Here is a 288358-nt window from a genome sequence, read left to right as displayed (position 1 = left end):
GAGAGGATGCCATTTGGAAATAGAGTCGGTTAATTTCTTGGTGATGTATTCAAAATTGAATTTTAAGGAATCAGATATATTAGAAGAAAACCATAATCCTAAGTATTTCAGTTTTGTGGTTTGCCAGGAAAAACTTGTTTGGTTAAAGTAATGGCGTTAACAAAAGACGTTGAGGGGTAAGACTTCACACTTGTCACGGTTGAGACGGTAACCCGAGATGTGAGAGAAGGTATCAACTTGTTGAAGGAAGGCAGGATTAGAACAATATAATAGGATATCATCCGCATAAACAGATAATTTAACTTGATTGGAGCCAATATAAAAGCCTGTAATTTGGTTATCTAGCCTTATTCGTGTTAGAAAGGGTTCTAAAGCCACTATAAACAACAAGGGGGACAGAGGGCAGCCTTGGCGAACTCACCTAGAAAGAGAAAAGTAGTCTGAGATGGAGCCATTAGCGAAAATAGCAGCCTTAGGGCCGTAGTACAATAAGGAAATAAGTGAAATTAGTTTGGGGGGAAAACCTATCCATTTGAGAGCATGGAACATGAAAGACCAACCAATTCTATCAAATGCTTTCTCCGCATCTAGAGTAATGGCAGCAAGTGGATATTGGAGGGAGGACGCTTTGCTAAGAACATTAAAGAATACTCTAGAGTTATCAGAGGATAAGCGGCCTTTGACGAAACCAGATTGCTCTGGGCCAATAAGTTCGGGTGAGATGGGGTCAATACGTAAAGCGAGTAATTTAGCAAAAATCTTATAATCTGTATTTACAAGAGAGATGGGACGATATATCTTGCAAAATGAGGGATCTTTATTTTCCTTAGGAATTAAACAGATCATAGCATCTTGAAACGTACCCTGAGAGGAACCATTCGCAATAAAAGAATTAAAGAGGAGCAGAAGATGTGGTAAAAGAAGTTTCGAAAAATGATCATATAATTCAATAATAAAGCCGTCGGGGCCAGGAGCCTTACCACGTCTCAAAACTGAGATGGTGTGAGAGATCTCTTTTAAGGTTATATCTGTTTCAAGCGAGTGAAAGTCAATGTGAGCAGAAGAAGGAGAAGGGATTGATTGAAAATAGGAAGAGATATCAGACTGATGAGGATAAGTTTCAGGAGTGTAAAGAGTTTTATAAAATGAGACAAATTCCTGTAAGATATCGCCATCCTTAAAAAACTAATCACCGTTGGAGTTTGTGATGGAAGCTATCCTAGTTCTGTCAAACGGGTTTTTAAATAAGAAGCCAAGAGTTTCCACATTTTGTTCTGACCCCCATAATAATGTGCGTTGCTTTTCTAAAGGTAAGAAGCAGCAGACTCAGTGGATATTTTATTAAAAGCAACCTTGGCCGAAACAAGATCTTTTAAAGATGCATCAGTAAATGAGTGATAATAAGTACATTCAAATTGTTTAATCTTAGTGAGAAGCTGGGTAGATTGTTTCTCAAAAACCTTTTTTTCTGAGAGACAAAATTGATTATGAAACCCCTTGCTGTTGTTTAAAGGAATCCCAAATCATAGTTGGTGAGGAATCAGCAACAGTATTAGTGTGAAAGAAGTCTGTAGCAAAAGAACATAACCTGTCAGAAAATTTAGAATCTGTAAGGTGAGTATTATTAAATCACCATCTGCCAGAGGAGCGAGAGAAGGGAATTATATCGACATCAACAAAAACCGGGGCATGATCTGATATCAGAATGGAGCCTATTTCTGAGTGTATAACGTGTTGAGTAAGAGATCTACTAAAAAAGAGGTAATCAATGCGGGACTGTGTTTTATGTGGAGGGGAAAAATAACTATATTCCTGAAGGTCTGGGTGACAAAGTCTCCATATGTCAACTAGGGATTTACGCCAGATAGTAGATGTAAACTGGGAGTGCATTTTAGAGTGTACAAATTTAGCTGGGGATCATCTGTCTAATATGGACTTGATTACAATCACCACCAAAAATGATATACTCATCATCAAATGAGAGTAATTTATCTTAAACACGTGTTCAAAAAGTATTATCAATAGAAACTGGAGCAAAAACATTGAAAACAACCAAGGGAACATTATCTATTAACAATTTGATAATCACCCAGCGACCGTCTGAGTCAGTTTCTTGGTGAACAATAGAAACATTATACTTTTTATGACTAAGAATAAGAACCCCATTCTTCTTTCCTAAAGCAGGAGAAGAAAATACATCTCCCACCCAAAGTCTTTTTAATATAGATGCTTTAAAAATTTGTGTTATACTATTTCTTTGGCCTTGGTGGCATTTTTAATCACTTATTCCTCACTCGAGTGACTGTGCCGAGTTAGGGCTCAGTCCGGCCTCGATCTTGGGAGGCGAAGTGGAAGGAACGTGGCGGCCATCTTAGGGAGGTATCTCCCAGGTTGGGTGCAGTCTAGCTGCTCAGGTGCAAGGCACTCGGCGCTAGTATTTTACCATACGTCCATTCCTCCGCGCAGCGGACGCGCTATGCGGATGCGCCAACATCGTGCCAAAGGAGCGCCTAAGGAAAGCCCGTCTGTGCCCGTCCGGGCCAGACCGGGACCAGGGGCCACGGAGCTAACCTCCGCCTCAAAAGTGGGACCCGTTCTCACGTACAGCCGTAATGACCTGCTTAATCTAAACAAGGGTGTAACTCCTAATTGTATCACATTGGGTGCTCTCACTTGCGCCCCTAAATCCTGTACTGGATGCAGATACAATCTCTTTCTCGATAAACCATGTCGCATGTGTTCATAAATACCGACTGGCGTTACTTAATTGTCGCTCCTTATCAAAACATGCGACTGAGCTCGCGTTGCTCCTGGAGGAACGAGATTTAGATGTACTTTTCCTTATGGAAACTTGGACAAATGAGGGCTCTCAGTCGGACATTGTACGCGCTTTACCCTCAAATTATGCCATACTTAGACAAGACCGACCTGACGCTCGGGGAGGAGGGATTGCCATCATATTTAGAAATACCCTAGGATGTCGAACCGAAAACTTCTCTATCTCTGGAGCTGAAAGCCTTAGATTTGCTATCTCCTTTTCTCCCATCTGCACCTTCTCTGGAGTCGTACGCCCAATTTTGCGAAGACCTCTCTTGTACAGCAATAAATTACTCTAGCGCTATCTCCAACTGAACCATTTTAGGAGATTTTAACATATATGCAGATGAATCTGATTCGCCGGCCTGCATTAATTTGACTACCGGTCTGGAAATTCTTCATTTGAAGCAGCTAGTTACAGACTCTACACACACTGCAGGACATATCCTGGATCATTGCTACACCAATGTAAACACCCTTAGCTATGACAACGCTATTAGGGTCCCCTGGTCTGATCACTCACTACTACTGTTTTCTATGCCCTCACAGAAGCAAGCTGAACATGCTACATTCGCGAAAAAAATTTGTCGCGTTTGGTCCAAACTTCCAATAGGAACCTGGGACAATAATCTCAAAAATACCTCACCTAAAATTACTAATGACCCTCTGCAAGCCGATATGTCTTTTACTCAGTGGGTAGAGGCCTCTCTGGACCTCACTCTTCCGAAGACTGAACTATCTCACAGAAGTGGGGACAATAAGAAAGCCTGGTACACGCCCGATTTGAAACTATTGAAGCGAGTTTGTAAACAACAGGAAAGACAGTGGAGAAAACATTATTCTGAAACTGATAAGGCCAGCTATAAACTCGCCTTAAAAAAGTATAAAAAGGAGATCAAAATCACTCAATCCAATTACTTTCAGACAAAAATTAGTACAGCCGCTAACTCTCCTAGAGAAATTTTCAAAATTTTTAAATCCTTGGTCACCCCCCCTTCCCCTATTGATGATCCAGGACACGCACAGGTGCGATGTGAGGAACTGGCAAAATTCTTATTCACTAAAGTGGCCATTATATACTCATCCTTTCAAAATACACCTATTGAATTTCCTTCCTCATCCCACATGGCTCTGACCCAACTGAAGGAATTTGATCCGGTAGACCTTCCTACTACTCAGCGTCTTCTAAGCAATTTAAAATCAGGCTCACCGAATGATCCTGCACCCCTACCATATTAAACTTGGTATCAGACACTGTTGCCCCAGTTATTCAGGAGGTGATTAATGCTTCCCTGGCCTCAGGCCTTGTTCCGCCTACCTGGAAACAGGCCAAAGTTAAGGCTCTGTTGAAGAAACCTAACCTTAACCCTGAAGACTGGGCAAACTATCGCCCCATCTCCCTTCTGCCCACTATCAGCAAGCTCACGGAGAAATATGTTAATTCTCTATTGGCCACTTTTCTGGAGGATAACAACTCCTTCCATACCACACAGACAGGGTTTAGGAGAAACCAGTGCACTGAAACAGCTCTCATATCATTGGTTGAGGAAGCAAGGAAGATCGTAGACAATGGAAACCATGCGGCCATATTACTATTAGATCTTAGCGCGGCCTTCGACACCGTGAACCACTCCATCCTGTTACACAGGTTGGAGGAAGTTGGTGTCTCGGGCCGCGCGTTACAGTGGCTGCACTCTTTCCTGTCTGATAGGACCTTTGTGGTCGTTGAAAACGAGGCTTCCTCCCCCCAAATGTGTCTCAATTGCGGTGTTCCCCAGGGATTGTCCCTCAGCCCTACCCTATTTAACATTTACATGAGGCCTTTGGCTGAGGTGGTGCTTCCCTGGGGAGTACAACTCGTAACATACGCAGATGACACACAACTGATTATTTCATTAACCACACATGATGCCCCTTTTGAAAACCTCTCTATCTGCCTTAATAGAGTTCAGGAATGGATGGATGAATCCTTCCTAAAACTTAATGGGGCAAAAACAGAGGTGATGATGCTGGGACACAAGGCACCCACCACAGTGGAGGAATGGTGGCCGGATAGCTTGGGCCAACCACCCAAGCCCAAGACTCAAATCAAGAGCCTTGGGGTGTGGATGGACCCAGCTCTTAACTTTTCAGTACAGGCCCGGAAGGTAGCTGCTACATGCTATGCACTCATGAGGCTTCTGAGGAAAATTATCATCCTTCTCCCCTTCGAAGCTAGAAGGATTCTAGTTCAGGCGTTGATACTATCACGCCTAGATTATTCAAATGCACTATATTTAGGGGCCCCTCAAGGGACAATTAAGATACTGCAGACTGTGCAGAACTGCGCTGCACGTATGTTGATGAACGTCCCACGGAGAACATCTGCCAAACCTGCACTCCGCCAGCTGCATTGGCTTCCAGTGCAACAGAGGATCGAATTTAAAGCTCTGGTCACGGTCCATAAAGTAGTTAATAAAACAGGACCTGCATTGATGCAATCATTATTCTGCCCGTATTCCCCTGGTCGGGAATTAAGATCCCATAACAAAAATCTCCTGACAGTCACTAAAACAAGGAGAGTGCGTATGGGTGGTTGACGCTTCTCCGTACAGGCCTCAAAACTCTGGAACAATCATCCACTCTCCATCAGAATGGAATGTAACCATCTTAGTTTCAGGAAAATGCTAAAAACCCTCCTGTTCGTTTAGCCTTGGTGAATGAACGTTGGTCTAAAGCGCTGGGATGCCTTCGGGTAGCCATGCACGATACAAATACGTAATCATTCATTCATTCATTCAAATGGGTTTCTTGTAACATGGCAATGTCCGTTTTCATTGTAGCCAAATGAGATAATACTCGGTGTCTTTTAATAGGATTATTTAACACTTTAACATTCCATGTTGTAACTCTGAATGTATGTGATATTATAGACTGGCAAAAAACACAAAGCATACAATGTAAATAGCAATCTGAAAAACTAAAGCATGCATCATACAGGGAAGAAAACAGATATAAAGAAGGATATAATAGAGGTCACATGTATAAAAAGAAATGAAGGTGCAAAAGAAGGAAAAGAGAAGGAATATAAGCAATAGGAAAGGAAAGATATGAGATAAGAAGCATATTAAAAAGGAAGAATAAAAAGAGTAGAAAAAGGAAAAAGAAGGGGAAAAACAAGACTTGATGAAGGACGAGTATGAAAAAAGATTACAGAGTAGAAACCAAAAAAAGAAATAGGGAAAAAGGAACTTACATGAAATCCAGACCATACGAAGGGGTGGGGGGATGGGAGGCCACATAGGACAATGACGTGTCCGAGACCCACAGGGGGGAGACGGGAGAGGAGAATGGTACCGACGAAGTGCAGCGAGACATAAGAACACGAGGAGAATGCAAAAAATAAACCTGGGAAGGAAAAAGAAGAAGAAGTTAGGCACAAAGTTAAAAGCACATAATAAAGCTATAGGAGACAGAGCGAGACCATGACAGTATAGTCACGAAGTGTCATCTAATCAGATAAGAAAAGTAAACAACGGGTAGAAAAAATGAGAAAGTATAACAATCTGTAAAATTACAGTATGAACATTTCCATAATAAGATTTAGAGCAACACCACAAAGAAGCAGAGTCATATTCATTTGAAAAGTGAAGACAAAAAATGTTCAAAATGAATTATTTGGAGTGAGAGGAGGAGGAAGTCTACATGGATTCAGCCTGGAAGGAATAAAGAAAACTTTTGAGTTTTATCGGGTCCTCATAGGTAGTGGTTATGTTGTTAACAGTCACCTTGAATAGGCAAGGGTGGAAGAGGCCGTATCTCGCACCCATCGAACGTAGTTGAGGTCTTATAGCAAAGAATTCTTTCTGGCGATCTGCTATTGACTTAGCGTAATCTTGAGTGAAGAATAAAGAGCTTCCCGACCAAGTAATCTTGTTTAAGGCTTTAGCTGCAGAGAGAATTTTTAGCAAGTCCGTGTATTCAAGAAAGTAGAGTATCACGCCTCTTGGTCGACTCGCAGAAGAGGAAGAAGCAGAGTTTGAGAGAGAGCCCAATCTGTGAGCTCTTTGGATGTTTAGGACAGTAGTCTCTGGAAGTTTGAGGAGTTTGGGAAGAAATCTCCTGAAGAAGGCAATTGAGTCTGACCCCTCTGTTCCCTCAGGCAAACCATAAATACGGAGATTATTTCTTCTGTTTCTATTTTCTAAATTTTCAATTTGTTTTTGGAGAGTAGTTACTTGAGAACATAGAGACTGAATTTTAGAGGTGGAAGAGGATAATGACTCAACATTTTGTTCCAAAGAAGTGACGCGGCTTTCCACAGAAGACCATTTATTAGCGAGATCTTGAAGCGTAGAGGTGGTCTCTTGTAGTGTGATTTTCGTGTCCTCAACAAAAGGACGCAAGGCCCTTATTTCTTCTAGCAGCAAATCTATGGTGACTGAAGAGGATTGTTTCAGAGTGGAGGGAGGATCTTTCTTCAAACGTTTAGTTGTCGCTTTAGAACCACTCGAAGCCATGGAAGGTGTTGAGGATGATGCCGATTTTGGAGAAAAAACAGAAGGATCTTCCATTTCCAAGCACTGATATCGTGAGCTGGTTTGAATAAGAAATCTACGAGATGTGGTTAATTCCTTAAGTGTTTCCCCATATATAAATATAACAAATCAAATGGCTGAAAACCTTACTTTCAGGTTGAAATATAGAGAAAAAGCACAACAAGTAATGAAAAAATAAGGATAGGGAAGAAAGTATGGAAAACCATGCATTAAGCACGTAATGAATACAGACCTAAAAAGGCAATATAAAGACAGCATGAGGGCATCTAATTGCAAAGGTCATTGTGCGTATCCAAAGGAACAATGAATCTGTCTGAGGAGACAGCATATAAGAGCTAAAATAATAATTATGACATATCATAGATAATGAAGATGCAGTAGCGCAACAACATAAGTAAAATAGGTCATAATAAATAAGGTCAGCCAAATGATAAATATCCTTCCAACTGTAGGAGAAAGCAGCAATCAAAACGACGAATTAATACTGAGATGAATTGATATGCAGCTGAAATGTGAGGAAGAAAAAGAACAGAGTTCACCACATCATCCGCTTGCCAAAGATGGTAAAGACTCAGTTGAAGCCTAATATCTGCCAAGGCTACGAGCGGGCAAAGAAAAAACAAAAAAAAACAGTGGATAGCAATTGAGGTGATCAATAAGACCAACACAGTCCTTATTGAAAAATGAGCAAAATATCCTTGCAGCTTCTAGTGGAGAAGAAAAAGGGAAACATTCCATAATATACCAGTAGAGCAATGTCAATAATAGGAGAAGAGCTGAGTAACAAAACAGCTTCACTGAAGGTAGAAAAAGGCAGCATCAAAATGGCGGTGCAGCTGTGAGGAACATAAACGCGCAGCTGTAGTAAAATGAAATAGCCTTAAAAATAGGTATAAGTGGAAGAGGGACGCTACCTGAGGAGTCCCAAGTCAGCCGTTTGATGTGGAAGAAGGCTGAAAGCAGCTTGAGGAGATGCGTCGTCAGAACGACGGAGCTAGCCACTTCCACAAGATGGCAGGCGTGCGGCTGGAAATGCCGCGATGAAAAGAAGAAAAGAAAGCAACCAGCTCTGCCGAATTTCGGGACTTACGAGCTAAACCATGTGGGGCAGAAGCACTTCAGACGCCACATCCTCCGTTGCAGAGTCGGCGTGACTAGATATATCCACAGTGTTTCCCGTTTCCGCTCCCGTAGGCTCCGAGGAACTACGGGACCGCCGCCATTGCCTCCGGGCGCAAGCCACGCCCCCGTTCAGCCTGATTTTCGAAGGTGTTTTGAAACACATTCTGTTAGGTCTATGAAATATTGATGTAGCATTCCAATACCCATTCTGGTTTTTTATGACCTTCTGCCACGTTATGTATAATGTTCTCCATCTTATATCAGATGAAAGGATACCACTTCTGATACCATATTTCTTTATTAAACTTTCTTTTAAACCATTTTCAGAGTTGGCTGGCACAAAATTCTGCATAAATCAATGAGTAATGTATCAGCTTTTAATTTTGTACCCCTTACAGTGCGAAGGGTGTTGGGTTCATTTTAACTTCCAGGAACTAATTCGTCCTTTTACCTTCTCTCTTCTAGGATGGAGGTTTCTCACCCAGAGTCCCTTTGAAAACAAGAAAAAGCCCAGGTAAGTATTTTGTGGTCTTTTTCTCCCTTCTCCATCTCTATTATTCTTCCCTGCTTCTGTCTCCTTGATATCCCCCTTTTTTTGAGAGAGGTCTTTCTTGGGTCTTTTCCTTACCTACGATATTCTCTCAAGGTATTAGCTAAGGCAGTCCTTAGGGTCATTGCATGTGGCAGGTTTCCTTTAATTAAACTGAAATATTCACCACTTGGGGTCTGACCAAAAGAACCTAACGATTCTCCCAAAAATTCACAGTATAGTGGTATTTTAGGTGTCTCCCTGATTCTGTTTCAGAGTAACCCTTTATCTTGTTATCTGTTTCTTCTTGTGGCATTTCTGCTTAATCGCCTTACCCTATACACCTACTTTCTTTTCTATTTAATATAGTATATGCCCAAGGAGGGGCCTAATGAAGAAACAATATCACTTTCCTCTATTATTTTGGAGGTTCATTTTATTAATCCTAGCCTTAGTTCGATTTCCTACCGTGCATCCTACCCCTGTATCCCTTCATTCACCTGGAAAAGCCATGCTCCTCTTGGGGCATGGTGGGACAGAGGGCCTCTTCAGAAGGCTCTCTGGTGTGTGCATTTGCCTCCTGATTCCATGGGGCTGGCTGTACCCCATGCAAATACCTCCTGATGCCACCTCATTTGTTTCTTCCTTTTTACTAGGTTCCTCTCATTGCTCTCATCACCATATAGAATTGAAGACACCCCACTTAGGATAAGTTTCAAGGGTTTATTCAAGAGTAACTCTACACCCAACCATCTTGGCACAACCAGCCTTTTTCACAGTTAGATCTCCAACTGCCACCAGTTCAATTTTACGTTCTAAGAACTCCACATGTGCCTAGCAACATGCTAGGCACCCACATGCACTAAGATAAAGGTGAGGTCCCATTAAGTCATCCCTAAATACCACACACATTCCCCTTTTAAAAACATAATAAAAACAAAACAAAATTCGCAGGTACTTCATTTTACAAAGTCTTTTAAAGAAGATGGTTTGATGACAGATCTTGCACTTCTTCTTGGACCCTTAAAAAGTCCTCCTGTCTTGCTGCCTCCCAAATTCGATTGAAACCCTGTTATCAGTCAATAGTACCGAAGGACACCCTTCCTGGTCAAACAACTTCTCAAATAATTTTAGCACGCCCTTTGTTTCCACAGGATTCACCACAGCCACCTCTGCCAAACATGAGTACCAATCGATACAACTCAAAACATACTGATCAACACACCGTGTTCTGATGGGTCTGACAATAGCAGATGAAATTTCCTCCCAATGGACCGAAGGTAATTTCCTCACCACCAAAGGCTGAATCCTGCATTTCAAAATCCTGTCACTAGCCAGAGATTCAACACAATCCCTTACTTTCCTTTCTGTTAGTAAATCCATACCTGGCCACCAATAATCGGTCTTTATCCTCCTCTTAGTCTTGGATGTTCCCCAGTGGCTCTCATGTCCTAAGGAAATAATCCTATTCCTCACTTCTGAGGGAGGAACTAGTTTATTACCTCTCAAAAAGTAGTTCTCCACTAACGGTTAGCTCCACTTTTACTTCCCCAAATCCTTTCACATCACTATTACAAACCTCTTTTCTTGGCCATCCAGATATTATCCACTGTTTTACAGTCTGTAATAACTGATCCTTTTTTATCTCATTAACCCATTCTTCTTCAAGAATGGAACTTCATGTGACCTCACAAATTTTAATATCATCTTCACACTACTCACCTTCTACAATTTTATTGTCGACTTCAACCTCACATTCATCAACCCCACAAACGTGAAATACAGTCTGCTAAAATGTTCTTTGCACCTGGCAGATACTCAACTCCAAACTCAATTTCCTGCAATGCGATTACCCACGTACAAATCCTAGAAGAAACAGCATCAATACCAGTAGACATAAGCATCTCTCTCAAAGGTTTGTTGTCCGTATTGACCAAAAATGTATTGCCCCACAAAAATATTTGCTATTACCCAATGCACCCCCAGTGCATCCTTCTCAATAACAGAATAGTTTTTCTCTGTCACTCTCAAACTTCTAGATGCAAATAAAATATTTCTTTCCTCATCATTCTAATACTTGCAAACGGACTGCGTCCAAACCTTTCGAACTGGCATCCATCATCAATACTGTCCTTTTCCCTGGTACAAAACTAGATAAACTGGGATAGTTTTTTAACTTGACTTTTAACAACTCAAATTCCTTTTTTGGCAATCCTCTCTCCAAATAAATTCTATCTCTTTCATTAGCAATTACATTTTCTATAGTATTTGGCCATTCCGAGAAATTTCGTCAATTCCTCTTTGTTTTCCGTAGGAGGCATTCTTCTTCTGGCCCCTACAAGTTCTTCCCTGGGACTGATTCCACCGGAAGATATTCTTTGACCTAGGTACTCAGTACTCTCTACATCAAATTTGCATTTCTTCAATTTGAGAGTAAGACCACTAGCATCTAGTTTAGTAGAACATCAGTCTCTCATCGTGTTTCGCTGTCGAACCTCCAAACACCAACAAGTCATCTTGATAGATTTTAATCCCAGTTATACCCCTCAAGATGTCCTCCATCACCCTCTGAAACACGGCAGAGGATGAAAACAATCCAAAAGGCACCCATACATACTTAAATGTCCTGAATGGGGTAACAAATGGCATCAAGCCTTGAGACAAAGAATGCAAGCTCAATTCAATTCAATCTTTATTTCGTTGCTTTAGCAACATAAAAGAGATACAATAAAAAGAAATACTATACACAGTGCCAAAAAAATAATAATCGTTACTACATTTCATCGTAGTAGGACACTTTGATGTAATTGGGATTATCACAGAAATTTGAATAAATATATATAAAAAAAGTAAAATGCATTATACAAATTTAAAAAATCATTAAATGGGATTCATAACAGCCAAGGCAAATTTTTTCTTTTAAAATTTAACACCTAAAAAGGAAAAAAGATACAACACAATTCATGATTCGTGGTTTAACAAGTCCATAAGATTACAATTTAGATTTACAGAGGAAGAAACATTTTTAATCTAATAAAGTTTACAGCCAAGAGAAATTTACTGATTCCGAATACAATTACTTGGCTAGTGTCCGTATTTAGGATTCAACCAGCTTCCTTATGGGAGATAGCACCAATGTTATGACACAGTGGCACTATCCACTTTTTCCTTGGGTTGCCATAACTGGGACAAAAAAACAATATGTGTAGTATGTCCTCCCTTGAGTTATTTGTACATAGAGTGCAGTAATCACTTTTTGTCTTCCCCCAACTTTTTTCAGTGGCATTGGTTCTCAGAATTCCGTATCTGTATTTTAGGTACAGTGTTTTGGCCAATGGTGGCTGAATCTCGTCTAGAAATGAATCAAAATGGGCCACATTTTTAGCCATTAGGAATTTTTCGGTTAAAGGGCCATGCACTCTTGTGTACACAGATTCATGACTCACATAAGACCAAAAAGACATTTTAACTATTTTCTTAGAAGCCGTACTTAGGGACTCTGGCTCGCTCCAAAAATGGGTTAGTCCTAATTTGGTTAACCAAGCTCTTACGTGCTTGAACCAAAAGATTTTGTTCCCACTATCTAGGTCCAGTACTTCTTTCAGACCATTTTTATAATCAATCAATTCAGGGGTTGTCCATAATCTAACCCATAGTAATAAAGGTCTCAACATTACATGGTGATCAGTACGTTTAATGTTTAAATCTAGAAATAATGGTATCAGTGGGGTGTTATTAGGTACTTTTAACAATCCCCTGATTAACTTATTCTCCTGAATTTCAAAGGTCTTCCTACATACTGGGCCCCAGAGTTCTGCCCCGTACAAAGCAGCTGATTGAACCTTATACCTGAAAATCTCTATTGCTGGGGTAACTGCCTTATTCGCACATTTATTGTGTCTTTTCAATATTGGAAGACAGTTTTGTTTGAACACTATTTTTGATTTTTCTAGCTGTGGTCTCCATCCCATTGACGAATCTAGTAAAACCCCCAAATAGGTGAAGCTCTGTTCATAATCAAGTTTTTGGCTGTTTAACATTAGATTTCTTTTAAAACTTTTATGCGGGTTTAGTGCCATATATTTTGTTTTTTTATGTTAATTTCTAACCCTTTTAGAGTACAATATTGCTGGAACCTATCTAGTAAGATCTGGAGGCCCCGAGGAGTTTGTGAAATGAGGATCGTATCGTCCGCGAAGAGGAGGGACGCTACTCATTCCCCTCCCAATCGGGGCGAGTCATTATCACAATTCTCCATATAGGCTGCAATATCATTAAGAAAAAGGGAGAAAAGGGTGGGAGCCAGTACGCATCCCTGGCGTACTCCCCTTTTTATTGGGATTTTATCTGTAAGTTCCCCATTTGGGCCCCACCTAACCTTGGCGTAATTCTCCTGATGCAAGCCCTTCACCAATTTTAACAATTCTCCAGGGAGCCCTTGCCTTTCCAGAGATCTCCAAAGTAAGTCACGAGGGATTAGGTCAAATGCTGCTCGTAGATCTAGAAAGGTCACATACAAGTGGCCCTTGCGAATAATAACGTATTTCCAATACAAGCAGCATAGCCTTAATACCTGATCTATGGTCCCAGTTTTTGTCCTAAACCCCGCCTGATATTTTGATAAAACTGATTCTTCCTCCAACCACGTGTTTATTCGATTTAATATATGCCTGGCGTATATCTTTTCGGGTTATATCTAAAAGACTAATGGGGCGATAATTGGCTGGATCGCCTCGATCCCCCTTTTTAAAAATAGTAATAATTTCTGCGCCATCCCATGTGTCCGGTATTTGGTCACCGGCCGCAATAATATAAAAAAAATGATTCAGGTAGGGAGCCCAAACGTCAACGTTATGCAGATAAAGATCCCCTGGAATTTTATCAAGTCCGGGGGCCTTCCCTTTTTTTACTGAAGCTATTGCTAGCTCCGTTTCTTGTAAGTCAAAGACTACCAGTGGGTATGGTTTCTCTGACTGAATAAAAGTGGGTTCATCCATAGAAGTTTCCTCGGTGGTTTTGGCTGCATACAACATTGTAAAATGTTTTACCCACGTGGCCTCATCTAGGAAAACCTCTCTAGAGCCTTTTTCTCGTTTGTTCCCCTTAGCCGCTAGTTCCCAAAACTGCCTCTGGTCCTTGGTTTTAGCTGCTAATAGCATACTAGACCATAATTCCTCGTCCCAAGTGGATTTTGCTTCTGCCATTGTTTTATTATATGATTTCCTTTTGTCTCTAATTTCTATAGGACCTTTTCTTTTAAGTGCGTCAATCAGAATGTTTTTGGCGACACGGCATTCCTTGTTATACAAGAATGCAAGCAAATCTGGTGATATGCGGATGTTAGATCCAATGATGAAAAATATCTGGTCTTCCCTATGGAACTCAACATCTCTTTTATATTTGGGAAAGGGTACCGGTCCTCTATGACACACCGATTAAGCTCACGCAAGTCCGCACATAGTCATAGTCGTTGACCTTCCTTGCCATGAACACCGGAGACAACCACTCAGACACTTTGGGCCCGATTCACAGAACTAACTTAAGACAAAATCCTAAACTACTACTTTTGGTATTCACAGAAGTTAGGATTTTGTCTTAAGTTTGTCTTTAGACAAACTTAAGACAGACTTAAGACAGACTTAAGTTAGGATTTTTCCTTTAGTCTGTCTTAAGTCTGTCTTAAGTTTGTCTTAAGACAAACTTAAGACAAAAGTAGTAAGTTTAGGATTTTGTCTTAAGTTAGTTCTGTGAATCACCCCCTTTAACCTTTTCAACCATACCCTCCCCCTCCAATCTTTCCAGTTCCTGCTTCTTGTCTTCTCTCACTTTTAATGGTAAAGTCTGAACTTTACATACCTTGGGAATTAAACCCAGGTTAATCTTTATGAAAACAACCTAAACCATTTTTTAATACATTGGGTACAGTTCATATTCCTAATTGTATTGCATCACGTTCACTCTCTCTCTCAACCTCACCGAAGGAGTTTCATTTGGATCCAGATACTCACCAAGCTCTTTTTGATTAATCCAAGTGATCAATGAATCCCCTCTCATGGATACATAAATCTTCCCAACCGTAATTCTGTCAGCATATTCAATGCCACCTATAAAGTATATCAAATGTTTATATGTTCTCCACCGTAACCTTTAGGTCGTATGTCTGGTTTGAACAATTCCACCTTCCTATCAAACTGTTTATCATAGAAATCTTTTGGCATTAAAGTGATTTTTTGCACCAGAATCGAATAAAATGCTCACATTGGCACCATTCACACGTACCACATCAACTGGTCCTTTTCTTTGCTTTTCACCGACCTGAAGCACAATTAAACTGCAATCAACATCAGACTCATGCTCCCCTTTTCTCATATTTTCTTTAACTACACCCAACCTGCAATTAGAAGTAAAATGGCCCTTGCGTCCACATTTCTTACAAATAGTCTTCTAACCTATACAGTCTTTGCTGTTAGCTAAGTGCGATAAGATTTTACAACGGAACCAGCGCAGTTGTTTTTTTCTTAACTTCTTTGACCTGTTTAGATTTCTCTTTGTTCTCTTTCAGAAAATCCTTCTTCTATGCCTTGATTCTTACACTACGAACCTTGTCACAATCACTCTTTTCACCAACCAGTTAGTCCTTCTTTATGGTATCCACACATACCATAGAGAGTTCCAATGTTTTTGCTGATAGTAACACTTCATTCAAGGTGGAGTTGCTTTTCTGCGTAAAGGCTCTCTCTTGCTTTTTCAATCACACACCCCAGCATGAACTGGTCATGTAACCGCTCCTTGTATGAAGCACCAAAACTGCATGAAGAAGCTAACTTGCGTAGCGAGGTAATGTATTCCTCAATTGACTCATCAAATCTTTGCATTCGCCTACCAAAGTGATAGCGTTCCAACACAGTACTCACCTTTGGTAGGAAATGCTAATCCAACTTTTTATGCTAAACTTGTATTCATTTAAGCCAGATGCCTCTAGATCACCCAATTCATGGAGATGTTCATAAACCTCCTGCTTTTCCAAGCCTAAGCAGTGCATCAGAAAAGAATTCTGCAACTCTTCGCTCGACTTTGTCCCACAAACCTTACTATAATGAAGTAAAACCTTCTTCCATTTGGACCAACTGGGAGCAGGTTCCCCAGGTCAAGACAAAAAAGCATTTTGCATATATGCACTATACTTAGCAAACAAGCAATCAAACAATGCCAAAAAACAAAGACCAAACAAAGACACCAGTATAAGAATTATAGCCGAGAGTCCACCTGTCAGAGAAGAACACTTGTGTAATTACTCTCTTCTACCCCTTTCTGTTCTCTTTTTTTTGCATGTAAGAGAAGCAATCTGTGTTAAAAATATGAATTCAAATTGAAGTGTTGGCACAGGTGAGCAAATCACCATAGGAATTAAGTGTACTCACGACACAATTCAGATGTTAGTCACCAAAACCTTCAATGCTGCAAAAAGAGACACTGCAATACAGAAAGAAAATCAAGTACCTGAGAAGAATCAAAGGATTTGCAAATCACAGAAAATCTCTTAAACCTCTCTGGATCTGCAGTGGTCAAGCATGAGTGCCCCTTCAAACACGCTATAGAATCGTATTCGCGGTCGAGGTCAATACGATTTTAAGGAAGTTGCCGCCACAAGCGTGCACATGCTGGCAAAGGTAGCATGATTCTACCTCTAAGATGGTCGCCAGACATTGTGCATGATGAGATGTGATGCAGCTCACCGCAAAGAATAACGCCATGTAAAAACTCTTGACTTAAGATGGCCGACAATGTGAGGTGCGTGATGATGTGCAGGGCTGATGATGAGGAAATTCCTGGCAATATGGCCATTGTGCACTGAGTCTGTGCATGTTATGGACAGCACACACTAGCTTGGCAGATATCTTCTGGTCTGCAAGCCGCAGGCACTGAGAAGACAAAGGACAAGAAAGTACTCACAGTATCCTTCACTGTCAGAAATACGTTCGCTGACTTTCTGGTTAAAAGCACAATAAAAGTTGCGACCATCCTGGAGACACCTCCTATGCAATGCAGAAGAAATGCTGTATTCAAACAGACGTACAATTGTTGGGGTGCGTGTGAAGATGTTTCCGCTCTACGCCAGTGTAGAATTGAGGTTGCTGCACCCACGATGAGTTTCAAGGGTTTATTCAAGAGTAAATCTACACTCAACCAGCTTGGCACAACCAGCGTTCTACACAGTCAGTTCTCCAACTGCCACCAGTTCAACCCTTCTTTCTAAAAGCCCCTTCAGCAACATTTTCGGCACCTGCATGCACAAAAACAAAGGTACGGTTCCATTAAGTCATCCCTAGGTACCACACGCCTCCTTTCCACCACCTCCTTCAGTCTCTCTCATTGCTCCATCTGTGTTGCTTTCCTCGCCTCCTTGCTACGCCTCCCCTTCCTTTTGCTTTCCTTCCTCTATTTCTATTCCTCTTGGGTGCAGCACAGTGACCAGGGCGGCTGACTCCAGAGCATGGGGCTCACGGTTCGATCGCCGGCAGCAGGTTAGCCCAGCACCATGTGACTCTGGGCAATAGCTCACTTAATCTTCCCGACGCCCCCCATCGCCCCCCCCCCGAGTGCAGAGACACTCTTAGGGGTAATTGTTTGTGCTTTACAAATGCTGGTACTAATATTGTTATTATTAATATTGGTTTCTTCTTGAGGGACAATAGAAGTCTTTTTTTATCTCTTTTTCTCCTCTTTGTCCTTTCCCTCCATTAACTGTTGTCTTTCCCATTTCAATTGCTGATGTGGCAGTGTTGCCTGTCATGGATATCAGGTAAGTCATCCTTCTCGCTCTTTAGTTCCGGGTCTGTGTGACAGATACCAAGCTAGGAGTGAAGATTAGTTAAGGTAATTTGGTTGAGTGGTATTACCTTGATCACCTTATACAAAAACTATGCTAAACTAAAGAGCTAGACTTCGGCTGGATGCTCTTCTGGAAAGCACAAGAAAGGTGAAAATGCCATGCATGTGAATGATCTACATGGCTCGGCTCACACAAGTCGCCCGACAGCACGACCTCAACATAATCTCCTACGCCAACGACACTCAACTGATCTTCTCCCTCACTAAGGACCCCCTCACCACCAAATCCAACCTCCACTAAGGAATGAAGGCCGTCGCCGACTGGATGAAGATCAGCCGACTGAAGGTGAACACGGACAAGATGGAGGTCCTCATCCTCGGCTCCAACCCTTCAGCCTGGGATGACTCCTGGTGGCCTACGGCACTGGGAGCAGCCCCCACACCCACCAACCACGCACGCAACCTTGGAGTTATCCTCGACTCAACACTCTCCATGACTAAGCAAGTCAACACAGTCTCCTCCTCCTGCTTCAACACCCTCCGCATGCTCCGCAAGATATACAGGTGGATCCCGACAGATACAAGAAGAACAGTCACCCAGGCCCTCGTCAGTAGCAGACTCGACTATGAAAATGCCCTCTATACGGGAGCCCTGGCCAAGCTCATCAAATGACTGCAACACATTCAAAACGCCTCTGCATGCCTGATCGTCGACGTACCACGCCACAGCCAAATCACCCCTCACCTGAGAAACCTGCACTGGCTCCCCGTCAACAAGAGGATTTCCTTCAAGCTCCTCATCCACGTACACAAGGCACTACACAGACTGGCCCAGCCTACCTCAACAGATGACTCTTCATCTACATCCCCAACCGCCAGCTCCGTTCCGCCGACCTCGCCCTCACCACCGTCCCTCGCATCCGAAGAACAACCACCACCGGCAGATCCTTCTCCCACCTCACCCGCAAGACCTGAAACACCCTCCCACTGAGCCTACGACAGACCCAAGACCTGCTGACCTTCAGTAGGCTACTCAAAACATGGCTGTTTGACTAGTAGCGCCCCCCCCCCATCCCTTTTTCGCCCAGCACCTTGAGACCCTCACGGGTAAGTATTGCCCTCTACAAATTCTTGATTGATTGATTGATTGATTGATGATCGTAAAACACTGCTATTGAAAAAAATTGCAATAACCCAGTAGCTATTCCACAGATCTGTTGTATGTTTTGAAGTAGCTCCTGAAGGCTGCATGCTATGATTAATTAGCTTAAAAATAAGTCAGGGAACATTGCAAGGGATTTTGTCTGATAAAATCTGCAATATACAATTTTGTTAACTAAAAAGAGCTCACCTCAAGTCTTCGAATCTAGTTCAGCCAGGAACAAAGTAATCTTGAAGCATATACCACCTTTATATGTAAAGAATGAGTGTGTAGGTGCATGGATGAAATCCCTTTAGCAAGTTAGATGCAAAGAATAATGATCGTAGCAAGTGTGTTGTGTGCTATACAGCTGTATTAGAAGTTGTGGTAGTTATCACACTTCAAATTTAATTTAGTCCAAATAGAGATTTATTGTTTTAAGGGAGTGAGTGACCTTACAGACTGCCTGTGGTGACAGAAAAGTAATGAATACAATGGTAAATGTGAGCAATAGAGTGATTACATATGTGCTTGAAATGGAGTCAAAATGGAAGGCAGGATTTGTGAGGGTCCAGCTGATGCAGATGTGGTGTCAGCAGTTAGATCTTCCCCAGAGACAGAGTTTCCTCTGAGCCCAGCTAGACAATTGCACCCACAAGACCTTTGGAACACTACTCAAGGTTGGCACAGAATATTTCTAGGTGATATTGTGAGTTCAATATTTGCCTAACATGGCATGGATTTGAGCCGGAGGGTGGCGTGAAGGCACTTGATGTGGCAGGAAATTACTCCCAAGTTCTAAGGAAATAGAGGAGACAGAAGTGTAACTCAGACCCCGGCAAACCCTGGGAGCCCCCATCCCCTCAAGGGACACCCAACCCTTCAAAGGCGCTTTCATTCCGCCCAATGCCAAAGGTATATCTGTGAGATATGGGATACTCAGGGCCCCTTATAACTTTCTGCAATGGGGCCCCATAATCTGTGTTACACCACTCAGAATTTTTTAATTAAATAGAAGAGGATTTGAGAAGTCACTCAAAATGTGCCCTACTTTTTCTTCCTGCAGCACTAATCATACTTTCTATGGCAAAATATACCCCCTCATTTTGTTCCTTTTTAAATTAAATGTTTTAAGAGTTACCACTTTATTCCAATCAAGATGGCTTCAGGTGTGCCATACCTTTGTAATAAGTAGGACTGTTAGCGCTCTAGTTGTTCTTTAGAACACTCTAGCAGGCTGCAGTAGAACACAAAGGAATCAACTGACAGTCTCTGTCCTTGTTGGATGTACATGTTTTACTGAGAATGTCAGACATCATTCTCACATGACTGAGAAAGATAATGTGAATTTACAGAACATATGCTTTCAGTTTAGCTTATAGATCCCCTTCCAAACCACTGTGGGGAAAGCATGAGATAATAGTTTTCTTTCAAACATGATTCATGATATCCCAGCAGAAGGCTTTTTCACATGGTAAAATCACCTTAGAACACACCACAATTCCTAAAATGAGTATGGTACCATCAACAAATGATTTATAATGTAACTAAAGTCCTAAAACCTTCTATTAACTGCAATGCTTATTAATGAGGTGCTATCATGTATATTGGTCCCAAGATGGCGTACCCCGTGATTTATAGTTAGGACCTATTATCCATGGGAAAATTGTAACATTCTATTCCCAATAACTTTGGCGGCGGTTGACGAATCTTCGTGAAATTTTCAAAACTTATGGTCCGCTCCGGTCCGCTCCTATCTTGAAAGTTTCGGGGTGATTCGTCAAGCGGGGGCCGAGAAAAAAGGGGGGTCCCAAAGCGTGTTTTCTCCATGTTACTTTCTATAGGAAATTTTAGACACGGCTACAGCCCAAACTGCTGAATGGAATTACACCAAATTTGGCAAAAAGGTAGGCCTTGGTTCAGAAAAAACTCTTTTTGTTAAATGGTGTAAATCCGTTCAGTAGTTGCTGAGAAAAAAAAATCATATTGATATATAGAGGATCAACGCACCCTCCCGATCAAGAGCTTAATGCTAATTGGCTGTCAACACTTCAAACAAGGAAGTGTTGACTGCCATCTTGTGCCTTGGTAGAACCGAGGCACAAGTAAACAGAAAAACTAAGGCGCAAAACAAGAAAAGGGGGCAGGGTAGAAACACCCTGATCCCCTAGGCCTGCTTAGGGGGTCCCACAGGATCCGGCAGCGGAAATAAAAAAAAACGAAGCGTGGCCTCCCGCGCTTCGTTTAAATAAAGCCCCCGAGTGGGCCTTCCCAACTAGCCCACCAGGTACCTCCAGTATGCGCCAGGAAGCTGCGTTGCAGAGAGGTGTTCAGAGGCAACGCCCCTTTTTACACCTCTCTGCCACGCAGCTCTGTGACGCTTAATAGAGGTACCTGGTGGGCTAGTTGCACCCCAGGGACCCTCAGAATTCAAGGGCACTTAATCTCCCAACTTAAAATGCGCCATGGGGCGCATCTGCACAGTGGTGAAGGCGTGGGGCGGGGCCTGAGGTGACGTGTGCAAAAATGCCCTGTGGTGCGTTTAAAGTTGAGGGTCTCTGGGGGCCAACTAGCTTACCAGGTGCTTCCAGTAAGCGCCACTGCACTGCGTTGCAGAGAGGTGCTCCAGGCCATGCCCCTTTTCACACTTCTCTGCAACGCAGCTCTGCGGTGCTTACTGGAGGTACCTGGTGGGCTAGTTGGACCCCAGGAACCCTCAGGATTCAAGGGGACTTAATCTCCCAACTTAAAATGTGCCACTGGCGTGTTTGCACAGTGGTGAAGGGAGATGGGGCAGGGCCTGAGGTGACATGTGTGAAAACACGCCCTGTGGTGCGTTTTAAGTTGGGGAATAAATTCCTCTTCGATTCTGAGGGTCCCTGGGGGCCAACAATCCACCAGGGTACCGCCAATAAGCACCACAGACCAGAGTTGCAGAGAGGTGGGCCAGGCCGCGCCCCTTTTTACACCTCTCTGCAACGCAGCTCTGTGGCGCTTACTGGCGGTACCTGGTTGGCTAGTTGGACCCCAGGGACCCTCGAGATTCAAGGGGACTTTATCTCCCAACTTAAAATGGCCACAGGGCGTGTTTGCCCATATGTCACCTCAGGCCCCCCCCCTTCACCACTATGCCAACGCACCTCATAACGCGTTTTAAGGGGTAGTTTTAATCTCCCTGCCTTATTATGTACTGGAGCCTTACAGAGGAGGTCATGCTAATCACAGGGGTAACCCAACGCATAGTGTTCGCTAGTGTATGGAGGTGTTTTAACTGTATTCTAAGTGTGTTTTAGCATAGCACTGGCTCTAGGCCTGATTAGTCAGAGTCAGTTACCACCAGTACCCGTCTGAAAAAGTTGTGAGCACTGGATAATTTTGGAAGAAATTTCTATGGTTTTGTACGAGTGAAATGTCCAACTAACTATAACACCCATGAAACCAATGGTTTTTTCAGTGAATTTCTACCTTTTTTGAAATGCTAATTTCTAACTATAACGTGCCTCAAACCTATGTTTTTTTCAGTGTCAGTGAATTTATATATATATATATATAAAAAAAAAAATATATATATATATATATATATATATATATACACCAGCAATCTTCACCACCTCCGAACAAACGGCAAAATGAAGACACGGACCCCAGGCTGTCGGCAAGGTAGATTTATTAAGGACCTCTCAACGGGCGACGCGTTTCTAGCAACGAATGCTCTTGTTCACACACCGTACACCCGGTCAGCTGACTGATTATATACTCATTTAAAGTGATGCTCCACCTCACTAATGAATCACATGAGGGGAGGAGTGTGTTAGCCTCAGTGACATTTTAAAGAGAGGGGCAGGACTTTTGGACTATTTCGACTGGCTCCACACAGTGAAGGGCACTGATGAAGGCACGAAAATCGCCGAAATGCATTTGCCGCCATTGTTATTTTATGCACCTGAGTATTAAAGGCTTCACCAAAGGATTCTCCCTCTGGCCTCTGCTTGCTCTTTGGAGGAAGGTGTATGCCATATATATATATATATATATATATACACCAGCAATCTTCACCACCTCCGAACAAACGGCGAAATGAAGACACGGACCCCAGGCTGTCGGCAAGGTAGATTTATTAAGGACCTCTCAACGGGCGACGCGTTTCGAGCAACGAATGCTCTTGTTCACACACCGTACACCCGGTCAGCTGACTGATTATATACTCATTTAAAGTGATGCTCCACCTCACTAGTGAATCACATGATCACGTAATAAACATAAAGAAAATACTTAATAGTATCCATAATGATGTCACTGTGGAAACATGGTACAAAGATATAACAGCATGAATGCTTGGTTTACACAAGAACTATGCAATAAATCAATATTGAATAAATAGTTGGGCCAAAATAATTTGCGTTACAGGAAAAATAGATTGATCTTATTTAGAATAGTAAATAATGATATATACACATAAATATATATACACATTCATCTATACTGTCTACATAACAATTCATCTATATACATAATACTGTACACTTTTTTAACCAAAATTAATCCTATTACTGTACAAATACTTATCAATATTGTCGAGGTTTAATAAAGTAGTCCCTAATCCTGTATTCAAAACTTAGTTCCCTATAAAATGGGGTAACTAAAAAATGGCCCCTTGTGAATTACCAAATCTAATTGTACCACAAACACATTACAATATACAATATGTTTACAATCAAACGTGACCAGTGAAAGAAAGTATATTTAGTGATTTTTGTCTAAAAAGAATGTCGTGATTCCAAAAACACAAATCCTCTTGAAAACACATTGTCAAAGAAACAATGAATGTCATTGAATTGATCAATTACACTGTGTGCAATGCTGCTAATCCAACTGATTAATCATTAAATAACAGAACATAAATGTCCATGAAAATTGAAGTGTATAGATACAATATACAAAAGTGAAGAGAAGAAAAATACTAATCAAATATGAACAATATTTACATCATACAGTTTGGATTGAACTCATGACGGGTGAATCGATTCAGCTCTATTTTCTTTCCTGGTCGTATCAAATCCGACCTGTTCACCAGTGTTGCACTCGTTCGCCAAACAATCCTCCCATAGATACACATTCTTATTGTTGGGACTGGCGATCCCTATAGTTGAAAACATAAGTTGAATACTTGGTTCAGAAATGGGTATGCTACGATTATATGTTTAACTATACAGCACGATGTTTTATAGAAAGTGATGTAGATCCTCAGTGGTATTAAGCCCATTGGGATATTTACTGTCTAGCTCTACAATATATTGCGTCTCCTTCTTTCTTAACAGTTTTTCTCTATCACCCCCTCGTTTGAGGGGGGCCACTGCGTCAATGACAAAATATGTCAGGTTACTCAGATCATTGTTGTGAGTGGATCTAAAATGGCGAGCTACTGGGTATGTCTTGTCATTATTGACTATTGCTCGAAGATGTTGTAAGATTCTGACGTGCACCTGTAATTTTGTACTGCCTATGTATCGTAGGCCACAGGTGCACGTCAGAACATATATGGCAAAGTCGCTGTGACAGTTGTAATTACCTCTAATGGCTCGACTAACTTTACATATTTATATATATGCATACAAGAAATATATTTTTGTTTGGTGTGGAATTGTTCCAGCAGGAGCAGGGGACGGCGATGGACACCTGCTTCCCCCCCAGCTATGCCAATTTACATCTTGGCTGGTGGGAGGAGCAGGTGCTCAGTGGACCTTCCCTGGAAGAATAGTCGGATCATATACTACTGTGGTTCAGGTATATAGACAACGTTTACGTGCTGTGGCAGGGCAAGGAAAGCAAAATAGAACTATCTGTAAATCACCTGAACCAAAATCCCCTGAATTTAAAGTTTGTGGGGCATTTTAGTTGAACCACCATAGACTTCTTGGAGGTTAGAAGAAGACCACAGGGAGATAAACTAGTAACCCCTGTGTTTAGGAAACCAACAGATGGCAACACTATTCTCCACGTACATAGCTCCCACCCCGCACCTTTATTTAGGAGTATACCTTTTGGGGAATTTTATAGAGCTAGGAGAGCGTACAGTGATCTGGATGAATACTGCAATATAGAGCGGGAGATGACTAACATATTCATCCAGAGAGGATATTCACCACACATTATTAATGGGGCAGCCACCAAAGCAAGAAAGTTGGAAAAACAAAAAGTGTTATTTGAGCCATCTAAAACCCAGTTGAAGAAACTTAAAAGGTATTCGATTGCCAGAGATTTATAACAACCTTTAACACTGAGCATAAATAAATTAGATCAATCTCAAATAAACACTGGCATCTGGTGAGAGATGATCCGATTTTGGGCCCCAAAGTGAGTAAACACCCGGATATAACATATAGAAAGTCCAAATCATTAAAATATCTGATGGTAAAGAGCGAGTTTCAGGAAAGGAAGGGGGGGGGGGCACCCTGATCTGGTTACAACAAAGGATGGGTTTTAAGAGTTATTTTAAATATAAGGCGTGCCAACATGGGTTGAATCGCATGGATTTTAAGAAATTTTTTAACAAAACTATTCCTGTTAAGGGCTTCTTGACATGTAGATCGAGCTTTTTAGTCTACCTGTTGCAATGTTCCTGCTTGAAAATGTACATAGGGAGCACCACTCTACCTGTGTACAAAAGAATTCTGCAACACCGCAGAGCAATTATTAACCAGGATAGAACTTATCCAAGTGCTAGGCATTTCGAAATTCACCATCAGAGTAATCCCTCAAGTCTGCAGTATAGCTGCTTAGCAGAAATCCCCAGGAAGAAGAGAGGGGGAGATAGGGAGAGAGAACTCAGGAAGCTTGAAACCTACTTTATTCTAGAGTTCAACAGTAATGAACCCCATGGATTAAACTTCGATGAGGAATTATACACCTGCTTGAATTAAGTGTATGATGAAATTAAAATGAGTAGAGAAGTATGAAGAGAAAGGCTACACACAATGGAACCATTTGTTTTTATACTAGATATTTTTGATAGATGTGAAACGAAGCCACTAGGTACTTGGTAATAACGAAATTTTAGAATTGACGGAAAATAGTACAGTCATTTAGTATATTCTTTTTAACTTGATTTTTGTAGTATCGTTATGATGATTGGAGTGGTTAGTATTGTGTATAGGAGCATAGAGTAAATGTGAAAAGTTTACACTGGCCAAGCACTTGCACTTTAAAGTTGAGGGATAATCAATGTCAAAAGAAGATAATACTGGTCCCCTCCCTTTCTGTCCTATTTTAAATAAATCTAGGACACTAATATATTAGTTGTGAGGAAATAAATATGGATATTAGAACCAGCCTTACATCAAAATCATTTTTTACATATTTATATTTTTTATTGAGTGTATAGTAAAGTAGATGAAATGCATTCTTGGTTTTTTAAAGAAATAATATACTGTGAAGCACTTGCACTTTAGATAAGTTAAGTACTTGATGAATTGTGGCATGGATCAGTCAAGTAACTGATTAATGGAGATTAAAGCACTAGCACTTTATGATATCCTGTACTGTTGGAAATATGCACTGGCACTTTTTTTATAACCGTCAAAACAAACCTTTGCACTTGCACTTTAATGTAATAAGAACGGACCATTTGCAACAAACATTATGAATAAGGACATCCAAACAAATGAATGGGGACTTATGCGATTAAAAAATGGTTTAAATATTGAAAATGTGACAGAAATATACAAGAAATTAGTTTTTCTGCAAAATGTTTAAATTTCCGATTGTTTTAATCAAAAACGTACCCTTTAAGTGAGCACTGAATAATAACTTGCTGATCGGGGCTTAAAGTGAATAAGCTCTCTTATCCATTGAGTTGTCCAAAATAACATGTTTTAAGATGGCCGCCAATTCTACATTGAAAACAAACTGTGCAAAATTGTAGTCCTTTGTTAATGTCTATCATTGGAGTGACTATTTTAATGTTATTGAAATTGCGTTTCCACATCGTGAACAAGGCAGTGTGAGGCTGTCGAAACGCATTGATGTGATCATCCCTTAATAAAGAAACCGAGTGATCTTAACCCCTTGGAGTGCTAGACGATTATTGTGAAATTTTGATAATCTTTTTTTTTTTTTTTTTGAAGACCTTTATTTATAACGGTGGTACACAAAGCCAAACAAAAAGCCGAAGGCTTAATAGTACAGTACACAGCAACACGTCAGTGTATAGAGGATTAGTTACAGATTTACAGAGGTCAAATTTCAAGTTTCAGTTCGTAAGGATAAGTGGTATCAGGACAATTTAAATCAGAACATTGATTTCAGCCGCTAAGATCAGGAGAAATAAGCACACGTTTCGTTTGTTATACAAATGCTGCGACTATCCCCATAGGAGGAAGCATATGAATGATCAGTAGTACACACCATTTAGTAAAGCAGTTACAGTCACGGGCTAGCAAATCAATAAAGCCATAAGCATGCAACATTTCGTCTTCCAATTGCCCGATCGTTGCCTAGGATAGTGACCGTACCATAGCGATACCAGGATGAAAGAGGTTTCTTTTTAAGAGTTTCTAGAGATTACAGGATAAATGCCAAGCGATCGTTTCAGGACCTACAGCTGGCCATCAGAATGTGTAGCGGCAACCAGCATAACAATTAAAGTGGGAGTGAAGGGCGAAATAAACAATACAAAGTAGCCATCATTACAATCACTATACGTGATAAACCAAAGCCCCACCCCACAAAAACCGAATACACTACATGAACCCTGTGAAACAATAACGCAGAAAAGAATAAAGAAAAAGGGCCATAGAACCAAGGAGGAAACAAGAAGACAGAAAGAACCCCCCCTCCAACCCTCCACCCCGCACCCCTGCAGAAGGCCATGGCCTACCCCCCCAGCAGCGTGCCTGTCGCCCTAAATGGAAACCCGAAATTTAGGAAGACAAAAGAGAAAGAAAAGCGGAGGAGGAGAGGGAATTAATATACTGGCCCCCAGCCACCACACCCATCCGAGTCCCAACCCTTCAAATCGGCACCCGGGTAACCATCATTTCAATCAACGGAAGGCATGTCCCACATAGTCACCAGGAAATCAAACTCAGCAATCCAGGACATGACCTCAACCCTGTCCCGTGCGTTCTGGTGCACCAACGGAGCCCAACCGCAGTCGATCCATTCCCATATCAAATATTGCGAGGAGACGGAGCCTCAAATCCAGTCCAGACTGCAGTCCACACACAATGAGGCGACTTATCGGAACACAAACACAGTCATCAGCATGGCAGTCCAACAATCCCAATATCGCTAGGAAGTGTATCATCCAGGTCACATGTACAAGATCCGGGAGGGAGAGGAGAGACAAAATGTCCGACAGTATCTGAGGCAGCACTAGGGTCTTCGGGAGCACAGCGTAGAACAATACCTCCACCTCTGAATCCAGCGCCAGTCCTACCGAGCAGTCAGAATATCCGGGAGCCTGCTCACAAGTTACCACACGAACCGGGACCTCCGAGGTTGCAGCGTTCACAGGGGCCACCATCGCGCTTTTCCCGGGTACATAACCAGGCAGGTCATTGTGAGCCTGAAGACTGTCTGGTAGCGAAAGTCTCAAGGTAGACACCATGGCATCCAATTTACTCCCCAATGCTTGGGCGCCAAGTTCCAGGGTGATGCGCAGGGCACCAAGAGCCGCTAGAAGGTCACGACACGTCAACCCAACTCCATGTGCCAACACTTCCACGCTCCTCATTTCCATGCACTCCATTCCTTGCTGCAAGCCAGCACGTCGGGTGTTACACTCCACACTATCGATTTGGTCAGCCAGCCGCTCCACTAACGTGTGGGACCGAGCCTCAAACATAGGCACACCAGGCTCCATAACATTGCAGCAATTCTGTAGGGGCAGCATCAATAAATGCCCAATTGGCAGCATCCGGTGCAAGCCATCCGTGAAAGGGAGCAGTTCATGCGAGAATTCGGGAGCAGCCCGCCAAAAGCGGGCCGGGCGGCCAACAGCGTCCGATCGGCTCACTTGAAATTAGGCACATAATGACACAAACCCTCAAAATTACTACGCCAGGCGTACTCCGATCCGCACCGCTGGTTGTGCTAGCTGTCCTCGGCCAGAAGCAAGCCGATCATCTCCGTGCTCCAGCTGACCGACTCCTCCCCTGCACTGGTGACCGCTGTTGTTCACTCAGTTCCCGGCCCCGTTCAGAAGGCAAAGTCCCGGTTCCAGCTCCATCGCAGGCCGCAAGATGCAGATGGATATTTCTCCGGGTGTATGGCTGGGAGAGACCTCGGGATCACGCGACCTGTGACTGGGCGTCCTCACCGACGCGAGATTGTGAAACAAGTCCAGGATGAATTACAGGATATTCAAGCGGGAGGAGAAGGGCCGCGGAGCCGAGGTCTCAGGCGGCCATCACAGTCGCTGTCTTGGCTCCTCCCCCAATTTTGATAATCTTATGCTGACATATATATATGTATGTATGTGTGTCTATATATGTTTACATATGTGTTTATATAACTATAGATTTATATATAGTAGCAAATACTAGTGGAATATATTTAATTGACAGTATATTAATCTTATATAATAAAATGTTTACCATGTACTTATTTAAACTCTATATTACAAACTCTGTATTTTGTCTATTTGTGGACGATGTTAGTGTCAGCAATTGCTTTCTGATATTTTTTTACTTACCATAACAAGTATAAGAGCAAAACATTGCGGTAAATTATATTTTTGATACAATATTTTTGTCAACAATATTGCCTGCCGCAATATTGTGTCTGTGATCCGCTCGGTCTTAACGAATTACTCTAGTGATTAGCATTTATAGTTCATTGTGTAGCTCTAATGAAATATTGTGCATGTGTTTATGCTATCAGTGATACTCTGATAAGAGAGAGCATAGAGCGCCTTTGCAGAATCGGGACGATATTGTCCTCAAGAAACATATCAGAAAATGGTCTCCTAAATAGATTATATTGTCAGAAAATCAAGTAAAATAAATAGTTGAATTAGTCTTCGTGTGACAAGTATAAGTAAGAAATCAAAAAGGATTATTAAAAGTCTAAAGTTCATTACATAACGCAAAATGTGATTATTCCAAAAACAAGTCGAAATGCATAATACATCTTATATACTGAATTAGCATTAAACCTACTCAAATGCAGCAGGAGGTTTGATATTATGTTAGACTTCAGAGAGAATATAACAAATGATTACCTAGTGTCATTCATTCTAAACACCAACCCCTAATGAATAATAATGTGTCCCCTTTTGACCTAATGTCATGAGATGTGGCAGTACAAATCTAGTTACACTCAAAACAATGACAGACTTGTGTAATGAATAGACCCACTGAGGTCAGTCAGGAAGGGCCTTGAACAGTAAGATTTTGATTGAAGGCTTCCTCAAGAGTTCACTAAGAAAAAGACGTAACAGCTTTTCATTAGTGCATATTTTGCTGCTGTGAAGAGAGTGAGCCATGGAAACAAGGACACATACATGGAGTAGTCCTACCTTAGGCCTTGCTTGGCTAATGTTAGAGAAACATGATTCTGTGAAGTGCAGTGTTTTCGTTTATGTTGCAAAACATTCTTGTTATTATATTAGACACAAATTAATTAATCAGAAATACCTACTTAACAGGTGTCGTATGTTTGAGGTAAACTGTTTTGTTCTAAATGGCCAAGAGATATATGTGTGCTTCAAATGATCTCTGGGTTGCAGATATTCCAATGGTTCAGTTTCTTTGTGGCTCAAACCGTCCAGCTACATTGAGATAATCATGCTTACCATATGACTTGGCTTATCGCATTAACATGAGCAATGCCTCATGCCTTCCCTAGGAACACTTTTGAAAAGGAAAGCCCCACACTCTTTCTCAGTATTAATAGTAACCTTTAAAGCCCTGCCCTTTGCAATGTAGCTTTTGAAATCGTACTTAGTCATTCTTAGATTTTCCATTTCTTCTTCGCAGCAAGACACACATTTCTTGTGAATAAATAATCTCCTAATTAGCAGAGGCAGAATACTTGTAATTTTGAGTTACTGCCATTGGCAGCTGTTTTGTTCTGCAACCGTTCTGGTATTTAGGAGAAGATCTATTTTTCTATTACGGAGACGGGCCAACCTTGGAACACCCGCTAGTACAATTGGGCGTGATTCACAGAAAATATTCTTAAATGCACACTAATTGGCCAAACATCTTTTTGGGCCTACATTTTTAATGCTTGCTAAAAATGCATCTTTTCTCCACGGAAAAGATTTTGCACCTTAGATAAATCCCACTGTCCTGCTCATGGAAGGGTGGATAGGGCCCAGAAAAGTTTATGAATGCTCGCAGACTCAAGCACAAATGTTTCACGGCATTCCTTACCATGAAAAGCCTAATCTCATGGTATCGGATTTTCTCTCATGTGAGATTACACCAGTCCGTAATATTCCTCTATTCTGGGGTAGTATCACAATTATGTCAATAGATTTACGGATGTAAATGCACGTTTTATCAAGTACGGAGCATAAACTTAAACTCATAAATCAAGCAATGTGCTCATGCAATTTGAATGTACACGTAAAAATGGGTTTCTGAGTCGGACCCACATGGTAACATCTTTTTCAGTAGTTTATTGAAACATTTGGTAATTGTGTCACTTTCAGTGTTCTGGGGAATTTTTTTAAGTTTCATTCACTCTTAGTACTATTTATTTCAGATGGTTTGTGGGTCCATGTAAGGCATTATCTGGGAGATGTCAAGTTTTGTAAGAATATATAGTTTTTAGATGCTTTGTTTAGTGTGAACAAACCAGTAAAAATATGCTTAAAAATAGCCCATTTTCCTTTTTTCAGTGGATTACAATTCACATTTAATTTACCAACTCTCAACCCTTGCTAAAAACAATACATATGCCAAGTTTAGAAACAGAGGGCCTCATTTATGAGGCCCCTTGCACTACCCGAACGTCACTTTTTGTGATGTTCCATGGCGCAGGAGCATGCCTTATATTTACCAGGCAGCACTAAGCCGCTTTTTTTGGCTTAATGCTGCCTCGTAAATATCTTTCACTTTAACGCAGTTTTCTGCCTTAAGGTGGTGCGCAATGGGTGTTGCTGGTAGCTTTCCCAGCAATGTCCAAGGATTTTTTACACTGCCACAGATTTACGAGAAATCGTAACTCTGAGACAGCACCAAAATGCATTTCTCCCCAGGGGAGGCGTAAGGGAGGCACAAGGAGAAATATCTTTATTTCTCCTCATTTTTCCTTTTGCTGTATGTGGTGCGTTCTGCAGCACACATAAAAAGAGGAAAAAGCCTCTTGTGATTATTTTTGTGCAGGAAGGTTTACCTTCCTGCACAGAAATAATCATCCCTGCAATGCAGGCACCTTGGCACCATTGTGCAAAGGGGCCTGCGTGGCCCACCGCAGCCCATTGTGCACCTGCGCAGGGGAAAAGGACATCAATACGCCATATCAGATAGATAAAGTTAATTCCTGCCCTTTTATTTTTCCATAGGGCAGCGCAGCGGGAAGGCCTGTGGGGCTGCCTTACAGCAAAACCTCATAAATGAGTCCCAGAGGTATTTAGCGCGATCACTCCTATTTGTAGTTGGTGTACTATTTTTGGAGAGGGCCAGTTTGGGGAGCTAATGTCTCGGTTACACTAATATCTCAGCTACAAGACCCTCATGCTCAATTGCCTGCTACATTCAAGGGTATCTCAACCATAGACTATATTTTCCTGTCAGCTCCCCTGGGATGCCATCTGGTAAAATCAAATTGCACAGAAAGTGACCACAATACCCTGACTGTAACACTCGACCTACAAGCCCCAGCAGTCGCCAGCGTCATAGATGTGGAGCAATCCTCACGGGCCAAAGCTCACACTCTAGTCAGACGAATCAAATGGCAAGCATCTGGCTCCTCTAATGTGGGCAAATGGCTCACATCAGGAACCTTGAATTTCAACAGCAATCCCCTGAAGAACTCGTATCGCAGTTAGGACGATCTTATAACTAAGCTAAGAAACCACCTGACGGGACCTGGTGTCTCACATCAGCACCCCAAGAACCCGTCCCGAAAGCCCTACAATGGGGCCATTGTCAATGCACGAAGAGCACCAAGGAAGGCTACTCGTGCTCACAAGCAAAATCCCACTGTACTTTCTTCTAAAAACATAGCCAACTTACGCAAATTGTGCAAAAAGCTAACCTGGGAGGCAAAGAAGCTCAACGAACAACAGAATGGATAAAAATACACTAAATGCTAAAAAAGAAAAGCACAGCCCACTTCTGCAACTATATCAACACACATCGATCCTCCAGAAGCACACGGAGGAACGCTGTCCTAGAAGAAGACTGTGTGTAACACGTGAAAACACAATACAGCAGCAAGACCTCAGGCACAAGTGACACTCCTGGCGGGGGGCATACAACAGCATGCAAACTCAAGCTCTGGCCACATCATCCCAGGTTTGCAGACACTTAAAAAATATGACAAACAACAGAGCCCCAGGCCCCAACGGCCTACCAGAAAGCAAATTTAAATGTGTCCAGGAGAACTGGGCCAAGATCCTAACCCCCTTTTCAACCAAGCCTAAACCGCAGCACAGATCCAGACTCATGGAGGGGCTCGACCCTATGCCCAATCTTCAAAAAGGGGACATGACCATCCCTTCTAACTACCAACTACCTATATCCTCATCTAGAATGAACCCCTCGGCACCTTGGTTGTCTGCGGCTCTACGCACAGAGAAAAGTAATTGTAACAAGCATTTGCAATGCAATAGGTCTTGCATTAGGAAAGTTTGAGCTATTCGTCTTGTAAATGACACATTTTTTATTTATGTGTTGGTTTTAAAAATAGCTAAATTATTAGCTTTGTCATTTACAATGCCAATACTTTTATCTTTTGCAAATGTGACACCTATAGCATTTGTAATGCAACATGTTTTGTATTTACGTGACTTAGATGTATTGATATTACAAATAACAATGGCTTTTAATTTTTTTAAATAATTAATACTTAAATAAAAGTTATTGTAATTTATAATGGCAATAGCTTAAACTTTTGTAAATAACTTTTGTGAAGATTATGTTCAGTGTATTTTATTGTGACGAAAATCCAAGAACAGAAGTGAAATAATAACATCTTTTTGTGACATTTGTAATGAAGCTTGAAACATTGAGAGAAAATATGTGAACCAGTTATTGTTGAATGGTTGCACAGATTGATACTGTGGTGGCGCTGAGTGATGTTGTGGAGGCGACGAGTGATGCTGTGGCGTTCAGTGATGCTGTGGTAGCGCATAGTGATGTTGTGGTGCCCCTGAGTGATGCTATGGTACCCCTGAGTGATGCTGTGGTGGTGCGATAGCTAGATAGAGTGAGGGCGATAGATAGCTAGAGGGAGGGCGAAAGATAGCTAGAGGGAGGGCGAAAGATAGATAGAGTGAGGGCGATAGATAGCTAGAGGGAGGGCGATAGATAGCTAGAGTGAGGGCGATAGATAGATAGAGTGAGGGCAATAGATAGAGTGAGGGCGAAAGATAGATAGATAGAGTGAGGGCGAAAAATAGATAGATAGAGTGAGGGCGAAAGATAGATAGATAGAGTGAGGGCGAAAGATAGATAGATAGCGTGAGGGCGAAAGATAGATAGATAGCGTGAGGGTGATAGATAGATAGCGTGAGGGCGATAGATAGATAGCGTGAGGGCGATAGATAGAGTGAGGGCGATAGATAGATAGAGTGAGGGCGAAAGATAGATATGTAGCGTGAGGGTGAAAGATAGATAGATAGCGTGAGGGCGATAGATAGATAGTGTGAGGGCGATAGATAGATAGTGTGAGGGTGATAGATAGCGTGCGGGCGATAGATAGATAGAGTGAGGGCGATAGATAGAGTGAGGGCGATAGATAGAGTGAGGGTGATAGATAAAGTGAGAGCGATAGATAGAGTGAGGGCGATAGATAGAGTGAGGGCGATAGATAGATAGAGTGAGGGTGATAGATAGATAGAGTGAGGGCGATAGATAGATAGAGGCAGGGCGATAGATAGATAGATAGATAGATAGAGTGAGGGCGATAGATAGATAGAGTGAGGGCGATAGATAGATAGAGTGAGGGCAATAGATAGATGTGTGTGTGTGTGGTTGTGTGTGGTTGTGTGTGTGTGTGGTTGTGTGGATGTGGTTGTGTGGGTGTGGTTGTGTGTGTGGTTGTGTGTGTGGTTGTGTGTGTGGTTGTGTGTGTGGTTGGGTGTGTGGTTGGTTGTTTGGTTGGGTGTGTGGTTGGGTGTGTGTGTGTGGTTGTATGTGTGGTTTGGTGTGGTTGGGTGTTGTTTGGTGTGTTTGGGTGTGGTTGTGGTTGTCTGTGTGGTTCTGTGTGTGGTTGAGCGTGGGTGATGCGTGGGGGGATGCGTGGTGTGATGCGTGGGGTGATGCGTGGGGTGATGCGTGGGGTGAAGCGTGGGGTGATGCGTGGGGTGATGCGTGGGGTGATGCGTGGGGTGATGCGTGGGGTGATGCATGGGGTGATGTGTGGTTGTGTGTGGGGTGATGTGTGGTTGTGTGTGGGGTGATGTTTGTTTGTGTGTGTGTGTGTGGTTGTGTGCGTTTGTGTGATTGTGTGTGTTTGTGTGGTTGTGTGTGTGGTTGTATGTATGTGTGTGTGCGGTTACAGAAGGATGTATGTGGAAGAGAGCAGCAGATCAGCACAGCAGAAGAGAACAGATGCTGCTTAAAACACGTAATAAAAATGCCTGTGCTTAGTATAGCATGCCACATGACCAGCTTTTTGGTCCCTCTCTGAGCTTACAGCTATTGCATCCAAATGCATGACACAGTAACGGGCATGCACCTAAAACAAACCAGACCTATAAGCCTCCCCAATAGGTCTCTCCTGTTTTGAATATCAGGTAAATGAGAAAAAGTTGATTTCCTAGTGAATAATTCGAATTCTGAGACTATATCGTTTAAATGAATTACCTTAACAGTGTGTACACTGTTCAGAAATCAAAAAACGTTTTGCCTGTAAATGTAAAGTAACAATAACTTTACAGGCAAAATGTAAAGGACTATAGAGCGGAATAAGGACCAATTTCACGATAATTTTGTCTGCAGGGTCTGTATCCCTGAGACCCTACCAACCTAAAGCCCTGCTTTTGGAGGAATTTAGTCCAAATATAAATTATAGCATATCGGAAGTTATCAGAGATGGTATACACTGCTGACCCGCCAAAGAGGATTCTGTGATCAAATACCCAACACTACTGTTATTTTAATTATGATAGTGCCAAAATTGTTATGGGATATTCATTGTAAATAGGATTGTAGTAAACATTTTTCCTCTTTCACATCTACTTACTTGATGGTCACTACGTTTTCAGTAACATTTTACACAAGGGGAGTTAATTCTCCTGGGACAGGATTTATTTTTCACAGCTCTATTCATGTCAAATTCTTTCAGATAGATACCATTACACCGGTGAAACTCAATGGTATGCCCAATTCATTATATGTAATGGAAACAACGGTTTCCGCCAGACACGCATCCCAAGCTTCAGAACAATAATGCCTTCGAATATCAGGGGTTGTGTTAAAGTAATATTTAAATTAATGTGTCCCTATTTGGTACTGCTTCTAAATACTATTATCTGGCCCAATATAATATAAAAATATTCTTTACATTGTACTATATTAAACTAGTTTAAGCAAACCTTGCACTGTTCATAGTAAAAGGCACGGACACTCATTCTAGAACTTATTGCTCCAAGCTAACTCAAATTGACCCGTTTTCAAACTTCAAAATAGTAGTAGGTTTGAAATCTCTCCGTATTAAAAAAGAAATTCCAATGATCTTGCAATACGCTTTTTTATAGTGTTTATCAAATCATCGGGTACTAAAGAGTGAGGTTTCTGAACATCGTTGCAAGTCATTATCGAGCATTTTCTGCTCTTTCACTCAAGCGGAGATTTAATTTGAGCTATGAGTGTCTACTTGTCTTTTTGCGTGTTACTCTTCCTCTAAAGTAAATCGCTTATTAATTATCTACATTTTGAACTCGTTTTAAAAATGGAACCGAAATTCCGTAGACTGCTTAAGAATTTAGTTAAAATATAGTTACTGACTGCTGGTTCGTTACTACTGTCTGCTCTGCCGGCATCAGCTTCCTGGTTTCCAGTCTGCGCATGGCTGCAGATTTTGTTGTTGAAGCTCAGTTAGGACTTCCGGGTCAGGTGACTACTGGCAGCGTCAGTCAGCAAAAACCAGACAAATCTCGTGACCGAGTCTCTTATGAAGTCATGGCGCAATGTGAAAGCGAGCGGCATTTTAATACATTGAATCGTAGTATGAAAAATGATTGTCCCCAACAGCAGCGTTGAGGAGCGGCTATCGAAGCACGTGAGAGGGAGGCCTGGCAGGGGCCCGTGCAGGAGTGGACTCGCGTGTGTGTGCATGTGTGTGCATGTGTGTGTGTGTGTGCGTGTGTGTGTGTGCCTGCCTGTGTGTGTGTGTGTGTGCCTGCGTGTGTGTGTGTGTGTGTGTGCGCGCGTGCGTGTGTGTGTGTGTGTGCTTCCGTGAGTGTGAATATGGAGCAACAGATGTGCACGGTGCTGGACGTGCGCGTCCACAGACCAGAATCGCAGCGCGTGCCCCGGACTGTCTCCCTTGAGAGGCATCTCGACGACAATAGGTCTCGAGAGCGAGACCTAAAAACAGGAAAAAACCAAGCATTTACAATGCAACGGTCTCGCCTTTGCAAAAGTTAGAGCTATTGGCATTGTAAATGACAACATTTGTATTTATGTGTTGGTTTTGAAAACAGATAAATAAATGGCATTGTCATTTACAATGCCAATAGCTTAATCTCTCGCAAATGCCACAAACACACAGAGCCCCCCCACACACAGAGCCCCCCTCACTCACAGAGCCCCCACACACACACAGAGCCCCCCCACACACACAGAGCCCCCCCACACACAGAGCCCCCACACACACAGAGCCCCCCACACACACAGAGCCCCCCCACACACACAGAGCCCCACACACACAGAGCCCCCCCCCCACACACACAGAGCCCCACACACACAGAGCCCCACACATACACACACACACACAGAGCCCCCCCACATACACACAGAGCCCCACACACACACACAGAGCCCCACACACACACACACAGAGCCCCCCCCACACACACACAGAGCCCCACACACACACACACAGAGCCTCACACACACAGCACAGTGACAGCTGGGTTTCGGCCAGCGCATGGGACGGAATCTGCGCTGGTGGCCGTGTTAGACAATCTTCGTTCGCGGGTCGACACAGGTCGGGCAGCCTTTTTAGTGCTGCTCGACATGTCGGCCGCGTTCGACACGGTCAGCCACTCCACCCTCATTGAGAGACTGGAGGAGATCGGGGTTACGGGGCTGGCCAGGGACTGGTTAGTCTCTTACCTTAACAACAGACAGCAGGTGGTGGCTCTGCCGCCTTTTAAGTCGGATGTGCGGAAAGTTGGGCAGGGGGTACCGCAGGGCTCGGCCATCAGCCCCATATTATTCAATCTGTACCACCGCCCTCTGATCCAATTGATAAAATCTTTCGGTATCTCGGTGTTTAACTACGCCGACGATAACCAATTGGTCTTTTCCTTGGAGGGCAAAGACGCTGTCTCTTTAGTAAGCATGGGCGGATTTTGCGGATTCGCAATCCGCGAATTTGCGGATTTGCGAATTTGCGGATTGCGAAAATCCGCAAAATCCGCGAATTCTCGCGGATTTTGAGGATTTTTTGGGGGGTGTGTGTTCGCACTGGTTTCTGCAAGTTCGCGAGGGTTTTGTACAATTTCGCAAATTGCGAACTTACTTGTCGGGTCGCCAGTTTTGCGAACTTGTTGTTTCTACGTGCCCAGCCTGTTTGCAAGGCTTTCTTCATTACTGCCACCCTCTTTCACCACTGGCACTCTCTTTGTTCACCCATGCCACCCTCTGGCTCACCCATGTCACCCTCTGTGTCATCACAGCACCCTCTGGTTCACCAGTGTACATTATTGAGGCAAAGCAAAGCACTGCCATCCTCGGTCAACACTGGCACTCTGGTTCACCCATGCCACCCTCTGGCAGGCACACCCTTGCCACCCTCGGTGTCATCACAGCAACCTCTGATTGACAAGTGAGTGTACATTATTGTGGCAAAGCAAAGCACACCTGCTAAGTGCTTTAAGTTTTGCAAACAACAACACCTGCCCTACCCCAACTGACATTAATGAAGGCTGGCACCTGCTTGTCTGCTCCCTTTCCTTTTTGTTGCAATGTAGAAAAAATTTAACAGGATGCAATGGCATACTTGTAACTATTCTGTGACTGTCAGAGCAGGGTCACACAATAGTTGCAAGTAGGCAACCGGATTCTGGAGGGCCCCTTCAGGAAGCACTACAGGGAAATGGTTACAAATGATGAGCTCGAACTTTTGCACCTGCTCGTTGGTTTTGCTTTTGCAAAAATCGTTTTTCGGTAACTTCGCCCTATTCGCGAGGCGCGGCATCGTGCGAACTCGACCGTGGAAGACGCAAACTCGTGCAAGTTACCCCAAGGTTGAGTATGGGCGCCGCCATTTTGTTTGCGTGACGTATTTCCGTTTCCGCCCACTATGTGTAATCTCGCGGCATAAGCGCCTTGCGAATGCAAGTTCGCACGAGTTCGCGAGAGAAATCGCGTGCGAACTTACTTACGCGCACGTGATCGGGCCGCCATCTTGTTTTTCATTCATTCCAATGTGTCTGGGCATGGTGTTTCTTTCCTCTCTATATCTCTGCCATCCTTTGCTTGTTTTAATATTTTTTTTGATCTATTTAACTTTTTTTCTATCCCTCTAGTTTTCTAGGTCTATAATTTTGTGTTTTAGGCTACTTTTGTTTACTTTTCAACTACTTTTTTAAACTTTTATTTTCTTCTTCCCTAGTCTTATTCTTTTTCATTTTGTCTCCTTGTTCCTAACACCTGCCCAGACCATGGTGAAGACAGCTGTGAAGCTGCCCAAGACGGGCCCCACAGCCCGTGCCCGGCTCCCGTGTGGCCGTTTGAGGGCAGAAATGGTGGTGCCCAGGGAGATCTTCAGCCCTGAGGAGGTGGGCGCACTCGTTTTCTATGTACAGCGCCGCCTCCCCAGGACCATCGCGGCAGGCGGCAGGATTGCTGGTGGCTACACCAACCGCCAGGAGCGACGGAAGCGGTGGGAGCAGGTGTGCCGGGCCCTGTTTGACATCTCGGGGGTCCAGCGCACCTACAACCAGGTGACCCACCGCTGGACCGATATCCTGGACCGAGAGCGTGACCTGCTCGACCTGCTGGGAGTGGAGGTCCCCGGGCTTGGTGAGTAGTAGTAGCAATTTTTTCATCACTCACTACTCTGTTTTTTCTCCTGCTCTGTGTGTTATATTGCAAATGTTTGCTTTAACTTTTTTACAAAGAGCAATAATGCTGCCCATTACATTGATAGGAGAGGTAAATTAATATTTCAAAATCTTCTGTACATTTCAGGTGCACTGCTCTCCTTCTCTGTGGCGGTGCCACTGCTTATTTGTTTTCTATTTTGTGTTCATTTAATTGGGCTGAGTAATGTATGAGTGTACTTTACAGAACTGCGTAATGCTAGACACAAAGGGGCAGATTTACAAGCCCCTTGCGCCACGTTTACGCTGCCTTACCTGACGCACAGCGACGTAAACGTGGCGCATCCCTGCGAGTCATGTACAACGTGATGCATCTAGGGAGATGCGCCACGTTAAGGCCTGGGCCTGCGCCACAATGGGTGCGTTCCCACGCAGGGGGGGGGTGGGGGGTGGCGGTCAGGCAGCTGTGCGCCTCCCAAAAGTGCCTGCGTGAAATCTACAAGATTTAACGCAGGCACTTCCGCGACGCTGCTACGTCAATTCTTTATGCCTGCTTGCTTGAAGCAGGCGTAAGGACTGATGCGGTATGTTGAGTATTGGGCAGCCCTGAGCATTGCTAGAGTTGCATCGCGCCTGCGACGCGACTCTAGAGATGCGCCCCTCTTTCGTCACGAGATGCGTCACGCATCTGCCTACCCTTGCGCCAGGGTTTGCCGCATTGTAATTGCGGCGCATCTGCCGTGACGCAAGGTTAGTTTTGCGTTAATCATTTTTTCTGGTGCACCTCTGGAGGTGTGCAGCCCAGAACTCGTAAGTATGCCCCTAAGTGTCAGATTAGCAATTACCTGCGCATCCCTGCAAAGTGTGCGGCACGCCAGCACCACCCATGGTGCGCCGTATTTACAATGCGGCACACCATGGTCCCAAAACGTCACCGAAGCGTTACGCATCGGTGCCGTAAAGGCGGCTCATTGATGGAGTTGCGTTGCAACGATGGCGCAGCTCCAGCAATGCTGCGTCAAGCCGTACGTCTGCTTCATGCAGGCGCAGGATTTCAGTGACGCATCATTGTCCTAAATGACTGATTGAAATTTTATATATTCCCCATAGCCACTTTTAGCATGCGTTCCTGCGCAGGAACGCCCTCCCTTGCGCTGGAACGCTCCCTTTTGGCGCAGGGCTTTAGAATGGGATGCATCTCCCATATGCGTCACGTTGTTAATATACGCCACACCATGGCGCCTCTCTTGTTGTTGCGCTGTGTCACAAAAGTGACACAAGAACGGAGCAAAAGAGCTGCAAGGGGCTTGTAAATCTGCCCCTAGAGTAGAGGCTCAGGTGCAGTCCTTCCTTTGTAGCCCTCTTTTTGGCTGAAATAGTTGGTTCTTGTTCTTTCTAAATGTTTGATTTGGTTGACAAGGACATCGACAAGCAGCAATCATCAATGTTTTCTGTTCTTTCTTTCATGTTGTACGTCAGGTCCGCCCAGGGGCAAGCGGACTGAAAAGGAGGATGCTGTGGCTCCAAAGGAGGAGGATGCAGGCCAGGGCGGCGAGTGCTCCTTTGCTGGCCCCAGTACGTTTTCATTTAAATATAGAGGACCTATTGTTGTCCAAGCGTTCCTAATTGAATTTTTTCGAAATAGTGTTTAGATAGGAGCAAAATCCATAATACTACTGTTGCAGGGACAATTCTCCACAAACCGAACTATGGACACCAAAGACCAGAGTAATAATATTTCAGAGTGGCGTGTTTGGCACACTGTATAAACCTGGTAGTGTCAGCGGCACGGACTCCTCCTTGCAAAAATTGCAAAACCTTTCGCTCAGTCACTCTAGTCTGGAGGACCAAAAACCACAGAGTCTATTCAAGTTTAAAAGCTTTATTAAAAGTTAAAGTAAACACATATATTAAAATAAAGTTAGCTGGAAAATGGAAATGGAAAAGTGCTTGGTGCTGAGTTGATGAGTAATGGAACACATTTCTTGTGGTCGAGCCGAGCTTTCACCTGGTTTGAAGTTGATGTTGCTCTTGTCCTTAGAAGTCCAGCTTCTGTCTGTTCAGAGAAAAATGGTGTGTGTTAAAATTAAGCAAGCATTCATCAATTGTGACAAAAAAGTGCAGCAAGACAACAGCCTTCCCTGGAAGGAGGGACATTTTTACTTTAGACTAGAGTAGCCAGTCAATTACTTTTTCTGTTGTTTTCACATTCTTCATTCCTAGACCAAATACTAGTGAGTGGTGTAATCTAACATTCTTAAATCTACTTTGTAGGTGGAACATCTGGTGGCGGGGCCAGCTCGGATGTGGTAATAGTGATCGACTCCGAGTCCGAGGACCACTCTGGGGAGGAGGCGGCGCAAGAGGCCCAAGAACAGACTGTGAGGAAGCAGACAGTGGTGGTGGCGGGTACAGGTAAGCTGGATCATGGTACTATCTGACTCTTAGATAGCATATGATGTGTATCTACAGAGAGTAGACGGTCACTGGATGAACTACGAACATACTATGAAATGTTTCCAGGGGGGGGGTGTAACATCATCACCATCTCCTGAGTCCTACTCCTGACATGATTGAGCACAAGTATTAAATATATTTTTTTTTAAATCTAACACGACATAGAGCTTAAATAAACAAAGAACCCCATAGGGGGAAGAGAAAAATCTTGTGCGGCACCACAGCAGACGTCCTGGCAACTACATTAAAACAGAGGGAAAAATAAAAAATTGGCAGAAAAAAACAATTCAATCTAAATCAGGAGGATGTGGTTATAGAGCATGGGTCCTCACAAACTTTCTCTCGGGGCCAAATTGACAGTGTGGTTTGTGGCCTGCGGACGCCCATGATACTGGCCTGAAGAATAGTTTTGTACTGTGCTGGCTAGTTGCTAGTTGTACTGTGACACAACTTCCTGCTGAATCATTTTGTGTTAATCATATTCTTAAAGAGCTTTGGTTACAGATTATGTCTTTCTTTCTTCATATAGTTGGTCATACTAAAACATCAAAACCTACAAGGAGTATGCAGGCTGTACTGGCCCGGCAACGGAGGCTGGATGCTACTGTTGCCCAATATCGGTGGCTGGTGGAACTGGAGGGGGACGACACGCAGTCCAGTACATCGAATGGGACATCTGCATCCTCCTCCGTGATCCCACGTTCTGCCGGTCATCGCAGTGCTCCGGCGAAACGGAGCCGTGCTGTCAGACGCCACCGCCGAGCAGCAAAGGCTGCACCTCACAGTACTGTAAAGGCTCGCTTGCGCCGTGCAATCCACAGAGTGTGCGACCTGGAGGCGGAGGTCCGGAAATTGAAAGAATACCAAAATTTATTGGAGGGCCTCCGCTTAGATCACGCCACCCTCCGGGAGCAGTACGATGCCCTGGCCCTAAGGCATGATGCCCTGGAGGCCAAAGTCAACACCATGCATCCTTAGAGTGTCCCTTGCCCCTTTTTTTAGTGACTTTTGGGGGGTGGGAATTGGGAGTTGGGGTTTTTGGGGACTTTTGAAGGACTATTTATTTGTTGGAGTTAGGGAGGGTCTTGCGGGAGATTATTTTGTTAGGGATATAAAAATGCACTTTTTCAAACTTTATCTGAGCATACTTGTTTTTTACTACTTTAGAGCCTGGTGGGTGGTGGTTTTGCAGTAAGTTCGTTTTACTGAACACTGTCATCGTGTTGGTTCACGTGTAATTGGCCAAATGTTTTCCAAATTAAATGCCTTTCACAGAGTTTGTTAATTCAAGAGTCCTAGGACTTTACTACTAGTACCACTGTCACTCTCTCGCCTCTCCTAATACTCCATTATACTACCTCCCTTCCAAACGTTTATCTTACCTGTAATTTGTGTTTGAGGGCTGGCTACACCTGGAATTCACATTGTCCTAAAGCGTTCTGCAGCAGGGCCCCAACTGGAGTTTCCCGGCGTGGATTTTCTGCAAAACAAAAGCAATCAACATTATAAATGTGGCAGCGGTGCTCACAGACCCCAAAAACCTACAAGCCCCACAGACAGCACCCCTAAGACAGGCAAGCGAGCAATAATAACACCTAAACGTTCACGTGTAAATGACCAAATGTTTTCCAAAGTAAATGCCTAACCAATTTCATCCCTTATAGACCTTGCCAGCAATGGCCCAGCCAAGACCCGTAAACCCAAGCGCAAACAAGTTTGACACCCCCCAAACAGCCAAAAAGCAAATCGGTGAAAAAAAGTCACACTTAGCAAAATGTATTTAAATGAGGACTCACTACTTCCAGTCCCTCTTTAGGGGACTCGTCAACGTAAGTTTCTTCATTGTGCAGAATCCAGGCATCGGCATTACGGGAAACAAATGGATAGGGTGAGTCTGGAGGAGGAGGATAGACGACCAGGACTGAGTTGTCAACTAACTGTTGTGAACCTGAGGAATGCTGCGGCATCAAAATCAAGACAGTTCTGCTGATGGGCTTGTTGTTTGATTGGGTGATGACAGTTTTGTTGTGAATGTGAAGAAGCACTTGCTAAACAAAGAAAGACAGACACACAGGAATAAAAGTGAATAAGGACGAAAAATAAAATTAATGAATCATTGACTCATTTTCAGAACTCGCTGTCAGGGAACCAGAGCTCGTCCTCAAACTCTGCAAATTGAGTCGGTAGTACTTCTGGTAACTGATGAAAACTTTCCTCAGGTAGGTCCGTGTCCTCTTCTTCCTGCGTGCATTCTCGTACTTTGTAATCTGGTGGTATGAAGTGCTGGTTCATCTTTATCATGGTGAGCCGCTCCACATTTGCGGGCAAGAGGCGGGACCTTTTGCAAGTCACAATGCCACCAGCAGAACTAAAAACACGTTCTGAAGACACGCTTGCGAGTGGGCAAGACAAGTAATTGATAGCCAGGTTGGTGAGCTCTCGCCATATGTTTCTTTTCCCATGCAAATACGCCAATGGGTCCTCAGTAATATTGACCGCTGTTGAGTCATCCAGATAGGCCTGCACCATTGAAACAATGTTCTCCCGGATTCCTGTACTTTACACTTCTGTGTCCTTTCTGGGACAAGGAAACCCTAGCTCACTTAGCCAATTCCCTTCAGACATATCGCCTGTGACTGGTGCAGATGATACGGTTGCTGGTGTGGTTAACGGCTCAGAGGAAAAGTCACTCACTTCTGCCACAGGCACAGATGCAGAAGTGTTTTTTTGGGACGCCTGATGGCCTGCTGATTCACTAGTAGTACTGTCTTCAAGTTCTCCTACAGTTTCCTTCCGCTCTCTTTCAAAACGAATGGCTGACTGAGCTAGCCAACCTTTGTACTCTGTAACATCTGATGTTTCAAAAGGAATTATTACTTTGCCAAACAATGGCTTTTTGTAACGTGGATCCAGAATAGTAGCACAAATGTAGTGCTGTTGTTTCTTGATATTTACAAGCCGTTTATTGCTAACTAGGCGTTGTAATAATCTCTGCGCCAACTCATATGCTTCATTCTTTCCAGCATCTTTTAATTCTGAAGACACCACATTGACTTGGTGCTCGAGCTTCAGCAACAATGGGATAGCTTTGCTCAAAGAACAGTCCTCCCTGCTGACGTCACGCGTAAAGACCTCAAAAGGACGAAGCATGTCTGTCAGGCTTTTAACTAGCTGCCATTGCTCCACCGCTAGCATCATTTCTGTCGTATCACCACCCAGGTTGTAGAAATACTCATTGACTACTGGAAACAGCTCATGCAGACGCTCAAGCATGTAGAAGGTTGAGTTCCAACGTGTTGCCACCTCCTGGATAAGTGCTTTCACTGGCATTCTACGTACATTTTGCTGGCGCCTCAGCTCCTTCCGGGCCTTAAAAGAATGGTTGAAATGTGTGCATATTCTTCTGCAGATGGTCAGTATTTTGTCGACTGCAAGTTCTTTCTTCAAGAACTTTTGCACGACAAGGTTCATACAGTGCGCCAAACACGGCACTCTGAAATAGTAACCGTTCTCCATGGCCTTAACTACATTGCTGCCATTATCAGTAGAAACATAACCAACCTTGCAATTTCTTGGGGGCAGCCATTGCAATAATTTTTTGTTAAAGTCATCCAAAATGTTGGCTGCAGTATGAGTTTTCTCCATGCCAAACATGGCTAATGTTGCATGTTTACGAGCACCCTTAAAAATCTCGACCAAGTCACCACCTGCATTTATCTGTTTTGCAACCCCTGAAAAAGAGACCCAGTGTGCAGTGATGCACATGTAATCAAGGGCTTGGCAACTGGTCCACATGTCTGTTGTCAGGTGTATAGTGTGAACAGCACTCTTCTGCAAAGCTGCCCCAACCAACTCAAGCACCTCTTTATGTAGTGCTGGAACAGCAACCCTGGTAAAATAGAACCGGCTAGGAACCTTCCATTTAGGGGCCAGTGTTGCCACGAGTTCAAGAAAACCCACACCTTCGACAAATGAAAAAGGGAGAAGGTCCACCGCTAGCATTTTAGCCAGCTTAGTGTTATACAGGCATACAATTGGGTGGTTGCGTTGAAATTGCGCATCTGAGGACAACATTTTTATAATGGTGCGCTGGACAAATTTACTGGATGATGCTGATGCCTTCTTCGACCCACTTCTGCTCAGTGTTGACATTTTCCGCATTGGTGTGTCTCCCAGACTCTCAGTGTGCCTCCTATGTGTTCCGGAGGGTGTGGTGCTGCCAGGGGTACTGGGTGCAACCGGACAAATGTCTGACGCTTCTTCTACCTCCCCGTCATCTTCAGATGAAACACCTAGTATGGGTATATTTTGGCCACTTGCCCTTTGGGATTGCTTTCCCTTGATGTTTGCTAGGTGCGCAAACCATTCGACAGCGTGCCTTCTTTTAAGATGACCTATCTGGCCTCCGGTTCCATAGTTGGTACCAGTCTTACCACGGCTAACTCTAGTCTTACAAATGCAACAAACGGCTATGTTATCATACTTTGCATGGACACTAAAAAAGTTCCAAACTGGGGACTGGAAACTTCTGGTTTTGCCGCACGAGATGATACTGCCAATGCCAGATGAAGCAGGGGTGTATGAGCCTTGCAGACATCTACTGGGTTGTGCAATTATTGCAGCAACCCTACTTGAGGGAGTCGAGCTGGATGGAGTCCCCCTCTGGGGAGAAAATATGGGAGCTGTAGGTTTTGTTGAACTTGTTGTACTACTTGACTGCGTTGGTGGTGCTACCAGTGCCACGTCGCCAGGGTCACGCTCTGCATGACGTCGGGATAGGGTATAAATGTCTGTCTGCTGCATGGCCGGTGTGGCTGGAATGACGTGTGTGATGACTAGGTCATTGCTGTCATCCTGTTCATCAACATCAGAATGCACCACTTCATCAAGTCCGGCGTTCGGATCCATAAGTATGAGCTTTCCGGGGCCCTTCCTTTTAACATTTGATACCTTTCGCAGCGAATGGTGTGCCTCCCTCTCAGACGTCGGAGATGGTTGCCAATCTAGATCCAGATCATCTGATGAGGCGGGGCTTGAAGAGGAACTTCTACACACACTCCTTGATCTTTTCCTTGCTGGGGAGCTGGGAGAAAATGAATCATCAGGAGGAGTGCCTTCGTCTTCCTGACATGATACCCCGGCTCCAAAGTCAATTTCCTGCTGTGCCCCTACTCCTGGAAGAAGAACCATTGTGGGCACTTGCACCGCTCCATGCGCCGCTACATGGGCCTCTTCACTGACCTCTACTTGCAACTCTCCATGGACCTCTCCTTCTCGGCCTTCTCCTTCTCGGCCTTCTCCTTCTCGGCCTTCTCCTTCTCGGCCTTCTCCTTCTCGACCTTCTCCTTCTCGGCCAGCTCCTTCTCGGCCAGCTCCTTCTCGGCCAGCTCCTTCTCGGACAGCTCCTTCTCGGACAGCTCCTTCTCGGACAGCTCCTTCTCGGACAGCTCCTTGCGCATGTACTTGTGCTTGTACTAGTAGCCCATGCATTTGTTGTTGCGGCTTTGGTTGTTGAATAGTACTTGTGAGATGAGTTACAACCTGTGTTGATGGTGTGCTGCTACTTTCTTGCGATGAGCCAACATCACTGGTCGTTGGTGATTGAACCACTAAACAGGCTACCTGTGCAGCACTCATGGTGGGCCTTTGTTTTTTCCACAAAAATTTAGTGGTCGAGCCACCAGTCTCCTTGGTAAGTGGTGCCACTTGCTTCTTCTTCCCCTTAGTAGAGACATCTTTCTTGCAAGAGGAGCTACGGGCACCTCTTTTTGGAGCCATCTTCTTCAGATGTCGGAACAGCAGGCCGCAGCAGGACTTCTTCCTGGCACTGATGCTCAACGATGATGCGGAGTTATTGACTTTGTGCACCTAAAAGCAAACGAAGACAGAGGAACATCAGTAAATATATGTTGCATATGTAGCGCTTCAATAAATAGTTTGCAAGTAGGCATTTATGAATACACACGTGCACACCACACAATATGGAAATTTCAAAATTAAGAATTGCTAAATTTTTGGGAAACAGGAATTTAACATTGATCCAAGATAGCACACACACAGAGGGTTATAGTTTCATGTACCACTGACTCCCCCTGGGCACAATGGGTGAAAGCAAGGCAAAATGGGTGCAGGCCTATGGCACAAAGCTCACTGCCTGCCTTCAAAATGGCCGCTTGACCCCCATCCACATGGCCAGGACCATGCCTCAAAATGGCCCCCACCAACATAGCCAGCCCCCAACCCCTACTCTAAAAAGTCAAAAAACACAACACCAATCAAATCACCACAATCCAATGCCATCCATCAAGTTTCAGAAGGTTTATACTGCCTGCTGGTGGTTTTCTGGTGCAGAATTGCAATTTTTGCAAATTCGCGAGTGCGAGGTTGTTGCTTCACGACGCGAACGTGGCGAAAAACCAGCAAAATCCGCGAACAGACCGATTCTGGGCCCCCTGGGCATGATAAAATCACAGCACACTGGGTGCAGGCCTATGGCCTAAAGCACACAAACTGCCTTAAAAATGGCCCCTAGACCCCCACCCACACGGGACCAGGCAATAAAATGGCCCCCACCCACATAGCAAGCCCCCAACACCACCCCAAAAAGTCGTAAAACATACAAATATCACCACAATCCAATGCCATCCATGCCCTGGCCAGAATCATGTTAAAATTCAACAAAACAGTTGTATCATGCATGCACCCATAACTAAGCCTGGTAGTTTACAACTCATGTGCAGAATTGTAATTTTTACAATTTCGCGAGTGCGAGATTGTTGCTGCGCGGGACGCGAGCAGGGCGAACACAGGCAATTTTTTTTTTTAAAAATCCGATTTTCGCCTGGGCATAATGAAAAAAATCAGAGCAGACTGGGTAGCCCTAGGGCACAAAGCACACTGCCTGACTTCAAAATGGCCGCTTGACCCCATTAACATGGCCAGGACCTGCAGGACCATGCCTCAAAATGGCCTCCCACCAACATAGCCAGCCCCCAACCCCACCCCGAAAAGTCAAAAAACACACACAAAAATCACCACAAACAAACAACTTATCAACTTACTTGTGAAATCAAATTTCGAATCCAAAAGTAATCCAAAAGGCCTCAAAGCCAAATCTCCAGCAGCATCCACAAAAAGTAATCCTTCCCAGTCAAGATCGAATTCAAAGTGGCCAGGAAATGGACTAAGCAATGGGAGGAGCTTGCTGGACAGGAACAGGAAGTTGGAGACTGGGCCACTTCCTTCACCCCTCCCCAATTGTAATTTTTGTAATTTCGCGAGTGCGAGATTGTTGCTGCCCGCGCCGCGGACCGCGAGCAGTGCGAACACAAGCAAAAAATCCACCGCGCGCGGATTTGCGTATTTTCGCTACATCCGCGAGAGTTCGTGGATTGCGGATTTACCGAAAATCCGAAAAATCCGCGAGCGGAACGGATTTTGCGCCCATGCTTACTCTTTAGAGACATTCCACCGCTGCTTGACTGCTACATCGAACTGGTTGCGCTCCAACTCCCTCCAGTTTAATGGATCTAGGACGGAGGTGCTCTACTGCTCCAATGACCGTGTACCGCGTGCATTGCCGGATGATTTCTGGCCCCCTTCCTTCTCCGGGACAGTGACTGCTGCAGAGTCTGCTCGAAATCTGGGGTCATGTTTGGCCCCAACCTTCAACTGGACCTTTTTGTTAACAAAACCGTAGCCACTTGTATGATGTTGCTTCGGATGTTGCGGAAGGTCCTACCACTACTCCCAGCGCAGGCTAGGCCAGAGGTAGTGCGGGGTCTGATCCTAAGCAGATTGGACTACTGCAACGCACTGCTCCTGGAGGCGCCTAGAACGTTGGTGGGCAGGCTGCAGCGGGTCCAAAATATGGCAGCCAAGCTGGCACTTTCTCGACCGCGCGCTGCCTCTTCTACCATGGCATTACAGGATATACACTGGCTGCCGGTTCATCAGCGGATCCTTTTTAAAGCATCCTGTCTCGTTTTTAGAGCTGTATATGGGCAGGGCCCAGTTTTGTTACACAACCTTTTCTCCTGGTACTCTACATCTCGGAGCCTACGCTCCTCTTCTGCATGTCTGGTGACGGTCCCCAGAGTTCAGAGGGTAAGGATGGGAGGCCGGTTGTTCAGTTTTGCGGCCGCCAGACTCTGGAACTCCCTCCCGCTCTTGTTAAGGAGTCAGGGTGAATTCCCAGCGTTCAAAAAAGGGCTGAAAACTCATTTGTTTCCTAGAGTAGCCTGAGCTCCGTATCGGTGGTTCGGCTTGCTGAGTCAAAAGCGCCAGGATACCCTCTGGGTGACAGAACAGCGCTATACAAGTTTGCAAATACATACATACATACATACATACATACAAATCCACAGAAACTCAAATGGAGCAGCCCAGAGGTACCATGCCTAACATTTCCCATATAGCTCACACTAAAAACATATCCCTTACTATCCATGCATAACACGCTGCATCCTCTAACTGTACTGCGAAGACGCCAGTGATATGAAGCGCTATATAAACGCTAAACACAAATCAACCAAGAGGAGGGTGCAGCACAGAAGCATAACAACATAAAGAAAGATTAAATAATACTTAATACAAATGTTTTCAATGAGCTGCAAGAATATGCAGAATCAGAGCAAGATTACGCTTTGGGGGATAAGAGGATGATGTATATCAGGTAGGTGGGGGGTGTGCAACACCAGAATTACAAGAGTAACAGCAACAGTGGGACGGCAGGGGACAGAACAAGGGAACCAAAGTGACCAGTCAACTTGGGAAGAGATAGGGTGGTGCCATTTTGCGTTGCTGCACGGAGAGGGGCTGCAGGCACCACCCTCTGAGTGCCAAGAAGCGGAGCCCGAGGGAAGCGAGGCACAGGGAGGTCATCGTGACAGCACTGAGAGCGAAAATAAATATTATACAGCAAGATTCCTGGGAACTGAGGAACGAGGGAGTGGAGTGGGCGGGGTTAGGGGGGGGCAGGACCTTAGAAAACCTGGCGGCAGGCTGACACACTAATGAAAACCTCCCGGTGGTGAGGTGTCACTAGCCCTTGCCAGCCCGAATGTGGCAGGGACGTTGGTTGGTGAGGTAAGCAAAAGCAACGCCACCAGAGCGCTGTCTACCCCAGAGGAAGAGGTGTCAGAAGCCCTTGCCGTCCTGTGTGTTGCAGGGGCGTTGGTTGGGGAAGGGGTGGTAAACAAAGGCAACAACCCCGGAGCACCGGCGCCCTACTGGGTGTAGAGGCCAACCGGCTAAGGTGGCAAAGGACGGGAGCGGGTGTCAGATAAGGTGCGGGACAGAGGGAAGCAGCGGCCACCCGTAGAGGTGGTAGCTCAGCAATTACCGCCAGGAGTGCGGTTCCTTGCAGGTCGGCAACGCTCATCCGGTGACAGGAAGGAGAGTATTTTCTGAACGGGAGGGCATATTTGAAGTGCCCGGTGATTGAATGAGGGAAGACACCTGGCAGCAATGCTTTCCGGAAATCCGCCGGAAGCAGAGGGTAGCTGGGGGATGTAGTTTGGTAGTGCGGTTGTCAAGGCAGCCTATACGCATGTAGCGTGTGAAATGAAAGGCTGCAGCTTACCGCTCGGTGAAAGGAGACAAGGAAGGACATGTGACCTCCCTGTGCGCGTAAGACATATGATGGGTGGATAGGGGTTTCAGACGCCAAGGTGTAGAGTCATCCTCTAAAAATGTGATAGGCTCGAACTGCATGATGCGATCAAGAAAGATGGGTGCAGCAGAGTAGTGCTGCAAGCACCAAAGATTGTGCTAGGGGTACGCAGCGTATGGAGGGGGAAAGGGGCTAGAAATGCCTAGGTGGAGGGGCATCATATATATTAAATGGACCCGAAATGCATAATGCGATCAAGTGAAGATGGGTGCAGCAGATAAAAGCGAGCTCCGCCATGACACGACCATCTTTCTCCGAGGCGAGGCAGAAATGCCTCAGAGAAACGCAGCCTCATTTTCGCATTCGGGGGCGTGTTTTCTTTCTCTCCTCTTCCCATTGGCTGGAAGGTAAAATTCCAGCCAATGGGAAGAGGAGAGAAAGAAAAGAGAAAGAATGTAAAAAACACACCCCGAATCCGAAAAAGATGGGGCTTGAACTGAGTGACGCCCCTCTTCTCCAATGGCTGGCCTCCGTTTAGGAAGCCAGCCAATGGAGAAGAGGGGCGGGTTCAAACCACACTCTCTGAAACATCAGTTTTTTCCCAGCGAGAGCTGCGCAAGCGCAGCCTTCGCTAGGCGAAACCTAAAAATGACTTGCAGTTTGAAAGCTCAGACACTGAGAGTGTCAATGTTGACATGAAGTGAGGTGGCCATCCTAACAGGTACAAATGAGCAAAACAGTGTAGCCACATTTCTATAGCAATTTATGCTGTTCCCTTTCTACCTGTTAATTTTTAAATCGAGATGTAAATCCCAGAAGGTTGCTGGGTTCAGCCAAAAATAGCATAGGAGTCAAAATTACTACTATGAAGCAATGAAGAGATCTACAGTACAGCTAAAGAACACAGATGTCCTAATCATGCTAGATGCCTCGAATGACTACTAATGTTGCAGCTCTTCCAGGCTCTACAGTTACAATCATTTTTAATTAAAACATGACCAATTTCCCTGACCATTCAAAATGGCCATACTGTCCAATATTTTCTTTAAGGAATATTTAAGATGGGCCAGCATTTCAAGACCAGTCGATACTCTCTAAATGTATCACATTTTCTATATATCAATACACTATCATTTAGTATTAAGTGTCCAGTCTCCTTTTATCTTCAAATTCATGCATTAGTGCAGCAACAAAACACAAAAAGAGTATAATTCTGGTCCTCCTCACAAATCAAAACAATGACCACATATTCCTCAAGAAAGGCCAATGTTCACCTACCAAAGCACAGAGTAGTGTGCTACTCATCTGCAAATACGTTTCATCACCTCGTCAGGGGTAAGAAACACTATGCTAATGGGAATACAATATGGGCTGGGTACTTAAATGTGATTAGTCGCCAACGATACATGCCACCAAAATGCATACATGCCACCAGCCCCTATTTAGGCGAGAGATTTCTGATTTTTTAAAGGTAACGGATGCTATTGTAGCTTTCTCCCAGCTTAGTCATCCTCCATTCCAATGCAAGTTAATGGGGAAAGCATTTTCCCCCAAATCGCTCTCCGGGAATTCCCAAATGCATACGATTGAGGCGAGAGACTCGTGATATTTTTAAGCTAAAAATGGCTGTATTTTACCAGTCTCTAGCCTGAAACGTCATTTGCTTCTACGTATATTAATGTGAAAAATTAAGTTCCTTGATTTTTTGTTAAAAATCTGACTCTTTCTCATTTCAAAATGTTGGCATGCATGCTAATGTGTAGGTAGATAAACTAAACGTCTACATCTCGTGACAAAATGCTCTACTGTGAGACAGTTCTGCTCAGAGAAAATGAGGGGCGACACCCAATGGAGCGGTGTGAGTTGGACATTAAGGTCATCAATTTAACGAGAACACAAAAGTGTCACCATAAACAATGCTTTTAAAATGCAGACAGTGTTTCCAGAGAACACGCACACATGTCAAGACAAAAAGTTAACCGGGGAGCTATCTGCTCAGGCTGCTCCGGAGGGGCGCCAAGTGTCCTTACCGATAAGCCCAGCGGTCCGCATCAGCTGTGTATCGGCGACCGCAGCCATGGTCCGGCACAGCCCGAGGCCTGCTGCTCCTCGAGAAGCCTCGGTGTTTCCTGCTCCCGCCTTCCCCTGCCACCTCCCACACGCACACCGCTCCGCTCCTTCCCTACCGCTCACAGCAGCGCTCTCAAGACCTGGATCCGAGCTGGATGCACCGGCCGAGGCCGCCTCTCTGCCCTGCGAGCGGCTGCTGGACCCGGAACAGGCACATGACCGGTGGGGAGCCTGGGGAGGCGTCTACCCTTCGGCCCCGATCACACCCGCTTCTGCAAAGATGCACTTGCCTAATTGATGAGACACAGGAAATTACGAACAGACACAAGCTACAGAATACTCGATAAACGTGACTGGTGCGCTCGACTGCCAACCCCTGTTAAATCTTGTAAATGATTAGGTTGAAAGTTAACGCTAGAGTGAAAAATGCGGTGTAATTTGTAATCGCGATTTGCATACCTTTAAAAACAAGAAATGGATCCCAAAAAAAAAAAAAGCAAAACAGAAAGCAACTTCACATCCGGCCCGGGGAGGAGACATGGGACGGCGAGGGCTGCCCGCGCATTCGCAGTACCTGCAACTTTCGTGTGCACTGCGGCTCGTGCCCAGTGGTGGCATGTGCAGCCGGTGCAGGCAGCGCCTGTCCCCTTCCGGGGCTCTCGTGCTGAAGAGAGAGCCCCGGCGCCAAAAAGGAAGAGTGGCACACAGCAGTGCGGGGCTCCCATGCTTATGGAGAGAGCCCCACGTCGTGCAGCCAAATGTGTAGAGGAGCTGGAGTGCTTCGGCCGCAGCCAGCCACCGTTGAGGAGGATCCTCCCCCAACAGACCAGGTGAGTGGGGGATTCTCAATTTGTGACGATGAAGGCACAGTATCAAGTTTATTTCCTGAGCGGACTCGCCATTGCGAGCCGCTCCAACAATGGGTGAAAGTTAAACTGCATGCTGAAGATGTGCACGTGCCTGTACGTGCGCGTCCACAAACCAGAATCGCCGCGCGTGCCCCGGCCTGTCTCCCTTGAGAGGCATCTCGATGACAATAGGTCTCGAGAGCGAGACCTAAAAAATGGGAGCGCATTTGGAGACGAACATACGACAGCGCTGCCAAAGCCACCTACAGATCCGCATTAAAAAAAATTATAAACTTAAACGTGCCACTATGAGGGAATATTTTGTCAGCAAAATTAATGCAGACGAGAACTCTTCTAAAATGCTATTTAAAATTGTGAAGGAATTTGCCAAACCCACAGTTCTGTTGTGTGCGATTCCTCCCAGTCAAACCCTCTGTGACGGTCTGTCGAATTTCTTCTATGACAAAATTGCGGATATTTATACCTCTTTCACCTCTACCCCTGTATCCCATCTACCAACACCTAGGATCTCCGTCAAGGAGGGGTTTGTATCCTTCAAACCCTTGTCCATGGACACTGCATTGACCAGACTCCAATTATGTAAGTCCGGGTCACCTCTCGACCCTGCCCCCGCCGAGGTACTCAGTATTCTGGCCCCCCTTCTGGTGGGCCCTTTACTCTCCATATGGAACACATCACTCAGTTCGGGACAGTTCCCCTCCTTATGGAAGCAGGCTATGCTAATCCCCATCTTAAAGAAAGCGGATGCTGATCATTTAGTGTTCAGCAATTATCGGCCAATCTCACTTCTCCCTAAACCTGCTAAGATTCTCGAGAAAGTTGTACAAGAGCAACTAGCCGAATATCCGGAGTCCCGACTACAACTTCATGACTCACAGTCGGGCTTCAGATCTGGATTTAGTACTGAGACTGCCCTCCTAGAGGTATCCGAGAGTATTCGCGAATGCGTGGATGTAGGCAAGGAGGCCATGTTGGTACTCCTCGACTTATCCGCGGCGTTCGACACCGTCTCTCATACCATCCTGTTAGATAGACTAGCCAGTTCTGGGATCCGGGATACCCCTTTAGCCTGGATCAGGTCTTTTCTAACGGGCAGAACACAGCGGGTCCACCTTCGACCTTTTGTTTCGGAGGATAAACCACTCACATTTGGCGTACCACAGGGCTCTGCACTTAGCCCCCTCTTTTTCAAATTCTACCTGTCATCTCTGGCAGAGGCTGTTGAATCCTGGGGGGTCAGAGTGATCTCTTTTTTGTTTGAATATGTTTATTGCAGTTTTGTCATTATACAACATTACACATATGTAAACGTAAATGATACACCGTGCTGTAGTGCAAATTATTTGTCACAGATCATTGCGGTCATCCATATACATATAAGAGCCTAGTAGCAAGGATCAGGATAAAAGCAACATAAGTGAAACAGCATGGCAGGTTCATTAAAGACAGACATATATGTGAAAGAATACTAATCAATAGTGGCAGTGCTCAATGACGGAGAAAGCAAGATCTGTTTCCTGATTGCACATCAGAGACTTGTTCAATTTGAGCACAGGTTATGCTAAAGCAGCAGTACTAGAGGAAGTGGACTCATCAACAGTGTAACACATATCCAAAGCTACATTTCAAATCAATCAAATATAGAGAACAATCTAAAAGGTACAATGAACGAAAAAGCGGGTGGTGGCTAACAACAAATGTGTGTGTGTGATGTTCTCGAGGTGGGCGGGGAGCAGGTCCACACTGCCCCACGTCAGTTAGAAGGGTCGAGTTGCAAGGGCCGTCGCGCATGTGCCAAGGGGGGGGAGAGGGAGGGAAAGGGGGGGCCCTCCCTGAGAGGGGGGTTAGGGGGGGAGAGGGAGAGGGGGGAGGAAAGACTTAGCAGTGATTATGGAAAGAGAGGTACAAGTGTTCACACAATGCCATTCTGCAGGCACACCTGGTGGTAAGTCGCCAAGGTGGTATCCCAGTCCAGAGCTATGGGGTACTTACGGAGCCCCGCCGTCTCCTCTCTATGTAGCGCCACACTCTCTGCCCTCGAATTAGGAATGGGCAAAATTGCTATTCCAACTCCATTCTGAGCAACAGTAGGGAAAGTGTTGGATTGTAGAGAAGTAACATTTACTATGGCCACTCCAGTCAGTGCAACAGTAGGGAAAGTGTTGGATTATGGAGGTGTAAAATGTACAATTCTCACTCCAGTCAGTGCAACTTTAGGGAAAGTGCTGGATTGCAGAGGAGTAAAATGTACTATTCCCACTCAACTCTGTACAACAGTAGGGAAATGTTTGTTAGCGGAGGGGTAAAATGTACTATTCCCACTCCAGTCAGTGCAACAGTAGGGTAAGTGTTGGATTTCGGAGGGGTAAAGTTTACTATTCCCATGCAAGTCAATGCAAGAGTTGGGAAAGTGTTCGATTGTGTAGCGGTAATATTTACTATTCCCACTCCAGTCAGTGCATCAGTAGGTAAAGTCTAGGAATGCGGAGGGGTAAAGTTTACTATTCCCACTCCAGTCAGTACAACAGTAGGGAAAGTGTAGGATTGCAGAGGGGTAAAAGTTACTATTCCCACTCCAGTCAGTGCAGCAGTACGGAAAGTGTTGGATTTCGAAGGGGTAATATTTACTCTTCCCACTCCAGTCAGTGCATAAGTAGGGAAAGTGATAGATTGCAGAGGGGTATAGTTTACTATTCCCACTACAGTCAGTGTAACAGTAGGAAAAGTGTTGTATTGCGGAAGGGTAAAATGTGCTATTCTCACTCCAGTCAGTTTACCACTAGGGAAAGTGTTGGATTGTGGAGGGGTAAAATGTACTATTTCCACTCCAGTCACTTCAATCTATGCAACAATAGGGAAAGCGTTGGACCAAGAGGGGGAAATAATTACTATTCCCACTCCAGTCAGTGCAATAGCACGGCAAGAGTTGTACTCAGGAAAGGGTAAAAATTACTATTCCAACTCCACTCTGAGCAACAGTAGGGAAAGGGTTGTATTGCAGAGGGGTAACATTTACCATTCCCACTCCAATAACTACAACAGTAGGGAAAGCGTTGGATTGCAGAGGGGCAAAAATCACAATTCCCACTGCAATCTGTGCAACAGTAAGGAAATGGTTGGACTCACTAGACGTAAAATGTATGATTCCCACTCCAATCCATCCAATAGTGAGGAAAGTGTTGGACCGAGACGGGAGAAAATGACTATTCCCACTGCAGTCTGTTCAATAGTAGAGAAAAGGTTGGATTCAAAAAGGATAACAATTACTATTCCACTCCAACTCTGCAGTAGTAGGGAGAGTGTTGGACTCAGTAGGGGTCAAATTGACTATACCCACTCCAATCTATGCAACAATAGGGAAAACGTTGGACCAAGATGGGGGGAAATTACTATAACCACACCAGTCAGTGCAATAGTACGGCAAGAGTTGCACTTAGGAATGGGTATAAATTACTATTCCAACTCCACTCTGAGCAGCAGTAGGGAAAGTGTTGGATTGCAAAGAAAACCACCATGGAAAGGCTGGCGGGGATTGGATTTGGGGGCCCGTTGAGAGCCCCCCTTGTGTTGGGGGGGTAGTTGTGCACTGGGGGGTACCCACCTTACCCCTCTACATATACCTGCACCAGGTGGCAGGCACTGCGCGGTGCCTGCCACGCAGTGCAGGGAAATGTGCAACATGGTGGTTTAGCAGTGCAGAGGATGCTGCAGCCAGCAGCACCCAATGCAATGTTAAACAGGCTGGATGCGACCGCCAAGGTGGCGGTCGCATCATGATTGGGGGTGCAGGACCGCCGCCTTACAGGCGGGCGGTCCCAGTCCCCGCATCAATGGCGGGCGGGCTAAAAAAAAAAGCACAACACAAATAACACATAACATAAAAAATAACACAATTTAAAAAAAAATATTTAGCTAATTTAAAATGTATAATTACTTAACTCCCTACCCTATACCTCTATAAACTACACAACACACACCTAAAATATATTTGTAAAATTATATTTACACATTTTACATAACTAATTTTCAATTAAAATATGATTTGTAATTAACTAGTGGTAAAATAGTTATATTTAATTACCTTTCCACCTTTTATTACTACAAAACAACCCACAGCTAATATATACATTTAAAAAATATTAATTACATAATTTACATAATTGTCAATTAAATAGTTAATAATAATTAACTAATAATAAATTAAAGTATTTAAATTCCCTCCCTTTACACCTATAAACCCCATGACCTGCTACAGTACTAAAAATGACAGAAAACTATTACATTTGAAAACGACTAAACGTTTACAAACTTTCTTAAAAAACATTAACAATAATTATACAAACAATTTATAGCATATACAATTAAAATATACGATAAAATACATAAAAATAATTTTAAAACAATATTATTAGTAGCAATATTTTTTTAAACAATATTAACAACATAGATATTTTTAACATTGATGTTAACAACATAAATATTTTTGTTAGTGCTAGTGACACATTCTATATTTTTAGAATCGATATTGCTTACCTGAAAAACAACATTCTTGTCAAGGATATTCTTGCAAGTGATATTTCTAAACCACAATATATCAAATGTTATATTTATGTAGCTCGATAATACATTTTTGATATTTTCTCCGAATACCTGGAAGTGAAGGGTAATACAGCAGTTATTAAAACACACTCACTAAGCCGCAACTAGAGGCAGCATGAAGGACTGAACATGGGAGATGTTAACCCAGTAGCTCTCTCTACTCATGTATGGATATGGGGGATTAGTGCTGAATCGAAGTACTGGAATAAAGCTGCTCACAGTAAAGAAAACAACTGAAGCGTTGTGGAATGTCAATAGATTGGTTCTAAAGTTAAGTGTAATGGTAACAAAAACGTGGATAATTACGATAAAAAAAACAAAAATGATGATTTAAAAAAAAAATAGGAACTGCATGTATGGGTTGTTAGAATAGGTCAAAGACAATTTCAGTTTGTGGTGACTGACTCACTTGACAGTCATAGCAGCACCATACCTACTTTTTACAAAAAAGCAAAACTCACACAAGCTGTACATTTCCTGTAAGGCTAAGTAAAGGTCAATGGCTCAGTGTCTGTTGAGAGAAACTGGCGCAACCATGGGACACATAGGGCCAGATCACAAAACATATTTGGCGCCTTTTCATGTCCTCGGTGGTAAGTTAACCCAGTGCTTGCCCGAAGCACTTTTTACCATCAGTTTATGAACAATTGTGGAGGTGGTGACAAAAAATGTTTGTACACATTTGCTGCGTAGAATTTTGTTGTAGTGGTGAAGTGTTCTGTTTTTATTTGTGCTGCTACGTTCTTATGCTCTATTATTGGAAAGAGAGTTTCTTGTGCTGTACTGCGGTTGTTGTGTTGAGTTAGTTTCCTGTGCTGTACTGCGGTTGTAGTTTTGCATTCTGTTTTGACTATATTGTTGTGATATGCTATTTTATGTTTCAGTTGTTGTATGTTGCTTTGCATTGCCGTATATTCTCTTGCTTACTTTCGATGTGTCAACATATGCTGATGTAATTCCAGCCAAATTAAACACATGACTTGAAAGTTCCTGTCACTAGCAACTATATGCCATTATCTAAGTTGGTAAAATAGCACTGCTTTGCTCTTCAACTATTTAACACACCCCTCAGCCCAAGGCTGTACATGAGTTACTGAGACTCAGGGTCGTAACTTCTGGGTCAGGGGGATTGTTTGGGGTGTGACACCACCCAAAAGAATCACACTGCATTGTTCAGTTACCTGACTCATTTGTCTATATGGACTAACTTGTCAGGAACATAGAACCTGTAAGGATCAGTCTTGTCCAATTTACTGTATAGAATATGTGACATTTACAGTGTTTTGTGTTTCTTTTTGCTTTTATAGAGGTGCTACCATACTGAGTGTGTGTGTGTGTGTGTGTGCATGTGTGTGTATGTGTATGTGTGTGTGTATGAGCGTGTGTTTGAAGTAATTAAGCCACAAGCATGAGTGTTGGCATTAGAGGGGCATGTAGGTACATGCGCACATTGATAACTTTCGTGTCAGTGCTGCTGCACAGGAGCTGAGGGTAATGGGTTGTTTGTCAGAATAAGGATAACAAAATATTGTCTGGCATAACTATTGTGGCCTAAATCTTGTTCACACACACATCACTCAATTGTGTGTCGATTTTCTATTATTAATGTCAATGTGAACATTAATTTTCTAAACAGTATTTAGGACACAATTTACGATATTTAGGCTTAGATATTCTGATACCATAACAGAAGCATCACAAGCGTAAAACAGCTGAACCTGCCCTGAGCTATAGGAGTTGAAACACCGTGTTGGTACATCCCCCTAAACCATCCATGATGACAGGATTGCCTTAGAACATGTCAGGCAATGTGATGCCGAGGGAGGGTTGTGGGGTGCAAAGAAAATTATGTGGGTCATACACTTGGTTGCAGTGCAGCACTATCGAGTAACCAGCATGGAATTTTCCCCTCTGAATGTTTTATACAGTGCACTGCAATGAATCATTGAATCCTTGAGACAGTATGGGCTTCCAGCCCCCCCGTTAATGGATCCAGACCCAAGGTTGGAGTACAGCATGGGATCAAGGGAATATATTGGACAGGACATTGAGTTACGTGGGTGCAAGACTATGAACTAGGCGTTAGCATTTTGCAGTGGACAATGACATCATATGATATGTGGCTGTGCAGTAGGCTGTGAAAGTACACTGAAGAAGTTGCAGGAGACTGTGATGGAGGTGCTGTTGTACTGAAAGTACAATGCACACCACAGCTTTAGAAACAAGTTTCCCTTCCACCTGAGAATCAGGCCTGCCTGAGACCCTTAGCTTAGTTTGTTACTGCACCAATACAATGACAGTCTGGGCAGTGCATCTCATGCACCATTGTATGCCACACTGTTCAACAATTTCAGTGGTGTGTAAATGGGGAGGTTCTCTGTGAGAGCCACGGTAATTGATTTAAAGGGTTTGCAGAGGAGAGAAAAAGTAGTACAATTGGGGTAGGAATAGGCCGCACACAAAGGGAACATGTCTCAGAAAGGGAAGAAAGAGTGAGGAGGCTGGAAAAAGAGAGGGAAAAGAAGTATAGAGGCGACTGGGAAGAGATGGAGGAAATTAACAAAAGAGAAGCCATGGGAGATGAAAACTTTGACAGTGAAATTGTAAAGACAGAAAAGGGCTCAATCGTAGGGTACACAAACTAATTGCTGTCCATTTTTAGTACTGCAAGAAAGGCATTGCCACATATTCTTGATAATAAAGAAATGGGTGTAGTGTACCTGACTTGGCCACAATGACTTTGGTATGGATAGTGAGTGTCATGGAAAGCCAAGGTAATTCTTTCATCCTACTTGATCATCCATGTAATTATCTAGAATGTATGTAAATGCCTTGGCTGTGTTGTTTTGTACTCGTCCCTAACCATCCAAAGCTGAATCAATCAGGTAATATGATCTGACAATCACAACTTACACTGTTGTGAAGACTGCAGCCATTCTATAAAGCAACCCACCAAGTCACTACTGTATGAACCACCAGAGTCAGCAACCATGGCTACTGTAATAAACTATATTCTGACAACAACAGAAAAACAATGAAGTACTTCCAATATTCCATAACACAGTTGTATGGCACAAATTTGACCACAAAATTATCAGGGTCCACAAAAAATTCAGAGTCTAAATATGGACTACAACCATATAAACTGTGTAAAGTACTAACATATCAACAATACAACTACCAGTAACAAATATATATTTAAAACAACAATATTGAGACGAAAATATAGAAAATAAAACTATTGTTTGGAGACATCATAATGGAATTTACCAAAATCTCGGCAACTTAACTATCATTACCCAGATATTGACAAAAGATGATCTAAAAGATGATACCACATTTAATGTATAAACTTCCCCAAAAAACTTTAAAAAACAACTTGGAAACACTAATTACAATAAATGTAGTGCCCAGCTAAGTGACACAAATGACAAATCATTTAATTTGTCTAACCAGTTAGATGCAAACATACTACAGTTGAATTAAAACAACCTTCATTAACAATTGAGGAGTATAAACAGAGCACAGCAGAAACACTTTCAACTTCTGCCAAACCTACCTGAGGAGAGAGGAGAATGGTACTCTGCTAGGAAGTACCATATATTAACCAAAGCAAAGTAAATGCACATTAAATGTAATTAACTCTATAAAATACATGTTACATAGCACTGCTTAACAAATTAAAAATTGCACGCACACACACACACACACACACACACACACACATATATATATATATTATTACATTTCCACTTCAGAGACATCCCCTGAAAACAATCTTTGAATTAAAACTGCTATTAAAGACGAAAAAGAAAATCAAGAAACTATTCACTCAAAAGTAACAACAGTAAATTCACAAACTGTTTATATACTTAGAAAGCAAACAAAAATATTTAATATCCTAATAATTAAACTTATCTCACGAAAATATATACTTTTAATTATATGTTTAGCAGATCTAAAATTGTTAAAAGAACCAATCTATACAAACTCACAAAAGGGAAAAGGCACTTTTGACATACATAGGCAGCACATATTAAAAAACACAGTTAACAAAATAGCACATTTTAAATGTACTAAATAGTATTCCAGTTGGTATTATTGGTAAAGTACTACTGTGAATGAAGCCCTTGAAGAAATGAGGGACCACCACCATCCACCTTAAATTACGGAGTTTGAAATAAGAGGTATGATCTAAAACCTGTGTCTTCCTCCTTTAGAACTTCTAAAGAAACAGTCATTAGAGACTATGCCCTGCTATCTCTGTCCAAGTGGCGGGTCAAATACCACCTCTGCAGAATTTGTAAAGAACCATCAACAAAAGAGAAGTCATGCCAGCACTCAAAACATTTCATAAAACTGATATCACAAACTCATAATTATAACACAAACTACAGAAGTCTTCAAACTATATGACAAGAATAATAAAACAAAGCATTTTCTGTACTGTCAATAATATTTAAACACTAACAGTCACTGATTTGGCTAAAGAACGGGATTTTCAAGACCATGAACTTCCATTTACACAGTTAATATCAAAATAACAACCTTCCCTTGGTCTACGCCATTTTATTTAATAGACTTAGGGCCTGATTACAATTTTGGTGGATGGAACACGTGACGAATATCCAGTCTGCCGTGTTACATGTTGTATTTGGCGGATGGGATATCCGTCACATTTGTAACGGTGTTACCCAGTCCACCAAGATCGAAATCAGGTCCTAACTTCCACTTCCACTCAATTCCTCACCATAATACATTTAAAAAAACAAATTTTCACCAGTAAAATTCATCACTGGCTTTAAATATGAAATAAAAACCACGTCAGCTGTCAGGAGACCCTTATGGCACGATCTTACCCCTTCCAGTTACGCCTAATTATAGTTCACCCTCCCCTCTAGGGGTTTCTATCTCAAATGTACGCAGAGGTAGTAATACCTCAGGGGGGCAGGGTCCTAATCTGTACACTCCTTCTAGAGCCCTGAGGGTACTATCTTGGAATGTTGCAGGTATTTTCAACAAAATACACACGGAAGAATGGGACTCCTTAATAACAGACAATGATATCTGCCTCTTTCAAGAGACATGGGCGAGGGAGTCGGTCCTCAAAACTGGCTATGCCATATTTGAAATAAATGCTACCTGGAATGGCAAGGGGAGGCCCTCGGGTGGTTTGGCAGTGTGAATAGCTTCTCACATTGTCTGCAAAGCGGAAACCATAGCCACGTCTTCTCAAGACATCCAGTGCGTTTTACTAAACTGGAAGGGTGCCCCTAAGTTAGCAATAATAAACGTTTATTCCCGCCCAGTAGGACCAACGGCGGAGTCCACCACATTAGAAGATCTTGCGTCCTTCTTGGGCCAGTTGCCGACAGACATCAAGGTGATAATGGGCGGTGATTTTAACTGCCACTTCGAGCCCCTAGAGGGCTTGAGGGAAGGGGCCCTCACTACAGAAGACGACTTTTGGGGTATACCAGTGTGTCACTCGCCCCATCCTAGATCCTGGTCTCCACTTGCAGTCCAAATCATGTCATTAACTCTTAATTTTGCGTTAAGAGCTTGCAATGGACGCACCCCTTCAGACACCCCTTCTATGTGCACATTTAATAGACCCAATCACGAGTCACGATTGGACTACATTTTTGTTGACACCAGTCTATGGCCAAAGGTGGAGGATTTTAGTATAATCCCCCGTACTGATAGCGACCACAACGCTCTCTCTTTATCGCTTATCTCCCCGAACCTGTAGGACCCCCTCCCCCAGAGGAAAGAGATGAACGGGGAAATCTGGTACTAACTTCAAACAGGCGTAGGGTGAGATGGCAGAAATTTTCCAAATCGGAAGAAAATATTGGGAAAATTTATCATCTTGTGCTGCCCAAATTTGAGGCCTTGGAAGAACTAATTAGTCTATCCAGTACCCAGGCTTTGCAGAAAACCCTACCCTCTATTCACGAAGAGTTAGTGGGAGCACTGGGAGAGATCCTCTACCCAGTGGTGCCTAAGCCCAAGCACAATACTAGAACATCTACTTGGTATAACTCTGACTGCAGAAAGGCCAAAGCTGACCTTATCAACGCAATTAAAGAGGGCCTACCCCGGACCAGTGTGTCCACTTTGCGGCGACAGTACAAAGACACAATGGCTCGCGCGAGGTCAGATTGGGACTGGGACAGATGGCAGGACCTCTCAGCAGCACTAATAACTAGGGACTCAAAAAGTTTCTGGTCCTTAGTTACTACTGGCTCAGGGGAACCCAAAGCTGCAGTTGAACCTAACATAGCAGCACAAATATGGGAAGATCATTTTGGGAAACTCTATGCAGATGTTCTTGAGAATACTGATGCCACCGTTGCAACACTCCTCTCCCTCCCTGGAGATATTTTGGAATTTACGTTAGGGGAAGTGGCAAGCGCAATAGATGGCCTAGCGATGGGCAAGGCCCCCGGCCTTGATAAATTACCTGGTGACCTTTTTAGGTCTCATCCAGAGATCTGGGCGCCTTACCTTCACATCCTTTTTAACTCACTTGCACGTGGTATGGCGATCCCCTGGACTTGACTGGGGGCAGAGATAGTCCCCATCTTCAAGAAGGGCTGTCCTCTGCTCCCATCCAACTACAGGCCGATCAGCCTGATAGATGTTCCCCAGAAGATCTATTCGCGACTCCTACTGGACCAACTGATGGACTGGATGGAGGAAAATGAAATTTTAAGTCCTCTCCAGGCTGGCTTTAGGAAAAATACGTCCACCATGGACCAAATCTTCCGCCTAGTTCTCCTCTTTTGGAAAACGGTGACCATCGAGGGCGGGAGATTGTACATGGTGTTCGTGGACCTAAAGTCAGCATTCGATCTGGTACCGCGAGGAAAGCTCTGGGAGGTCCTGAAGGAGTTGGGAGTGCCCATCAATTTACTCCAGGCTATAATCAGACTGCACCAGGGTAACTTCGCCCAGGTACGCTGTGGGCGGGGCGGCGCACTGACAAACAGGTTTCCTGTTTCCCGAGGTGTGAGGCAGGGCTGCGTCCTTGCCCCTACTCTTTTTTGCCTATATGTGAACAGCGTCATCTCACACTTAGCTAATGTTGGGGATAATGACGCCCCAGTCTTGGCAGGCAGGAGGGTACCAGCAATCATGTTTGCTGACGACACCCTCCTGCTTTCTAAATCACCCATGGGAATCCAGAGAATCCTTGATGGCTTCGACCTCTTCTGCAGGCAGCATGGCCTTGAAATAAACGCAGGGAAGACCAAATATATGATTTTTAACCCTTCCTCTACAACCAGACCTAACCCATCCCTAAATTCTACGGTCCTAGAGAGGGTCAAAACATTTCAGTATTTGGGTGTAACCCTCCAAGAGAACCTCTTATGGGGCCCTCAGATCGCAAGCTCGCGATTAAGACTCTCTCAACTCTCCGGGGCTATTTTAAAGGTTACTAACACCTCAACATATAAACCTATAGCTCCTGCAGTTGAGATGTATAAAGTGCAAGTGAAACCTGCTGCACTTTATGGTAGCGAGCTATGGGGGCACCAAGCGGCAACTGAGCTGGTAAGTGCCGAAAATAGTTTTATGAGGCGTCTTTTGGCCCTTCCAACTGCAACTCCCCTGCTCCCCTTACGTCTTGACCTGGGCTTACCTTCCATTAGGGAGGATTTTAAATCCAAACCTATAAGATTCTGGCATAGACTCTGGTCAACAAAGGAGCTTAATCACTACAGGCAAGATCTTGTACATGTTATGAACTTAAACCACAATGACAAGATCCCCTGGCTAGCCTTTGTTAAAAAAGAATTGTATAGGCTTGGCTTTAATGAGCTGTGGGTGACTCCAGAAATTGGTTGTAACAAGGTCTCCAGGAAAAGACTAGTGGAAGTATATAAGAAACAAAATCTTGCATCCCACATGACTGCACTTAATATTGGCACCCTAACTAATTGTTTTACCCAATCCAAAAACTCTTACAAATTTGAAACTTTTTTGGATTTTATATATCCGATCATGGCAAGGAAGCTGTTCATACAGTGGCGGTTTGGCTCTCTACCTATTAAATCCTTCACTAGTAAATGGACCAACGGAGGGGATAAACTATGCCCTGGCTGCAACCTGTGTGATGAGGAGGAAATCCATGTTCTGTTTTTTTGCCCCACCTATAAATCCCCAAGGAAATATTGGTTGGTGCCCTTATGCAGGAACATGGCTATAAGGAACTGTTTGACATCTTACAGAATATTGAAATCTGATCCCTCCCCCCACATTGTTTTTGCAGTTTCAAAATTTCTCCTTGCAATGTGGCGTATTAGGTCCAAGCTGGTTAAGGATAAACCAATATAGAATGAATGTCTTTGCCTTTGCCCCACTGTAACTCATGGCTTCTGTTGGTAAATGCCTTTTATTATATTGTCTATTTTATTCTCATGACATGAACTATGTTGTTCCCTGTTTATGTATTTTAACCATATGACTTTTTTAAATATTGCTGTATATATCTGCATGTATCTTTTATGGTCTAAATGGCCGAAATAAAGATTTTTGGATTGGATTGGATTGGAAATAAAAACTCCTCTAACTAAAACCTACCCTGAAACACAAATTCAAGGATGACATTTAGATTTGGATCAGGGCATTTGGTGAAAGATGCAAAAAACTATGCTATTAGTAGAATATTCCAGCTACAGTATTTGAAATGAAATAAATTAACAAGTCTTCCTTTGTCTCTTTCACTGATGCTGTAAAAAACTATTGGTCTAATTATGAATTCGGCAGTCCATGGGACCCCTGAAACCGTGATGGCGGTGCACCCGCCGAATTACAACTACAGTGGTAGGACCATCACAGGACCGCCACAACCAGCCGGGATCCCTTATCCCGCAACGGTAGCGAAATGGTGTGAGGCTGTGATATGCTAGCGGTACTGCTGCGGCACGGCTAAGCATATTACGAGTTTCCTCACTGCGACTCTTTTCATGGTGGTGAGCATGCCATCAAAAGAGTGGCAGTGAGAAAACGAAGGGGACTGTTCATGGCCCCCTGTTGCCTCTGTGCATGCGGTGCTTGCAGGAGGCACATGTTTTGCCCCCTTAATTTTTACACCCCCGGTTCCTGAACAGAAAGAAATGCACAATACTTTTTTTATTATTTTTTAATAAATCTTTTTATTAACGTTTCAGAAAACAGTGATGGTCGTCACACTCAGACAATACAACACTTACAGTTGTACCTTAGGAAAGTCAAAGCATACAGGCCGTGTGCATTTTAAAATACTCATTGCAGTTCATCACTAAACAGTCAACAATGCGAGTGGTTCGTCGACCGGAGTAATCTGGGGGGGTTCGCATATGTGATCCCTGTATTCGTTCCATTTCGACCATACCTCAGCCCATTTCCCTGGACAGCCCCTGGCTAAATACACTGTCTTTTCCTGGAGCATGCACCAGTCCATGTCCGTTTTCCATGAGCCCAGTTTCGGAGGCCCCACTGTCCTCCATAGCCTAGCAATGTTCCTCTTTGCAATTGCGAATCCCATTGTGGCCCAGATCCTCCCACGGGGTGACAGGTCAGTGGGATCCCAAATATTCAGTAGACACCTCTTTGCCTCAACTCGAAGCTCCACCTCCCACACCTCTTGCATGCATCGATGTATCCGTGGCCAATAAACCTGGAGCACTGGCATTTGAATTGAATTTAAAAGCATTTATTAAGCGCACGTATACCAGGCAGTTTCTTGGCACTGAAGGATGCGAAGCCCGGGGGGAGGAGGTGTGGGGGATTTAGGGCGAGAAAGCTTGCAGGAAAAGAAAGGTTTTGAGCGCCCTCCGGAACTCAGAGTACGAGGGTGTAGATCTGAGAGTGGGGGGAAGGGAGTTCCAGAAAGTGGGACCAAGAACAGCGAATTTCATACCCCCCATTCTGTTTTTCCCGAACCGCGGTACAGAAAGGAGAGACTGGGTGGAAGAGCGAAGTTCTCTAACAGGCCTATAGTCTTTGATCTCAGAGTTTATAAAAGTGGGAGCAGTTCCGGCTCGGGCCTGAAACGTTGTGCATCCCAGCTTGAAGAGGGCCCGCTCTCTGATGGGGAGCCAATGCAAGGCCTTTAATAGAGGAGTGGCATGGTGCGATTTGGAAAGACCATGAATGAGGCGGGCAGCTTGGTTCTGGACCAACTGGAGACGTCGGAGGGCATAGGTGGGAACACTATTGTACAAGATGTTACCATAATCTAGGCGTGATAACACAATTGCCATCAGGATGAGTTTCAAAGCAGAGAAGGAGAAGAATCTGGAGATTTTTCTAATGGTGTGCAGGGTAAAGAAACAGGATGATACCACCGTACTGATCTGGGAGTGCAGGGTGAGATGTTGATTCAGCGTGATCCCAAGTGTTTTGACTGAGTGGGAGGGCGAAGGAGGGGAACCAAGGGAGAGGGCCAGAACATGGGGGTCCAGGGACTGGATGAACCACCGGTGAGAACTAACTCGGTATTATCCGGGTTAAGTTTAAGGTGGTTGAGGTTCATCCAGTCCCTGATGAAAATCATAACTGATTGAAAGCTGTGAATGGATTCAGGGGATTGGGAGAGGTTAAAGATGAGCTTAAAGATGAGCTGGAGGTCATCGGCATAGTTGAAAACCGTGACCTCCAGCTGCTGTAAAGCAAAAATGAGGGTGAAGATGTACAGGTTAAACAAAAGGGGGGAGAGGGAGGAGCCCTGAGGTACACCGCACTGCACCTTGCATGGGGAGGCAGAAAAGTCTGCCAGATGGACGGCCTGAGTGCGGTCTCTCAGAAAAGAAGTGAGCCAAGCCAGGGGGGGCCCCCTGATGCCCGCAGCCTCGACACGGGTGAGAAGAATGGAACGGTCAACCGTGTCGAAGGCAGCGGACAGATAAAGAAGGACCAGGGCCTGGGGCCGGTTGGCATCCATCCCCTCCCTGAGTTTGTCCATGACTGAGACCACGACTTTCTCGGTGGAGTGGAGCGGACGAAAGCCAGCCTGGCAAGGGGCTAAACAGCCACTGTCCTCAACAAAAGAGCTGAGGACAGTGGTGATGTGGCACTCTAGGATTTTACCCAAGTATGGGAGAAGGGAAATGGGACGGTAGTTGGGGAGGGAAGAGGGGTCGGCACCAGGTTTTTTCAGAATCGGAATTATTATTGCCGATTTGTGGTGGTCAGGAACAATGCCTTGCTTGAGGGAATCATTGAGGAGGACCAAGGGGGGGGGGGGTAGGGCAAGCTAGAAAGATCTCTCTCAGTACAAAAGCCAGGCAGACATCAGAGGGGGAACCGGATTTAACCCGGGCCAACAGGGGAGAGAGGGTTTCCCTGGTCAGAGGGGGTATATGATCTAAATGGGATCTGTTGGGTGGAGGCTGGGGGCAGCGAAGGAGGGGGAAGGCGGTGGTATGTTAGCCTTAATGACTGCAATTTTCTCAATGAAAAAATTATTTAGGGAGTCACAGAGAGATTGAGAGGGGGAGGGTTTGAGGGAAGCTCTGTCTGACGAGGCCAACTCATAAACGGTGGAGAAGATTTCCCTAGGCTGATTTTTGGCTGAGAGTATTTTGCCCGAAAAGTAGTTAGTCTTAGCGAGAAGGATAGCCTTTTTGTATGTATTAAGTGTGAGGGAATAGTGTGTTTTCAGGGCACTCCCATAGTATGTGGAAGAATGTCCCCACCTCTCCACATCCCCTACTGCAGAGCCCATCCTCACTGCGGCCCATCAATTGCAACCTAGTCCCTGAGATGTAAACTCGATGGAGAATTTTAAGCTGAATCAGCCTAAGTCTGGCCGATATAGCTACTTCCTTAGGGGACGCTAGCGCACTCCTCCACTCCTCCTCATCTATTTCTAAGCCATCAGCCTCCCATTTCCCTTTAAGGTTTTGCAATAAGTCTGGGGAGTTATTAATACTTTTTTATATGGGAGTGAAATGGCATGCTCGGGAAGATGGCCGTCCAGTAGTCTGTCCTCCAGGGGGGAGGAGTCTGGGGGAAAGGTCCCCGGGGGGATGTTGGATTGGAGGGAGTGTCTGACCTGAAGATATCGGAAGTATTCTGTTTGGGCGAGCTCATACGTGTGTTGGAGTGAGGCAAAGGACACAACACCTTCTGGACCCCATAAGTCTTTAATGTGGGAGATCCCAATTAAGTCCCAGTTGCGGAATCCTTTGGTGCAGCTCAAAGTGCCCAATCTTTCTGAGACCCATAGCGGGGTAGCCATAGTTAGAGTGTCGGCCCATCCCAATTTACGCTGCACAATGTGCCATATTTGAACAGAGTGCTTGGTGGGTCCGGTAAGCGGGTACCTGCCAGGTTTGGAGTATAGCACTGCCTCAAAATTCTCACCCGGTAGGAGCCACCGGTCCATTCCATACCCTGGATCGTTGCCATTGCAATACGTGCCCTGATTAATGGCCGAGAGATGCGCAGCCCAGTAGTACTTCTGAATGTCCGGGAGCGCTATACCTCCGTCAAACCATCCCAATGTAAGTTTCTGAAGGGAAATACGGGGCGCTCCGGACCATAGTAGCTCTCTCAGCGTGGTTTCAATAGACGTGAAGTAGGACTGTGGAACCAGGTCTGGATAATTTTGCAGGGTATATAAAAATCTCGGCAACGCCATCATTTTAAAGAGTGACGCCCTTCCTAGTAGGGACTTGCAAAAAACACAGTTGATGGACAGAATGTAGAACAATGTCATGCTCCGTCCATCACCACCCCCTTTTGTACCGCTTTTGGCCGCCATAAGTGTGGCAGGGTATGCTCAGATGTGAGTCCCTTGCTCACTTTGCCACTGGATTCAAGCAAGCCGGGCTGAAGAAGGCTGTAATGCCAGAAACCGGTCCTCGTAAGCTTGTTTCCGGTCCAGGGAAGGCATGGCTTGGCAGTTCGGGCCGGACTGTTCCCATGAGGCACAGGGTCAGACTGATTTGCATATAGTCATGTCTGAACTGGGGTGGCAGAGTGGGCTAAAGAACGGTGATGGGTCAAACCCAGATCTTTTGACTGGGTGTGAGTGTTTGATTGGTTCAGATGCTCCGTCCATCACCACCCCCTTTTGTACCGCTTCCTAGTAGGGACAGCAGGAGCTTCGGCCAAGAGGCAGTCCCCCTTTTGAACCGCTGCAAAGGCGGCAGGCGATTCCCCTCATATCTGATATCCTTTTCTTTGGAGATAAAGATCCCCAGGTATTTGAACCCATCTGTGGCCACGTTAATCGGGCAATTCCGGGGGATCACCGGAGGGTCTCCATGAAGAACATACAGTAATGACTTGCCCCAATTAATACTATACCCCGAGTTCCTTCCGAAGCTAGTGAAGATGTCCATGGCTACTATAAGGGACTTACGGGGTCTTGTGAGATAGAGAAGGATGTCGTCCGGGTAGAGCGATATCTTATCCTCCCAACCATCAGTCCACCGGAGCCCCCTGAGGGAGAGGTCCTGTCTGATCCAGGCAGCGAGTGGTTCCAGAGACAGGGCAATAAGCAAGGGTGAGAGGGGACACCCCTGTCGTGTCCCTCTCTCTAAAGCAAAGACCTCGGAGATTTTGTTGTTAACCGTTACCTGGGCTAAGGGCTCAGAATAAAGAAGACGCACCCACCCGATGAATTTGGGGCCGAAGCCCAGTTTCTGGAGAACCGCCATCATATAGGGCCATTCTAGCGTATCGAATGCCATAGCGGCATCAAGTGATACCACAACTGCATCTTTCTGGATAGTGTGACATCGTCCCAGCACTCCGTGAAGACGGCGGAGATTAAGTGCCGTATTGCGATGGGGCATAAAGCCCGACTGGTCCGGATGGACCAGTGTCGGCAGGACTGGCTTGAGCCTATTGGCCAAAACCTTGGCTAGGATCTTGGGCTCCGTGTTTAGTATAGATATAGGCACATGAGTCTCTTGGTTTTCCGTCCTTGGGGCAGGGGCGGCTCTAGGCTCATGGCGGCCCTGGGCAGGGAGTGTAGGTAGGGGGTCCTGGAAGAGGGGGTCCGGGCGGGGCGGAGCGTGGAGGCCAGTGAAGAGGGGGGGGGGTCAGGGTGTTTGGAAGTGGAACAGAGCTGGAGGCCGCCAAATCCCTGCCAGGGGCCGCCACGCCAATATGTATCCATCTTCAGAGGATTCTTATATTAAGGATATATATTGGTTTGGTGGCCCCCGGGGTTTGGCGGCCCTGTGCAGGTGCACAGCTTGCACATGCCTAAGGCCGCCCCTGCTTGGGGATGGCCACAATGGTGGCTATACGCTGGTCTCACTGTAGCGTACCTAGGCTGTGGGGTTTTAGGTTTAAACCTATAATAACTGATAAAACCCCACTGAAAGAAAAATAGCCCTCACCGGCGAAAACATATAAACACTGAAAAAACACCTGCACAACCACAAACTAAATGCCATTCAAAGAAAGGAAAAATAAAGTGAAAGAGTCATTTTGTTCTTACTGAAGGGGGCAATAAAATGTAACTTTGTTATACAAGCTAGCAGTAAGAAAGACTGGCTAACATTATTCTGCTTGAGTTTTGTTCTTTAGGGATGCCACTAAAGTATTGTTTCTTCTTCCTTTTACTTTTTTCAGTTTTATGGCCTTTGGTCTAAAGATGCAGGGTTTAGTTTCACATTTTAGGTTTAGTTTAATTATTTTATAAACTGTAGAGTATCAGGACATATCAAACTCACATTTGATATTTTGGCTGCATTTGATTCTTTCACTGATAGGTAAAATGGCTAATTTCATAAAAATCTTTCCTAATATGTGTCATCACATTTACCCACAGAGAATGGGTAAAAACCCTTAATACATCCGACCATAGTTTCTAGTGAGTCAGAATTCATAGTAGGTGAATTGCCAACACCTCAGGCTTTAAACATTAAATGCAATGTATAGTGACAAGTATATATATCACCAAGCATCTGGGATAGTGGTGTAAACGTGACACCAGACTTTTGGAAAGCATGGAACACAGTGTCACTTGTTATGCTCTGCAAAAAAGGTTCTTTCCAAGTTCAACAAAGATTAGAGTGATATTCTTTGTATTTGTAGTGATTCAGCTACGTATATATAAAAAATTTGTGTGATGAGTTGTCAAAATTGATACCCGAGCTGAAGTGATTCCCTGTAGGAGATCCTTGCCACTTGTTTGATGGTATGCTGAAAGCATCTTTACCATGTTCAGAGTTAATGAGGGATGCTATTGACTTTTTAGTCCATTCTGGTGCACTGTTTTCTTATGCCCAGGAACTATAACGCAAATATTTATCATTTCGTGCTTTATGTGGCATCAAAGAAAGAGTCATCCCAACTGTGTCCCTTAGCTGACGGTTCTCAGCCCAAGGGGCTATGAATGCTGAGAGGGCCTATTCACAGAAGTTTACATGGGAAGGAAAGCATGAGCGCATATGACCAAAGACTCACTGAAGAAGTATTGTATGGTGTACTGCAATAAGATTAATTAGCAAAAATCTCTTTGGACCTCATATACACTATACGTACACTGTCTATATACCATGTTCTTTCAGTGCAGAAAGCAAGCAATGATAAAAGCAAAACGTTCCATAAACACCGTAAAAACACTTTTTCTGTTGTTTTTAGTGGCGTGAAAATGTGTAACCACTGATAACAAAATTTTTTTAAGATATTGAAAACACTGAAAAAAAACCACCAGAATTTACCAAAAATAGAAACTGAAAACAGGACAGCCTAAGCGTACCCCTCTCCCTGCTTTCCTCGAACATCCGCTTCAAATATGGACTAAGGCCGTCAGGTTTTAGCTTATAGAGCTCAGTAAGCAGTCCGTTGGGTCCTAGGGCTTTTCCCGAACGGAGATCCCTAATAGTTCGGCCCAGCTCTTTGGCTGTGAGCGGCGCCTCCAAGGTCTCCCGTTCTGCCTCCGTGAGGGTAGGCAGACGGATGTCAGTCAACAAGTCCACAGAGTCCTCCTCAGGCCGGTCAGACCCTCTACTATAGACCTTCTGGTAGTGCAGCGCAAACTCCCTGACAATCTAACGAGGTTCTGTGACAACGGCCCCTGACTCAGTCCTGAGCTCCGCCACCACTTTCTGTAACTGTTGTTTTTTGTCCAGCCAAGCTATGAGCTTGCACGCCTTATCTCCCTGGTTGTATATTCTGCCCTCCCTATCTCTAACTATGTGTTTAGCGGCATCAGTGGCCACGGCCTTATATTCCGCCCCTTTGAGTTGCATCTGGTGGGTTGTCTCTGGATCCCCATCGGTCTGTGCCGCAGCTTCCAGCTCCTGGAGATCTCTCTACATTTTGACCATTTGCGCCTCCCGTTCCTTGCGACGGCCGGTGATCGCCGAGAGGGCCTCCCCTCTAAGTACGGTTTTGAAAGCCTCCCACAGCACCACCGAGGAGTCTACCGTACCATCATTGTTCTCAAAGTATCGATCAATCGCCAGTGTCAGTGTCTTCCTCGTGTCTTCATTACGGAGATACCAGGCATTAATGGGTGCTATGCTTCCTTCCCGCCTATCTCCGATTGTGAGATGTACCATCAGCGTGGAGTGGTCCGAAATGCCCCTTGCTAAGTATGTGGCTTCCTGAATGATGGTGCCCTGCTGTATAAGTGCTAATATGTAATCTATGCATGAGAAAGAGCGATGAGGGCCTGAAAAGAAGGTGTATTGGTTGTCCATTGGGTGTCGGAGACGCCATAGATCAGTGAGGCCAAATGTCTCGATGAAGTCCGCTAACCACATATGGCCCGTTGGTATGTCCCTGGGTGGGTGCCTGTCGAGGTGCCCTGAGACCACAGCATTAAAATATCCCCCCACCAGGAGCTTCCCCTCCGGAAGGGAAAGGAGCAACTTGCCTAAATCTTGATATGATTGAGTTTGAAGTCCAGGTGGGATGTAGCTCAGAAATGCACAATATTGTGCATTTCTGTTTGTGCAGAAATGGGCTGCGGTGCTCCTACGGCAGTGCTTTTCTAAGGCTCTCCTATGAGTCTTAGAAAGGAACCACCGTGGGACCGCTGCTGCAGGACCGCCTGCCAGTATAACAGCTCCTAATCTGGCAGGCAGACAGACTATGGGCTTGGTGGTCTTGGAGCGGGGAATGGTATGGCAGCCCGCTCCAAGACCGCCAAACTCATAATCAGGTCCTTTGACCTCTTCATCCATGTCATGATTTGATTCAAGGCATAGATCCCTAAAGACCATAGACAACTCAATTGTCCACTCGTTCTAGTCAAGGTACTGGATAGTAATATGTTGGTTAAGAACAAGGGGAAAAATGGGGGAAGAGGTACAACACTGGACAGACTGGTTAGGAATATCACCAGCAGCTGCTTCATGTTATCACAAAAACCATGCTCTGTAATATTAGAAAAAAACAATGCTTAACCCAACTATTAGGACCCCTTGTTTAAACATAAATAATGCAATACATTTACGTGTATCAAGCAAGTGAGTGACTTGCCTCTCACTTGGCATGGGATGACTGTAACTGCCTCTGTCCTACTGGCATATAGGCCTAGAACCAAAGACACCAAGGAGAGGAGGGCAATGCTGCAGAGTTGGAGGAGTGGCAACACCATTGAAGGAGCCGTTGCTGAATATCTAATGTACAGGTAAGGGGAGCTAGAGAAGGAAAGAGTCTTTCTGAAAATAAGTTTGAGGGAACACTGAGGTAAGGAAGAATTAGGCAGCTGTAGTACTAAAGGGAAGTGGAAAGTGAAAAAGAAAGAAAAATAACAAAGTGTGGGTATGCAAAGCAGTGTGGCGAACTGATCAAAAGTGAAATTGCGAAACAACCACGAATGCGCCAGGCCTCTGCCCAGTGCCCGTGTTACTTTTATACGGTCTTTTCACCCAATCTCCCATAAAAGTTTCACCCTTACCCAGAAGACCCACAGGGTTCAATAATGAATTTCCCACATCCCATAGTTTCCATGCCTGGCCCCTTCTGATTTTATTTAAGGGCCTAAATTGAGGATACAGGTCCATATTTACCATATCCTCATTTGTCTTTTCATGATGTTTCTTCCCATTTCTGACAGTTCACCTTACCATAAAGCTAAGAAAGAAAATATTGCCCCACTTATAGACTACTTCAATTACACTTGGGTGAGTCGCATGCTGCATTCAGGACACAGGCAAGCATCTGAGTTCTTCATTCAATGGTGGAATGTGTACAATAGATCTAAAACCAACAAAGTCACTAATAATGCAACAGAATGGGGGCACAACTCTTTATACACCACAATCCTAAATGGTATAAATTCTTAAAATTCTAAAGAAGACAACTACTAAAAAAAAGGCAAAGACAATCCCCAGCCCAAACTCTCTCTCCTAAAGTTTCCATGCAGAAAAGAGAAATGCACATTACAAAAGCCTTCCTGTTGCAAACCCTACAAGGTGCAATAGATGAATTGGAGAAACAGTTACAACAACTTAAAACTATCTAACAATGGTGGGAGTGCAGTGATGCCACGTAAGTTTGTGTGCAGAAGCAGAGCTTCAGATCACACAGCTGTTTGAAAAGTTTGCCCAGGCTGGAATCCCTTATATTTTTAGTCACCAAGACCTTTTTTTAGATGGGCTGGGTTGCAGTGGTGATACTCTTTTTTTCAATATTTTTCTCAATGCACAATATCTATTACATTCTGATTCATTTTCCCCTCAAATTGGCCACCATTTTGCCTCTCATCTTTCCTCTGAAGAGTGCATATGGAAAATGTGCTGCCTCTCACTGTATTAATGTATAGATATCTAGATATAGCAATCAAATCACCTCTGCCTTTGTATCAGTCATAACATATTTTAAATTCTAAGACACCTCTGATAAGTCTTTTGGGAATATACTGTATTATTATTTTTTTTTAAATACAATTGAATTCAGACCTCCTGTGGATATATTTCCTGGCCTTAAATGTTTGAGGCATTCCCTCATGTTTCAACCTTCTACTGCTGTATATGGGAAGAGCTAAGAGAATTGGGTCCTCTCATATGCTCAGTTTTTTGTGCAGTTTCTAAGGCATTTTGTTACTGGGATTAATCTTCATTTTTACAAAAGTGTAGAAAAGCCAGTGTCTTGAACTAATAAGATGAATATCCCTTTATTTAGAATGACAAAATCTGGGTTAGCCCTGCCACAGTCCAACCATGGAGATTCTTTTAGAGGAGATTAGAGCTCTCAAACCAGGGGTCGCCAACCTTTTTTTACTGAGAGCTACTTCTGATCAGTGAAAATCATCATGAGATACTCAAGGCTAAGCAACTTGCGCATTGTTACCAGACACACCCATGCCCAGCTTAATACACTTTAGGCCTAATGTCAAAAGAGCCAGATGATATGGTTTGAACAACTCTGTGTCAGTGAGAGAATGACCTTTGGGGATGTATGAACATGTGTGTGTATTGTAGTGTAGTTCCTATTATCCCAATAGGCTCTGCGCATTGGAATAATACCTCCAATAGTATAGACCTAGACCAGACGTTAACTAGGTCGTCTACTGTCGATATTAGACTTAAAGTTTTGGGTTTGCCAGCTAGCTCAGAGTTCACTAGAAACTTTCTCGAATAGGCAAGGAGGAATTGAACCTCCCTGGATAGACAAGAAGGGGTTTAGTTTCTGACAACCATAGAACATGACAACTTTGCTCGCCCTAATCAAGAGTGTATCTCTAGAGTCGTGTGAAAACAAAAGACAACTTATTTTACTCAGTCAGTACGTGCATTCTTAGTTTCACCAGATTGTAGAGAAAAGGAAGAGACGGGCGTGTTCAATAAAAGATGTTATTTATTGATCAGTCTCTTTTCTCGTACAAGAGAAATGAATCGATATTATCGCAATACTTATGGTTAAGTAAAGTGCATACAATAAAAGCAGAATTATGAAATAATACTGTAAAAGCATTGATATGGTTTCTAAGCCATATGCTATTTAAAATGGATAAAATATGTACATACACATATACATTCGACTAATCGTACTCAACTGGTGCTTCTAACCACGCCTACCCCGGTGTACCTGACCTAAGCCTAATACGTGGGCTGGAGTAGAAAGTAGCAGTTTTGAGTTAAGTTTGTTTTGCCAAGTGACTGACTCAAGAATTCTCTGCAAGGGGTTATTCAGTTCTGTACCTGAGATCTAGGATGGTTGAGGGATGGTATCTCTCGTCTGTGGTCTCGATATTCCAAGCTGCCTGCAAGGGCTGCTCGGAAGCGCCGGAGCTGGATTTCTCGGCAGGAGAAAGGCAGCGTCTCGTTCTCAGCGCGTCAGGAAGGCGGGGCAGCGCCAGTGGGCTTCGCTCTCTGCTGGGCTTCGGCAAGTCTCGCTGCTCCGATCTCGTCACCACCGCGTGTGTTTGCTTAAGGCAATGTCGGTAATATTTATACCTGTAAGGTGCCGAGATTGACGTAAGGATGGACATAGATACGTCAATAAGGATGTCATACGAGCTGGTCGTTAGCACATTCTTTTACTGAAGTTCTTTGAGAAATCAAAACAATGGCCGCAGGGATTTTCCCAGGTTGTCATAGGTTTGATTTGTTTTGAGAACTCCGTATGCCTTATCAGGGGCTGGAGGAATATTGCTTGTCTAATTAGATGGCAAGCGTTATGACCTAATCAGATAACGCGCTCCTGTGCCGTGGTCTGGCTTAATCAGATAACGGTTTCTGCATCATGGGATGGCTGCTAGTTAATTTGTTAACCAGAATAGGGTCAGGAATAGGGGGATCTATACAGAACCTATAGGAATACATCACACCCACTCCACGCTAACTATGGCCATATTTACGAATCTAGGCATAGTAAAACATACTGTAGAGTATCGTGTATACCTTACCACCCCAAAATACACATAATGCATTTTGAAATTATGTAATATACGGGAAAAAAATAGTCACATGTACTATATGCACTCAAGCAATAGAATAATGCTAAATTAATCACGCATATGTATACATTATTAGTAATTGAATATGAGAATTACACATGAAATGGCTCTTAATACAGAAGAAAGGTTCGAGACCACTTCATCACAGTTCAAAAACATTTATGAACATACCAGCGGGCAGCTAATGTCTATGAAGTTTATAAAAATAGAAATTAGTTCTCTAAGAATAGTTCTTACTTTAAGCAGAAGATAAGTGTCCCGAAAAATGTATAAAAATATTTTGGGGCTGCTAAAAAAATTGCTGTCCGTGAACTGGAGGAAAAAATTGTTCTTGCTACTTTATTATTAAAGTTGAAGGCCAAATTCAAGGTGTCGGGAACGCCGTGTGCTAGCTTGCTCAAGAGTCGTTATTTCTGCTCTGGTGAGAACATCATATCATTGAGACTGCTGAAAAAGCTGTCAACAGCTTCCTGTGAGAGTTCCACCAACTCGGAATAAGATGTAACCATGCATTCATGTGCATGATTGTCTCCATTGACGTTTTGAGTAGTATTGCTGACAGAAGGTCGTACCTGATCGATGCTGCTTTCATCTTGATCTTCACTACCCCTCAATCGTAGTGGTGAAGTTTCCACGAATGCCGTCATCAGGATTGGCAGCCGTTGAGGGCAGCACAATGCATGAGCTGTTACCGGACCCAACAATGTTTCTGCATCCATTGGCGCATCCGATTGTAGCGTCAGACAGGTGTCCAACACGCATTCTTCTCCGCACAGCATGCACCTTAATACAGGTAAAACACATCTTTGCCATATCGGCCGAAATGAAAGAAACCAAGTCATGTTCAGGTCTCTAAGCCGGGTTAGTCCCAGGATTTTTGATATCCGGTCCCGGTATCCAATGGCTCGGATTGTTTCTTCCCTTGTCGCAGGTGTTTTGTCTGTGACATGGTTTGCCATAACGAAATATAAGGACCAAGAATAGGATTCCTGCAATTAGTCCCAAAATGAGGGGAACTCCTCCAAAAATCGAATGGACGAGGTCTGGAAAAATACACAGTATGGCTTTGAATGGTGTTAATGCCCCTGAAAACAATGTCTTAAATACATTTGAGACTCCACTGGTATCAGAAATATTTAAGATTTCATTCAGGATTTCTGCGAAATGTATGGGGGAATTAGTTGATAACAATGAGTGAATCTCTGCAGTCGTCCTTGCGACTAGGAGATCATACGTTTCTTTTGATGACGTGAGCCTGGTCGGCGTCTGAAGAAGCACTGTTTTCATTCTGCTTAAAGTATCAATTCGAATAGAAGTAATTTTCAAGTTAGGCCATGTCCTTGCCTCCCTGTCTGGAAAGGAGCTGGGGAACAATAAGCGTCCACAGCACATGACCTTCGCAGTCGTACTTATGAGATAAGGAACCCCGGGCTGTAGACTACAACATCTGCGATCCACAATTAGGATGTAACTCCCGTTATAGAGTTTTTTAAAGAATGGTTCTATCTCTGTTGCAGGTGTGCCTAGCTGGTGACATGAAAGGTTATTTGAGTTCCCTTCACAGGCTCCATGCAAACTAATTCCATTACACAGAAGTGTACCGCTTAGTGACATTGCACAATTATTGCCACTAAGGAACACTTTCTGTCCTTTATTAATGACACATGCATGTGAATAGGGCAAGTTCCATGTTGACTTAATGTACCCTTTTCCCAATTTTTCGTACATGCCAGCCTGTATATATTTTTGGCAGTATTGAAACCTGAAAGTAGATATCGGAATATTAATTATCCCATGTATTATCCATTCAATGACAGGTCGTTCTGACATTGTCAATGGTAATCTCTCGAGTTTCTCAATGCTCAGGATTGTATAATCAGCACCCTTTTGTGCCATACTGATTTGTTTATCAGTAAGGTTAAAGATATTGAATAGTGACGTTGTGTTGATTAAACGCCAAGGCACATAGCCTGAACGCAGATTTTGTAACGTCCATCCAAGCTGTATAATAGAACGCAATTGCGACTGTCCGTGTTGTAACAACAGTAAGTCTTGCGATATTATGTCGATTGCTGAAGACACAATGCTGTCCAATGAAAAAATTCTGGAGGACAGAGTCATTAACCCATTGTCCACTACAGAAAGCGATTTTTCCAAATTAATACGGTCAATTTCCCGTATACTTTCTGCTGTCTCAATTTGAGTGATCTTCCAGGCCTCGTTGTAAGCTGCATATATAGAGGCTGCTATGAAGCGTTTTTGACGCTGTTTGCGCGGTCCCATAATGAAATCACGCAAGTCAGCACCATCAGTAAGTAAAGTTAGGTGTTGCTTAATTTCTGTCAGTGTGGAAGTTTGTAGCCATTGAAGGCAGAGTTTGCCCACACTGTAGGTGGTGATTATCCCTGGGTGTTGTCTTTGGGAATATCTAGGGTCTGGCCTGGTCAATGTGAACCCCTGTGTTTTGTTCAGGAATCTGTCTTGACAGTTATTAGTATCTGTGGGCCAGATTAACCATTGTTTCCAATCAGGATTTGTTCTGTTTTGGTTTAATACATAGTTTACGTCTATCTCTTCATCTGCAGAGTTATTGCTGTTCATTGTTGGTTTTGGAATAGACGGTTTATTTAAGTCTTTGATTTTGGCTAATCCAAGACAGGTAGTTTGTTGAATAGTGTCATTCAAGAATATAATTTGTTCTGGGATCATGCAGGCTCTAAACAATGATTCTACACCCTGAACTTGCCATTCTCTTGTACCCCAAACACTTTTTACTTCCACATTTTTGTCCCAATAATCAAAACCAAATGTATTCATTTGTTCAAAAAATGAGTCCGAATATATCAATTTCGTGTTTGTAAGCATGGTTTTTGTTCCTGTCTTATTTGACAATTTAAAATAAAATGTTTCAGCTTTACTTGTATTGAACCCTGAAAAATATGAATATTTGTCATAAAAGGTTCTTGAGCTTCCTTTTGGAGGGGTTGCACAATGTTCCCATTGATTATAATTTAAAACATTTCTAGGTTGTGCAGATTTATGTAGAAGATGGTTACCATAGTGGTTGTAGCAGTACATACTATCATAATTAGACGAACCCTGCAAATAATCATGTTTGGTAAATTTAGCAGACATCACTAGGTCAGACATCATGTCATTAATACTTTCAAAGTCCCAATCATCAGCAAATAAGTTTGGTTTTACAAAGTCACTCAACGAGATCTTGATTTGGTGTGGATATTTGAGGATTTCAACCGGACCATAAATTTCATAGTCAGTATTGTCCCATGCTACCCCACCCGGTATAGGATTGGCTGTGAAGTTGACTGAAGAAAGTTCTCTTTTCTCGACGTGTGTGGTTTGAGGATCAAGTTGATTTTCTGGCTTGCTGTGTCCATTTTTGCATATTTTCCCTCAATGAAGGGTCCCAAGCATAGTACCATGATGAGCCAAAGTATGAGGATAAATACACTAAAGGACACCCAAAATTCAATCCATGGAGAAATCAGATAGGTTTCTTTCAGTTGTTTCAAAAGTTCCTTAGCTTTGTCTTTAAGGGTTTTTGTTGATGGCTGTGTCTTTGATTCACTGAGGTCTTCAGAGGAATCATTGAAGTTTATGAAGTAGCCGGATGCTGTTCTATCAATTGTTCCAATTGCTTCAGGATTACTGTTTCTTGCATATTCATTTGTTACTTCATTGTAGGTTGGTGTGTCTCTACTAAACGTTTTTATTTGGGTTTTCAGAGGTGTGAGTTCCATTGCATTGTTGCATAGTCCTTGTTGTTGTTCTGTAGGCGTTTCGAATGTGATTAGCCTTTTAGTTAGCACCTCTGTACTTGTAGCAAACCTCGGTGTTCTACTACTTATCGGGAGTCCACTTGGCCTACTGTTTGTTATCGGCCACATGATTGTGGTTTTACCAGGTCGATGGATACAACTCGGTTCTCCTTTTTACCAGCAAGCGGCGGTAGTACAACTGATCTTGTCCCGTTGATGGACAAGACAGGAACTGCTTTTCTGTAAGAAGGCCCAAATTCCTTCTTTACCGCGATCTTTTCTCTGACTAGATCCCCGATTTTTGGAATCCAGACAGGTCTTGCTGGGACAGGCGGTGTTTCTTCAGTGGTTGTTGGCTGTTGTTTCAACTTTATGTTGCTCAGGTCTTTTCTTGTTTCGTTTAAGTCCTGCAAAATAGCCAAACGATCTTTGATATCAAAGCTTTTTTCTTTCACCACTGAAGTCTGACTGTCAAGATCTAAGACTAACATCCTAGTCCCAAACAATAATTTGTACAGACTGAATCCCTTCAGAGAATTTCTTGGCAGGTTGTTTAGACTACGTTGGACACTTATTAGATGTTTGACCCACCCAGCTCCCGAACCTAATACCTTTGCTGTTATAGATCGCTTTCTGCCTTTGGTTTTTTCTTTACACCATCCCGTATCCCTCAGGAAGGAAGTGAGAAGATTCCCGCAAATGCAATGCTCATTCTGGCCAAGCACTCCCCACAAACCCGAGAGGTAATGGAAAGATATTGGTCAGTACGTAGCATCCTTCTAGCGTATATGCCATTATAGACTTGCAAATCTTGATATAACAGTTCTGGCGTCAGCCGAAAGTTGGTGTCTACATTATAAGTGAAAACTAGTCTCTGTATGTTAATACGACGCATTTTTCATATTGGGATTATTTTTTATTGTTGATCCTTTCTGGTGTGAAACGCCAAGGTAATATACCGTTTCTTTCACCACTGCGATCTCTGTTACAGTTTGGGCAGTTTTTTACAAAAATGGTATGATGCAGGCCCATGCCTGGCCACCAGTACACTGATTGTAATTCCTCCAGAGAATCCTTTAGTTTGAGGTGTCTGAGACCCTCGCCCATATGTGCGTCTGCTATGAACAAGCCTCTCCTATCCATGTTTGGAATCACTCTATCCCCCACTCCAGGGATTCGAGCAAAAGGAACGGAGTTTGCATCGATTATGTATGTATATTTGAGTGGGTAACTGATCGGTAACGCTGAGCAGTCGCCTTTTGATGACGTTTTTACCGCCAGCATTGTTTCACCGTCAATGTATTTTACTGCACGCTTTTTTCTAGCTACGGAAGCCGATTCAGTTGCTACCGTTGTGGCTTTCTCAGCCAATGAATTCCCTGCAACGTGAACGCCATCACGCTGATGACTCAGTGAGTGTATCACGTGAATCTTTGGTAGTTCTCTTTTTAACAGAACTATTTGTTCCCAAAGCAGTTTTTGCTTTATTGTTGCACCTGTGTCATCTTTGTAACCGTTTTGAATCCATTTCTGCAAATCGCTGTTATATGATTTGACGCAGTAATATGAATCGGACACTATAAGTGTCGGGAATTCGCGATCTGCATTATCTAGCGCCATTTTCAATGCTATTATTTCAGTCTGTTGTTCTGAATTAGTTTCTACTGAGTGTGTCTTTGTTAATAGAGGTCTTAGTATACCTCCGCGCCACACTTTTTTTGTAATCTCACATGTGGGGTTGTATGCTTGTTCTCCCCAAACGGAGGGTTGAGCATGTCCGTCTGTATAGATTACACAAGCGTACTGTCGTAATGGCAGAATGTCGATTGGCAGAGGGAAAGTTCTTTAATATTCTAGATATTTTAGTTCCTTTAGTTCTGGATCAAAGTAGTATTTTACTTTGTCCATTGTAATGGAATTCACCCATTGTATCCATTCCGGATTCAATGCTGTTGTTGGTAAATTACATGGGGTTGTTAATGCCTCAAAGGCTGATTCTGCTGTTCTGACTGTGATTTGTCTACCGTCAGCTTTATCTTTTTCTCTAGCTATTGCGGTTTGAACTGCATGAACAATGTTTTCTTTAATGCTGAATTTCTTTTCAGCTTCTGTGTACAAGTGTGATTTGAATGCAATTGGTACCTTTTCTCCCTCGTTAGAGGTCAGGTATGTGAATCCGCATCTTCCTGGGATGACTCGAATCACAAGGTTGCGTGTGTTATCACGTGTTTCTAATTTTGTTTTAAGTAACATATCTGTTTGTAAGGATCTCAGAATTTCTGTGTGTATTTGAGTCCAATTGTTTTTTTTTAAATCTGGTTTTATTAGATCATAAAGGGGTTTGACCCTTTCTGCGTAATTTGCAATGTATGTTCTTCCGAAATTTAGGAAGCCTAGAATTGACTGTAGGTTTTTTAGTGTTCTAGGTGCTTGGAGTACGGCACATTTCTCTAGGAAATTGTCAGCCAGGCTTTTGCCTTCACTTGATAATTCATATCCTAAGAATAGGACTGTTAGATGGGCAATTCTAGATTTTTTAAAGTTGAATTTGTAACCCTCTGCTGCGAACCCAAGTATTATGGTGTTCACTCTCTTCAAGTGAGTATCCAAGTCATCATCTGTTAGGTATATGTCATCGACATAAGATAATGCTTCGTCATCATATGTTTGTAGTAACTCTGTTACTCTCGCTGAGAATAATCAAGGGCTGTTCTTGTACCCCTGGGGTAACCGACAGAATTCTTTTTGAGCGCCATTTATTGAGAACGCTGACAAGTATCTGCTCTCTGGTGCTATATTTTGACAAAAGAATCCATTAGAGATGTCTAATGTTGTTTTATATTTTTTGCGCACTATGTTATTCATTAGTGCAGCACTATGCGAGTTTTGCACTGCAAACGTTTTGCAACATGAGTTAAGGTGTCTGTAATCCAATACTAGACGATATGAATTGTCTGGTTTGGAGACAGGAAACAAAGGGTTGTTCATTTGTGAGGTGCAAGTTTCAATCACCTCCTGGTATTCTAGTTGATCTAGAATTTCTTTTACCTGTTTTTTAGCTTCTTGCTTGATTGGATACTGCCTTTGTGCAGTAGGTTGTGATTTTAACTGGATTTTGTGTGGAGGAGATTCCTCATCCCATCCCACATGATTTTTATATAAAGCAGGAGCTTGAGCTACTGCCCACTTTCTTGCAAGTGTATATTTTTTATGAATTGGAATATGATTTGAGAAGGCAGGCATAATTATTTCTTCGCCATGTGGGCACTCCCTGACAAACTCTGGTGGCCAGTCTTTTTCAGCTAGAAGGATGTCATAGCCCTTGGAGAGATTATCCCAAAAAAGGCCCCTTATTTTTCTAGTCTTATCCCCTTCTATACGTAAAGTTATTTCATATATTTTGTGAGGTTTGCTAACTCTGGTGTCTGCAGTTTCCACTTGAATGTATTCATTCGTGTCCACTGTCTCCAGATGATTCATAAGGACTTTGCGCGCTATGCTCACTTCTGCTGCGCTGTCTAGCATTGTCTGAGCCCACTCTCCGTTTTTCAGCTGTGTCCTCAGTATTCTCGGCAGTGTTGAATACTTTAATACTGGCTACCTTCTTCTTTGGAAACTGTAATTTTTTATTTGGATGAGCAGGTTCCTTGTCTTTGGACTTGACGTGCCCTTCCCTGGGTTCCGATCGTCCTCTTCTTTCCGATTTCTGCGAGGAAGTCTGAAAAGATTGAGAGGGACGTGTTTCAAAATCTTGATATCTATCAGGTTTCTTTATGTTATCCCTATTTCTAAGGTTGTATCGTTTCACAGAGGGCTCCCTTTGGGGAGACTTGGGGCCTTGGTCCGGAGATCTTTCTCTCCGCCGAGGAGACCTTCCTCTGGACTGGAATCTTTTTTCTTTTGGATTGGATTGTTTGTTTCCATCCCAGTTCTTCTTTTGACTGTTTAGATTATTTTTAATAAATACTTTTTCAGGACTTTCAATTAGTTGGGGCTTCACTGGTATTCCACCCAAACTATCTCTACCTAGTTCTTCATAGGATTTTTCTATAATTCTGGCAATTTCAGCTGGTTGGTCTGCTATATCTGTCTCTTTTAACCTCTGGCGGATCGCCACATTCGCTGCTTCTCCTTTTATGTTGGCTAGTAATATTGCCGAGACCTGCTTGAAGTCTTTTAGTAATTTCATACCGAGAGTTAAAGCGGGTTCTGGACCGTATTCGTCTTGAATTTGTTTTAGCACATCTGGTATTACTGACATGGATGGAACTCCATGTGTTTTTGTGTAAATGGAAGCAAAGACTGTACCCCAAGTGTCACAGTCCTCCACGTGTGGTGCGATTCCCATTGGAAGACAGATAGTCAGAATCCTGTGTTTTTCTACCGGGGTGGTATCTGGAAATACCGCCTCTATTTGGGTGATTTTTTGTGCTAACCAGAATGGTATTTGTTCCGGTTTAGCTGGTACTTTACCTAGGCAGGACTGTATGTTCTGTGGTGTAATTTTATTTGTGTTCCCCTGATGAGGGGTCAGCTGTGGAATTTTAATTACTGGTTGGACAGTTGAAGTCCGCATTACATATTGGACTAATGGTCTATATATTTTAATTAATTGTTTTAGTTGTACTAAAAGATCTGCTGCAGACATTCTTTCGATGTCTGGATGTGGTGTGTATCCGGCTAGGACCGGCCACGTTGCTCCTGGTCTACCTAGTGGACCGAGCCTGGTGATGTGATTATTATGTTTTAGAGCGCCATTAAACAAGAGCAGATGCTCTTGGAATTTGAGTGGTACTTCCACTTCCTCGAAAGGAGTGTACTCATTAGGAGGTTCCTCTATTTTATAATAGTGGAAGTCCTTTGTTACAGCATTAGCTGCTGGAAAGTTTATCCATGAATAGAATACCTCTGTCTGCCGATATTCGTGTGCCTCAATTACGAATATGACTGTACCACCTCTTGGTGTCAGTCCATTTTCTATAAGTTTTAACGTTATAGATCTTCTTATGTTGACCGGGATGAGTATTATATCCGGGTCTGCTTCTTGCATAGTATTATCAGCTTCTATTAGTTCAGCTGCTAATCTAACTCTCTCTCTTTCATCATCACTTTCTGACATTTTACTGTCAGGAAGGTTATTCTGTTTGTTTGCAGATCAGGTTTCTATGGAAACAAAGATTAGATGCACAATATTTTAGAACAGTGTATCCTTCAACGTTGATTGAACCAAGAACCATACATAGGAGTTCCCTCCTGCGAGGTTTGGCGGATTTTACCTCTCACCCACTCCAGACGTCTTTGGAGTATTATGGGAAAAAAGGGTCTGAGTGAAAGAGCACGACTGAGTTACTCTAAAGTCTTGCGTTAGTTTTATCGCCTTTCCAAACGTTGGGCGCCATGTAGTGTAGTTCCTATTATCCCAATAGGCTCTGCGCATTGGAATAATACCTCCAATAGTATAGACCTAGACCAGACGTTAACTAGGTCGTCTACTGTCGATATTAGACTTAAAGTTTTGGGTTTGCCAGCTAGCTCAGAGTTCACTAGAAACTTTCTCGAATAGGCAAGGAGGAATTGAACCTCCCTGGATAGACAAGAAGGGATTTAGTTTCTGACAACCATAGAACATGACAACTTTGCTCTCCCCTAATCAAGAGTGTATCTCTAGAGTCGTGTGAAAACAAAAGACAACTTATTTTACTCAGTCAGTACGTGAATTCTTAGTTTCACCAGATTGTAGAGAAAAGGAAGAGACGGGCGTGTTCAATAAAAGATGTTATTTATTGATCAGTCTCTTTTCTCGTACAAGAGAAATGAATCGATATTATCGCAATACTTATGGTTAAGTAAAGTGCATACAATAAAAGCAGAATTATGAAATAATACTGTAAAAGCATTGATATGGTTTCTAAGCCATATGCTATTTAAAATGGATAAAATATGTACATACACATATACATTCGACTAATCGTACTCAACTGGTGCTTCTAACCATGCCTACCCCGGTGTACCTGACCTAAGCCTAATACGTGGGCTGGAGTAGAAAGTAGCAGTTTTGAGTTAAGTTTGTTTTGCCAAGTGACTGACTCAAGAATTCTCTGCAAGGGGTTATTCAGTTCTGTACCTGAGATCTAGGATGGTTGAGGGATGGTATCTCTCGTCTGTGGTCTCGATATTCCAAGCTGCCTGCAAGGGCTGCTAGGAAGCGCCGGAGCTGGATTTCTCGGCAGGAGAAAGGCAGCGTCTCGTTCTCAGCGCGTCAGGAAGGCGGGGCAGCGCCAGTGGGCTTCGCTCTCTGCTGGGCTTCGGCAAGTCTCGCTGCTCCGATCTCGTCACCACCGCGTGTGTTTGCTTAAGGCAATGTCGGTAATATTTATACCTGTAAGGTGCCGAGATTGACGTAAGGATGGACATAGATACGTCAATAAGGATGTCATACGAGCTGGTCGTTAGCACATTCTTTTACTGAAGTTCTTTAAGAAATCAAAACAATGGCCGCAGGGATTTTCCCAGGTTGTCATAGGTTTGATTTGTTTTGAGAACTCCGTATGCCTTATCAGGGGCTGGAGGAATATTGCTTGTCTAATTAGATGGCAAGCGTTATGACCTAATCAGATAACGCGCTCCTGTGCCGTGGTCTGGCTTAATCAGATAACGGTTTCTGCATCATGGGATGGCTGCTAGTTAATTTGTTAACCAGAATAGGGTCAGGAATAGGGGGATCTATACAGAACCTATAGGAATACATCACAGTATGAGTGGGATATGTGTGCAGGTGACTGAGAGACGTGTGTTATATGTACTTGTGGCACAGGAGATACCTTTTGCCATATGTGGCCCCAATATATGTATAGCACAAATGGGAGAAATTTAAAGTGCAGGACAATGTTCTGCAAAAATGTTCAGAATATGGAAAAATGTTCTCCACTTTGAATTTCTCCAACTTAAATTAATGGTTGTATTTTTCACTTATGAATATGACACTGTATCAAGAAAATCAAACTGGAGAGTTAATTTTGTTTATATGGATTCTATAAAAAATCATTAAAATGTTCTCCCATTTACAAGTGTCACATTTGCAAATACCAAGCATCTTGCCCCCAGTGTCTGTAGACATGGTGTCATATTTATAACAGAAAAATAAATGTGTTCAAATGGGAGGAACTGTGAGTGACTAAACATGCTTCCCTAAACAATAAGGGCCTCATTACGATGTCGGTCCGAAAGCATTCCTACCAACTCCTTGTCAGAATCAGTTCCAACCGATTCGCGTTTGGTGATTCCAACAAGGAGTAGGAAATGATGTTTTCGAACACTGTTCGGTCGGACTCCTATTGACTTCAATGGGAGCCTGTGTTCCAACCGACAACCTAGGCTCCTATTGAAAAAAGGGGTGGTTGCGTAAAACCTTACATACTGTGGTGGGCACCCCATGGTGCCTGCCACACTGTGCATTGTTGTAAAGAGGGTTCCCATGGGCACCCCCACAGGCCCCAACCAGAGGCCTCTGGGTAAGAGGGGCCTGCTACGGTTGCCCAAAGTCAGTTTATGACAGCCGTTCCACGTCAGACAGACCGATTTGGAAAGGCTGTCCGAATCCGACATCGTAATATGTCAGTCGTAAATGCGATCCATGGACCTGTACGATTCGGCTCTAACCGATTCGGATTCTCCAAAAGCCGGTTGGAACCAAGTTGGAAAGACCGAAAGGTTACCTTTTCATCGTAATCGGTTGGTCGGAAATGTTTCCGAGTCGGTTGGAAACATAGGTTCCGAAACAGGTTAGGAAAATTCGGAGCCTTTAGGACAGACACCTTTAATGTTAATGTTAATGTTTCATAGAAAACGTTTTCTTCACTTTAAATTTCTCAAATTTGAAAAAAACAACTATTTTCCGGTTATAAATATAGCAGTGTCTACTGGCCACTAGGAGCAGAAGGCCTGCTGCTTGTAAATGCAGTACTTTAACTGAGAGGAAAAAAAACGTAGGTGGGACCGCCACCGACAGCCTGTCGGTGGCGGTTCCACTGCCATCGTAAGCATGTTTACCACCCGCCACATTAGGATGGCAGGCGGATGGGTAGTGGGGGTGGAGAGACTGACCGCCAAGGATCCGACGGGCTCCGTCGGAGGGAACTCTGATCCCTACAAAGGTGGCGTGCCTGCCCGGTACCGCCATAGGGGTTATGATGTCCCTTTCTGCCGGACATTTCATGGCAGTCAACCCACCATGAAAAGGCTGGCAGAAAGGGACATTGGGGGACAGTTGTGGGCTCCCCTTTCCCAGGCCCTCAGTTTTGGGGGGCACCTATGGTGCCCTCTACATATCCCTGTACCATGTGGCAGGCACCACATAGTGCATGCCACGTAGTGCAGGGATATGTGTTATGACTATTTTTTGTACTGCAGCGTGTGCTGTAGCACGCACCGCAATATAAAATATAGGAATTTCGACTGCTGTGGTGGTGGCAGCATCCTAATGCCTATGGAGGGACCGCTGTCATCCCGCCGGGCGGTCCCACCTCCGATAAGATGGCGATTGGATGAAAGTCTGACCGTCCTCATAATCAGGTCCTTTATCATTAACCCCTTTGGTGCTCATGACGAGCTCAGCTCGTCATGAGGCACAGTGCTCCTGTGCTCATAACGGGCTGAGCTCGTCATGACCACACCCATTAACATTATGACCCAGCACAGCAGAGGATTGACTCCAGCAGCCATGGTGTTAAGGTAACTTTTAATTTAAATTTTCTCCCATTCAAAAGCATTCAGAAACAGCATTTTATTCTAAAGCTCCAATACTGAGTCGACAAGGACTTTTATTTAAGAGTTAGATACTTCAGGGGGATATTAACATGAAAGTGGCGAAGCGTGTCGTAAGCCAAGAAGGCTAACGACACGCATCGTCACTTTAGAAACGCAGGGCTGTACCATATTTACTTGACAATGGTGCAGCCCTGCATTTTACCCTGCGCTGGTCCTAAATTAAGCTGTCTAGCATCAAGGCAGGCACCCTTTCACCATAGTACAAGATGGTTTATGTGCAGGAAGGTCCCCCTTCCTGCACATAAACAATCTTTAAATGCTGTTTTGTAACTTCTATGTGTGCTGCTTAATACAGCACACATAGAAGTTGCAAAACTGCATTTTCTTTAAATTATTGTTTATGTGCAGGAAGGGGGACCTTCCTGCACATAAACAATCATTGGCGTTTTGCTGTTTCCATTTGTGCTGCCTAAGGCAAATTGCGATTCCTTAAATGAAATGTATGAAGCACCTAAGTTGTGCGATTTCTCCTTAAGAAATCGCAAATTAACACCAACTTCAAGTTGGTGGTAATTTGCGATTTCTTTGAAAAAGTGCTATGTGCTATGTGGTGCATATACATGCCCTTAGGGCACATATATGCCCTTAGGGCATGTATGTGCGCCACATGTGCACAAATGCTCATTTCAGGGGTGAGCTCAAATTGCGAATCCCAAATTGAGAATGTCTTTTTATTCATTCCTATGGGCCTCCTGGCCCATAGAAATGAATGGAAAGGTATTTCTTAATTGCGATTCGCAATTTGCTATTCACAATTAAGGAATGCCAAGAAATTGCTAACTATTTGCGAATTTTTAAGTACATCTCGTTTGCGATTCTCAAATAGCGATTCTCAAAAAAACGCTATTTGAAACTTGCAAATAGAGTATTGATACATATGCCCCATATTCTTTTAATCTAAGTCTACGAGTCAGTTTAGGGACTTTGCCATATTCTCTAGTTCTTTGTTTAGCTCACCCCGAATGCTCTGGGCAGTTCTAGTGCAGTGCCACTTCACGCCCACTTTAAAGGCTTACAATTCGATTGATATATTGGTGTCAGTGCCCTCGTTCTCAGAAATTTCAGTTGCTATGGTGTCTTTTTATGCTGCATCCTCTAGTATGTTCCGCTGCAGTCTCCACATTGGGATTGCGGTACTTTTTTACCTCCAACCAAAGGTAGCAATCAGAGGCTTATTGTTGGACAGCGCGGCACTCAGTTGTTTCATTCTGAGCACTTAAGCTACCTAAATGGGAGACCAATATTATGTCCAATCTAACGTGCAGGTTGTGAGTTCCTTATCCATGAGAGTACTCACTAGATTGTGGGTTCTGCATTCTGGGGGATAAGGGAGATCTGTGCATTGTTCTATCAGCTATCATATTGCAACCCCCCATATTGTTAAAGGTATACGTGACTGTTCTGTGAACAAATCTGATTTGATCTGTCTTGATTTGTGTTGCGATCATATAGACTGATGAACATTATTTCTATGCCTTCCATCCTGACATATAGTAGGATTTACCTACCTTCAGGTACCTACCAAAGGTCATCAACTTGTCTTGTGTTGATGTCTGGCAGCTTTTCTTCTCCTCTTCGCGATTGCTCATCTTCAGAGTTTGTTACGGCTGTGGGCTGCTGTAATTGTGATTGCTGTGTCTCTGTCTTCTCTGCTCTGGTCCATGGTAGGCTTTTTTAGATTTCCCATATCCTTGTGATGGATCTCCTTCCTCTTCGTCTTTAATCCTTTGATTGCACAACTGTCATCCTTCAGTGTACTTCAGTGTCTCTTGCACCTAGTTCCTCTTTGTTTGAGAAACCATGATTTCCCATACTAAAGCACTTTCAGCATGTATTGTACTCCCATACGTCTTAGCTTGAGTTCTCTGCTGCTGGACAGCTGTCATAGAATCTGAGAAAATCCACAGTGTGGCATTCCCGCCCCTGTGGCGGCCCGCCATCCACACTCGCTTCAGGATGGTGTCCTTGTCACAGTAATATTGTAGTTTGTCCATCAATGGATGGGTGTACTTGAGGGAGTAGGAGGTGCTTTCCGGCACGCATTTAAAGCACCCTTCTGAAGGAATAGAATTTAAGAGTCCCTGGGGCACCACCTCTTTAGCAATCCAACTGTCCAAGAACCCTATTATGTTGGTGTATTCTGATCCCTCTGGCAGGCTTACTGCTCTTATATGATTCCACCTGAACATGGCTCAGAATCTTCAGCCCAGTATATAAGGAATTCTACTCATTCTGTGAGTCCCTGACGCTGGGTTTTCATGTTGGAAGTGATTGATGTAGCTACTCTATTGCCACCTCTGTGTGCTTTACTCTTGCTGACATTTTCTTCTAATGATCTTTAAAAAGGCACACATCTACAGCTGCCATGTCAGTTTGCTTTTCAAGTGCCTCCCTCAATGCATTAATTCCTTCTAGGATGCCGTTCAGTTTTGGTTATCAGCCTCTTTGTGGCTCATTTAATCTGGTTGCAGATTGCTCTGGTTACTCGAGAGCACGGGCTGAAGTGGTTGGTGCCAAGCATGCACCTCAGGGCTCTTTATTCTGCTCATAGCTTACACCTACCAGGCTCAATCCTTGTTTTCACCCAGAGAATTGAGGTTCCAACTTCCCTGTCAGCGACTGTTGTTCAATTATATGCAACCTGAGCATGTAGAGTGGGACCTGATCATGTACACAGGGGTCCTGCTTCATGGTTCTTTAATCAAATTTGATTTTGGCCCCAGTGTATTCAGAGTGTTGGCATCACCCATGCCACCACAGCTAAGCAGAGTTTCACCTTAATATTCCGCTTTTTGGAATCTGTGTATCAACCTACCTAACTTAAATTCTAATTCTTTTAGCCTGACAATAGTCTCTACCTGGGAGGTTCTTTTCTGCACCCCATTCTGTCTTCAGCTTCTGCTATCTCATTGATAGTATGTTGTGGGTGTGGCAGGATGGTGTTCCCTAGTACCTTCCTATCTACTGGAAGCATGTACGCTCTCCCCTCCCACCAAGGTCTCTTTTCTCACACCCCTCTCATCTCTTTGAAGAGGATGGCTCCATCTCTCCCCGCTTCCTCTACTACTTCAGCCCTCACCGCTTGTGTTTAGGTGCCCTTCAAGGCTTAGTTCTTTATTGTTGGCTTAACTGGGCCAGATCTTCATGTCCTTTTCACTTGGGCCTCAAAGCTACCTTGGGCCATGTGTCTCCTACTCTGTGAGGCAGTCAGTTCATGCCAACTTCCACACAGGGGCAGGAAGTGAGCAGGTCTCTTGCATGGTGCTCACTTCTTCTGCCACTCCCTGTTTGTGTGCTGAGGCTCCCGCCTTTCACACAGACTGCTTGTGGTGCCTTCTCCTCATGCCCTACTTGCTCTGCCATCAGGGCTCTTGATTTTCTGATGGAGTCATGTCTAGGAGTTTCTCTAGGGTCAGGACTTGTGATCATTTCTCCAGCCTCCGAGCTGCTGTGTTGCTCCTCTTCCTGGCCCTGAGTGGCAAAAGCTCCTCTGGGGTGTTTTTCTTTTAGTCCATTTGGGAGCTGCCATCTTTGTGCATCCCTCTCACCAACTAGATTGCCAGTCGTATATCCATATTCTGTTTTAAAATGTCTATAACTGTTGATCTTCATTTGGTGCCAAATCGTTTACTATCAATCTCTCCTCAAAAATGTCATAACGTTTAAGTCATGCATAGTTTATAAATATTTGCATCATTTGCTTGGAAGAGCCTGTGGCATTTTGTGACCCTCCTTTTAACATAGGAGGATTAGATTTCTCATAGCTGGGCCAAGTCATTAGTAATAAATCACAGTATCACAAAACTGTACATTCAAATCAAAGTGATCGAAAAATACCTTGTAAATGTAAATGTAAATGTGGGATACTTGTAAAGCGCACTGTTACTCTACCCGAGTGTCCTGGCGCTGTAGACCGCTGGGGAACCCGTCCTGGTTTTCCCTGTGAGATGGTCCCTTTCTGGGTATCTCCAGGGTGAAACCAGGCATCCCCGGCGTCTGTGGGGGGCCGTTGTAGAGATGAGGCAAGCTTAATGCCCAGAGTTACCGAGTGTGTTCCCTGGTTAGAGTAGGCACTGAGGCGAGAATTATCGAGTCCGTTGACCCTGGTCCAAGACCCTGCCGCGTCGGGAAATGAACCCTGGTCCCGGGCCGTTCTCTGCTTACAGGTCTGCCGCCTCTAACCAGTGAGCCACACCTCTCCACCTTCTACTCTTATTGCACAAAATATCATTATCAAAATTCATCTTTCACATCAGTAGAAAAATCTAAACTAATGCCAACAAGACTAGCATGATGTCATCAATGGGGGTCATTTAACATGTCATGAACAATGTTCCCTCTAATTTATTTCCTCTATTGTGCGGCAATAAAGATTCTCCGTGCACTGCAGCTAAGGCTGCGTGCGCTGTAGACCAGGAATAACCTAATACGCAAGCACATGTGGTGTGCAAGCAACTAAAATCAGTGGCATAGTGAGGCTGCCATGGGCCGTAATGCAAACTAGAAAAGAATGCCCCCTCACATGTTCGATTTATATTAAAAGACACTCATTTTGTAGCAACCATCCGCAGATTACAAGTCATCCAGAATTCAGCAGCTCGACTGCTATGTAAAATTTCCAGAACCACTTCCACTACCCGGTATCTTCGTGACCTTCACTGGCTCAAGGTCGAAAACCGAATAAAATTTAAAACATTCTGCCTAATGCACAAAATCCATACTGGCACGGCTCCAAAATATCTCCACTCACTTGTTCATCCATACTGCCCATCTCGCACTCTTCGTTCTTCTACACTAAAAAAGTTTGCCATCCCCAAATTTAAGCTCTCGCACATGGGCGGCAAATCCTTTTCCTATCTAGGCCCTGTGCTATGGAACTCTTTGCCCTACCAGGTTCGTAATGAGACAAATCATACGAATTTCTGTAAAGCTTTAAAAACCTGGCTATTCAACATTTAGACATTCCCCCTGACCTTAGCCTTATGCTATTATCTTCACAAAATCGCGCTGGGAAACCCTTTGTGGGTAGCTGTTGCGCGCTAAAAATGCACAAACTAAACTAAACTAAACTAAACTATTTGCATTAGCTTGCAGTAAGAACAGATATCAAAATAATATTATTGACAAGTGCCTGTTTAGAGATTCTGACCCAGATTTACTATCACTTTGTGCTGAGTTTGCATCACACAAGTGACACAAAGCCAGCACACAGTGTTGTGGTAGGATTCACTGTCCAAAGCAAATCATGATTTTTTTGGTAAAGTTGCCCTCAGAAACATAGAGTAACAGTTTGCCCTACCTTGTGCTACTTTGCATCAAAGGGGCACATGGGCAACCACCCGTGGGTTTGAGACAAATCCCTATCTACTAACATTTATAGACAGGGATTTGAGGCAAAAAATTACATCTCCTTGAGGCAGGCGTAACAGTGAGGCAACTTTTAAAAGTCTCCATATTTTTCAAACCTTGCACATGTGTTGCACTGCACAGCACAGATACAGTGGGAAAAGTCTTAAAAGATATTTTTTGTGCTTGAATGCGCCCCTTCCAGTACAACGCCTATACTTCACAGAAAGCGCACACCCTTGGACTAAGGTCAGGGCCACTGGAATTATGCAATTCTGGGGATGTGGCCATTTCCTCATAACTATGGCTTTGCCAAGTGTCAAACAATACATCATCTGCTGTATAATCTGCATAATTTAACCCCCTAAAATAGTTTCTAGCACAAATGGTTCAAAAGTTACCAAAACTGTGACTACTCTTATTTCTGCAAAGAGGAAGATCCTACGCAAAAGTTGACTGGTCACCTTTCTGTTGCAAATTGGTATATGTGGGTGTTAAATTGGTACTAATGAAGTTGAACATTTGCCCGGACTGTTAGCATGTGTGAAAATGAAAAAAGAATAAAATAATACCGTCTAAAAAGGGCACCTTTTCTTGGCGCATAATTTGAACCTGACACATGATTTTGTCCTCTCCTGCCTCGCAATTCCAGTGGCCCTGACTTTGGTGCAAGGTAGAGGTGGGCGAGCCAAAAAATTAACAGAGACAGCTGAAGTTGGCTCTGGAGCTTAGGAGCCTATGCAAAAGCCGAGCCTTGAAAAGATGTGGCATGTCAATCATGCAACACAGATAATGTTAGAATATGGTAAGGTGTATTTAAAATTCTAAAAATTTAAATGTGGAAGTGTTTCATCTTATTCTGAGCCACCGGAATTATGTGATTCTGCGGCTGTAGCTTTTTTCACTTAATTATGAATTTGCTGCATTTGCCACATAATCCATCATCCGCTCGAGAATCTGCAGATTTTAACAAAAAATATTGGGGCATATTATCAAGTAAGGGCGTTACATTATCGCCGCTTTTATCGGCAGGAAACTGCCGATAAAGCGTCGATAATGGGCTTGATAATATGCTCTATGAATTCCAGTCGAAGCCCATGTTAGACGTCTTCACATCTAACATGGGCTTCGATTGGAAATCATAGAGCATATTATCAAGCCCATTATCGCCGCCTCCTGCCGATAAAAGCACCGATAATGTAACGCCCTTACTTGATAATATGCCCCATTGTTTCTAGCTCAAACTGATCAAAAGATACAAAAAATGTGGCAACGTGTTCGCTTGCAATGGAAGGTCATTCGCAAAGGCCAACTGGTCATCTTTCAGTTCCTTATTTCTGAATTTGGTTGTTACATTGGTAGTCATGAGGTGAGATCTTTTCACAGTCAGTATTACCAATTGTAAAAAGGACAAAACTATTAAGTAAGGCTATCGGAAAATGCGGCACACAGTGCCACGTAATTTGCTTTTTTTGCCGCATAATTAAGTCAACCCTGCAGCATAATTTGGTGTTCTCCTGCCACATAATTCCAGTGAGTTTTTAAACATGAAATAGGAAATATTTCTGCACACCACTTCCTTAGAAAGCCAATGCTATTAGTGCACCGAAAGGCAAGTCAAGGACTATGTGTACCCTATATGTGGCCTAGATTATAATTATTGATGGAGCAACTTTCTAGGCTATTAAGTCAAACACAAGAGACGTTTTGTAGATTGCAAGGCCTGTTCGCCCTCATTGGAAGGTGCCCTAATTTGCGAAGTTGAACAAAAAGGAGGATCAGCATTTGCCCATTGTTTAAGCTGAAAGTTTCATTTTTTGCAGTTATGTGTCCCCCAGTTCCAGAGTCAGCAGCTCTGTCAGTAACGTCATATACTCATCCTCTTTTCGGGTGTGAAACACAATCATACACATGTCTATTTCACATTGCCTCCTGCAGCCTCTTAAAAAACTCCGAACTGAAATAAAAAAACTAGCCCCTTTCTGTTTGATGGATTTGCAGGGACTCCTGGTGAACAGCCTGTGACAAACAGAGAACAAGCATTTACAATGCAACGGTCTCACCTTTGCAAAAGTTAGAGCTATTGGCATTGTAAATGACAAAATTTGTATTTATGTGTTGGTTTTGAAAACAGATAAATAAATGGCATTGTCATTTACAATGCCAATAGCTTAATCTCTCGCAAATGCCACACACAAACACACAGACCCACACACACACACACAGAGCCCCCCCCACACAGAGAGCCCCCACACGCACACAGAGCCCCCACACACACACAGAGCCCCACACAGACAGAGCCCCACACACACAGAGCCCCCCACACACATAGAGCCCCCCACACACACACACAGAGCCCCCCACACACACAGCCCAGTGACAAATCCACAGAAACTCAAATGGAGCAGCCCAGAGGTAAGATGCCTAACATTTCCCATATAGCTCACACTAAAAACATATCCCTTACTATCCATGCATAACACGCTGCATACTCTAACTGTACTGCGAAGACGCCAGTGATTTGAAGCGCTATACAAACGCTAAACACAAATCAACCAAGAGGAGGGTGCAGCACAGAAGCATAGCAACATAAAGAAAGATTAAATAATACTTAATACAAATGTTTTCAATGAGCTGCAAGAATATGCAGAAGCAGAGCAAGAATACGCTTTGGGGGATAAGAGGATGATGTATATCATGTAGGTGGGGGGTGTGCAACACCAGAATTACAAGAGTAACAGCAACAGTGGGACGGCAGGGGACAGAACAAGGGAACCAAAGCGACCAGTCAACTTGGGAAGAGATAGGGTGGCGCCATTTTGCGTTGCTGCTAGGAGAAGGGCTGCAGGCACCACCCTCTGAGCGCCGAAAAGCAGAGCCCGAGGGAAGCGAGGTACAGGGAGGTCATTGTGACAGCACTGAGAGCGAAAATAAATATTATACAGCAAGATTCCTGGGAACTGAGGCACGAGGGAGGGGGGGCAGGAAGGGGGGTGTGGAAGGACGAAGACGAGAGGCTGATGGAGGTGTGTAAGGATGCGACTTTAGGGGCGAGAGGGGGTAATTCATGGGGGCGTTGGGGTAGGTAGAAAGGGGGGTTGTGGGTCCCACTGCGAGCAAGGGAGGGAAACGTGCCCGCTTAACACCTCGTAGAAAGTCAGCCAAAAATATGCAGCAGTGATGTACTGGGAGTACGTAAAGAGTAACATGGAGCACTCTTTTATTGGAGAGACTGGGAGACAATTCCGATCGGGATGTCAGAGTATGTAGCAGAGTAATCCTGTAGTACTCTTTTATATGTTTTAGTTAATTGCCCCCAAAACATCCAATAAGGAATAAAACGGTACTCTCCATGCACAATTGGTATAAATAAATGGCATAGTGCCTTATTTGAACTTTGGGAAGTGAACATGTCATTAAGAGTATGTCAAAGAGTACTTTGTTAGTGCCTCCAGTACTCATAAATGCTTTCTGCGAATTGGCCCCTCGAGTATAAAAAGATAAAGAAATGATTAGCAGGGGGTGAAAGTGCAAGGAAGGAATCCAAAAAGAAAGTCTGGGTGATTGAAGGTGGGGGGGGAGTTTCTGCATGATGTCTCCCGCGACAGATTGACCAAAAATTCTAATTATGCTACTAAGAGAGTGATACCGCGCATTGCAAATACTGGCTTCTAGGCACTGGGAAGTGGTATCATAAACCTCAATTTACTAATGAACCCAACTGACCAATAGGAGTGAGTTTAGCTTGTATCAATAACGGCAGGGCTGGGGCGTCTGCCGGCATGTGACTGGCACTCTACCAGCCCCGATGGCTGAGATGGCCAGGTCTGCCTGGGACTCGCAGCGCCCGCCTGCTCAGGGCAGATGCCAGCCTTGGGCACAAACGCGTCATTGTTTGCCGCTCGGGGCGTGCTTGCTCAAGCTGTGCAGCCAAGTGGATTTAGATGGGGACCCCACAGAGGGAGTGACAGGGGACTGGTAGGGGGTGCAGGGTGGAGTGGAGACCTATGCGCGGGATACAGGGGGTGAGGAATAGCTAGAGCGTTGGGAGGAAATTCAGAAATGAGTAAAGACAGTCGTGGGAGCAGGGGCTGGAAAATGTGGTCCATCAACGGGTCTGGGGGGTTAGAAACAGTCGGGGGGACAAAGGAGGCGCTCTGTGCGAGGACTGTGGGGGCAGGAGCAAGATTCCCCGCACACTCCCACCTGCCCGCAGCATCGCTTACCTTGTCCCCGGCGCCCCCACTATGCAGCAGCAGCTCGGGGCTGGTGGCGGGGCGTGGGCTGCTCTCGGGGGCTCCTTGACCGCCACACCCCAGGAGGAGGGCGAGAGCGGGACGGAGGCGGGCTGCGGGGAGGGGGGGAGGTGAGAGCGGGACATTGGTAAGCTGCGAGCAGAGGGAAGGGGGAGGCGAGCGGAGCCGAGCAGCTCCTGAAAGATCGGCGCAGCACGTGCTGCCAGGAGTGAGACCACGCTGAGGCTCAACATTAATTAAAACGAACGTTGTGGGAAATAATTACAAGCGCTGCACTACCAAAGAAACACAAGTTCCCCCTCTGTACCTGGGCCGGGCTGCGCTGTGTGGAGAGGAGGCAGAGTCTGCTCACGCTGCCTGCATGTGCCAGTCGGCCCTCTGATTGGTTAATAAGGAACACCAATCAGAGAGCTGACTTGAGCGTGCAGGCAGCGTGATGAGGGGCGTGCTCTCTACCAATGATGTCAGGGAGAGAAAGAACACCAAAAACACCCCCCCGAATCCCGTCTTCAACGAAGTGACACCCCTCTCCTCCAATGGCTGGCCTCCGTTTAGGAAGCCAGCCAATGGAGAAGAGGGGCGGGTTCAAGCCCCCATACTAAGAAAACATAAATTCTCGCCAGCGAGACTGCGCAAGCGCAGTCTTCACTAGGCCGAGACCTAAAAAGGGTTTTCAAATCTTCTTTTTATGTCTTTAGGCCCTTGGAGCAGCGAGCGCGCTCCCAGAGAGAGTCTGGGCGCTGGAAGAAGAAAGATTGTGCGTGAGTTCAAGCACACAGCCTACAGGGAACATGGGCCATGAGTGATGTAATATTTGAGGTCATTAGCAATGCATGATGTGGGAGGATGTTATGGTTAGTTCAAACCTGCTGCCCTCTCTGTTATCCTCTGTGAAAGAGATTGCAATATCTTCTTAGCTATCACAACACTTGATTCATACCCTCCTCCCAACGTATAATAGTCACTTTCATGCCAAATAGTTACAGCTTTTAGCACAGACAGATCTTCCAGGATGGGCAGTTGTGATGCTATAATCTTTTAAAATCACCTCAAGTTCAACCTTGAAACTCAATATTTCTCCTAATTTGAAAAACTGACTCTCCACCTTCCCTAAAAAAATGACATACTTGGTAAAATAAGCCTCTTCTATCATTCTCCCAGAATGGTACAAATCTTGCAAACAATCTCACAGAATTAATGAAGTAAGTAAGTAAGTTTATTTGTATGAGTTAATAAAAACCTTTACAATATTTACATAAATGACATGGCACAGCAAAATCTGTAATACTAGATCGAAAAACTATCTTAAAACAACTGGTTAGTGTCAGACAATAAAAAGACATTTTCTGATTGGAAAGGTCCATCCTTTTCTCAGTTTAGATAGGGACTAAAACTATTCCGGTAAGACTCCGTTAGATATCCAGACTTCGGACTGGTTTTAAATTCTATCCATTTAAGACATTGAGACAGAGCTGAGGTCTGCCTCTATGATCTAGCCATGTACTACCACTGTCATCCCCTCAATCCTCCTCCTCCACACTATGTTCATGCCAATTTGCCTCTGACTTATGTTGACTTCTCCCGCTTAATGCCCTTGTACTGCTCATTCAATTTACCTACTATACTTTGCAGTAATCTATACTTCACTCTTTGCCTTTTACTGTATACTTGCTTTTACTTCACAGTGGAACACGCTCTGAAATCCTACACTGGTTGAGTGCCAGGTGGTGGGAGTGCAGGGTGCAAGGGGTTGGGGAGGACAGAGGGATAGGGGGTCAGGAATGAATTAATCATGGGGTGCAGGCAGAAAGTGATTTGGAGCCCAGGGTGCAAGGGTGTGTGGAGAGCAGAGCGCAATGTGGTGGGGAGTGTACGGTATACATGTATGGGGATTGTAGGGCTAAAGGGGGTTTAGAGAGTGCACAATCCAAGGTTTTGGGAAACACAAGTTCAAGGGGCATGAGAAGGAGGGGCCAGCATGGTGGTAGGTGGTGGGGAGCAAAGGATGCAAGTCGTGGGAGAATGCAGGATGGATTGAGCAGACAGGGTCAAGTGTTGAGGAAATGTAGGGCAGAATTCGGGAGTGCAGAATACAAAGTAGAGGGTAGGGTACATGCAGGGTACAGAAGTAAGCAGAGGGACAAGGAGAACAGGAAGATGGAGTGCCAGGTGCTTAGAGCAATAGTGAAAATAAGTACACAGGAGCATTGACCGGCCTTGGAGCTTTAGTGTAGTGTTTCTAATAACTATTTTTTATTCTTAAATTACTACTTATGAACAGATTTCTGACCTAGGTCATACAACTCATCTCAAGGTCTGCACCGATGATTATTATTAGACTGTCGGATCATATCTATAGTTTCATCGACTTATCGAAGAGATTTCACCTACCTCAAATTGTAAACTTCCACAGTTGTGCCTCTCTTGATTACGTTGTTGTTGGCATCCCTATTTTCTTACTCCCGATCACTTGTAAAGCACTCTGATACCCTCACCTGTCATGGTCGCGTTATATAAATCTTTTTAAATCAATAAATAATGACACTGTGACACATCTTGTGTTCTCTCTTTATTAGATATATATTGACTCACAATGCCCATGCATGAGGAGCTACCCTCCTAACGTCTTTGGTCCCCTCTCTCCTCGTCCTTCAGCTCCTACCCCACTTTAGTCCATTTCTTTGCTGAGTCCTTTAGGTTTCCGGGTTGTTCTCCTCGATTTGAAAATGCTGGGACTGGTTTTCTGTTTCATTTCCTTTAAAAATATATATCTTTATTTGCATTTTGTCAAACATATCTGTTACATTTAGGGAAAGAAATAGGGAAAAGGAAGGGCGAAGGGCTTGGATAGGACATGGAATGGATGGCTATTTCAATTACAATAAAAGGTACGGCTATTTTTATCGGAACATTTGTCCCCTATAGTAAACCTCAAGGGTATGCAGCAGCTCACTGGGCATGAATTTCCTTCTTAGTACGTTACCTATGCATCAGCTGTCCATAATTCCACCTTTAGTGTTCAGGCAGATACAAGAAGCTGTACATATCTATATTTACACCTGGCCATCCAGTTCAGTGACAAATATGAGGCAAAATCAGATACAATTTTTCCTATTACAATCAAACATACAACAAACAAAGAAAACTATTGTCATAACGTCACGCCTCGGCCAATATATATAAAGGAGATGCATCACAAACCCAGTCATCCCACTGTGCATGTATCGCCCCGCCCCCCTAATATTTAAAGAAATTAATGTGTATGTCTGCCCTTCCCTAAGTCATGCATGTCCTAGGCATGACCACCCTCCTCGTCCAGGTTCTCATCGCCGTTCAAACCAGGGAAGTCATGCGCACAGGGTCTCGCAGCTGGGTCCTGCCCACTAGCCTCCTGTGAAGAGCTGGTCTTTCTACCGCATCTGCACGTGTCAAGTCAGCAAGTATGGTGTCCCATAGCTGGGCTATAGGGTACTTGTGCAGCCCAGCTATTTCCTCTCTGTGTAATGACGTGCTTTCCGCACGTGCCCATACTAAAAGTCAGTTTCTCCAGCTGGCCACTTCAGGGGGGTCGGCATGCTTTTATCTTTTAGTAATTAGCCTTTTAGCTACAATAAAGTCCAAATCAATAAACCTAGTTGTGACCCTATGCTTTTTTGGCCTGGAGTAGGAACCCAGCACACACATCTCCCATGTCTGTGGCAACGTTCTTTCAGTGCAGCTTGTAAGCGCCGCACTGACCTCTTTCCAATAGGTACTCAAGGAGGAGCAGGACGATTGCATGTGAAGAAAGTCTGCATTCACTTGTAGACAGCGGAGGCATGCTGTTGTGTTCAGATGAAAATATTTGTTTATTTTATCTGGTGAGAGATATGCTCTATGTACCATATAGGTTTGTATGAGCCTAAATCTGGAGTTCTGTGGTATATACGTAGGGGTGGCTCATATCCTAGCCCATTTATGATCCTCCCATTGGCTGCCTCTGTCTGCTTCCCATTTGGTGCCAAGAGACGTCAGGGGCTGCATGGTGTGTGTAAGGAGTGCGCGTGCCAGCCAGTAAATGATATGAGATAAATGACCCATAATGTGTAAACATTGCAATAGGAGATGCGTCTCCGGTTTGGTGTTAATGTCACCCCATGCTGCCGTGAACGAGCGAGCTATGGAGTTCTATAATAAGAATTGACCAGTGAGCAATGCCCAGTCTTCTGCTAGATCCTCGAAAGGTATCAGAGCGCCCTCGGAGTAAAGGTCAACCAGCGTATGTAGGTCTGCCTCATGCCAGCATACCAGTGCTCCACTGGTGATGCTCGCTTTGCCTCTGGGCATTCCTAAATGTGGCAGCAACGGGGCATAGGGGATCGTATTCCTGGTAAGGTATAGGCTTCTGCGGTAACAACGGTGTGCCAGGGCAAGATAGGTATGTGATGGGCATGGGGGCTGAGCGATGGGGTGAAACAATTGGTATATCTGGTATTGCGACCATGGTGGCTGTGTCATCCAGCCTGAAGCCTGCCAGCCACTTCATCACCAATTGCAGCTGTGCTGCCAGGTAATATAGTTCCAGATTTGGGACCGCAAGACCTCCTCTACTGGTGGGAGCATGAAGCTTCCAGAGTGCCATCCAAGGTCAACCTGTGTTCCAGATGAGATTACAGGCCTGGCGGTTCAATTCACGAAAGATGGTGGCCGGGACATAGACTGGGATGTTGGTAAAGTAGTATAGCAGTTTTGGTAAAACCACTATTTTAGAAAGTGCAATTCTGCCCATTACGTTCAACGGGAGTGTCTTCCAAAACTGCGTCTGTGCCCTGACGGCCGATATTGCTCTGGCCAGATTACCAGGGTCTCTATATATAAAGATGCCCAGATAACGAAATGTGGATGGATGCCAGCGAAGAGGGGAGTCATTGCGAACGTTAGGATCAGGGATACCATCTCCCAATTTACCCTGAGGCCCGAGATCTCTGAAAAGTTTCAGACAGTGTCCGCAATAGTAGCGGGGATATCATGTAAGTCCCTCAAATATAGCAGCAGATCATCAACATACAGGGAAACCGCATGTAGATTATCTCCTAACTGAATGCTCCAGTCTGTCCCTTCCCTGCGCAGGCACTCCGCCAGTGGCTCCATGGCAAGTGAGAAAAGAAGTTCCGATAAAGGGCAGCCTTGCCTAGTGCCTCTATGTATCTGGATGCTTTCTGATATCAGAGGGCCAGTCCGAACTCTGACTCAGCCTGACCATATGTAAGAATGAGTTGCCTAATCCATATCCCCGCAGTACCTTGAAAAGGTCCGGCCACTCGAGGGAATCAAAGGCCTTTTCTAAGTCCAAGACCAGACAGCCGTGTCGGTGCCATACCTCCGCTGCATAATGTTGCACCCTGTAGAGTCGCCGGATGTTGAGGGCCGTGCTTCTAGTGGGAACGAACCCCTTTTGGTCGACATGCACTAAGGTCCGAACCAGCGGGGCCAGTCGGGCCACTATAAAGGACGCTAGGATCTTATAGTCCGTATTAAGTAAAGCCGGTGGTCTATACGAGCCCAGGATTTCCGGGTTCCTGCCGGGTTTAGGGAGAGAGATCAACAACGCCTCATTTTGTGAATCAGAAAGGGTAGAATCCATGAACCCAGCATCATATATCTTTAGTAATTGGGACGCTAGAGTGTCCGCATAGGCTTTATAAAATTCTACCAGTAATCCATCCGTGCCAGGAGTTTTACCCGACGCTAACGAGCGTATACCTGCCCAGATTTTCTCCAACAGGATGGGATTGGTAAATTCAGCTCTTTGCTCTGGAGTGATCTGTGGTAGGGTAACGGCTGCCAGATACCTGTGAATGTCCTCATTGTTAGCTAAGATGTGTGACTTATATAAAGTAGTGTAGTGGGCCGCAAACCCTCGATGTATGGCCTGTTGGTAATACAACACAACACCCTGTACAGAGCTGAGTGAAGTGACGGGTGAGGTGTTGTCCTCCTGTCGGATCAGCCAAGCTACAAGCCTGCCCGCCTTATTGCCCGAGTGATGTGTGCATGCCGAATGAGCTGCGTAATTCAGGCACTTAAGCTTTTCCAGTAACTTAGCGAGTTCCCCCCTGCTATCCATCAGTTTCCTAGGTGAGCCTGCAGTCGGCCTTTTCTCATGTGATGCCAACTTTCTCTCCAGAGCATTGAGGTCCTTCTCCAGTTGTTTATGCATACCAACCTGCATACCTAGGCAATGTCCCCGGGTCACTATCTTAAAAGAATCCCAATTCACCAATGTTGAAGAGGCAGAGCCTGCATTATCCTCTAAATATTGCGACATGGTTGTGCCCAGTGTCTCCCGAAACTCCCCATCTGGCAGTGTATCTGGTTGTAAGTGCCACCTTGGTATCAGGGGTGTACTACTGTTCCAGTCAATTCGCAAGGTGTGAGGATTATGGTCTGAGTGGGTTCGCCCAAGATATTGAGGCTCCGTGACTACCGGTAGGAGATTGTCAGATAGTATTATCCGGTCTAGGTGGACATGAAGGCCATGAGCTCCAGAATAGACTGAGTACAGCCTATCATGTGAGTTCCTGTGTCTCCAGGCATCTACCAGATACCACTGTGCCGCCCAGGTATTTAATCCCTTCATGGCGGCAGTCGTGGGTGCGCTGGAAAAGGGAGGAACGGAGCGATCCAGGGACACATCAAGGACGCTATTGTGATCACCTCCCAGAATCAGCAGAATTCCGTGCCAATTAGCTAATTTATTTGATTGAGCATTAAAGAAGGAAACCTGTTCTACATTGGGAGCATAAAGTGATGCAATAATGACGGGCTGGCCATCTAGTCTACCCTTGACAAGGACGTACCGACCCTCCTGATCAATGAGAGAGTCCTCTATGTGGAAAGGAGTGCCCAGCCTAACCCAGATTAAGGTCCTCCTAGCATATGCCGAGTATCCCGTGGTGTGGAGCTGTCCTCTCACCTTCTGTGTAAATGCTTTACCTCAGTCCCTGAGAAACGTGTCTCCTGGTGGAAAGCGATTTGTATATGATGGCGTTCCAAATATGAGTAAATGAGATATCTGCGGGAGGGGCTGTGTATACCGCTCACGTTCCACGTACCTATTTTGACAGAAGCCATAGCTTCAGGAATAGGTAAGCGTGTGGACTGTTTTTGGTCCAGGGGTCGCGGGGACAGGTGAGATACATGTCAGAGATAATGAACAATTGCAGACTGGCTGAGTAACTGGTGTCTGATAGATGTGGGCCTAGCGCCCGGCAGACGAGAAAACAGCAAGAAACTAAAACATACAATACCAAAAGGGACGAGAGTGCAACATGCAGTCATACAAACAACACAAAGAAACAACATTTCGTCCAGGGACTGGTTTCTGTTTCATGGTGTGTTTTGCAGGTGAACTCCGCCTCACTTCCCCATTCAGCCTCTGATTCAGGTTTCTCATCCCCATCTTGCCTCATTTTGTGTTAATGTCAAAAATCAGATATGTTTTGGGTTGTTTGTCTCAGCCCGCAGCAGTGACCATTGTACCTTTTCTTTCAACTACTCAGAGGAAGTTGTGTCTGTTTTCTTTGTTTGATGTCTCCACACAGGCACCCAGCCATCTCTGCAGATGTTGGCTTCATGGCCGTTCTTTAATAGTCCGCATGCTCTTTCATGTTCCTCTTCTCTTTTGAGACTTGTATGGCAGTTTGGTTTGTTGTGTGTGCTCTTGATTTATGTGGTGGCTCCAGCTTGATATTTTGGTTTTGAGCTCCTGCCCGACATAAGTGTGGCCAGGCACTGGTCTGTGGTATTATGTGGCGTATTGTAGTATGATAGGGGAACCATGTTGAGTTTTTTTATAGTGGTTTGTGGCCTAGTTCTGCATGCTGCATCAATTTCTTTAGAGTTCTTAATAATTGTTTTACCATCCCGTTGGCTTCTGGCCATAAAGGTGTGATTTTCCGGTGTTTAAAGTCTAGGTGACCTTCAAAATTAGCAGAGTATTGCCCATTGAATTGAGACCCATTGCCGGTTTTGACTATATCTGAAATGCCACCTTCTGCAAATATTCCACCTAGTTTTGAGGTGATTGTTTTCACATTGGTGCCTGCAATCAGTTTGGCATTGGGACATCTGGAATATTTGTCCATCAGTACCAGAATGTGTTTTCTGGATACAAGGGGTCCGAAGTAGTCTAGCCTGACTGTGTGCCACACTGTCTCTGGTAGGTCTGACATTTGAAGTGGTGGGGGCTTGGACTACTCACTCGTCGCCTGACATAGGTGGCATCTTTAAGTGTCACTTTTACTTGCTGGTGAAGCCCTGGGAACCATACCTGGTGAGACCAGGCACTGTGAGGTGCGCTCTTGGCTGCTGCAATTACTCTGTGATCTTCATGTGCTAGATCTATAATGTTTGACTGGAGAGATCATGGAACGACTATCCTGGTACCTCTTAGAATTATTCCTCTTGGGATCATCGTCTGTTCCTCATGTACCTGTCAAAATGTTTCTTTCTTGCTTGTTCCTTCTTCCTTTAACTCATCTTCCAGATGCCTCCATCTCCAGAGTTGGATTTTTTGTCCCAATTTTCTTAGGGCTGTATCCTTTCAAGTGTCTTTTTCACTTCTCTACTTGTATGCTGTGTGGCAATTGGAGGTTCTGTACCTTCGTCGCCAGGCTAGTGTTTATAATGACACTGCGACACAGCTTGTGTTCTCCCTTTATCCATACTAAGATTATAAAGAGAGAGCCCAACCCTTTGGGGCGGGTAATCTCAGTAACCACAGCACCAATCACAACACCCAATACAGCGTTGGAAAGGGCAGTTGCAGCAGAAGGACATAGGCTTTGCAGACGGCCACCATATAAATTTGTATTTTTTATTTTATTTTTTTAATTGTTTTTATTAACTTTTTTAGAAACAGTGGTGTTCACCACAATCATACAGTGCAAGACATACAATTGTACCATAGGACACAATATACATTTAAAAGGTAAAAGAACCGTGCCAGCAAAGTAGTCCCTTGTGGGCGTGTCTGCGTTTTGCTGTGGGCGTGGGCTCGGGGCGTGACTAACGCTGGGGGCGTGTGGTACGGCCATCACATCGTGGGCTGTGGGCGTGTGCTGGGGGCATGACAAATGCTGGGGGCGTGACAAACGCTGGAGGCGTGTGTCCGCCCTTCATGCCATGTGAGTCGTACATACAAGCGCCAATTACGTTGCTACGCAGCATCAAGGGGCACGCTGGGGGCGTGAGAAACACTGGGGGCGTGTGTCCGGCCTTCATGCCATGTGAACGCAATTGCGCCGCATCAAGGGACACGCTGGGGGCGTGTGCTACGTTCCGCCCTTCATGCCATGTGGGTCGTACATTAATCAGAAGATCGTCTGCTGTGGCCGTGTGCTGGGGGCATGACAAACGCGTTCAGCTGGAGGCCTGGTAAGTAACATTACTGCAGCCTCTCCTGTGCGCTGTTACTGAACTCTCTCATTCAACAAAATTAGACCAGGGCTCTAGCCGGGCTCAGGCGGCGGATCAGTACACTAATTACACGCGCCTGATAACATCAACCAGGGCTGCAGCTGGGCCTCAAGCGGAGGAACGCGCGCCTGCTATCATCAAACAGGCCTGCATCTGGGCCTCAAGCGGGGGAACACGCAAATGAGCGTGTCTGCAGGTACAATTACTGCAGCCTCTCCTTCTCGCTGTCACTGAACTCTCTCATTAAACAGATTTACCCGCGGCTGATAACTCTCTCATTCAACGACATTACACCAGGGCTGTAGCCGGGCTCAGGCGGCGGATAACTACACCAATTACACGAGCCTGCTAACATCAACCAGAGCTGCAGCTAGCTCTTCTCCGTCCCTATTCTAATGAAACAAAAAATGTTGTCTACCGCAAGATTTTAAAATAAATTGCCCTTGCCAAATACACACATTACACACATTCTATTTCATACCCGGACAATGTCGGGACGAGTTGCTAGTCAGATATATATTGGCTCAAAATGCATATGCACAAGGAGTTAGCCTCCTCACATCTTTGTCCCCCTTCTTTCCTCATTCTTCTGCCTAGACTCCACCCCTCGACTTCCTCTTCATGTCCAACAAGTCCCAGTAACTAGACTGCTGACCTTGTTATTCACTACTGGGCAACATTTCAGGACTATACTCTGTACCTCCTCAACCGCTGTGCACTGCAGCTAACTCCTAAAGGAGTTTATTGCAGCCATATAGCAGGCTACAGAGCAGGGTAGGTAATTTTGGCCTGACAGTGTAGGGCACCTTGTGAAAGGCAACCTGGGTGGGGTGTTGATTGTTGAGCATGCTGATACAGGCACAGTCTCGGCTTCAGACATAGGAAGAATCCTCAAGAACACTCACTTATCCACCATTCCGTGAACTACCTCACTCACACTTTCACCCATAAATGGTCGCACTCATCCACTTACCCTTTTGTCCTTCGACCTCAAGTCATTAATTCCCCAACTAGGCATCCATCTAGACACTCACACAACCAACCATTTATCATCCATACACTCAGTCATGCATTCGTCCATCCACTTACCCATTTCACATAGGCACGTGTACGCACACACATACACACACGCTCAGAAAACATACCAGTCAGTAAAGAAGCACTTTAACTTCAACTGTCAGAGCTATATTGGTCAATGCTTGTGTGTTTTTTATGCTCTCACAAGTCCACAATCAGCACTCGCGACAAGATTCAAACTGAAACTCTCGCCTTGTTCTTAACCACAAAAACGTTTAGCAAAGTCACAGTGCACCAGATATCTTTCATTTCTGGGGTCAGGCACTCAAGGAGGTAACAGCAGGCACCATTCCACAAATGCAGCTCAGGCTCAGACCACTCCCTCCACTACCTTCATTTGGAGCCTGGGGAGTCACACCCATCTCACACTCCAGCCAGAGCAAACACCCACATCCTGCATACATTTGTTTTCTTTATGTGTGCCTGTGTGTATGGCACAGAGGTCCTCAAGAGATGTATTAATCCCTGGAGGTCCCTAGATATATTATTAGCATAAGTGGGCTTTAGTGAAAGAGATTTGAAAATCTGAAGTTTCCCCTGACAGGTACTATTGGCATTTGTCACAGTGCTTGTTAATGCTAATGCAATTCTTTAAAAAAGTGCTAACGATACTATAAAAATAATACTCCTGTGTTCAAGGAATGGTGATACCAAAATTGTTAGTACTTTTTTTAGGAGAATGTTCCACTTTAATTGCATGTGAATGGCCGTAGGTAAAATCCTTAGAAAAGGCACAATTGCGATACGACTATTTTTATTCAGAGAAGTAAACAAGGCAATCACATGGAGGAAACATCAGTCTGCACTCAAGAAGATCAGTTAATCCGGTTTACTCCCGCATACACTGTCACCCTCGTTTCCCCCCAATCTCTCACTCTGTCTAATAGCGCCATGAAGCCTAGGTGTCAGTGCGCTCTACAAATTGCACTTAAGATAAGATAAGATACCAAGGAGCACCCTGAAACCACTAACATATCTATTGTATACAGCTTATATTTCCATGATGTGGAACGAAAATACGTCTATTAAACAATGTTAGGAGTCAATCAGTTGTTTTCACTATCACAGAAACGTAAAAATTATGTACCCTCTAAAAAAAGTTTTTTAAAGGGCAAGTGAAAAACCCAGGGGGGGGGGGTTTCCCGCACCAGCAAGGGAGGCACTCCAGAAAAAGCGAAAGACCTGCCCAGAAGCACTGGCAGCGCAGGACTGGACGAAGGCTTGCTCAGGAGTGCAGTCGATCTGTCTAATACACTTTAACTATTTACATCAGACACTCCTAACCCCTAACATGCTGGCCTAGATTGACTCTACCAGGTCGGTGGCATGCGGAATGTGCTGGCTGCATGCAGCAGGTTTCCTGCAGAAGACATGGACATGTCCGGCGGGTTTTTAAGGGACTGTCATGGTAAAACTGTCATTCATTATGGGAATCAGACTATATTGGTCAGTTACGTGGTGCCTCTTTGGTATCCTTAGGGAATGGAAGAACAGGAAAATGAGAAAACACATGATGCCACTTAGCTTACTGTAGGCTGAACGCAGGATTGCCTTACATTGGGCAGCTATTATGAACAACATAAGGCCCCACCTTAACGACACTATTTTCCTTTTCAGCGTGACTCATCAGGGTGTACAATATCCTTACATCCCCTTCTTAATATGTATTAATTTTTATACACATAGGTCACAGTGTCATGTTTAAAACCAAATAACCAGCATGTTCATTGACCACCGCACTCCCCACCTTTCATACAAAAGAAAAATGTGGGGAAAGAGAGAGAGCACCTCACGGAAGAACCGCCACAAGGGGTCACTGGACAACAATTACCAGTTTTACCCACTTATCATCATTGGTAACTCTCTCTCGATCGTGAATAAGAAAGAAAAGAAAGGGGAAAAGAGAAGTGAAACCAACAGCTGGTTTCCTTTCTAAAGAGACTCAGTCAATAACTCCCACTCGTGCACGAATCCACAAAAAAACCCTCGTGAGAAAGAAAAAGTGTAATTCTCAACGTTAAAATTGAGACGCTTGCTAGCCACTCCAGCTTTATTCTGGGCTGCAAACCTCCCAAGTTAAAATTGGTCCTTATTATACCAAACCTAATGATGAATTGCCAACATGTTTCGTTGCTAACTATTATCGCAACTACATCAGGGCTGTACAGGGGTTGTCTTTTCACTTATTCACTGTGTTTTTCCAATTTAACACCTGGAGGTTGAGAAGTTACAACATACCCACACACCTCCTTTCAGGAACCTCCGTGTCAGCTGATCACGTGTTCCTGCGAAACCCACTGTGCTTCTGGGATTCGCTGCCGCATCCCACCGGCGTTTAGGAGCTCACATTGGGCAGCACCAAAAGCCCCTCAGTTCCTAGTGTGGAAAAAAGACTTTTTGCAATGGGCGTTTGCAGATTGCAGTTAGATCACCTACCCTTGCAGTTAGTGAGGGTAGGTGATCGGGTGGAGGAAAACTAACAAACTGGGGAGAGATGAAAAATACGATTATGGACCAACAGGACAATGGAATTCTCTGTGAGTCCACAGATGAAAGTGTGGGCACGAAGGAACGACAAGCAGTGCACAAATACACTAAATTGTGTATTAGTGATGTCTTGTACCTGTGTACACTATCAAGATGGTTGCAATCACGTTGTTAATTGAGAAAGGCATTACAAACTTCAGAAAGGCAGTAAAAACGTGGCTTTTTAATCTTTGATGTGGTACATTCTATTTGTTATCTATTGGTTTGATGAGCTAGCGCCTTGACACCCTTGGGTGAATGTTTTCACGCTTTATACATTTCTTTTTCATTTCATTAGTGTGTTGTATTTTACAAAACTGAATAAAAAAATGCCACATTATATACATAACAATCTTTGTTGTGTGGAAATACAAATTTGCGCCCACACATCTAAACAAACATAGGCAAAGCAAGGCCATTAGGTCTGTCTTCTTTTAGGTGCGTTTTCTTAGTTTTAACCACTGCAATGACAGATATTGCAGTTACCTAACCTAATACAAGACCAATCAGTCGATCTCCAATTGGGTGTTTGTGGTCTCACATGGTGCATGCATTAGAGGGCCTAGTAATGTTTGTAAGTAATACCTAGGGAATTTATCAATGAGCATAGGAATTTGAGTCATTGTTCCTACAAGAGCTGTAGGAGGACCTAAAATGTAAGTGGTCCCACACAGAGCAAGCATTAGTGGGACTTACAAAGGGTGCCAGTGCCTGCACCAGAAGACCTACGAAGGAGCATTGTGAACTACAAAGTGCATGAACCAATAGCCCCACACATGAATGAATGCATGAGAAACCTTAGGAAGGGGGCCCCATAGAGTGCATATATCAATCGATTTTTTAATAAAGCAGCATAATATGCCATTTTTTAGGCCTTGCCTAAAAAACGTTTGTGGACAATACCTATACTTACAGTATGCTTTGGCTCAGCCCATCGCTTATCATTGGTTGGCTTTCTTGTCTATCTCATTTGGTTGCTTCTTATTCAATGATTTTCCGTCCATGTTTGTGTGTCTCCTTCGCTTGGACCTATGCTTCTTTGTCATTCTTGTATCCATCCATTGCTTACAAGCAGAGACTAGGTTTTTCTTCAATTGGAGTTCGGGTGTTTTCTTTCTCTCTCTACTTTATGTGTGGTTTTTCATCACAAGCCCCTATGCTGTCCATTTTGCTCCCCGCCACCAATTTATTCATTGTTCCATTCCCCTTGGGCTTTTGACTAGGCCTGGGCAGATTTAGATAATGGCACACAAATCGGAGAAACTTTGGTAGTTCTGCACTACTGTTTGATGAGAAATTACCGATAATAGCATGGGGGATAATCCTACATTGAGATCACATTTCACAAGCGCAAACTACTTGTGTTCTGCTGCATTTAGGTCTGTTTCATAGCGGAAAATGCATTATTACATTCAATTTTGTACGCGGGCATGCATTTTGCCCTAAAAGAATATCTTGCTAAATGGCAGTAGTAAGATCGGGGAACATCCAGCCCCGTGACCCAGGGGGCATTTTTGCATCAAGAAATAGCGGCAAGTGCAGAATTACTCTTTTTGTGTAATTCATGTGCAATCTTGCAGAATTTTTAGGTAATTCCAAGTGATTATGCTACATGCAGCTAAATGAGTTATCCCCACCCCTACTCCTGACTCCCACTCTCCCAGACTATCCATGTTGCCTTCTCCTTCACCAATTTGTTTGTTTCTCATCCGCTGTTTCTGATCCTCTCTGCTTTTTGCTCTCCTCCTCCTTATAACAGGAAATGCAGTCATTTGTTTAAATATGAGGAATTTAAAGTGAAAAAATATGTCTCATAAAACATTATGACTTAATTGGCTTAATTTAAAGTAGAGAAAAACATAAAGACAATGTTTCATAGAAACACCATTCTTCACTGCAAATTTCTTTCATTTAAAATTAGAATTGTCAGTACTTATATATGGCACTGTGTCTGCCTGCCACTGGGAGAAAGATGCCTGCTGTTTATAAATGTGACACTTTGAAAAGGGAGATCATTAAAATGAAGAGTTAACTTAAATTGTTAAGTTAACTCAATAATTAACTTAACTCTTCATTTTAATTCTTTCTTATTTAAAATCATTCAGAAATAGAATTTTGTTCTCATGCTCCAATATTGAGTTGAGAAACGATTTTGGAGTGGAGCACTACTCCTCAAAATCCTCAAATAAGAGTTTATTGTGATCAGTTAATAAAAACCATCACAATATACATATAAAACAATCCCCTTTCTAAAATAATCGCGTATCTTAGCAACGTGAATTAATAATGCTACAGCTCAGGAAAATGTTATCTTGTTAAAAAAACATTATCATTATTAATTTGTTCAGACATTTTCACTGTTGCTATAAATCGACATATGCCACTACTCATTGTCAGGCTCTGCTATCTGCAGCCTTATAATAATGTAAAATAAACATAGTCTTTCCTGAACTTTAAAACGAAAATGCAACACTTATTTATTGCAGTTTGTATTGCAGTTCTTAGTTACAAATGAACTCAAGGCTGGGAGCTACCGTGAAGGTTTCTGCGAGCTACTGGAAGCTCAAGATCCACTGTTTGGAGACACCTGATGTAAACCATATAACACCATTCAACATGAACCATTAGTGAGCTAAGAGGCAAGATAGTTTTCATGTAAACCCTGCATATAGCCCAGATTCTTATACAGCAAAATTACAGTCTGCTTAATCATACACAATAGATTTTGCACAACTTTTTTAGAGCTCACATGTTTGCTTTATCAAACGATAATGAAGAAATCTGCGTGAAACTAAATATTTGCCTAAGATCGCACTATTAAAGCAGTGACCTATAATTTATCTAGGTTTTCTGATTTCACTTTGTACAAATTATGGGTGGGCCGTGTTCACAGAGTTGCAGTCCTTGGAATTCTGCAGAGCTGCATAAAAACTGTGGAAGATTACAACTGCAATTGTGGCATACTAAATTGTTCTTAAAAGATTGTCTGGCTAAATTAAAAACAAGTGCACTTAAGGGATGGGAAGCTCAGAGTTCCTTACCCTTGTAGCTCTGACGATTATGAAGATAGCAGGCAAATCGGCCAGGGTCCCTGGTGCTCGGTGCATTTCGGCCGCAGACGGGCACAGACGGGCTTGCCTTTGGTGCACCTTTGGCGTGTCAGTGGCGCACCTGCTGTGCATGTCCGCACTGAGTTAAGCTGTCCTCCCTTGGAAGGAGGGGAGAGGCCATAGCACGAGGAAACAGCTCCATAAAAACAGTGGACAAAGGAATGAGACTTGAAACCGGGGTCCAGTAACACCTACAGCTTTCACATTAGGTGCTTAGTGTGACAAGCGCATCACTACCATGCTGAGGTGCGTTAGTGAAGGCCAGAACACCTTTTTCAACATTATAAGTTTAGCGCATTAGATTTTTTTTTTTACATACAGCAAGGCAGTTCTGGTCAGGAAGGCTCATAAAAATGGATTCTCCATAAACACTGTCAAGTCAAAAATAAAGCCAACTGATAATGTTGATATTCCCACACAAGATTTCTTTGATGGCGATGTGGGAGGTAATACCATTGAGGGACTAACTCACTCCAACTACACTGAGCGCACACAAACTACCATAGGCCTTTCTGATAACTGGCTTCCAATTGTAAACCACACATGTTGTAGATGAGAGGTCTTCAAACATTGGTGCACTGAGACCCCCTGAGTAAAATGTTTTCAAGTCAGGCCCCCCTCCAAAATTTGATGGCAAGTTTTGAGAGGCAGGGCATATGAGGTTATTTTCTGGGGGACTTTTTCTTTAGCTCATAATTCACACTAACTGGAAGACTTCTTAAAGAAGAGATAAGCTAAACAGAAACTGACCACAAATAACTACTTCCCAAAATGGTGGTGTTATGAGCAGTCACACCCCTAGTAGGCCCCGATTTAACGGCACATACTGCATTAATAATACCTACGACACTGAGTAGCAGGTTGTCTCCACTCTCTCTATCACCCCTTCTCCACCATGCTTGACCATCATTCCAATCTTGAAGCAGACTCTATGTCCCTTTTCAGAAAAAAGGAGCTTCCACGTGATGATGACTTTGTGAAGCAAAGGTGCCCTCAGACCTAAAGCTAGCAAGTAAAATTACCTTCTGCCTCTTTTGTAAAGTGAAACAGTCATAATTGAGATGCAGGGTGACCCTAACACTTTAGGATGCCAGTGCCACAGCACCTGCTTCATTAATGAGGAAGGGTCTGTCGGAAGGTGGATACCTGACTATGGTTACCCCAGATTGTTTGCCTTGTGTTTAGCTGGTTTTCGACTTAGTTGGCCTGGGATCCTGCTAATCAGGGTCCTAGTCTATCTGCTCTCTCTTTAAAATGGACTCCATGTACCCTAGGTGCATAACTAATTGGATTGGGTCACCTTATGAGCCCCTGTACAGTGTACTATAGGTACCTAGGGCATAGGTGCATCCAAGGCCTACCAGGGGCTGCAGCATATCTTTTGCCACCCCTGGCTGGCCATCCAAATTGGCACAACTGGCTTATCACTCAGCTGGGGCAAGGTCGTGTAATCACCCCTTGCTTAGATATAGTATACCTATATCTAAACCTATATCTGGACACATATATACCTATAAGTCACTCCTATGGCAGGCCTTAACAATCCTGGAGGCAGAGTGCTTGGTTTTATGTGAGATGGTGCTCTAGCATGAGCTGAGCCAGTCTGCAGCTTTCGGAACCATGTCCTTATAGCTGTTCCAGGGTATTGCAATACCATATACTCTTAAGTGCATTATAATCCTCGCGGTTATTGCTAACTTTGGTTTGCCTTTATCAAAACATGTCGTGTAAGGTGTCATACACTTTGGAATACTACCCCATTGCCAGTTCTGGCGACGGGGGTAGCATTCCACCCTTCTAGAGGGATAAGACATGTGGGTAACAGTAAATGCGGTTAAAACTAAACAGAACCTCAGCATCACAAAATGTATGCTGCTGCCACAGACACAAGTCTGGCCTCCTGCTGCTGACCGAAACTTGGCAGGGGAGGCTTGGACAAAAGGTTTCCTGTCACAGGGAGGTGTCACACCAGCCCAGATAGGAGATAGTGGATTGAGGCAGGCAGGGCGAGTGAAACTAGACACTGTCTGGGGCACACAATTTGTCCCATGCATAGCCCAGTTCAAACCGGTGCTGGGGCACTCCAACCCCAGCTCTGGCGTGAAACTGGACAAAGGGAAAGGGGTGTAACCACCCCCTTCCTGGGTCCCACCCATAGGAGGGACCTAGTAGGATATCCAGCCCCTTGATTTGGAATAAAGGTAGGAGCTGCGCCCATAGAAGGCAGATAATCCTCACTGAAACTTTGATACAGAACTCTGGACCCTTCGACATCCGACTCGACGTGGAAGACTGAAGAATCTCCCTTGTGGTCAAGAAGTGACCACCCTGTGCAAACAGGCACCATCCAGCACCCAATGGTTTGCTTTGTTGCAGATCCATCCAGAGCTCGAGCAACAGAGATCAACAAGACCCAGCTTCCTTAACTTCTAATAGCCCGATCCACAGTCCCAGCGAATCTGAGACCCATGGAGGCGACGTGAAGCGTGGGGTCGGCCATCTTGAAAAGACTGTGAAGTGCTGACCGTGCAGCTCCCGAGGCACCCTTGATGCTGTGCATTTGGGTTTGAGAAGCCTCAGCCCCGAGCAGCTCGTGCACTGAAGATCACCCCTCCACACTCGCCGAGTGCTGCGTGGGGCCCTTTTGCATTTTCCTGCTTGACGCATCTGTCCGGTCACTTGCCCATTGGCTAGTGGCCACTACGACAACAAATCTTTGAAACAAGTCTGCTAGTCTGGTTGCTCCAGACTGGCCCTCGCCCCCTGAAAAGGAGCTACCTCTCTGACCTTGCTGGTCCGAGTAAGAAGCGAACTTCAAATCCTGCGTAGGTTGCATTTGCCACAGCCTGTTAACTTCGATCTAGAAGCCGACACCGCTGACAACGAGAACCTTTGTGGGACAGCTTGTGATCCACTCCTGGACATCCTCGGTGCCCCAGAGTCCACGTGGCAGCGGAGACAAGCTTCTCAACAACCACCTGATTGCGCCCGACATCGCCTGGTTACTTCCTGGTTCCATCCTGGTCACTGGCTAGTGACCCAGACTCTGTCCCCTCTGCTTTCAGGTACTCTACATCTTCGATCCACCCTTGGATCCAACCGGACTCTTCTCTTCTGGCCGCCTGCAGCATCTTCATCTCCAGGCTCCATAGAACTCCACGACGAAACCCGACACACTTTGGCACCTATGCACCCGCTTCCTGTGGGTGAGGTAACGATTGAACGCTGGTGCTCCTGTAGTGGTTTACACCTCTAGAGTCCTAGTTTTAAGTGGATAAGTTCTAAAGCAGTCGGAAGACTTCTAAAACAGTAACTTTGTAACTTTTACGCACCATTGACTTTGCATTGGTGCATGCGTGTGCTTTTAGCGCTGCACCCGAATCCCGCGGGCTACTCCCGTCCTAACTACAGTCAGTCCAGTGTAGTCCCAGCGATTCCCAAGGCCCTAGGCCTTACCATTGTTCGTAAAGTGATTCTTATACCACTTATTTAATATATGGTTTGAGTGGCCACCGGGCCTATCCATAATTGTGCAACTTTTGTATGTTTAACTGTGCTTTTGTTTAAACGCTTGTGCCTCTGCACTCATAAAGAGTACAGAGGATTATTCTAGTAATAAATACATATATTTTTATAATATATAACTTGTGTGGTGTCCTTTCATTTGATATTACAGGACTGCATATGGTAAAACAGCTGGCTTCACATGCCCTCTTGAGTTAAGCCTAAGACTGCTTAGGTCTATGCTACCCCTAGGATAGCTAGTCTATAAGGTTGACTTACAACCACCACCATAAGGGATTGTTTGGACTGATACAAGGTACTCACTAGAATAGTGAACATCATACATCAATCAATCAATCAATCATAGCATTTGTATAGCGCGCTACTCACCCGGAAGGGTCCCAAGGCGCTTGGGCCATCAGGCCAACTTCTCACATTGGTGTGCAGCGGGTGGGATTTGAGCTTGCTGTTGTTTTACCATTGCAATCTTTATATCATTTGAAAGATCACATTGAGTACTGTAGGTACATATAAACAAAGCTTACATACTTAAGTTCTACTGAACTTAGTAGTTTTCGATTAAAGGGCTTAGCACACCCTGACTATAACTCACTAGCAAGGTTCAAGTAGGAAAACACATAGTGTAGGTAAGTGCACCACTTACACCTCACTAGAAGTCATGTCTGGCACAGGTGAGCAACCCAGTCCTCTACCTGTGGCAGGTGACCTTACCAAGGCACCTTCCAGCTATGACAAACTCAGCTTCAGAGACTTGAGTGCCTTGTGCACTACCAGGGGGCTGAAAAAGGGTCACAACCCTACGATTCTAATCCTGATAGGAGTCCTAGAAAGGGATGATCTTGAGAAGTCTAGTGCAGGTCCCTCAGGTAATTCAGGAGAAGGAGTGAACCCCACAGATGAGGAGAACACCACCCCAGAGGTAGAAGATGAGGAGGTGGATCAAGATTCAGATGATCAGGGGGACATCCAGGTCCAGGGTAGAAGGCTTAGCCATGCTAACTTGTGCCTACATGGGAATGGAGAAGGAAACCACTTCCCCAGACCCAATAGCAGAATACTCCCAGGAAATAGAAGAGATAGATCCCTCTCCAGGGAATCTAACCTTTCTAATGCCTCAAGGAACTCTCAAAGGGGAATGACTTCCCCCCAGAGAAAAGAGCATAAGGCCAGGATGAGAGCTGTCAAACTCCAGATAGAGAGGGAGGAGGTAGCCCTGGCCCAAGCTAAACTTGCTTTAGCAAGGGAACAAACATTGAGTGAATTAGATTTCACTGGTGGCAGCAATATTCCTAAAGAGAAAGACAGATCCTATGATAATAGAAACCTGACAAAGATTGTGCCCCCCTATAAGGAAGGGGATGACATCCACAATGGATGACTGCTCTGGAGAGGGCCTGAATGGTACAGCAGGTTCCCCAAGATCAGTGGGCAGCAATCTTATGGTACTCCTTTTCTGAGAAAGGGAGAGATAAGCTCCTCACAGTTAGACCCGAGGATGCTAAAAACTACACTGTCCTGAAGAGTGCTCTTATTGATGGGTTTGGCCTAACCACTGAGCAATACAGGTTGTTGTTCAGAGATACCCAAAAAGCTCAGACTCAGGACTGGACTGATTTTGTAGATTGTGCTACTAAGGCTCTGGAGGTTGGTTACTTGGCAGCAAAGTACATGACTATACAGGATTGTATAATTTGATTATGAGGGACCAGATCCTTAGTAATTGTCAAAACCAGCTTTTGCACCAGCACCTGGTGGACTCAGATCTGGACTCTCCACAATAATTGGGTAAGAGGGCAGACAAATGGGTCAGAACCAGGATTAGGCCTAAGAATCAGGGTAATGACCAAAAGAAGGATACTTCCAAGGCTCAAGAGAAAGGTGGAGATAAATCAAATGAAAAGTCTCCCACAGGGCCCCAAAACTCCAAGGGTGGGGGTGGGTCCCAAAACACTTCCTCTAACCCAAAGAAACCTTATTGCCATGCCTGTAAGCAGACTGGCCACTGGAAAACAGATAGCTGGTGTCCAAAGAATAGCAATAAAGAAAATATTCCTCCAAGTAAAGCTCCAACACCCCCTGTTACTATTAGTAGTAATCCCCCAGGTGGTGGGAGCACCCCAAAGAATTTGGCTGGGTTTACTTTTGGAACTCATGTAGACTCTGGCCTAACCAGGTCCCCAACTACAGCAACACTTGTCTGTGAAAATGGCATGGGGTTTGCCAACTTCACTGATTGCCCAAACACTCTGAGCAAGTACAGACAGGAGCCCCTCATCAATGGTCAGAAAGTTGAGGCCTATAGAGACACAGGGGCTAGTATCACTATGGTGACTGAGAATCTAGTCCCCTCAAGGCAACTTTTACCTGGTGCCAAATACCAGGTGACTAATATTGATGGAGTGCAGAAAAATCATCCCATGGCAGTAGTAAATCTCAGCCGGGCGAGGTGTCACTGGCCCAAAGAGAGTGGCAGTGTCAACAAACTTGCCTGTAGATTGTCTACTTGGGAATGATTTAGAAATCTCAGCCTGGGCTGAGGTAGAACAAGAAACCCATTCTAAAATGGTAAATCTCCATGGAAAGGTTAGTGGGGCTGTGATGGCCACAGCCCCAATCCAAGATGTCCTTCCTGAAAAGGTTGGTAGGGCTGTGCAAGACTCAGCCCCATCTAAAGCAGATTCCTTTCCTGAACAAGTTAGCAGGGCTGTGATGGTAACAGCCCATACCCAAACTGAGTCCCTTCCTGAAAAGGTTAGTGGGGCTGTGATGGCCACAGCCCAAACTCAAACAGATTAATGTGTTGTGAAGCCTGAAACTATGGATCACTCCACACAAACAGAGAGCATTGAGGAGGAAGAGAAATCTCCCTCCCCCCAGACTTTAGGAAAGGATCAGCCTCCTCAGGGAACTGATCTTACCCCTTGTGAAGAAACTGCCCCAGAGGTAGTCAGGCCTAGCCTGGCAGAGCCCCTGATGACAGAGGACCCTTCCAAGGTGGGACCCAGTCTGGAGCAGGTAACCTGCCCCTCTCTACCCTGCCTCAGTCAGCCCAGGGCTGCAGAGGTCAAGGAGGTCAGTGAGCCCCAAAGGGCCCCCTGTCAAGGAAAATACCCCCATCAGCAGATTAGGGGCACCAAAGCTAGCAACCCTAGCAAGGTGAAAACTTGACCTGACCTGTCCCTCCAGTAAGCCAACAAAAGGGACCCAGCCTCCAGCTGTAGGCAGCCAGAGGTTGACCCTGAGAGCACAGTGCAACTCAGTCATGGAAAGAAAGGCATTCATGGTGGATAGTGATTGGAGGAAGTTGAGCCCTATATTAGTGGAGCCTCACTTCAGTACTCCATCTCAACACCAGCCTTTTACTTTGCCAAAACACACTACAGGTAGTAATTCCCTATGGTGTAGACCCTCTGATACCCCTAGGGTGAGGGATTGCTTAGTGGACCATGAGACAGGGGGTAACCATGCTAGTGCAGGTACTTCCTTATATGGCCACTTAGGAACTATAGGCTTACCTGGTCAAGGATAGCCTTATCTCCTTTCGTTTTGGGGGGGGGGGTTATGTAGGAAGGTGGATACCTGACTATGGTTACCCCAGATTTGTTGCCTTGTGTTTAGCTGGTTTTCAACTTAGTTGGCCTGGGATCCTGCTAATCAGGGTCCGAGTCTATCTGCTCTCTCTTTAAAATGGACTCCATGTACCCTAGGTGCATAACTAATTGGATTGGGTCACCCTATGAGCCCCTGTACAGTGTACTATAGGTACCCAGGGCATAGGTGCATCCAATGCCTACCAGGGGCTGCAGCATATCTTTTGCCACCCCTGGCTGGCCATCGAAACTGACACAACTGGCTGATCACTCAGCTGGGGCAAGGTTGTGTAATCACCCCTTGCTTAGATATAGTATACCTATATCTAAAACTATATCTGGACACATATAAACCTATAAGTCACTCCTATGGCAGGCCTTAACAATCCTGGAGGCAGAGTGCTTGGTTTTATGTGAGATGGTGCTCTAGCAGGAGCTGAGCCTGTCTGCAGCTTTCGGAACCATGTCCTTATAGCTGTTCCAGGGTATTGCCATACCATATACTCTTAAGTGCATTATAATCCTCGCGGTTATTGCTAACTTTGGTTTGGCTTTATCAAAACATGTCGTGTAAGGTGTCATACACTTTGGAATACTACCCCCTAGCCAGTTCTGGCGACGGGGGTAGCATTCCACCCTTCTAGAGGGATAAGACATGTGGGTAACAGTAAATGCGGTTAAAACTAACCAGAACCTCAGCATCACAAAATGGATGCTGTTGCCACAGACACAAGTCTGGCCTCCTGCTGCTGACCAAAACTTGGCAGGGGAGGCTTGGACAAAAGGTTTCCTGTCACAGGGAGGTGTCACACCACCCCAGACAGGAGATAGTGGATTGAGGCAGGCAGGGCGAGTGAAACTAGACACTGCCTGGGGCACACAAGGTGTCCCATGCATAGCCCAGTTCAAACCGGTGCTGGGGATTGAGGCAGGCTTGGACAAAAGGTTTCCTGTCACAGGGAGGTGTCACACCACCCCAGACAGGAGATAGTGGATTGAGGCAGGCAGGGCGAGTGAAACTAGACACTGCCTGGGGCACACAAGGTGTCCCATGCATAGCCCAGTTCAAACCGGTGCTGGGGCACTACAGCCCCAGCTCTGGCGCGAAACTGGACAAAGGGAAAGGGGTGTAACCACCCCCTTCCTGGGTCCCACCCATAGGAGGGACCTAGTAGGATATCCAGCCCCTTGATTTGGAATAAAGGTAGGAGCTGTGCCCATTGAAGGCAGATAATCCTGACTGAAACTTTGATACAGAACTCTGGACCCTTCGACATCCCACTCGACGTGGAAGACTGAAGAATCTCCCTTGTGGTCAAGGAGTGACCACCCTGTGCAAATAGGCACCATCCAGCGCCCAACAGTTTGCTTTGTTGCAGCTCCATCCAGAGCTCGAGCAACAGAGATCAACAAGACCCAGTTTTCCTGACTTCTAACAGCCCGATCCATAGTCCCAGCGAATCTGAGACCCGTGGAGGCGACGTGAAGCGTGGGGCCGGCCATCTTGAAAAGACTGCGAAGTGCTGACCGTGCAGCTCCCGAGGCACCCTCGATGCTGTGCATTGGGGTTTGAGAACCTCAGCCCCGAGCAGCTCAGCTCGTGCACCGAAGATCACCCCTCCACACTCACCGAGTGCTGCGTGGGGCTCTTTTGCATTTTCCTGCTTGATGCGCCTGTCCGGTCACTTGCCCGTTGGCTAGTGGCCACTACGACGACAAATTTTTAAAACTACTCTGCTAGTCTGGTTGCTCAAGATTGGCCCTCGCTCCCCTGAAAAGGAGCCACCTCTCTGACCTTGCTGGTCCGAGTAAGAAGTGATCTTCAAATCCTGCGTTGGTTGCATTTGCCAAGGCCTGTTAACTCCGATCCGGAAGCCAACACTGCCAACAGCGAGAGCCTTTGTGGTACAGCTCGTGATCCACTCCTGGACATCCTCGTGCCCCAGAGTCCACGTGGCAGCAGAGACAAGCTTCTCAACAACCACCTGATTGCGCCCAACATCGCCTGGTTCCTTCCTGGTTCCATCCTGGTCACTGGCTAGTGACCCAGACTCTGTCCCCTTTGCTTTCAGGTACTCTACATCTTAGATCCACCCTTGGATCCAACCGGACTCTTCTCTTCTGGCCGCCTGCAGCATCTTCATCTCCAGGCTCCATAGAACTCCACGACGAAACCCGACACACTTTGGCACCTATGCACCCGCTTCCTGTGGGTGAGGTAACGATTGAACGCCGGTGCTCCTGTAGTGGTTTACACCCCTAGTGTCCTAGTTTTAAGTGGCTAAGTTCTAGTCCAGTCGGAAGACTTCTAAAACAGTAACTTTGTAACTTTTACGCACCATTGACTTTGCATTGGTGCATGCGTTTGCTTTTAGCGCTGCACCCGAATCCCGCGGGCTACTCCCGTCCTAACTACAGTTATTCCATTGTAGTCCCAGCGATTCCTAAGGCCCTAGGCCTTACCATTGTTCGTAAAGTGAATCTTATACCACTTATTTAATATATGGTTTGAATGGCCACCGGGCTTATCCATAATTGTGCAACTTTTGTATGTTTAACTGTGCTTTTGTTTAAACGCTTGTGCCTCTGCACTCATAAAGAGTACAGAGGATTATTCTAGTAATACATACATATATTTTTATAATATATAACTTGTGTGGTGTCCTTTCATTTGATATTACAGGACTGCACATGGTAAAACAGCTGGCTTCACATGCCCTCTTGAGTTAAGCCTAAGACTGCTTAGGTCTATGTTACCCCTAGGATAGCTAGTCTATAAGGTTGACTTACAACCACCACCATAAGGGATTGTTTGGACTGATACAAGGTACTCACTAGAATAGTGAACATCATACATCAGGCCAACTTCTCACAGGGTCCTTTTAATTGATTTATAAAAATGTTTGCACTAAGAACAGTCTGATTACATATTACTAAAGTGTATTCTTCAAAAGCACTTATTTTATCTTAAACACTAAATAATTTTGTGGAAGCCTGTCTTATACTCAGGGCCACTGGATTTAGGATCATGTGATTCTACGGCTGCTTTCTACATTTGCCTCATAATCCATCAACTGCTTCATTACAAGCAGGTTTAAGAAATAAAATGCTCAGACAGATCAGAAGTTACTAAAAACATAGCAATGCGTGTCCCTGCCCAGGGGAAAGTCCTTTACAAAGGCAGTGGTGTAAAAAAACTTGAGCCCCCCCCCCTGCATAGTACATGGAGCCCCCACCCAGACCCAGTCAGGAGCTCTCAGGTCAGGGGCCTACCGCCCATGCAGAGTGGGGCTGAAGGGGGTCCCTGGAGTTTAGGCCCCCCGCACCAGGGGGGCTAACGTTACATCACTGTGCAAAGGTTGATTGGTCATCTTTTAATTGCTTATTGCTGTACTTGGGTGTTTAACTGGTACTAACCAGGTGACATCTTTGCCCAGAGAGTGCTACCATGTGTGACAAGCATTTGCAATGCAATAGGCCTCTCATTCACGCGAGTTTGAGCCATTGGCATTGTAAATGACAATGCCTTGTATTTATGTTTTGGGTTTTAAAACAGAAAAAAAGCATTGTCATTTACAATTTTAATAGATTAAACTCTCACAAATACGAGACCTATTGCATTGCAATAAAGGGCCTTCTCGACCGCTTGTTGGATTGTAAATATCAGAGGAAGATACCAGCCTGCAACGTCTTCAAAGTAGTGATAAATAGTGCAGTGAAGAAGATGTGTAAGTGTTGTAAATAACACAGACACAAAGTGTGAAGTGAGAGTTTCCTATGATCTGAGCTATAAACACGAACAAAGCGCTCCAACAGCTTTTGCTCTGTGATTACATTCTTGGGGCTCAGGAAGAAGAGCAGGGGGGCTATTTCCTGCCCTCTCCTTGATTTGAGTGTGCGTGTGTCATTGCGTAATTTCATTGCTATCTTTGGCCTTATAAAAATCACTCCAGCTGTAGTAGGGCCCTGGCTTCACCTCCTAGTGCAGGGCGGGCTATGCTTTATTGCAGGCATGGAGGGAGGGATGGAAGGTCTTGGCTGCAGCTCTGGCCTCGTACAGTGCATCTGCTTTTACTAATGAGCAAGAGGTGCTGAGGTGGTGGTATTGGTATTGGTGATGGTGGTATTGGTGGTGGCGGCATTGGTGGTATTGGTGTGGCAGTGTTGGTGATGGTGGTATTGGTGGTGCTACTGGTATTGTTGGTGGTGGTATTGGTGGCGGCGGTATTGGTATTGGTGGTGGTGGTATTGGTATTTGTGGTATTGGTGGTGGTTGTATTGATGGTGGTTGTATTGGTGGTGGTGGTATTGGTGGTGGTATTGGCGGTGGTTGTATTGGTGGTTGTATTGGTGGTTGTATTAGTGGTGGTATTGGTGGTGGTGGTATTGGTTGTGGTGGTGGTATTGGTGGTGCTGGTGATGGTGGGGATGATGGTGGTATTGGCAGTGGTGGTGATGGTGGTATTGATGGTGGGGTGGTATTGGTGGTGGTGGTATTGGTGGTGATGGTGGTATTGGTGGTGGTATTGATGATGGTGGTGGTATTGGTATTGGTGGTGGTGGTATTAGTGGTGGCGGTGGTATTGGTGGTGGTGGTATTGGTGGTGGTATTGCTATTGGTTGTGGTGGTATTGAGTTGATGGTGGTGATATTGTGGTGGTGGTATTGGCGGTGGCAGTGGTGGTGGTGGTATTGGTGGTGGTATTGATTGTGATGGTTTTGTTGGTGGTAGTGGTATTGGTGGTGGTATTAGTGGTGGTGGTGGTGGTGGTGGCAGTGGCATTGTTGGGGGTGGTATTGGTGGTGTTGATGGTGGTGATATTGGTGGTGGTGGTGGTATTGGTGGTGGTGGTATGGGTGGTGGTGGTGGTATTGGTGGTATTGTTGGTGGTGGTATTGGTGGTGCTATTTGCAATGGTGGTGGTGGTGGTATTGGTGGTGGTGGTGGTATTTGTGGTATTGGCGGTGGTGGTGGTATTGGTGGTGGTGGTATTGGTAATGGTGTTGTTAGTGGTGGTAGTGGTGGTATTGGTGGTGGTATTGATGGTGGTGGTGGTGGTATTGGTGGTGGTGGTGGTATTGGTGGTAGTATTGGTGGTGGTGGTATTTGTGGTGGTGGCATTGGTGGTAGTGGTGGTATTGGTAGTGGCATTAGTAGTGTTGATGGTGATGGTGATGGTGTTGGTGGTGGTGTTGGTGGTGGTAGTATTGGCGGTGGTGGTGGTATTGTTGGTGGTATTGGTGATGGTGGTGGTATTGGTGGTGGTATTGGCTGTAGTGGTGGTAGTGGTATTGGTGGAAGTGGTGGTATTGATAGTGATGGTGGTGGTGGTATCGGTGGTACTGGTATTGGTGGTGGAGGTGGTATTGGTGATGGTATTGGTGGTGGTGTTGGTGGTGGTGCTATTGGTGGTGGTGCTACTGCTGGTGGTGTTAATAAAACAGGCTTTTTAAAACAACCCGTCAGGTGGCTTTAGTACAGATGACATGTAACACAGATGTGCTGTTGTCAGCTTCAGCCCATTAGCACAGGATTATGTGCTACCTGGAATTCACATAACTTAATTTGCCAATCATTTCTAAATCTATTTTACTTGAGGGGTTAAAACAGACACAAGATAATTCCGGTTTATAGTAATTGAAAGCGAGCGCCTGTGTCCTGGGGGCAGCCATGCTGCTTAAAAAACAAACAAGTGGTTTCTGTTGAAGCAGCGCATGTCCGGCCTGCAGTAAGAGAAACTCAATAAAGTAACTAGTGCATACAGACTAAATAACAGGCCCGGGGAACAACCGCAGTAAAGGGGCCAGTGGCCATGCGAGGTTACAAATGAAGTCAAGGCCGTACTAAGGAGGGACTAACAAGCCTATTAACTAATCCCAAGGCAGCATTTACGAAAGACAATGACAAAAACCAATGAAAAATATAGGAGGAGAGTGAGCGCTGCTTCTCTCCCATACTCTATTAAAGAAGTCTTGCAGAGTGAGCAACGCATGCGCGCTGCTGCTAGGCTCAACCTAAAAATGACCCCAAAAAATATACAATCACAAAATGTGCTGCATTGTGCCACACAATTTACTTTTTCTTGTTGCTTAATTTAGTCAACCCTGCCTCAAAGATTGGTCCTTCACCGCCACATAATTCCAGTGGCGCTGTTTGTGTTGTGTTTAATTCGATTTTAAAGTAATGACTTGTATATTCAGAATGTTTGCTGTTACCGGCTGTAGCTTCTTAGCACTATGTACACACAAGTCACTCTTCCGAACTACGCCAACCAGGATACAAGTCTGTGACTCTCTGGTCTCACAGACAGACATTTGGAGCGATTGTATTATCCAGCGGAGTTTGTTACGTAAAAGAGTGCCTCTCCCACCATTAGATTAATTTGCACTTATTGTTTACTTAACTTGTGTCTAAAATTGAAAAAAAAGAATTATACAGCCTCCTCTTTGACCCCGCCACAACAGAGTTCAGGATTACAACTACCATGGTTATTTATGCACTTGAAACACGGCATATAAATGAAGATGGCATGGAGAGGCATTACTGGCAGGAAAGCTGTAATTAAGAAACATCTTCACCATTATAAGGAGATCATCCTGCAAGAACCAGTGCCCAATGTTTTAATATCAATAAATGGAATTAGGGCTGTAATCGCTGCTCTAACGAAAGTAAACTAAAGTGGACTCCAGGCACATGTGCTTGTTTATTTTCCAATTTGAAAGCAGACATTTGAAAAAACAAGATGAGCAGTTCCAAAGACAGGTTCACGATGACTAGCAGTCAACAACCAGAGCAGGCCACCTTTAAAAATAGGAAAAGTAATTAATAAATATGAAAAATAACAGTGACAAAATAGGTTAAACTAGGTAATCTCAATGCTGCACGCACACCAGCAAAGGCTTGTTCTGGCCACTGCTGTGGACTCACTAAATTCTCTTCATTGCTTCTTGTGCCTTGTCTGCAGAATATGTTTATTGTATCACTGCTACTCCTTGCAGGCAGACGTATCAAAATTGGTTGATGCGACAGACGACGGTTTAGAAGCCAGGCCGTTTTACTCATCATGCTCTAGCGATGCCTGACGTAAATATGCTAGCAGCAGTCCCACTGGTTATGTCCTACGTAGACCATCATCTGAACCAACCCTGATGCTGCTTTCGTGTTTGTATTAGTGAACAGTATGACAGCAGCACCCAGATTGGTTGGAGCAGGCAGACACAGCGCTCACACAGAGACCTGGAGGCTGCGTCTATGTTACTCCTGGTTTACTCACAGAGTGCTTGTTGGAAGAGCTGGAGTACGCATGTCAGGCTGGCTGTGGCTAAAGAAACAGCCGGACTGACATGCGGACTTCATTTTACTGTGACCAGCAGGTTGACTGCCAGTCATCATGCCTGGAGCATCCCACTTCTCCACCATCCAGCATGGCAAAGTCATGTCAGAACTGTGACCCAAGTTCATTTGTAAAACAGAACACTATAAATAACTTTTGCATGTGACAGCTTGCTCAGAGCGAGTCCACGCCCTGTTGCTCGGAAAAGCCACTCCTGCTTCCAGACCATCTTAATTTACAAGTGCTGAGACGCATTTGCGCCCACCTGGGAACACGCCAGGGGTCGTGCCCCACAGTTTAAAGACCTTTGTTCTAGATAATTAAATTGCAGCTTGGGCAGCTATAAAATCTTAACAACACATTGATTTTTCAAGGGCGTGACTATAACAAAATCGATGAAGGGTCTCTTATTTGTCTAATTGCAGCCACATTCTTTTCTGGATATACAAGCCATGCTGTCGATATTTCAGTAACTCAGAAAACTAATTCAACATGGAAAGTAGCTGAAACCCCAGCTGGATTCGCTTCTTCCATTTGCATGCTTAATAAATAGGAGGATACTAAAAAATGAGAACATCAAATTAATTGTTAAAGGTTGTCACTGGTGATGTGCTTTAATTTGGAAACTGCAGTATGTCTCATGACTAAAGAAATTTCACCTGGATAGATCTTACCCATAGAGAGAAGAATGCCTGGCATATCCATACAATTGATAATAAGTCACAAAGGGGCATATTATCAAGGGCTTAATCAGCTGAAGCGGCAAAAATTATATCGCCCTATTAACAATGCGTCGCTAACATGCATTAGCGCATGTTAGCAGCCGTTTCAGTGACGCTACGCATCTTAGCGATATACATCGCTAATGAGATGCTAAGTAGGTGTTCCGTCTGGAAACATCACTGAAAAGTTCGCTAACTTAACATCGCGATATTAACAATGCTGCCCCGCAACCTCTTAACAATGTAAAAAGTTACACTAAGCGCGCTTTTCTACGGATTCTTACACCTCCTAAAATCCTGACTTAGCCATCCCCTTAATGGGAGGTGAATCGTCAGGCTAAGTCCACCATGGTGTATCTATAAGGATTTCCCTATCTTTGTAGTTATATCGCTGGATTTCCAGTGATATCCCCCCAAAACGCCGCTATCGCTGGATTTTTTATCGCCCTGGTGATAAGCGTTGTTAATAACGTGCTAACCTGGCGATAAAATCCAGCGATATAGCGGCGATTATAAAAAACGCGCAAAATGCGGTTAGCGATATTTATCGGCATCTGTAGATAATATGCCCCAAAGTTTGTGAGGGAGAAGTTTCCCGACACAGGAAACTGTACAAATAGAAGAGACTGCTACCAGATGTCATGCAGAAAGAAAGCCCGTCAGTATCCGTCCATGTGGGGAGGCAACCCACGGGTAGCCATGCCACAGATTTATCTACCAAAAGCAGAGGTAAAATAAATACTACCTATTCAAACTCTCAAGCATGATAGTTTAAATCAAATCACCCATCATCCATCCTCCTCGTGCCAGTCCTTAGTATGTTGAGGAGTATTTTTTCCCCTACATATCATATACGAGTTGAGAAAGAAGACTGTTAGTCCTCTTTCTACTACCATTATTTCACTACAGCACAATGCCTCTCCCTCTCCTACTCCTGTTTTGTTTCCTGTTAGATATGGGCCAGTTTACAATGTACAAATTTTTATTTTTAAATTATGTTATTACCTTTACCTAATATTGTCCTGCCGGGTGGGCAGTTTTTGCTTTTTAGCTCCATATCCCAGCACGCTCTCCGCTCATGTGTCGAGCTAAGATGGGAAGCGGTCATCGTGCTGGTAGTGGCATGAGATCAATTGTCAGTCAGCGCTTCTACTCCGACTGAGTGCAGTGTTCCATTGTGCGTGTGACCGGTGAAGGCAGCTGGCTTTGAGGAGTTTCAGATTCTCACATTACGAGATCTGTTTCTCCTGCAAGGTATCTAAAGGGCAGGGAACCGCAGAATTAGCACTGTCGTGCCACTGTTTGTGGAGATGGAGCTTTGGAAAGTTCTTCAGATATCTAGGGGTTGTTGCAAGGATTCTTCAAAACACAGAACTATGTGTAGGATTATGGGACCTTAGTGCATAGGGACTGAGTCATTCTTCCACCTTAGTACCCATGAGCCCAGGACTGACTAGTTATAGTGTCTCCCTTGCTTTCCTACTCACTCACAGAAAAACAAGTGATTAGGCACCCCAGAACACAACACTCCAGACTCTAAGGAATCGCGTTTGCAAGACACACCCTTTTGCTAACACTCCTGTACTTGTCCACAATAAGATCTGACAGAGACAGGAAATATTTATTTTAACTAACTTGATCTAATATGTAGTATACATGCCACAATAAGCAGGAAAATGAAAATACGATCAGCATAGCAAGTAGTCCGTAAATCATGAAAGAAGCTCTCATTAGGAAAAGACAGTGTAGCCTAATCTCCCTCCCCTTGTATAGAAGCGGAATGATTATGTAGTAGAAGTTATCTGGGCGTTATCTGCAGACCCCTTACCTCAGTCCATAGATTGTAGATCTGTATCATAGGTGCTGTCTTGCTCTTCTCCCTGGCAAGGTCCCTCTTAAAGTGTCTGCTACCTATTCGTGTATTCCAATAAGACTAAAGTACGTATTCCCAAACAACAGCTGCAATGGTATGTTTTGTCTGAGTGCTAGGGCCTGACCAGAACAGAAAAACAATTGGCATTGTTGATCGACCTTGCTCGCAATGTTCAGAGTAAATCCCAGGAACCTACAGAGTGTGAACACAGTGGTAGGTTCTCATGTGAAAACGTCAAAAGAGGCATTTGCAAAATAAACTCATGTAGTAACATATGCAAAGCAGTGGACAGTCTGCAGAGTGCTCATGCTCACTTAGAGAAGACGATAGTTTCCCCATGGGCCACGTGACAGGGTGATCCTGAGGAATTGATTAGACAAGCAGTAGACTGTCCCCTTAATGAACCTATTGCAAAAAAGGATTCTGGCCAAAAGAGGAAATATGTGTACAGTCCCCATCTTCAGCAGCTTTTGGGCATTGGTTTTGAACAAGCTTCACAGAAGGATGATTCATTATATGTGCAGTATAGATCTACTCCTTCGGAATCTTTACTCATACATGATGTCATTCAACTTTAATCACTAAAAAACGGTATGGATAGCGATGAAGCTGCCACCCCTTGATTTTTGAGAACGCAATATCCCATTGAGAGTTGCAATCATGATTTTCCTCAAGTCCCCAAAATAAGCACTATACTAGATCATGGAAGTTAGAAGTAGCCCAGAGTCTCTAGTTCAAAAGCTACCTTTTCCAGGATCAAAATTGTTTGGAGAGGATTTAAATAATATGGTACAGAAGTTAGCTGAAGAAAAAAGATATTTAAACTATTCAAGTTCCTTCCCCGTAAAAGGTGTGTTATACAAAAAAGGATTCCTGGTTTTAGTGTTAAAACAGGATAGTTCGTTCCGGCTAGTCCTCTATCTCAAGACCCTAAATGAGTATCTCAAGATATAGACATTCAGGATGGTGTCAGTCCAAACCATTATTCCTTTGATAGCAACAAAAAACTTTGTGGTATCCCTAGTCTTGAAGGACACTCAGTTTCATGTCCCAATACATGTCAACAGCCAGAAATACCTTAGATTTTTTACTGGCAAAGATCATTATCTGTTTTAGGCCCTTCCTTTCAACCTTGCAACATCCCCACGTGTGTTCACCAAGGTATTAGCACCAGTGGTAGCAGAATTGCAACAACAAGGAATTTCTGGTTTTCTATATCTTAATTAAATGCTTTTATGTGCTTCCTTCCTTTCTAAGGCACCACATGATATGGAAACTGTGTGCAAACTTCTTTACAACCTAGGACTGTTCATCAACCTGAAAAAGTTCAATCTTTCTCCAGCACAAGTGGCATTTATAGGTGCACTATTCAATACTCCCATGGGTCCTTCCTTGTAAGACAATATCCAATCTACAAACCAACTCTGCAAGTTGTGTGAATGTCAAACTAGTCCAGCAAGAACATGGTTGAAAGTGCAGGGGCTCAAGGCTGCCTGCACTGCAGTTGTCCCGCAGGCTCATTTCCACCTGAAACCTCTCCTCAATCATCTTTTAAGCCAATGGACCCAGGCATCCCAAGCCTTCAAGACACTTGTTCAGTCAGTTCTTAAATTGTTTGAAATCTCTAGTGGTTCTTATTGGAGGAGAATCTGTTGAGAGGGATTCTGTTGCATCTGTCAACCCCATTCAGCAGATGCAAGTCTTAGGGGTTGTGGGGAGACTGACCAATATTTAGAGGTGAAGGGTCAGTGGACCAAAATGGAAAGAGCTGGAGAACACTTGCTGTGATGTGGAAAACAATCCAAGCTTTACAGGTCCAATTGGAAGGAATGAATGTTTTGATGGGAACTGACAATTTGGTTGCCATGTGTTAACTCAGCTGACAAGGGAGACAATAAGTTCAATGCTTAACAACTTGTGACAATGTTTATTTCTTTGGGGGTTCATATTCGGGACAAGCTGATTGGCCAGGCAGATGCAATGAGTTGAAATCTTCCTTCATCAGCAAACTATCACATCTCACAGTCCTACTTCATTCAGATTTGTGCCTGTTCGGGAAACCAGAGAAACATATATTTGTATCACCACAAATTGTGAGGCTTCCTCAGTTTTGCATGGAAGGATCATGTTCTCAAGCACTTGCAATGGACGTGTTCTCAATCCCATTGTCCACAGTTACACTGTATGCCTTCACTCCAATTCTCCTCCTCCGAGGGTGCTGCAGGAGATTTGGATGGACTTATACACATACCACCATTTTTGCCAAAAAGGCCGTAGTTCCCTTGAATCTTGCAGATGACGAAAGAGGATCAATTTAATCTTCCTTTTTATCAGCATCCACTCCAATGCCTTTGGCACATATGCTTAGCGGTGTGGAAACTGGGAGGATGGATTAGAACTATTTGGGGTGGTCAAGCAACGTAGAATTAGACATTCAAACTCAAGAAAGCAGTTATCTCTAAGTTCATATAATAAACATCGGGTGTTTTCCAATCTTGGTGTTTGAATAGACTTTTAAAAGCTGGGTCCATCAACACCTTTACAATTTTTGATTTTTAAGAGAGGGTTTCCTCAAAGTCCTGTCTCCAGCGCTTTGCTAGCCCAGTGGTCAGCAATAAAGACTTTTTGATCTCCTTCTTACAGCATAATAAAGGTTGTTTCTTTAGTCAGAAGGCTGCCTGAAAGTTTTAGGCTCAGAAGAACAGTGATTCATTTCTCAGTCCCAACTTGGAATCTCTCTGTTGTATTGATGGGTCTTCAAGAGGCACCGTTTGCAGCCCTGGAGTCAGCTAAATGCACATGGCTATCTTCCAAGGCAGCCTTCCATATCACAATACCTTCTGCAAAGAGAATGGGAGAATTAAATTACTTGGTTATTTTTAATCCCTCTCTCAGATTTATTTCTGATAAAGTGGGATAAAGACCAGACCCTATGATTAAACCAAAAGGGAACTCAAAGTTTCCTTTAAATCCAGAGATTATTCTCCTGGGTTTTCACTCAGATTTGCAACCCGAAGAACCATCTACCTTGGGTGTCTGGAGGTCTCCTCTGATTTATTTAGATAGAACAAAATCAATCAGAATATCCAATCCTTTCTTTCTTTCTTTCTGTATGGCCAATAAGGGCAAGAGATTTTCTACTTTTACACTCAGTTGTTGGGCTAGGTTGACAATACTTCAAATATAGAGGTAACCAAAATGGATCCACCAGATAGTATGTAGAGTCGATCTACAAGATTCATTTCGGCTACCCGGGCAGAAGCAAGGGGAGCTTTTCCAATAGAGATATGTCATGCGGTTACATTGTCATTCCCACAAACCTTTGTTACCCTGAATCACAGTCCTCTTGATCTCAGCACAGATTCCCTCTACACATCCTTTTATTTGCTTATCCTCACATTATATTATCTGACTTGTTATGAACAGGAGGAAGGGACAGGAAGAGGAGGTATTGTGCTGTTGTGAAATAATAGTATTAGAAAAAGGGCTAATAGTCCTCTTTCTTTGTCTTGTAACACAATCTCTATGGGAGACAAGACCCCTCAATTTAGTAAGGACTGGGACAAGGAGGACTGTGATTAAGGGGAAGTAAGATTACAAGTAAGCATTTTTTTCATTTACACCAAACAGTTCAGCCTGTATTTTTTTTTTTTAACACAAACGCAATTCAGTCCTCCAGACATAATAAAATAATCCACACTGACGCAAGGATAGACAGGAATTAGGGGTGGCTGCTGTATACTCTAATACTATGCGCTGGGAAAACAAAATCATCAAACTGCTCATGTTACCAGAATCTTCCCCTATCATATGGCTCTCCCCATTCTCAACTTACTTTTACTTTAATCTACAGACCTTCAATCACCAAGAACGTCCCTTGACCAAACTGTGAAGAGTTAGAAACCATCTGCCTTTAAAACAAAAGGTGATTGTTCTAGACAATTAAAAAAATTCTGGTTAGAAAAACTAACTTATTCCACACATTCAGTGGTACACCTTTTTGAGCCTATCTTCTCAAATATTGGCACCCCATGTACGCTGGGTGTACGGCACGTACCCCCCATGATCGCAGGGGTACGGCGCGTACCCCTGCGATCATGGGGTGTACGCGCCGTACCCGGGGGGGCGTTCTGTACCTGTTTCGGGGCGAACTCTGACTTTACGGCAGTATCCAGCTCCCGTAGAAAAAGGGTCGTACGGAGCGTACCCAACACGGATCGTACTTGCCGGGTCGTGAAAAGCAGCCGCGAACCGTATAAACGTCGTGTACAGCGGGTTCCGAGGGCGATTAGTACAGGAATTTCATTCGTACGGTCCCTGGTACGATTCATACGGATAGCTGCATCGGGTGTGGATCGCACTACGTCGTTCGTACGGGGACGGTTACGGGTACGATTCGTACGGAAAAAAATGCTCCGTACGACGATTCGGAGCGCTTTTTATGGGATCGGAATCGCCCCCTTAGAAGTCCTTCTCAGCAATAAAAAAAGAAGTATTTAAGATCTAAAAAATACCAACCTCTAGAGGTTCTAGAAAAGTTGTTAGTAAAGCTGATAACAATTTACTCACTAAGTTAAGTAATTTCTTAGCTCAGAATTCAGACAAAGTTCTACGTATGAAATATAAAACCAAATACATTTGAAAGAAAAATAACCTATGGATTCCTAATAAACTCAAGCTGGAATTATTCCAACTGTAACATCACTGCCATAGATCCTATGACAATGATTTAAAATCGGAGTATCCTTCCAAGATCGAAGAATACTATGACATATTAGGGTAGCAAAGTACTCATACTTATGGCAAGGCCTAAACAAATTAAATGTTCAAATTACTCTAGCAAATTGTTAAGGTGCTATGGATACCTAAAACCAAACTGAGGTAACACTATCTACCTAAATCTGTGAAAACCCCTCAATTTTCATTTCAGAGAAAGTTACCAAAATTAGACATGATATTGAGGCAGAACATATTATACAACCCTTATGTGTCATATTTGTTTCTCCTATGGAAATACCAATGGTCTCCCTAGACTAGTTTAATCCTAATTCTGAGTCTCTTCTCACAAAGTTGATGCAGCAAAGGTGTCCTATTAGCTCATCATCTCAAGACAGCTGACTAGCCAGATATAAGAAAGAATTAGCACTAGTCCTGACCAAAGTGATTCTATCTATCTTCAGCCGTTCACTTGAAACAGGATTCGTTCCTAAATCATGGAACGATGCAGAGGTCAAACCTTTACTAAAACCCCACCTCGTTAGATCTTACCAATCCATGTAGTTCTCATCCATTATCATGTCTTCCACATTTATCAAAGCTATTGGAAAAGTTGGTCTTCTTTGAAGCTGGAAGATTATATGATTTACAACAAGGGGTGGTGAGGGACAGAGTCTCTGAATTAAGCAGAATACTCTCACCCAGTCAAGAGATCAGGGCTAGATCCAACACAGTTTTTTAGCTCATTGCACCATCCCAGTTTCAGAACCTGGCTGTATGCAAATTAGTCTGTTCCTGTCCCAGTGCATGATGGGAACAGGGCAAACCAAACTACAAAAGCCAATTCTTACACTGGGAAGGAAACAAGCTTCCGGGGACCGGTTTCTGGCATTAGAGCCGTCTTCGGCCCGGCTTGCTTGAATCCTGATGGTGCAATGAGCAAGGGACTCATGTCTGAGTATACCCTTCCACGCTTAGGGTGGACAAAATTATTTACAACAAGGGGTGGTGAGGGACAGAGTCTCTGAATTAAGCAGAATACTCTCACCCAGTCAAGAGATCAGGGCTAGATCCAACACCGTTTTTTAGCTCATTGCACCATCCCAGTTTCAGAACCTGGCTGTATGCAAATTAGTCTGTTCCTGTCCCAGTGCATGATGGGAACAGGGCAAACCAAACTACAAAAGCCAATTCTTACACTGGGAAGGAAACAAGCTTCCGGGGACCGGTTTCTGGCATTACAGCCGTCTTCGGCCCGGCTTGCTTGAATCCTGATGGTGCAATGAGCAAGGGACTCATGTCTGAGTATACCCTTCCACGCTTAGGGTGGACAAAATTATTTACAACAAGGGGTGGTGAGGGACAGAGTCTCTGAATTAAGCAGAATACTCTCACCCAGTCAAGAGATCAGGGCTAGATCCAACACCGTTTTTTAGCTCATTGCACCATCCCAGTTTCAGAACCTGGCTGTATGCAAATTAGTCTGTTCCTGTCCCAGTGCATGATGGGAACAGGGCAGTTGCCCAGATGGTGGACCCAGATCACGGACCCATGTGACTGGCAGACTTCGGTGATCAGACAGTAGTATAGCATTGGCCCCCACCCGCATGCCAAAGTGGCCGGGGGCAGCACCGCTGTGAGTGCCTCGCTCCAGGCTCCAAGATCCAGGGTGGGGCCCAGAGGCCCCCACAGTCCAGCCTGACCAGATCGTCTCACACTGTTCCGTGGGCTCTCACACATCAGGGGCCCCCACTGAGGGCCAGCGCAGTCTCCACACAACACTCGAACTCCCCCCAGTGTGCCAAGGTCACCACTGGTCTCAGTGTGCGTCACCACATCACCTTGGATAGCTCTGGTCGGGCGCCCCACCATCAGACTCACACTCCTCACCTCCGTCTGAGAGGAGGTCCGTCCGGCTCGATATCCTCGATGCGCCATCTTGCCATCATTTAAGGCTCCGGCTCGTCCCTCACTGCCCCACCATCCAGATCATCAGCAGCCACACGTTAATGTTGTTCTCTCTGGGCACGTGTGCGGTGGATTGCAGTGCTTCACACGCTCCATAACCGGTCATCTCTCAAACCAGCACTCACAGCAGTTCCCACGCATAGTGCGGCTGTACCTGTCCAATGCTGATTGTTCGTCTCCGATTACCCACAGGGACTGGAGTCTTGTCTCTCCCGGGGCTTATCACTGTTTACTGGCTGGATTGATGACTGCGTCCCAATTCTGCTTTGTCCGCCCTCCGGGAGGCTCAGTCTTCTGATCCGCAACTGCTGTCTGCCATTTTAGAAGGGGAGCTCCGAACTCAAGTTCTTCCTGTTTTGGTGGGCGCCCGATGCCTTTACTCTCCTTAAGTGCCGCGATTGTGATGCCGAGCAGGTACCCTGCTTTTGGGCTGTTGATGGCTTCATGAGGCCCTGGTAGTAAGTAGATTCTTTTCCTGGCCGGCAGAGCTGCACAATTGTGTGACCATCTTGCCAGGAAACGAAACCGGCCCTGAGTACAAAATGTACTCGGGCCTGGAAGTTAAATGCCACCAGTGAATTGCAGCACATATATTGTGCCATCCACTAAAGTGGCAGGCCAATCATGACTTCAGGCCTATCAGTGAAGTCTGACTGTAGCAGTGTACAAACTGTAATTCAACAGGTCAAAACCTCCCTTTTAAATATGAATAAGTTACGCTTGTGTAGGCCTTGCCACTCACAAGGCAGGATGCATGGTATTTAAAAGAAGGACATGCAGAAACGTAATGTTAACATGTCCTTATGGTGACTAGTACCCAGTACTGTTTTTCACTGCGGCAGGCCAACGGGTCCTATATAAAAAACCAGAGCACAATTTAAAGTCCCAGCATTGTATCTCAGGAATGGGACTATCCAGAAAAACAGTTTAACAGCTATTTTTAATAGTTAGTAAAAATACAATTCAATGGTGAATTGGATTTCCAATAAATATTAAGGAAAAGTAACTTTTAGAAATTTACATTTTCCCTGTCTGAGGTTCCTGGAGACTACGTTTGTATTTGCTTTCCCCCTTCTGCCAGCCAATAATTAGCATTTGAATATGTCTGAAAAAGGTGCATCAATAGGAGGAGATGACTTTCCTGAACCTGACAGAATATGCAGGGTGGACCTGTAAGCATGCTTTTTGACATTACAGTGTGAAATCCTGCTTGAATATCAAATCCTTCTTGAATATCAAATACTGCTTGGCAGGTATGCTGCGTTTACAAATAGCACTGGGGGCAAGCTTGAAAGGGTGGGAAACAGGATGTCAAAACAAAGAAAGAAATTTGAATCTGTAACCCAGATTCACAGAAGTCTTAATTGGCTGGCCGTTCATAATATAATCACCCCTTCAATGGTTGATATTGATATTTTTTTAGTTTATATAGCACCCGAATCACCCCGTCAGTGTATCTCTGCGCTAGGACAGCATGTTATTTACGAACCCCAATCAAGTAAGGAATGTCTTGATAAACCACAAGCAGCTTGCTAGGTTGAGATGTTCCATATAGTACCAAACGATCAGGCAAAATCAATAGTCGCTTATTCTGGTCTTTTTAATCAGGAATCATAATTTATTAAAGTTCTTTCTCCCAAAAATAAAGACTGAAGAAGTTCTTTAAAATGGAGAATCAACACTGTTATCTTCTTGGTAAATAATAGAACAACTTATCCAAAGCATAGATAGGTAGATGGTTTATTCTTCACGGCACACAGTAGTTTAACTGAACCTGAATAGGCCACAAGGTTGATATATAGGAGACGGATCACTGACATAATATAGACAGACATAATATCGAGTATCAAAAATATCGTTGACAAAATATCGACAGACAGAATATCGACTTTGTATCTACAAACAGGTAAGTACAAAAATATCGAGTACAAAATATCGTTTACAAAAATATAGTTTATAAAAATATCGACTTTATTAAAAAACAATGTTAAATGAAATTAATATTAAACATTAATTACTAAAATATACTTAAAAATACTTAAATTACCTTATAATAATTAAATAATTAATGAAAGTTATAAAAAAATAATTTTACAATCATATTTGTTAAAACATATATATAGTAACATAATATAATTAAATAATAATCAATATTATTACCGTAAGATAGCGGAAGTGTAAAAATTACTATTCCCACTCCAGAGAGTGCAACAGTAGGGAAAGCGTTGGATAGCGTAGGGGTAAAAATTACTATTCCCACTCCAGTGGGTGCAACAGTAGGGAAAGGGTTGGATAGCATAGAGGTAAAAACTTACTATTCCAAATCCAAAGAGTGCAACAGTAGGGAAAGCGTTGGATAGCGTAGGGGTAAAAATTACTATTCCCACTCCAAAGAGTGCAACAGTAGGGAATGCGTTCGATAGCGTAGGGGTAAAAATTACTATTCCCACTACGGTGGGTGCAACAGTAGGGAAAGCGTTGGATAGCGTAGGGGTAAAAATTACTATTCCATCTCCAAAGAGTGCAACAGTAGGGAAAACGTTGGATAGCGTAGGGGTAAAAATTACTATTCCCACTCCAAAGAGTGCAACAGTAGGGAAAGCGTTGGATAGCGTAGGGGTGAAAATTACTATTCCCACTCCAAAGAGTGCAACAGTAGGGAAAGCGTTGGATAGCGTAGAGGTAAAAATTACTATTCCCACTCCAAAGAGTGCAACAGTAGGGAAAGCGTTGGATAGCGTAGGGGTAAAAATTACTATTCCCACTCCAGTGAGTGCAACAGTAGGGAAAACGTTGGATAGCGTAGGGGTAAAAATTACTATTCCCACTCCAGTGGGTGCAACAGTAGGGAAAGCGTTGGATAGCGTAGGGGTAAAAATTACTATTCCCACTCCAAAGAGTGCAACAGAAGGGAAAGCGTTGGATAGCGTAGAGGTAAAAATTACTATTCCCACTCCAGTGAGTGCAACAGTAGGGAAAGCGTTCGATAGCGTAGGGGTAAAAATTACTATTCCCACTCCAGTGAGTGCAACCGTAGGGAAAGCGTTGGATAGCATAGAGGTAACAATTACTATTCCCAATCCAGTGGGTGCAACAGTAGGGAAAGCGTTGGATAGCGTAGGGGTAAAAATTACTATTCCCACTCCAATGAGTGCAACAGTAGGGAAAGCGTTGGATAGCGTAGGGGTAAAAATTACTATTCCCACTCCAGTGAGTGCAACAGTAGGGAAAGCGTTGGATAGCGTAGAGGTAACAATTACTATTCCCACTCCAGTGGGTGCAACAGTAGGGAAAGCGTTGGATAGCGTAGGGGTAAAAATTACTATTCCTACTCCAAAGAGTGCAACAGTAGGGAAAGCGTGGGACAGCATAGGGGTTAAAATTACTATTCCCACTCCAAAGAGTGCAACAGTAGGGAAAGCATTGGATAGCGTAGGGGTTAAAATTACTATTCCCACTCCAGAGAGTGCAACAGTAGGGAAAGTAAATACTTCTCATATTATTTAAAAAAATATTCATTAATATCTATAAAAAATTAATGAAAAGTAATTACCAATTTAATATAATATAATAATTAATCAATTAAAATTACAAATTACAATTAATTTGTACTATTAGTTACCTATTCAAATTAATTACAAATTATCACTTAATTAATTAACAATTAAAAATTAATTAACAATTAATTCTAATTAAATACAATTAAATAAATTGAATTATTTAATTAATTATGAATAAATTACTTCCCACCCTATTCCCCTATAAAATCACAACCCACTACAGAAAATAAATTAGTAAAATTAACATAATTAGCAATTAATCAATTTAAAAAAAAATTGGCAATTAAAATTTAATTAATTACCCATAAAAAAATTAATTAACAATTAATTTAAAAAAAATACTAATAAATATTTTTACATATTTAATTAATTATAAATAAATTACTTCCCACCCAATTCCCCTATAAACCCACAACCCGCTACAGAAAATAAATTAGAATAATTAACATAATTAGCAATTAATTAATTAATTAATTAAAATTAATTGCCAATTCAAATTTAATTAATTACCAAATATAAATTAATTAACAATTAATAAAAGATGAATACCAATATATTAATTTACATATTTAATTAATTATAATTAAATTACTTCCCACCCTATTCCCCTATAAACCCACAACCCACTACAGAATTAAATTACGCAAAAAATAAATAAACTAAATTCATTAATTAAAATAAATTATAACATAATTACACACTTTTCACACATATAATAACATAACAAACACTATAAAAAATTCGATATTATTAAAAAATCGATCATTTTTAAAACCTATATTATATACTTCGATATTTTAACTTACTATATTTTTAACATTCGATATTACATTACTTACCTTCAAAACGATATATTTGATGACTATATTCTGTCCATTCGATATTTTGTCCAGACTATATTTTGTACTCGATATTATGTCCATTCGATATTTTGTACTCGATATTATGTCCATTCGATATTTTGTAGTCGATATTATGTCTGTTTACCATAGGAGACAGTCAGTCCCTGCTAATAGTAATGCTCTAATATTAGACAAGCCACTCTTAAATGGTGATATAGATACATCTTTCTAGAGGAAAGAAATTGCTACACAGACAAATATGTGGATCAACAAAATGTCAAACAACAAGGATTAGGTGGAGTGAATTCATGTATTAAAAGAAAACAAAGTTACAAGTGATAAAAATATCTACATATACAAGTTCTATGCCTAGTTTGGTTGATTGTAGTAGGGAAGTCCAACCAGGGGTGGCCCCTTCCCTCAGCAAATAAGGCAGGTATCTACAACGTTTCTATAGCCAAGGTGGGCTCTGCATCAGAACCCATTTTTTAGTAGATTTTCTGGAAATGCCAGTCAACGCATTGTCATTGTCCTCTGATTCTTTAAGAGGATTGGTTGGATCCTTAAGTAGATTTAAAATGTCCTAGTGGATGGCAATAATGGTCCTGTAGTCAGTTAAGAAGAGGCTGTAGTCCTCATTCATGTGTAGAAAGAGAAATGCACAGACTATTACTGATTGACATTGATATAGACTTACCAGGCTCTATAACTATCTGACATAAGAGGCCATTTCACATGAAGGGGCTAGTAGTGTAGCAGCAGTAGTGATGGGAGGTGCATTGCAACACATGACCTGCAAAGTAGAACAGGACATGATTACAATGACCATATTTGAGTCATATTCACAGGCTCTATTACTGTCAAGGCCTATGCAGACTAAAAACATGTAAGACACTTGTGATGTACGACAATCTAAGTTGGACACTTCTCAGGTATGTAGCAGTTGCAGGAGGCCTACCTGGTTGTGTGATAGGGATTTATTGTGATGCCAATCATAATTGGGGCCCTATCACTTAAAGGGTTGGTTCTTTTGCAGCTGTGCCCTGCAATGAAGTGGACATAGGGGTAGTAGAGAGCCAAGGTAAATGATGTCAATTTCATTACTCAAAGAATGTATCAACTACACTCAGACTATACCTTGATATGTACACACTTACTATTTTGATACATTTGACTGTCAGGGCCACTCATTGACGATCCAATGTAAGGAAGTAACTGTAGGCTTTTTCCTTTCCCTCAGAGACTGGATGTTTATTTTTCCTTTGGAGAATGAATGGCACATACACAGATCATAGGTCTAAAATCACCATAAAATAAATGCAGTCCTGCCTTCCACCCACACTCTTGTTCATCCTTCATAATATACCTCTTGTTGTATCTGTTTGCATAGGTTCTTCTTGAGATGAGCAAACCTCATGACATGCAGTTCTGTGACAAAGTTGTATTCTGGAGGACTCACAAGAGCCTCCTCAAGACTTCTTTCTTTCCTTATGTCTTTGCAATAATCGGTACTGAATGATGAGAACAGTATTAATATATTCAGAAAATGAAGCTGGGCGCTGAGTACGGACCAACTCATCCTTGATTTGCTAGCTCAATCTTAAATGAAATGCCATCTCGGCCCATGACGTTTATGCTCCTAATTGGAGAAAGAAGGTAATATACGTCTGTACATTTCTTGCTCAATATCATCACATAGAACGTCCCCAGAATAATATCTCAAATGTGGACATTCACATATCTTCATAAAAGCAATAGGAATGCATCTCAACTATTTTTTAAAGGGTCCAAAGCTGTAAACAAAGGAGTAACCCAGACAATAAGTGGTTCAAGTAAGACAACTAACCATTTCTCTGGCTCGCGCGAGACACTCCCAGGAGTAGCTCTGCGCATTACAAATTTAAATAATTATAATAATTAGGAAACCCACCTTCAAGTGTGTGTAAATTGCGCTCGGCAAAAAGCAAATGCACCATTAGGTAATCTAAAATTTCCTTAACCTACCATGATCTCCAGAACAAATAGGGGCACTGAAGGAGCTACTTGGAAATCACAAGACCTTAAAACTAAGGACTGTTTTGAAGGTGAATTCTCCAAATTCTACTGATGTAACTCTTGAGTCAAATCTTGAGCAGGCGTCACCACACACACTGTCCAAGGGAGTCTTTGGCATTGCAGTTCTTCAAAGAAGGTCTTTCTGGTTTCTTTCTTGATTGCCTGAAATGAGGGTAACTCCTCTCTGTAGACATAAGGCCACCCTCTTTCCTCCTAACTGGAAACCTCCAGTTTGGAAGAAAAATACACAGAGGCAAAAAACTCTCATTGGGAGTATTCATGGCACCAAAACCACCCTCAACCAACACTGAGAAAGTGTTATGTCTTATTGAAGGCAAAATCCACAAGAAACCTTGATGGAAAAAAAGCAAAAATCAGAGACAAAAAATTGGCGATGAACTCAAAGTAAGAAGAGAGAGCAAAATGCATTGTAATGTATCTCTCTCAAATCCAAGCCTGCATTTATATGTTTAAGACAGGAAATTACATCACAGGAAAGGGCATCTTGTGGCGCTTTCCAGACAGCAAGCACAGGATAGGCAAAAAGCTCAGATAAGCATCCATATAAGGTTAGACTAGCCTAGTCTTCCAGGAAAATAGTGTCATTTGAAGAGTACCTGGCAAACTAAGAACTCCTTGCTTGACATTCCTCATACTTCTGCACCTTACTCTCTATCTTCAAGCCCAAAGAAAAGACTCATCAACTTAATCTGGCTTAATGTTCTCTCGCTTTGACTCAATGAAATCAATCCTGCTGTTAATGCATTTTTTTAACTCCATGCTCCACAGGCACCACCTTGCTCTGGCCTTGCAAAACTCAAAGGTATATATCATAATTGTTCTACTGTCTACATTATGTTCTCATTCAAAGAGCCACACTGAAGCCTGAGCATTTACATACTAATCTTAAAATCACCCTAATTCATTAATCCCTACTGACTACTAATTTAGTGACCTTCTGAGTACATTACTGTGAATGACTGATGATCTCAAATGTATATTTATTTATCTTGCCTCTCTAGTTTATATATTTTCTGCATCTATATCATCATTTAGGCATAGTGGAAAGATTTTTGCGCTCTTCCTTTGTCCAAGCTGGACTTTTATACTTAAGTGTTCGGTCACCTCCACAGTCAATCAGCGCTGTATCAAGTCAAGTCAAGTCAAAGTCAAAAGATTTTTATTTGCTTTGGTACTCAACTGAGGACCACAAACTTAAAAACAATTTACATGAAGAGAATTAATAGAAATTTAATATAGTATTAAAAAAGATTTTAGAAATTTGTAGAAATTATAACAGACCCATTCGCTGGGTGGTTGTTTTCCTAATGTTAACAAGTTATTTACTGTGGTAATTTTACATTTCCGATATATCGGGTCAAGATATCTTGCCCGTGCTTTTACTACATTTGGATGGGGACAGACAAATAAAATATGCTCAATGTCCTGATCACCTCCTTGACAGAGGTTACATATCGGGGAATCTGCTAGTGACCATCTGGAGGTAAAGGTAGATACAGGTAAGATTCCTAAGCGTAACATTGTTATGGCCCTTCTAGCTCCGTGTGTAAGGCAAAACCCCAGATACGGCCTCATTTGCTTATAATCCAATGTCTCGGTAAAGGTTTTATATGTGGATAACTTACTACAATATGTAAGATCCAAATCGTAGCTCAGTCTCGGTGTGAAGCATTTCAAAAAGAGTTTCAATTGGGATTTTGACCAAGTAAACAAAATATCTTTGGTAAGATTAGCCATTTTAAATGCCGCTGACATATTCCTGAAGAAGTTAAGTTTGAAAGAATCTGAATTGAATGTCTCGGCCTTTAACAAAAATCTCAATGTTCCTTCCTTTGCATGCAGAATATTATAAGCCTATCTGATGACGTTTGCCACGGCTGTAGCATAGGAGCTTGTTAATGCAAATTCCAGTCTGAGAGCTTGTACAGATGTTGATCTAGAAACCTTTAATATTTTTTTCAAGATCTTTCCTTCGGTTATGTCCATATACGACCATTGCTTTGTTGGTATGTGCTCAGTAGCATAAGATAAAACCGGGGGTATTTTTGCTCTGTACACTTGGAGTAATGATGAGAAATGCCTGTTTCCGGTGGCAGTATACAATCTAGAGAGAGCCCCGGCATGTATTTCTGATTTTCTCTTTAGGTTGTTTATTTGTTTTGAGTTTTGCAAATTCTTTGTGAAAATCCTGCCGAGGTAAGTATATTCTTCTACTTCCTCTACTCTGATCCCATCAAGATTCCAACAGTATTTGACACTTTTTTTCCTACCTGAAAAAGCTACTACTTTGGTTTTTGTTAGATTAGGGATTAAATAATGGTCCTTAGAGTAAACATTTAAAGAGTCCAGTAGCTTTTGAAGACCAAAAGGTGTAAGGTCCAGCATTACTATGTCATCTGCATATAACAGAGCGTGAATGCTCTGTAAAGCAATCTTTGGCGGCAAACTAGAGCATTGTTGCAGATGGAACGGCAAATCACTTAGATATAATGAGAATAAAGTTGGTGCAAGAAGGCACCCTTGTTTGAGGCCGTTAGAAGTTTTAATCGGTTTAGTCAGTCCTTTTTCGCTCCCCATTTGTACCTGGGACCAAGTGTTGGTATGGAGCATAATTACGATCTGCAGTAAATTTTCGGAAATCCCCAGTCTCCTCAATTTTTTCCATAGTGTAGGTCTGTCTACGCGATCGAACGCTGTAGAATAGTCAATAAACGCAGCGTACACTGGTTGTGATTTCTGCCCGATGTATTTGTCTGAGATTGTCTGGAGGATTGATATGTTATCAGTGACTGAATGATTGGGACGAAAGCCGGCTTGGTACTTAGGTATTAAACCCTGCGAGAAGGACCAGTCTTTTAGTCTATCCAAGACCTCCGCAGCAAAGATTTTTCCTGTAGCGTCCATCAACGCTATTTGGCGATAATTACCAGCGATATTTTGACTCCCCTTTTTGTGTATTGGAATTATAGTACTCCCCTGCCACGACTTTGGTAATCTCCTAGTGCAGAAGATATAATTAAACAGAGGTGATAACATCTGACTCCATTCTTTTGGATGTGACTGCAAGACCTTAATGGGTATTTGATCAGGACCTGACGCTGAAGTACTCCTAGCTTTTTTAATATGCATTTCTATAGAAAATGCTGTAGTTTTTTCTATCGAATTTAATTTATTTTCCATAGTGATATCAGTATCATTTCTGTTAAATTCAATTATATTTTCTTTGTATAGGTCAGTTAGATAAATTTCCCATTCTTGCGGTGGAACCGGTATAGCATGCAGTTTCTTTTTTGTTCCAGTCGTTTTGGCAATCAGAGACCAGTATTTTCTTTGGTTGTATTTTTTCGCCGCCTCTTGGATATCCACCCAATTGTTATCCTGCAACATTCTTTTTTGGCTATTCTTCTCTCGTCTTAGTTGATTTTTTAATTTATTTATTTCTTGCTGAATAACAGGTGAAAAATTCAAGTGTTGCCCTCTAATGAGTTTATTGAGCTTCCTCCTAGTTGTATTTTTGCTGGACACCTTGTAGTTTCTCTTTTTATCTTGTTTTATCCTGTTTAGGAGAGCTCTTTTGAGATTGTTCATAATACATTCAAAGTTTGTTATTTGGTCTTCAGAGTATATACTAGATAAGAGTTGATTTTGTAAGATCGTTTCATTAATGTGATCTAAGGTCGCTGAGTTCCAGAAGATTCGTCTCTGTTTATTATCAATTTCAATATTACTTTTATGGCACATAATTAGGTTCGACGAGGAGGACTTTACCGACCATCCAGTGATTAAGTATAGGAGAGCATGGTCGCTATCATCTGTAAAATTGGTACTCAAGTGTAAAACTGTATCCACTAGCTCCATACCACATATTAGGTAATCAATAGTAGATGAAGATCCATTTCCTCGTCTTGTGACAGACGCCGGTCTATCACCATCCACATTACCATTCAAAATTGTCCCATTTAAATTTGGCAAACATGCTAATAACAATTTTCCTCTTTTGTCAGAAGCTTTCCCTTTAGGGAATATTGGGATACATAGTTCCAGCGTTTCTTCTTCATATAGTTTTGCCCATTTACCTATCTCGGCATTGGAGATTTTTCCGTTCAAGTCACCCATGATTAAATATGACGTGTTTGCTCGATCTTCCATTATCTGTGCAATTGCATCCATGGTTTCCACAAAAGTGACGTCCTGGTTGGTGCCTGGAGGGATATACACGTTAAAAAGTAAAAAGGCCTTTTTTTGGTCAAGGATATGAGTCTTCAGTAAGACTTTAATACATTGAAAGTAGTCGGATTTGTACTCGATAACTTCTTGGAACCATAAGTGCTCCTCACTCAATAAAATTGCCAATCCGCCCTTAGCATGTCCTCTGTTTGCTGCTATAGCCGGAGTATCATAAACATAATAGCCCATCTGATTAAAGGATTTTGTCGCCCATGTTTCCTGTATAGCTAAAATATCTGGAAAGTTATTCAGTGCTGCATTCATTTTATTGTTTGTTTTTCCGGCTATATTCCATGAGCTAATCCTTAAACCATTGTTAAACAGTGAGTTGTTGTTGATACACTAATTTATTACTGTTTATGGTCTCCGAAACCCAAGCCCAGGACTTTGTTGTTTTTTTGACCTCAATTTCTTCTTGGTTTTGGCACCACACTTTCCTTTCTCCATTATTTACCTGAATTTTCAAAATTTCCTTCCTTGCACAAGAAAGCCCTGAGTCAACATGATCAGAGATATTGGTGTACCAGTTGTTAATTGGAATATTCAAGTTAGTTCCTAGGAGGCCAATAGGTTTTTTTTTGGTTTTGATGTTCTTTGGTGGAGAAATTTCAATAACATCGTAGCCGCATTTATGTAATGTTTCTTGTTCCTTTATGATGATCCCAGGAAGAACTGGTGACCAGAAGACTACTTCCGCTATTTTACGATTTTCTTTTGTGGGGAAGGTCACCAAGTCTATTTCTTTGCTTGTAATACTTTGTAAAGAATGTATTTGCTGTAACAAATTAATTATCCTTCCTCGATTTAATGGTAGATTATCAATTGGAAGAAGTTCTTCAAACTGTAAATGATTAGTCACAGTTGGGTCACCGCCTAGAGACAACTTCTTATTATTCTCTGTTGTTTCCTTGTTTGTTTGGCCTGCTTTATTAGATACTTTGGAAGGTATATATTCAGGCGCTTTATGGTTCAAGAACGTTATTGATGGTATATTTGTTATATCGCTAAGTGCCTCTACCGAAGAATGATTGAATTTTATTTTATCGTTCTGACCCTCCTGGTTATTTTGAGGGGTAATTGCATTTTTGAATTTGAGCTTTCGGGATTTCTTTTTATTGATTCTTCTTAACGGTTTCCTATTTCTATTTTTTCCCTTTGTTCCTTTGTTAAGTTTTGATTGGGGGATCTTGTCATCTCCAACTTCATCAGGTAAAAGTATAGTGGAGGTTCCATCTTCTCCTTCATCGGTACCTTTTTGCAAATGTTGTTTTTTGGCAACCAAAAAAATAGAGTACTCTTTAGCTGTGGATAGAGGCTCTTCTCTGAAAAGATTTTTCAAGGAATATATTTTGACATCCTTAGACTTTTTCCGGTTCTTTATATTCGATTGATCATGTATTTTATGTTCAGATGTTTGGGTACTAGTGTCACATTTGTTTTGAGATTCAGGACTTAAGATAATTTTGGAGGAAGTGTTGTAATTATCCTGCTTCGCCTCAGTTATCTGTTTGCTATTTATTACATCAGCAAGATCTTTTTTCCTCTTTTCTTCTACCAAAAATTTTAAGATACCAATTTGAACATCCAAAGTTTGATCGGAATTTTCCAAAATGTTACCTAAAAAAGATAGAACTGATTCCAATATTTCCTGTAAGGTATAAAGAGCCTTTGAAATAGGTGTCGCAGTATTAGTTGAATTAATGTCATTAGGGAGAAATGGATCCAATGATGTGTCCAGGTCAATTTTATGATCTAAGGATTGCTCCTGAGACCTGGTTAGTAAATTGTCTGAATGTAACTGAAGATCAGAGATATTTTCCATCAGCTTTATGTCATTTTGGAAAAGATCCTCGGTATCAGAGAGGCTACCTAGTTGTTTTATGGGTGTTAGAGATGTTAGTTGGGAAGACTCGTGAATCGGTATTTGTGTTGAGAATAGGATCTTCTGATTGATTTCGAGACCCGAAACACTTGAAGTTTGAGTAGTTTGTAAGTCAAGGAGAGGCAGCTCTGATGCCTCATTAGATGGTATTGTTTCAGCTTTTACAGGAATTTCTTGGACGTTGGAAGGAGTTTGTTTTTTTGGTGATAAAGCTAAAAAATAGTTGCTAATTGCAGGGGTTCCAGTTATCTGACCTTGTTTTATTGCTTTGTCAGAAGATTTTCTTATTGCTTCCTCGGTGCCCATTCTCTTCATGAATATAGTGCGAGATCGGAGTTTTTTGAAGGCCATGAAAGTTCCCTTAGTCAATTTTGTGAGTATTTTAAATGATGTTTACCGCTCTAATGTTAATTAATATATTGACTGCTCGGGTAGTCGGCAATCAAGTAGACGGAAGATACACTTTCCACGCTATTGCCGGTTGTTACTCAATCCAAAGACCCTATAGTGACATAGACATATTAATTGAGATAGAAATTCAAATGGAAATGAAAATAAGGTGGCCCGTCCCGTCCTTGTACGTCCCCGGACGGCCACAGACGGCCCGCTCTTAGCCCGGTCTTCGCCCCGAGCTGCGTCCCGCGCTGCGGGAGATATGAGGCGTGTAGGGCGGGGGGCGGGCCAGCAGGGAGAGCGGACCGGAAGGTGGAGATCGGTCTCGCAGGGACTCCTGGTTCCTGGAGTCCTTGCACACTCGCAGCCCCGCTTTCGCCTCACACCCGGTACCGCCCTACAGCTGCTGTTCCTCTGTGAATGCCTCTGTGCCTCAAAGGGCGATGCGGCACCCGCGGAGCGGGTGCGGCGAGATGTGGCCGCTGAAGAAGAAAAAAGCGGCTGGTAATCAGGTCGGTGAAAGTGCCTCCGTGCAATTTATGCTTGTCTCACAGAGCGGATAGCATGGAACGTTTTTAAGTCTTCAGTCAGTAGGGCGGGGGGCGGGCCAGCAGGGAGAGCGGACCGGAAGGTGGAGATCGGTCTCGCAGGGACTCCTGGTTCCTGGAGTCCCTGCACACTCGCAGCCCCGCTTTCGCCTCACACCCGGTACCGCCCTACAGCTGCTGTTCCTCTGTGAATGCGTCTGTGCCTCAAAGGGCGATGCGGCACCCGCGGAGCGGGTGCGGCGAGATGTGGCCGCTGACGAAGAAAAAAGCCGCTGGTAATCAGATCGGTGAAAGTGCCTCCGTGCAATTTATGCTTGTCTCACAGAGCGGATAGCATGGAACGTTTTTAAGTCTTCAGTCAGTAGGGCGGGGGGCGGGCCAGCAGGGAGAGCGGACCGGAAGGTGGAGATCGGTCTCGCAGGGACTCCTGGTTCCTGGAGTCCCTGCACACTCGCAGCCCCGCTTTCGCCTCATACCCGGTACCGCCCTACAGCTGCTGTTCCTCTGTGAATGCCTCTGTGCCTCAAAGGGCGATGCGGCACCCGCGGAGCGGGTGCGGCGAGATGTGGCCGCTGAAGAAGAAAAAAGCCGCTGGTAATCAGGTCGGTGAAAGTGCCTCCGTGCAATTTATGCTTGTCTCAACAAATATATCATATATAATTTAAAATTGGGAGCTGCTGCAGACCGGCTGCAAACCACTTAATTTAATTTAATTCACACGCCAAACTCGGTTCACAGTTCAGCTTCTTAGATTTTCTTTTGACAAAGGAACTTATTGTGCAAATATATTTGTTTGTGTGTAAGAAAGTTATGTCCAAAGCAGCTTCCCCCTGAAAGCAGCACCAGCGTTGTCCGACTTTCAGTAAAAGGCCCCACAAAATGAAAAGGGGGGGCCATTGGCCCCCCCGCACGCATGGCGGTGCGGCGACTGCCCCCCCCTCCAACAAAGCCTCTCGGTGGTGGGGCGTGTCCTCAGGGGCGCGCCCTGCCACCGATTGGCCGGCGCCCTCCCCAACCCGGATGTCATTGTGCGACATCCGGGTCGGGGGCGGGCTGAGGGGTCAATAAAGGGTTGGGGAGCGCCCAGGGGACTCCTTGCTTCCTGGACGCTCCCCCTCCACACCGGTGGTGCTCCGCGCTCGGGGCTTGTTGTTTTTCCCCACCCACCATCCCTGGAACATTGCGGTGTTGTATGCATTATTAGTTAAAGTCGATAATTTGTATATAATGTTTGTTAGGCCAATTTTTTCCTATGCTTAGATAATGGTTTGTGATTTTGCTGTTATACTTTCTCTTAGGCCTTTTTTCCCCTGTTAGATAAATGGTACTGTGTATGTTATGGTTTGCTTTGTATTTAGGCCTTTTTCCCCGTGTAGCTTGAAGGTGTTATGCGTGATTTTATTTAGACAGAGTAGCTGTACACTAGAATTTTTCCCATAGGTCGTCGTATTTATTAGGTATGGGGCATGCGGTAAGGTCATGACCGGTGAGCAGCTATTTTAAGGTCTGAGGGGGCGGGCATCATCCTATGGAGGTTCCCGCCCAGGGGGAGGGGCCATTGGCCCTTCCTAGAACTTCAGGGGCAAGGTAACTGGTGCTTCAAAGGGGGGCGGGTTGGAGGAGTGACGCTTTCCTTAGGCTGGTAGCCACCCAGCGCGCGCATACTTATGACGTCAACAGATGGCGCTGAGTAAGGGCCCTCCTTAAGTGGGTAAATGGAGTTCACGGCGTGGACCAGGTAATTACCGGGCCCGGCTGCGCATGCGCACATCTTGTGGTGAGGCGCAGCTAGTAGGACCTGACACCGGTTAGCGACCTTGCCATATGGCCAGAAATGTTAGCATACTAAATTTCAGATGAGGATATTAGATTCGGTTAGGAAACAATCTGTATTAGAGTTTTTGTTAAGGATAGTCTCTCACACTTGTTGACAATCATGTATCTAATGCCCTGCTGATTTTTCGTATAAACTGCATTTCGTACATTTAAATTTGTTGTTTTATATCTTAATAAATACGGCTGGGAGGTCCCGCGACCCCCCGCCTTCCAAAGATAATCATGTTCAGTTGTCCTTGTATCCGGGGGTTGGTGTGGTCATAGGGAGGGGGGGGTGGCAGCCAATCACTGACCATGTGGAGAGTTTGTGTTTTCATTTTTGGGTCTTATCTGAGCAGTGCATGGGCTTTAGAGATCTTTGGTTACTTAAAAAACTAAAAAGAGCTCACTACTCACCATTGGTTGACTTCATTGCCGCTCTTATTATCTTGCTTCTCAGCAAGTGCTGATTTCACTTTCTCTTTGTCTGTTTGTGTCTTCAATTGAGCATGGACCAAGTCAGGGCCGGACTGGGAACCATAACCGGCCCTGGCAAAGTGCTCGGCCGCCCCCCCTCCCACTGGGGGGGTTGGAGGTGTCGCCGAGCGCTTTGCTAGGGCCGGTTTTCGGCCGATTTTGTTGCAGGGCCGATTATGCTGCAAAAACGGCCCTGGAACAAAATCGGCCCCCAGGGGCTCAAAACCGGCCCCCACCCTTGCGGCGCACCGGGGGATTGCCCCGTGCCCGCTATGGCCAGTCCGGCCCTGGACCAAGTACTGATTATTATCTTTATTTATGTCCTTCTGCTGCTTGCGCTCGGATTGAGGTATTTTATTTATTTCCTCCCCCCTGCTCCATTGCTTGTTTATGCCATCCCTCCAGCCCTGGTGTTTGTGCTTAGCCCCTATCCTTTGCTTGTTGCCCCGGTCCCTCCCTCTCACATGCTTGCTTGTTATTAATATCAGCAATGTCCTGTGATCTGTCTCTTTTTACCGGTATAAAAGGGGGTGGTGATCGACGGAGCATCTGAACCAATCAAATACTCACACCCAGTCAACAGATCTGGGTTTAATCCATCACCGTTCTTTAGCCCACTCTACCACCCCAGTTCAGACATGGCCATATGCAAATCAGTCTGACCCTGTGCCTCATGAGAACAGTCCAGCCTGAACTGCCAAGCCATATCTTCCCTGGACCGGAAACAAGCTTCCTAGGACCGGTTTCTGGCATTCCAGCCATCTTCAGCCAGGCTTGCTTGAATCCAGTGGTAAAGTGAGCAAGGGACTCACGTCTGAGCATACCCTGCCAACTTATGGCGACAAAGCGGTACAAAAGGGGGTGGTGATGGACGGAGCATCACTATGCGGGTGACTATTGCGGCGAGTCAGGCTGCTTGAAATTCACTTTGCGCTAGCCTCCTCTGTGTGTGTGTTCATTTTGCTATGGTGTGATTTTCGACACTCAATGCATATTTTATAACTGTTTTAACTTACTTACCTGCTGCCTCCTTTGCTCCTGACCCCGTTCCGCCGCGGCTGTGTGCCGATCGAGCGGAGGGTCATTTAGCAAGCAACACGCCCTACACCACTTCTTGCCTGCCACGCTGTTGACGCAGGTCAGCGCGCTAGTTGCTGCAAAGCTTCAGGCTTTTTTAAGAGGTGGGATCTTGCGCTCCTGGTGACTATTGCGGCGAGTCAGGCTGCTTGAAATTCACTTTGCGCTAGCCTCCTGTGTGTGTGTTCACTTTGCTATGGTGTGATTTTCGACACTCTATGCATATTTTATAACTGTTTTAACTTACTTACCTGCTGCCTCCTTTGCTCCTGACCCCGTTCCGCCGCGGCTGTGTGCCGATCGAGCGGAGGGTCATTTAGCGACCAACACGCCCTACACCACTTCCTGCCTGCCACGCTGTTGACGCAGGTCAGCGCGCTAGTTGCTGCAAAGCTTCAGGCTATTGTAAGAGGTGGGATCTCGCGCTCCTGGTGACTATTGCGGCGAGACAGGCTGCTTGAAATTCACTTTGCGCTAGCCTCCTCTGTGTGTGTGTTCATTTTGCTATGGTGTGATTTTCGACATTCTATGCATATTTTATAACTGTTTTAACTTACTTACCTGCTGCCTCCTTTGCTCCTGACCCCGTTCCGCCGCGGCTGTGTGCCGATCGAGCGGAGGGTCATTTAGCGACCAACACGCCCTACACCACTTCCTGCCTGCCACGCTGTTGACGCAGGTCAGCGCGCTAGTTGCTCCCTCCCCCTGGGCTATTTCAGATGGTGATTTGGCGGAAGCGCAGCGGACGAGCGCAGCAGGAGCGCCGACTTGGGGCCAAGTTGCGCCAAAGTTAAGCCCGTCTGCGCCTGTCCGCGGACGGCCGCGCCCAGCGGCCATGCCTCATGCCCATCTGACCACCTACTCCCGCACGGACCTTCTAGCCCTTCAACACTCAGGCCCCCTGTACTATCGCGCAGTTGGTGCCGCCCAAAACTGTGGTATCCTCATCTCCCCGGGCTCCTCGCCTGGTACTTGTGATTTCAGTGCCCCGACACAACACTCTCTTTCTCCTACCATCTTATCTGGCGGAGGGTCCGCTGGGCCTTTCTCTCTAGCGGTTGTATATCTCAATACTCGTTCGCTGGTGAAACACCAGCTTGAGGTATTCCAGCTGTTGGATGATGATAAAGTGGATATTCTCCTACTCTCTGAAATCTGGCTAACGGAAGATTCTGTCCCGGACATTCTTGCTGCTATCCCCACTGGTTATTATATCTTACAGTCCAACAGGTCCGGTGGGAGAGCCGGAGGAGGGGTTGCTGCTATCATTCGGTCCCAGCTCAAGTTCACTACCCTGGAAACTCTCACCATTGCCAAAACTGACTGCCTCACTCTTAAATTTTCCTCTTCTAGGTTTTCTTTTATCTGTGTCCTTGTTTATAGACCCCCTGACAGCATGCCTCTTTTCTCCCAACTGTTTGGCGAACTGGTCTCTAGGCTAGTTATTAACTCTGCCAAAATTCTTATTATTGGCGATTTTAATTATTGGCCAACTGACCCCCGGGAGAGTAATATCTCCGAGGATTTCACTGATCTCCTACTTGGTATGAATTGCAGCCAACATATCACTGTAGCTACCCATAGCAGAGGTCACATTCTTGACCAAGTGTGGACGACCAAGACCAACCTTGACATCTCTCTTCCATCAGTGTTTCCTTGCTCTTGGTCCGATCATTCTTTTTTTTCATTTTCAATTAATTTCACTCTGCCTGCCCTCCCTATCCCCATCACCAATTTTACTGCCCGCAACTGGAAACGTGTTAATCTTGCAGAATTCCATGCCGTTTTGGCTTCTACTGCCCCTAGGGACCAGGCCTCGTTGGTCGATCAGGCTTGCCTCCTCGAGCAATGGCTGGTATCTGCCAGTGATAAAGTGGCCCCGTTAAAAACTATAAAAACCAAACGTCCCCATGATGCTCAGCGCTGGTTTACAGATCAATTAAAATCGGATAAACTGGCCCTCCGCCAAGCGGAGCGCAGATGGAGGCGCAATTACGACCCTACATCCAAAACGGAGTATATGGATCTACTGAAACAATATAAAAAATCTATTTTATTGGCCAAAACCTCCTATTTTTCCCAGAAAATCTTGGACTCTGCCTCCAAGGCGAAGAACATTTTTTCTATTGTTGAGGAGCTCACTCTGCTGGATCGGGTGACGGCCCAACCCCTACCTACCCAAGCTCTTTGCGATTCTCTGAATTTGTATTCCGTTGAAAAAATTGTCACCATTAAAAATAACATCCCCTCCCCGTCCTCTCCCATTCCCCCTCCTTTGCCCCCTATGATCCCCGTCGATTCGACGTTTTCCCTCCCATCTCCTTGGCCGAGTTCACTTCTTTGTTACATTTAGTGAGTTCTGGCTCCCCTAACGACTGCTGTCCCCCGCAAATCCTCAAAGACACTTTCTTGGCCTGTCCTGACCCCCCTTTGTCACTTCTCAATAAATCACTGGCCACTGGCATCGTCCCAGCCGCTTTCAAACAGGCGGTCGTATTGCCCATATTAAAAAAGCTGGGCGCTGACCCTTCGGTCATGAGTAACTTCCGACCGATCTCCCTTCTTCCCTATCTGGGGAAAATCTTGGAGACCTACGTCACCCGCTGCCTCAGTGCATTAATCGAGAGCTCTGCCTTTCTGGATAATCAGCAAGCTGGCTTTCGACCAGCGCACTCCACCGAAGCTGTTATTGTGGCTGTGATGGATGTACTGAGGCAAGGCGCCGACAAGAACATCGCCCAAGCTCTTGTACTGTTGGACCTGTCGGCGGCATTTGACACGGTCGATCATGCCATCTTGATCGACCGTGTCAACAACGCGGGTATCCAAGGCGTGGCCCTCTCCTGGATCACATCTTTCTTGCAACAGCGCTCCCAAGCAGTCCACCTGTCCACTTACTCTGCTTCTTATTCCCCTTTATCCTGTGGAGTCCCTCAGGGCTCTGCTCTGTCGCCACTCTTGTTTAACCTTTACATGCAGCCCCTTTTGGCCTCCCTTCGTCACACCCCCGTTACTATTTTTAATTATGCGGATGACTTACAATTGATTTTTCCAATTCATCCCTCCCCTTCTTCCTCCTCCAATTTTCAATCTACTATGCTTGCGATCTCTGAGTGGATGCACTACAGCCAGCTTAAGCTTAATCCTAACAAGACTGAGTTGGTGTTGACGGGCGGGCCAGTCAACCCCCTGGACTTCCAGCTTCTGGCCGCTATCTCTTGGGCCTCCGCCCTGCCCTGTCAACTCGGTAAAGAGTCTAGGCGTTATTATATCTAGCGACCTGTCCATGAGGCCACAAATTAATGCAGTAACATCCTCCTGTTTTTTCCATCTTCGCAGGATCTGCAAAATTCGTAGATTTCTCAATACGAAGGCACTCACTCTTGTCATCATGGCTCTGGTCACCTCGCGTAATGACTACGCCAACACCCTCTATGTTGGAATTCCTGCTTACCATCTCCACCGGTTGCAGCTGGTGCAAAACCAGGCGGCTAGACTGATCTTTCATCAGCCCAAATTCCAACATGTCTCGCCCCTGATGAGAAGATTGCACTGGCTCCCTGTGGCCTATCGCTGCCTGTTCAAACTTGACTGTACTGTTTTTAAGGCCCTCACAGATCTAGCCCCGGCCTTTACTACATCCAGCCTCCAGCGCTACACCCCCTCTAGAGACCTTCGGTCTGCCTCTCACAACCTGCTTTCGATCCCAAGGTTCAAACGCAAAAAGCATGAAGGTTTGTGTTTTTCTTTTTTTGCCCCCACTATGTGGAACTCCCTCCCTATTTCCCTTAGGATCTGCCCTCGTTATGTTTGCTTCCGCAAATTACTCAAGACTCACCTCTTTCAGTTAGCCTATTGAGTTACCCTGCTGCCCTGTTCCCCTGCAACTGTTTTGAGCGCCATGAAACCGTCTGGTGACCGAGCGCGGTATAAATATTTTTAACATAACATAACATAACAGCATCTGAACCAATCAAACACTCACACCCAGTCAACAGATCTGGGTTTAATCCATCACCGTTCTTTAGCCCACTCTGCCACCCCAGTCCAGACATGGCCATATGCAAATCAGTCTGACCCTGTGCCTCATGGGAACAGTCCAGCCCGAACTGCCAAGCCATGCCTTCCCTGGACCGGAAACAAGCTTCCTAGGACCAGTTTCAAGCATTCCAGCCGTCTTCAGCCAGGCTTGCTTGAATCCAGTGGCAAAGTGAGCAAGGAACTCACGTCTGAGCATACCCTGCCAACTTATGGCACAGGGTCAGACTTATTTGCATATGGCCATGTCTGAACTGGGGTGGCAGAGTGGGCTAAAGAACGGTGATGGATTAAACCCAGATCTGTTGACTGGGTGTGAGTGTTTGATTGGTTCAGATGCTCCGTCCATCACCACCCCCTTTTGTATCACTTCGGTCTCTTTTTAAATCACGCGCCTCCTGAAAACCCTTTCACTCTTCAGTAGGTTGTCGTGTACTGTCTCATCATTATTTCATAGTATTGGGGCATCAGTGGTTGCTTTGCGCTATTCACTTCATTAGGCGCTATAGCATCATTTTCAACAGCTACTCTTGTTCTTTGTAACAGTGTTCTGTTCAAGTTGGTGGGTGTGGAGACTGCGGGCCACACCTCCACCACCCACAGCACACGTCCACCACCCACAGCACACCTCCACCATCCACAGCACACCTCCACCATCCACAGCACACCTCTGCTTTACCTTCCCAGATGTTTGTTTTCTCAGCCGCTTCCCCATGTTCTAGGGCCTATCTACGAGGCCTCCTGTGTGCTTATTAACTTACTGCTACTCATATCATATGTACGTTTGAAGTAGGAGCGGTCACCATTCACGTGACTCTCCCCACACTCCCAGCTGCCATCTTGTGTTTTGCCTTCAGGGGACAACTGCTGGCCATTAGAATGTTTTACAATGTTTTCTTCAGTTTGCTGGCCCAGGGTCCTTTAGATATCAATACTGGAATTTTTTGTTGAAAAATGGGCTACTTGATAGACAAATTATAGCCGCCCTGTGGAGAACTCTGTCATTCATGTTGTCACCTTATTGCTTCAGTTATCAAGGGATTACGTTGCAGCAGTGCCGCCCCAATATTTTGCATATTTTTGTAGCCTTCGTGGGTCTCCTTGCATATGTTTATAGTCTTCAAGTTTAGCATAAACGATTTCGTGATCAGAGGAAATTTGCCATCACCTTGCTGTAGGATCCGGTGGAGCATGGTAACAGAATGCATTTGCAGACAAGTGTGGCATGTATAGTGGATCCAAACTTTGGCCCCAAGTTTACTTTTTTATATCTTTTTATTCCATTCTTTGTGTTTTTAATAGTTCAGCTTATTCACTAAGCATGCACCAGTGCTACTTTTGTCCTTGTTTTCACTAACACATACCTAGCCGTAAAATCCAACTCAAAGGTTCTGGTGCTTTGCTTATTTTATACAATTCTGTTTGGCTTCTGGGTCAAAGCGTCTGCATATCCTGCATACTTCAAAAACCAGTCACACGGTTACAAACGTAGTGCTGTGTAGGGCTGTGGCTCAATTTCTGTTTAAAATGGTGCATTTTTTATGACTTCAACTTTCAAAGTATTAAAAAGCAAGCCATAAGCACTGGAGGCAGTTCCCCAATGAGAATTGTATTAAATGGTTGTGGTGGTTGAACTACAACACAGGTGCACAGTCACCTTTTATTATCCTTCTGAAAATGACTCATTTAAAGTGTTGTGGTCTAGTGACTTTATTGTCGATTTTGGGAACAAGACCAAAGATATGCTCCCAGCCCCCCTACCTGACTAACTACTTCAAAATAGGAAAAAGACCGGTGTTAAGTATGTATAAGAAGCACTGTCAAAGCCAATAGGACTCACTTATACAAGAGATAATAGCTTTGCCAATGTTTTTATAACCATGTTGTACATGAACCCTGGTTCTGTTTAGCGTGGTTGAAAGTAAATTTAAACAAGCATTGGAAATGCAATAGGTCTCGCAGCATTAGAGTTAGTGCTTTTAGAATTGTTTATGGGTTTTTTGTTGTAAATCTTTAGCATTTTTATTTCTTGTAGCCAATGCTAAAGAATTACAAATCAAAAAAGCCATAAACAATTGTAAAAGCTTTAACTAAAAATCCTCTGAGACCTATTGCACTGTGTGAGGGTGAGGTGTTGAGGGTGAGTGAGGGTGAGGGTGAATGAGGGTGAGTGAGGGTGAGGGGGTGAGGGTGAGTGAGGGTGAGTGAGGGAGGGTGAGGGGTTGAGGGGGAGGGGTCGAGGGGGAGGGGTCGAGGGTGAGTGAGGGTGAGGGGTTAAGGGTGAGTGAGGGGTTGAGGGTGAGTGAGAGTGAGAGTGAGTGAGGGTGAGGGTGAGTGAGGGTGATTGTGAGTTAGGGTGAGGTGTTGAGGGTGGGTGAGGGTGAGGGTGAGGGGTTGAGGGTGAGTGATGATGAGTGAGGGTGAGTGAGGGGTTGAGGGTGAGTGAGGGTGAGTGAGGGTGAGTGAGGGTGAGTGAGGGTGAGTGAGGGTGAGTGAGGGTGAGTGAGGGTGAGTGAGGGTGAGTGAGGGTGAGGTGTTGAGGGTGAGGTGTTGAGGGTGAGGTGTTGAGGGTGAGGTGTTGAGCGTGAGGTGTTGAGGGTGAGGTGGTGAGGGGTTGAGGGTGAGGTGTTGAGGGTGAGGGGTTGAGGGTGAGGGGTTGAGGGTGAGTGAGTGTGAGTGAGTGAGGGTGAGGTGTTGAGGGTGAGTGAGTGAGGTTGAGGGGTTGAGAGTGAGTGAGGGTGAGGTGTTGAGGGTGAGGAGTTGAGGGTGAGGGGGTGAGGGGTTGAGGGTGAGGGGTTGAGGGTGAGGGCGAGTGAGGGTGAGGGGGTGAGGGGTTGAGGGGGTGAGGGTGAGGTGTTGAGGGTGAGTGAGTGAGGGTGAGGCTGAGGTGTAGAGTGTGAGTGAGAGTAAGAGTGAGGGTGATTGAGGGTTTCAGTGTTAGTGAGGGTGAGGGGTTGAGGGTGAGTGGGGGTGAGGGAGGAGTGAGGGTGAGGGTGAGTGAGGGTGAGGGGTTGAGGGTGAGTGAGGGTGAGGGGTTGAGGGTGGGTGAGGGTGAGTGAGGGTGAGGGGTTGAGGGTGAGTGAGGGTGAGTGAGGGTGAGGGGTTGAGGGTGAGTGAGGGTGAGGGTGAGGGTGAGTGAGGGTGAGGGTGAGTGAGGGTGAGGGGGTGAGGGTGAGTGAGGGTGAGTGAGGGTGAGTGAGGGAGGGTGAGGGGTTGAGGGGGAGGGGTCGAGGGGGAGGGGTCGAGGGTGAGTGAGGGTGAGGGGTTGAGGGTGAGTGAGGGTGAGGGGTTGAGGGTGAGTGAGGGTGAGGGGTTGAGGGTGGGTGAGGGTGGGTGAGGGTGAGTGAGGGTGAGGGTGGGTGAGGGTGAGTGAGGGTGAGGGGTTGAGGGTGAGTGAGGGTGAGTGAGGGTGAGTGAGGGTGAGTGAGGGTGAGGGGTTGAGGGTGAGTGAGGGTGAGGGTGAGTGAGGGTGAGGGGTTGAGGGTGAGTGAGGGTGAGGGGTTGAGGGTGGGTGAGGGTGAGTGAGGGTGAGGGGTTGAGGGTGAGTGAGGGTGAGTGAGGGTGAGGGGTTGAGGGTGAGTGAGGGTGAGGGTGAGTGAGGGTGAGGGTGAGTGAGGGTGAGGGTGAGTGAGGGTGAGTGAGGGTGAGGGGGTGAGGGTGAGTGAGGGTGAGTGAGGGAGGGTGAGGGGTTGAGGGGGAGGGGTCGAAGGGGAGGGGTCGAGGGTGAGTGAGGGTGAGGGGTTGAGGGTGAGGGGTTGAGGGTGAGTGAGGGTGAGGGGTTGAGGGTGAGTGAGGGTGAGGGGTTGAGGGTGAGTGAGGGTGAGGGGTTGAGGGTGAGTGAGGGGTTGAGGGTGAGGGGTTGAGGGTGAGTGAGGGTGAGGTGTTGAGGGTGAGTGAGGGTGAGGGTGAGTGAGGGTGAGGGGTTGAGGGTGAGTGAGGGTGAGTGAGGGTGAGGGTGAGGGGTTGAGGATGAGGGGTTGAGGATGAGGGGTTGAGGGTGAGGGGTTGAGGGTGAGTGAGGGGTTGAGGGTCGCTGCATCCCATCTTCCGTGTGTGTCTAAATGTCCAATGTGGTGAGGAACCATACGTGGTAGGTCTATCTCTAGACGGAACCCGTTATGCTTGGGTTAGCAGCGGTGAGTAATGATGCATCCAATAGTTCTGGAGGGCCGCCTTGATAAGGGCCTCATGCATGGAACTGTTGTGGAACAAGGAAGATGTGTAAGCATGGTACTAGAGAGCTTCTTGAGCAACAAAAAAGAGCATAGATGGGAGCTCGAATCATGGTGCTAACAGAGGTGGCGCATGTGGGAAGGTCTCAAAAGGGTGTTGAAATGATGTCAGAAGAAAGAAGGAGATGCGCTCAAAATTGGTCTGAATAGTATTAAAGCATAGTAAGAGAGGCATGATAATGCATATGGAATATCAGAGACATCAAAAAGTGGAGGACAATGAGTGTAGAGCGGCCGGCAACTCCGTAGGTCTAAAGTCCTAGCCGAGAAAGGCCCTCAATACGTTATACATGGGTGAACAGGGAAAGGTATATACATAATAGAGATCTAAGTATGAAGAAAGGTGGTACAATTTAAAACGGATTAGCCGATCTTCGTGGTGTGCATGATGGGGTGGGCCGGAGATGGGGACAATGGGAGATGATGCAAAAGTAATGCACACATTGCGGAATGCACGTTACCAAATGGTGTGCATGCGTGAACGGGGGCCGGTAAATAACAAACAAAAAAAAGCGCACTTGGGCATGAGTGCAAAGTAAGGCATGTCAATGCTGGAACGAACCAGCAGCAATGCCCAACATATCCCTTCACAAGGGGTGCGAGGGGGCTGGTGGGCGCCGGGTCCTGCAGTGTTAGCAGATCCCAAAGCGTGTGAGCGTGTCGCCTCTGGAGAGGTGTGTCATCCATTGGCTCAGTAGGGAGATTCTTTATATTGGAAGAGTAATGGAAAGCAACGTGTGATGGGGTAAAATGTCAATGGTGAAAACGAGGAGAGACTCCCGTCGACGTGCCCCGTCATACACGATTCAAATCGGCTGGTCGGTCTGCGTGTTACAAAGAACGTTCGGCATGCCGATTGACGGGCCTGTGGCGAGTCATGATAACCATGGGAACAAGAATTCCCAGTGTAAACAAAGAGCGGAGATAATGTCAGCTTCCCCCCGAGAACGTGTGGGGCTGTTGGAGGCGGGCGCTACATAGCTTATCCAAAGGAATATGTGTATATGGGACAAGAGTAAGTAAAACAAGTGAAAGCGGGATGTAAGTAGGGGGGAGGAGAAGTCTGGGCAGGCAGGATGACTCAGGGGAGGGGGCGGAGCGGGGCAGAGCGGCATGTGGGTGTGAAGAAGCCGGGCCTTTGAAGTGAAGCTAAGCTTCACTTCAAAGGTGTCGGAGGAATGCGGGCGGCTGTGCACGCGCTTTTAAGCTCAATGCACATGCGCATTGAGCTTAAAAGTCACGGGCACTGCAAGGAATCGCCACGATTCCTTGCAAGTTAGATAAAGAGTCGATGAGCCTTGAATTTGGCGAGTGAGGGTGAGTGAGGGTGAGTGAGGGTGAGTGAGGGTGAGTGAGGGTGAGTGAGGGTGAGTGAGGGTGAGTGAGGGTGAGTGAGGGTGAGGTGTTGAGGGTGAGGTGTTGAGGGTGAGGTGTTGAGGGTGAGGTGTTGAGCGTGAGGTGTTGAGGGTGAGGTGGTGAGGGGTTGAGGGTGAGGTGTTGAGGGTGAGGGGTTGAGGGTGAGGGGTTGAGGGTGAGTGAGTGTGAGTGAGTGAGGGTGAGGTGTTGAGGGTGAGTGAGTGAGGTTGAGGGGTTGAGAGTGAGTGAGGGTGAGGTGTTGAGGGTGAGGAGTTGAGGGTGAGGGGGTGAGGGGTTGAGGGTGAGGGGTTGAGGGTGAGGGCGAGTGAGGGTGAGGGGGTGAGGGGTTGAGGGGGTGAGGGTGAGGTGTTGAGGGTGAGTGAGTGAGGGTGAGGCTGAGGTGTAGAGTGTGAGTGAGAGTAAGAGTGAGGGTGATTGAGGGTTTCAGTGTTAGTGAGGGTGAGGGGTTGAGGGTGAGTGAGGGTGAGGGTGAGTGAGGGTGAGGGTGAGTGAGGGTGAGGGGTTGAGGGTGAGTGAGGGTGAGGGGTTGAGGGTGGGTGAGGGTGAGTGAGGGTGAGGGGTTGAGGGTGAGTGAGGGTGAGTGAGGGTGAGGGGTTGAGGGTGAGTGAGGGTGAGGGTGAGGGTGAGTGAGGGTGAGGGTGAGTGAGGGTGAGGGGGTGAGGGTGAGTGAGGGTGAGTGAGGGTGAGTGAGGGAGGGTGAGGGGTTGAGGGGGAGGGGTCGAGGGGGAGGGGTCGAGGGTGAGTGAGGGTGAGGGGTTGAGGGTGAGTGAGGGTGAGGGGTTGAGGGTGAGTGAGGGTGAGGGGTTGAGGGTGGGTGAGGGTGGGTGAGGGTGAGTGAGGGTGAGGGTGGGTGAGGGTGAGTGAGGGTGAGGGGTTGAGGGTGAGTGAGGGTGAGTGAGGGTGAGTGAGGGTGAGTGAGGGTGAGGGGTTGAGGGTGAGTGAGGGTGAGGGTGAGTGAGGGTGAGGGGTTGAGGGTGAGTGAGGGTGAGGGGTTGAGGGTGGGTGAGGGTGAGTGAGGGTGAGGGGTTGAGGGTGAGTGAGGGTGAGTGAGGGTGAGGGGTTGAGGGTGAGTGAGGGTGAGGGTGAGTGAGGGTGAGGGTGAGTGAGGGTGAGGGTGAGTGAGGGTGAGTGAGGGTGAGGGGGTGAGGGTGAGTGAGGGTGAGTGAGGGAGGGTGAGGGGTTGAGGGGGAGGGGTCGAAGGGGAGGGGTCGAGGGTGAGTGAGGGTGAGGGGTTGAGGGTGAGGGGTTGAGGGTGAGTGAGGGTGAGGGGTTGAGGGTGAGTGAGGGTGAGGGGTTGAGGGTGAGTGAGGGTGAGGGGTTGAGGGTGAGTGAGGGGTTGAGGGTGAGGGGTTGAGGGTGAGTGAGGGTGAGGTGTTGAGGGTGAGTGAGGGTGAGGGTGAGTGAGGGGTTGAGGGTGAGTGAGGGTGAGTGAGGGTGAGGGTGAGGGGTTGAGGATGAGGGGTTGAGGATGAGGGGTTGAGGGTGAGGGGTTGAGGGTGAGTGAGGGGTTGAGGGTCGCTGCATCCCATCTTCCGTGTGTGTCTAAATGTCCAATGTGGTGAGGAACCATACGTGGTAGGTCTATCTCTAGACGGAACCCGTTATGCTTGGGTTAGCAGCGGTGAGTAATGATGCATCCAATAGTTCTGGAGGGCCGCCTTGATAAGGGCCTCATGCATGGAACTGTTGTGGAACAAGGAAGATGTGTAAGCATGGTACTAGAGAGCTTCTTGAGCAACAAAAAAGAGCATAGATGGGAGCTCGAATCATGGTGCTAACAGAGGTGGCGCATGTGGGAAGGTCTCAAAAGGGTGTTGAAATGATGTCAGAAGAAAGAAGGAGATGCGCTCAAAATTGGTCTGAATAGTATTAAAGCATAGTAAGAGAGGCATGATAATACATATGGAATATCAGAGACATCAAAAAGTGGAGGACAATGAGTGTAGAGCGGCCGGCAACTCCGTAGGTCTAAAGTCCTAGCCGAGAAAGGCCCTCAATACGTTATACATGGGTGAACAGGGAAAGGTATATACATAATAGAGATCTAAGTATGAAGAAAGGTGGTACAATTTAAAACGGATTAGCCGATCTTCGTGGTGTGCATGATGGGGTGGGCCGGAGATGGGGACAATGGGAGATGATGCAAAAGTAATGCACACATTGCGGAATGCACGTTACCAAATGGTGTGCATGCGTGAACGGGGGCCGGTAAATAACAAACAAAAAAAAGCGCACTTGGGCATGAGTGCAAAGTAAGGCATGTCAATGCTGGAACGAACCAGCAGCAATGCCCAACATATCCCTTCACAAGGGGTGCGAGGGGGCTGGTGGGCGCCGGGTCCTGCAGTGTTAGCAGATCCCAAAGCGTGTGAGCGTGTCGCCTCTGGAGAGGTGTGTCATCCATTGGCTCAGTAGGGAGATTCTTTATATTGGAAGAGTAATGGAAAGCAACGTGTGATGGGGTAAAATGTCAATGGTGAAAACGAGGAGAGACTCCCGTCGACGTGCCCCGTCATACACGATTCAAATCGGCTGGTCGGTCTGCGTGTTACAAAGAACGTTCGGCATGCCGATTGACGGGCCTGTGGCGAGTCATGATAACCATGGGAACAAGAATTCCCAGTGTAAACAAAGAGCGCAGATAATGTCAGCTTCCCCCCGAGAACGTGTGGGGCTGTTGGAGGCGGGCGCTACATAGCTTATCCAAAGGAATATGTGTATATGGGACAAGAGTAAGTAAAACAAGTGAAAGCGGGATGTAAGTAGGGGGGAGGAGAAGTCTGGGCAGGCAGGATGACTCAGGGGAGGGGGCGGAGCGGGGCAGAGCGGCATGTGGGTGTGAAGAAGCCGGGCCTTTGAAGTGAAGCTACGCTTCACTTCAAAGGTGTCGGAGGAATGCGGGCGGCTGTGCACGCGCTTTTAAGCTCAATGCACATGCGCATTGAGCTTAAAAGTCACGGGCACTGCAAGGAATCGCCACGATTCCTTGCAAGTTAGATAAAGAGTCGATGAGCCCCTATAGTCTCGCTTGCTCGATGCGCATGCGCATCGACAGGCGAGACCTAAAAAGCGCTATGTCGCCGTCAACTCTGACCGTGTCATAGCGCTTTTTTTATTTTTTACTTTCTACATGATACACAGCAGCCGCAGTGCTTTAGAACATGGCTAAACACATAGACAAAGCCAACAGGTCTTGCATAGCTGAGACCGTTTAGCTTTGCTAATGATTATTGAAACTTCTGAGCACAGAGGTTGATGAACGTAGAAGGAATTTATCCTTTTTACGACAAATAGTTTAATCTTTTTGCTCGTCTGCTTTCAACTTGCATTGCGAAGAAACCAAACGTGTAATCTGAAGTGAGTGTGACAGGTCAGGGTGCCAGGGCAGGGAGCTACAACTAACTCTGCACAGAGCATACAGCACAAACACACTGCAACTTTTCTATATTCCTGTTCACAAACGTGGATGTTAACAGCAGCCGACCAATTAGTGTTGTGGTTTCTCTTCAACACGTGTGACCTTTTTTATGACGTATAATATTAATGTAGGGGTGTAGTGCAAGGCGTGCACACCGGCCACTATGTTGCAACCACCTTTGACATCTGGGCTACATATGTTTAAGGTTGTTGTTTTTTTTTTTTTTTTGCCCCGGGACGCCAGGACACCAACATAGAATGCACGCATTCGAAATGTGCACTTTGACTTGAGGGTCAGTTGTACCCGGAAGGCAGAGACATTCAATCAAAATGTCATGATGAGGCCTAACAGGAAATAGGAAGTCACTGCACACGTGTTAGCATTTCTCCTCAGGCCTTTGTTAGCTCTTGGTGAAATGTGTAATCCTTGTAAACCAGACCTCGAGGGTAGCAGTTAACAGACGTTTTGCCTAACAGAAACATCTGTATGTATAAATATATTCGAACTTCTTGGTTCCCGGATTTCCAAGAACATTGTGAGTGAATTTTTAGAAAGCCCAGAATAGTGCCCTCGCGTTTCCCATTCCATACATGCCAGCACTCATGACTGCCTTAATGAAGTATTCATAAATGCAAAGGAATATGTTTTAATTCTGGCAGTGAATTGGGGGGTGAGGAGGCGGAGGGCAAAATTAGGTTCTTTTAACTTTCTCAAGTGTTTTTTTTCTCATAATCTCCCTCTTACCTGGTTTCAAATGTTGGCATGGATACCTTTTAAAATGCTTGCTTTTTCTCCATCAACCACAGCGTCAAATTAAAACGGTGCTCTTCATTATACAACGTAATAACAATGTGCAAGTGATGATGCGTAAATACCTGTATAAAAAACGCTGTGTGATTTGGGTACCCCACATTATTGGTATATTTTTCAAATATTATTATGGTGCCCTTCACTCTTTAATGGTTGGAGTTTGGGTACTTGGTCTCGGTGAGCTGAGTGGTTTCATTAAGGGGCACTGTGGTGTTTAGATTGTGGGCAAACGATGCACAGAATTGTTTGGGGTATTATTTCTATTATGTTTATCCGTTTAGTGTCTCATTGGTGCGTTTATGTCAGTAGCTGCAGGATTGATTCTTTTTCAACACTTACTCCTGATGATGGTCTCTCAGAACTTTTGGGCCATCTGAGACCGAAACGTCGAAAGACTATCCTCCTTAATCCCATTGATTAAACTTTGTGGTGGTCCAGACCTTTTCGATCAGTTGAAAGATAAGGATTTAACTACTGGGACTATGGATTTTTAAACCTACATTGTCAAGATCCCTGCAATGAATGCATACTATCAGGGCCGGTTTTAGCACTGTTGGAGCCCTTTGCGGCTATGTTTGCTGGCGCTCCTCAACGACCACCTGTGCCACGGATTCCCTCACTATCACCATTTAACGGTGCCCCTCAAGACTATAACCACTGTCAGATTCATTTAGTTTTATAGCACCACTCACACCAGTGTAAGGTGTCAAGCACTTTATTCACACACACATTGCACAGAGATAAGCATACGTGTGTAAATCAGTGTACACAGAATGTTACATAAGACAGAGGACTACAAGGTGAGGGAGTCATATGTTATCCATACTGGCAGGCACTAAAGTTTAAGAGTCCTTGACCTGTAAGAGCACAAATTCTGAATTTATAACGTAACACCCTTATTATGTGTTTTCTTTAATAAAAAGATTTGATTAACACCCAAATGAACCTTCTGTGCAAAATTATGATAATGAAAGACTGAGCAAAAAAACATATAGCTCTAATATATACCTTGCAGATCGCATGCAGATCTTTGTTGACAGTTAATAGCTCACTGTTCTATATTGAAATTTTAACTTATAAACTACTAGTAACAAAAGATTATCCCTGACAAAAGCAGTAACCCACTGACCTACTTACATTATATGCACTTTATGATCTGCATGGTACACATTCTTTGTAGCTGGCATATTAATCCTCTGCACTACCTTAGGGTGAGTCAAAACTTCCACTAGACAAAAATCTGGTCTCTCCCCCCTCAGGAAAAACATTAATCACTAGAGTTATCTTATTATGAATTGCTGGAGGCCAGGACCGTGACAGCAGGTGTTTTTAATAGGATATTATACTTGCAAACAGGGTGCCCCACCCCAAGTCAGAACCCCCTGCAGTGGCACCGATCGCACCGCCCTAGAGCCGGCCCTGCATACTATTAATTTCAAAGGATCGTGGGCTGCGCCAGTGTTACTATATTGATGTACTGCTGTATATACATTGCTGTATATAATGTTTTTTGTACTACAAGTTTTCACAATGTATATGATGATATATTGATTCAGTCATATAATATACTTTTTCTAACAACAATACGCTAGTGTTAGAATACATGAGTGATTGATTGATGGTATGCATTAGGATCATTTTTATGACCAATTAACTATTGAATGATGTATAAACAATTCCTTCAGGATAATTTTTGTTTGTAGCGTAAACACCAGAAGCATTGAGGCTGTCTTCCTCTTGTGTGGTTTTAGGCGGTTCTTGCCAGACAAGGTGGAGAATGTTAGTTCAAATATTGCATATTAGAGCACATGCCACACTTCCGCTTAAAAGGCATCTGCTCTAAAGGGGCCCTCATGAAATGTTCCAGTACTTTTTTTTAAAAAACTTTATTTATACGTTTTACAGTGTAGAAGAAAGTAACAAAAAAAAGGCAGTTACACAGACATTGCAATTGCGGGAGAAAACAATAAAGGGGAATCAGCATTAGGCGTCAGTGAGGCACTGAGACAGAATCGGTACATTTGTTGTACATAGCAGGATAATTACCAATCAGCAATATTACAATGATAAGAGTCCAAGATCAAAAATAAGAAAAAATAAAAAAAGAGAAGGGAGCATTCATCCTTTACATCTGTATCTAACGATCAAGCATTGCATATCAACATTCCTGCAGTGTGAACAATGAAGTGTGGCATTTCTATCGATAATGAAAAGTTACATATCATCTTAGGACAATCATATATTCCCTATCTGTAGGACTGCAATATAACTTATGTCAGTTATGCTTGCACCGGCCAGCATGGGTCACATGCGGGTAATTATGACTCAAAGTAGTGCCTATCCGGTCGGGGGGGGGGTGACAGTATCCTCATCTGCTATCCCCTCATTGCCAGTGGATGTATCTGTAGTGCTCAGTAGATACACCTGGAGGGGTCCCCAGATATCTTTAGGTCTGCATTTCAGTGGTAGTGTATCAGCATATACAGCATGTTGGTCCTGGCTATATGTGAGGTCTGCTAGCCAATCCTTAAATTTTGGTGCCCTGTCCCGCCCCCACCGACACGCCACTCTGCGTTTGGCGAGCAGCAATGCTATATCAAAAAGTTTCCGATGTTGCTTAGGTATCTGCATAGTGTATCCCAATAGCATAATCAGTGGGTCGTTTTCAAAGGGACATCCAGTTATTGCCTGAAGAGCCGTATGTACTTCCGTCCAGTAGTCCCATACCCCAGGGCATTCCCATGCGAGGTCTATGAATCCTGCACCTTCCGCCTTGCATCTGAGACATCTATCGTCTTCCGATAACTGAAATCTGAGCATGAGCGCCGGTGTATAATAAAGCCGTTGCAAGAACTTGTAGTGTATCACTTTTAGACGGCAGCTCTACGATATGTGAGCAGTTATAGCACAGCAGTAGTACCACTGTTCTTCTGTGATTTCATTTCCAATATCCATCCCCCATTTCGTGCGGGCCGGGCTATCTGTCTCTGGGCTGTGTACTCTTATGTTCCTATATATATTTGACACTAAGTGCCCATCTGTGCCTGAGCACAACATCTTATCTAACAGTGCGGTTACATCTGGTTCTGCCGGATAGTCTGGCAGTACCCCCCTCAATCCCTGTGAGACGCGTATATAATAGAACACCTCGAGTGGGCTAGGCTGATGCTCCTGGAACAATTGTTCTTTCTTTCGAAATTGCCCAGCTTGGAATAAATCTCCCCATTTAGTAATCCCTAGTCGTCTGCACATCACTTTAAAACCCGATTGCTGTAAAAGAGGCATCAATGGATGGTATGTGAGTGGCATCTGCGGGGAGTACATCATCTTCACCTGTAATTTACGTGCTATTCGTCTCCAAGCATCTATTGTGCACGATAGAGTAGTAAAATTGGTATCTATCGCTGTGACTGGACCGTGTATAAGGTCAGATAATGGGAGGGGATGTGCCACCCAGTCCTCAGCCGCTAACTGCGGCATGTATGGTGTTGGGACCATCCAGTGATATGCATATTGCGCCTGTGCACTCAAATAGTACACCTCGAAATCAGGTACGTCAAATCCACCTCTATCATATGGGAGCGTTACCGTAGTCCATTTTAAGCGTGGCCACTTACCTCCCCAAAATAGTCGCAATAATTCTGACCGTAATGGTCCGAAAAAAAAGGCACCCGGGTAGTAGGGTATATTCAAGAATAGATAAAGAAAGCGTGGTAAAATAACCATCTTAATAAGAGATGCTCTACCTGCTAATGAAATCGGTAATGAAATCCAGCGCGTTATATTATCTGTTAGTTTGGTGATCGCCGTTCCATAATTTAATCGTAGCGTCTCTTCCTTATCTGTAGATACCTGTATACCCAAGTATCGGAGGTCCGAGCCACACCACTCGAGCGGGTAATCGAGCGGACACTTCTGAACAACAGTGGTGAGGGGAAAATGTTTTGATTTATTCCAATTGATCTGTATGCCTGACATCCTCCCGTACACCAAGAACTCTCTTAACAATGGGTTGAGGTTCGTTTGGGGGTCTTTGACGTATAGCATCAAGTCATCCGCGTATAATGACACATCTATCTGCCTCTGAAAGCAGTTAAAAGCACTCGCCTAATGTAATTGTCTTACCTTACAAGCTAGGGGTTCTATCACTATGGCGAACAACAGGGGGGAGATTGGGCACCCTTGTCGAGTGCCTCTTGTAATCGAGAGGTGCGGTGACAACCGGCCATTAATCAAGACTCTAGCGGTAGGTTGCGTATATACCAAACGGAGCCATGATATAAACCATCTGGGAAATCCCATTCTATGTAAGGTGGTAAATAAATAATGCCATTCAACTGAATCAAATGCTTTTGTGGCATCTAGAAATACAGCGGCCACCAGCAAGTCAGGTGCTATGGTTTGGATCAGTGAGAAAAGGGTGTGCAGATTGTGGCTCGTGAACGTCCCGGAACAAATCCAGCTTGGTCCGGAAGGACTATTTTGGTCATAAGCAAGGAGAGGCGTGTGGCCAAGACCTTGGCCAATATTTTGGCGTCGCAATTGATAAGGGACAGCGGACGATACGAATCGCAATCTGTGGGATCTTTCCCTGGTTTTAGGAGGGAGGTAATAATCACCTCACGCATCGAGCAGGGCAATATGCCAGCTTCCAGAGACTCCTCGTAAACCTCCCTAAGGACTGGGGCCATTATGTCTATGTAGTGTTTGTAGAATTCAGCCGGCAACCCATCGCTGCCCGACGCCTTGCCGTTTTGAAGTGACATAATTGCGTCCCTAATCTCATCGGGCTCCAGAGGGGCCGCTAGGAACTGCCTGTGCTCATCGCTTAGCCAACACAGTGCTATGTCATCGAAATGCTTTTTGGTACCTTCTGTTGCGTGCCCTTGAGTCGTGTAAAGCTTTCTGTAATGCGTGTGAAAAGCGCTAAGAATGCCCTCCGTGTCTCGGCATTGCCCACCATCCTTTGTAGTGACTTCTTGTACAGTGTTTCCAAACCGAGGATGCCTAACGATTTCCGCCAGTGTGCGGCCTGGTCTTTCCCCTTTGCAGTACCTTCGGGCCACCCAATGCTTCCCCCTGAACTTCATCTCTCTGTCTGCTTCTACTTCGAATTCCGACAGTTACTATCTAAATTCTTTATGGAGTCTACCACCACTAGTCCTGACCATCCGCGTTTCCAGTGCTTTCAGCTCTCGTTCCAGTGTTCGTATAGTGCCTCTGATGTCCCTCATTATCCCCGAGCTTTTAGATATACAGAACCCTCTCACTGTGACCTTAAACGCCTCCCATATCGTTTCCACACTATCCACTGATCCTTTATTCCCAGGGAAAAAGCTAGTAATTTCCTCCCCCAATTCCGTGCTGAAGACAGTGTCCAGTAGGGCCGTGGGTTGCAATTTCCACGTGGGTCGAGCTCTGGCATATCCAGGAGACCTCAGTTGCACCAGAACGGGGCAGTGATCGGAGTAAGTCCTGGCTAAATGGAGGGCCTTGCCCATGTCTATGCTTAGACCTTTAGAGAGGAGACAATAATCAAGCCGGGCCCATGTGTTGGTGTGGGATGTGAAATGCGTACCCTCTTTCTTCCCAGGATGTAAAAATCGCCAGCTATCAATCAAGCCTCCCTCTTCTATAATACCACATATTGCATCTTTGGACTTCCTATTATATTGCGCATATCCATCCGCTCTGTCTAATGCAGGCGTCAATGCCACGTTGAAATCCCCACCCCAGAGTATGTGCATTGAACCTATATCAACAACTCTCCCCCACAATATTGTAAAAAATTCTGGTGTATCTACATTAGGTGCATAACAGTTGACAATGGTAATTGTGTCAGTACCAAGCCTACCCCATAGTATAGTATATCTTCCTTCTGCATCACTGAATTCACCAAGCTTTGTAAAATGAGGGGTCTTCTTGATCAGAATAACTGTGCCCATGGAAAAGGAAGAGTATGAAGAAAATACCCTAACAGACGCCCATTTGCTCACAAAGGCATGAGTCAGTCGGGGTGCAAGGTGAGTCTCTTGCAATAATGCTATGTTCACCTGCTGGCGTTCCAAATAAGCTATAACATTTCTGCCTTTTCGTGCATCATTAAGTCCTCGGACATTCCAAGAGAGAACGGTTATATAAGATATCCCATTATGGTCAGCCATAGCCGATCAGTATCGTGTTAATCATTTCAGCAAAGGATTCCCCCTGTGCCTCACCTATAGGACCCCTTAAATGCTTGTAAGTATAGATTTGTGCTATGCCTTGTTCCTCATAGTACCTGTCTCTCCCCTCCCCCTCACTCACTGCCCAATTTAGCTCTGTCCAATTCGCTTTTAAGTAAGCACATCCCAGAGGGCCTGTTCTCTGTCTTGCCTCACCCGGCACCATCCGCTCCATAGTTGGTAAGCTACGTTCCCTATACTCTGTACAACTGCAACTGTGTCTGCCTCGTAAAAATACATCACAACTTTCCATAGCAGCATGCAGTGCTATGCAATTCTCGGTGAACCGCTCCCCTCCCCCTCCCACTGAAGCATCCCCAACTTGCCAGAGTTCCCATCCCTCCCCCCACCCACCACATTGAATAAACACCCCAGTATCGGTAGTGTAACAAACAGAAACATTGGGGTATTCCCTAAGGGAGGCATCCTAGGTATGCACATTGCCACCCCCTACGCCTTGGCCCTTTGTCCTGATTGGCCCTGCGTGGGCTTATTCAAGGGAAGGGGGTGTTGCCTGGAATACATTACCACCAGCAGTCCAACACCCATCTGTGGTTTTTCGGCCCCGCAGCATCTGCCACACTCGAAAGAAGTCCTCATAGAGACCACCTAGTGAATGCCGCAGGGGTATCGCAGTACCCCATCGACCAGTGTTCCAAGTCAGAGGTCACCTGCCAACGAATGTTCGTCTTCCTGTCTGTCTTCATCGCGATTCCCATTACCAGCCCGCGCACGCCGTAAAGTTTTTAAGAATCAAATCTTCCACTTGTTGCGGGTTCATAAAGAAATGTTGTTTTCCCTGGTGGGTCACTCTCAGTTTCGCCGGGTACAAAAGTGCATAGTCTATCTGTAAAGCACAAACTTTCCTTTTGACTTCTAAGAATTTGCGTCTCTGTTCTTGTACTATCGGTGTGAAGTCCGGGTAAATGGAGAGGCTAACACCTTCACATGATAGATTTTGGTTAGTGCGTGCTGACTTCAACGCCACATCACGGTCTCGGTAGTTGAGGAGCCGTGCAATGATGGGTCTTGGGGGGGCCCCAGGCTTAGGCCGTGGTCCAAGCGAGCGATGTGCTCTCTCGACTATGAATTGTTTGGAGAACTCTGCAGGCCCGATCGCAGCAAGGAGTATCTTTTCCACATAATCCTCCATACGTCCGGTGTTGGTGGACTCCGGCACACCTATAACGCGGATGTTGTTGCGCCTGCTGCACGCCTCCAATTCCTCGTTCTCAGCAGCAATTACTCTGAGGATGTTGTCCATTCTCGTGAGCTGTGTGGTATGCGAGGCTGTGGTGTCATTGTTATCAGAAATTCGCCTTTCAGTTTCTGTGAGTCGTTCTTCATGTACATCTAATTTGTGTGCGATAGCGTCCATCCTAGATGACATGTGGTCTACTTTATCCACAACTGTGGCGAATCCTTACCTCATTTCCTGTACCAGCTGTTGTATATCTGTGGTGGAAGTATTAGAACTTGCTCCTGCCGTCGATGGGCTTTGTGATCCCCCTACATCCGGTGTGTCCCTCGTCCCTTTTTTGGGAGCCATAGATTCAAAGGACAATTTGGATTGACGATTTTCGGATTTACCCATATTGTCATTGTGGCCGGAATTAGAAGCGCTCAACGGTGTTTGCTTTATACGTGCTTCCCAGGGGAGGCTAGAGCCTGTATTCATGAGCACAGCGCAGTTTGTCTATGCTCCACCGAGGAGAATGTGCTCGCGGTTTCTAATCAGATGTTATTAAAGTCTATGTCCGGGCAGGGGAGGAACGCGATGCATCACTACTGTCGAAGGAATCTTCCCTCCAGGTAGTCCTGTGGTATCAGCAATGTCGTGACCATGATGGCAAGAGTGCAGGAGCAGCTAACGCTTTGGCTATCCTCACTGCGACCAGTCCAAGAAAAGGTAGCTTTTATAGATATTCCAGAAGGAGTGGCGAACAGGTTTGATATGCCAGTGCTTGCCCGCTGCGCAGTTTCTCAGTGCTCATCAATGAGGGGGGTGCGCCGGTGCCGGCCGCGCGGAAGGCGTCTTGTCAGTTAGTGCGTGCAAGGGTGCAAGCCTCCTTCAATCGGCGTCTCCTTAGGCCGTACTTTCCCAAACAGGCTAGTATTGATTGTTCGTGTCTGATACAGGCATTATCCCAGGGTATGCCCGAAGTCGCTGTGCGTCGCCTGCAGTTCCCGCTCAAGTTTACTTTCTTGTCACGTCTTGCACCTCTACAGTCGTGCAGTTGTTAATCCATTCCGCGACACCCCCACGCAACCGACCACCGCCGCGCCCCGGGGGGGGGGGGGATAGGCTATAGACTGGGGAACAGGGCTGCGCACTGGCTTCTCAACACGATATACTTCGATCTGCCTCAAGGGCAGGGAGGGGAGTGCGTGCTACTGAGTCCCTGCCCAATAAGAAGTCACTGGTTGTGCAAGTTCGGTGTCCCCGAGACTTTCAGTTTTGTAGCGCGGTCCGTCCCGCCTTGAAGCACGGTGCCCTCATGAGCTCCGTTGCTCGGTGCCCACTCGTTATTTACCACATGTTATGCTGGCAGTGCACCATACCAGCAGCCAAGCGCGCCAGATTGTCGTCCCCCTACCTGCGATGGCAATCGGGGCAGGTGTGTTCTCCGAGAGGGCCCACCAGTCCAGCAATATATTTCCCACCAGGCCAGTTTCCTCAGGAGGGTCGCAGCGGGATGAGTCAGCGAGCCCCTTGCTATGTATTGCACTCGCGGGTCCCGCTCACGGCTTCAAGTGTCTCTATCCCACTCGTCACGAGCTTAGCAGTCTCTCCGCTCATCAGCGACGCGGCGCGAACCAGCACTGCCTCGAGTCGCGCTCCGGGCCCTTTACGCGGTCCTTCTCTTTAGCATCAGCCATACAACTCCCAGGGACCCGTGACAGTGGTGAATGTCTCTTTGTAACTCTCCGGTACCTTATATGTTGTAGCGCTGGGACAGGCCGGCTGACTCGATCTTTCCACGTTGTTCACATCCACCGGGCCCACACTTCCGGAGGGGAGCCTCTGTGTAGCGTAGCTCCCGGCTGCCGACCCCTCGCTGTCTCAGTCTCCAGCTCTGTTGTCGGTCAGAGGTATCACCACCTCTCACGCCAGGGTGGCACGTCGGATCTTTTTCAAACTCTCACCGAGTCCGGAGCTTGGTATGTTCAACCTTCTGGTACGCTTTGATCTGGGCTCTATGCCGTTTTTTGAGGATAAATCAATCGATTGGCCATATGTATGAAAATAGAGTTTTGCCATTCTCAAATTGCGATTTTCAGCAAATCGCAATTTGGGAATCGCAAAATGCAATGTTTGTGGGATTTGCTAATAATTTTGCGAATCCCACTTATTCCTTATTTACGAATTGCAAATTGAGATCCGCAAATAAGGAATACCTTCCCATTTATTCCTATGGGTTAAGAGGCCCATAGGAATGAATGGAAAGGCATTCTCAATTTGCGATTAGCAGATAGAGAATTGCAAATTGAGAATGCAATTTCAAGGGCACCAGGGTGTCAAAAGGACACCCTGTGGCACCCCTGAAATGTGCATGTGTGCACATGTGGCACACATACATGCCCTTAGGGCATGTATGTGCGCCACATGGCACTTTAAAAAATGCTAAATTGTGAATTTTTAAGTGAAATAGCAAATTATCACCAACCTGAAGTTGGTCGTAATTTGCGATTCCTTAAGGTCAAATCACACTTTATTATGTGCTTCTTACATTGCATTTAAAGAATCGCAATTTGAGATTCCTTAATGCAATCGCAAAATAGGGAATCGCAAAATTTGCGATTCTTTATTTTGCGAGAGGGGTTTTTTGTGTGCTACATTGCACACTGCTCATTTGCTATCGCAAAAGCTGAAATTCTGTGAATTTCAGCATTTGCTATCGCAAATTGGCTTTATACATATGGCCCCATGTGTTTTCAATGAGAATGTCTTTCGAAAGGGTAGTGTGGGAAAATAAAGAGGTATGTAAAGCTCACAGTCTCATGAAATAGACAGGAGACCTAGTCAGATTTTGCAGGTTCAAACAGCAGTCCTTTTGCTCACTTTTGGGGGCCATTACGTGTTTAGACAGCATTTGACAGTTGTTATTATTAACAAAACACTAATTTAACCTGAAAAAACTGTTTTTCTTTTCATCTGTTTGTTACTTTCATTGAGTAACTGATGTGCACTTCTGCCGTGCATGGATAGAATCCGCATTGCCTGGCCATGTATTGATATTTTTATGCCAAAGATGCCCACAACATGCCAAGAATAATACCATATTGCCAGACCCAGCATTTTACCAGAGGTGTGCCAACCACTATAAAAGAAATGACCATTTTTATACCAGAGACAGCACTAGACTAATGGTAGATGCCATTATGCCACAGATGTCCACAATTTCTTAGTAACTACCACCATTACATCAGTGGCAACATTATACCAGGTGTGGACACCGTGATTCCAGGGATACTCACAAAAGGTCAGTAATTATTACCATTACGCAAGTTTTAGCGCTACATCGAGGAGTGGTCACCCTCATGTGACCGATTGCTGCCACCATTGTGCATTGCAAGGGCCAACATCACACTAGGGTGTGGTGCAATCATGCAAGGGTGCCCACCATATGAAAGGAATTACGGATATTAAACCAGGGCCAGAAGCATTCCAGGGGTGCAAACCATCATACTACAGACTAACAACACTATACAAAGATTTGCCTTATAGTAGTGTTGGGCACCATCTTGTCAAGGATGCCCACCAAATGCCAATATTTAGCATTATTACGCCAGGCCATCATTATGAAAAGGTTGTGCAACACATATACACACACACTCATCCACACATATACACACACACATCCTCTCTCACACACACATGCACATGCAAGTACATGCAGACCTAAATACAAAGCAGCAGCAGTCCCATTCTACAATTTTCTATATACTTATTTGCTATCACCAGCGGCAATAGTAGCCATAGTTCCAAGCAACCATTGGGAAAGTAGGAACTGTCCATTTGCTTCTTTTGTATTACATGTGAGTGGTTCCTGCCTCCAGCACAAAGCACAGGATGCAGAGTCAGGGGCAATAGCTCTGTCTTCATCCAAGTGCTAAATTCTCCCAGGTCACACTGTGACCTCCTGGAATGGTTTGTATTATCAGCAAGAGCACAAAAGATTATTCATGGTGATGTGTACTGAAACTCAGACAGTGCAGTTGGCTTCACAATGTACTCCAGAGGGAGGGAGTGCCCGTTAGAAATGGGGGTCTCTAGTTGGCAGGTAGTTACCCTGCCCAAGTAGGGACCCTTCAGCCTAGTTTGAATAAGGGAGTTACCCTTTTAAAATAACTCCTGCTTACCCCCGGGGTAGCTTGGCACGAGTAGTCAGGCTTATCTCAGAGGCAATGTGTTAAGCATTTGCACAAAATACAGAGTAATCAGTGAGCACTGCAAAAGGGCACCACACCAGTTCTAGAAAAAAATAGCTAATATTTATCTGTGTAAAACAAGACCAAAATGATAAAAATCAAACATACAAGTATTCAAAAGTATCAACAAGCACACAAAAAAATAGACTTTAACACAGTTCCTTGAAGTCGATAGCTCTGTCTGGGGCTATCAGAGCATCGTGAACAAACAAATCCAACAGTCTGGCTGACCCTGGGGTCGTGGACCAGCTACTGCATTGGGAAGACCTGTAAACAGGACCTTTAGCAATGCGCTGCGTCACGGACCTCACGATGAGCTCAGAAGAGCTGGTGTAGGCAGGTGTCAGTTCCAAAAGTTGGTGCAGGATTCGTTGGGCCATTGAAGTCACATGCATTGCATTGCAGGTCAAACTCTGTGCCGTTGTTGGAGGGAGCGTCGGCATGGGGGCTGAAATGCGACGTGCAGCAGCTCTGCGTGTGGTGCCCTCTGGTTGCGGTACAGGTATCAGCTTGGTGATGGTGTCCAGCGGCGTCAGTGAGACCAGGCCAGCGGTGCAAAGTGGGACGGTGCTCGTTGCGGTGCTAGCAGGTCATGTTGCAGGCAGCGTCATTGTCGTCGTCATAGCGCTATCGTCAGCTGACAAACTGGAGTCAATGGGATTGGTGGGCCAAGGCTGGGGTGTGGGACGTATATTGAGTTGTGTAACTGGCAAGCACTGTCCCCAAACCACGGTGCAGGCAGAAGGGTTGATGTCGGCGTGGAGCAGCATGGAGCAGCTTCATCAGGGACAGCAGGGCGGCGGGGCAAAGCGATGCAGGGTGGAGTGTGGTGCCCACAGGTCATGATCCAGACCCAGCCTGGAGCTCTATGGCATGCCTGTGCACAGTGCCGGAGGGGGCCTTCTGGAGCTCAGGCCCCTGCACCACAGGGGCTGCAGGGGCTATTGTTACTGTCCCTCCTCAGATGTATAAACTACACGTTTATAACTGTAAACCCAGGTTCTGAGGGACACTGCAACCCTATGATATTGAATGGCCTCCTCCCATGTAGCCAAGCACTAACTTGCACTCAGGCAGAGTGTGGGTTCTTGTAATGGCCTTCTTCACAAATGTAGCTAGAAGACAACACCCCTAACCCCCCAGTAAGGTAGGTTCAGCTTAAAAAGACTGTACTCTAAGACTGGAATCCTCTGCCAACAATCATCAGACCTGTCAATGCTTGGGCATGGGGACAGGAGTCACCTGCATTAAAAGGAGTACCGCTGTTGAGACCACAAAGCCAGAACAGTCTGAAATTCTGCTAGTAAGCAGCACAATATAGTTATGTAAACCATTAGCCAGAAGACATGTGTCAATGATCTCCTTACCAGGAGGTTCTGATGGTCTGAAGGCTTGTGGCAGAGGCAGCACACCTTCATGCATGTGAAATGATGGGAACAATTAGATGACACAACACACAAGCACCCTCAGGTGCAAGCAACCACATAGCTGACTCAGTGAAAGTGCTATTTTCGCACAGTGTTTATGTCACGTTTGCAGGGATTGGTCAAGGTAAATGTCATGTTGCACAGTTTGATTGGTGCAAATGCTAGTCCAAATCAGCTAAGAAGTTAGCAGGCAATGCACATGACATGGCCCCTGGTGTGCTAGTGTATCCAATATTTAACGTACTTCCAAGTAAGAAAAGGATTCACCTGGCATCCACTGAATCGTGGTTTTTCTCAGAACTAGGTCAAGCTATCTAATAAACCTGCCATTTATAATTTCTACCAGGATATATTTACTTTGTCTTCTGGTGTGTTACGTGTATGCCATGTTTCTCATCTATTCTTTTGTTGGAGAAACTTTGTTTCATATTCGCTGTACGTTTCTTTTTTTTTTGTACCTGGTACACCACTCCGTTGGGGCCACTGAGGAATGGGTGTGTTAGAAGGGGCGATCCCAGAGGGCCAGGCTATACTCTCCCGACCACTCCGTGACCCACCTCTCCCACAAATAATGCTGAGTCTTAATGTGAGGGCCTCACCAGGGAGGACTTCGAGTCTAGGATCATACACACTGAGCTCACACCACACTTACGAATGGACACCACACCGTAGATTTCAATAAGCAAGTTCTTTATCAACAGTAAAAAGGAATCAGCACTCTTATTTACAAGCGATCGAGGGATCATAAAGTCTCAGGGATTCGGAAAGGGGGAAGCGGGACAGTCTCAATCTTTAGGCCAGTACGAAGCGTACCCTGCGCACAGCTCTCAATCCTCGAGCCGGGGGATACGGAAGATGATGATCGCACAGGAGGCTGCACTCACTTCGGGACGAATCAGTTCATGTTGGTAGCGTCGATGGTCCAGCCGGACCAGAGTACTCCTTGAGCCGCGACGAGGTCAGCAGTGCTCGATCCGGAGGTTGGTTCTTGAGGAGTCGCGACCAAGTCAGCAGGGCTCAGGAGGTTCCACGAAGGTCTTTAGTGTTCAAGATCGAGACACGACGAGGTCAGCAGGGCTCCGATGTTCTAGTTCCGTCTTTACGAGGATGAGCCGCGCCAGTGTCAGCAGGGCTCCGAAGTTCCAGTTCCGTTGTTACGAAGATGAGCCACGACAGTGTCAGCAGGGCTCGAAGAGTTCGAAGGTTCAGTTTTCCCCAAGGGTAAGCTGCGATCAGATCAGCAGGGCTCTCTTGTCCAGGATACAACTGCCCGCTAGTTGCTGGGCGGGCCTTGATATAGTCCAGTGACCCTTTGATGTCCGGACCCTCTCAGGCGGAGGTCTCATGCCTTGGGGGCTGGTCATTGGAGAGGTCCGTCGGTTGGCCATTTGATCCCTTTGAAGATGCGTCCGGGAATTCCCAGACTCCCAGCAGGGTCTGGAGCCAGCTCTCGGGGAGGCCAGAGGTGCGATCGAAACCGACCCACAGGGGAAGGCCAGAGGTGTGAGAGAAACCAGTCTCTCAGGCGAGGCCGGAGGTGCAATCGAAACTCCCTGTCTTATCTCACTTGGGGAGCCCTTTACCCCCAGCTGAGACTGGCGCGTCTGGAGCCTGAGTTTCGCTGGGGCCGGGGTCAGGCAAGGCCCAGGGAGTCAGGGACCTCGGGAAGGGAAAATGGCGGTCGGGGCCCTGTGGGGTGATGCAGGTGCTGGGCGCTCGGGCCGGGAAGGAGGATGGTGGAATGCGGGGCTGTCGTCAGTTGGTGGGGTCATGTAGGGAGTTTGGGTGGACAGGGAACGGGACGACCAGGGGCTTCTGGGTGCAGCGCTAGGCTAACGGGGTGCTGAGGAATGGGTGGAACCACGCCACGAGGCCAGGTCCAACACGCGTCCCCCCCTGCTGAAAGGCAGAGAGAGCTACCCATCCCCTTGGGGGTTCTCTTCACTGAGGCGGAAGAATCGGGACAGGCCATCCGCGTTGGCGTGGTCAACACCAGGCCAGTGCTCAACAGTGAAATCCATCCTCTGGAGGGAGATGGACCATCGCAACAGTTTGGGGTTCTCCCCTCTCATTTGCATTAGCCACCGGAGGGGTCGGTGGTCGGTTTGGACCCGGAAGTGAGTACCGAACAGGTAGGGCCTCAGCTTCTTCAGGGCCCAAACCACCGCGAAGGCCTCCCGCTCAATGGTGCTCCACCTTTGCTCTCGAGGGAGTAGCCTCCGACTAATAAATGCCACTGGTTGGTCCAGGCCCTTCTCGTTCATCTGGGACAGGACTTATCCGATGCCATGCTCGGACGCGTCCGTTTGGACCACGAATTCTCGGGAGTAGTCGGGGGCCTGTAGTACAGGGGCAGTACACATGGCGTCTTTCAATGCTTCGAATGCCTCTTGGCAGGCAGGGGTCCAACTAACTCTCTTCGGCTGGTTTTTGGAGGTCAATTCCGTGAGGGGGACTACGATGTGGCCGTACCCTTTTATGAATCTCCGGTAGTGCCCCGTGAGCCCTAGGAACGCCCGTACTTCCGTCTGGGTTGTAGGGGCCTCCCAGGCCACGATCGCATCAATCTTGGGCTGGAGGGATGCCACTAGGCCGCTCCCGACCTGGTGCCCCAGGTAGACCACGGACCCTTGTCCGATTTGACATTTACTGGCTTTGATGGTGAGACCCGCCCGCTGCAGGGCCATCAACACCTCCCAGAGGTGGTGGAGGTCCAGTGGGAGCTGAATATCGCGATATCGTTGAGATATGCGGTGCTGAATTCCTCCAACCCAGCCAGTACCTGGTTAACCAGCCTCTGGAAGGTGACGGGGGCATTTTTCATTCAGAAGGGCATCACCCGGAAATGGTAGTGACCATCCGGGGTGGAGAAGGCGGATCTCTCTCTGCCCCCTCTGTGAGAGCGATCTGCCAGTATCCGCAGGTCAAGTCGAAAGTGCTGAGATAGCGAGCAGACCCTAGGCGGTCAATGAGCTCGTCTGCTCGGGGAATGGGTTGGGCGTCGGTTCTGGTGACTGCGTTGAGCCCGCGGTAGTCCACGCAGAACCTCAGCTCGGGAACAGCGCCGGGGGCGGCCGCCTTCAGAACCAGGACGACGGGGCTGGCCCATGGGCTGTCAGAGGCTTCGACCACTCCCAGGGCTAGCATCTTGGAGACTTCGGCCTTGATGCAGGCCCGGACTCGGTCAGGGACGCGGTAGGCTCTGTGCCGTACCGGAGGGCTGTCCCCGGTGTCCACATCGTGGACGCACCAACTGGTGACGCCGGGGATGAGAGAGAAAAGTTCAGAGAACTGTCCCAGTAACTGGCGACAGTCCTCGCGCTGCTCGGGGTGAGGGAGGAGGAGAGACTCACTCCCTCCACGGAGCCATCATTTTCCTTCGCACACAGGAGATCGGGGAGAGCTCCGTGTCCTCTTCCGCTCCGTCGTCGGTGGCGAGGAGCAAACTCAACTCGGACCGCACAAAGTGGGGTTTGAGGCGGTTCACATGAAGGACCCTCAAGAGGTTCCTGGGAGACTGCACATCGATGAGATCGGTAACCTGGCTCTTGCCACTTGTCCTGAAGGGCACAAGGTTCCACCGGGGCCATCACCCAAACCTGCTGGCCGGGCTGAAACTCGACCAGAGTGGCATTCTGGTCATACCAACGTTTTATTTCTTCTTGACTGGCCTCGAGGTTGGCCTCGGCCAGCTCCCGGAACTTCCGAGTCTGGTTTCGGAGGGCCAGGATGTAACGGAACACATCTGGGCGGCGGGGATCCTGGGCCGCCGTTTCCCAACCTTCCTTGACCAGGCTGAGGGCCCCCCGAACGGGGTGCCCGTAGAGCAGCTCGAAGGGGCTAAACCCCAAGGATTTCTGGGGAACTTCTCGGTAAGCGAACAGGAGGCAGGGTAGGAGGACGTCCCACTTGCGCCTCAGGAGCTCCTCGAGACCCATGATCATTCCCTTGAGGGTACGGTTGAATCGCTCAACCAGGCCGTTACCTTGGGGGTGGTGTGGGGTGGTGAACTTGTACGTCACCCCACACTGTTGCCAGAGGGACTTCATGTACTTGGAGATGAAGTTCGTTCCTCGGTCGCTCACCACTTCTCGCGGGAATCCCACCCGGGAGAAGATCCCCATGAGGGCCCGCCCCACTACGGGGGCCGTCACCGTTCGGAGGGGAATGGCCTCTGGGTATCGGGTGGCATGATCCACCAGGACGAGGATGAACTGGTGGCCTAAGGAGGTCCGGGGGTCTAGGGGCCCCACGATATCTATTCCCACCCGTTCAAAGGGGGTACTGACAATGGGCCTTGCGCCGCCCTCCGCTCTTCCCGCTGGCCTGACACGTGGGGAAGACTTGCAGTGGGTCTCCACATTGGAGCGCATGCGGGGCCAGTAAAAGTGAGTGACCAGGCGGTGGTAGGTTTTGTCTTGTCCCAGGTGTCCCGCCAGGGGCACATCATGGGCCAGGTTCAGGAGGAAGTCGCGGAAACGTAGGGGTACCACCAGCACCCGGGCTGACCCTAGCTCGGCGGACTTCTGTTCACTGTATAAGAGGCCGTTTTCCCAATAGACAAGGTGGGAGCCGGACTGGTCACCAGCAGCCTGGGCGGCGGCCTGCTGCCGCGGCCCAACTAGAGAAGGACAGGAGGTCTGCTCCAGGCAGAATTCTTCTCGGGCGGGTCCTCCTTCCTGGCGCCACTGGGCTAACTCAGGAAGGTCGTCCTAGTTCTGGGTCTGTTCAACGGCAGGGCCTAGGGTACCTGCGTCGGGGTCAATGTTCTCACCGGGGGGAAGTTCGGGGACCTTGGGTCACCCGATGCCCTCCGGGTCGTCAGAGACCGGGCGAGGGTTCTCGGGTTCCACCCCCCTTGGAGTGGACACTCGGGCGGTCATGGATCGGGTGCTCACGCAGGCCTATTCTGGCAGGCCCACCATCTCTAGATGAGTCCTTCGTTCTACCTGCTTCCACGGGGAGCTCTCCAGGTCATTATCCAGTAGACAGTCCACGGGCATGTCGGTGCGGACCGCTACTCGTAAGTCCCCGGAGACTCCCTCCCACTCGAACGGGACCTGAGCTATTCGGCAGGTGCAGACGGAATTGTCAGCTGAGATTACTCTGCAGGAGGCGTGGGGTATAATTTGGTCTTCTGTGACTAGGTGACACCTTACTGCAGTAATGCTGGCCCTTGTGTCTCGGATGGTCCCTATGCGGTGCCCGTTGATGGTCACCTGCTGTCTGTACTTCTCAGCGTTATCTGGCAGGGGGGCTCCTGGGACCATCTCCCTATCCCCAAGGGAGACTAATGACATGGCTGCTGGTTCCCACCCCTCTGGGTCCTCTACCTCTTCCTCTTCTAGGGCTACTGTGGCTAGCTGGCGCGCGGGGGGCTCACAGCGGCTGTTTTCTCTACCCAGGCTGTCAGGGCTTTTTGGTAGTCTACTTTGGTGCTTAAACCAGTGGTAGCGATGTGGAAGTCTTTGCAGAATTGTTTCAATTCTCGGTGGGTATACTCTTCCAGAAGGTCCTTTTCGAATGTGGGCTTCACGCTTGTTCGGGTGAGACTCATGGTTGTTCTTCGTTCAGGTAGTGTGTCAGTCGTTTTACTGCACGATCTCTAGACGTAGGCTCTTATCCCGTCGCTTACCACCAATGTTAGAAGGGGCGATCCCAGAGGGCCAGGCTATACTCTCCCGACCACTCCGTGACCCACCTCTCCCACAAATAATGCCGAGTCTTAATGTGAGGTCCTCACCGGGGAGGACTTCGAGTCTAGGATCGTACACACTGAGCTCACACCACATTTACGAATGGACACCACACCGTAGATTTCAATAAGCAAGTTCTTTATCAACAGTAAAAAGGAATCAGCACTCGTATTTACAAGCGATCGAGGGAACGTAAAGTCTCAGGGATTCGGGAAGGGGGAAGAGGGACAGTCTCAATCTTTAGGCCAGTACGAAGCGTACCCTGCGCACAGCTCTCAATCCTCGAGCCGGGGGATACGGAAGATGATGATCGCACTGGAGGCTGCACTTACTTCGGGACGAATCAGTTCGTGTTGGTAGCGTCGATGGTCCAGCCGGACCAGAGTACTCCTCGAGCTGCGACGAGGTCAGCAGGGCTCGATCCGGAGGTTGGTTCTTGAGGAGCCGCGACCACGTCAGCAGGGCTCAGGAGGTTCCACGAAGGTCTTTAGTGTTCAAGATCGAGCCGTGACGAGGTCAGCAGGGCTCCGATGTTCTAGTTCCGTCTTTACGAGGATGAGCCATGACAGCGTCAGCAGGGCTCCGAAGTTCCAGTTCCGTCATTACGCAGATGAGCCGCGACAGCGTCAGCAGGGCTCGAAGAGTTCGAAGGTTTAGTTTTCCCCAAGGGTAAGCCGCGATCAGATCAGCAGGGCTCTCTTGTCCAGGATACAACTGCCCGCTAGTTGTTGGGCAGGCCTTGATATAGTCCAGTGGCCCTTTGATGTCCGGACCCTCTCAGGCGGAGGTCTCATGCCTTGGAGGCTGGTCGTTGGAGAGGTCCGTCGGTTGGCCATTTGATCCCTTTGAAGATGCGTCCGGGAATTCCCAGACGCCCAGCAGGGTCTGGAGCCAGCTCTCGGGGAGGCCAGAGGTGCGATCGAAACCGGCCCACAGGGGAAGGCCAGAGGTATGAGAGGAACCAGTCTCTCAGGGAAGGCCGGAGGTGCAATCGAAACTCCCTGTCTTATCTCACTCGGGTAGCCCTTTACCCCCCAGGAAGGGAAAATGGCGGTCGGGGCCCTGTGGGGTGATGCAGGTTCTGGGCGCTCGGAGCCGGGAAGGAGGATGGTGGAATGCGGGGCTGGTTGTCGGTTGGTGGGGTCGTGTAGGGAGTTTGGGTGGACAGGGAACGGGACGACCAGGGGCTTCTGGGTGCAGCGCTAGGCTAACGGGGTGCTGAGGAACGGGGGGGGAACCACGCCACGAGGCCAGGTCCAACAGGGTGAATGAATGATTTATAAGGGAGCCTGGTGCTGATGAAGGAAGACGACTGCAGGCAGAGAAACGAGGTATACTGTGCACGTGAGCCCCTGTGCAGAGGAGGGTAAATGAATATTGAATATTAAATTGGTCATTTTGAACACTAAAGGCCAAAAAGACAACTAACTCTAGGTTCACAAGTCTTTCACAAACAGTAAGAAGGAGCATACACTCACAAAAAAACTTTTACATTCCAATAAAATGCCCAACCATTAGCCGTGCCCATTGGCAACCTCCTGTACCCAAACTACTTAACGCCCCCTAGCCGCTTAGATGCATCACTTTTTGTTCTCATCAAAAAGCACTGCTTGGACCTAAAGTTACAGGAAATGCAGTTAATTTCTTCTTTTCCTACTGTGCTACAAAAATACTTAACAAAATCGGACTATCTACATACTTTACAGAACGTGCACATGACAAGGGCTCGTTGGTAGCTTATGCTAGCATGGCATGGGTTAAAACCATTTTCTTTTGCGAACACTTAACTACGAAAAAGGGAATTTCCCTTCGACGTCACTCGCTTGGACCCAGCTATTTTTATGTTTCGCTCTAGGCTGAAGTCTCAAGTGGCACCTGAAGCATGTAGTTCTAGGATCATGGACGCCATTTTATCAAATTATTCTCAGAGTATGTAGCCAAATAAACAGGGAGTGCAATGCTTCTTTTTTAGGCAGAACGGGTAACTCGCAATAGCACTGGCCTAGTAAGGGTGCCTTGGACCTTGAGCAAGGAAAATATTCCCCTAAAATCAAGTAAAGTAGTAATCCAGCAATAATCAGGTTCAGTCGGCCACTCTGACCCCTGTGCCCCGGCACAAAAAAAAGCCCTTAAAGATGTAAAAGAATTATAGTGTGCATTTTTTTTCATTTTAGAACAGATGTGTGTTTTAGCTAAATGACTGTTTAATATTTAAATATACTATTTAATTAAAGACAGGGCCTGTGATGAATAAATATTGAATTTAATTGGAACAAATATGTAAGATTGGAAGAGGCGGCTCTCTCTTCGGGTTCAGCGTATGTGTCTACTCTGCTAAAACAATGCATAATTCCTTCTAGCCATGTTGATTTACCGCTTATGCATAACATTGATTTAAATATAAAGGAGCGTGTTGATTCCACTGGTGCTTTGATCACAAAGGCCCATAGATCACCCCTCCACCACACACACTTGAAATACCCTAGAGTAACTGAAGAATATGTTCAGGATTTGTGCTGACTACAGTCAGGCGCCATGCCATGCGGGTAGAGAGCCATATGCTGGGTGAAGCGATTCTTGAGACGTGAAAAATTGCAAAGATTTTCTCTCACAAACTTTGTGTAATTCTTGCGAATACTACGATTACCAACAGCAGCTCTCAGTTTTGTGCATATAACCATAACATGTCTTTTTAGATATTTTGAAGAAAAACTCGACAACGTCCAACCATTTTTGAAGGAGAAACAGTTTTTAAAGTTTGGTTGCGAGAAAACAGCAGGCGTATTTTCACCCCTAGTGAGCAGAAAAAGCCAAGCCAAGGAAAGCAGGAAGATCCGCGAAGGGTGTTCCTGATTTAGGCGAGACTTCTCTCGAGTTATTAAAAAAACGCCACCCTCCAAGGATCTGGCAGCATACGTTGTCAACACCAGAGATGCTACTGCAGCAGAGCTCCAGCCACATGGTGTCAGTAGAGGTTTACGTGTAAAGGGGAAAAAGTCACGGAAACCATTAGCGTTGCTTGATCTTGATGACTAAATCAAAACAGGCAGGGACAGATGGCAGACTATCGAGCAGACAATGGAGCGAGCAGATCTATTTAGGGAACGCAAGAAATGATCCGTGAGTAAGACGTGTGAATGTGTTAAGAGCGTGCCAAGCATTTAGTCAATAATATATTGTGATTCACGGGGCCTGCGGAAACACCGCTTGTGTGAGCAGCCTCAGCCTACAGCGTGGCTGAGGCGGGAAGAGTGATAAAGGCAGGCAATGAGTGGCTGAGGCGGGAAGTGGTAAAGGCAGGCACTGAGTGACTGAGGCGGGAAGTGGTAAAGGCATGCACTGAGTGGCTGAAGCAGGAAGTGGTAAAGGCGGACATTGAGTGGCTTTGGTGGGAAGTGGTTAAGGGAGGCACTGAGTGGCTGAGGCGGGACGTGGTACATGCAGGCACTGAGTGGCTGAGGAGGGAAGTTGTAAAGGCGGACATTGAGTGGCTGAGGAGGGAAGTGGTAAAGGCGGACACTGAGTGGCTGAAGAGGGAAGTGGTAAAGGCGGACATTGAGTGGCTGAGGTGGGAAGTTGTAAAGGCAGGCACTGAGTGGCTGAGGCGGGACGTGGTACATGCAGGCACTGAGTGGCTGAGGAGGGAAGTGGTAAAGGCAGACAATGAGTGGCTGAGGAGGGAAGTGGTAAAGGCCTGCACTGAGTGGCTGAGGCGGGAAGTGGTAAAGGCAGGCACTGAGTGACTAAGGCGGGAAGTGGTAAAGGCAGGCACTGAGTGGCTGAGGAGGGAAGTGGTAAAGGTGGACATTGAGTGGCTGAGGTGGGAAGTGGTAAAGGCATGCACTGAGTGGCTGAGGCGGGAAGTGGTAAAGGCAGGCACTGAGTGACTAAGGCGGGAAGTGGTAAAGGCAGGCACTGAGTGGCTGAGGAGGGAAGTGGTAAAGGCGGACATTGAGTGGCTGAGGAGGGAAGTGGTAAAGGCGGACATTGAGTGGCTGAGGTGGAAAGTGGTAAAGGAAGGCACTGAGTGGCTGAGGCGGGACGTGGTACATGTAGGCACTGAGTGGCTGAGGCGGGAAGTGGTAAAGGCGGACATTGAGTAGCTGAGGCGAGAAGTGGTAAAGGCAGGCACTGAGTGACTAAGGCGGGAAGTGGTAAAGGCATGCACTGAGTGGCTGAGGCGGGAAGTGGTTAAGGCAGGCACTGAGTTACTAAGGCGGGAAGGGGTAAAGGCAGGCACTGAGTGGCTGAGGAGGGAAGTGGTAAATGCGGACATTGAGTGTCTGAGGAGGGAAGTGGTAAAGGCGGACATTGAGTGGCTTTGGTGGGAAGTGGTAAAGGGAGGCACTGAGTGGCTGAGGTGGGACGTGGTACATGCAGGCACTGAGTGGCTGAGGAGGGAAGTGGTAAAGGCGGACATTGAGTGGCTGAGGAGGGAAGTGGTAAGGCGGACATTGAGTGGCTGAGGTGGGAAGTGGTAAAGGCAGGCACTGAGTGGCTGAGGTGGGACGTGGTACATGCAGGCACTGAGTGGCTGAGGCGGGAAGTGGTAAAGGCGGACATTGAGTAGCTGAGGCGGGAAGTGGTAAAGGCATGCACTGAGTGGCTGATGCGGGAAGTGGTAAAGGCAGGCACTGAGTGACTAAGGCGGGAAGTGGTAAAGGCAGGCACTGAGTGACTAAGGCAGGAAGTGGTAAAGGCGGACATTGAGGGGCTGAGATGGGAAGTGGTAAAGGCAGGCACTGAGTGGCTGAGGAGGGAAGTGGTAAAGGCGGACACTGAGTGGCTGAGGAGGGAAGTGGTAAAGGCAGACATTGAGTGGCTGAGGTGGGAAGTGGTGAAGGCAAGCACTGAGTGGCTGAGGTGGGAAGTGGTAAAGGCAGACACTGAGTGGCTGAGGAGGCAGACAGTTCTCCCATCACAGTTTGTCAGTGGAAGGCACAAAACTGGGGCCTGCATCCAGTTAACCTTCCTGTTTCCTTTCAACCAAGTTTGCTCCTTGGACAGAAGTTCCACTGCTTTATTCCTATGGCCATTAATTAGGAGTAGCCAGGGACAGCAGCCGCTACTCTTACTCTGCCTTTTGCTGCTCATGTTACTGCACTTCCTACCTATGTTCTAATGGGTGATGGCAGGATCCAGTAATCTTTATTCTCATTTATCCTTCAGTGGCCTGGTTCTTATTCCACGAGGAGCTCCCTAAATCACTTAAAAAGAAATCTATTTTTACTTCAGCTCTTTCACGGGCCATACCTCAATACCTAACTCTGTTACGGGTGTTCCATCTGTCTGTACCGGTTCAAGCATCACAGATGAACGAGCAAGGGAGTACAAAGGGAATTGGGCTGAGTACATTTACGAGTAAGGAATCTGGTCATTACCTCCACATTCCCTTCCCCTTGCTACTCCTTGCTCTAAGCCGATCAATTGTCTCAATCCTTCAAAACGAAGTGCACACATTCCACGTGGTTGAAGTAACGCAGCACCAAACTCCTTCATACATCATTAGACTTCACCAAAAGCAATGAGAAGCGGTAAACCCAGAGAAGCAACTAATTTCATACTATTGCAAACAGCGACAGTCAGTGCAACAAAACAATTAACTTTTAGAGGCAGAGGAACAGGGATGAGTCTGTGCAAGAATCCATTCCTCAACCAGACAAGTAATGTTACACTATCTACCCAATAGAGTGCCAGGATACAAGGTGAACACTCATTTACCTGGCTAGAGAGAAGTACCATGTGCATGGCCGCATCCCTGCAGTCCTCCTCCAAGCTCCTTTTGTGTGTTCCCCGATTTAAGTAGAAAAAATATGGTGGCATGAGGTTCTCTACCCTGGCTCCGGTCTTTTGGAATGCTCTTCCTTTGAGCATCAGAACAGCTGCTTCCTATTCGATCTTTCGTAGGGCTCTCAAGACCCAGCTCTTTTCACGCGCTTTTTCTCAATAGATGGCCTCCCTCTCTGCTTTCTCTGGATTGTCCGTCCCCCAGCGCCAAGAAACCGCTTGGTATACGAGCGCTTTATAAATGTTTTAACTTCAACTTCAACTGATAGTGCAGGCCCATTGCAAAGGAGAGCAAGGAAGACACTAGAGTATATTGCGTGGCACCACAACCTGTGAATATGGGCAGACCAACCAACTCCAGGCCCAAATCTGGAAAGAAGCAGGCAGCAGTATGGTGAGGTGGCATATGAGAGGCGGAATAGACAGCCAGCGCAAACTCACTGCACAATCTCTAAACGAAAATGTCCTAGAAAAGCAAAGGAACTTACCAACTGAAACGGCACTAGGATCAGCCAAGGGATACATCAACCACATACAAGAGAGGAATTAATATCTCAATTTTATTTTATCATATGGAACATTCAATTACCCTATTATCAGTTTACAATCCTATACAAATATATTTACCAGATTACTTCAGAGTACACATGTGCTATGGGACCGATCTTTAGAACAAAAATCATTACAACATTCATTAGCACAAAAACATACTACAATACATATATAAACAACAAAACAACCAATTATGAACTAATCTCTCTTGTATGTGATAGCGTTTCTTACCCAGGTATAGGAGGGTGATTTGGGTAAACCCCTTGTTTATTGTTATATTATGGGATACATCAATGGCTCTGACCAAAACAGCCATGCTGCAATTGAAGAATAACTCTGCTCGGGGGGAACATGTAGTGGGACTTCACATGGTCCACATTATGGAGTAGCAGAATTACTCACAGGCGCAAGCCAGAAATTGTCCCATTCATCAGAGATGCCTAAACCACTGGAACAATGTTTAGTCTATTAAATTGGCACAGTTAATTAAACCCATTGCAATAAAATGTCATCATAGCAGTGTTACCACATTAAAAGCAAAGCGGAGCAGACCATCACATTTCAATTCATACGCATATTACTGATGAGGCAGGCTAGTAGTTACTGTTGTAATCATGTGACAGTCTTCTAAAACCAAGGATAAAATGCTTTAGTGCAGAGACACTAGGGCAAAGTGCAGAAATAGTCTGTGATAAGTTTTTGGGGAGGAGGAGCTGGTAGTGCGAGGGCAGGAGGGGGAGAAAGCAGATTGTCCAAGAGTCTCACATATTTCCCGGACCTTGCAAGCACATGAATGTCTGGGGAAGTAAAGCAGAGAGCAGAAGCCTCCCAACATGTGGTGATGCCCCTTTTTAGATATAGGGGTTTTAAGATAAGTCTTCTGAGAGTGTCAAGGGCAGTACAACAACACAGAAGGTGCAGCCATGATTCAGACCTATAATTGCACAGTCTGCAGGCCCCGCCTCATTAGTTGGAGCCCATCAGTTGAAAGCAGTGGAGCACCGACCTGGGAGACACATAAAAAATATATTTTTGCGGTCCACTGCCTTCAGATTATCAAGAAGGTAAGGTTGAGGTACCCCAATGAGGTATGAGTCTTCTAAGGGAAGCAGGATGGTTGATGTTTTTAAGACCCGAATGTCCATCTGGACGGAAATTTGTCTAACCTGCTTGTTGATGACCCTTTTCCAGGTTGTGTATGGAATAGAGTCTGCAGTTAGTGATATTTCGTCAATATGTAGCGTTCTTATGGCTTTTACAATTTGATGGTTCCATTGATTCCCGGGGCTGGCGAAGGTTTCTTTTAACAAGGCTTTAAGCGTGTTGTCTGCGGCTTTTAGTGCCCTTATATAATACTTCAGGGCGTCAGCCTCACAGAAAACCGATTGTCTTCGAAGGCCTAGCTCCAGTCGTAGTCTAGCCCTGTGAATGTAGTTGGGGAGATGGAAGATTTCTTTATAAATGGTAACCTGGGCGTGGTCAACATTGGCTGAGCATGCGCCAGGAAAGGCCTGGTGCCCGTAATTTAAGGCGGGAAGAAGGGTAGCTTTAGTCACCTTCAGAATGGGTTCGGCAGAAGGACTACTCAGGTGCTTGTTAAGTCGAGTCAGGCTGCATGTTGTTGCTCCAGCTCTCTTTTACAAGACAGCCAGGTCGACTGTTGGTCTGGAAGACTCGCTAAACCAAACCCCCAGGTAGTTGTATTTTGATGTTGTTTTAATCTTTGCAGGCCCAATATTCCAAGTTAAACTTTTCTTTTTCTTGCAACGTCCGAAAATCAAGACCTTGGTCTTTTCCTGGTTAATTGTTAGAGCATTAGCTGTATTGTAATTGTGGAGCGTGCTTAAGGTTCCTTGGAGGCCAGACTTTGCCTGGTCCATTATAACAATATCATCAGCGTATTGCAGAATGTGAAGGTTCGTTTTTGCAAGGCCCAGTTTTGGCGACAGGAGACTACTTTTCTCCAGGAATCTCCCCAGGTCAGCGGTGTAAAGGTTGAACAAGAGGGGAGCAAGAACACATCTGGAATAATGTAGATAAAGCAGAACCAAACCCCGACAGAAGCAGTGAAAAGAGGACAATGGAGGAAAAACACCACCTGTGGTAGTCTAAAAAACGCAAAAGCTTCACGTGTCACAAGCGCCTGAGTGCATTCACACTCAGTGTCCCCTGTCCCAAAAACCATGAACACTGATTAGGGATGGTACACTCACATCTGCAAGGAGACCAACACTCGGTACCTAAAAAATTAAATAAATGAAACTTCACACTATTGGCAACCATGGACAACACAATGGGTCCATAGAGACTGGGAGAAATCCATGAAAGATTGACTTGACAGAGGGCCACCCAAGCAGCACACGCAGAGGTCTGCCAGAGTAAGATGGCAAAATAGTGATTTTATCAGCCTGAAAGCAAGCTCTGTCATAACAGAAACAGCGCAGGCTGCAGGAGACATCACCGTAGAACGAGGGAGATACTGCGAGCACCAAGCACTCCCTGTAGTCATAGGGTCACTATACTGCTGATGGACATTCCCAAAGGAAGCCCGGGGAAAATGTCTCTCACAAGGTGCCTGAGCAACCCCAAAGTAGGGCAATGTCACCCCCCCCTCCCCCCCAACACCAGCTATCTTGGGAACACAAGGGAAAATGAAACCGTCGCTTGGATTGGAGGAGGCACTGAAGTGAGTGCTGCCAGAACCATCCAGCAACCCTCACAGTATGTCAAGCCCAGTGTCACCCCACAAACATGACCAAATGTACACATATAAGTGCAGAAACTAGTGGCACATTGAAGGCATGACGGAAGCCCCAGAGCAAACAATTCCAGGACCAGTGAAGTTGACAGAGGGCTACTGCTTCTAAACACAATCAACAAAACTATCCACGGAGACCTCCTGAAATCATGATAACCTCAGGACTAGTGCTGGGGCTGACAGCGACAAAAAAGAGGAGGTCCACAAAAACTCTAGAACAGGTAAGAGAGGCACGCATTGCCTAAACCCGGGCTGCCACCAGGGAGCAGATTGCAGAACACCAAGGATGGCCTTGACAGGTAGTACAGCTGGGTGTCAAGAAATAACAACAGAACCTCCACCTGCATAGCAGATCCCAGAAACCTCTGGACAAACATATGGCCAGCCCTCCAGGTTATTGCCAAGTGTGCCAAGACACAACTAGTGAACCCAATCGTGGTTGTTAAGCAAGGGAGAGGAGATTGCTACAAACAAAATACCTGCTAATGACTGTGGCCCCAGCACCACCCCAATGCCACAAACTGTGTTTTGGGGAAGAAGGTAACCATGGAAACAACCCGCTCTAGTGTCACCGTGTCTCCCAAAGGCTGAGAGCATCCATCTCCCATCAGGGACTTTTTCTGCCCACGATAAATGAAGGGGAGTAAGGAAAGAGCACCTCCCTGCAAAATATGAGGCTGAAAAAGATTTCAATACTGCTCCAGCCCACGTACCCACTGGTCAGGCAGACACCACGGTGCAGATGCTCTCCCTCCCCTCCCCCCATCCAGACTGAAAGACTGGCGACCCTCCAGGCTCACGGGCTGCGTGACGAACACTGCATTTAACTATTTTGTATCCACTGTGTGAGCCGGAATCTTCGCCGGTGCAGAGTAAGCAGTTCCAAACGGGTAATTAGACAAAGTGGTGAAGTGTTTTTCTGAGTAAGCATTTAGGTAAATTGTAGCATTAGCGGCGGTGAAGACAGTCAGTGCCACGAGTTAATCAGTTTTCAACTTAAAACCAGTAAATAGATTCACGGTTTACCTCTATATTGTGCTTCACGAGGCACACGGCTAAAGTAAATTAAAAAGTTTCCATCACACAGGGCAAGAAACTCTTGGGGGGAGGGTGGGGGGCACGATTTACAAGTAACTTATTTGATTGCCAATTTGACTGATATCTGAGTATTGAGACAGTACAGAGCTCCATAAATGCAGATCTGTTCCCCACATGCGTCAGGCACAGCGAGCGCACTGCTGAGGCATCCGCAGAGCTCCCACCATGCACCGCGACTCAGGCAGCATCATATAGTGACATTCCAGTACTGCACCAAAGACAGGGCTTCTTAAAGCACATCTCTGCTGATCTGCACCATGTACATCTATTCTCACTAATGGGAGTTCTCACAGAATAACTAAGGGGCTTATTTACAAGCCAAGTTCCGCCATTGCGTCACTTTTTTGACGCAACGGTGGCGCCGCATTTGATCCATAGTACATGAATGCAGATACGTCATTTTTTTACAGGCTGCGTTGGATTTTCACCTGCATGAGAATCGCCTGTGCCACCTCAGGGCCTTATTTATGAGGCCTTGTGAACAGTTTTGCGATTCTGAAGTGTCACTTTTTGTGACGCATCAGCGCGTAAAACATGCCTCCTGGTGCACCTTATTTACAAATGACGCGATGCGTCACTTTGTAAACCCCTACACCACAATATACCTGCGTCAGGTATAATGTATGCAGGGTGGGCGTTCCCACGTAAGTAAGCCTCGTAGAAGTGACAGAGTGCAAATGTGTCACAAACTTACGCCTGCTTCACAGCAGGCGTAAGACTGACGCAGGCCCTTTCACATGGAGCTTGCCCCATGTGAAAGGACACAATGCTGGAGTTGCGTCACTTTTGTGACACACTCCAGCAATGCGTCTCTTTTGCGGCTGCAGATTCGTCAGAAATACTGACGTATCCGTAACTCTTTGCGACATGATGCGTCATACAGTAAATATGTCAAGGATGGCGCACTGAGAAGTGATGTATCGCTGCTTTCACGCAGCGATGCGTCACTTCTAATAAATGAGGCCCTCAGATTTTAAGGTAGGTGTTCCGGGCCTCATTTATGAGAAGTGACGGATCGCTGCGTGAAAGCAGCGATGCGTCACTTCTCAGTGTGCCCTCCTTGCGACATGATTGATGCGTCATATTTACTGTATGACGCATCATGTTGCAAGGAGTTACAGATACGTCAGTATTTCTGACGAATCTGCAGGCGCAAAAGAGACGCATTGCTGGAGTGTGTCACAAAAGTGACGCAACTCCAGCATTGTGTCCTTTCACATGGGGCAAGCACCATATGTAAGGGCCTGCGCCAGTCTTATGCCTGCTGTGAGGCAGGCGTAAGATATTTACGCATTTGCGTCCTAGAAGTGACGCAGTGAAATCTGATAGATTTCACTGCATCACTTCTATGACCCTTTCTTGCGTCAGAACGCCCCCCCCTGCATACATTATACCTGGTGCAGGTATAATGTGGCGCAGGGGTTTGCAAAGTGACGCATCTACCTAGATGCGTCACTTTGTAAATATGATGCAACAAGGCACATTTTTTACGCTGCTGGCGTGTTACAAAAAGTGACGCACCGGCGGCGTAAAAGTGACGCATGGCTTCATAAATAAGGCCCTCCGTCTTTAACACAGCTATGCATCAGTTGTATGTAAATAAGCCCCTAAGATATCAAAGAACAGAATGTGATCCAAAAGATGTTGGGGGTAGCAACTAGTGGCACGTAATTGGGACAGAGCTAGTTAGTACACTCAATATTTTTCATTACACATATTTCAAACTTGAGGGTCAGGGATATACAGCGAATTGCTGACAAGCTAACAGCTGTTAGTCACTTCTCCAGACTGTGACTCGAACCCAGACGCCCGATTTTGAAGGAAGGACAAATGAGCACCTGGGCAATTTTCATGTTTCCTGTTCTACCACCACACTCTTTACCGCTAGAAAAGAGTGTCTTCCACATTCTGTAGATTGTATTTTTAAAATGAAACAAAGCAAAATACATACGGCCAGATTTACTTAGAAATGACGCAGCTCACAAACATTGGTTGCTGCACTGTGAGAAGACAGCAGGATAGCGCCATATCCACAAAAGAATGGGATGCTGCTATCATTTGCGGCCCTAGTCCACTTTAGGCTGGATTGCATCACACACAGCCTTGCACAGTGTGTGTGTGTGTGTGTGTGCATGTGCGTCCGTGTGTGTGCGTGTGATGTCTACCACTGAGTTTCCACTCGAAGTTTACCTGTCCAGTACCAAATACTATGATGAGACATAGTTTAAAACTTTCCTGATCTTGTTTATGTGTTATACATTATAGCACATATGCAAATTTAGAAAATCTTTTGGAAAATAAAACGTTTGTCAAAAGGTATTTCTCCCCACAGGAGTCACCCTTTTTTGAAACATAGGCCTGTCTAGCTTTTCTTGTAGGTAGAGCTTTGCGTCAAAGTCCGTTGGCAGTTGCATTGGCAAGGGAACACTAAGTAGACACCCCTTCTTGGCACAAAGTTGCACTATCTTTGGGCTACTTTTCAGGGCAATCAAGAAAGTAAATTCCAATTTTGTGAAGCTCACCAGCTTTGATAAATCTGGCATTTGGCAAATATAGGTCGCAAAATCTGGACAGTGTTGCCAAGGAAGGCAACCTGAGAGCTGCGCAGGCAGTTTTTGTGATCAGTTTTGCAGGACTAATCATGCAGACATTAGTGTTTGTTATTCAGTCTATTTGTTCCAGTCTGCCTTGTATGTATGAGGAGAGGGGATGGTGAAAATGAACACTGCAAACTATTAGTGGGACATGAAACTATGCCTTGATTACTATTGATCCCAAATAATGACACCACCACAGCTGATTTTGAGTCACACAATCGAATTCAAGCATGGCACACCAGAAGGGTGACAACTCACGTTGCCCATCCCTTATAATACACCTCTGCTGTGCGTGTGGCCTGAGGGAGGGCGCGCTAGAGCCTGAACCGGCTGTGAGATGAGGACATGAGCCTAAGACATGAGCCTGTAGTTAGATGTTGGAATAAGTTGAAACCAAATATTAAAAGCCCCCAAAGAACTCAGAATTTCACATTTACCAATTATAGCTTACTGGGCTAACCATGACGTGCACCCCCACACCATGCACTTCTTATGACCTCACATATTACATCACTCATGGCAAGTCTGATGACATAATTTATAGTTTTTGTTTGTAAAATAAGATCTTATTAGCATACCTAACTATAATGTTCCTTTTACCTTTGTTTTTTCAGTGAATATACATATTGTTTGCACACTCTGGCCCTTTATTTGCCCATTCTCACTTTTTTTCAGGATTGAAGGACAAAGTCTACAAATCCTGTAACTGTGACCATTACATTTTCTGCAATGTTGTGGCCAGCCAAACACGGTACTGCGGCTCTTTCTCCAGAAGCACAGGATCGTAATGGCCAAAAGGAGTAAAACTCTTCCAGCTAATGAGCCTATATTTTGAACATTAGGGGCCCGATGTAGGTCGGTCGGTAACGGCCGAAAATCGGTATTTTCGGCCGTTACCGATCGGAATAGAGACAACGGGATGTAGGAGGCCGAAATCCGGCGAAATCGGCGATTTTACCGAATCGGAAAGTCACCGATTCGGTAAAATTTCCGATTCGGAAAAAAGTAGGAATCGGAAAAATCTCCGATTCGGTAGAATACCTAATCGGAGATTTTTCCGATTCCTACTTTTTTCCGATTCGGAATCCTACCGACTCGGTGACTTTCCGATTCGTCAAAATCGCCGATTTGGTATAAATTCCGAATCGGTGAAAATCCGATTCGATGCGAAAAGCTTAAGATTGAGATGTAGGTAAGCACTGAAATACCGATTTTGCTTCAAATTCGGTATTTCAGAGTCGGAAATTACCATGGATTGGAATCAGGTGGTAACCAGGTGCAACCTATAAAAAAGGACCCAAAATGCAGTTCTACTTGCAACATGGCAGCTTTCTATGTCATAGCAAGACGGCTACGGCTACAGCAGGAAGGAGAGAGGGAATGGCTGAGACAGGAGCAGGTCTACAGGCAGAGGGTGACCCTGTGCATGCTGACAGATCCAGAGATCCTACAGAGGTACAGGCTGGAGGCAGACACCATCAGAGACCTCATCAGGGACCTCCAACCCATGTTGCAGCACCCCACCCCAAGGGCACACGCAATCCCTGTGCAGGTGCAGGTGCTATGCTGCCTACACCTGCTGGCGTCTGGCAGCTATCAAAGTGTAGTTGCTGTGGCAGGAGGGGTGACCCAGAGCAGCCTGTCAAGGTTCTTCCACAAGTTCCTTGATGCCATGATCCAGAGGATGGACCACTACATTTCCTTCCCTTCCACCCATGCAGAACTGGCACAGACAAAAGCTGAATTCTATCAGATGGCAAGATTCCCCCACATCATAGGCTGCATAGATGGCACACACATACCGATTTGCCCCCCTGCTGACACGGAATACGTATACCGCAATCGGAAGTCACGGCACACCATAAATGTGCAAGTGATATGCAATGCCAAGTGTGTGATCACTGACCTGGTTGCAAAGTTTCCGGGGAGTACCCACGACTCCTATATCTTCCAGAGTAGCGGAATTTATGCACGGCTGATGGCAGGGGAATTTGGCGAAGGATACCTCCTAGGTAAGACACAGTGTCAGACCCCCATAACCAAAATTGCAGTGTGAAGTACATGTATGCATGTGAGTAATGTTACCCCTTCTCCTTCTAGGCGACAGTGCATATGCCCTACGCTCGTTCATTCTCACCCCTTACCTCAACCCCTCACACCCAGCCAAAGGAGGTACAACCGTGCCCACAAAAGCACGAGGAACGTAGTGGAAAGGACCTTTGGCATCTGGAAGAGCAGGTTCAGATGTCTGCACAAGAGCGGAGGTGCAAGGCAATATACCCCCATCACCTGCTGCAAGATTATTGCTGTCTGTGCAATGTTGCACAACCTTGCAGTCAGGAAAGGCACTGAGGTAGAGTTATCCGACTACGAGGACCCTGACGATGACAATGCTGTGCCACTACCACTACCTGCTGGAGTCTCTGCACCAACTGACGGCAGATACAGGCGTCAGGAGATCACAGACAACTATTTCTGAGTGAGTACAGATGCACAAACAGGTCAATGTATGTTTTCAGAAATTAAATTTAATAATGTTGCATCAACGTTACTGATGTGCAACAAAAGAAAAGTTTAACAAGAAGGGGTAGGAATGTCCAATGTCCGGGTTGCCTCACCCGCAGTGGCAGTCTTATTTTTTGCTGCGCTTAGCAGGCCCACTAGGATGAGCCTCACCCCCTTCTGAATGCCCTGCAGCCTCAGCTGAGCGCCTGCTGCTCCGGCGCGGCTCTGACGCAGCGCTGGCCGGGCTGCTGCGGCTGCTGCTGTCCCCAGCCTCGCCCAGGACGGGATTCACTACGGTGTTGGAGATGAGTAGTGTCTCCATGGCGGTTGTAATACGGCCCATGCCCCTAGTGACCTCGTACATGTTCTGTGTGAGGCTGGCCTCCATGTTTGCCCCACGTTGGCATAGCTGGGCAGTCGCAGCAGCAAGGCGGTTCAGTGACCTGTTCTGTACTCGTGCATCCCTGCGACGACTCAGCTCATGGTCATCCAACCTGTTGCAGAGCTGGGTGATGGCAGTGGTCATTCGGCCAATTGATGTCGCTATTTCCTTGTTGCTGTCAACGAAGGTCTTGAAGCCCTGTGTCATTTCACCCATCTGCAGGTTGTGCAGGCGCAACTGGCGATGGCAGGCCAGGATGGATTTCGCCTGCATCCTCTGTATCGTGACCATGCTGGTCTCCAGCCCTGCGAAGACGCTGCCTCCCGGTGCTGGTATTGGGCTGCTGGTTGCACGTGGCCTACGTGGATTCCTGCTGCCCTGCTGTGTGTGCTCTGGTGACGCTGGTGTCACGGGGTCTTGTGCAGGAGCCTGAGCCGCTGCCCCCTCCATGATGACTAATGGAGCTACAATTCTCCTCCGGGCCGGGGAAGTGGCAGGTGCAGGGTGGCTCTGTGGTGGTGTGTTCTCCGGGGAGAATAGCAATGAGGGCGACTGAGACTGAGACAGTCGGGGGGAGTGTGGAGTTGTGAGGGAATGTCCAGTGTCCTCCTCATTTGCCAGGGCACAGCTGTTGTCCTCCTCCTCCTGTGCTGCTGCACTGGTGCTTGCCACCGCCGCACTGGCTGTTGGTGCTGGAGCTGGTGCTGGAGCTGATGCTGCTCCCCCGCCTGATGGTGCCCCTAGGTATAAAGAAGCATTTGTCAAGTGGGTGCTAATGTGTACCAGTCACTACTATTAAAGCATTGCACATCTCATTACAAACACGTTGATGCTGTATTACTGTTATTTATCTTATGCTTCTGCTGTGGCATTTTTGGTACCTTTTGCAGAGTACATTTAGAAAGATGCATTGCTCATGTCTGTTGCTAGCAGTACTGGCCTGGGGTTTGGCTGTGCATTGGGTCTGTAGGGGAGGTGTCTGGTATGGTGTGTCAAGTTGCGCATGCTTCTTACCTGTAGCTGTAGCTCGGAATGAGCTATCCAGGTCCCCAATTCCCACGACACTGGCCCTCTCGATGGTGGTCGCCACTAGTTCCTCCAGCTGAGTGAGGGGTGGCGCACGGTTTGTTCCTCCTCCAGTGAGTCCAGCCTGCTTGTGCAGGTCGGCCAGTTTGCGCTTGGTCACGCCACGGATGTCATAAAACCTCTTCTTGAGGTCGTCTAGGCTCCTGTGGGTGACACCAACTGCATTCACTTTCTCCCCGATGTCGATCCACAGCCTCCTCTTTGTGCTCTCCGGAACAGTGAGGGACAGGCTTCCATATAGCTGGGTGTGCACCCTCACCACCTCCTCCACCAAAGTTTGCAGCTCCATGGTGCTGAATTTTGGATTGCGCTTACGCGCTGCCTTCTGGCTCTCTGTGCTGGTATCCATGTCTCACAGGGATCCTGCTCACAATGCTGCTCTCTCTGTGTTTGCTCAGCTCAGGCAGCTTTCCAGAAAGTTCTGATGAGTTGCACCTGCCTGGGTTGCCACTCCCTGTGGGGGAGGGTGCTTACAGCTCATTGGCTGATGTCTTCAGTGTCACTCAACCTGCTCGGCAAAACGGCATTTTCCGATTCGGTATTTTCCGATTCGGTATTTTCCGAATATGTTCGGTAAATACCGATTCGGAATGTATAATGCCTTCCTATTGGCCTTTCGGCCCATGGGGCGTATTTATGTTTCCGATTCGGCGTTTACCGATTCGGTTGGTTCCGCATTTTTTTATTACCGATTCGGACGTGTCCGACCCGGCCTATACCGAATCGGTACTTGGTGATTCGGTACGTACCGACTCTCGATACCGAATGCTACCGATTCGGTATTTTTCCGATGTTTTTTTCCTACATATCATTTTCCGATTTTGAAATACCGATTCGGTACGGATCGGTATTTTAAAATCGGTAAATGCGTTTTACCTACATCGGGCCCTAAGTATCGTGGGAGTACCATGGTACTCCTGCAGTGCTTAATAATCCAGATATCTCAAACATTTTCTGAGGGCTAAACTCTTTATGCCCAAGCCAAACCAAACTTTAAATGCCAACTTTTGAAAAACGACTGAATGGATTTAGACCAAATTACAAAAGCAAGGTTTGTAAATGAATTTCTGACTTTGTGCCATATTTGGATTAATTCCTTTTGGTCATTTTTTCTATCAGACAGCAAACTTTCCTATGGGAATTAAACTGGGAAAGTGCACTTTTCGCCCTACCCCCTTTTTTATTGGCTATCACTTGGTGGATCAGCACTAAGCATGGGCGTAAAATCCGTTCCGCTCGCGGATTTTGGGTAAATTCGCAATCCGCGAACTCTCGCGAACTTACCGAAAATTCGTAAATCCGTGCGAAGCGGATTTTTTTGCTTGGTCGCACTTGCCAACTAGAATACTATACAATTTCGCGGGAGTAAACACTCGCGAAAACGTAGATGCGGCGGGCAGCGACAATCTCGCAATTGCGAGATTGCAAAATTTGCAATTTCGCACAAGAAATCCACCAGCACGCAGTATAAACCTTGAAAATTATGATTTTTATTAGAATAACTCCTCAGGTTGACATTTGCCTGCACTTTTTTTTGCAAGGAGTCCATTTTGGGGGGGGGGGTGGTCGGAAGGAAGTGCCCCACAGTCTCCAACTTCCTGTTCCTGTCCAGCAGGCTACTCTCAGTGCTTTCTTCATGTGCTGGTCACTTTGATTTGGATCTTGACCTGGAAGCACTCAGCAGGTGCAAAAGTTCAAACTCATCATTAGTAACCATTCCCTGTAGTGCTTCCTGAGGGGCCCCTCCAGAGTTCAGTTGCCTACTTGCAACTATTCTATGACCCTGCTCTGACCCTCACAGCAGGCTCAGAGAATAGCTACAAGTATACAACAAAGGTCCTGTTAAAAAAATTACACTGCAACAGAAAGCAATTACAGATAAGGAAGCAGGTGCCATGGATCTTGACCTGGAAGGATTACTTTTTGTGGATGCTGCTGGATATTTGGATTTTTGCAAAACTGAAAGCACTCAGCAGGTGCAAAAGTTCAATCTTATCATTAGTAACCATTCCCTGTAGTGCTTCCTGAGGGGCCCCTCCAGAGTTCAGTTGCCTACTTGCAACTATTCTATGACCCTGCTCTGACCCTCATAGCAGGCTCAGAGAAAGCAATTACAGATAAGGAAGCAGGTTCCAGCCAGGAAGTTCAAATTCAGTAACACATTAATCAGCCCCTAATTCATTTATGTCAGTTGAGGCAGGGCAGGTGTGCTTTTCCACCCATAATCTACAGTGATGAACTAGAGGGTGGCATGGGTGAGCCAGAGGGTGGCATGGGTGAGCCAGAGGGTGGCAGTGGTGAAACAGAGGGTGGCAGTGGTGAAACAGAGGGTGCTGTGATGAACCAGATGTAGAAACAACATGTTCGCGACCGTTGCTACCCGAAAAGTAAGTTCGCGTTTGCGAACTGGTACAAAATCCTCGCGAACTGGCAGAAATCCTTGCGAACACAAAAAAAATCTGCAAATTCGCGAGAGTTCGCGGATTTTGCGGATTGCGAATCCGTAAATACGCAATTTCGCGGATTGCCAATTCGCAAAATCCGCCCATGCTTAATCAGCACAAAACATTTTTATGGAGGGGCCAAAGTGAATGAACAATTTTTGGAAAGTTGTGTGCACACTTGTTGAATGGTGCCACAATTACTAAGGAAACAAAAAATGTCTTTCCTATGGGAAATCTGTCCTAGCTAGTAGTTCCGCCAGTGTCATATCTATCTATCTATCTATCTATCTATCTATCTATCTATCTATCTATCTATCTATCTATCTATCTATCTATCTATCTATCTATCTATCTATCTATCTATCTATCTATCTATCTCAGTGCTTAATTTAAGCTTGTGGTTTCTGGTGTTCAGCACCGGCACGTAATTGTCAATATCAGTGCATTATACAGTCTGCCACAAAATGGTGCTGTTAAGCTAATTTGAGGATGAGCACAACAACAGTTGTTTCTTAATTAAATATACCGAACAATGAATAATACCTGCTCTCATGCCATTCTTATAGCTTTGGGGGCCTGGAATAGTCTGAATTGTCAAACTTAGAGGGGTGATGGTTAGTAGTTGTGTTGGTAGTGCCGCTTGCAACAATGGCAGGGGCAATGGGTGGTGCAAGTTACAGGCGCCACCTGACGAGGGCCCTGGCATTTATTTTTTTTACAAATTAAGCACTACCTATGTATATATGTATATAATATATATATATCCAGCACACCGCAAGCGAGCTGGCTGCTTCCCTTCCCGTCTTTCGATGCGGGTGCCCATGAAGGCTTGCTATCCATAAATGTATTTAAGCTTTACTCCTTCTCCAACTCACAGGAGTTGCAGCACACCATGCCCTGATGAAAGTATTTTATTGATGATAAGAATGACATGTTTCAGCTACCTCTGTAGCCTTTTTTGAGTTCAAAGTGACCCGCCCCACACCGGCAACATAAAGGAACAATGAAAGACATACTTCAAACATAGAGTGGGCTGTGTGTATACAATTCATAAACAATAGTATGAGTATATTACAACGGCAAACAAAATTTAGAATAAAAATTAATCTAAATTTAGTGCAAAAATAATTGCAAATATTTTCAAATAATACAGAGTATGGGAACAATGTGTAGACATCAATGATGGACTTGCCAAGTGGCCAAAATCATAAACACTGAAAACAGACTACGAGTCTCCCATGCTACTATAACATGATAATATTCCAATACAGTATGCATTTTTTAATGATATAATATCATTTGCTGCTTGTATATACCGCATGTACCTTGTGAACATAAAGTTACATCAGCCTACAGTTTGATTGTGAGTAAAAAGTTTCAGGAATGTGTTCCAATGGGGCAGTAAAAAGTGCTATGAATCAATTTTGTGAGGATAAAAAGCTAAAATAAAACACCCAACCAATAATGTCAAACCCAGTTTTACCATATACATATATGCCACATATGAGAAGTAATGTACTCAAATCATTTGAAGAAGGTATCGGGGACATTTGCTTTCTTTGCCGGTATACCAGAATGAACTATGTAGCCCATACTAATAAAGAGAAGCACGCTCCATGTCCCTTGTGTGTGACTTAAGATATAAGATTCAATTTATTTAATGACAATTGTCCCAATACATACAAGGGGAAGAAAAACAAAATTTCAATAAATGTCATGGCAATTGCCTATCGGTATTGCGCTTGTTATATGTCACTACTGATTCACTTATAACATAGGTGAAAAAATATGAGTCTGTACCTATACCCGTAGAAAAGTGTCAGTGATGCATGCAAGTGATATGTGTATTAAAATTATCCTTCAAAAGCCTAACGATAGAGAACGGAATTAATTGCAGGTTAATTCATCTTTCAGAATTTCATATTAAGGACCCTACAGGAAACAATAAGATAGAATCTGACTATTTATCTCAAGGTTTATATTCCTATGTGTACCGCTGATTCTTCGCCCCTTTCAAGCAATAGGGATGTTTACTATTCAATTGAACAATGTATCTGTACTCTGGAATCCTGAGTTGTTATTAACTGTCCCCTCCTCTGATGTCTTTTTCAATCCTATCTATTCCTTAATACATTAGCATTTTAGGATTAGTTTAATGTTTCACATAGAAGTGGCTGGCCTATGGATAAGTATGATCATTATTTACAAGGGCCCTAAGATGTTCAAGGACCCTCTTTTTTACAGGCAATTTGGTACTGCCTATGTATTTGAGGCCAAAGGACACTCAAGAACATATACCACCTGATCCGTGGTAGACGTAATGAATTTTATGATTTTTTTTCTACCTCCCAGGAGTTCATACTTATCCTTGTTTTTGTGGAGAAGTAATTCTAAGTGGTCTGAGACAGTACTGTGCGGTCAAAGATACAGGGTTATTTTGCAGCATAGATCTTGTTGTTAGGCCATACGTCTCTTAAAACTACAATCACATTATATGGTTAAGTTAGTTTTACAATGTTTGATTTTATCACTTGTGCAAATTTGCAAATTCGATACATACATATATATATATATATTTGGTTTGACGATCGAAACGCGTTACCTGTGTAGCAAAAAAAATATCTTTTTGAAAGTGAGCCTGAGCGTCCTGGTGCTTGTTCTAAATACTGGAAGGTGTGTTGAGGATATATATATATATATATATATATATATATATATATATATATATATATATATTCACTGAAAAAACCATAGGTTATAGACCATATATAGTTAGGAATTAGCATTTAGAAAACCTTATTTCACTCACACAAAACCATTGAAATTCCATATATAGTTAGTTGCACTAACTATATATCGCGCACCCGCAATCCACTGCTGATGATGTCACATATTACATCATTCATGACATGGTCAGTGACATCACTGATGACATCACTGATGACAACATCCAGTGATTATGTGTTTCTGTAAAGTTTAAATATGTTTTACATATTGAAGAATGAGTGGATGTATAAGTGTCTGAATGAAGGTTTTAGTAGGTGCGTGATTGACTGTATGAGTGAGTGATTAAATGAGTCTTACTAAATGCACAGGTTAGTGACTAAACTGTCTGAAAGTGTGCATCAGTATGTCTGTTGTTGTGCAAGCTGCTGCATGTGTTGATCAGTAGCTATATAAGTAGCTATATGGGTTATTGATTGGTTGCACAAGGATTTGTAAGGGAGACTGAGTGTGTGTATGGCTGGCTGGGAGATGTGTGACTCTGTGCAGATCAATGTGTACTTGTATCAGTGATTCTATAAGAGAGTAAGTATGTGTTAGTATATGTTTGAAAATGTAAGGTACTCTATGTTTAACTGTGTAGATTAGAAAATGGAAGTGTGATTGATTCTTTACAGGACTGACTAGGTGTGTGAGTAACTCCATGGATGAGTGGCAGAGTGTGAGTGTCTGTATAGGTGTATGAGTGCATATGATAGTGTTGTAAAGATGAGTGATTGTATGTATGAATGATTGTATGGGTGAATGAGTGAATGTGTGTGTAGACGTAGGAATCAGTGAGTGCGTATGTAGTAACTAGTATTGGTGTGTCAATGGTTTCAAAAATTATACTCTGTATTTAACACTGGGTGTAACAGAGGTTATATTAAAGTGTGAGGAGATGCATTGTATTGTCACATTAATGATATCATCATTGATGTGACCATTGATGTCAAAAGAGATATCATCAGTGATGTCATTTGAGATGTCATCAGTGATGTCATCAGTGATGTCACTGACCATGTCATGAATTATGTAATATGTGACATCATCAGCAGTGGATTGCGGGTGCGCGATATATAGTTAGTGCAACTAACTATATATGGAATTTCAATGGTTTTGTGTGAGTGAAATAAGGTTTTCTAAATGCTAATTCCTAACTATATATGGTCTATAACCTTTGGTTTTTTCAGTGAATTTTCAAGGTTTTGTAAATGCTAATTCCTAACTATATATGGTCTATAACCTATGGTTTTTTCAGTGAATTTCATTGGTTTTTTAACAGCTAATATCTGTAGCTGTAAAATGTATTCTTCTTTAAATCCAAAAATATATTTTATATGTTTATTAAGAATTTTTTTTTTTTATATTTTTTTTTCTTCGTTCCCGCTTCGCGAATCGGGAAACTTCCCGTTAGCTGACCTTGATGCCGCGAAATAGTCCGCGAGCCGGTAAACGTTTCTTTACCGCAACTGCCGCGTTAGAAAACAACATCGTGACGCCTCCCGTCCACATGACGTTTCGCGTTGTCGCGTGATACGTCATATGACGTGCTACGTTAGCGAACTGGTACGCGAAGCGAGGCGCAAAGCGCAGGTTTCTGGAAGCAAACCGGGAGGCCCTGCAAAGCGCGTAACGTAAACACAGCAGGTCATGTGACTTGGTAATAACACTTTTCATTGGTTCATTTCACTTTTGGTTTCCTAATGATGTAAGACTAGGTCATATAATCTAAAATGAACACTTTTCATTGGTTGAGAACTATTGTTTTTCCCAAATGATGAAAATCCCTCCTTCTTTCCTCACTCTGACTTTCATCATTGTGAGAGAAAGACCCTTTGTTACCAGTGAGCAATGGCTTCTTTAGTAGCTTCAGCTGGTGCTTCCCCACCACCTCCACCACATCCAAGGAAGAGTGGACCACCTGCTGAAGTTATAATTCAGCAAGAAGAGGAAGAAGAGGAACAGGACGACGAGCACGAAGAGAGGCACTTTTTGCCTGAGGAGCCCAGGACGTCTCACCGGAAAGAAAACTTCATTTGGCAATTTTTTAAAATTCCCAAAGGTCAGAAAAAGAGTAAATGCAAGATACGTAACTTGCCTTATATGTCAAGATAGACTGTCCAGAGGGACCGAGAAAAAATACAGTTTCGGAAACTACACAATGCATCGCCATATGACTAGGTGGCATCCTAACAACTACAGTGCTGCACAGTTTCGTAACGACTTAGATAATCTCCCTATTATGGCCAGAAGATCTGTTGTACCGGAAGTAACGGGACCAGAGGGCAGGGAGATGGTGCCAAATATACAAACGAGATTTCGTGAAGTAAAACAAGTCTGCGTACATTGCAGTGGATTCATTTGCTACGGAGAAAGAAGCATCACTCTGATCAACAGAGCTATTGACAATCATGCTCATGTTTGTCCGAAACGCCCCAAACAATAAATTCTTTTTTTTTTTGTTGCTCCTGTTGAGCCCTTTACAATGAATCGTTTTCGTTGCCCCCTCCGAAAAAAAACCCAAAAAAAATAAAACTGTTCAGAAAAATTCAAAAAAAGTAAAAAAATGTTCAGAAAAATAATAAAAAAAATATAAAACAACAAAAACAATTAAAAAAAAGTTCTTTTCAGAACTACCTCCCCGGTATTAAAAAATTGGTACAATATTTGGAACTGTGCCAACCTCTATTTCTCTTAGTTCGCTTCCCAGTTCGCTCGCCGGTACGCGAACCGGAAGCGAACCAAAAAAACAGTAAGTATAAGGGAAGGAAACAGACAGTTATGTTAAAAGAAAGACAGCTATAGGGGAGTAAACTAGAGATACTATTACCCGTAATCCACTGCTGATGATGTCACATATTACATCATTCATGACATGCTCAGTATGTATGGAAAGGGGCAGATTTATATTAACTAGCACATCCCCAGAGATGCACCAGTTAACGTGCACCGCTGCTCTGCCACCCACGGTCTGCCGCATTTACAATCAGATAGGACAAAGCTGCATCAAAACCCTGCGCCTGCTTGAAGCAGGCATAGATCTTGACGCAGGTAGGCTGAAAGCTAAAGCAACAACTAAGTGTCGTGTGCAGAAGTTGCAAAAAAGGAAAAATGGCGTTTAAACCAGTAATGAGCCCATGCTAACTTAACACAGTGTAAAGATATCCAGGATCTACATCAGTTTGGGGTTCACGAACCTGGCAGGTACAAGGCACTGAGGCTTTGCACCGTGCATATCTCATCCCAAATCATATGTTGTTTGTGAATGAAACAATTTCCCAGACCAAATGCTTTGGATTGGCTACTTCTAAAAAATTAAACACCCCTACTATCCCGGAGTTAGAGGAATATGATGGTTGGAGTAATTTTACTCGGTTGTCCATTAAAAATTTACAGGCCCTACTCCATAATTCTTCCTTTAACATTTCCAGTATAAATCCAAAAGGTTGGCTGCTTTGGCAACGTGCCTTATCCACGGTTTAATAACGCTGCCTTTTGCTTTATATAAGTTTTCAAATTTTATGAAATATATACCAATAGGTCGTTATGCACCTTTAGGTAGTGGTTTTCTTCATGAGGTCTGGTCGCTTCCATACACATACAGATGTTTCAAAGATGATCAAGAAGTTTATCTGAATGGAGAGGAATGCACTGAGACGCCAGATCATTCACTAATGTGTAGGCACATACAGTTACACGGTTCATGCAACAAACACCGACCAAATATGGCTTGCGTGTTGCAAGGCACGCCAGTTCCTGCTATCATCCCCACGTTCAAGTTGTTGGAAAATGGTAGTTATTTGATGCTCAATAATGAAGATTGTTCTGGGTTAATTAAAAGTATTCCTTTTATCGTAACAGTAAGTGAACGGGTTATTTGCTGCAGAAATGTTCTATTTCCTCCCACACATGAACATAGGGAGTTTTCAATCTGGCCACAAATACCAACCTTGGGAGCAGATTTCAACGGCATGGCAAGAATAAGAGCTCTTTTGTCTCAGAGAGAGGTGGCCTTGAGTTCGGCCCGTGAAACTTTCGTGCTTCACATAGCGAACACCCGTACAGAGGTGCAGACCCTTTTAAATACAGATTTGCCTTTCCATTTCAGCAAGATGGTTCGGACTATCTTTAACGCGTCCTCCACAAAGGGCCTGGCGCACTTTTTTAAAGTTGTTACCAGTGGTCTCGTGACTTAATTTGAGAAAATCTTTGGAGTCATCCCTGCTTTCTTTCATTCTATTTTTTCCACTGTGCTTGGTGGATTCCCATTTTTACTTGCATTACCAGCGGACGCTCTTGTGCTTTTTTACATTTTTAAATATGGATGTCCCTCCTGTGCAAGCTCCCGCCCTGCAGCTGCTGACGCTGTTCCGCAATCGCATGCTTGAATATTATGGCACAATGCCGTTGGCGATATTAAGCACGGCATATGGATTATCTTTTCGATTCTCCTACTTCACCTGTGTCCAGCCTGTATTTCACTGCCTGACCTGTGATTTCGATTGGGCCATTGATTTGTGTCTCTGCGGACCGGTTTCTCCTGACGTCGACTTTAATCAGCTGATGACTCCTATCATTACTCACGAGTTGGTTTGTCCTGGCGAAAGGATTATGGCTGTGGCATTGATGCATGGACTAATTGGTCCCTGGAATTTACTGGCGGCAACACAGTCTTTCTTGGAACAGAGCTTTCTTGAAAACCCACCGAGCTGTCCTCTGATGGTGATAGAGGATCCGGTGCTGGGAGAGCACGTATGTTCTTTTCCGCTTTTAAATTGGATGGCTGAACTCTTTTCGGATGAAGACGGTGACTTCCTATTGGAGGCTGTTGCAGCTTATTTTGCATACACAGTTATGTCATAGACCTTTTTCATGTTTGATATGCTGAGTACTAGCATTTCATTGACAATTCATTGACTTATTTGTCAAGTTTTTATTATTTAGCTTGCCTATTGGCTTAAGCCTCGATAAAGTAATTGGCTGTTTTATTTTTCTTTAGCATTAAATTTTCCTAGTTTTTAATGTTTTACCTTGCGGACCGTCCACATATAAAGTTGCAATCTGCTCTCATGAGATGCCACTTCTATTATCTTATTCAGTTCGTTTCCGGATCATGGGGAGGTGTCATCTAGATCCTGGATATCTTTACACCGTGTTAAGTTAGCATGGGCTCATTACCGGTTTAAACGCCATTTTTCCTTTTTTGCAACTTCTGCACACGACACTTAGTTGTTGCTTTAGCTTTCAACCTAGTAGTTCATCGTGGTTTACATGAGAATAATATGTTATTGCTCTACTATCTGCTTTGCTTGTTAAACTATATCTGTACAGCGACTGCTGAAGTTTCAAGAACAACACGATACAGAATTGTTATGAGGTCTGATCTCCACGACATAAGGCATAAGGCGGGTTTTATATTGCTTTGCCGAACACATACACAACACTTGATGCGGTTCACATGAAGAGAGAGCTGGTGTATGCTGATGTGATTCCTTCAAATCTAAGACACTAAAGTATGGGCACGCCCTAAACCAACACAAAGAGACCTTCTTAGCAAATAATATAATATGTGTATTAGGGAGGGTCAGATATAAGCAGCCGCGGGCCGTGGAGGGAGTTACGGTGGGGCAGGGAGGCGGGGAGGGGGAGGGGCAGGGTGGAGCCCTCTCCACCCTGCCCCTCCCCCTCCCCCCTCCCTGCCCCACCGTAACTCCCTCCACGGCCCGCGGCTGCTTATAAGTGTTGCTAACTCTTATTCATTTACAGCATGTTAACATACTGTCACCATTCGCTTTTTATGTACTAGTAACTATGCTGGTAATTTTGCTACTGATAATATGTGTACTTGTATTATCTAAGATACTACGCCTGAGAAGACGGCATTAGTAAATAAACATTTCAAATACACATGTGTTCTTCTTAACTCCATGTTCTGGTTTCTAAGAAATATATAACGACCGACTCTTCATGAGTTCCACATATCCTGAGGTACTATAAGTTCATATTCTGGATTGTCTAAACATTGAGAGTTTGTTATATCCAATGTGACACTGTACCTAGCTTGCTAAGGGGTTTTTGATTACTAAGGTGAGTTTTGGGGCACCCTAATTCGCCGAGGTTCCAATCCTCTGTCCACAGTTCTGTGTGAGAACAGAAACCCTGCGACAGGGGCACCCCTGAGCCTTGCTGGAGCTTCATCACACTTGCGATACAACTCCAGCAATGCGCCACCTTTACGGCACAGATACGTCACGCATCTGTGCTGTTTTTGCCCCATGATGCGCCGCATTGTAAATGCAGCACACCATAGGTGACGGAACAGCGGCACAGAATGACTAACACATCCCTGGTGATGCGCCAGTCATCATAAATCTATCCCTATGCTTCTTATCTTGTTAGAGATGAACCGCCATATGTATCATCAAAGTTTTTTGCATTTCCTAAATAGCGAACTTTAAGGAAAAAATAGCGATTCTTTACCATTCCTAGTTTGCGATGAGCTATTTGCTAATTACAAATTACCCATTCATTTCCATGCAGCAGGAGGCCCATAGGAATGAAGGTGCAATTTACGATTAGCAATTACCTCATCGCAAATTACTAATTTTTCCGAGGGTGCAGGGGTGTCTCAAGAACACCCTGCTGCACCCCTGAAAAAGAAATTTGGGGGCATATGGCGCACATAAATTTTGAAAACATTCCTTTACCTCAAAAACGATTTTCAACTCATAATTTGAAAACACAGCACATGGGGAAATGACTTAAAATGTCCTTAAGACACATAAAAGCGTTTTTTGATTGCCTTTGCAGCATGTTTCAGTCACCTTTAACATGCCTATGTAACGCAAACATTCAAAATCTAAATTTGCCATGCACAGGTGGGAGCATATTTACAAGCAATTTGCTCCACAGACAAACTTCTTACATTGAAATGGGAAAAATAACATCAGAGACTCTCAATTACCTTATAAAGAAGCAGACACCATTATGTCCTTGTCATCAATATTAAAACCATTGCTTTTTCTCAAAAACGATTTACAAGTCATAATTTGAAAACACTCCACAGCTCCTATGCACATAAAAACCCTGTCAGTACTAATACTTCACATTTTCTCCAATTACAATTTCTCAAAGAAACAAAATCTATTTGTAAAACACTTGAGACAAAGCAACATTTGAAAAACACAACTTTCTTCATAATTTTCTCCTTAAAGCACACTATTTTCTATCTAAATTAAAGAAATCTTTTCTCACCTTAGCAAATACTTTGAGTTTCAAAACAGTCTCAGAAACACACCAATTTGTCTTCAGCAGAGCAAAAGGTATGCACTCCAGAGTCTGCAGCTATCAAAAGCACAGAAATGCTGTAATTCTTCACACATATCTCTCATGTCACCCAATCAAAACTCTTCCCTCACTTTTTTTCAAATCAAAACCCTTCCCCCCTCTGCCCCCTCTCTGCTTTTTCTGCATAGCAACCACCTCTTGAAGGCCTCTGGTGTTTCCAAGTTCACACAACAATGTTGCAATTGAACTCTGAACTCTCAGTGCACCTGCATATCCAATGCAATCTTTCATTTAATGATTTTTTCTTCGCCACTCAAAATACATCTTTCAACGAACTCATCCATGCACCCCAACTTTCTGTTTTCAGCAATCAAAATCCACCAATCACTCTTACTGCTTCATTAACACAGAAACTCCTCAGTTTTTTTCATTTTACACTCTCATTTTTTCAACTGCCATTTCATTGCCACACTTCATCTGACTGCAGGAGAACCTTCTCTCGCCATGTTTTCTGTCTGGATTGTTGGACATAGTTACATCTATTGGGCTCAGAGGTACGCTGAAAACAGGAATTTACCTAACCTCAATTTACAAGATGTGGAAATTAAGTGGTTTGGCCACAGAGGATTAAAATGTCACCAATTGATACCATTGGTGAAAACCTTTATGCATTTTCCAAAACCTGACCTGTTAATTGTGCACTGTGGAGGTAATGATTTGGGCACTTTGACTGGGGTAGGTCTGGAAATGCTTTTAAAGGACACCTTTGAGCAATTGATGGCACTTTTTCCTCAGACTGCCTTGGTATATTCAAATATATGCCAAAGACAAAAATGGAGGTGGTCGAACCAATTTTGTCCACAAATTGAGAAATTGAGGAAGCATGTAAACAAATCTGTTTCAGCTTACATGAGAGACCATGGAATGGGCTCCCTGTACAACAATAACTTGCGTTACTACATGCAAGATATCTACAGAGGAGATGGAGTTCACTTCTCAGATGAGGGCAACAGAATTTTCACTCTGAATTTAAGACTGTGCATTGGTACCTACTTATAAGTACCTAAATGTACCATAAACCCAAAAGCTCTTCTCAGAGCTACCCTACATCTATTCACCATATATGTATTTTTTTTTTACTAACGGTAACCAGTGATGTTATTTGAGATGTCATCAGTGATGTCACTGACCATGTCATGCGTGATGTAATATGTGAGGTCATAAGCAGTGCAGATTCTTTTCTTGGTTTGGTTTTGTATGTATAAGTTGATGTAAATAACCACATCTGATGTAAAATATGATGAAGCACTGTTTTCAAGAAATTTCAGATTTATACATGATTTAAGGCAACTAGGTTCATACCCGACAGAACCATTGTTTATACTTAAAATATACTGCTACTGCCCAGGTTCTGAGGGATACTGGGTTACCCCGTAAGAGATTTATATAATCCACAGCAAACTGCAATGTTCTGGGGGTGGGCTAGCCGGTGCATTGCAGTAGCTGGCCATGGGGGGGGGCTGCTCCCCAGGAAAATCAGGGCTCAAGGAGGGGATCCGCGCGGCCCCCTCCTTTGTTTCTATTTGTCCCAGGGAGGAGGCGGTCTCTGGAGGTCCATGTGCCCCACCTGCTGTTTTACAAAATAAAAGCCCCAGGGATGTGGCGGCCCCTGCCGCTGTGAGGGGGTTCCGTGTGGCCCCTAGCATTCTTTTACAAAAAACCCGGGGAGGTGGCATTCCCTGGGGCAGCACAAGAGGCCATACGGGCATTCCCCACATTAATCAGTTAAGAAGCCTCGGGGAGGGGGGTTTATCCTACATTTGCATAATTCCCCTGGGAGTTACCCACCCGGGGGGTAAAAGAGCCTGCGTTTCATTTAAAAAAAATTGCATCCAGATTTGCAGATCCCGCCGAAAATTTAAAAAAATGCTTTTTTGGGGAACCTGCAGGGTCCCAGTGGGACCCCCACAAGAGGCCTAGGGGTCAGGGTGTTTCTACATTGCCCCCTTTTCTTTTCCTTTTTAAAATATTTTTGTGGGACTCGGTTCAACTGAGTCCCAAGATGGCTGCCAACACTTTCTGGTTGAAGTGTAGGATTTCGAGCTCCCAGATGTCCCAGATATCTATATTTTTAAAGCTTAAATAACTCAGAAACTATTGAATGGTTTTACAACACATCAAAAAAGCACGCTTTCAGAACCAACATCTAGCTTTCAGCCACAATTGGTGTAATTCCGTTCAGCGATTTGGACTGTAGTTGTGTTAAAAAAATCACAAATCCGAACTTCCGAATCCCCACAATTTCGCCCTGCCAACACCGCTTTGGACTGTGACTGCACAGGTGGATGTGACTTATTACAGTTATTTCCTGGGGCCTTACACTGGAGTTTATGCAGCGGGGTGAGGATCACGGCAACTTGCTCGCCAGCCACATTGAAGATCAAGGAGGCGTGGGGAGTAGGCTGGGCCCAACCCACTGGGTAATTAGTCACCCTAGAGGGCCTGCTCTGTTTGGACTCGGAGGTCTGAGTCTTGACACACCCCTCTTGCCGGACTGTCACCGATGCCTCAACCAATCGCAGCGGGGCATGAGGTGTTTAAATGTGGCTGTGGATTGCACTTGCACTGTTTGGCGGCATTTGAGAAAGTCAGCAGTTGATGAAACGCGTCATGCCATGGCCAAATAAAGAGCTTTTTACCTGTGATCCGCGAGTGCTTAGCTTCTTGAGTAATCCTGAGGAGTGATATATATATATATATATATATATATATATATATATATATATATATATATTCCAACGTACCCCCATATGGAAAAGCCAACATCCAGGCAGGTAAAATCCTCGTTTTTATTTGCAAGTTACCTGCGTGATACAGAGGGAACAAAGTCCAATTCCATTTGAAAGCCTGACACGTTTCATGCTCTGCGAGCATTTCTTCAGAGGCTTTTAAACACTGTGTGAAGCGCCGGATTCTTCAATCAACACCTGCCCCAGTGGGCGTTGGCTTTCCCCGAGCCTGCTCGTGTTCCAAGGTATTGCTCCAGTGAGCTACTCCCGAGTAGTGTTGAATATTCAAAAAATAAAACCCCAGTGGGTGTGGAAGTTGTCCCACTGTCTCTGCGCTGTGAAATAATCCCTGCAAAACGACCTTCCTGCCAACGCTGTTTGCCAGGTGACTGCAGCTTGGACCACTTTCATGTGGCAGGGCTTTTCCACGACCGGTATCGGCCGCAAAACATTCCAACGTAAAGGTTACCCCCATATGGAAAAGCCAACATCCAGGTAGGTAAAATCCTCGTTTTTATTTGCAAGTTACCAGGGAACAAAGTCCTGCAAATTAAAACGATGATTTCACCTACCTGCATGTTGGCTCTTCCTAATGGGGGTAACTCTTACGTTGCAATGTTTTCGGCCGATCCCTGTCGAGGAAGAGCCCTGCCACTTGTTAGTGGTTAAAGCTGCAGTCACGGGGCGAACAGCGGCAGGAAGGTCGTATTGCAAGTAATAAATTACAGCGCAGAGACAGTGTGACAACTTCAAGAACCACTGGGTCATTTATTGTTGGAACATTTCAACTTTGTGTGGAAGCGGCTCACAGGAGCAATATTTAATGGGACTACAAACACAAGCAGGCTCGAGGAGAGCCAACGCCCACCGAGGCAGGTGTTAAGATTGAAGATTCCAGGGCTTCTAACAGTGTTACAAGCAGCCTCTGAAGAAATGCTCGAGGAGCATGAAACGCGTCAGGCTTTAAATTGAACTGGATTTTGTTCACTCCTTACTGCGCTGGAAAACCTGCAAATTAAAACGATGATTTCACCTACCTGCATGTTGGCTTTTTCTAATAGGGGTAACTCTTACGTTGGAATATATATATATATATATATATATATATATATATATATATATATATATATATATATATATATATATATATATATATATATATATATATATATATATATATATATATATCCAACCATATGGCTCTCTATATATTTATATATACATATATACATATATAGCCACGAATCAAAAACCTGGCTTGATGTGAAATTCTTTGGACTGGCAAGCGTTCCACAACATGAAAGAGGTGGGAACCGCAAGCAAACATTGAGACGTCTCGAATCAAAGTTAATAATCAGGTTCAAAACGAAACAGCCGGCTGGTCTCAATGGCGATGAAGAACTTTATGTCCATTTATAAAAATTAGACTGTCTATATTTTTGAATAATAGCAACCAGTTAATGGCAGTGACAGACCGAATATTCTGTATATTTTTGGTAATTCACTATTAGAATTTAATTTGCGATGCTTGACACAGGACAACAACGGGGACGTAGGGCACTCAGCCCTGTATTGCACAAGACAATCAGTCTAAAGTCACGCTTCAAATCCAGCCTACAGGTACACAGTAGGCAGGATTTAACACGCACGTGAGTTTCACGAGCGTTTTGGAAGCGAGAGATCCTGTAAACAATAGGCACGCTTCCACAAGCAGTGACTTATATATTCCCCTTTGTTGTACATAGCAAGCATTAAAATGCATGAAGTAATGCAACAGTGAAATCATCTTAACTACAAAGACCAGCATGCCCCAGTAAATCAATGGTGTATGCAATGTTATAAATAAAAGTGAAAAGGGACTAATCACAATCACTACCGTGACCAGGAACTACGGTTCGAAACGCGTAGGTGTTGTGCCACGTTTGAATAAATAACTGCATTCATCCAAGAAGTGTGCCGCAAGATTCTTTTTGTATTAAATCAATCAGAGATACTGCCCTGGTCATTTCGCGGGCACCCATCGCAACAGAGCTCCCGTTGCGACAGGACAATTTGTTGTTTGTATACGCACACAACGGGGAGCCCGGCGAGCTACAGTTCGAAACCTCGTTACTCTTCCGAGCCCTGAAGCGACGCAAGAAGCCGCTGGGATTTCGAGGCAGAACCGAAGAAGCAACGTTGGAGCCATTAAACAACGTGGAGTGTCCAGCCCTGGTTGAGCGCCGGCGCGCGAAGTCGGAGGACCTAGCGCGCATACGGGAGTCTCCCAGGTAAGAGACACGCCGACTTGCTTCTATCTAAACTAAGCAGCCGCGGTGAAGCTACACTCCGTGTAAAACGCGAACAACGCGCTTTAAACATACAGACTTTCTACTAAAATTGCACGGAGTATATGTAAACTTTTCTTGGCAGCAGTTCTCGACGTGCTCAGGGGTCATCAATAAATAACCCCTTCTCCTAACAAAGAACCATTAGTGAAAGTGAAATAAACGTCCACCACATTGTTGAATCATTCACTAACACCTTTGCTTTATATTCGGTGTCACGAAACGGCAACTGGTGCAACAGTAATGGAGGAAAGGAGAGCTAAACGACTAACCAAGGCAGAGAGCATTTTTCAACGCAATCCTACTATTGAAAACAGGGATGAAATAACGGTGGTACCACAAGAGACAGCAACCACCACTAAGACATTATTTATTCAATTGGAAAAATTAATGCGCAAAGAAATTTCCAGAGAATGGGAGATTCTAACTTTGGAGAAATATGTGGAGTGCAAAATGGAACCGAGAGGACTTCGAATATTCACTTTACCAAATCAGCCTGACACCAAGCCCGAAATGTTAGAAGAATGGGGCCAAAACAACATGGTCTGCTCGAACAACATGATGTTAATAATTATCAAATTTGCTAAAATAGAAGTGGACGAACTCCATGACAAAATTGCAGCAATAGAAACCAAGATATCTGCTACTAATGATGAAACGAGTGTCCTCAAAAAACTGAGAACTGAAATGGAGAAAAATCTTGACAGACATGAGGAGGAGGTCCAAAATCGGAAGCAAAGAAAATTTTGCAGAGACCAAGATGATTATAAATATGGCACCATCCTAACCTTCGCGAGAAAATATGACATCTACAAACAACAGTGGGGAGCAAACACTCTAACCCCGGGCGATCAAACAAGTGGCTCCGAATCAGACCTCAGCGAGGGAGAACAAAGAAGACCAGGACAACGACGGTTCTCTTTTTTAGACGAGATGAAGTTGCTCTATCAGGAGCAACAAACACCGCGAGGCAACACAAGAGGCAGAGGACAAAACAGACGCAGACCAAGGGGAAGGGGCTACGCTCCCCAAATAAACCAAAGCACAAAACAAGTCGCAGCAAACGAAGAAGGAAACAGATACAACCTGAGGGCACGCACGGTGACAAAGAAATAACTGATAGGGGAACCCCTAATTTAGTGATAAACCTGTCTAGACACAATTTAACAGTCAACGAACAGAGTTTATTAAACAAGGGACTCTCGTTCTGCCCTGAAACTCACCATAATCTAACTGAGACAAAAATCGACATCTACAAATATACAAGAAAACTTAAATTGAAGAAATTCTTTGCTAAAAAAATGAAGAACGTAGATAGAACTCAAGTGGAACCAACACCAGCAGATCAAACGTTTGGGTACTCAACATCAGAAATTCCACATCTACGCATCGCCTATGAGTTGGCCAATGAGATTGAAGACACGCAAATACCAGACACCCAGGTGCTAGATGAAATGGGCATCACAACAGACGAACATTGCCATACAAACTTCAAACCTAAATCAAAATTTTGCCCAACCTTGTATCCGGGCAACAAAATTGACACATTCCATGAACTGGTAATTAGTGACATTGAAGGAATACACAAAACTCACAACAAAAACAAAAAAGAGAATTTAACAAAAGGAGAACGGATGGCAATACAAAGTCTGAGGAATAACCATAAAATAGAGATCAAACCCGCTGACAAAGGCGGCAACATTGTCGTAATGGAAAAGGACCATTATGTGGAGGAAGCAATCAGACAATTGAGTAACACCAACAACTACAAAGTAGTAGCGAAGAATCCAATTGACAAGATGAAACAAGAACTCGAAATCAAACTAACCACCTGGCAATCGAATGGTCTACTAACGGAGAATGAAAAGAAATTTTTAATGGTCGAGAATCCGATCATCCCGACCATATATTTCTTGCCAAAAGTGCATAAGACTCTTAACAAACCTCCGGGACGCCCTATAATTTCGAGTTGTGGCAGTCTCTATGAAAATGTCTCCAGCTATATGGATTATTTTATTGCTCCTATTGTGCCCACATTAAGTTCCTATATTAAGGACACAGGTGACTTTTTGCGTACACTCATGGATATGGAATGGCAACCGAACTATCTGCTGGTAACAATCGATGTGATATCACTATATACATCAATTAACCATGACATTGGGCTAAAGGCAATCAGTTACTTTCTGGATCAACTACCTATCACGCGAAGGGAACATTCGAAAATGATCAAGGAAATGATCTCCATGTGTTTGCACAACAATGTGTTTCTGTTCAATAAAACTCTTTATGAACAATGCTGCGGAACAGCGATGGGAGTGTCCTTCTCTCCAAGCTACGCGAATCTCGTGATGGGATGGTGGGAGAGGAGCGTGGCTTGGAGAGAGGAAAATGACCACCATATGGCCAAAGTGGCACTTTGGCTACGATTCATCGATGATCTTTTTCTCTTGTGGAAGGGAACTGAATCAGAATTCCTCATCTTCTTCGAAGTCTTAAACAACAACAACGTGGGATTAAAATTTACATACACAGTAAGCGCCAAAGAGATTGAATTTTTGGACACAAAAGTGTACATTTCCAACAGCAAAATACAAACAACTGTTCATAGAAAGAAAACTGCAACAAACAGTCTCTTACATGGCTTGAGCTTCCATCCACATCAATTAAAAAAGAGCATTCCGTATGGAGAATTTTTAAGGATGAAAAGGAATTGCTCGGAAGACCACGAAATGGAAAAGAAATTCAAAGAAACTAAGGAACGATTCCTACAAAGAGGATATAAAAAAACAGATCTAGAAATATGTGAAATAAGAGCACGTACCAAAACCAGAGCAGACACCCTCGTAAATAAAGACCAACAAAGCAACCAATCGACAAACATTGATTCACAAAATGCAGCACAAAAGGAGGATCAGCCGCGGCTGATAATAACATACAGCAAGGAGAGCTACAAAATACAAAAGACAATGATGAAATATTGGCATGTTTTGCGCAAAGATCCTGATATTGGTATGATCATCGGAGATCATCCATTGATAGCATACAAAAGAGCTCCCAACCTTGCGGATCAATTAACACAAAGTCACTTTGCAATGAATAAACCAGAATCTTGGTTGGACCAAAGGAAAAAAGGATTTACTAAATGTCCAACTTGTAAGGCCTGTAAAATAGGAAAAAACACTAAGAACCTAAGAGATCCAGAAGGAAAAACCTTTATCATCAGGACCAGCATCACCTGCGAGTCGTCATTTGTTGTGTATATGCTACAATGTTTCTGTGGTAAAGCATATATAGGGAGCACGACATGTCCACTGAAAACTAGAATACTGCAACACATTCGTGCTATTCAAAACAGAGACTTTTCCTATGCAATAGCAAAACATATGGCTAGCCACGAATCAAAAACCTGGCTTGATGTGAAATTCTTTGGACTGGCAAGCGTTCCACAACATGAAAGAGGTGGGAACCGCAAGCAAACACTGAGACGTCTCGAATCAAAGTTAATAATCAGGTTCAAAACGAAACAGCCGGCTGGTCTCAATGGCGATGAAGAACTTTATGTCCATTTATAAAAATTAGACTGTCTATATTTTTGAATAATAGCAACCAGTTAATGGCAGTGACAGACCGAATATTCTGTATATTTTTGGTAATTCACTATTAGAATTTAATTTGCGATGCTTGACACAGGACAACAACGGGGACGTAGGGCACTCAGCCCTGTATTGCACAAGACAATCAGTCTAAAGTCACGCTTCAAATCCAGCCTACAGGTACACAGTAGGCAGGATTTAACACGCACGTGAGTTTCACGAGCGTTTTGGAAGCGAGAGATCCTGTAAACAATAGGCACGCTTCCACAAGCAGTGACTTATATATTCCCCTTTGTTGTACATAGCAAGCATTAAAATGCATGAAGTAATGCAACAGTGAAATCGTCTTAACTACAAAGACCAGCATGCCCCAGTAAATCAATGGTGTATGCAATGTTATAAATAAAAGTGAAAAGGGACTAATCACAATCACTACCGTGACCAGGAACTACGGTTCGAAACGCGTAGGTGTTGTGCCACGTTTGAATAAATAACTGCATTCATCCAAGAAGTGTGCCGCGAGATTCTTTTTGTATTAAATCAATCAGAGACACTGCCCTGGTCTCTTCGCGGGCACCCATCGCAACAGAGCTCCCGTTGCGACAGGACAATTTGTTGTTTATATATATATATATATATATATATATATATATATATATATATTACCTACTGGCAGTCGCCAGTAGGTAGTTATAGTTAGGGCCTAGTTTCCATTGGAAATCCGCAACATTCTATTTGGAATAACTTTGGCGCCGGTGGACGAATTTTCGCGAATTTCTCAAATTAGGTGGCCAGCTCCGCTCCGCTCCTTCCCTGAAAATTTGGGGGGATTCGTGAAGCGGGGGCCGAGATAAAAGGGGGGGTCCCAAAACGTGTTTTCCCCATGTTAATATCCATAGAGCGGTTGGACTCACTTTTAGCCCGAACGGCTGAATGGATTCCCACCAAACTTGGCAAAATTGTAGGGACTGGTAGCCCGATGTGCCTTTGCTATGTCTCAAGATATGTGCTCCAGAGGATTTTGAGTAATTTAGTTTAACCCCTTCGGTGCTGATGACGGAACCGCTCCGTCATCAGCCGCGGTCGCGCTGTGCTGATGACGGAGCGGTTCCGTCATGGCCCGGCCAGCTCGATAGAACGCTCATGCGCGGCGCGAATTCCGCGCCTGCGCTGAGGGTTCTATTGAGCGGGGCGGGCCGTGACGGAACCGCTCCGTCACGAGCACAGCTCAACCGACGCTGGTGACGGAGCGGTTCCGTCACCAGCATGCGCCCGCCGCGCGGCCGCTCAAAACCCGTAGCACTGCGGCGGAATAACCGCCGCAGTGAAGGTGTTAAAAAAAATATATATATCTATATGCGCGCCCCGGTACGCGCACCGGGGCGCGCTCCAGCGCGCTACGCGAGTTCGCGAGCGGAATGCTGATTGGCTCTCGGGTGTCTGTTAACATTCCAAACAGTCCGGAGCGGCCGCCATCTTGTGTCTCGGTAGGATCGAGACACAAGAGGTGGCAAAAACAAAGGGGGAAATGACCAAAAGGGGGCAGGGTAGACCCCCCCTGACCCCCTAGGTTTGATGTGGGGGCCATAAAAGGGCCCCGCGGGGCAAAAACCGGGGAGCGTACCATGGAGAAAAAAAGAATGACAGTTTTTAAAAAATTTAGCATTTTTTTATAAATTGGTTGTAGTTCTGAAAAGAACTTTTTTTTTTTTATTCTTTTTGTTGTCTTATATTTCTTTATACTTTTTTAGCACGATTTTATATATTTTTTGGATTTTTTTCAGGGGAAAAACAAAAACAGGGATTCCAAAACTGCTCAACAGGAGCACAAAATTGTGAAAAATTAGGGACGGGGAGGACAGCGGTGTTCCTGTCTCTTTATAGCAATGAGTTCAACGCTCTGCTCCCCATAACAGAGCAGTTCATCACAGTCCACGCATAGAACTTTTATGCCTGCAAAGACCGGCTGCACGTTAGGGACCATTCTTCCACGTGGTGTTCTTGAAGGTGTTGCTCCACCAGTGGAGGTGCTGCCGCCATCTCTTGGTAAATTCCGTGCCAGGTCCCTGACACTCTCCCTGGCATAGTTATTTGGGTGTATTCTCTGGACATGCCTAATTAAAGTGGCATTTCCAAAACTATATTTCCTATTAGGATTGCCTCTGGATAAAATACTGCCACATATCTTGCAGGTTACCTTAGCAGCATTAACCTTTTTTTTTCCTTCAGGGATGATAAAAAATTTCCAAATGAAGTGGTCCTTTGTTTTGTGGTGAGGAGGGTCCTCAGGCAAAAAAACATCAGAATCACTGCTGGATGACTCCCTTGCAGCCATTGCTGTAGATCAGGAAACTTTGAGAAGTAGATAATGCACAGAACACCTCTTGCTCTCTCCAAGTACAAAGCAATAGTGAGGGAAATGGGTGGGTTTCTCAATATTTGGAAAAAAAATGTTCTGAACCAATGAAAAGTGTTATTTTAAAGTCACATGGCTTGACGCGCTTAGGCTACGCGCCCGGGGGCGCGTCCCGGGGCGCGTAGCGTAAGTGCGTCGGGACGCTTACGTTGCGCTATCGAATGCGCTCGGGCGCTTCCGGGTGCACTTACGCCGTGCGTCATAAGACGCATCTCGCGGCTACACGATACGTGTCTTATGACGCACTGCGTCGCGGCTACGCGATACGTCACAATGTTGTTTTCGTTCACAGCAATAGCGCCAACGGGACGCTCACCGATACGCGCACCGGGAACGCCCCGTAACACTGCGCTTACCCGTGCGTTCACCGGTAAGCGCACCGGGAGCGCTCCAGGGCAAAAAAAAAAAAAAAAAGGGGAAAAATATACATTAAAAAACATAGGTTTGAGGCCCTATATATAATTAGCATTTAAAAAACCTATTAAATTCACTGAAAAAACCAAAGGTTTCACACCAGTTATAGTTACCTGGAAATTTTACTCGCATAAAACCATTGAAATTCCCACGTTATAGTTAGTTGGACTACTATAACTTGTGCGTGCAATGCACTGCTGATGACGTCACATATTACATCACTCATGACATGTTCAGTGACATCACTCATGACATCACTGATGACACCATCCTTGTGACAGAGTGACAGACCTGCTTTCACTGTAATGTAACCCTTGAAACACATATTCAGTAATAGAAACTAAAATTTTCAAAAAAATGGAGACACCCATACAAGTTACAACAACCAATTCAATAATTCCACCATCTATATACACATCCACTCATTCACCAACAGTTCTATATAGTCACTCATACATATACTCACTCATCATATGTAGTGATACACCTATACATCCTGTTACACACTGACAGTCATCCAAAAGATACTCTCACATATACTGACACATGCAAATAAACTATTGAACATCCATTTATTTGCATATACAGCTATACACACACTACCACCTTACTTCTAAGGAAAGTCACACATACTTACTCTCCTAAACAATCACTTATAGAAACACATACTTATTTAAACAGGAACTCTTACAATCTCTCACTCTCACATATACTCACTTATATACATCAATATTCACATATACTAGATTAAAACATATGTAGTTACTGATAAAGACATTAGTGAGACAGTCATTCACTCACTAACACACACATATACACAATCATCCACCCATACAGTCCTGCACATATGCTGTCTTCAAAACACATACAAAGAGAGAGTCAGTCATTCATGCATCTATGTGCTAAGTAATACCCCCACCAAACCATACAAACACTCATACTGAAAACATCTAATAACCCATATACATACACATGTAGCTACTCACCAACCCATGGAGCCACTTATACACAAAGTGAAACACTAATACATATATTTAAATATTTAAACATTACTCTCTAATATATGTATTCACTAAGATACACGTAATAAACCAGTTAACCAATTAATTATTTTAAAAAAAATCCATGTAAACACTTATTTAAACATGTATTCTTCTATCAACTTTTACATATACATATATAACACATATTTATTTTTCAGAAAGACACACATTCACTGGATGGTGTCATCAGTGATGTCATGAGTGATGTCACTGACCATGTCATGAGTGATGTAATATGTGACGTCATCAGCAGTGCATTGCACGCGCAAGTTATAGTGAGTCCAACTAACTATAACGTGGGAATTTCAATGGATTTATGCGAGTAAAATTTCCAGGTAACTATAACTGGTGTGAAACCTATGGTTTTTTCATTGAATTTAATAGGTTTTTTTAAATGCTAATTCCTAACTATAACTGGTGTGAAACCTATGGTTTTTCAGTGAATATATATATATATACATACATATTTCACCAAATCCTTCATGTATTTTTTCGAAAGAACCGAGCCCAAACTCCATATCCGTGTGAGTTTTTTTAATTAGTTTCCATCATCGGCAAATCCTTGCCCATATATATCTTACACCAGCCCCCACAAAGAAGAGAAAATGCAGGCACTCCCGGTAAGCAGCATATTCTTTATTCATTCAGTAATGGCACGGTGTCCGTCCTGATGCGTTTCCGCTGTATACAATCTTTGTCAAAGTGATTTCTTTGTTACATTTTTTTCTAGTTAAAGACACAGTATAATAGACATAAAAGACAGCATAACCATTCTCATTATGCTTTCCTACTAAAGTAATCTGTTCACCTTGCACACTTTGTGTTTCAATGCAATTTCTATATTTTTATATTTCTTTCAAAAAATACATTTTACACCTTTTTTCAGACATTTTTATATATGTAAAACCAAGTCTTTTGGCACCATCATAACAATCTAACATACCCTGGACCGGGGGTCAAAGAAAGGAAGCATGCTCCAGGGCCAGTGCCCAATAATCTATGGATCAGAATGCCAACCCGAGGTCAAGCATTTGACAATATGCATAGCATGAACACTCTTGTATTTAACAACTCATCATAAAACAAGCACATATAAATATCCATTCACTGCTAGGGTATACTGTAGGGGTATCTATAAATGAATAAATACTTGAAATGGTAGGATATGATTCCCCAATGATCAATTTCCATAAAATATGTATAATACAGATCATTGTAGGTTAGTTCATTATCCCAACGTTAAGTTTTATTTCAATATATATATATATATATATATATATATATATATATATATATATATATATATATATATATATATATATATATATATATCATTCCAAGAATTCTCCCATAAGAAGAAACGTGCTGTTTAAACTGTGGCCGGTCCGCTCCCCCGCTGCAAAACAAACCTTGTGAAACGTCTCTAATACGCGGCAACTACTAACGAAGGAACCGCACTGCAATATCTGATAAAAAGAACCAGCTATTTTTACGATCGTTCAAGACGCTACAAGGTACAAAGGATTATGGTCCCTGTAGTTTTACACTGCTGAGGTAACGAGACACGGAAGAGCTAACTGCGGTGCTGTCTACCCTTCACGCGAGTGTGCAGGAAACGGGTGGGTTTACAGGACTCACATCTTGTTGCTTTACTCGCGGTACTGTACCCGCAACGGAGGAGAGGGCATTAACTGCGGTTGGTGGAGTACGTGTTTTGTGCCGGAGGCGTGGAGACACAGGACACTTACAGCGGTGGTAGAGAGCCGAATTACAAAAGGAGGAGGCGTCCTCTGAAATCGGCAGGAGTTGCACTATTTCAGAAGTGCGTTACAATCACAAAATGGCAGCAATGGTTTCAAGACGTAAAGCGACAGCGGACAAACTTTTCTTTATGCAAGGTGGAACAGTGACTGATCCGAAGGTGCAGGCGGCGAATATTGGCAAGGAGGTACATCTACAGACTTTACTTTTCAAATTAGAAAAACTATATAGAAAGGAACTTGGAAAGTGGTGGGAGGCTGAATCACTCCAGCGTTATATTGATGCAGGAAGAGCACCACGCGGATTGAGAATTTTCACGGTCCCTACCTTTGAAGATCCGGACCCTGATATGTTAGATGAATGGTCTAATAATTCGGCTGCATGCTCTACAATCATGATGCGTATTTTGGTAAAATACGCGCTTAAAGACCGGAAAAAATTGTTGGAGCAAATAGAAGCACTGATTGCGGAGATAATTCCACTAATGGGTAAAGATGCCTTTGATGACCATGCAAAAAACTTGGAAATCAAGATACAAAAGCTTGAGGATGAAATAACTATCAAAAAGCAAAGAAAGTTCCTAAGGGATTACAAAGATTATCAGACCGGCCGCACTCGAAAATACGACCATCTTTTTGACAAATCAGCTCAGAAAATGATAACAAGTGCACCATCAATGGTACAAGTAGAACTGGTGGAGAGCGATGCCTCAGATGGAAGCCTACAGGACCTCAATCTGGCAGGTCTTAATGAACCCACAAAGGATGATCAAGAAGAAGTAAGGAAGCGTTTTTTATTACAGTTCCAAGTGCTAAATCAGGGACAGACAGACCAACAACAAGACCAGGGAGGTCAGAGAGGTCGCGGCAGAAGAAATCGGGGAAGACCAAAAGGAACAAAAAAGCAAAAATCAGACAGCAACGCCGGAAAACAACCCATGGGAATGATGACAAGGGGTAACAAGACTCAAGCATGACGGTAATACATGTATCTACTAGGTCATTAACTGTGCATGAGCATGAGGTACTTTCCTTGGGATTGTCGTTTTGCCCCTCTAGCAATTTCAATTATGCCCAGACTAGAATTGACTTATTTTATTTTTCAAGAAAATTGAAATTGAAAAAATTGTTTGAAACTCACCCGTTCAAACCCCCACCTATTGGGGGAATGAGCTTGAATAGCAATTTGGATCTAAATGACATGGAACTCATGGAAATTATTTCTTCCGGTGTGATTGATGGCAATGACTATCTGTCTGATGAGGAGGTTGACACTAATGTAAATCCGGAAAGTACTTTCAAAACAAAATCTAAGTTTATTCCTCAGATTGTATGTGAAGCTGTGGAAGTTTTTGAGAAAGGCGTCCTGTCTGATCTTAAGAAACTGAGATCAGAACATATGCCCAACAACAAGAAAAAATAGTCTTTTGAACAACATAAGGCAATTAAAAATTTAAAGGATGATGAGAGTATTGTTATCCGCCATGCGGACAAAGGTGGTAATGTTGTAATTTTGGATAAAAGCAAATACCTAGCGGAAGGGCATAGCCAGCTGGGAGATGGAAAATGTTATGAACTAAGTACCTTTGCGGATTTCAGACAAACAAAGGCTATGTTTGAAACTAAATTACAGAATTATCGTGACAAAGGTTTGCTTACATGGGAAGAGTATCTGTTTCTTAAATGTGACCACCCCAAGATTCCCATGCTATGCCTTCTCCCCAAAGTGCACAAAAATGCCACTGATCCACCAGGGAGGCCCATAGTATCATCTATGGGCTCACTACTAGAGAATACTTCTCAGTATATTGATCATTTCCTAAGACCATTTGTAGTGCCTTACCCACATACTTGAAAGACACAACACACTTTCTTAAAAGTATAGAGGGAATTGTCTGGGAAGAAACCTATATTCTAGTTACCTTGGACGTGAGTAGTCTCTACACGTGTATCAAACATAATTTGGGACTACAGGCTGTAGGACATTTCTTAAAGTCAAGGTCCATTGCATTTTTGGAACATTCCAACATGTTATTAGACTTGATTGAATTCTGTCTTACACACAATCATTTCATCTTTGATGAGTTGATATACCGACAGTCACAGGGCACGGCGATGGGCACCTGCTTCGCCCCCAGCTATGCCAACCTCTTTATGGGGTGGTGGGAGGAGCAGGTGTCCAACCAGGTGATCGCCTTTAACAACCAGGTTGTCCTGTGGCTTAGGTATATCGACGATATCTTTGTGATTTGGGATGGCACAGAGGATTCTGCCAGCCAATTTGTATGTCAGCTCAACAAGAATTCTATGAATTTACAATTCACTGAAAAAATACATAGATCGAGAATAGAGTTCCTGGATGTAACTATCGAGATACAAGGGACTATGATGACCACGAGTCTGTATAGAAAAACCACAGCAGGTAACAGTCTTTTAAATGCGAGGAGCGCACACCCCAGAAAATTGGTAGATAGTATCCCCTACGGGGAACTACTACGCGCTAAACGCAATTGCAGTACAACTGAGACCTTTGAAACAGAAAAAGAAAAAATGATCAAACGTTTCAGGGAAAGGGGGTACAATAATAAGACAATCCAAGGGGCGGTTGCAAGAGCGGATACTAAAATCAGGAGGGATCTCCTAGATACTAATGCGGATAAAAAAGTAGAATCCAACATCAGATTCATAACAACTTTTTCGGGTCAGTCAAGGGAAATGAAAAAGATTCTGAATAAACATTGGCATGTGTTGCTTACAGATCATCATCTAAGACCACATCTAAATAGCCATCCACAAGTAACTTTCAGAAAAAGTAGATCACTAAGGGATGAGTTAAGTCCAAACTCAGTGACAGGTATCACTAAACTAAAAGACATACCGGGGTTTAGATGCTGTAGGTCATGCAAGGCATGTCGCAATAGCACCAACTGTAAAGAGATAACTGTGCCTAGCACCGGTAAAGTTTTTACCATACAGAAAACTCTTACATGCAACACCACGTACTGTGTATATCTGTTGATATGTCCTTGCAATAAATGGTATGTGGGCAGCACCACTTTAAAAGCTAAAGAAAGAGTGCTACAACATATGAGAGCCATCAAAAACCATAATGCACAGTATCCGGTTGCCAGGCACTTCTTTGAACATCACTACCAAAATGCAAGCCTTCTAAAAATGGTAGTGTTGGACAAAGTGGAATTAGGCACACGTGGAGGAGATAGAACCACATGCCTGCGCAAATTGGAATCTAGATTCATTATTGATTTCGAATGTACATTTCCACATGGTTTGAATAATCATGAAGAACTTTCTGTTCATCTTGAGAAATGATTAAGTAAATACGAAAGTGATACGAAAGTGATTTTCTGAAAAAGAAGCTATGTTAGATTTAAGAATGTTAATTATATCTTGTCTTCAGCTGCCGCAGTAGATATACGTCTTTTTTAAAAATTATGTTTTAAAATTCACAGATTTTCTGCACTTTGGGACTTTTGGATTGGTATTTCGATTGAAAATAAGAGACATTAATTTAATCCGGACTAGAATTTTTTGCTCGAGATCAAGGAGGACCTGTCCATGCGATATATGACATAAAGGACGATTCAGAGGACATGAGATTTAGTTGTATGAAAGAACCTTTTTTCATTTGGTCATTATCCGGTGATGTTATACTTTAAACATAGTGATTGGAATTTATATGTTAACATAATTTGAGTTTATTGTGTTTGTGACGGGGAACTTATGCCCACTTGGGCGAAATAAGGAATAATACATGCGACCTTACATAAGGCTTTAGTATTATTATTATTTTTTGGCACTTTGCTAGGCTGTATTATTTTAGTCTGCCCACTTGGGCACTTTTGGAGGTAACATTTCGCAAATGCACTAGTACTTACAGTTTACATCAGTTTCACTAGAAACATGATATCACTCGAGATAGTGGCAAAACAAGATTATTATTAAGCAATAACAAATAACATGAGCACTTTTCTAACATGTGCCTCTGTAACAAGTATATCATGAAGATATGGATTCTCGCAATATTTGGATTGAACTGTTAATGTTTATTATTACTTTTTACCTATTCCTAAATGTCCGCCACACATTTTCACTTGGGGGTGTATTTGTGTAGTCCTTTGTTTATGTCTCCACTTTATGATGTAAAAGGACTATCAATCAGAATCCACAACAAACGTGAGCAAGCCGTAAGGTGAAACGCGTTGTTTGTTTTTTGCTGCCGAATAAATACTCTTAAAGCACAGCAACTCCTTGAGTGTCGTTGCACGTTTCTTCTTATGGGAGAATTCTTGGAATGAGATTTGGGCCACCGGGACCGAAACAACGACCCACTCGCGAGCAGGTACTGGCCAAATACCGGAACTGTGTGTTTTGATATATATATATATATATATATATATATATATATATATATATATATATATATATATATTTATATATAGATATAGATATATATAGATATAGATATATATAGATATAGATATATATATATATGTATATATATATATATATATATATATATATATATATATATATATATATATATATATATATATATTCCAAAAAACTATGCAGCACGACGCCGCACTCCGCTAGAACCCTTCCACAGCAACAGTGGTTCGTGCCGGGCAGCGAGCCCATCAATTCATTCAAACATACTGGTGTCCACACAATCCTGGGACAGTATGAGGCACGAACTCCAGTAGCGTGTTAAAGATATTTAATCAGACAAGATAGCAGAAAAACATAAACACACTCGACGCGTTTCGGGGCTCCTCCCCCTTGGTCACGAGTAGTAAACAGAGTAATAGGATGATGGTACATATACTCAAGGTCACGTGGTCTAAGTGAAATGAACATAAACAAAATACTTTGCGCTTATAGTCAGCGCTGTGAAACAAAATTATAATAGTGCTTTTGCTAAATACCATATAATCAGGGTCTGATGTAAAACGCATAAATTTAACTGATATTGACCCTATGCAATATTGAGACAATAGCAAAACAAATTCCGTAATTACTTTGACATTCTTAATCTAAGGATTAAACATCAATTGCCCAAGTGGGCTTTCCATTATTCACGTTTTCTCTAGATTGGCTCCTATACTGTAGGCAATGTAAAGCAATCTAAAGGATACTATTCAGCCCCTGTGGGCGACGTCAAATAGTATGGAAAATAAAATAAATATGTCCAAAAAATGTCAAGAGAAAATGCCCATGTGGGCACAAAATCATTACTGCATGTTGAATTCTCAGTTCCAATGCCGTTTCATTGTTAGTTTCTTAAAGGGTCGATATTATCGTTCAATACAGTTTTACACAACAAATCCCTGAAAAAAGAAATAAAAAGTGATCAGTGAAAATGAAAAAAAGGGACCAGTGAGTCAAATAATTAAAACTAGTAAATTTCTAACGTGAATCCTACATAACTTGTATACAGAACATAGAGCATGTAAGTCACCTATGTCCAGGGTCAATATCAGTTAAATTTATGCGTTTTATATCAGACCCTGATTATATGGTATTTAGCAAAAGCACTATTATAATTTTGTTTCACAGCGCTGACTATAAGCGCAAAGTATTTTGTTTATGTTCATTTCACTTAGACCACGTGACCTTGAGTATATGTACCATCATCCTATTACTCTGTTTACTACTCGTGACCAAGGGGGAGGAGCCCCGAAACGCGTCGAGTGTGTTTATGTTTTTCTGCTATCTTGGCTGATTAAATATCTTTAACACGCTACTGGAGTTCGTGCCTCATACTGTCCCAGGATTGTGTGGACACCAGTATGTTTGAATGAATATATATATATATATGTATATATATATATATATATATATATATATAGATATGTGCTACCTGCTGGCCAGTAGGTAGTTATAGTTAGGACCCAGTTTCCATCAGGAAAGCGTTTTCTGTTTTGCTAATATCTTTGGTGCTGTTTGTTGAATCTTCATGACATTTTGAAAACTAGTTTGACAGTCACTGCAGCTGTTGTGTACGGAGTTTCAGGGTGATTTGCGAAGTGAGAGCTGAGAAAAAGGGCCGGTTACAAAATGCATTTTCTCCATGCAGTTTCCCATAGGGATTTTAGACACGGCTACAGCCCAAACTGCTGTATGGAATTACACCAAATCTTACAGAAAGCAAAGGCTTGGCCCAGAAAGAGTGCTCTTTAGATCTCGCCAAGGCAGGGCTTGCTCTGCCTCTTCAAGACATGTTGTATTCAGAATATGGGCTTTAAGCTCAGCCCATGTTCTGCCCATGTTTTTAATTGGCTTCTTTGATTGTCTTTTAGAATGTTTTTTTTCCTTTTGCTAATTTTTTAGAAGTCCCTCCTTTTCTACTCTTGTAACTTCCCATAAGGACCTCCCTTGTTACATGTGTCAATACTCTGTAATTTCATTTACAGTTTCTCAGTACTCTTTATTAATGATTGTGTCATTGTAGCTGGTGTTCCTGGCATAAGGCTACACACTTCCCCAACTTCACTTCCCTGACATGTTGTTCCTGTAAATAATAGTAGTGCTTCTTATTAAGAGTGCTGCATTAAAACATATATATTTTTTTGCAGCACGCTATGCTGTGCTTTGACTTTCACTACGGTGGCCACACGCCTTTCTTTTGTTTTGCATGGCTTGTCGCATTCAACTTCGTAAAGATTAAGTGTTTATTTTTTTGCAGCGGCCATTGCCGAAATTTCAGTTTAACAGTGGCAGCCTTGATGGGGGCGTGGCTTGGACGCCGGACAAGATGGCGGCGTGAACCGGGAGCTCTGGCATCGACCTTCGTCCTTACCTGATTTTGGGCAGATTCCTCGCGACCCCAGCCAGAATGTACCTCGTCCCGTGGACCGGAACATGAGGAGAGCCTAGCGCCCTCATTGTTTCCCGGTTATGCGGTCTTTTGCAGCGGCTGTGTGGAGGTCCCGTCTTCGGAGCTTACAGCCGCCATTTTGTGCGCCGGCCGCGTATTTCGGAGGCGGCTGGCCCATATGCTTCTCTGGATGCTCCCCTGACTAGCTGAAGACCTCTACCACATACTGCCACAGTGCCTTCTACTGGTGAGCCTCACTACGGTTTGGACTCATTTTTTCAGTGTTTTCTCTCTACCGCTTCGTCTTTGCTGCTTTTTGGCGCCATTTTGCGGCTACTACACATCTCCTCACGGAATCGCATATCTTCTTCTCTCTGCCTCTGTACAATACGACTATGCAATATACTTCTGCAGCGCCCTCCTTCATGTGACCTCATCCTTCTGCTGTGCCATACATTGATGTGTGACTTCAGGAAGACAGACTTCAGAGATTACTTCTAAGAAGTCAGGTCACGCTTCTTGCACGCTTCCCTTTAGTTTTTCTCGCATGTATCCTGCCTCAGAGACTAACAGTATACTTTAGCAAGCCTTTGAAATGCTGAGCCTGACCAGACTCAATCCAGTGCTTGCCTCTCCTGCACAGCGTCCTCGCCGCACATTATAATCTGTTCCATGGCTCGCTTAATTTGTTCTCTCAAACGGAGTCAACTCTCTCCTTGATCTAATACATATTTATTGTGCTGCCTGTTTGTTCTCCTCTTTTGATCGCGGCTTAGTGCTGAGCCTTTGTCACTTTCTTCATTACTGTAAGTGTCATTGCTCTCCAAGCGCTTTCCTATGTCAAGAGGATTCCTTACTCCCCACTGGCTTCTGGTCTTCACTTAATTGTTCCTGCTGGCTTCTATGGGGAAACTCCGCAATCTGAAACTCACCACTGTACCGAAGTTGCCTGTTGGTCTGATTCTGACTCTCCTACCCAGGAAATGGAGGACGGCAGGCCCTCGAAGTCTAACCCAGCCCACGGGGCCATCCCTAAGGCTCAGAATGGAGGTAAGGCGCCGCCTTCCCTAACATCATCCAAACGTCTAAAGAAAGATCCGCCATCTCCTGGGAGTATCTCTTCTTCTTCCTCTATGGATCTCATTTTGGAGGAACTACGTGCTTTCAAACCATTCATGGAGGCCACCACAAAAAATATGCAGGCCATGCAGGAGAAGTGGACATCTCTGGACTCACGTGTCACGAACTTAGAACATTCCTGAGATTCTCTGCAATCTACGTGTTCTCGAATTCCGTCAATAGAAGCCGAGATACTTCTACTCAAACGTCAGACAGAGGATTTGGAAAATAGAAATCGCAGGGATAACCTACGCTTGTATGGTCTTCCGGAACTTGCAGAGGGGTCTAACCCTACCATCTTCTTCCAATTATTCCTAGCGAAAATCCTAGATGCTCCGGCCATGTCCTCCATTAACATCCAACGAGCCCATCGCCTCGGCCCTAAGGTTGCTACTAAGCCTAGGGGTGTTATTATGCTCTCCCTGCAGTACACTGACCTCTTGCAGGTCCTTTCAGCCGCCAAGCTCAAGAAGCAAATCGTATGGGAAGGTCACCGCCTTTATCTTTCGCAGGATGTCTCCAAGGCCACCGCAGATCGGAGAATTTTTTTTTTAGACCTAAGGCCGCAGCTTAGAGCCCTTAATGCCAGATATGGTCTCCTGCACCCTTCGCTTCAAGGTCACTTATAAAGACAGAACGACCACGTACGAAGATCCTGCGGCCTTGCAAGCTTTCCTTCGTGAGCAGAGTCCAGATGTCATGGACACCTCCAAGCCTGGCTGAAGGCTTTGTTATCTGTTATCTTCTTGGTTTTGCTATGATGTGGCTCTGCTTTTTCCTCTTTGACGTTGCTGTCTTGTTTTACTTACCGTTTGCTATTATGGCTGTCTAACACCCTACTGTCTTATTTTATTATGCGTTTCAACTTTACTTCATGTTTCATTTTGAACCCTTGCATTTCCCCTAATGTCTCTCTCATTTCTTCAGATATTTTCCTCTTCATCTTCATCCTGATGTCTCTTACTGTTTTCTTATCTTGCCCATTGGATTCATGGTACCAGAAGTTTGATGTCCGCTCTGGTTGTTGTCGTCGTCATCTCCCGCCACCACCATCCCCATTCCTGTTCTAGGTTTTTCCGTTTTCGTAAGTATGTCTTTCAGTCATTCGTTTCGGACTTGTACTGTCTCCTTGCTCGTTTTTGTCTCTGTCCTTTTTCTCTCTCTCTTTTTCTTGTCCTCTCTCTCGCCCTCTCCCTTGTCTCTCCCTCTTTCTTCTGTTCTTTTTTCTCAGATTCACTATTATCTCTATAGCAGTTTTTTCTTCTCTCCCCTTGTATCTTTTCTTCCTCTCTTTCTATTCTCTCATCTCTTTCTCCCTGTCACTATGTTTCTATTTTTCTCAATTTTCTTAGTTTATTTCTTATGCATTAATAAGCATGTTGCTGCTAGTCATTTTTCCAAACTGTTCCGTTCTGTGTAACGACATGGAACGTTAAGGGATTAAATAATCCCATCAAACGGCAAAGGATTCTTTCACATCTAGCCAGGCTTAAGACTGATGTCGCCCTACTTCAGGAGACTCACCTCGCTGAAGTGGAGGCTCTAAAGCTCAAACGTTGTTGGGTGGATCAAGTTATTTGTTCTCCTACGGCAACAAGAAAGAATGGTGTTGTAATTTTGTTGCATAAAAAGTTAAATGTTTCCTCAATTGTTCATGAATGTGATGTTGATGGCCGTTGGGTTATTGTTACATTGCTTATAGATAACATTCCTATTACCCTTTTTAATGTGTATGGCCCTACTGGGATCGACAGATCCTTTTAGCCCTCTATCTCTACTAAGTTGTCCTCCCTCTCTGGGGATTACATACTTCTCAGAGGAGATTGTAATCAGGTTGTTGATCCTTGACCGACACTCAAAAGTCAAATTTATTCCCTCTAGGATGCACACTCAATTTGTAAATTCTTTTCAAAAGAATGCTCTAGTAGATATTTGGAGATTGTGTAATCCAGATACTAGAGAATACAGGGGCATATTACCAACAACTAGCGATAATTATCGCTAGGTTGGCTTAGTGGCAATAACTTTATCGCCGTGTAGCGACGATTTTTATCGCTTAGGAGCCTTGATATTATCAAGGTTTATCTCCTAAGCGATAAAAATCGGCCGAAATGCATGAATATCGCTGAAAAGTCAGCGATATTCATGCATTACCGAGCAAATGCTCTTAGCCATGTTATCCACCTCCCATTGGATAACATGGCTAAGAACTGCTCAGGGCAGGTGTTAGCTTTTGGAGATATTCGTGCTTAGCGCGAATATCTCCAAAAGTTGGTAATAGGAGATAGCGATGTTAGCGACTGTTTCCAGTCGCTAACATCTTGGCACGCCCACTTTGCATGTCATTAGTGATAAATTTCTCTGATATGCAAAGCGGGGCCCAAGATGGTCGCTATCTCCTACTAGCTGTCGCTAACTGGTGTTAGCGACAGCTAGGTAATAGGGAGATAATTTTATCTCTGCTTTCTTGGCTTTTAAAGCCAAAAAGCAGAGATAAATCCCTTGATAATATGCCCCACAGTTTTTTCTCTCCCCCTCATCAATCCCAATCCCGCATTGACCATATCTTTCTTAGTAAATCCCTATCCCAACACGCTATACGCTCTGAAATTGGCTCCATCCTACTCTCCGACCAGGCTCCATTTTTTGTAGATCTTGACCTACTCCCTTTTTCTCCCCATTCTGGCAGATGGCGTTTCAACAATGCTCTCTTTCTAGAATCCACTTTCTGTACCGAATTTACCGCCTTTGCCAAATAATTTTTTCTATTAAACCACACCCCTGATTCCCCTTTTGTTATGGTTTGGGACTCTTTTAAAGCAGCCTCTATGGGTTTTATTATCAATTTTGTGGCTCGGCGGAAGAAACTTCGAGAGGCCAAATCGGAGAAAATATTGGCTGATATTAAAGCTTTAGAACTTGCTTATTACGCTTCTAAATCTGAGTCTTCCCTTACATCACTTATTGAAGCAAAAATCTCATTTAACAAATTCACAACCCCCGACTGCCTCTAATATCTTGCTAAAATGTAATTCCAGATATTATGGAGGTAAGAATAAGATGGGGAAACTCCTGCCCAACTATTTAAAGATTCGAAAGGAGCGTACAAAGATCGAGTCTCTTAAGACTTCTTCTGGAGAATCCACATTTAAGGATAAAGACATCCTCAACGAATTTGTCAAATTTTACGATAATCTTTATACTCCTGAACAAATTCCAATACCTACTGACCTCCTTTCTTACTTTCACTCTCTTCCACCTCCTTCGGCCACTCATGTTGATTTTCACTCTCTGGAACAGGATATTTCACTCTCTGAAATTTCCCATGCTGTTTCTAAACTACGCCACGGTAAATCCCCGGGTCCTGACGGATTCACTATTGAATTCTATAGCCATTTTGCCTCCCTTCTTCTTCCTAAACATTTACTCTTATTTCAAACTTTTCTTCGAGCAGGTTCCTCAAGCGGTTCGTTTCAACAGCCTTTAATTTGTTTGATCCCCAAAGAAGATAAGGATCACTCTTTATGCAAGAATTACAGACCAATATCCTTGGTCAATACTGATTATAAAATTCTAGCCAAGATACTAGCGTTACGCATGGACCCCCTCTTACCGGTTCTTATCGGTCCTGAGCAATCGGGTTTTGTCAAGGGACGTCTATCCTCCGATAATTCTCGTGTCTTCCTCAACGTTCTTAGCAAGGCTTCCTCTTTGACTCTTCCTTTTGCGGCTATCTCTTTAGACGCAGAGAAAGCCTTTGATAGGATTGGGTGGGACTTTATGTTTCAGGCTTTGCGTTGGATGGGCATCCCTTCCAAATTCATCTCTATTATTTCTTTACTTTATTCCGATCCTCGGGCCTCCATTTTTGTTAATGGGATGACCTCGGACTATTTCTCTTTACATAGGGGAGTTCGACAGGGCTGCCCCCTATCCCCCTTACTTTTTGTTTTAGCCTTGGAACCTTTCCTTACTAAAGTTCGTCTGGATAACAGTATTTCTGGTTTTCATTTTGGCTCCCACCAGGTTAAACTATCGGTCTATGGTGACTTTTTTTCTTTTTTACTGCTCCGATCCTACTATCTCTATTCCTTCCTTTCTTCAGCAGGTCTCTTCCTTCTCTGCAGTATCTGGTTGTCGCTTAAACGCTGATAAGTGTGAAATCTTGCCTTAGAATCCTCTCTGCCAGAAACATCTTTTTTCTCAAACAGGTTTCTCTTGGCAACCATCTAAAATTAAATATCTGGGAGTTTGGTTTGCTCCCCGTTTATCTGATACTCTTAAATTAAACTTCGATTATATCTCCAAGAAAATGGACATGGCTATTACACGATGGCATCTGCTTTTTCTGTCTTGGTGGGGTCGACTTAACTCTATAAAGATGATGTTATCCCCCCTTCTTCTTTATACTATTTTCATGCTCCTTTTGCACATTCCAATTTCTTTCTTCAAAAAGATTGATTCTTTATTACTGAAATTTTTGTGGAATGGAAAACGTCCTCGGATAGCTCTCGCCGCCTTGCGGAAGGACGCTGGAGTGCGTTTCCCTGATTTTAAAGAGTATCATCGAGCCTTTTCTTTGAGACAATCAATCCGCTGATTTTCTTCTACTCTTCCTCATTACCCTCCTGTCTGGTTGAGTATGGAATCCTCCTTTATCTCTCCGTTTACTTTTCGCGAATTTCTGTCCTTCACCTCTTCTTTAACTCGTCTTCGCACACCTGTCATTTCTCACTCTCGTAATCTCCTTCTACCTTATCTATCTTCATCTTACCCCTCCATCCTTTCCATCCATGAACAACCGATCTGGAACAACTTACTCCTCAAAATCCATAATCGCCCCATATTTTGGAAAACTTGGCATTCTCGAGGAATATGTTGGATTTCTCAATTAATATCTCAAGGTACTCCCCTCTCCTTCCAGGAACTTCAATCCCTTTTCTCATTACCCACTTCTGCCCGGTCACAGAACACTGCCCTCCTTCCAGTCTTGATCTCCTATCTCCGTTCCCTTTCACCTTCCAAAGATGTCCCTCTAATCCATAAATCCACTTCCCTTTTATTGGAAGCTTCTCCTTCTGCATCTGCTCTGTATAATTCTCTTCGTTTTACTACTGATAGACTAAAATCTCGTATTGAGGCTGCTTGGGAATCGGATTTTTCTCAGAGTTGGCCTGTACTTTTTGGGGATAAAATATGGACTAAACTTCATAAGACCTCTAGAGCTGCTAATACTACCCAAACTTTATATTTTATTTACAACAGTACCTTATTTACCCCACTTGCTTTATCCCGTTTTTCGCCAGATACTCCCTCTACTTGCTGGTCATGCCCTTGTTCTTCTGCAGATCTCAAACACATGTTGTTTGAATGCCCTCCTACTTCCCGTTTTTGGCAACTAGTTTGGAAACAAATACAAACAATCTTCCAGTTCCAGGTTCCCTTCTCTCCTTCTCAAGTTTTTCTAGGCTCCTTATCATCAGAACTTCCTTTCTCTCCCAGCCACTACCTTTTACTTGACCTCTTCATAGCTATAGCTTTCCATAACATTACTTCAAACTGGAAACAAGCTGCAAATATCTCCTACTAATCCTGGTGGAATGCGGTCTGTTTTCATCATCGTCTGGATACCAACTATGTATCTCCCAAGTCCCTGGCCATTAAACGTGACCTGATTTGGCTTCCTTTGGTACCATACCTCTCCTCCTCTGCTTCTATGCATCCCTCTCCAGACCCTAACCCAGTTGAAGTACGCAAACCCCCATGATTTTCTTCTTTTCCTATTACCTGATTGCTGTAATTATTAAGTTTCATATACTGTATTTTATCTTTCATTTATTCCCACATGTTATGTTCATAATTCCTCATGCTTGTTATGTTTACCCTTACATAAGAATCGTTAATGCACTGTTTATTTCTTCTATCTGCTTATTGTAACTCTTCCTCCTTCTCCCCCCCCTTCTTTATTTTCTTCAATAAATCAAACTTAAAAAAAAAACAGTGGCAGCCTTTTTCAGTGCGGCTTGCCGCATGCAACTTGGAAAACATTAAGGTCATTAATTTCGATGACAGGCGGACTTGCGTCTGCCCGACACCGTTGCAGATACGGGTCTTACCGACACCCGGTTTGTGGACCAGACCGCTTAATTTTGATTTGACAGCACATGCGGTTACATTGCCTGTTTTCTGTAGCTGTTTTTGGAAACCAACTGCAACAAAAGCTCCCATACAGAAAAGGGAGTTTGTGTTCATCCCTGCACCTCCTGGTGCCTGCCACATGGTGCAGGGATGAACAGGGCCCCCAACCAGAGGCCACAGGCTAAAGAGGGCCCTGCTAGGGGCAGCCAAAATCGCTTTCCGACAGGGTTTCCATGTCGGAAAGCCCGGAATGGAAAAACTGCTGGAATCGACATCGTAATCCGGACAGCGTAAAACGCAGTCCATAGGGATTGTGCCGGTTCGATGGCAGATGGGCTCCTTGAGCCCATCGGAAGCCAGACAGAATATCCAGCTGGTTTAAAAACCGACAGCCTCCATTGTTTGAAACCACGATGAGTCTTAGAAATCCTACGAACTGCGTTTGGAGGCTTTTGAGCCTTATCGTAATAAGGCCAGAAATGTTTATTTTTGGCAGCGCAACATACCACGCATTTACTTTAACAATGGCATCCCTTTAACTTGCGTAGTTTCCTCCCGGCACGCTTCGCCCAGTGGGCGCGGTGCCACTGCCTTTACATTTTTACTTTAGTTACCCAGGGTTGTGACGTAACATCCTTTTTCACCAAAAAGTCCTACTATCCCACTGCTCAAAATGATATTGTTAAACCGGGGCCCTTTGGAAAATAAACTTTATTCCATAATTTTTTTAGGGGCACAAAATAGGTATAAAAGTGCTTTACATTAACATCAGTTGCCATAATGAAATTGTTTTTAGGTTGAGCCTGGGCAGCGCATGCGCTGTTCATTACCGTCGATTTTCCTACGCCACTGTATTTACCACAAACAAAGCTAAATAAACAACAGTGGTGCCTTTTTAAAATGAAAGCTAACAAAAATCTCACTTCCAATAGAAAACAAATGGAAATGTATGGTCAGCTGCAATCTTTCTCTTTATATTAGAGTTAAGTGTGCAGTACCTTATGTTTCTAATTGAAGTCCCTTTACCACTCCACAGGGACACCTATTAACAGCCTGTGGTACTGCATCTGCTACTGCTAGGATATATTTTTTTTCAACAAAAAAATCTAATAAACATTATCAGTTGCAATGCCAATAGCTCAAACTTTCACTAATGTGAGACCTATCACATTGCAAGTGCTTGTCGTAGTTTGGTGTAAATCTGTTCAGTAGTTTTTGAGTTATTAAAGTATAAAGAGTTATGTATATCTAGAGACACAGATCCGCCACGGATCCTCCATGGATCCGGGTGGATTTGCAGATCCACTTGCCAACAGCAATGCCTGATTGGCTGGTTGCAACTTGAGTGGAAAGTTTCGGCTGCCATTTTGTGCATCAAGGCATGGTTCCTGTTGGAGGGTAAATAAAATGATAAAGTGATAGATGGGATCAGGGTAGAGGTACTCTGACCCCTTAGTACTGATAGAGGGGTCTGTGAGGGACCCATCATGGTCAGGACTTTCCAAAGCCTTTTTTTTTAGTGCACAGTGATCCACAAATCCATTCAAATCCACCTGATCCTCATGGATTTGGGTGGATTCGGATAGATCTGCAAATCCAGACCACAATTAAAAAAACACCTACCCCCACTCACAGACCCACACACCTACTCACACACTCACTCACTCGCACTTAAACACTCACCCATGCAATCACTCACACACCCTTTCTGCCACTCACACACCCACTCATACACCCACAAAACCACTCACACAACCACTCACAGACCCACACAGCCACTCACATACCTAGTCCCACACTCACACACCCACATAACCACTCACACCAACTCACTCACCCATACAGTCACTCACACATCCACACAGCCACTGAGACACCTACTCACACACCCACACAGCCACTCCCATAACCTCTTACATAGACACACAGCCACTTTCACACCCACTTACACATCTTAAAACCACTCACACTTCCACAAAGCCACTGACACACCTACTCACATACCCACACAGCCAGTCCCACACCCACTTACATACCCACACAACCACTCACACATCCATATAGCCACTCACACACCCACACAGTTACTCACACAACCACACACAAGCAGTGATACGCTTCCTAGAAATTGCAATAGTGTATGTTTGTATTAAACATGTTTTTGTTTTGAATGTGTCCGATATAACTGGAAGACCCATTATTTGTTTGAGGATTTGCTACCGATCAGCAGATCCATAAACTGAATTTAAAAAAAAAGGTGCATTGCATTTATAGAAAGACTAAATAAGCACATTCATTTAGAAAACTTTATTTGGCCATTGGCCATAAACGGCAAATAATACATAAACAAAATGTTTAAAACTGTGAGTCACATCATGAAATGGCGAATGCATCGTGCATAATGCAACAGAGCCATCAGTCAGTTATGAAAAAAAGTATTTTAAGATGGCACCAACTGCGAAAAGTATCATAAAGTGGCAAGTGCATAGTACAGATAAATCATCAACATGTTATATTTAGTGCAAGTCAAGTTAAAATTCTAACATCACAATAAATATATTTCAATGAAAACAAGTACAGATAAAACTGATTTTAAATATAGGAAGGTATAAGTATAATGCTATATATCACTGTTGTAAGTGTTCATTGCTTTGAAGACTACATACGTTACCTTACCTCAATTGTAAAATGTTTCTTTTAAAATATATATTAAGAATGAAGGTGTGAATAAAATGTATTTATAAACTTGTAAAAATTTATATTATTTAATTGAACTTGTGGGTCAAATTGTTGTAGAATTATGTTAATAAATGTGAAATTCCCTGAAAAACCAAAGTTTACAGGGACGTTATCGTTAAGAAATAGCAATAAAAAACATTGAAATTTACTGAAAAAAATAATGGTTACATCATAGTTAGATTCCAAATTTCCATACACAAAACCATAGAAATTCAGCAGTTAAAGTTATAGTGATCTCAATTAACTATACCTCGTGCACTAAGGTAACTGTACTCACAGAATTACCATGCACTGATTATTACCCAGCATATTACATCACTCATGACCTCTTCTATGACATCATTAATAATATCACTGCAACATTTGCATTGAAATTATTGATGGGAAAATTGTACATGGTTGAGGCACTACGTATAGCTACCTTAAGGCACGAGTTATAGTTTCTTCAGTTAACTATAACTTTTGAATTTCTATGGTTTTGTGTGTGCAAAATCAAAATTTTATTATAACATATCTGTACCCTCTGGGTTTTCAGTGAATTTCTAAGTTTAAAAAAAATTCTATTTCCTAAGTATAACGTCCCTGTATTATTTGGTTTTCAGTGAATTTCTATGTTTTATAAATGCTATTCTCTAACTATAATGTCCCTATAACCTTGAGTTCTTAGTGAATTTTTACACACACACACACACACACACACACACACATATATATTCACTGAAGAAACCAAAGGTTAGAGGGACATTATAGTTAGGCTCAGATTTCACTGTACAAAATTATAGAAATTCAACAGAAATAGTTACCTGAGCTAACGATCATATGCCATCACTCATGACATCTCAAATGACATCACTGATGAACGCACTGATGACATCTTCCAGTTATTGGGAATGTTTTCTAAATGTTTATGAGTGTTAAACATATATACTATTCTACTACAAAAGTTAAATAGTATACTTTGTGTATTACTAATGAGTGATATTATTTCTAACATATATTATGTGAGTGACTGTGTTACTGTTTGTATCCATGTGTGAGTGGCTGTATGGTATGTGAGATGGTGTATGAGTGCCTATATGGGTAAATAAGTGGATGTGTGAGTGGCTGCATGTGTGAGTTAGTGACTATGAGAGTAGATGTACTGGTGAGTGAATGGGTGTGTGAGTGACTGTATAGGTGGGTGAGTGGCAGTGTGAGTGGCTGTATGGGTAGGTGAGTGGGTGTGAGTGGTAATATTGGTGAGTGTATGGGTGTATGACTGGCTGTACGGGTGCGTGTTTGACTATTTGAGTGGGTGTTTGGTTAAGTGAGTTGCAGGTAAGTGGCTGTGTTAGAGAGTGATGTTTGTGTGACATAGGTGAGTGAATAGCTGTGTAAGTACTTGTATTGTTGAATAAGTGGGTGTGTGATTAGCTGTACGGGTTAGTGTGTGGCTGTTTGAGTGTCTGCATAGGTGAATGAGTGGGTGCATGGGTCTGTGAGTGGCTCATTTGAGATGTTATTAGTGATGTCACTGACCATTTCATGAGTGATGTAATATGTGAGGTCATAAACATTTTTTCTAGTGAATTTCAAAGTTTTGTTTACCTATTTCCTAACTATAAAAAATTTTCAATGAATTTGTACAGTTTTTTTAATGTTATTTACTACTTATAATGAACCCTGTAACCTTAGGATTTTTTGCTGAATTTAGAACTTTTTTTTTTGTAATTTCCTAACTCTAACTTGTAACCTTTGAGAGTGGGTGTGTGAATGGCTGTATAGATCGGTGAGTGGATGCATGAGTGGTTGTATATGGCTGAGAGTGAATGTGTGAGTGGCTTTATGGGTCGGTAAGTGAGTGAGTGGCTGTTTGGGTCTGTGCCTAGATGTGAGAGTGCTTTCTCCTACTTTTGCTTCATTCTTTAACACGTTCTCCTTCCTTTCCCCCTATTGTTTTGAGTGCTTTCTCCTGCTTTTGCCTTGCTTTTATTACTTTCTCCTTCCTTTCCTCCATTTTTCTGAGGGCATTCTCCTGCCTTTGCCTTATTTTTCTGCTGCTTTCTCCTTCCTTACCCCTGTTTTTCTGAGTGCTTTCACCTGTTTTTACCTCATTTTTTAATTCTTTCTCCTTCTTCCCCTGTTTTTCTGAGTGCTTTTGCCTCATTTTTTTTTACTGCTTTCTCCTTCCTTTACCTCGTTTTCTGAATGCTTTCTCCTGCTTTTCCCTCATTTTTTACTGCATCTCCTTGTTTTTTCCTCAACAGCACCTTGAGATCCTTACGGGTGATTTGCAGCACTTTATAAATCCTGATTGACACACACTCGAGTGATGTTTGCAGCCGACATCTAAAACAGCATCATGAAATGGAGTCCACCCAAAGATAAAGAAGGTTCAGCTCACTCTGGGAGGGTACTCAATGTTTTATTCTTCAAAGAAGGGGACCTGGATGCAGGTGTACTCTATTAAGAAGTAAACATACCCGCAATGCCATGACCTTGGCATGAAAGCATTAGAGGGCTTTACAAGTGAGACAGACTTGTTACACATTTTTCCAGCACAGGAGATTAAGGGCTCGATGTAGGTAATTTAGAAATTCGGAATTCTTAATACCGAATTTTACCGATTCGGTATTAAGAATTCGGTATTTCAGATGTAGGTAAGAATTCGGTATTTTTGACTGAATCCTTAATATTCCTTATTACCGAATCGGTAAATGCGATTCGGTAATAAGGAATACCTACCTATTCATTCCTATGGGCTTGGAGGCCCATAGGAATTAATGTGAGGACATTCAGTATTACCGATTCGGTATTACCGAATCGGTAATATCGGGAGGTATTTCGAGGGTGCCTGTTGCACCCCTGAAATGTGCATGTGTGCACATGTGGCACACATCCATGCCCCTAAAGCATGGATGTGTGCCACATGGCACTTCTAAAAAAGCAAGAAAGTGCTTTTATGAAGGAATTAGGTAATTACCACCAACTTCAAGTTGGTGGTAATTACCAATTTCTTAAGGCCCAAAAGCACTCTTTTATGTGCTTTCTACAATGCATTTAAGGAATCGGTATTACCGATTCCTTAAATGCAAAGCCAATAAGGAATCGGTATTAAGGAATCGGTATTTACCAATTCCTTATTACCGATTCCTTACCTAAATCAGGAATGGCTAAATACCGGTCGGTAACGGTGAAATTGACCAAATTTCACCGTTACCGACCGGTATTTAGCCACCTACATCAGGCCCCTAAGTGATTTGCCCAGACTCGCACTATATTTAGATGAGGCTGGGATTCGAAGCACTCTAAAGTCAGAATTCCACAATAAAGTAAAATATTATTTCCCTCAGTGTGACCTGAAAACAGAGTGAAGCGAACAAAGTTCTCGTTTTGATTCATAAGTAGACTAGCTTGTCAGCAGTTTCTGGAGCAGGCATTTCTCTCCAGTTATTCTTTTTTTTGGTTGTTTTTCCTTTTGCCCAACTATGATTCTCTCTCAGGCAAATTACAGTATTAGCACTTGCTTGTAGCGCCTGGTCTACTCAGCGCTAACTTAGATAACTGCAACCCATTTTCTCTTATTAAGATATAACTTGCACCTGTCTGCAAGACACAGGCGCCGCCTCACTCACTCTTGCACTCACCCACGCATTCACCGCAGCTGCAGCGGGGGCTGCTCATTCTCCTAGATCGCTGCTAAAACATGGAACGACCTACCCCTCCACCTTGGAACAACACCCTCCATGGCAGACTTCAGAAAAAAGCTCAAGATCTGGCTTTTCGACAGAGACACGGCACCTTCAGCGCCCAGATGCCACTAGGGGTGATAATGTGCACTCTACAAATGCTAATTGATTGAATATACCCAGAGGTTGAACTGCCCGGGCAAGCATCCTTCTGAGGACACGAATGCCGAGTATAGCTTTTGAAACCAATTCTGTTTGTTTGAGGTTAAGTAGTGTGGTCATCTGAATGTGTCCTATTTATCTTCTGTTTGGCACGCATGGAAGAAAAACAGGGAGCGAGGGGGCTTACGAGAGGATGTGGTGAGCAGGTTACATTGCGAAACATTAATTCAACCAAAACTTCCACCCTTAACCAAATTGTGTCAACCATTGCAAATCAATTCAGTCTCTGATCACCCAGCATTTTCAGCACTTTGAAAAAAAACTACATCCGAAATCCTGGACATAGGGTTCAAAATCAAGTTGCTCTTACACACATGTTGTCCTGTACAGTTACCTACGATCCTCCTAAAACCGTTTCTGTGCCCAGAGCTGCGTATTTCCCTGCTTTGTTTTATCTCAGTAACTTGTCTTTTCCATTACGAAACCCAAAAGTTTTCGGTGAGCATCGAACCCCTCTTCAAAACAAGGAGCATACTGCCTTCAGGAGCAAAAACACCACATCATATGTAGTGCCTTGGCACTTTCACTCAAGGATCTCTTTTGAGCACTACAGAGGCCAGGCAATACAAGTCCCACCAGGTGACTCAAGATTGACGGCCGCTTCTGTCATCCCACAGGCGGTCACTCAACTTCTTTGGGGTACTGCCTCCACAAGGCATCCACTCGTACATTTTCTGACGACTAGTGCACATACCACACAGCAGACTTTCTCTAAATTGTTCCAATTTAACTAACTAGCAATATCTGCATGCAATTGTTCTTATAGTATCAATTTCAGGTGGGCGAAGCGTCAAACCACAAGCTTGTACAACTGAAAATTCAGGCAATCGTCAGATCTCTGCAGCAGGATTTATTTATTTATTTATGCGATTTTATAGAGCGCGAACTTTACCCGAAGGTGTCAGAGCGCTTTACATAAGAACCAGTTGAGAAACATAAGGATTTAGGATTACATGCGTTACATAAAGGATACAAACAGAAACAATTGCAAATGTACAAGATGTAAAGTCACACAAGGAGGAGATACAAATGGATATACTCTAAGAGTCACATAGGAATGGTAGATAGTACAAAGGTCTACTGCATATACTAGTGATAGAGTTATCTCTATATACATAGGGAAGGGATATGACTGGATATACTCTAAGAGTCACATAGGAATGGTAGGTAGTACAAAGGTCAACCGCATATACTAGTGATTAGAGTTATCTCTATATACATAGGGAAGGGATACAAGTGGATATACTCTAAGAGTCACATAGGAATGGTAGAGAGCACAACGGTCTACTGCATATACTAGTGATTAGAGTTATCTCTATATACATAGGGAAGGGATATGACTGGATATACTCTAAGGGTCACATAGGAATGGTAGAGAGTACAAAGGTCTACTGCATATACTAGTGATTAGAGTTATCTCTATATACATAGGGAAGGGATATGACTGGATATACTCTAAGGGTCACATAGGAATGGTAGAGAGTACAAAGGTCTACTGCATATACTAGTGATTAGAGTTATCTCTATATACATAAGGAAGGGATACAAATGGATATACTCTAAGAGTCGCGTAGGAATGGTAGAGAGTATATAGGTCTACTGCATATACTAGTGATTAGAGTTATCTCTATATACATAAGGAAGGGATACAAATGGATATACTCCAAGAGTCACATAGGAATGGTAGAGAGTATACAGGTCTACTGCATGTATTAGTGATTAGAGTTATCTCTATATACATAAGGAAGGGATACAAATGGATATACTCTAGGGGTCACATAGGAATGGTAGAGAGTACAAAGGTCTACTGCATATACTAGTGATTAGAGTTATCTCTATATAGAGAAAAGCAGAGTTCCATTAGGTGGGGTCGGAGGGGGGATGCAGTCATAGCACCAAGGGAGGGACAGAGAAGGGCAGGAAAGTGAGACAAACCAGAGAGGGAAGCAGACAGTAACGAGTAAGACAGCGAGGAGTGTGTCAGAGGCAGCAGGAGAGACAATAGAAAGGTCGTTACGACAGAGGGGGAAGGGCAGAGATCGCTAAAGTGGCGGAGGAGAAAGGTAGAAGAAGAAGCGAGTCATAAAAAGAAAATGGCGGGAAACTCAGAGGTTCAGGTCCGAAAGTCCAGGAAGAGGGCTGCCATAGCCAGCAAGTCCGGGGGGAGAAAGGCAGTCCGCGGCAAAGTCACAGCCTCATCGTCCATGAGGAGTTGGAGCAGAGGAGTTCGATCCGGATACCAGGAGTCAGGGAAGAAAGACCACAGGTGCCAAAACAGCTGTTCGCAGAACGGGAGGCAGTCCCGGGAGGAGGGGAGAACACGCCACAAAGCCGACCCACATCATCTGGGGCCAACTGGAGGAGCCTCAGCAACGCCGACGCTGGATGGGCACAGGAGGAGGGATCAGGAGGAGAGCTCTTCAGGCTATGCTTAGGCAGCAGCCGATTGCGAGCTTGAAAGTCTGTCCGGGGAGTCATTGGCACCGATGTCCCTAAGGCGCCGCCATTTTGGGGTCAGGCAAGCCCCGGGGCAGAGCAGACTGGAGTGCTTCTCTGAGGAGAGCAGCGAGGGCGCCCCGTTAGTTGCGGTGGGGCCCGGCTCACCTCTAGTGCTGGTGTAACATGGGAGGCCAAGGTCTTCAGGTGGCAACCTCCGCTGGCATGACAGGATCCGGTGAACAAAGCCGCCCGGCAGCCGCCATTTTGCCTCACAAGCATGAGATCCCCCCGAGGTCGCGCCAGGGACGATCCTGTATCTCCAGAAGCATCTAAGCTCTCTACAGCTGAGCGCCGCACCTTCCGCTTCCGAGGCGTGCTGGAAACAGCCCCCGGGCCACTGGGGAACCGCCAAATTAGGCTCCCGAGCAGCGTTTTGGTGATGTAGTGCGCGGAATGAAATTCGTTTTATTTATTTGAATGTTTACTTACCTGTTAAAGTCCGTAATCCATACATTACTACCCCCTCACCCTGTCCCTCCCCCTCCCCACGTCACCGCCCTGCAGTTACACCTACTACCGGCCGTGGCTGGGTGATAGGCAATTTTCGCCGCTTTAGCGGCCGTTTTCGGCCGCTGAGCGGCGATAATTCTATCGCCCTATTAGCAAGCTGTCGCTTACAGCAGTTAGCGACTGGGTTTGTACATGTCAATGTATTTGGAATCTGGTCAGCCAGCTCTATGTTGTTCCAATTGCCTAATTGACTTAAGCAGCATCCACTGCTTTACAGAAATAAACACTTGTGATATAGTAAAAATAGAACATGGCTTTGTTCTCAATGCTACAAGTGCACTTAGCAGGCTGAATACATATTCCTCTTCATATCTTGTAATGCATTTAGTTATTAGGACAAGTGACTCAGGTCTGCCATTACTAAGAGATAGTGCAAGCCTATAAAGAGCTCATTCCAAGCTGGACTGATTTACCAGCTGGTAATTTTGGCTTGGGATAAATCTGTTACTGCACCTTGTGGTAAAACCCCAGGGTGTAATTACCATCCCATTTGAGTAATTGAGGTCAGACTGACACATTACCCGTGGTGTCAGAGTCTGTTCATGTGACACCACAGATTTTCCCACTTTTCTACCTTTCTCCATGTAAGTTTGGACTGTGAAAATTATCAGATGACTGCTAATTATCAAACATTATTGTTACCATATGCGGCTCTCTGATTCCACAACACTCAGTTCTGTCCTGGTCGGGTAAAGCTCAAGCCACCTCTTTTCAATCTATTCTGCATCCTCCACCGGTGGCATAACGAAACTTGAGGGGACCCCCCTGCAAAGTACATGGAGGGGCCACGCCAGGCTCAGACCTGAATCAGGGGCTCTTAGGCCAGGGGCCTGCTGCCCGTAGTCAGTGCCTTGGAGCTCAGGCCCCTCCGCACTGCAGGGGCAACTAAGGCTATTGTTACACCACTGGCTCCACCACACAGGGAGCATATTTACCAAAAATTCATGGAACATATCGGAGCTAATAAAGTTGCTGCCCTGCTTATCATGAAAGGGAGAGAACAGAACTGTGCCATATACCTTTAGAAATTCTGAAGTTATGCTCTATCCCTGTGCTGGCAAACTTATGGCTACCACGCGTCAATGCAGGCAATTTTGTGCCATAGTATAAAAGTGTCTGCATTGTAGTCAGCATATTTTATGTGCAGGATAGGGTGTCTTCTTGCACACAAACTATACTTTAAGGCAGTTTTCTCTTTGCATGCAGCACAAATGTAGAAAGGAAAAATCGAGGAGAAGTGAAATCATTTCTCTTCTTTAAGCCTGCCTCAGAAGGCTCAGGGTTTTGGCATGAATCCTTGTCTATAAGTTTTTGATGTGGATGTATATATCAGTTTTGCTTTGAAGAGGCACAGTATTGGTGTAGAGTTTCAAAGGAAGCAATGTGACATAGATAACCACGGATTCGTATTTAGAGGGTGGAACTAGTATTGGGGGATGGGGATAAGGAGGTGCAAGCTCAGCTTGGAGCAGGAGCACTTTATATCTGAAAGGATCTTACAGGGGTTATAGCACGGAGTGATGCCCAAGGCTCCAAACCAGGAACTACTTTGTTAATCTTCCTTTATATCCTTTAGTCCTATTTCCTATACATAGCAAATTCATTTAATGTGTTTCCCTTTCTAAGCAAGTGTGGTTTAGCAAGAATTCAGGATTTGTACTTAATGTAGATTAGTTTCATTTATCACTGCTGTTAGCTTTATATTACAAACCAATAATAAAAAGCATACGGAATTGTTTATTAGTACACTGGGAGTCTTCTAACATTTGTAAACCATGTAGAGGGTATATTGTCTGGGAACACGAGTGGTCACCTCTCGAAGTCAGCATCAGCATATAACTGGCAAAATGTTGCCACTGCAACAGCACATGCCGATGCTTACATGAATGCCTATGAGAACACATATGTTTAAATTTACTATACATGCACAACATGACACCGAAGCCCTATAATTGCCTTAGGAGGCATTTCAACAGAACTGTTTCCTCAGGCCAGACAATAGACAACCACTCACACAAAATGGCATGAAATAACTTATTAATTCCTGTGGCACACAAATTTCTACACATACACTACAAAGAGAGAAGTTGGCCTAACGGCTAGGGCGGTCAACCTCAGAAATGGGTAACTGGGTTCGAGTCTCGGCAATGACGCTGAATATCCTGTGATTCTGGGCAAATCACTTAATCTCCCTGTGCCTAACAAAAAAAAATTAATGTGTCCCCATGTAATGCAACTGGTGCTATGTAAAGCGCTCTGATACCCAATACCTTCTGGTTAAGTTTGCGCTATATAAAACTCCGTAAAATAAAAAATAAAAAAAAATAAAAGATCAGTGACAAAATGGGGCATATACTATGCGTCCCATTATCTATTTCAAACCATTACTAAACTACATACTTGACAGACGATCTTCAGTATAACAGTAGACCGTCTTTATTGATGTTAGTAAACACTGAAGAAAACTATGAGTACCACAAATCCATGAAAATGGGAGACATGCACTATCCAAATGCTGGTAACATGGATTTGTCTATTGTTCTACATGGGGGATTTTGGGTTGCTAGAATTACCTGGCCATTGGATACTGGTGCTAGTTGTGAGACTGCAGTTAACTGTTCTCTGTTTTTTAATGATGTAGTTCCTCAGTCCTGGACATTGTACATCACCAAGAAGCCAGAGGGTGTTAATGTAAGGCATGTAAACTATCTGTAGCATGATTCTTTAAGGTTTTTTCACTCCCACGTTAAAATTAGGTGCACAAAAATTACATTTGCGAGGTTAAGATCACATTCCTGGTGCACAAAATTCCAGACATTCACGTCACAAATGGGAATTTGTCCCTTGGACCGATCATGCGGCGGTCCATTTCACAGTAACACTGAAAATAGGGATTAGCCAGCGGAGAATCAGACCACTAATGACCAAATACAGAGCCTGGAAGACAGTAAACAGATCTGATCTACTATCTGCACTGAACTCGCAGCCCCTGGTCTCACTCGACGCAAACTATGCAGCTTTGGAATATCACAGTTGGCTTAATAAGGCATCCAATAGGATAGCCCCTCAGAAAACCCCAAAAATACAACTGAAGGTCTCGTCCCCTTGGTACTCTGCTGACCTTAAAGCACTAAAAATCAAATGCCAGCAAAAAGAGAGTGTTTGGAGAATAAAATATGATGCCGCACTGAAACAGGCTTATTGCGCGGCACTTGATGAATATAAGTTAGCTATTATTCAGGCTAAAACTACCTTCTTCACTTTTAAAATTCAAGAGGCGGCTAATGATAACTTTGTTTCCCTTAGAGTCGGAACAATATCTTCAGAGTCGTGGAAACAATAGATTACAGTTTCACTCAGTCAATTGTGCATGCTTCGTTTCTACAGAGTTGCTCAGAAATAGAGAGATGGGCGTTTCAATAAAAGGGTTTATTGAACAGTCTTATTTCTCATGCAAGAGATATGAACTGCAACAATCATAAGACTGAATGCGAAGTATAATGCGTACAGCGTAAACAGTAATATAAAATAATACTGTAATAGCATGGTCTGTAGCTATGACATACGTAAAAATACATACATAAATAAAACAGGCTAAAATACTCAACTTGTGCTTCTAAAATAATCCTACCCCAGTGTACCTAACCTAAGTCTAGTACTAGGGAAGAAGTAGGTGTTGTTTAGCTATAGTTTAGTTTAGTTTAGCTGTGCCAAGAATTGCCAAAGGTTTCTCTAGGTTCTAATCAGCTCCATACCTTAGAATGAGAGAATTTGGTATCTCTTTCCCGGGACTCGATCTCTAACACCCCGCAAGGGGAATCAGAAACACTGGAGCTGAATTCTCGGCGAGGAGGATGACAGCGTCTGGTCAGTGCGTCAGTTGGGGAGTTAACTTCCTTCAGGACTTGCTGTGGCGAGCCGCGTCGTGCAAGTAGGTAGCCGGACCGCACTGCACCGTGCCTTGACATAGCAAGTGAAGGTACATTTATACCTTGAAGGTGTTTAGAAAGGCCTGTATTGACGTACAAGTCGGGCATAAGAACGTCATAAAAGAACCCCTAAGGAATAGATATTCATGCATATTGAATGAGTTCTTGGAGAAATCAATATCCAGGCAAGGGGAAGTCCTAAAGCCTTAAGAGTCTGGTCTTCCAAGAACTCGTGACGAAGAGGATCGGATGTAGTTGACCATGCCTGTATTTGGTTAGCATGAGCAATGCCTAAATAAGGGCTGGATTTCTATGTCTAAATAAGGGCAATGTGAATTGTACCTATATAAGGGCATATATCAGGAAATCTATATACTGTATCTAAATCGACACACAACAAAAGGGTGGGGCAGAATGCAGAAGGCAAGTAGGGATGCAAGAAGGCCCATTCATTTCCACATATAGCAGCAAATAATAGGGGTACTTGGGGAGTTATGCTCATCAGAGAGCGAGGCCATACTTTTCAGGGCAGCATTCGCACCAGTTTTCTTTGGGGCATACAGAGTGAGCGAGCTAGTGGCTCCAGTAGTAAGGGACGCAGGAACGGCATGCATACACTGAACCGACCCTAGGATCGGGGAGGGCTACATAGACAGCCTGCTGCGGAGGTCGAAGACAGAACAAGCAGGCAAAGGGAGGTGGACCAGACTCATGCTGCCTGTTATGCCTGCTATGGAGATACATGGAAACCGTAGAAACCAGAGAGGGGCCACTCTTCAGACATGAGGATGGGTCATTCCTTAGCCGTTTCTAATTTATAGCAGTGATGAGGAAGGCCTTGGGGGTGGTGGGCTCCAACCCAGGGTTTTTGGATCCCATTCATTCCGGATTGGGGCCACAACCACAGTGGCTGGGCTGGGCATGGGCAGTGAGCAAATCAAGGGGATTGGACGTTGGGCATCTGGGGCGTTTAAACTGTACATACACCCCACATTATACTGAGCCAGGATTTTCTCCCCCTCCCGTATAGGTCCAACCAAGCTGCTCAGGACGGTATGGTTTGTGGGACATTCCTACATCACACGGGTGCAACAGTGGCAGCGGCCAGACGTGAATTCAGTGGGATTTGGCTGTGCGACACCGAAGTGGTCTGGATGGGTCGGTCTGGGATGAAATGGGACCAACTGCTACCCACAGTGCAAGAAGCACTAGGGAGAGGTGGCAAACCAGACTTGTGATAGTCTACCTGGGAGGTAACGACCTAGCCTCTGTAGGAAAGAGGGCCCTGCTAATGACAATGTAGGCAGGCCTAGCTGCATTGGCAAAACTGGTACGCCCCGCCAAATTCATCTTCTCTGAGATAATAGTGTAGAAATCCTGGAGGGGGTGATAGACCTGGGGGCGGTGGAAAGATCCAAGCTAAACATTACTATGACAAAGATATATAGGGCCAACGGCTGGGGTTTCGTAAGGCATGGCTTCATACATCTTAGGTCACCAGGCTACCACCTGGAGGATGGCGTACACCTAACAGGGTTAGGGGTGGATATGTTCCTGCTAAACATTGTGGGGGTGTTAGAGCAAATGGGTTTCTCATAAGAGGTGGCAGAGCGTAGGGGAGCAAGGAGGGAACTCCCTCTGATTTGCGAGACCGTAGGTAGCGTGGCGGTATACAACCTAGAAGGATACGAAAGGAGGAGAAATTGATAGAAGTAGATGAAGGCTCACACAGTGTCCTTGGGATGCCTCACGGCAGGGGCACTGAGGGTGCAAACAGTGGCCAGTGGCCACTGAGAGAGTAGATGGAAGGCTCCTGCAGGGCCCTTGGGATGCCTCACGGCAAGGGTACCAAAGGAGCGAGAAGTAGAACTCAGCCGCAGGTTGGATAGACATGGGGTCCTTGGGATGCCACACGGCAGGGACCCGGAGAAGCCGTGAGGGGCCAAGATGGCACTGAAGGCAAGCAGGACAGCACTTGCAGCCCGGACAAGTCCGGACTGACACCCACCAAGTCGGTAGCAAGTTGAAGCCTAACCCCTTGGCAACGATGGCTGTGGTTTTTGTGCCCCCTCCAGCAGGTGATCTGTCTGAAAGCAGATGAAGAGCAAAAACTGACTGAATGAGCCACGATGACAAATCATTAAATGAGTCAACAAAATGTTATGTATGACCACGAGGAGATAAATGTATAAATGTTTAAGTGTTTTTTGATAAACTGCAACCTTTTTCGGCACCAAGCAGGTTGTCCATGATGTGTTTAAAGGTCGAATGGGCGCAGTTAGAAAATGACTAAGGGAGGGGGAGGTAACACGTCGCCTGGGAGGGGTTTGTCAGATTTCTTTACTTACTGCTGGAATTATTTGAGAATTTTAGAAAATTGGCTCCATACTCTTGTTTAATGCTAAGAGGAGATGTATTACTTTTTTGTTTAGATGGGGGACATGTCTGACTTAAGCACCTTGGGGCTTATTTACAAGCCTCTTGCGCCGCCGGTACGTCACTTTTTCCCATTTTAAAAGTGACGCACCGGTGGCGCAAGGGGTTTGTAAATAAGCCCCCTTGTGTTTCTCCAGTGATGGCCCCGAAGATCTGCAGCTTAGAAAGCCTTATTTCATCAACACGTGTGTTAAGCCTATAATTAATTACAGGTTTAATTCTTCCCCTTCAGAATAGTGCTAACCAGGATCAGCTTACCAGTAGTAACTTCAAGTGAAAGCTTTCCTTTAGGTTTTATTTCAGTCCATGCATTTATCTTTTTTAGGCGCCTGGAACTTTCTTTGAGACAGTTAACGAGAGGTCATAGTCTAAATTGATTCTCTATTAGTGTAGTTTCCTTCTGCCTGATCCACGCCGGGGGAGGGGTGGGGGGGCGAGGGGGGCATACATGGTGCCAATCATTCATGCTCCACTTGTACCTTTTTCTTCCTTACAAAAGATCTGAGTGGTTTGTTGCATCCAACCCGCCCAATCTATATTAAGTGTCGTTTAATTTCTCCATTGAGCCTATTTTTTTAATTTACGACTCTGCTTGGTTGTCCTTCTTTTGCATAATGGCATGCACTTTGAGCAAGCATGTTAAAAGCCTCTCGGCAGCCATGGTGAATACTCCTGCAGCCCCGAGTGTCATGGATGACGTGCTGGTTTATTGTAAAAAGGTACAGAAATAGAACGCAAACATTCTCAAGATGCTGAGCAGAAATGGATTGATTCCAAGTGGAGATGAAGATGAAAGCTTATGTATAATAGCTTACTGGATCGCATAAATCTATACAATTAGCCATATGTTTAGCAATGTAAGTCGTTACACAGATTTCTTTCGCCCTGGTTCTCACACTATGACTACAGAGAAAAACATCTCTTTAAAACCACAATAAACATTAAGGGACCCATTAGGATGTAGGGCGGATCGCCACCGCCATGCGGGAGGTGGCGATCCGCCCTACATCCTAGCCCGCCCGCCACCCATTTCCCCCGCCATATTAGTATGGTGGGGGAGCGGGGCGGACAGGAAGACCGTCTGCCGCTTTTCCGCCCGATCGACAAGTCGACCGGGCGGAAAAGGGTTTCATATGGTGGCGGTGTCTGATAGACACTGCTATCCATATCAGGATGCAGGTGGGAGGGAGCCTTTCCGTGGCGGTGCTGCCGCCAATGAAAGGCATGTGGTTTTCCAGTTTGGGAGCCCATTGTGGGCCCCTAGGTTGTTGGGGCAGTGGGGGAGGGGGGCACATGGGCATGTGCATGCAAAACCTGGCTGGCACCGCGTGGTGCCTGCCAAGTGGTGCATGCAAATGCACAACATGCATTTTTGAAATTGAGGCGGGCGGTGCTGAAAGCAATGTTAAAAATGCAGGATGCACCAGCCAGTGTGGCGGGTGCATCCTAATGTCACCCACAGGACACCCGCACATATGGCGGGCGGTCTCTTTTACCATCAGGATGGTGGGCGGACAAAGTCCGCCCGCCACCCTAATAACCCTCTAAGTATGAGAGCATCCGCATACACAGTTATACTAAACAATAAATGTGAGCCAAAACATTTCCACGTTAGCTGTTGTGCATTATAATCTCTCACACCAGCACCACAAGTCATTTTAGGATGCAGAAAGGATCAGAGGCCCTAAGGAAAATTCAGAGCTACTAGTCAACATTTGTAAAGTAAGCATAAACGAGATGAATGAAATTGAGATTGTTTTAAATAAGTAAATAGTCTTCCGTAGTACTAGGAGTCTAGCAGTCTCTCGGAGAACTGCTGTGTGAGGATTCAGCACATGCATTTCCTCCACACTTTAAAAGTTCCTATTTAGAGTGGGAACCTAAAACTAGGCAAACTCTAGATGCAGTATTTCTTCTAGGTAGTATCGATGCAAATACAAGCATTGGAAAGCTAATAGGTCTGGAATATTTGCTAAAATATGCAAAGACAGGCGTGCCGAAATACTTATGCATGCCTTGGCATATTAAAGGTAGACATTTTGACTTTACCAATGCTAGGTGTCCAGAGAGTGGTAAGGCTTTCCAGTATCCAAGTCATATGGTGCCTTTTGGTCACCTCTTTTCACCAGAAATGGGGAGTTTTTAAGGCCTTTTGGTTCAAGTTGGCATAATCCTGGGGCCATTTGTAGTGGCATCGGTAGTCACCTACCTACAATTTCCTGAGTAAAGCACCAGCCTTGGCTACTTTTCTGTCAATGAAGTGCAGTGTAGGCACAGCCTTCCTTAAAGAGAAAAACTCCACATGCCTCAGAATTAGTAGATGTGTGTTGGTAGCCAGACCAAACACAAATGCACACACACACACACACACACACACACACACCCTTCTCTCTTTTTTCTCTCCATGTAAGGATCCATAGTTTGCCCTACAGAGCACTTGCCCTGGCTGAACAGACAGTGACACATGTGCCTGGTAGCTTGCTGTTTTGTTCAACAACTTTGCATGTGCGAATGAAGCTTGCATTGCTGCTGTGCGCTTGTGTTTACGGTTGCACTGAAAAACAAAACTTTAAAGGATTGCTTTATGCATGCAATGCATGTATAAGTAAAATATTTTAATGTGGAATCACTCAGTGTACTTTTGAATTGTAAAATGCACTCCATAGTTGGTAGAAAGGCACACACTATACAACCAATAATATGAGGTGTTAGAGAAGTACTCCTCTGGGCAGAGCTAAATCACACTCTAGGTACATATTAAAGAATTGTTAGCAATAGGTCTTAAAGAGAGCTGCACTGTTAAACTATAGCTAAAACATGAACCATGTGGAACAGCAGTTGTAAATAGCGCAACTGCCTTTTCTAATTGTTTTCCTTTTTATCACAGACTTAATGACTTCCTGATTTCTGTGGGTACGTCTGTGGCTCACTGTCGTATTGTCGCGCTACCCCATATCTGCTATATTGGTATAAATCTGTAGTAATCCGATCACTGCGGACTGCTTTTGCTACCATGGAGCTGTCAAAGAGCCGTGTTGAGTGCTGGAAAACGCTGATTTTCCTACGATATCAAATAAACTTTTGATTGCTCAACATCAGGTGATTCTGTTCAAATCACTTACACTCCCTGCACCTAAAAAAGGAATATGACCTTGCGTAATGTAACTGGTCCCACGTAAAGATCTCCAATACATTAGAGTCGAAAGTGTGGTATATAAAACTGTAAAGTGTAGTGTCCTCCCCAGCCCAAGAGCATGCAAATGAAATACGCCACTCCCAGAGCTCTGCAACACAAGTCTTTATTCTTCAACATACAACCATACACTGCACACATTGCATCATAATTTTTATAACCACACCTTAACACCTCCCAGCAGATTAAATAATTCCTGTTTAAAGTCTGCCCAGACCCTTAAGGGTCCAGGCGTGCATAATCTCAAGACGCTACATCTCCCCCTTTGTTAAATAAGAAGTACAGACAGCATTAGCTTCCTAGTTCCTCAATGAGTCGTCGAGGTGCACGCACTGGTTGGCCAGATCGGGTGGTATGAGGTAGTAGAGGGGTACCTTGATGATGCATCAATGGCATTGGTTCAGATGCTTTATCTAGACAGGTAGGCGGGGTCACCTCACTCATGATAGCAGGAGCTGAGGAACATCGAGGTAGGTGTTTATAGTGTGAGGAGTCCTGTATGATGGGCTTTCCAGGATGATACCTGTCACCATGTGTTCTTTGCATGTTACAACTCTCAACGCGTTGACATCAAATGGAGTGTCAGTTTTTTGTTCCTTCTCTGTTTGACCAGTACCCAGTCTCCTTTTCCGAAGACTGTTTTGTGGGTGTGTCAGTGCTGATCTGCATATGTTTTCATCTTGCACTTTCGAGAAGCATCTGTAGCACGAACCTCATCGGCATTCATCAATTGGTCCGATGTGCATTGTGGTAGTTTGGTTCTGATGGCTCTCCCAAATAGAGAGGTGGCAGAACTCTCACAAGTTGTGGAGTGAGGAGTTGATCGATAGGCACAAATGGCTTGACACATGACTTGGTTGAGATCGATTCCCTCTATCTATGCTCGCTAAATTACCCTCCTGAGTGTGCCATGAACCGTTCATTAACACCATTGCTTTGGGAAGAGAGAGGTGTACTTTTTTGATGCGTGACATTGAGTCAAACAAGAAACTCCTTGAATTCTTTGCTATTAAAAGGAGGGCCATTGTCAGATTTGAGATTAGCGGGGCTGCTCTATGCTGCAAAGATGTTATGAAGCCACTCAATTACTTTGTCTTGGGTTGTCCATGACAAGTCTTCCACCAAAGGAAAACATGTATATTCATCAATAACTACAATGAGACGATGTCCCTTTCCTAGAGGTCCAAAGAAATTAACTGCAACTCTCTCCGAGGCATGCATAGGAAGGGCAGTCATTGTCAATGGATGCTGCGTCACCTTGAGGGATAAACAGCTACAAAGGTGACATGCTTTTAACTCTTTCTCAACTTGTTCATTGAGGGGAGGTAAAAACAATCAGTCTCTTGAAGCTCTTTTAGTGGCTACAATGTCACAATGTCCTTCGTGGGGCAGTTCAATGATTTGCTGTCTCAGTCTCACAGGTAGGATGATTCTCAAGCCTCTGAGTATGATACTTTCTCAGGTGATGGATAGATAACCCATCTTATACATTTTTGAATTTTTGAAATTCACCATCATCAGCAAAGGGCCGAACACTTCTCTTCCAAGATTGTGCTGTAAGCATGTCTTCAAGGCTGAGCATGTTCTTATCTGCGTTCATAGCAGCAATTTGTTCAATTGTTCAATGGATAGAGCTGCAGCCGGGCTGGATCTCACAATGAAGTTGAGATACTCTTGAGCCACTTTCAACGTTGCACTGTGGTGAAGTAGTGGCACTCGTGAAAAGTAGTTGGTTGGGTTTTGATCTTTCCCTGGCTTGTGTACAATCACATAGTCATACTCTTGCAGTTGCAACCCACACCTCTCGATGTTAGGGGGCATCTTAGCTTTCGGGTTTCCGAAGATAGTGAACAACGGCTTGTGGTCTGTGATGATAGTGAAACGTTTTCTATATAAAAACAGATGAAAATGTTCGCAGGCCTACACTACAGACAGACTCTCCTTCCCTACTGAGAGTAGGCATGTTCTGTTTCATACAGGCTTCCACTGGCATAGTCTACAATTTGTCTCTGGCATTTGGATTGCCATAGTGTTGAGCAGGGATTGCCCCCAGGCCCACCGGGCTCGCATCTATTGTGATCTCAGTGTGTAACATGGGGTCAAATTAGGCCATTTCAGTTTCATTCTCAATAGCATGTTTTATATATTCAAAACTTTGGTCACATTCAGGAGACCACTGGACTGGGACATTTTGCTTTGCTAGGTGTCTCAACGGGGCACTCACTGTAGCAAAGACATGCATTTATCTTGGGCAGTAACTAGTCGTGCAAAAGAAGGATCACAGCATGGTTACATCTTCTGCGCGGCAAGCAGATGGCAATGCTTGCACATTATCCAGGTCATTCCCCCATTAGAGAATGTGGTACCAAAGAAATTGAGTTGGATTTTGTGAAACTCACACTTCGCTGCATTCAACGTGAGACCTGCATTAGCAAGTAATTGGCACACTGGTGTAAGTGCCCGGTTTTACTCCTTTTGTGTTGTCCCTAATACCAGTATGTCATCACTGTAATTGAATGCATGTGTGACAGGTTGAATTACTCGGTGGATGACTTCCTGAAATATCTCCGAAGCCGAAGGTTCTTCAAAACTCATTTTTTTGTATCTGAACAAATCAACATGAGTTGAAAAAGTAGTAATGTACCTACAATTGTCATCCAGCTCGAGTTGATATTCTTTGTTCAGGTCAAGACAGGAGAAGATTTTGCCTCCATTCAGCTGCATGATCATGTCCGTGATGTGGGGATCAGGAAGTCTTTCTCTCTCGATTGCTTTGTTGGCCTGGCGCATATCATCGCAAATGTGCACTACACCTCCACTGTCCTTTTTGGCACCAAAACTAAGGGTGAAACTCACTGCGTAGGACTGATGGAGCGTTCAATGACGTCATGTTTCAACAATGTTTCTAGTTCTTTCTCAAAGGCTTCTTGTAAGTGGAAAGCGACTCTGCTGTGCCTTTAGGCAACAGAGCAAATTTCCTCATTAATATGGAGTTGCACTTTCATTGTCTTGAGTATTCCTAGGCCATGAAACGATGACGGGAACTGACTCCCAATTTCAGACTATGCATGGATGTTGTAGTTGAGAGATATTAGTCCTAAGTCAGCAGCAGTGGATGAATCAGCGCTTTCACTGACTTTATTTTATGTATCATGGTTGCTGTAAATGACCCTTGACTCTGTAATGGTTTGGATGCCGCCCACGTGTATCCTTTCATGTTTGACAGCGTAGGGTGTGGCACAGGAGAAAAGCTGTTAAATTTCTCTTCTGGTCTACTGGCATGCTATTAGTCGATGCACCACTGTCTATAATGAAGGTTATAAGGCAACCATTCACCTTTAATGTAATTTTAGGACAGTGTCAAAATTAAACGTTTTGCTCCATATGGTGCTTCTCTTTTGACTTTTGATCTTTTTTTGCAAATAGCTAATACTACATGTGCACTTTGTTCTTTGGTAGATATCATCACATGTTTGTCTTCTTCAGTGGCGCTGGATAGTGATGTTGCAGAACCTTTGTACGATGAATTTGACGTCGATCGACTTTGTTTTGTTTCTACTTGTCATAACTGATTTTGCCTTTTAGCCTTATTGGTGTGGCAAGAATGCTTCTGGAACCTTCTGGCGCCCATTTTCTCTTCTTGTTGTGATGCATTTGGTTTCTCTCTCGCTTTGCAGACCGCTATGAAGTGGTTTTCTTTTCCGAACCCCTTGCATGTCTGTCACATGGCTGAACATTTACCTTCATGGGGAAATGAAAACCCACATCAGGAGCATACCTTTTCTTTCTTTGCTGACTTGTGGGCATCTGTTCTGTGATTTTGCTTACTTTTTATGATCAGCGCTGATTCCTGCTTACATATCATTAGCTTGTCAATTGGCTCGTTCTTCTACCCTTGCAGCCATTAATATTTTCTCTGAACTGAGTGCCTCTCTCTCAACATGCCGTCTTCTGAAAGAGTCTGAGAGAAAACCATTGATGACTCTGAGATGCATGGCTTCTTCATCATTGAAATCACAGAATTTACAGTATTTGACAAGTGTGTAAAGTCTCTTAACAAACTCATCCATCATTTCACCAGCCTGTTGTTGTGCTTGGTTGAAGATGTACCTTTCTTTGTTGAAATTTGGCATCAATTTGAACTTGGCTTCAAACGCTTCTTTTATCTTTTGGGACAATATTGCGTCAGTTTGTGAGACTTTCCTTAGCACTTCTTTCACTCCATCACCGGCAAGGCTTTTTAGATATTTAATGATTTTCTTATTGTCTTTTTCTTCTAGCGTGTCGATGAAGTCACTGAATGTTTCTACCCATGCAGACCACCAGGCACCAATGTTCTGTGTGTTTGCAGTGTCAAAATAAAGTGGTGGCTTCAGGAATGTAGCCGTGGTGTATCTCGCACTCATTTTAGCCTCTGTGCTTAAACCTGGGCCGTCAACTCCCAATCAAAGGTCGTAAAGCACTCTCTTAACTCTTGATGGTGAGTACATTTTCTGTTTCTCATACATGGTTGACTTTGTCTTTTTGCATCATATGAACAATCACTCTGTGTTTGGGGGCAGCGCAGTCTCTCTGCCGGCAGCCTTACCAGCATGTTTCTGGCAGATTTATTGAGTGTGTTCCTCTGTAGGTCCTTCAGTTTCTTCTATGGCCATGTATGGGCTCCACATATGCCAATAGCAGGCTGCTTTGCATCATTTTGGGGTGCACGTGGAACACCAAGCAGTTTGCTGTACTTTTGCAAACTCTCAGCGAGAGCAGTCTTGATTCTTTGGGGCACGTATCCCTGATGTTGCGTCCTCCCCAGCCCGGGAGCATATAAATAAAATATGCCGCACACGGAGCTCTGCAACACACTTCTTGATTCTATAATATACAACCACACACTGCATGCATTGCGTCATTACTTTTATGACCACACCTTAACACCTTCCAGCAGAATACATAATTCCTGTTTAAACCGGAAGGTCCTAGCGAGCATAATCTCACCCTGCTGCAAAAAAGTGATAATAAAGAAATACTACCAGGGAAAGTCAGCTGTTCCTAGTAGTCAATGGCAGGCTTTTAATAAAATAAAAATTTCCCATCACTCCGGTAAAAAATATATTGCTACAAAACCCAATCTCTGTGTGTGACGCATGGAATGTTTACTACCCTCTTCAAAAGTAATTGTCCTATGTTTGTCTAACATGGAGGATTTATTGGCTGCCAGCACTGCGGAGGTTGCACACTGGTGGAGGAAAGTCTGCTTCATTAAATTCATGAGCTCCAGTTTTTCCCCTGAAGGAGTGGCTCCACCATTAACAAAGCCACTTTGGGAGAGAACCCAATGCTAAAAATTGGATGTTGATATTTCAAGCACCATAAATAGGCACTGGCAATATATGCCTATAGTGGGGGTTGATTGCTTGTGCTCCCATTACAATTGCTGACTTCCAGGTATTGAGGGGTTCAAAGAATATTAGGGACACCCTGAATAATCTTGAATGGTCTGCATCACTTTCATTTTGTCAATGCATCCAAACATGGTCCTCTGCTAGTTGCCATAGATAGGGGTGGCACGTCATCAGCATTTACGACAGGCAGGTGTTTGAATCCGGAAGGCACTGATGCTCTGCTGTATCCTCTGTTGCCATGCAACTGCTCCCTCTGTCTCTTTGCAGACACATGGAGGGCATTTAGGATCATTGGAGTTTGAGAAAATGGCAGGTGCAGCAGTACCTATCTCTACAGCTCTCAAGAAAACATAATCTGTAAACTCTGTCTTGAGAGAATGTCACTCATAATCATTTGATTTGATTTGATTTGATGGCAGAAACATATGTGCTAATCTGATTTATAAACTGATCCCTAAAATATGGACCTTTGGCACTGGACCAATGTCCAATCTGAAGTGGCTTATAGCCCTTATGTGGAACTGTTGTTTCTCAGAATTCCTTCTTGCCTCTGACAAGAAATGACTGAATTTACATTCCCTGCTCTTACTTTTTACTGTTTTCTTGTCTTTCTCTTCCTCCATTTTTCTTTCTGCTTTTTTTCTCTCTTACTGGGTCAAAGTTTCATGATAAAAAATGCTCAATTCATCAAAAATGTGGTTCCACAACCTGCACTAATTATGCTCTGCATACTGTGCTAGCATAGTGCATTAAAGGTTCCATGTCAAATTATTGATGACAAAAATATCAACTTACAACAATATAGGCTCCAAAATATTGACCTGAACAATATCGTCAAGGTAAGCATACAAAGGGAACTATAGCTTTACTATTCTAACTTCAAAAACTCCTTAAATTGATGGTATTGCATACATTGTTATCTTGGAATCTATATTGCTTCTGGTTGATATTATTTAAAGTCAATGTTTTGGTACTGCATTAGCATTACAAACAGAATAGAAAATACTACAGAAGCTTTCTAAGCCATGGTAGATGCAGAAGGTTGAGTGAATAGCCAGTCTCAAGAAGAGTTAAACTGGTGCCATGGATGTTCACCTTTGGTGGGGAGCTGAAATCAGAAGACAAGAGCAAAGGAGTGGTGGTGAGGCAGCAGAGGTTAGCATAGGAGACAAACAGAGGAGGTTGGAGATAATGGAGGAGAGCAGCGATGATGAGACCAAATAAGGGAGAGAATGAGGAGTCACTCAGGAAATCCTGTAAGAGAGAAGCGTGGACACAAAGTGCCCCTAGAAAATGTGATTGACAGTGTTGCACCCAATGTTGGGTGGATCGGGGAAAGTGTCAACCACAAAGTCTACAGGGCAATGGGTCCCCAAGGACAACTTTCAAAACAGCATTGCATAAAACAGTAAATAAGAAAGGTTGAATCAAAAACAGAGCTCAACATTAGAATTAAGAAAAAAGAAAAAAACATGTAGGTTTACTAAATATTAAAATGCAATAACAATCTCATCAAAATACATAGCAATCACATGCCATGAAAGCCCTCAGTAAGAGGAATAGTACAAAATGATAGGCAAACTCAATAAAAGACGAAGAGCCTGATTTAGAGTTTGGTAGACAGGCTACTCCATCACAAACGTGGCAGATTTCCCATTGGCCTTATTACAAGTGTCATAGGACATAATATCCTAGTAATAAGGCAGACTGATACCTGTTATGTTTGTGACAGAGTAACTCACAACCAAACTCTACATCAGGCCCTAAATCTCAAATATGCAGCAATGTCAGTAAGAAATCAGACAGTGTCCCAGAGGCTTAGACAAGGTCTCTCAAAATCTGCCTCACCTCGAGAAATGAGGACTTTATATATAGTTTTCTTGCAGAGAATATTACAGAAACTGCAAAGTCAGCAAGGTATAAATCATTGTTCCGACAGATCATATTTTCACATTTTAAAACGTCAGATAACCCTATTACCTTTGCACTAACCCACTAACTGAATATTGATTGCCCCTTCTGATCAAATGTCGTCCGAGGTGCTAGAAAAAACTAGTTACATAATCAACATAGAACCATTGAGAATGAATGCAACACAGTGTGTTAGCAGGGAGAACCTTAAAGATGTTCCAAAAGCTTACTCGAACGAGTTCTACAGGAACAGTGTCATTCAAACATAAACAATTCACAGCTTGCTGTATGTAGAGTAAAGCGAGAAATACAAACACAGATTGAACATTGTGATCTAGCATTGATGTTAATCCCTTAACTGCTGAGACTTTTTCACCCCAGTGTTTAGCCCTTTTTTGGTTATTTGGGATAGTTCGCACAAAGGCCTCTATAACTTTTTTCCACAAAAGGTATCCACACCAAATTTGTATCAATTATTTCCAACATCCTGGGGATTCTAAAAGTACCCATGGTTTATGGATTTCCCTGGAGGGGACCGAGAAAATCGCTAAAACAAAGCTTAATTTTGTGCTTTTTGGGAAAAATGGGAAAAAATGCTCTGGAAAAAGTGTCTGGTTTGTTTAAAAAAAATGGTATCAACAAAAGGCTTGCTGTGCTAAAAGCACCATCTTCCCAGCTTTTAGGACCGTGCAGAGCTGTATTTAAAAAAATATTTTTTTATGACAGTTTTGGCATATTTCTAAGCGGTAGCTAATTTTTCTGAGTTTTTTATTTTAAACCTACTTCCAGTTTGTGGTGGAAACAGGCATGAATCCCATGGGTGATCAGGAAAGCTATACATTTCTGGAATGTAGACAACATTTTGAATTCAGCAAGGGGATATTTGTGTAGATCCTACAAAGTTTTCCCAAAGAAATTGGTGTAATAAAAAATATATATGACAAATACAAAGGAAAAACACCAATTTGTGACAACATTTTCATCTGTAACTTCTTTTCACAATCGCCTATTTTCAAAAAGAATACACTGGTACATTTGCTAAACTCCTCTGGTAGTGAAGATATACCGTGTTCGTACTTTCTCCAAGAGCCCCTGGGATCAGAAGCCAAAAGCTGAGCTGCACCTATTAATGGATTTTCATTGTGTACCGAGGATAGAGCAATTCATATGGTGAAATTGAAAGTGTGAAAAATAGGTGTGAAGGAAACCTATGTATTGCTGAAATTTACACCAGATGCTAAGTTGAGGAGCAGTAGTTATTTGTGCATCTCTGAATTTGTGGGTACCCATACTAGCATGTGATTCAGAGGGCATTTTGCAAAATGTATTTTTTCATACACACTGTCTTTCAGTAGGAAAGCACAAATGCAAAGAAAGTTTATTGATAATAACAGATGTTATACCATTCTGAAGTGTCACATGTCTCTTGATAAAAATGATACCCCACTTGTTTGACAAGGCCTAGAACCTGCAACACAATAACCCCAAAAAGTGACCTTCATCCAGCAGATTCCATGCTTTTTTCCAAAGTCGGTAGCTGCAGATGTTAGGCTCCAGCTCAGCCACTTCACAGGTAAAACTACTAAAATCAGACATTTCTGAAAACTTGACACCTTGGAAAATCCAGGGTTGCATGACTTGCAAGCTCCAACCATGTCATTTTACCCAGAAGACCTTACAAACCTCAACATTTTGCTAAAACACACATTTTCCTCATATGTCTGTTATGGAAAGCTCAGGAATCTGTGGGATGCCACACAATTCCTACCACCTAGCATTCCCACAGGTCTCCTAATAACATGGTACCTGACTTGTGTGGGCAGGACTATCCCCAATGACAGGAAAGGGCCCTATATGAAACATGGGCACATCACCTTTTTCCACTGAAAACCAACCCTTTTTTTCAAAGTGGGTACGTGGGGATTTTGGGCCCTCGCTTAACAGGCACCTACGGAAACCTGCCAAACTGCACATTTCTGAAAAACAGACACTCCGCAGAGTACAGGTAGGCATGACATGTGTGGCTCTCACCAGGTGATTTCACAAGAAAACCCTTTCAAATCTCAAACTTTGGTTAAAAACACACATTGTTCTCATTTTTCCATGACAGAAATGTCTAGTAGCGTTCCCCAAGTCTCCTGATGAAAATGATATGAAATTTGTGTGGGTCGGCCTAGCCACCATGAAAGGATAGGACCTAAAACACAACATGGACACATCACCTTTTTCCAATGAAAACCAACCCTTCATTTTACAAGCTTGGTAGGTTTCCCTAGGTGACGACACAGACAAGGTCCAAAATCCACAGCTACCCACATTTTGAAACCAGGGAACAGTGTGATGCAATGATGTTCCATTTCATGCCCCTTCCTATTCCATGCGCTAGGTCCACCCACAAAAAGTGGGTTCCATTTTTATGTGAAGAGGTGGGAATACTGGGTGGTTGGAAAACAGATTCCAGAAATATCCTTCCCAAAATGTAAATAAAGGAGTGATCTTAGCCATTTATGCAAACCTTTAGATTTTGAAGGTCACTGTGGGAAAGTGAGTGAGATCAATGAAAGTTATGCCACCCTGGACATCTCCGGGCCTTCAGTCCACAAAACAATGAGGGATCTTTGCTGAATTTTCTAAGTGAAAACACCACTTATACAGCTTGGTTTTGGCACCTCCAGAAGTGCTAGCTTCGAAGAACAGATACTCATCCTAGTATCAGCATAATTAAACCAAGCCCACTGAAGGTGAGCCATAAAGCCTTGACAAGGCACTGACCGCTTTATGGGCCATCCACACACCATTCATGTGTTGTATATGAATTTAGGACCCTAGTGTATTTTCCTGATTCATGCCCATATATAGGTATAAATCACCCTATCCTTATATAGGCATAGAAATCATAACCATATTTAGACTTAGCCTATGCAGTCCAAATACGGCATGGCTACTTCCACTAGTTCTGAAAATCCACAACGATTTCTTGGAAAAACTCACCTTCAGCAGTCAGGGACTTCCCCTTGCTTGAATATTGATTTATCCAAGAACTCATGGAGTTTTCAAAGAACTGAGTCTTTGATGACATTATTATGTCCAACCTTATGTCAAACTAGGCACCATCAAGGTATAAATATGCCCACACTTGCCCAGGCAAGGACATGGTGGTTTGGAGCAGTTCGACTATCTACCTATACAACACAGCTCGCCACAGCAAGTGCCGAAGGAAGCCGACCATCCAGCAGACACACTGAGAGAGACGCTGTCTTTTCTCTTGCCGAGAAATCCAACTCCAGTGTTTCCAAGCTACCCTTGCGGGTTGTTGGAAAATCGAGTCCTGAGAGAGAGATACCAAACCTCCTTCATTCTAAAACCAAGGTACGGAGCTGATTAGACCCATAGAGAATTCTTGGATAGATTCTTGGCAAAGAATATTGAAACTAAGCTTCCCTTGTACTAGACCTAGGTTAGGTACACCGGGGTAGGCGTATTTTAGAAGCACCAGTTGAGTACTTTTAGTCTTTATTTATTAATGTATGTATTCTATGTATTTTATGGCTTAGAAACCATATCATGCTTTTACAGTATTATTTTATAATACTCTTTGTACTGTACGCATTGTACTTTGCAACCAGTATTACGATTGTAGCAGATCATTTCTCCTGCAGGAGACAGAAGAGTGTTCAATAAATACTTTTTATTGAAAACGCCCGTCTCTCTAAATTCTCTGCACCTCTGGTGAAACAAAGCATGCACGATTGACTGAGTGAAATAAATATCTATTGTTTCCGCGACTCTAGAGATACGTTTTTATCTTGGGAAACAAAGATGTCATGTTTATGCCGTTGTCAGAAAATAATCCCTTCTTGTTTATTCGAGAAAGTTTCTAGTGACCTCTGAGCTAGCTTTCACTCACTATTAAGTCTAATATATTCGATAGAGACCCAGTCGACCTCAGTCCTACGTCAAATCTATAGTATATATTATTCCAATGCGCAGAGCCTATTGGGAATATAGGAACTACACTACATGGCACCCAACGTTTGGTAAGACGATAATTTAATGCTAGATACTAGAGTAACTCAGTCGTGCTTTTCACACAGACCCCTTTTTCCCATAAAATACTCCAATAGATGTCTGGAGACGGTTAAAGGATATAATATCCGCCATAACTGAGTAGGACGAAAATCCTATGTATTAGTTTATGGTTTGTTCAACATTGAAGGATACAGTGTTCCAAAATATTGTGCACCTGATCTTTGTTTCCTTGAAACTTGCTCTGCAAACTTTCATTAAACAATGTTGGTTAACAGCGACAACAACGCAACCGGTGGAGCTGCAGTAAATGCAAACCAACCGGGTATAGACGTTACAGGGTTTAATGAAGATGACGATGATGCTATAATCAACCCGGAAAACTTAAGGAAAACTATAGCTATAAAACGTATATAAAATGGAGTATCATCGAGAGGTGGTGGAGTAATATTTGTTAGAGAGGCACATGAATATCGGCAGACAGAGGTATTCTATTCATAGATTATCTTTCCACAAGCAAATCCAACAACACATGTGTTCCACTTCTATAAGATAGAGGAACATCCAGAGGAATATGTTCCCTTTGAGGACGTTGAAATTCCACTAACTTACCAAGAGCATCAGCTCTGGTTTAAAGGCGCCCTACAACATCAAAATCACATTACCAGGCTCGGTCCACTAGGTAGACCTGGAGCAACATGGCCGGTACTAGCCAGCTATACACCACATCCTGAAGACATGGCTTGGCAGTTCGGGCTGGACTGTTCCCATGAGGCACAGGGTCAGACTGATTTGCATATAGCCATGTCTGAAATGGGGTGGCTGAGTGGGATAAAGAATGGTGATGGATTAAACCCAGATCAGTTGACTGGGGGTGAGTGTTTGATTTGCTCAAACGCTCCGTCCATCGTCCCCTTTTGTATCTCTTTGTTCACCCTAAGTGTGGCAGGGTATGCTCAGACGTCAGTCCCTTGCTCACTTGTCCACTGGATTCAAGATAGCCTGGCTGATGAGGATTATGAATCCGAAACTGGTCCTAGGACGCTTGTTTCCGGTCCATGGAAGACATGGCTTGGCAGTTCGGGCTGGACTGTTCCCATGAGGCACAGGGTCAGACTGATTTGCATATAGCCATGTCTGAAATGGGGTGGCTGAGTGGGCTAAAGAATGGTGATGGATTATACCCAGATCAGTTGACTGGGGGTGAGTGTTTGATTTGCTCAAACGCTCCGTCCATCATCCCCTTTTGTATCGCTTTGTTCGCCCTAAGTGTGGCAGGGTATGCTCAGACGTGAGTCCATTGCTCACTTGGCCACTGGATTCAAGATAGGCTGGCTGATGAGGATTATGAACCCGAAACCGGTCCCAGGATGCTTGTTTCCGGTCCAGGGAAGACATGGCTTGGCAGTTCGGGCTGGACTGTTCCCATGAGGCACAGGGTCAGACTGATTTGCATATAGCCATGTCTGAAATGGGGTGGCTGAGTGGGCTAAAGAATGGTGATGGATTAAACCCAGATCAGTTGACTGGGGGTGAGTGTTTGATTTGCTCAAACGCTCCGTCCATCATCCCCTTTTGTATTGCTTTGTTCGCCCTAAGTGTGGCAGGGTATGCTCAGACGTGAGTTCCTTGCTCACTTGGCCACTGGATTCAAGATAGCCTGGCTGATGAGGATTATGAATCCGAAACCGGTCCCAGGATGCTTGTTTCCGGTCCATGGAAGGCATGGCTTGGCAGTTCGGGCTGGACTGTTCCCATGAGGGACAGGGTTAGACTGATTTGCATATAGCCATGTCTGAAATGGGGTGGCTGAGTGGGCTAAAGAATGGTGATGGATTAAACCCAGATCAGTTGACTGGGGGTGAGTGTTTGATTTGCTCAAACGCTCCGTCCATCATCCCCTTTTGTATCGCTTTATACACCACATCCTGACATTGAACAAATGACAGGTCCAGAACTGTTAGCTCGGCTAAAGCAGCTAATTAAACTGCATAGACAGTTGGTTCAATATGTAATGCAGACTTTAACAGTCCAATCTGCTGTAAGGATTCCACAGCACACCCCTCACCAGGGGAACACAAACAAAATTACACCACAGACTATACAATCAGTCATTGGTAAATTGCCTGCAAAAAGGGAACAAATTCCGTTCTGGTTAGCTCAAAAAATTACTCAAATAGAGGCAGTATTTCCTGATAGTACACCTCATGAGAAACACAGAATTCTGACAATCTGTTTACCAATGGGGATTGCACCACACATAGAGGACTGCGACACTTGGGGTACAGTCTTTGCTTCAATCTACACAAAAACAGATGGTGTTCCATCTATGGCGGTAATACCAGATGTCCTAAGACAGATTCAAAATGAATACAGACCAGAACCTGCTTTAAATCTTGGTATGAAGTTACTAAAAGATTTCAAACAGGTCTTGGCTATACTATTAGCTAACATTAAAGATGAAGCAGCATCCGTGGCATTCCGCCAAAAACTAAAAGAAACTGATATAACAGAGCAATCATATGAACTTGCAAGAATAATTGAAAAATTCTATGAAGAACTAGGTAGAGATAGTTTGGGTGGGAAACCAGTAAAACCCCAACTAACTGAAAATCCTGAAAAAGTTTTTATTAAAAATAATCTCACTACTCCTAAAAAGAAGTGGGAAAACACTAAACAGATACTTCCTAAAGAGAAGCGTTCCCAGTCCAGAGGAAGGTCTCCTCAACAGGAGCCCTCTGAAAAGAGGCATAACCTCAGAAACAGGGATAATTTGAGAAAACCTGATAGATATCAAGGTACTGATACACGTTCCTCTTGTACCTTTCAGACTTCCTCGCAGAAATCCGAAAGAAGAGGACGATCAGAACAAAAGGAAGAACCCATGAAGTCCAAAGACGAACCGCACGTTTAAAAAAAAAAGAAAATTCAATTCACCAAGAAGAAGGTAGCAAGTGTAAGAATCAGACATGCCGAGGATCTTGAGGACACAACTCAAGAACGGGGAGTGGGCCCAGACAATGCTAGACAGCGCAGCAGAGGTCACCATAGCTCGTAAGATCCTGAAGGATCATCTGGAGACAGTGGACTTGAATAAATGCATTCAAGTTGAAACTGCCGACACCAGGATTAGTGTACCACATAAGTTATATGAAGTAACACTCCGGATGGAGGGGGACATAGTTAGAAAAATAAAAACACTCTTTTGGGAGAAGCTATCTAAGGGTTATGACATTCGTCTAGCTGAACAAGACTGGCCACCAGAATTTGTCCTGGAGTGCCCACATGGCGAAGAGATAATTGTAAATAAACAGAAAGAATCCACCAGTGGGTAAAGAGTGTTCCCTACAGTGGTGGGGAGCACATAGTACATACTACCTACGACTACGTGAGAGCATTTATTTTAATGACTATGCGTGGTGCGTGTGAGGGTTCTTTTAAATGTGAGTGAGTAGTGGGGTTATAAAGTGAGTGATGAATTTAAAAAGTGCCTGGCTCATGGGGTAGACTCAAAAAAATTTTAATGGGCCCCCGGGCTGGTACTGTTAAAAAGGTGAGTTTGGAGGTGCTTATGTAATGCAATGTACATCACCTCCTGTGTGCGTCAACATGTTGAAAATGCAGATCGCGAATTCCCTACACTCATAGTGTGCGATTCGTATTGCTGCGTCCAGTCTCACAATGAATACCTGCAGAACTGGGTTCAAAACGGTTTCAAAGACGCAAAAGGTGGCACAATTAAGCATAAATTGCTTTGGGAACAAGTAGTTCTATTACAAAAAGAACTACAAAAGACTCACGTGATTCATACACTGTGATGGCGTTCACGTGGCAGGGAATTCATTGGCTGATGAAGCCACAAAGGCAGCTGTGCAAACAGCTTCCGTAGCTGCAATCACTTGTTCAAAAACAAAAATAGACGGTGAAACAATGCTAGCAGTAAATACCTCAATGAAAGGCAGCTATGCAGCGTTACCTCTTAATTATCCACTCGGATATACATACATACTTGATGCAAACTCCGTTCCTTTTGCTCGAATCCCTGGAGTGGGAGATAGAGTAATTCCAAACAGGAACCAGAAAGGTGCTTTGGTTCACGAAGCACATATGGGAGAGGGTATGACACATCAAGGGATCTTAAAATCTCTAATAGAATTAGAAGAGATGTACTGGTGGACGGGAATAAGCATCGAAGTTTACAAATTCTGAATTAACTGTGATACCCGTTACAGAGATGATAGCTTCGAAAGCCACCAGGTACCTGACTACAGTGTACCCCGCCCAGTACAGACACCACTGTTAGACAGCATTAGACTTTCTACACGCAGACGTCACCATGGACGGATGCGGTCCCACAACTATTAGGACAAGATTCATTTGGATGTGGCCTCTGCGCTCGGCTGACACCTGAACTGTTATAAAAGATGTGCCAGTCTTTATCGGCACATACGCAATCGGCACACTGCATTCTGACCAGGGTCCTGTGTTTAGCTCTCGAGCTTACAAAGAGGCCATGGCCAGCTTAGACGTTGCATTGCGGTACTCAAGTCCATTCCATCCTGAGGGAAATGCGGTAGTGGAAAGAAAAAACTGTGACATAAAGCAATCTAATAAATGTCCAACGTAGTCCTAATAATCTGCCAAGAAATTCTCTGGGTGGAATCACTCCATATGAATTACTATTTGGTACTAGAATGCTCATCCAGGAACTTGATCGTCAACCTTCAGTGGTGGAACAAAAACCCTTTGATATCAAAGACCGTTTGGCTGTTTAACAGGACTTAAATGAAACAAGAAGAAGTCTGAGCAACACAACACAAAAGCCAATGACCACTGAAGAAAAAACACCTGTCACAGCAAGGCCTGTCTGGATTCCAAAGATTGGGGATTTAGTCAGAGAAAAGATTGCGGATAAGAAGGAATTTGGGCCTTCTTACAGAAAACCAGTACCTGTACTAGCAATCCACGGATCAAGAACAGTGTTACTGCCGCCCCTTGCTGGAAGAAAGGAGAGCAGGTCTGTGTCAATTGACCTAGTAAAACCACACCATGTGGCTGATAATAAATAGTAGGCCCAGTGGACTCCCAAGATGTAGCAGATGACCAAATCTTGCTACTATCCAAGAGGTTCAAACTGAAAGACTCATCACCTTTGATAAGCCTGCAGTAAGAAAAGAAGGACTATGCAACAAAGCAATGGAACTTGTACCTCTTGAGACTCAAATACCAGTTTGTCAAGAAACACCTGTCTACAATGATATAGCCTCTGACTATACTAATATGACAAAGGAAGAAACAGCTCCATAGATTCCGAAAAATACGGATGCAATCCCAACAATTGACAGAACTGCCTCTGTCTATTTTATCAACTTTGATACATTTTCTGAGGATCCCAGTGAACCTAAAACTACGCCAGCAAATAAAACTTTCAAAGAAAAAATAACAGAACTCTTTCATCAACTTGAGAAAATATATCTGGTTTCACCATGGGTTGAATTTTGGATTGTGTTAGGTGTACTTTTTCTCCTACTTTGGTTCATTCTTGTTTTAAGTTTGGGAAAGATGAAAGATGGAAAATACAGTACAATGGACACAGCAAGTAAGAATATTAACTTGCTCATGAAACCTCACAAATCATCTCATCGTGAACGAAGAGACCTGTCATCAGTGAACATCACAGCCGTTCCTATACCTGGTGGTATAGCATGGGACACAACTGATTATGACATTTATGGTCCGGTGGAGCTGTTGAAGATTCCACACCAGTTTAAGGTTTCTTTGAGTGACTTTGTTTCACCCAGCACATTTTCTGATGAGTGGGACTTTGAAACTGTTAATAATATGATGACAGATTTAGAAATGTCAGCTAAATTCACAAAACATGAATACTTAGAAGGTTCATCGGATTATGAACAAATGTATTGTTTTAATCATTATGGTCACCATTATTTGCACAAATCTGCAAACCCTAGAAATGTTTTTACTTATAATCAATGGGAACATTGTACAACACCGCCAAAGGACAGCTCAAAAACATTTTATGAAAAGTTTCCATACTTCTCAGGTTTTAATGTCACAAATCCAGAAACGTTTTACATTTAACGTGAATAAGACAGGAATGAAAAACATGCTGACTAATACTAAACAAATTTATTCTGAGAACTTTTATGCTCAGCTGTCTACATTAGGTTTTAACTTTTGGAAAGACAACATTGAGACAAAAACTGTCTGGGGCACAAAAGATTGGCAGGTGCAAGGTTTAGAAGTCTTATTCAGAGCCTGCATTATCCCAGAACAAATAATGTTTTTAAATGACACTGTTCAACAAACATCTTGTCTTAGCTTAGCTAAGATAAAAGATTTAAACAAACCGTCCATACCTAAAGCCACACCTGACAGTAATGGCACTGCAGATGAGGAGGTAGACATAAAACAGATTTTACAACCGAACAGAACTAATCCTGATTGGAACAAATGGTTAATCTGGCCCACAGACACAAATAACTGTCAAGATAGATTCCTGAACAAAACACAAGGGTTCACAGTAACTCGGCCAGATCCAAGATATTCCCAGAGACAACATCCAGGGATAGTTACAACATACAGTGTAGGAAAACTATGCCTTGAGTGGCTACAGAAATCCACACTTCCAGAAATTAAACAACACTTAAGTTTACTTATAGAAGGCGTTGATTTACGAGACTTCTTACTTGGACCTCGTAAACCACGTCAAAATCGTTTCATATACACCGGTATATACTCTGCTTACAATGAAGCATGGAAAGTCATGCAAATGGAAACTGCAGAAAGAATACGAGAAATTGATCGTATTCATTTAGAGAAAGCTCTCTCTGTAGTGGACAATTGGTTAACGACTCTGTCCTCCAGAATTTATTCTTGGACAGCATTGTATCATCTGCCATTGACATAATAGAACAGGACTTGCTAATGTTACAACATGGCCAATCTCAATTACGTTCTATAACGCTGCTGGCTGGACATTACAAAATCTCAGTTCAGGCTACGTGCCATGGCGTCTAATCAACACCACGTCATTGTTTACTGTCTTTAACCTTACAGAAAAACAAATCTCTTTGGCACAAAGATGAGCAGACTATACGATGCTGAGCATAGAAAAACTGGAAAGATTAGCATGAACTGTTTCTGAGAAACCTGTCGTGGAATGGATAACACATGGCACCATCACGATACCAGTGACGATTTTCCAGTTTCAGTATTGCTTAAGACACATACCAACGGGCCTGTATGAAAGGTTGGGTAAAGAGTACATTAAGTCGACCTGGAAGTTACCATACACACACAAATGTTGGAGTGGGGGAAAGGAGGTATTTCTTAGTGGAAAAAATGGTAAGAACTGTCTAAGCGGTACACTTTTATGTCAAGGTATTAATTTACACGGAGCCTGCGAGGGTCCTTCGAATAACCTTTCTTGCCACCTGCACGGTTCTCCAGCAGCAGTAATAGACCCAGTTTTCAGGCAGCTATCCAATGGTAGCTACATAATGTTGAGTGATCACAGCTGTTGTGGAATGATGCCAGGTATAGCCTATCTCGTTAGTGTGTCAGCCAGGGTCACTTGTTGTATGCAAGTATTGTTTCC

This window comes from Lissotriton helveticus, chromosome 8 (genome assembly GCF_964261635.1).
Source record: "Lissotriton helveticus chromosome 8, aLisHel1.1, whole genome shotgun sequence".
In the NCBI taxonomy this organism is placed as follows: Eukaryota; Metazoa; Chordata; class Amphibia; order Caudata; family Salamandridae; genus Lissotriton; species Lissotriton helveticus.
Note: the sequence above shows the minus strand (reverse complement) of the source record.